Raw genomic sequence first — 221821 nt, forward strand, 5'->3', positions numbered from 1 at the left:
TTCCTATAATGCTATGGCAAAGTAGCTTTTTTCAACATAAATGTACTGTCAGTCAGGTTATTCTTCTCTTATCTCATCACCCACATTTTTAAAAAATAATACCTCATGTTCTAGCCATTTTTGTCGTCCTCAGAATAAATTAAAATGCCTTTTCACCTACTACCAGTTTGTAGTATCCTATTACTGTTTAATTTTCCCCGAATTTTTTTCAACAACGTCTCCAACCTTTGCACCCACAGAAGTCATTCATCCCTACCATCTCATATGAACAATGGACCACAATGGCAACTAATGTGCTGCTGGTGTAATACTGGTTTTCTCTCTAAGCAGCAAACCCCAAACAAACAAAGGATTACAATTGTGCAAACATAACGGTTAGGTGATTTAGGCACAAAGACATAAGGCTTAGGCACTAAAAAAGATTGCTAAGGCTTACTTTAATCATACTTTCTGTGCCTTTGCCCACATGTTTGTGTCCATGATGTGCATTGTATCATCAATGAAACAGTTAAACAAAAAATGTTATATTATTAATGCCAATCGGAAATGGGCTACTCTCCAATACTTTTACTTTAATAGTCTACTTTAAACATAATTACATGCTAATACTATTTGTCTACACTTCTACTTTAGTGCAGGATCTTAGTACTACAACAAATGGTATTTTGACAATTAAAAAGACAGTCAATGCTATTTTCAGCTACTATTCAGATGACACTGAACTGCTCCACCTCATCACTTAGTGCTGGGATGTAGTTTTAAACATTTTAAACACTAAACAGATGCATGTCCCTGTGAATAATACAACTGAATTTAATTTGAATTTGTAGCTTTTAACCCATGCAGCCATATATTAGTGTTTAGTACAGTATTCTAAAGGTTTTTGTAGCAACGTTCCGAAGAAATATCGTAGTTTCAAATCAACTAAAAACTCTTGTCTTACCCAGAAATGTCAGACAGGACCATCCACTGCCCAAACCTCTACTTGTGCCTCCAATTTTCTAATGGCAGTGGTGTAAATTGTGACCTGCATTACAGAGATACAGATAAATCATAGCGACACTGAATAGTATTTCTGATCAAACCATTTCCTGGAACTTCCTTACAGCACCGAATAATATGCAGGAACCCAAAAAGCAACATGTCCAGTTAACACTGCGCACACACATGAATTTACATAACCTTGGTTTCATAACTTGTTTACTGTGCTGACTGACAAACTTATTCATGTTTTACTAGAAGCAACAAAAGCTGATTTTAAATCATCAACTTAAAGAAAAGTAACATCCAAATGGAAAACTGTGCCCTAAAGATATCAAAAAGACATTGTGTTAACAAAATTGAAATATTTACACAATTTGTTACACAAAGTGTTCGCATGATGTCATCATATGGGTCCTAGAATAGTTGTGAGGTAGATTTCCATATTTCACACCCCAGATGGTGTCTTTTCTTTTCAATCAGTCACTGGCTGCTCTTCTTGGCTGCTTCTGAAGAACGTCTGTGTTCTGCTGTAATCCCAAACCATAAATCCCTGTAGACGCTTGCTGCTGCTAGCCCACCATGATGAGCCTGCAGTCCACGAGGTCCAGGATTTTTCTGGGAATCCAGAGCTCTCAATTAAATCTTCAAGTATAGTTGCTGCAGTGTACTGTATTTATAATAACAGTGGTACTTCTGAGACATGTCTAAATGTGTTCTGCTTTGTGTGTGGGCGTCCCTTGGCTGAAAAGACCCAGTTATCTGCCGTAGAGGATTTACTGGTTCAAACTGCAACTTAAACGATGAATATCTTTCTTGTCATATAATTACCAGTTTTATTGTTGAAGAGACATAATTACAGATCTGTTATGAATTTTGTTTCCAGGTAATCTGGATATCACAAGTTAATCATAAATCATGAATACGGTAGCAAAGTGATTTACTGCCTATGAATGTCTCATTATTTCACTATCTCAGTGTAATTTCGTTCTATTATGTTCATCACAAATCCAGTATTGTAAGTGCAAAAACAATTTTCTTTGTTATTTCCAGTGAATAAATAATTAAACAGTTAAATAAATAGCTATTTTTGAATTAGAAGAGATAAAAGTGTAAAGTAGAAGGCTGAGGCAAAGCAGCAAACGTTAAATAGTATCTGCTCAATTTTTGGGGGGTTTCAGTAAACGTTCACAACTACTGTTAAAGCAATTCACTTCACCGTGTTTCAGTGGTTCTCAGATTTGCAGCCCTACAGGAGGCTAAGTGCTTGAGCTCATTGGAAACATGTCCAGCACTTTTTAAGAAATATCTTGTAGCCCTGGAAAAATGGCATGACTAACATGAATTTGATTTTCACTAGTTTTCATTAATTCAGACATCATATTACTAATATGTCTGTGTACTGTATATTAGCAGGTTCTGCATCATGGGATATCCTCACGTTAAAGCCAGGAAGCAGGGGATTAGCCTGTAGTCCTGCATAAGGCCTCTGCAAATTAAAGGCTTGTTTTGTTGGACTCACACTGAGTGAGGGCACTGGCTCAAATACTGGTGCCTTTCGAGAGCTCTGACATATTTGAAAGATTTAATAGGACCTTTTAAAGATATTTAAATGTTCTTATTTTCATTTAGTTGGTCATTCAGCTCATGGGTTTTTGGGTTGAGTACTGAAATGGCCATCTTAACAGCAAGTCCCTAGGGTATTTGATTGAGACTTTATGTCAATGTGGTAATTATGGATTGCGGCTTCCTGTCCTAGTGAGTTTTACAGAAGACAGTAACTACATGACACAGTACATGCAACATTTAACCTAGTTTTAATTGCCAAAGGGTGAATATGTGAGCTTCATTTAGCTTCATAGTCCTGCTTCTCTAAGGGAGACATAGATGGACTTGTATCCCTCTTTACTTACTCGCTTTTAGCAGTTGTTAGATTTTGCTATTTTATTCATTTTGGGAGATATAGTTATGGCTATTGCGAATGTTAAAAGTGCAGGTTGTCATTTTTGAATTTTTGTATGTGTTCATGTACCTTTAAGATGCTGGTAGGTAGATTTTTTTCCTTTAGACAGAGCCAAGCTGTTTACCTGTTTTATGTTAAGAAAAGCTAAACTCCCGCTTTCTGTAGTCCTGGAGATTCAAGTCCAGATAGTATCCAGTGTTGTCATTTTGCACATATAGCACACAACAGCAAATGCTCTGTGTCAGATGCATTCTCACTTGCTAAAAAAATCCCACTTGGTTTAGGTGAGTTGCAGTGCCTGGGTAGATGACACGAAAAGTATGCAGCTGAGATCACAGTGTTTTATTTACAGCACATCCAAACCATCTGATCTGGAAGGAAATACACCATTCAATAAGCTGTTTTCAGGGCTTATGGGCTGAAAATTACGGTTCAATAGGCAACCTGCTCCTTCTTAGAAGGTTCAATAAGTTCTAAATCGAAATGGTTAGGTTTAGACACTAAAACATCAAGCACAGTTTTAGGAAAAACATGAAATGCTGAAGTACAAATATGTACTGTCAGCTGGAAGTGGGTGTCACTATCTCTCAGTTGAGAGTCCACAGCTTTCATGTCCACCCATCCATGCTGGGATAACTCTGCAAACATCCCCCTCTGTGTCACCTTGAATGGTCCCTTAAAGAAAATGCAAGAGATGATGCATATACATAACACTAATACTAATACTAATACTAAAACTAATACTAATACTAATCATGTATGTAATTCAATTTTGTTTTCTGGCTGAGCAGATTATAATTCCATATATTTGAATACAACATAAAGTGGATAAACACATATTCTGTTGCAAGTGCTCTAAAGTCCTAACAACCCACAATTTTCAAGCACTGCAGTAACAGGAAGATGTCAAAAGTAGCACGGTCCACAGTGTACTTTTTCCAATGCGGTAATAGGCCACAGAAGGAGACGTTTTGAATAAACCTGTGCTCAAGGAAAGGCATGCTCCAGGTCATCTTTATGTATCATCAATTAGCCCAGGATAGAAACAGTCTGGAGGTGCAGGTATCACACTGCATGGACCCAGATGACAAATGAGTCAATCTACCACGGAGAACACACCAGGCTGAAATTGTAATGACTTAAATTTAAAGACAATGTCTTGAACAAATTTAGAATGAAGGAAATGAGAACAAATTTTGGTTTAGTCATGACAAATGATGATCTGCTGAACCCTCCGATTACATCCAATAACAAAGGGTCAACAGCAGACATTTGTCCTTCCACATTGGGACAAGGACACTTTTGGTTCAGACTCTGCACAAGCAAATATACTTGTTTTCCTTATTGTGTCATTCTGTCAGTGGTCGTAGAAGTGTCACTTTAAAGCTAATGAGACTGTGTCATTCACCCACCTACAGTAAGTGTAGGCTTTAAGACATATGGCTGCAGAGAAAGTGCTTATCTTTCAGAATAACTGCAGATACCGTCAGAGCGAATGACAGTTTACCTTCAGAATCTGACCTTGATGATTGTACTTTTGAATTCTCTGCATAAGGAAAATTATACCTTTATGCTTGAATCCCAGTATAGATAATGTTTTTACAGATAAACTAGCAGGTGGAGTGTATACCAAATGTATACGTGTTATTGAGGCATCATTTTAGAAAGTGTTTCCCAGATTTCACCTTGTGGCCTGAAAAATGAAGTTTACTTATTAGCATACAGCCTGTACAGGTGTTAATATATTTAAGGTAAATGCATCTTTAAGTACTATAAACTTTATAATAAAAGTGGAAATTAACTAATTAAGATGTTGGAGGTTACAAAGGACCACCTTCTAAATGTGATATCTCTTGACAGTTCACAGCACGATAGTCGTAAATTACATTTTTGCAAAGTGCAGACAGAGATCAGTGAGACAGAAAAGTAGATAGGAAAGACTTCATGCTGGGATGCAGATAATTATGTCCTTAGAAGGTATTTTAACTGCTGAATCTGTCTATATCCTGTAAAAAAAAATTTAAATATGGTGCTGGCGTGAAAGGACCCTTTTCTAATCTGTGGAAATATCTACAGTATTTAAAGCAAATTTATGGTTTCTGCAACTGTGCAGCGTTTGCATTGTCCTCAACCAGACCATTTAGCATTTATAGTAAGTGCAGCAGCAGTGCAGTTCATCAGCTGAGAATGAATGGCCCCACTAGAAACTATTAAAAATGTAAAAATATCTCAGAAACAAATTTTTCTTATTTTTTTCAGACAGCTCAATCATAAACAACATACACTTTTTTGAAAGAGGTATTGGAATGTTACTTTTGAAAAACCCATTTACAGAAATTTAATTTTCACTTTTCAGCAAGCTCTGCAAAGCTTTACCCAACTTAGTGTGTAAATATTTTGCATATTTTCTGTGGACACCTTAACAAAACAACTCAAGATATGCTTAAGTTCCATGTATTCATTCAAAATTATTTTGGTGTCATGAATAAATAGCCTCTTTTGGTTGGAACGCTTCAGCCTTAATATTGCTCAGGGTGCTATCTATCTTCATGCTGAGTTGGATATCAATTAGGTGAGCCAACCATGTAATTGATTTCCACCCTGTTACCTTTAGCTCTGGTATTTGTAATGTTTAGACAGCGCTAGTGTTGCCTGTCTTTCTCTGCTGTCTTGTGTCAACACCTAGTTCAACGCGTACATGCACTTTATTGGAGTCGCAGGAATAAATATGATCTACGTAATCCGTTTAGGACACACGAGCATTGCTCATTGTGATGTCATTAACTGGAGTTGAACAGAGGGCGAGATGGACATCGGGTCACTGCTGAGTCACTATTACAGCGGTTACAATAAGATCTAATTTAAGATCAAATTAAATTTTTGTAATATTTGTAATTAAAGATTGCCTACATGGCCTGCTATTCCTATCATGTAAAGGGGGAAATGTTGTATGCACCTCTAGCTCTCGGCAATTTGAATAATTCACTTAGATGTGTGGATGTGATTTCGTCCTGCGACCTGTGTCTGTGCGGTCTACCCCACTGTATGCGCCGAGGAGATAAGAACATGAATCACAAACAAGAAATACCTCAGGGAGGCTTGAGGAGTGGAGTAGTGAGGGGCAACCTGGGGTGAACTACCTGCCCAAGAATGACAACTTGTGCCAAAGAGATGTGGGAGACATACAAGATAAGTCGAGGTTTTTGATGGGGCGAGTTTTGAGTGAAAATGATAAGCTTGAATTTTAAGGTTTTATACCCCCTATCCGTCTCTACAGGCTGAAAAGAAAATGAAACTAATTTTTAATTGTGCCATAGTAAATCTGAGCTGAGAAAGCGACAACAAATGAGAGGAACATACAGAATAAATGTATAATATTTGCATTTGTCTTTCCTCACTCAAATACATTATGAGGCTAAATGTTTAATTTCAAGTATTATTAATAAATTCAGTCTAGTGGATTCATAGCATATATTTAGCTTGATTGGTTTCACATTAAGTGAGTTTTTTCCTCAACACCACCACATGTTGTTAAACCACATAATTGTTAGAGTTTTATAGTTGGAAATCATAGCTTGTGCTGTTTTCTAGCTTACTGTCCGTGTGGTTGAGATTTTGCTGGATGCTGGTAAGATTTTCTTTTTTTTAATTAATTTAACAATATAAACAGTGTGTGTGTCTGTTAGCTTGGATGTCATTCGTAGAGGCAGTAGAGATTAAAATAAATTCACACTGGGAGATGGAGTGGTGAATGTGCTCCTTTTGGATCTTCTCTCACCAACCTTTTTAATATTCTGTCAACATAACTATGAAGGGTTAATCATGAAAATAAAGAGGCAGAAAGGGAGGTTATTTTACTTGCAGCCTGCAGATCCAATCATTTGGTTTTTTTGGTCCTTGTGGGTTCTCACATACTCACATAAAGGCAGCACTGCTCAGTGCTTCAAGGTTAACACTGAAGTGCTGTTTTCATCCGCACGTTCCTGGAAAAGCAGAGTGGCTCAGTCACTAAAAGCTCCTGTCCTTATCTGCCACTCTGCGTGTGTGTGTGTGTGTGTGTGTGTGTGTGCATGTGTGTGTGTGTGTGTGTGTGTGTGTGTGTGTGTGCGCACGCGTGTGTGTGTAAATAAGTGCCATCTCTTTCTAACCACACACATGCACCATCTATCAAAAGGTCCCCCTGTTCCCTGAACTGGAAAAAGGAATGTTATTCCAGCACAAACTGTTGCGAATACAAATGCAGGCAGTCTTTATTTGGCCCTAATGTCAGGCTAAGTTAGGCTAAATCTCAGTCATGCTATCATAGAGAGTTACCCTAAAGGACCTCCGTGCTGGGTGTGAGTGTCCTCAAAATAATCACTCACTGAATGACATAATGAGGAAATGACTCAGAAGTTGAGATAGATGATGCCCTTCTAAGGAACCCATTGACCTTCTGCATGTTACTATCAGAGGTGAAACTGCCAAGATTACAGTAAGGAGGAAATCCTCTTACGCTGACCGTCCGAAAGCACTGAGGCCAATCTGACATGGGTGGCATTGCTATTATAGCTTATCAATGGCACGACTGCCTGACATGACAACTTTGAATCTGTAATCCTCACAAGAAGTTGCTGCTGGATGTTGTTTAACTATTACTAACAGGAATTCTTTTTTAAAAAGTCATTGAAAATGTGTATGTGTCTGCAAAAAAGCCTGTAGTGGGAGGTACCTTAATCACAAGAATAAGTAATATATCATTATTTTTCTTTTTAGTGCATTGTTCCATCCCCCACACACGTCATGATTGCTGACGGATCTGCAGAGCTTTTGGTCTTTGAATTCCGCTGCTGTAATGTTCAAATCCCACTTGTGACAAGCGCCTTTTTGAAATTTTGTTCACTTGGCCATTTCTCTGCGTTTCCAGACTTTTTAGCTACAGAGTGTTGAGCAAATTAGCTGGCTTCTTGTCATCCCTCCTACTGTATCAAAGCAAGATAGGAAGTAGGTAGGCCCTGTGTTAGTGATGTTGTATGTGACAGTTTGACAGCTGCAATAGTTATTACAAGGGTGTCAGGTTTCCCTCCGTTTGTGCTGTTATTCTTTAGTCAGGATAATGTTTTTCTCTCAGCAATCATCTTGTACTGTGATTTGATTGTGTTTCTGCCTCAGTGCAATGCGCCAAAAGGCAGACTCCCTTTTCTGTGGTAACCTATACTGCCTAGATATCCTCTAAACTCTTCCTGTTGTTCAATAAGCCTGAGATTGGTGAATTACTTGTTGGCACTTGTTTGGTTTTATGGATGTATGCACATTTAGCTCCATGCCCTATGTTTGTGATGACATACTTTAGACCTGAAACTGTTATTACTACATTAGTATTATTATGTATTTGGTGACGTTAACAGCACGGGTAGTAAATCGATTTGAAGATAGCCATAGTCCATCCAAGTCCTCTTCCCATCTCTTGCAAAATAAAACATTTTGTAGCCAACAGGGTGATAAAATATAGGAATCATTTTATATATTTATGAATCTATGTATTTCTTTTTTTTTATTTCAATCACATCAAACGTTCAATAAATTGCGAATCCCATTGATTTTCATTCTCTTTTGCATTAAAAAAAACATGTACATTTGGGATTATTTGGTTCCACTTTGCTTTAAAGTCAATACAAATCTAGTAATATTTTAGTGTTATATCAGTAAGCCGTGACGAATATACAGCTGTGCAAGTTATACCTTGATTCATGTCTCACCTGTCTCTCAGCATGCATGCGTTTATGTCAAACCGATGCTTGTCAAGTCATGCATCAAGAATCACAGCATGTGTAATCACATAATATTACACTCTGTTTGACAGGCTACTACTGTTATCAAGTGGATACAGTCAATGCACTATAGATTAAATATTGAGATGTGGCAGTCATCTAATGATGAGCATCAGACCACTAAGGCTCAAATGGTCTGCACTGATTAAATGTGTGGTTTAAGTTTCAAACCTCTCACTAGTTCAGTTCATACATGAAACCTGATCTTTCTCTTTGTATTGAGGCATAATGGGTAATACTAATTATTATTTAACACATTATTATTTTGTTTCCCATGTGTGACATTTCGTATCATAATGCTGAACTATGCGTTTACCCTTTATTAGACGCTAAAAGGATTAGTTCATTAATGGCTGTGTTACTTGTCACCAACAACTAAACGGAAATTAGTTGGACAACCGATAGATTGTTCCACTCATATTTTAGGTAAGAATTCTTACGATTTTTTGGTTTTAGGGTAAGTTTTAAGATTTGGTGCAATTATCAGTTTTATAGATATAAAATAAAAAACTACTTCAGCTAAGAAATATATTTATATTGACTGGGAAAAAAATTGAAAAAAATGATTTGTTAAACAAAAAGATAGACGTCTAATTTTCCTCAGCATTATTCCATTGAAAGTTTAATCTCATATGCTGTGTCATTTTAACATTAGGTGTGTGACATATTTATATACACAGTAAATTCCTGTTAAGTGAAATTCTTTCTATAACTTCTGATAAGCCATTCTACCTAAAGAGGACTTTGCTCCCGCATAGCAACATGGAAGCTCCTGATTATTACCATGGTGTGCATCACTGCTGCAACATAAGTGACGTGACAGGCTCTAATGTAGGAGGACAGGTGACGCACATTGGGGGAAGGCATCCCTTGAGACACACTGTGAACCAGGTTGGAGATTGTATGTGTGAAATGTCACTTTGAATCAGCAAATCAGTACACTTTCAGTAGCAGTGTTTAGTAGCTGCTCTGTGTGAAGATCTACGCAGAAGGATTAGAAAGACAACTTTTTTGTGTGTGTGTCACTGACTGAGAGGTTTCTATGACAGAGTTGTTGAAAAGTTAATTATATGTGTTACAACAATGCTTGTATGAAAAATTAAATCTAATTTGCTTACAGTACATCTCCTGCAATACAATTTTGTGACTGATGTGAAAATGAACTTGTCATTTTACTGTAACTGCTAATTGTGTCAGTTTCCCATGAAGACATGAAACATCTGTACTAATTTTATTTTTCAATTCCAATACATATCATTTCTGAAGGAAAGGAAGGATTTCAATATAGATTTTTCACAATATTGGTACACTGGTACCAAGGGCAGCAGCACTACGACACGACCACACAGCCGCTTGAAAGTGTGAATGAGCTGTAAATGGACCTAAATGACTGATCACCATCTTGACGCATTTGCCATGTTTAGCATGCTAAGAATATCAATGGATGTGTTATGAGAAAACAAAACTACAAGGTGCCGTAAAGTATTAAGCAGTTTTCACAACAAGTCTCTGGATTGAATGTAGGGTGTTGCGAGATGCCTTTTGTTTTGAAACTTTTCATATTCTGGCCACATGAATATTCCACATGCCTTAATTTTACAGTGTTTCACTTTGTGATGTTCCTTTGTCATAAAGACAAATTTTAACATAATGTCATCATCAGAAACCCAGTGTAAATCAACCTATGATCAAGCACATCAAATCAAAACAGGTGATGCTGCCTGTTGCATTCACATAGTCACATTTACCACATCGGTTTTCTAATTATGGACATCTGTTCCTGCTTTTGTAAATACACTGTGTCAGCAAAAAAAATGTTTTCCTAGAATACACAAATCGGATCTGGTCACTTGGTTGGAGCAAGGCAGTCAGTCTAAAATGGCAGTTCTGCAACACAAATCAGCATTTCCATTGTGTGTAGCTTAAATGACTAATATGTTCAGTCAGTCAAACAAACAGTGTTCAACAAGCTGAATGAATGATGACGAAGGCTTACAGAGAAACTAATACTACATTCTTTTTGGCAGGGCAGCAGGACCACATATTTTTTGTTGTTAATGCTCAACTGATCAAACTCAACATTCTAAAAACTTACATAAACTATAGTCTAATATAGTTATTTTCAGCAGTCCTACTTTATCCATAATGCCATCTGTTTTTCTCATTATGTCCTCAGGATGTGACACTGGTCAGGAGGCTACTTCCTCCAGCCAATTAAAAGCAAATCAATGAAACACACATACAGTACACCAAACACACTATCTAATCACGCAGTATATCATCCATTATTAAGTGGGCGTTTGAATAAAACATAAAGGTTACTGTTGCCCAAATTATTCTCACAGGAAAGGGGGGAAAACTGTGAGCATGTTTGTATGGTGCTGTCCTGGAGCTTGAATTAATGAGACTTAGGATTTAATCTTGTGCTTTCAACAGTAAAACAAGTTTTTAATAGTCATCTGCTACATGCACACAGTGTTTGGAGGAGTATTCACACACTCAACAAATAAATAAATAAAATAGTACCTCACTGTAAAAATACTCGTTTACAAGTAAAAGTCCTGCATGAGAAATGTTAATCATGTAATCTGGAAAACATACTTTAGGTACTAAAAGTAAAAGCACTCATTAAATAAAATGACATTTATGCTAAAGTAAGGCCTAAATTTGGTAAATGTAGTGGATTGAAGCTTTGGGTGGCATGAAAAGAACACTAAGCACCTCACACGTCAGTGCAGTACTTAAGTAAATGCACATTCAACTACTGCATCATGCACATAACATATTAGATTCTTTTTTGTTTCAGCTTCATAAAGGTGGAAGATTTCACATAAACCTCTGCAAAAGTCACTTTATAATACTGGTATTTGATTGTGACTGTGACTCAGGAGATTTGGAAACATTTGATCTAAAGCCTCTTGGTAGCAAAGTAAAATATTGTGCTGGAAATTGCTCTTTCCATTAACCATGGGGTAAGATAAAGGCAGTAGGAAAACAGTCGAGGACAGAGGCTAATACTACCTCTAGGAAATATGGTTGTTTCACAGTTTAAAAGAGATTTACTGTTCAGTGATTATGTTCCTCAGAGACAGCACCGCCCTGTGAGTAAGACACAAAACAGAGGCAGGTAGAGCTCTCATCAGTCGGTGGAGGTCAGAGCAGTGTTTGTGAATGGGAAACTGGCAAATCAAGCAAAGAGAGTCACAGTCCTGACTGTTTCAGGCGTTAAGGCAAACGAATGATCTGTGAATGACACTGTGATCTCACACATGCCGATACAAAAACTGATAGTGGGTCTGAAATAATCATCCTTCTTTGAAATCCTGGTCAGCATAATTTGTTTTTTTGACAAAAAATTACCAAAAATGAAAGAATTATTCACATCAGTATAAAGTTAATAAAGTATAAACAGATCTCAACATATCTAATAACTAATCTTAATTAATTAATCAAATCTAAAAAACTGAAACTAAGCGGTTGCAGCCTGTTGGTTCCCAAAGTCAACACAATTGGTTTGATACCCTGAGTTCAATGAAATAAATATCATTAATTTTTCAAAAATGTTATATTTATTCAGACAAACTAAAACAAACTTGCATTATGGCAAAGCAAACATCCTTGTGATTCCACAGGAATGTCACATCACCCTTTTCTTTGTAACGCTTGTAGAAATCCTTCAACAACAATTTTTTAGTAACAATTGCTTGACTCAGTCTGAGCACAACTATGTTGTTGTCTAACCCCAGTAAACATTTTATCATTCAAAATTCAAGATTCAAGATTCCAACAACTTTATTCACCCCATAGGGAAATTGTGTTGCCTTGTTATAGCTGCTCTCAATGGGAAACCAACTTAAACCAAGCCAAGACAATAAACAAGTACAAGTAAAAACTAAGGTAAGTAAGAAAACAAACACCAAGCTAGAGGAGTAAACATAAATGGCATAAAAATAATAAATTAAATAAAAACAATACCATTTGTCCATTTTGACCATTTAGTCCCCCTCCGTTTTACAGAAGGGGTATAAGTTGAACATGGTCTAAAAAATTCCAAACCCACAGGAGCATAACTGTTAAGTCTTACTGTCAGTCAGTTAAGTCATTGTCATGCTGGAAATACAGCTTGAGTAAAGATCCATTCTCTCTGGTAAAAGCCAAGTATCTGCTCTGTAGACATAGTTGGATTTCAGTATGGACAAAACACATCACAGTTGACTCAGGAAAATTGAAAGTATATGTTATAGCGCACACGCACTCACACACCTCAATCAGCAGCTCAGCAGCTAAGAAGCCTCATAACTGAGTGATGCAATGTGCCCTCTGGCGGCCATGTTGGAGGTCCAGTGCATCTGGCAACAACAGCTAAGAAGAGCTGATTCCATTTTCAAGCTTATGACTTGGCTGCCTCGCCTATATGAAGTAGACGTGGCTAAATTCGGTGACGTTTCCCAGTAGGGGACTGATGGTTTAATTGCTGCTACATCTGTAACATTGTCCACTTGATGAAACCCAATGATAACTGGCTCCAAACTAACTTTCAAAAATGCTTTTATGAAGAACTTGGCCCAAGCAATACTATTGTTATTATGGTAACGTAGTGATGTTAAGGTTGTTGTTATTCACTATATGAAAATAACCATGCATTAACAAAGCAAAATGTAATTAGGATAATTCAGAAAAGTGCACTTGAGGGCGTGGGTTATCTATTCATTAAGAATGACTATCGTTAGTTATTAGATACTCAATAATCACTCTTTGATGAATGGACATTTTCTTATCTATTTTCCTCTTATCTAAGCCTCTGTTTTTACTTGAGAGTACTGCAGAGTGTGTACTTCCTTTCCTACTCTGTCCTTGTGTTAGGAAGGTGTGCATCAGTTGCCTGTTATTAACTTTGAGTATCATTATGTTTGCTTAAGAGGCTATTTTGTCTAACAGCTTGTCCAGTACTGTTTGCCAGAAAATTTTACTGAACACCTTTCCATCGAGGAAACTATTTGTATGTATGTGTGTCAGTAACACAATGGAATTCAACTATTTACATCGTGTGTCACTCACCAGCCCCTAATGTTGTTAAGGTCTGAAGGTGCTTGAGACAAAGGATTCAGCTGTGATGTGTTTTACTGTTGTCATGTTATCAGAAAACTGAAGTACATGATAACACATTCCAACTCTGCCTCACTGGTTCACAAGCATTAGTAGCGCTGCTCTGGTTCTTCTGCATAAGTGGAGAAACTGCCTAACAAGAACCTTGCAGCAGGCTCCCCCACCTCCAGGTTTTGCTTTGACAGGTTACCCATCTGGTATTATGGAGAGTTTTGTGTGAACACAACCTCCAGGGCATTTGCAAGTGCACTGATCCCACAAAAGCTGGGATTCCCAAGTGGATCAATAAGATGCAGCCAGGCGATGCAATATAGTTTTTCTTTATTAACCCTCTCAGGCACATAGAGAAAACAAACAAAAAGGTGTTCCAGGAATGAGATCAACTGTTGGCCAGCACAGAGATGCAATCCTGTGGAATCCCATGTGATATAAAAATGCAATATCAATTGTGAGGAGACAGGAACATTACAACTTTGAAAAAGTTATCTAGAATGAACAGCACGCAGAGTATCATGCCATTACTTGTTGTTACCAGCCATCATCGTGCTCAGGATTTGGTTGGTCACCTTGCATAAAATTATTAGTGTAACGTGGGAAATTGGCGACAGCTAGCAGGTATAGCAAATGCGATTTGCTGATGCATTTGCTGATGGAAATTAGAATAGACAAAAGAGATCCCAGGGACTTTGGCATGAGAAACATTAGTTTGTATCCCATTTGATATTGTTACGCAATTTTGTTTCTTTAGTCAATGTTATTTTTGTATTTTAACCCATTTAGCAGTGGCAGATAGAGATCATAGTAAGTGCATTTATTGCTAAGCTTCCAACTGAAATGCTGGTAAGAACTGGTGAACCCCATTAAACATTTATCCTACTTAATTTGGAGCATTTTAAAGACTATGTTCACCTTTTCCAAATCCACAAACATGCAGTAAGTCATCAGGATGTACCACTAGAGGAGAACAACCGAATAAAATAGTTCCCCTATATTGACTTGAGAAATAGTTGTTATCCAGCAGTCTTTTGAGCACTAGAGGGATGCTGAACATGTTTGTACTCCTAGTAGGAATATGCCCAGATGATGTCCAAGAACGCAACAACTGGCATTTGCTATGCTGGCAAAAAGAACTTCACAGGGGCAACAAAAGTGCCTGCCTACCTCTACCTGGATGTGCACAAGGTTACACATCCAGGTAGTTGTGTTGATGTATCTTGTAGCTCCCTGGAGATGCAGACACCAGCACTTGGAGAAGACATTGATTTTTACAACTATGTGGTGGTTAATAATCGATACAGTGATGGTATTTGCCATGTTTCAGGTAAGAAGGGTGAGCAAAAGAAAACCACATGCCTACACCTTTTTTTACATGTTCCTAAATTTATGCTAAGATACAGTCAAACAATACTGCATACACTCAATGCATTAATACAGTGGTGCAGAGGGAAGTTACCAATTGCTTATGGAAAACCTTTGTGCACTTAATGCTTTAGATGCATGGTGATCTAGGTGAAGGTAGACCGTGAGAGGCCTCCACGAAAGGTTTTAGACAAAAATACTGATACAATGAAAACTTCTGCAGCTATCCAGCTTAAACCAGGAGATCCCCAGGGGAATGAACAAGATTAAATGAAATCTCTTTCTGATCATAACCCTTTGGGACAAGGATAGGTGAAATTTTAATGAGATGAACCTTATCTTTAACTCTTTAATAAACATTCATCCATGTTAGTGACCTTACAGGGTCCCTCGAGAGCAAAGCAAATTTGCTTACTTAGGAATATGAGTCATTAGGGGCACCTGTTCCTGCCAGGAACTATACCTTTTATTAGTGCCTGGATTACCTGTTCCACCACAACTACTAGCAAAACCCAAAGGAAATTGCTATTCAATGGCTACATTACTAATTAATGTTAGGTTAATCTTTATAAATGAACATTCCCCTTGATTTTTTAGATCTTTTGTTCACGTAAATCTCATAGCAACTTTACATCCCCCATCCCCCCCCCAAAAAAAAATCACTGAAACCATTATTTTAGTGACTTCAATAAATTCCTCGGCTAGAAGTCCTCGTATTTTCTTTTTTAAAAGAATCTTCAAATGCCTGTGGAGGGCTAAAGGAGCACAATGAATTCCTGGGGGGGAAGACTGTCGACAGCCTGTCAAGTTCAAAAGCATCTTCAGAGCGGGACATTACCCCTACTCCTAAAGCAGTAAACAATGTAGTCCAACTCATCCTTCGCATTAGCAAAGCTGCTAATGAAAGATGTGATCTATATAGAAACATGAATAAGCATGGAGATGTCACAGTGCCGCAATTGTGTCAGTCAATTTCTATTATTTATGAAAATGAATTGAGAAACCTACCTCGGGGTAATGCAAATTGTTATTGTGAAAACAATGCATTCAGAATGGCACAATTCTGGAGTCATTTGGGGAATACGAGGAGCTTGAGATGGATCTAAATTTGTGCCATGAGCCATAAGCAGTTTACACAGTAATGAATCATGTTGTTTGTAATTTCGTGAGAGCGATTGTGTGTTGCAGATGCTTAAATGCAGCAGATATTCCTTGTTCTGCGTTCTCCTACAGTACCTGTTTTATTCTCCCTTTTATTACACCTTCCTACTTCTCCCCTTCACTTTCTCTCATCCTCACATTGTGACACACGCAATGTAAACACCAAGTTCCAAGGATTATTATTGCAGTTTATATCCACCCACGTTTTCAATGATAAACGATTTTCTTGAACGTGTTGACAACTCCAGTTCCATTATCAACAAGAATCAATCATGTTCTAAAGACTTAGATGGCAGCCTTAAATAATGCCACCACCCTGCTTATCTTGAAGCAACAATGAGCAAGAAACCAAAGAGTATCTCTGCATCTGTCAACTTCTGGGTCCTCTTCTACACGCAACAAAAGAGCCTGGAGAGAAAATTGGAGGCACTTGTCGGATCTAAAGACATCAGCTAAATGTCTGATTAGACCTTTAACAACTGCAACGTGTTTTTAAAATAACTACTTGTCTGATTAATGGAATTACAGCAGCGGGAATTAATTGGGGGAAAACTGGGAAGTCTGATGTAAGGGATTTGATGTGCAAGTAGAAAACTGATGGTGCTGGTTGCACGAATTGCATTTTTTTACTGCTTGTACAAAACGGTGGCAGTAATGCATCGGTACAGGTTTTAAGGGCCCTCTGATATTGAATTGTATCATTGTTTGCAAACTTCCAATATTATTGTTGAGATGTAGCTATCAAATTATATGGGACACTAATAAGCACCAATGCTTTAACTGGGATCTACCTCATGTTATTTATACAGACTTTGTGCCCCCTTTTCTATACGCACATCATTTATCTAAACTGCTGCCTGGCCCTTCAGTACAGAATATCTTTTAAGTCTTTATTCAGAATTCTGTTTTGTATAAATACAAACCAAATGCCAACCCTGCCTACTAAACGAGCTGATTTTTAACCGTGCTGGCTTCCAGTGAGTGAATTTTTCTCTCATATTCTGATATCAGTAAGTGTTATTGCCCATATATAACCTGTTTGGCCGTGTGCCTAAAGCCCCACTGTCCCCCGTGAACTGTAAAATAAAGGTAAAGTATCAAGTTGAAGTAGTGCTCTAACTCGCCCACAAATTATGATCATGGTGTTAAGTTTGTTTGCTCTTGTGTGCCGCTGGTGGAAGACATCGGGGTGGCGCCTCGCTCCTCCTCCTCCTCCCCTCTCCTCCCCTCTCTCCCTCCATCTCGCCGCTCCCTGGGGTGTGTCTTTGGCAGCGCCTCTCTCCTCTCCACGCCGTGTGTGTATGTGTGTGGCGTGCGCTGCTGCTGCTGTTGCCGCCGCCGCCTCCTCCTCCTCCTCCTCCCTCTCCCAGCCTCCTATCTGCATCTGCTGCAGAGCTTAGCCAACACGCATCCATGCTCACTCTTTTTGCCTTCCCGCTGCCTTACGACTTGTGGCCATCAGAACGTTTCATTTCTGCCTTTTGTTTTTGCTGATCAGGGAGTCGGCGCGCACAGACAGCCGTGGAGTCCGCGTGGGAGAGATGGGCCACTCACTAGTCGCTACTTTACAGTATTGAGGACGGCGGCGAACCGGAGGAGAGCCGCCGTGAAACCCACATCACTCACAACGGATTGGGCAAGTCTCCCCCTCCCTTCCTCTCTCTTTCCTCTCTCCGTCTCTCCCTAGTCTGCAGCCTCCAAGAACAGCCGCCGCATCATTTTTTTCAGAGCAGCAGCCTCCCCCCTCCTCCCTCCCCCTCCTCCCTCTCTCTTCTCTCCGTCTCCCTTTCTGCTGCTTGCACCACTGTGGGAATGCAGCGAAGGTAAACGAATCGCATAGGCTCCCTTCCCCTCCCCACCAATATCGGATCTATCATCACAGTGACGGTCTGCGGACACACACCTCTGGAGACCCACAGCTGTCACTTGGGGAAATCAGTTCGGGGTGGTCGGCGTGAGGATTGGACCCGGATCAGTTGGATTTATCCCGCTAGCCAGGACACCAACAACCACCCTATCTCATTGGCAGATCTCACGTCAGATCCTTTCCGTCTTGCCTCGTTTCAGCGATTCTCTTCCTACTGGATTACCGACAGCCGGAGCGATCAGAGGGGTGGCCCGGCTTGGAAAACTAAGCGCTGTTACAGGCAAACTTAAAGTACGCAAAAAAAGAAAAAAAGAAAAAAATAGACACGCGCAAAAACGAAGGGGCGCCTTGTAATTTATGTGTAAAAGGTAAAAACAACTCAGATGAAGCCAACAAGATTAAAGGAACAGAGGAACAACCGGTGGTTTGTATTCTGAAGAGTTTATGCGCCCGATAATCTACCAATTGAGAGTGGAGAAGGGTGCTGCCACAGCCTGGGTTGTTGATGTACGCACGCACACACGCACATGGATTTACAGCTCCAGTCTGAAGCTCACCTCACAGAGGATCGATATCCTTCTCCGTTCTTTTGCGTCGGCTATTTTTTTTTTTTTTAACAAGGGAGTGAAGCATCTTGGGATTTACCATCGCTTCGTTAGCGCTGAGTAACAGTGAGGCGCCCCCTCGCCTCTCTCTCTCACCTGTCCATAACCTGTGTACTCGTGTGGAAGTGTGTTCATTCTAGTGCATATGTGTGTCTGTGTGTGTGTGTCCGCGTGCCTCCGTATGAGTGTGTTTGGTCTGTTGTCCGCCAGAGGGAGTGTAGGTTATGCTGCTCCTGTATGAATATGAGTACTGTGCAAGCTTTTAATTAGTTGTACGTGACTGTGAGTGATGGTGTCTGCTGGTGCCTGTGCATTAGCTCATGTTTGATGTTTGTGCATGTAGATATATAGGCTAGGCATTGTGTGAGTACTTAAGATGTCCAGCATTTCTTCCTCACCACATCCCCTTCCTAGTGCATGCCCTTGTATCATCTGGCCACCTGTTTGACCTCCTGAACACCATAAGAGACCAATAACTCTAGCAGGATGAGTGATCACTCTGGTGCAAGCACTCTAGCAGCCATGACGCTAGAGGAGCCTGGGGCTGAGCAGGCTTCTCCACGAGCCCCAGGCCCTCTCCGCTGTGGCCCCTGTGCTGTGTGGCCTCGCCAGCAGACTTGGCTCTGTGCTGTGCCCCTGGTAATGGGCTTTGTGGGACTGGGACTCAGTCTCATGCTGCTTAAATGGATTGTGGTGGGATCTGTTCAGGACTATGTCCCCACTGATTTGGTGGATCCTAAAGGTAGCATTGGACAGGACCCAATATTTCTCTCTAAACCCAGTGCCATGCCCAAGGGGCCTGACATTTCCACCGCCACTGCTACTTCAGCTGCCTCTACCACAGCAGTGGTGTCCACTACTACGCAACTAGCTGCGGATGGTACCGCCCCAGCGCCAAGAACTCGATCGGGGCCACCAGCAAACCACTCAGCCAATGGCAGCACTGCCAACGGAGATGGCAACCGCGCCCCACACCTTCACAACCGTGGTAGCACCCGTGTTAGCGGGACTGCCGTCACTGCCTCCACCACTCGGGCCACCAGACTCACTCCACCACCAAGCAGTAAGGAGGTCACCCCTCGCAGCACTGTTAAAAAAGAAACTAGAGCTGGTGATGGGCGGATTAACGGAGCTGTCAATGCAAAGCAGGGCCAGACTTCTGCTACCATCACCACCACAGCATCCACCACAACCACAGCATCTATGAAGACGACTGCCAAGTTGCAGCCAACCACCTCCCAGCCGGCAGCTACAATCAAGCCCACATCACGCTGGAATCATGGGCGCCCAGGCAAGGGCCCTGCCACACGTCCACACCACCGCCTCCGAACACGTAAGTCCACTTTTTGAGTTTGTGGAGTTGCGTGAGTGAAGTTTTATCAGGGTATCTGTAAAACTTGAGCTGAGTGTTTCATAAGAGCTCTTCTCTGGGCCTTTGTAGCAGTAGTAATGGTATGTCACTATAGCTACCAGTTATCACATGTAACTGTATCCCTCTTTTGTCTGATGTGCTATGATATGACTCATGGTCTGAGAATATAAATTATTTCCTTTTATATCCACAAGGAAAGTGGATACTCCAGCAGCTTAACATTAATCATATTCATTAGCACACACAGATATCAGGGGATATTTTCAGTATTTTCACCCCTCTCATCTTTATCTTTACTCGTGCCTTAATCCGATATGAATCTTACCTCCGGAGGAGTTTTTTCACACACTGTTGTAAAAAGGGCTCCATCGAGCAGCATTTATTGTATCTTGTCTACTGTAGTTGGGATGTTAAAGCTCTGTGATGTGTGCTGTGACAAAGGACAGCATATTTGTGTTATGAAAACAAATAACAGAAACTGGTGAGGTGTCAAAGTGGGAGAAAGGTTAGCTCTCACCTCCTGTAGGGAAGAATCAGATATAGCAAGGCCACACGTTCCATTTAGATGAGAGGATACTGGGAGCAGAGTGTCGCAGGTAGTGCTTGCACACTGCAGGGAGAGAGACAGCCAGAGAAAGGAAAGAGATGGCTTACATGGAAAGATAGATGAATACAGGAATGAGGGGAAGGTTGCAAAGGGCAAGTGGAAATAGATTCTGTAGGAAATGGAGAAAAAGGGGAAAGATACTTTGAAAAACAACAGAAAGCTGGAGAGGATGGCGAAAGGAAGGAGGAGAATGTGGGAAGCATAACAAGGCAGGAGAATGAAGAGTGGGAGCTGCAAGTAGAGAGAGATGGCAGATGGAGTGGGCTAAGTGAGGGAAAGGCTTGAGGGAAATAGAGGGTATAAAGCTGTGAACAGGAGCTGCGAATTTGCATATTTAGCATTGTGTAAAGAAGGAAGGCTTCCTGAATATTCATTTCATAAGGGACATATTTTTAACATCACAAGATTTTTTTTTATCTGGTGATGGTGGGTGGGGCAGGATGCAAGTGTATGAGTGCTGACTGAGTAAAGTATATATATTTCCCCCCCCAAAACTTAAAATGGCCTATTTTCTAACACTGTCTGTTGGATATTTGGATTGGATTTTTTTACTCCAGTTTGGCTCAACCAAAATTGTCTTCACCTTGCCTAAAGTTTTAAAAATGCTAATGATCCAGCGACAAACAACTATTGTGGACATGTTCTGTGACGTCATAACAAAAATCTGCACTAAATGGAATTTCAGTACCATAGAAGAAAAATTTGAAGCAGTTGGTTTGCTGTTCTTTATTCAGCACAGTGTTCCAGCAGTGACGAAATGTTAATGTGGAAATTGAAACCTTGCTGCACATTCTTGGTGTGGATCATGTGTTTGGACAGCGGTTCCGGTTGACTACACATTGTCCTCTCATTTATCAGTTGGACGCGTCCGTGGCATCGATCCCACAGGCATATTGTGATCAAGTGACATTATTGTCCTCATCTTTACCTCAGGGCAAAAATATTTTCGGATGTTGGATATTAAACCGAATGTAGAGTTTGTAGTTTTCCCATTGTCGGGAACATTGGCTGTGGTCAGCTTCAATTCAGCGAGCAACAATGGACTTCAGTGGTGACAGGAGTATAGTGATGCCTATAATCAGTCCTCAGACTCTTCCTGCTGCATAATCCACTGCTCCAGAGTCAATTACGTCACACGACAAAGAGCTGCCAAACAGCTGAAAGCTGCCAAACCTGGCAGCCCCCCTGTGTGAACATCAGGAAGCATCTGTTTATACTGTATGTTATAAAAGACCACTGCTTTCCAAAGCTGAAGCATGCATAGTAAAGCTGCCCTTAGTTAATAAAAGCTTCTAGACAAACACGTAATTTTCACTGGAGGCTTTTGATAAATTTCCAGCCTACATTGTGACATCAAGCAAAGTGGGCTGACATTTTGGCCCACTTGTGGAATCCTTATCCCTGCATTTATTAAATATCTGTCAGACACCACTCTGCTATGCTCACTGAGCATTTAAACAATTATGGCCATTTTTAGGAAATCGTAGGTTTTCAAATTTAAATAAATCTTTAAAAAATGATTCTGCAACATTTCCTTAAGCCATTTGAACCACGAATGTTAAATAATCAGTCCATTTTGTATTTGCTAAAATTGTTACCATGGCAAAAAAGCTGCTTGGTAAGCACAGAAAGTAACAGGTCTTGTGGTTTTGTACCCATCTGCTGCTTCTTGTAAAGGACTAGTAATATCCTGAAAGAAATTAGCAGTACAGTTAGACTTCTAGTTAGTTTTGACTGTCTTTATAGCATGTAGCTATTCAGAAAGGGGATTTTGTTTCAAAATTGCCGTTCAAACCTTAATAGGAAAATTCCCATTTTGCAGAGATTGTCAGGATTGATACTACAGGCCTCATTTCCTCTATGTAACCGTCTGTGTACATGATATATATATATATATATATATATATATATATATATATATATATCAAGACATTGTGTCATGATATTTTTAGTGTCTAATGTACCGAGAGCTGACAAGATGTGGCTTTTTCAGTTGACATTTTACTGATCCAATGTTTTTTCATTTTATTTAAATTGGTTTATTCTCATAGTAAAATTATTTTGATGAGGGTTTCATTCAAATGCAGCCTATTTTTGTAGCCCAGCATCTGTGCATGAATGAGACACTTTCATTGATGAGTGAATAAAAGTGTTGTTTTACGTATAAATAGACGTCTCTGACAGAAATCTTGTGTGATAAGTTACTTATTATCTTTCAAGGATTATTAGAAACTCTTAAAGTCGAGAGGTTTCCTCATTTATATAAATGGCATACTTTTACCAAATGAAACCTGAAGAAAGATGCTTAATGCTGCAGAAAATGGAAGTCACTGCTTATAGTATTCACAGTTAACTCTACTGCACCCAAACAGATATGTGCAGGTCAGATTCTTGTGCAAAACATTTTTAAATCTTGTCACTCTCACTAAATCTTACTTCCTATATTCATGAGTGATTAGCAAACAATAAAGCCCACTGAAATAACTAAACATTAGACCATATGGCTAGAAATGAATGCTTAGCGTTCACTCTGTACCACATCCACATTCATTGCTTTTTCTTACAGGTGAAGTCCTGCCCTGTGTGTTAAATGGCTTCTTGTTGTGATGTTTTTCAACCCTGCTCCTTGTATTGACACTGTTGCTATGTGTGAAAATACTGAATGTCGGGTTAATTCATACCTCCAATGTGCAGTACATATTTATTCAACTAACCCTTGTGTACACCATCTCTGTGCAAAACTAACTCAGTATTTTTAAGGGCAACAAACCTTTTATGAAACTAACTCTGGTGTTTTGGAAATGCAGTCTGCTCTAAAGCTGTATCTGTAACAGTGTGTACAGCTGAACAATGCAGCATACTTAAAGTGTAATAATACACTTAAAATTTCTTGGCTGATGATTAAGCGCTCTGTGCAACATGGCTTCAGGTGCATTTGTCTTTACCTGCAGCCGAGTGAGCTCATGTTTTATGTTAAGGTGGATGCTGGATAAGCTTTGCTGCAGAGCCTATACATGTAAAGCAATGCTATGAATTTTATTCCCAACTGTATTCACTGATATTGCTCCTGCTCCTTGGAGAAGATCTTAATGAATCTCTATGTCCTGGAAGAAAGACAAGCGTTGTCCATTGGGGGCAATGACATATTTTACCTATTGCTTTTGTCTTCTTTTTTCCTCTCTCTCTCCCCACTCTCCCTCTTTCCCCATGGTTATTGTGTTTGCCCCATTGTGTTGCTCCATCTATTTTTTGCTTTGCCTTTGTGCTTTTTATCTTCTTTTATACATTAGCTCTTAAGCTCACATTCACTAGCATATGGGCCCACAGAGAAAAATTGGCATGCTTGTGAATGCAGAGACAAGGATGTGGCATGTGTGTGCCCATACTCGTGAATCTATCATCTGGCTTTCTGTATTTGAAGCTATTATGTACCCGACTCCACTCTCTACATACAAGCCCTGTTGGCTCAGAAGTATGGGACGAAGCAGTGCACAATGAATGCCTGTTGGGAGACCATGGGACGCTGTGTTGGCTCAAAGCCCAATTGTCTCTCTTTTCGGGTGCAAGAAATCTTCTTAGTGAAGTGTGATTGTAATTCCCTGCACATCTCACTAGGCTGATTCCACATTCCATATTTAAATGTTTGTCAAGCAATCCAACTTCCGTGGAATCAATGGCTGTTTCCCCAACTGCTGAGTCAGTCAGTGCCTTTATAGGTAGGATGTTTTGGGAACATCATGTAACTGAATAAAAGGAAAGTGACACAGCTTCCAAGGCTGGAAGGCTGTAAATCAACCGACTGAAACAACAGCTATTAAATCAGAACAGCTGTGCACTAAAGGCATTAAAAAACAAGATGAAAAAGTGTTTTTGCTGTTCTCCCCGTGGGTTTAATTTATCAGTTGACTCCTTTGGCACTTCAGGAAATGAATCAGGAGGCTTTAGTGCTCACAGCTAGTCCAACATAGTGAAACTGCAGGTTTAGACGTTTTTCTTTGTGGCTTATAATGAACAGAATTCCTGAGGTTTCATCATGTTATAAAATGATTAACACCAAGAGAAATACAGTAGCAAGAAGATTTGTCATAGTCACTGCTTATGCAGATTTGGCGTTGCCCGAAAATGATGTTAAACAGATGGAAAAATTGGTCACAGTGACTGGTGAGGGCAAAATACATAAAACAGAATAGTTTTTAAAGATTCCATTGTTAACCTGAATGCTGGCAAGTGAAAAAAAAAAGATTGGCATTGCAATTTGAATTACAGGCTAGTGTACAATTATGAATTCAAAAGCCAGACAGTTATTGTGCCACAACAAATTTTGTTTTTTCAGATAGAGATGCATAGGAGAGCAGCATACACAAGCATTTTCTCTCATGTTACACAAACAAGAACAGAAATGAACATGCAAGCCCCTGTATCTTTTTTTAATTTCCTGACTATACATGAAGCTAGCACAAAGAACTACTGTAGGACCAGTGGAGCGTGTAAGGGGGATTAAAAACAAAGATATAAATCCAGTTTGCCTCTCTGTTTTTCTCTCCAGGGAGGTCAGGTTCAGATTTGCCAGGCTGCCTCTGAGGCCCCTCTGTCTCTCCCGAGACACGCTCTGCTTGTTCGTTGAGGCTGGCCCAAGCCGGGGTGCCTCTGCAGTATGTGTATGCAGCTGCACCAATTTACTGATACATTTCTATCTGAGGGCAAAGCTTTTATGCCTGGGATTTTTTTTTTCACTTTTTTCAAAGTAATTAAGCAATATTTTACCCTAGACTTGTCTTTTTGGACTTATCATGCGATTTTGACTACTCAAGAGTTATTACACACCCTTGTCGTAAGCCACATAAAAATAACGTTATGGTGCAATACAGATGTGAAATCATCTGTCTGTATTTTTATTTAATTTCAATTTAGGTGTTTGAAAATATTTGTATGAATTACAAAGATACTGTGAACAGTTCATCCAGTAATTCTTTTGACATTAGGGTATTTATTGCGCACAATATTACATATGCAATACAAAACAAAAAGTATTGGTACTTTTTTTAATTAACTAGACACATTTCTGATAAAACACGTGTCCCTTTGTATTATAGTGGCATAGTTCAGGGTTATCAGACATAGTAAATAAGGAATTCATGTACTTTGAACACTGTGCAGCATCCTGCGGTGCTGGCCCTGAACATCTAGCTAGCAAAGACACTTGACAATGATGGGCACCAATTACAAAGCAGAATACATCAGTGTATTCAGTGGGGTAACCCTGCAGACAAATTATACTAGAGTGACAGCCCAGTGAATGCCTGAAATTTTGTGGGAATTGATCCCATGCCCTTTCCATTGCTAGTGCCATGCTCTACCCACTGAACCTTGCAGAATCAATAAGGAAGAGGGAGGGAGAGAGCCTTGAGTAAAGATGGCTGTGAGAGAGAAAGAGAGAGAGCGAGAGAGAGAGCAAGAGAGAGAGAGAGAGAGAGAGAGAGAGACTAATAGAGAGAAGACAGAAGGACAGAACTAGAGAACTGGATACAAAAGAAAAAAATTATTTAGCGTGGTGAGGACTGTCACAAACCATGAGAGCATGCTCCAGAAGTTAGGATCCAGCTGCAAAGTAAGGCAAATATATATCACTGTTGAGTGAATGGGTCTTGGTTGGATATTTTACATATCTCAGGCCACCATTCTACCGTTCTATTATTATTTCTCATTTTTATGCAGATTGCCCATAGGCATTATCCACAGTTGAGTTTTTTTAAGTATGTCTCCTCAGCCTTATCACTAAAGTGTCTGCATGATGTATCCTATACAGAACTGAATCAGCAGAGCATGTAAATCACCAAAGGTTTCCACTGTATTATATGATATTGTGCATTACACATACTTCTTATGACAGGTGATACCAGTGAAGAAAGTCTGCATTACACTAACTTTGTTAAAGTGGAATTCATTAGTTGATCATCAGGAAGTTGATCTAAAACTATTTTTAATCAATCAAATGTAAGGATTTGATATATATTTTTTTAATTTCAAGTACACCCACAAATGAATGAAAGGTTCTGGACTGTTGGTTGAGTAAAACTATGTGAGTATGTGAACTTGAGCTATGAGGAAATTACACTGTGCATTTATATATAAAATGATTAACTGATATAAGAATATTTAGTTTAACTGGGAAGAAAAGTTGCAGCCCCAAACCATGATACATAATGCTATGGAGTGCACGCTACAGAAAATCAACATGCCGTTGACAGGAACTGCCGTCAATACTGCAATAAGTATCATGCTGGCCTAATAGTACAGTAATGGACTGACAATGCAAAGCTGCAGCCTTTAGCTGCTTGCTGCAGGCCGTTCTTCCTTAGACAGAGGATGTTCGGTACTTGAGTTAAGCCCCTTAAACAACACCTCTTGGGTAGTGTAGCTATTCCACCTCCTTCAGTGAGTAAATGGTAAATGGTCTGCTTATATACTGCTTTTATCCGAAGCTCTTTGCAATTTTGCTTCTCTTTCACTCATTCAGGATGACAGTGGCTGCCATGCAAGGTGCTCACAAGACCCACTGGGAGCAAATTGGGGTTCAGTGTCTTGCCCAAAGACACTTTAAGGCATATGTGTCAAACGTAGTGACAATTATGTCGTACAATTATGTCCAGCCCGCGAGATAATTTTATATAGATCTATTATTATTGTTATTAATGTCCCGGCGATATGAAGTGCTGATAACACAAAAACTACAGATCCCATAATGCAGCGCGACATCTGCCTTGCAGAACAATAGGTTACCCGGTAACATTCCGGCGTCAATTAAGTCAAGCGTCTGTAGCTGTATACAACCCTCAAAGTCAAAGCTAGACCCTAACAATGGCGAAAAGAAAAGTTGATTCCGAAAATAGAGCCTTTCAAAACCGATGGGAGACTGAGTATATGTTTATTGACATTGCAGGTAAACCCGTGTGTCTTATTTGTGGAGCTAATGTGGCTGTAATTAAGGAATTGAATCTAAGATGGCACTTCGAGACCAAACGTAAGGATAAGCTGAAAAACCTGAATGCAGAGCAGAAACTACAAAAAGTTAGAAGAGTTAAAGAAGAATCTGACATATCAGCAGACGTTTTTTTTTTTTTTACCAAAGTGAAGCTGCTGTGAAAACGAACTTTATTGTGGCAGAAGAGAGAGACAATTCAGCCCGGCCATTTACGGAGGGAGAGTTTCTGAAGAGCTGCATGATGAAGGTGTGCGGCGTCTTGTGTCCAGACAAAAATCAGATGTTGGCAAATGTAAGCCTGAGTAGAAATAAGGTTGCTGATCGGGTTTGTGAGATGGCCACTGATTTAAGAACACAGAAAGAAGCAAAGACTTTATTGCATACTCTCTTATTGTAGATGAAAGTTCACTGCACAGGTAGCCATCTTCATCCGTGGAGTGGACTCCAATTTCTGCGTTACAGAGGAAATATTAGACATTAAATCGAAGCACGGTACAACGACAGGAAAAGACATTTTTGAAAACTGATGTCAAATTGTAACCGACATGAAACTGCCCTGGGACAAACTTATTGCACTTACAACAGCTGGAGCACCTGCGATGTGCGGTGAAAAAAGTGGGCTAGTGGGGAGGATGCGGGTAAAGATGGAAGAGGAGAACTGTACTGGTGAGTTGACAGCATGTCCCCGCATCATACATCAGGAAACGCTGTGTGGTAAAGTGTTAAAAATGTAACATTTAATGAGCATTGTAACGCAAACCGTAAACTTTATCCGAGCTAAAGGTTTAAATCACTGCCCCATCACAGTTAAATCTTGTTAAATCACAATTTCAGTCTTTTATGCGAGAAATAGACTCCGAGTTTGACGACATTCCTTATCATACAGAGGTGCGTTGACTGAGTCGAGGAAAAGTTCTCAATAGAATTTTTGAGCTATGCAAGGAAATTTGTCAGTTGGCACAAAAGCAAAGAAAACTGAATGTTTTGATTTGTTACTTTTACTTTTGCGGAAAAGCATATTTTTTGCGGCATGTTCATAGTTTTAACTTTTAATTTTGACAAGGGATATTTTGATGGAGAGCAAGGTATTTTAAGTTATATAAAGTTTAAGTGTATTTATTCTGGAATGATATTCCTGCCTGTTTTTATTCATATTTATGTTAAAAAAACATTTAGCTTTAGCGTGTTCAATAAATGTTTATCCTGTTCGGCCGCAACCTAAGGTGTGCTTTGAGTTTTGGCCCCCTGTGCAATTGAGTTTGACGGGTCTCCTTTAAGGTGTAACCAGGAGAGACCAGCATATGAACCACTGCTCCTGTGGTCCATGAACAGCTGCCTTACTAACTGAACGACATTGGAAAAACCTTAATCACAACTAGTGGCCTAACCCTAAACTTAAACCTTTTAATGCTAAGCACAGAAAGCTTGTTGGCTGTTGGCCCGAGTTCTCCCTGTGGGAATTTAGCTTGGGAGTTGGGGTTCTTCCTCCCTATTTCCATTATTGCTCAGTCATCCAGGTCATTGTTATTGCAAAGTTTCTATTTCTGTAGGTGGCACGTGGAAGACAACTGCATTAGCTTGGATGTTTCATCTCTCAGTTAAAAGGCTTCTTCAGTCAAAATTCAAGAAAAATTATGGTTCATATTTACAATTCAAGGTTTTTCATAGTTCCAACTAGTTCTGTCTATAATTACACAATAGGTGTCCATTACAATCCATATATGCAATTGCAGCCCTACCAGTAAAACTAACTATGCGTTGTTGCTGTAACTGATATCTTGTGCTGTTAATCTGATGCTTTTAAGTGACATTTGACTCTCAGGCAGCAGCCAGGGGACTCCTACACTGTCAGAGTAAAAAGTGTGCTTACTGTAAGTACTGAAAGGGGCCATTTTAGGGCTTCTTAATGTCACTGTGTGATTAATGTAGGCAAAATATCCACTGGGAGATGGCAGAGAGAAGACCAGGTAGGGCACAGGGGTACTGGCTGAAATATTAATGTATGGAAAGAGAAACATATGGAATGTGTGTTGTCGGAAGTGTGAATTATTGATTAAGCTTCCTTTTCATAAAGTGCTTGAGAAGTCCCATGCTCAGTGGTCTAATGGCAGGAACACGGTGTAGGATTTTAGTGTATGTGGAGTTGGCCTCTGCAGGCTGCTTTTCAGTATGAAAGGTACCAATAGTCATAAGTGACCTTTCATATTTTAAAAGTCCCTGGATACAAAATTAGTGAAACCTTTGGCTTCACATTGATTTTTTGTTTAGCTCATCCCTTTTCATAAATGCTGCAAAAAGCCCCCACCCACAGAGTTAATAGTTCCTAATGCATCAACAGAGAAATAAAGGTGTTTTTTTTTTTTTGCCTAACCAAAGGAATAGCCCTTACTGAAAGCAAACAGTGGGATCATTATTGTCTCTGAACATGACTCCCCCTCGTATCTTTTCAAACTGAGAAGAAATGGAGAGTGGAGAACAATTTTAAAGAGTGGTTTTAGTGGTGGTGGTTTTAGCGGTGGTGTGTGTGTGTGTGTGTGTGTGTGTGTGTGTGTGCGCACGTGCACTGGGGAAGTGCTTACAAATTCCCTCATTTTCATCACACGCTGTCATGCCTACTTACCCACAAGTCTGCTTGAGTGCTTTTTTTTTTTTTACTTCTTAGGAATGGGTACTCAGCATAGGTCTTCTCCTAATCCACAAAACCCCAGTCATTCATTCACTTATTCACCCATTCATTCATTCATGTGCAGAGGACACAGTAACTTGCAGAAGCTCAAGGGGCACTGAGATATAGTAGTGCATGTGGCTGTGGCAGTGCAGAGAGGATTAGAGTCCATCATATCTGATCTGAGACTGTTAGATCCCAATATTGAATTACAGACCCTGCGGGGACTCTGGTTCCGTTATCAATTTGCAAACGAATAACGTGGAAAGGAAGAAGATGAGGATGGAGGGCTTGAAAATGGGGGTAGTGGGGTGTTTGGCTTTCAGGCAGGTTTTGGTGGGATGCAATGAATCTAATAACAGCCAATTTTTGGTGCAATGGACTATAAGTATCAACACAACTACAACTCCCTGTGTGATGTAGGAGTTATGGAGCTTGAATTCTGTGCTATTGAGTTGGATATATAGTCCTCCATTTTGGGAGAACAGCTGGAGTGGCTACATAAACTCTTTAGAAACCATTATAAAAACATATTTATAGTCTACAAGGTCCTTAAAGCAAAATTTTAAAACACTAGATTGAGCTTATAAAGGAACACAATAAAATTTTATTTTATGTATTATGCTTTTAAGTCTTGTCAAATTACGTTCAAATTTCATTTCAGGCAAAATAATTTCAAACACTGCCTGGCACATTTTTAGTTTCAGACTTGTTACCATGAAAATAGGCCTCCAGCTGTGAAGTGTAATTTAGATTGTGTTGCATCCATTCCTCCAAACTTCTCTATGTAATCTCAATTATTGCCGTGTGGAGTGATATTTAAGTCACAACTTCAAACTTAGGTAGGCGCCGCAATGGAGCATGATTTCTCACTCGCCCTGCTTTGCACATAGCATCTGGGTACATGACGAGCCTGCAGGAAAGTGTGGATTGCGGAGGTTGCAGCAGTCGGATTGATTCACTGCAATGTGTGGCCTGCTGCCACCCCCAGTGACGGGAAATGTGCCATGGTGCCCTGGTTGCGATGGAGAGGCTTATTGTGGCATGTGGAGGTGGAGGTGGAGATGGAGGTCACCTCTCGCTCCCTCTTGCCTCCCACTATCATTCATGCCTCTATACTTAGTTTGTTCTTTTTTATTCTCATCCTCATGTCCTCTAGTGCAAGCCACCCTCTTTCCCCTCTCCTTGCTCTCAGTTCTTCATTGTGTGTTCTTTCATTCACCTCCCATCTCTGACAAAACGAATACCAGCCAATGAGAGCTCTTATCTTAGGAGTGTACCAGAAGAGATAAGAGCATCATTCATCATTTCAAACTAGCTACTGTCACTGCTTCCTCCAAATAATTCCCAAGGAAATTATGACAAGTAACCAACACTGTTTCATTATTTTAGCCTAAGAAATTCTTTATACTATTCTGAAACGTAACTCTCGCTGCATACATCTAGCATCCTTATTCACTGATTTCCGTCACAGCTGACTGCATTACATAATCATTTCCATTCACATATTTCATTCACATATTTATGCACCTTACAGCCGGTGTAAATGGGATTACCAATTGATTATCAATACATCTGTTATTTCATGTAAAACCTTTAATGCACAAGTGGATTTAGCAAATTTTTCTAATACAGTTTAATTAAAGTGCTACCCTCTGCACTCTCTGTTTCAATAGACATTTGTGAATACAATCTTACTACCTCAGACCTCTTCCAGGCTCAAATTAGGAAGTACATCCACTATGCTGTCTTCCCAACAGATTGTTTAAGCGTGACTTCAACAGTGTCTCACACAATGTCCTGAAATCAAATCTGTCCCTTAAAAATGGGATTGTTCCAGACACCGACAAAGACAGTGAGGTCTTAAGTTCTTTAGCTTTCCATTTTTCACATTTATAACAATAATACTATGAAAGTTTGCGGTTAAAAGGATTCATCAAGGTATTAAAGTTTTTATTAGGTTAAAAGCCTGATCTGAGACACTGTAATAGTGTCATCAGTGCACACTGGCTCCCTGTATCATTAGGTCCTAACATTAAAGTACTTCTGGTTGTACATACAGCTTTAAGTGGCTCAGGTTCAGCCTACATGGCAGACACTGAGTTTGTCCACTGTCAACCAGTGAGACCCAGGACAAGTATATTGCTATTTTTTTTTTTTTTTTTTTTTTTTTTTAACTCCCGAAACTGTGGAATATTGTTTCCTATTCATGGACATATGGGGCAGGGCATTTCAGCTACAGTTTGTAAGATTTCAGATTTAGTTTGTTTTCTTCTAATCTCCTTATTAATGTTTCTTTAATGCTCTCTACCTCATTTTCAGCTGCTGATAGATTGTGTCCCTTTTAATCAAAATAATCTGCATTGTTATTAATAAAACATGTATTGAAATGTAGATTTAACCTGTATTCAAAAATTAAACATCCTATATACATTTTTAATGCATGTGTATATGTTTGTTTCAGGTTATTCAATATAAACTCAAAGAGTGTCTAATTCCCCCTAATGCAGATGGTATTATTTTCAAACTCTGTCAGAAGCCCCAGGTGTGCTGAGCATGGCATTGATGAATAGAGAGAGAGGAAGCCTGAGTGGAGAGGGAAATGGAGACGGGGATCGACTATGGTCCTCTCATGTTTTTTCCTGGGGGCGTGCACAGCTTGTCTCATGTGGTAATCCATGCATGGTAAAACCTTATCCATGAGGATAATGTCAACTCACTCCCGAAGATAACAAGACAAAAGCCCTTGCCTAGCACTCACTCCACAGTGTGTTTCATATTCCCTAAATCTGCCATCTTACATGGCTCTGTTCTATGGATTTGTTGCCCGAGCTTGCTGATTAACATACACAGACACAGGCTCGCTTTTGCTTTTGTGAAAAAAGATGGTGGACATTTCACTACATCAAGCAGCATTTTCTTTTGGCTGGTAGCGACCCAAAAGGCTGCAGGAGTATAGTATGTAGTCAGTGGAACTAAGTATAGCTGTTATTATACATATTCATCATCAGTGTAGAAGAAATACCTTCATCAGTCTCCATACTAGCCTTTAATAAATGGTATTTTAGCTGTGGATTTAAGTGCACCAGATGCTTTTATTACATATGGCAAGTTAATTGAGCAGGTTAAGTGGAGACTTACTGTAAATAACCTGCTGTGCTTCCGAGTTAAATGTAGGGACCTATTGGTAATTATCTTTGTGTAAATGTGTGTGTGTGTGTGTGTGTGAAGTACTGCAGTTCTTCAGCAGTGTAAGGATGAAAAGATCATAAAAGGACATTAGGCAGTGTAGTTCATGCTCAGAGTGGCCTTAAAGATCCAAGAACATTGAATCTTCACTAGACTGACAGAGCATCCATCACATTCACACCCAACCTGTCAGACAACTCTGTGAATTATATATTGAAAGTTCCCCCCTGAACATCCAGGCAGAGACATCTTCCTCTCTTTCTTTTCCATCTGATGTGCTGCATTGAATCATTGATAGGACATCCACAACAACAGTGCTCCTCCCTATAAAACACCTGTCACAGACAGCCTGAAAGGAATACTACTACAGCACTATGCGAAATCCGTTTTGATCTTTTGAATAGTGAGTGTGCTGCAAAATGATGTATATTGGGTCTTGTAAACAGATAAGGTTATGCTGTTTACTGTCGTGCCTATAATGACACGTTTAAAGTGGCATGTCAATGCAGGCAGCTATTAGCAGAGCTTCTGTGCAAAAACATACATGAGTAATAACATCAACATAAATTGTCATCATCTTAATGCCAGTGGGAGTGACAGTCTCCTGCAGTAGCTTTTTATACTCCCGTGTGGCTTCTCCTGTTATGTACGTATTCTTACGAAACACCAAACCATATCATGTATTTTTCCAACACGGCTATTAATGGAAGAGAGTGAATGGCTGTGTGCAAGTGAGACACTGCTGTTGTATGCACCAACATGCACTCCCCTCTCACTCATCAAGTATACTCTTTGATCCCAGCTGGAGTCAGGGATGCTTTAGGGATATGATGGAATATTTTATGCAGTTGTGGGAAAGCAATTGGTGAGGTTGCTTCAGTCTAATAGTTTCACCCTATCCCCCTTATGGTAACGTAAGCTTTAAAGCTGGGTACCCAAGTGACTATTTTGCATGTTGTTACTCCTAAACTGTCTGTTTTACAAAAGGGCTGCACCCCCTCTAAATTTGCAAAATTTGCAGAGAATATATATATATATATATATATATATATATATATATATATATACACACACACACAACAACCATGCCATCCCATTTAAAATGAATGAGATGGCCAAAACATTAAAACCTATCTCTTCTTATAATGGACTTCAGTACGACTCCACTACGCACTTTGAGTCATTCATAGTAGAGCCATGTATTCAATTGCATTAGATTGCAAAGGTGTACTTAAAGTTGTGTCCGATCTGTGTATACATATTTGTGTGTGTATGTAAAATAAGCATGTCATGGACTGGCAAAGGCTGGAAGGGTTAGTAAAAATGAGGCTGACACATAAAGAGAGAAAAGGGTCTGGGGCATTAGAGAGAATAATGAAGATTAAGCTGAGGCTGACTTGTGGGAAGAATTGGGGGGTCAGCGCTTAAGATCAATGTTTGGAGGGAAGTTGAGATAGATGATGGCAAGGGCAGACAGATTTTCGTTTTTTTTCAGAAGCACGGACATCTTGAGTAAAAGAAGACACTATTTCCTCAGTGGTCACTTCAAGGCTTGATTAGATAAGAAAAGAAAGCACATGGCATAATGTATTGTTTAGCTCTACACACCTATAATATGCTTTTTGTATTTAACATACATCTATTCTATCCATTCTATTCTGTGGCTTCATTAAATCTAAAAGGTTCTCTGTCAGTCATTTCACTCTAAGAGCATTTTCTTTCCATTTGGTCTCACAAGTGTACATCTAAATCATATCATGCAGTGTTATTGTATATAATAATAAGCAGGTCTGTGCTTTTGCTTTGGGTTGCATCCAGGGAAAGGCCATCAAACACTGGGCATAAGTCAGAAAATAGACCTGCACTTTTTCTTTGGTAATCCACAACAGCTGGTGTGTGTGTGAGTGCATGATGGATGTCATGCATGCCCACACGTGCATGTGTTTATGTGCTGCGACAGAAAGAGGAGATAGCAGGGCCAGATGGGTCTAGCTGTGGATCTGGTGGCCTAGATAAAGGCTAGATGGGTGCCACTACCTTTATGAGGTGCCAGCAGAACATTTAGAGTACTGTAGGTGTTAAAAGCTTGAAGGCTTTGATTGACTCTAACATCCAGCTCAGAGGGCGCTCATTAGGAGCTGTTTCTTTATGAACTCTATAATGAAGAAAGTTATATTCTGACCAACTTGACTGGAGCATTAGTGTCCATTTAAAGTTAAGATTACCTTTGCTGCTTTGATGTGTATGTCAGGAAATTCTACTTCTCATCTGCCCATTAATTAATCCACCAATTTCTTTGGTGGATTAATTGATTTTAGTGTTTAAATCGTCCAAAGAAATTCATGAAAGAAAGAAAACAGCAAAATGCAAATCGCAGCTTCATGAAGCTCAAGTGATGTTTTCAAATTTCCTACCAGCAGTGATGCGGCAAAAAGAGTTTTTTTTTTTCACTTATTTTGGCTTAAAAGGACTCGGATCAAGATAGTTGCCAATTACTTGTCTGGAAGCTAAATTGATGAGTTAAAGCTTTTACATTAGTCAATATATTATTGGAAAAATTTGCAGAAACTTAAGCAGTTTTCTTGTTTTCAAACTAGTCTGTGCTGGCCATACCGGCCATTTCAGAAAAAGCACAGAGCCCACTCCCACACGAACACTTAAATGGCCATTATGAAAGAAAAGGTGGAGAGGTAGTGCTGCCCTGAAGAGATGGAAGAGGTGAGGTAGCCGGTCTCTGTCCTTTTCCATGGAACTCAGGACAGCGAGAGCCTTCACCAGCACCCCAGGGAAAGGGAAGGCAGATTAATGCAGAGGCTTTAATATTTCAGATGAAAATGTATTACCTCTCTCTCTCTCTGTCTCTCTCTCTCTCTCTGTCTCTCTCTCTCTCTCTCTCTCTTTCTCTTTCTCAGAGGTGGGTCTGAATTTTGCTTGCTCTCTCCTGCTTTCTTCTCATGTCTTCCTTTCTGGTTGGAAGCATGAATGTGTTTTGCTGAGGGTTAGATTCTCCCATCCAAAGCATCCCTGACTACTCATTGGGACGAGGAGTGGTAGATTAGCAGAGGAAAAATATAAATGAATAGTGGAGTGTGTCATTTTGTGTGTGGTGCGTGTGTGTGTTGGTATATGCACTGAAAGCTCTTAAACTTGCTACCAAAACTCTTTGCTGTCTGTCTGTGGTGGAATGTTAGATCTGTATGTTTTGGATGAGAGATTCAGTAGTTCTGTCCACTCATGTCATAAAAGTCTCTTTAAGAGACAGCAAGACACTTTTTATTTGGACACTACAACCTAAAGTATTATGTTTATTTGTACTGTTAGTATAGTTTTGGCATATGCTGTCCACACTGTTGATATTTCCAACAAAAATAGACAGAATAGAAATATATGCGATAACAATTGTAAAGGTCACGAGTGAAGCTAGTAGGAAGCGTTTTTAGTGAGTTAGTCATCTTTTAAAGTCTTGCGTAAACCCAGTTTAACCTGCATGACTGTCTGAATGCAAACACGAACAGCACAACTGATCTGGTTTCATTTAATTAACTATGTGTTTAGTCTAATAGTACAAACTGTAGTAATTTAAATGTGTGCAATGCCGGGTAACTTTTATTTAGCTTATTGCTTTGTAAGGGAAATAGACTTTCTGTATGCAACATCAGCTGTTACTCCATGTATGGCCACTAACCTAGTGGTGTAGAGCTCACCTGGGTCAGGAGGCCTGAATTGATGTTGTTCTGCTGACACGCAGGCTGAAACCCTGATCGTCTCATTTGAAGTACAGTCTCTCTAATAATTTAACCTCAAAGTATTCCATTTAATGCCCATCGATTAGCTTAGTACATCTGCAGGTCAAAGTCACCATGACAACATGGTAAGCACAGAAGCCCTGAAACATTTTCTCCAGTGAGTCCCAGGGTATAGCCCCCAGACTCCCAGCAGCCTATCTTAGGTCACACCCTGGGTGTCTAAAGGGGAGTCTTACAGCGACCAGGTCACTGCTTCTACTAGTATTTTTTATTTTTTTCAATCAGGAGGTGGTGCAGTCAGGTTCATTTTGTGTTTTATTTTTTTCTCATGGTTTTCTGTTCATGCATAGCATTTAAGATGTCATTCTTCATCTATCTCCGCTCTTGAGGCCTGAGGCTGTTTGTTGGAGAATGAAGTTCTCTTCCTCCTCGCTTCCAGAGCTGCACATGTCACACAGGAAGACACATGCTCACACTTCGATTACACAATCACTCTTACACATGCTCAAAAAACACAGGTTTTCTCTCTCCTGCTCTTTCGTTCCTCAACCTCTCCATTTGTCTCTTTTTCCCTTACACAAGCACACAAACACATACCGTACATACACACCTCTGCAATTCATCTCCCCCGAGGCCTCCTGCCTCTCTCCAAGCCAAACAGTGTGCTAATGTGCTGACATGTTTGACACACACCCTCCCCCTTGTTTCCTCTATTTTCCCTATATCACCTTTTTACAGCCCCTTCCCCAAACCTTTCAGTCTCTACCAACACACACACACACACACACACACACACACACACACTAATCTGAAATGCACCAGCAGAGCTCTAATGCTCATATTTTCTGTAATTAAATGTTGTCCACACCATCTGAGGTAATGATCATAATGAAAAGTAATGAAGACTCTTAGCTGCGACTGGAACCTGAGTGCAAGGTGTTGGTGATTTCCTTGGATTGCAAAGTTTACAATGTGTGTGTAAGCATTCAGTATATTAAATGCTACTGTATATTTTTGCATAGCAGTTTGTTAAAGTAGTCAAACTGGGGTTTATTGTCACTGTTATGTTATGCTATGTTATGTTTTAGATAGATCGAGCTTTATGGTATCTATTTATGTCAGCAGCTACACATGTGATGAGCATGTCAAATCCAGAATTGTAACTTTTTTTTAATGGCATTTACACTTAATTATGTTAAATAACACAGAACATAGACCCTCACGTATTAGATGACCCAAGTTCTGTTGAGGAAAAGTATAGAAACACATGACTGACAGGTTTTACATGTTGCCCAGGGGTGTCTTGACGTGATTCGCTGTTCAAATAATACATTGTTCAAAATTACTGCTCTTGGTTTTAGCTTTGGGTTTTTGTTAAAATAGTATACATTAACAGGAAACCAGGCAGTTGTTTATGGGAGAAGACATTTTGAATCAGTGAAAAGTGGGAAAAATTATTCAAAGGCATTAAACAAACTGTGAGCATAACCAATACAATAATGTGGAATGTTCTGGAAAGAGAGAAACCACTGGCGTACTGAACATCATTTGTGAATGGGTTAGTTAAGGATGACAGCTGACAGCAGAAATATTGTGAAATATCCACAGAGCAGGGGTGAAAGTATTACAATTCACTGTTCGAAGAGGAGCTCATCAAAAGAAATACAGAGGCCATACCACAAAACGCAAAACCCTCTTCAGTTTGCAAACAAAAAAAACAGCGATAAAGCACAAATGTTCTGGAACTAAGATTTCTAGACTGTTAAAACCAAGATGAACCTCTGCCAAGTGAAGGAAACACCGAAGTTTGAAGAAGAAACAGTGAAGACAGTGTTGTGGCTTGGGCTGCATGATCTTTATTTATGATTTAATTCATAGTGGTAGCAGCAAAATTAATTTAGACCATTTTGTCAGGCATTTTGTCAACGGAGAAATGCATCAGAACTAATTGGGAGAAGCTTCATTTTGAAGCAAGACAGTGATCCAAAACACGCTGCCAAATTAATGAAGGACTTCGTCAGTAGGAGGAAGTGGAAGAACTTTGACAGGCCAAGTCAGTCACCAGCCCTTAACCTAATTCAGCATCACCTGCTCGAGAGAAGATTGAAGACACAGCCTCCTAAAGAGAAATAACAACTGGAGAAAGCTACAGTAAAATCCTGGAAAAGCAAATCAAATGAAGGATCAAATCAAGGAACTCTAAATGTGAGTTGCAAGATACAGTTATTGCAATCAAGAAAATTGCAATTAAATTATTTAAATTTAAAATGATCTGTTAAAATTTGGGTCATCTGTTTTACATATTTAGGTGTAAATGCCATCAAATCACAGCTAAAAAAAAACTAATGAATTAGCCTTGCAGTTTCAAATCATTTAGAAGGACTGTGCATGGAAATTCCTAAGTTTTCTATTGATGGATGACTGTACTGCAATTACAATAGAGTCCTCAGTTAAGGACATTTTTCAATGTCACCCTTTGCCAGATGTTTTTGTTTTCCTTTTTCCTTTGCCACCCTGTGCTAGTATTTAATCTTCTGCTCATTTTTGCAGTCTATATTCTAGCTGTAGGTGTAGCGTTCTGAAGTGGACAGTTCCACTTTAATTCTACTGCTATACTTGCTCCTTTGAGACAGCATAACTAACAATCACTTCTCCAACGCCTTATCTTGCTGTCTTGTTGAAAATAAAGTTCCTCTGTCCAGTCAAGTGGTAATATAGGCAGCTACAGTACTGAGCTTTTAGAGGTCAGCAAGAGTCAGCAGAAGACAGGGTGCACGATGTTGAAAGGCAGAGACACACTGAGAGCAGCTGGCCTGTAAAGATGGGGAGGGGGAGCACGAGGTGAAGCCAGAAAACGGGGAGAAATGTAAGGGTAGAGGGATGGAGGACAAAATGGGGAATGGAGCAACGAGAGTATCAGTCTCAGTTACACTGTTTCACATGGTGGATGCCCTCTTTAAAAGGCCAATTACTCTGTAATAGTCCTAGGCTGACTAGGTGATTTCTCACTGTGCTGAGTGGAATGGCAGAGCAGGAGTGGAGTCAGTCCAGTGGAGAGACCCAATCATAATAGCACTGGAGTGAAGAGAGTCAAGGGAGACACACATATATAACCGTGTGTGTGTGTGTGTGTGTGTGTGTGTGCATGTGCGTAGGTGTGCATGAACAGTTTGTGTGTATAATTGTCACCATTCCACTGAATTCATTATGGAATGTGACCTTCAAGCACTACAGGCACTCATCAGTAGGGCTGAACTGAAATGTCTGTGTGTGTGTGTGTGTGTGTGCATGCGCGTGCGCTTAAATGACTGTATATGAAATAACCCAAACCAGAGATAAATTAAAGTTAACTCTCGAATACAGTCTAGTACAGCAAATATGATAGCTGTGGTTTTACAACTAAATATTATATAGTTTATTATAGAAATATTATGAGCTAATAACAATGGAGTATTTTGGGTTACCCACCTGTCAGCACATAAAGTTGATAAATCAGCTCCACCTTGACCAGCAGTGAGCTTTTACCATAATATTTGTTTGGGATTTATTGTTTTCTTAGTGCATTACTTTTGCTTTTGTACTGTAAAATGTAGATAATCTGTTGCTGTATTAAAGTGATTTATTGAAAGTGAATTTAATTTTAAAATGGATTAGCAACCATAATTGACAGCCGCAATGCCTCTTTTTATTATTTATTTATTTATTTGTCCTTTTTTTTTCTTTTCCTTCTGCTGTTCTTATTCACCACGGTGATACTGTGGACTTACCTCAGTCAGTATTCCATACTAATTAGTTGCTTGTAATTTTGGCAACGTAGGGATTTAAGCTTGTTTTAGTGCTTCACTCTTGTCACTTTGGATAAGACCAGGTGGGCATAAAATATAAACGGAAAAGACTGAGAGGAATTCAGTTGCTGCATAACACAGCAGTAACCGACCCTGGAAATTAAGTGAAGATAGTCAAATAACATATATGCTGATATTCTGTCCACTGGCTGCTTTACAAATCTTTGAGTCTTTCTAGTTGGAGTAGTTTCAGAATAGTTAGATATTAATCACAAAAAATTGTGCAACTGGTTAATATTGTACATGATGTATTCTATGACAATTAGTGATGAACAATCGCTCATGTCAAGATGCAAGTGAGCAAATGTTTTTCAGATCTGTGAGAAGGAATGATGGACCACATCATGAAAGGGTCAAAAATAAAGGTGTGAGGTGTGTGGAACCCATACTTTTGCTCTTGAGTCAAACAAGCTGACAGTCTGTCACTCAACTCTGTGCAGTTTGGAATCACAAGGCACATCAGCCCCGCTGGTCAGAAGAGGGTGAAGGGCTTAAATTTTGGACCTGATCTACTAACTAAAAAAATATTAGGCTCTTTATGTATTACACTGATGTTTCCCACAGTCGACCAACAGAGGGATGAGGGAGAAAGTTGCTGCATACATACATAAATAAACATGCTGCTTACTTTTGGAGTTTCCTGACAGGCAAGACATCTAAACTGTCAGAATTGAATCTAATTTGATTGTTGCTGCAAAATAAAGTAGGGCATGCTCAAAGCACAAGACAGAGAATTCCCTGACCTCCTTGGCTGACTTTAATGGTTCCTCCTATGTGGTTCTCTTAAAAGCCAACTTACCACAAGCTAATGGCTGTGTCTGAATATTTAATCACATATAGATGGGATCAAAGATTTTAAGACGTACGTGACAGCACCCATTCCATCCCCTGTGGCCTTTGCTGGGCTAAACCAAAGATCCTTGAGTGAATTCATGCTGACAGGACTAGATGACACTACTGCTGCATATCTGTGTGTATGTGCTCTCACAAGGGGAGTGTTGACAGAGGTATGATTGAGGGTGGTGGTGGTGGTGGTTGGGGGGGTTGCTCAACAACCTGCCAAGATTGTGATACAAATGCATTTAATGTGGAGAGATCCAGCAGGCCGACTTCTAGCCAATATAGAGAGAGCATAGGGCTGCCAAAATGGACTGCAAATATTATAAAAGCCTGGCATCTTTGTATAAGGTAGAGTGTGCACAAACACATACATGCCCTCTGTTGATATTCAGATGATATGAAATACATTTTTGCATTTTTTGTTTTGATAACACCTCTGCAATTGTGTGGACAGTTCTGTCATTACACGTGGGCTTGGTGTGACCTTGTATGCTGAGTCAACATACACATGTGCATAAGAGTGGTTGTGCATGTGGACCAGATCACAAGTGCACTGAAGTGGTAATGCTTTGGTGTTACCGCCGTTCACTCGAAAGACAAGTTGACAAAACTTTTTAGGGCAGAGGTACGACAAGAGAGGCACTGGAGAGAATATACCGGTCATGTGAGCCAGTGACGGTCACATGTCCCGTTGGAAAACACAGGGTACACGTTTCTGACAGTTAATAACTGGATCTGGACATTTTTGATTAATCTAAAAAAGAAAATATTCCAAGTCTAAAAGAAAATTTAATTTTAAATAATTTAGAGATTATCCTACAACTGTCCTAGCCTATCCTTAACAATACGGACAGCACATCATACCTAATGGATTTTGAATTGTTTCTTTTCTCTTAATAAAATGTGATTTTCTTGCTAAATACCACACACAGAAAGGTTATTTTTACTGGATGCCTGCCATTGTTTGAAAATGTGCTGTCATTATTATGCAGTGTGAAAATGATGCCCTCAGCAGACAAGCAGGTAGTAATTTCCCAGACTTTATGTGCCCCGATGTGAGGTAAATGGTTAATACGTATGTGTCTTTTGTCGTTATCATAATGTTACCTTTGGTGCAGCAAATGTAAAATTGCCAAAGTAGATCAGTGCAGTGGACCAACTGGATTTCACAAGTCACATCAGGCTGCTTTAATGCATCAGTTACATGTCCTTATTGCCAAGCCTGGGGGCAACGAAGTAGAAAAAAAAATGCATTGCACCTATTTTTCTGTTTCTGCTTTCTAGCAATTCAATAATATTCCATTTTCTCAAAGTAAATGCAAAACAAATGATGTTGATCGCAGCGGTGAGTCAGGGCAGCTCTGTCTGGAACCTCTAAAAATGGAATCTTTCCAGATCAGAAATCACTTTTTGCTGGAGCCTTGTAAACAAAGACTGGTTGCATATTGTCTAATCCAGGATTAGATTCACCTGTAATTGGACTTGTGTGCTGTGGCTTAACTGTTAAATTGCTCTTCAGGGAGGAGGTGCCACCTGATACGCCTGGGCCAACCATCTGGGGGACACAGTGATGAGCATCTAACAAGATGGGATGACAAAGAGCGATGGGCTATAAGAAAAAAAGACTTTCACCTTCCTTTAGGCTGATTTGCAACACACACACACAGCAGTTTCAGGACTGCAGTAGATGTGATAAGCAGGACCATAATTATCTCTGTCCACTAAACCCCTCATTGACTTGGCAAAATTAAGGGTTTAGTGGACTACAGACTTTGAGGAAGTTGTGACCACATTAGCTGCATTCATTGGTGCATTTGGGGCCAATTTCATAATGTAGAGTGGCAGCCATTAGGGTTGTGGTGTGGTAATGGTAATAGTCCAGCTATTGCAGCAGGTGCTTACAGGGGTTATGAGCCCATTCAGGCCTCATCATCACAGAGCAGTTAAGAATTGAAAGAGGATTCACTTCTGTGAATGTGAGGCATTTTAACACATGCATGTTTCATGTGTTGTTGGCTGCACTACTTGTTTCTCCTAATTCTATGGTTATTAAACTGCCCTGGTACTAACACTGAACTGCTTCCTAATTTCTTTCCTTTCTCTGTGACAGAGAGATTATTAAAACCTTAGCACTTATGTGCAAAAGCTTTTCTGTTTTTTTTTTTTACTTTTATCTTCAATAGTTTTTTTGTGCTTCAACCATTGAATGCTTGTGTCTGTGCATTCCTGAGTGTTTGGATTCACTGGGACCCTATTGTATTGTTATGCTCTGCGCTGCCCCATTTGGATGGGATTAATATTCCAGAGGGATGTGGGTGATAAAATATTAGCTATGCTCCTCTGTAAGGAGGCCCATCATTCTGGACAGCTTTTTAGCTAGTGACATACAATATTAGAGAAGACCACTTAAATAGACAAGACACAACCCAGCACAACAACACAAAGGATCTGATATAAGGCAGCCTATAGCCCAGACTTTACATCAGCCCATAAAGAGATAACGGTCTTCTAATGGCTTTCCTGTTTATTTTTCTTTAAATCATATGGCCTTGCAAGAATGACTGTACATCGGTGTAAATGTGTTTGTATCCATCAGGTTAGCGAAACCTTGGAAAATTACCTCATTACAGCCCACTAAACTGTGTGCAAAGCTGATGAAATGAATGGGAAACAAATCTCTTCATGTGCACAAACAAAAGATGCACATTAAAACACAGAGGTCTTCAGTTAAGAGGCAATAGCACCCTGGCATAGGCAAGTTTTTCGCTCTGGCAACAAGCAAATAACTATTGTATGTGGTGCTCCAGATGTGGTTGTGTTAATAATATTACAGCTGTGAACAGGATTTTATTGCAGTGTTATTGCAGCCTTAAAAATTACATATTCCAAAATACCAAATGTTCCCTGTGAAATGCAAACAGTAAATGTTATATGATATAATAGAACAAAAATCTTTGCATGGCATTTTATATTTACTAACTGAATGACAGCTCTCTCCTACTCACTGAACACAGCTGAGCCATAGCTAATATCTGCTCAAATAGTTGCTGGATTGTTCCCCAGGCTCTTTGTAAATATATAACAAAAAGGCTTTTAAAAATCTCCACATCTGGGGACACAGTTGCTAAATTAGTACAGCTAGAATGTTTTGAGGATGGAGTCATTAGCCAACTGTCAGTCAAATTACCAAAAATGGGAACACTAGTGAGCTCAGTGAACAGCCCAACTTGTATTGCATCCTAACATTAATGACACAGGTAAATCAGAATTTAAGAAGTGACCCTTTGGATTAAAAAAACAAAAACTCACCACTACTACATAAAGGTGTAGTTTAGTTTATTTGGTCATTTGACTTTTTCTGATGTAACAACTATGTTGTGGGAAATGGCCATAATCTAGTCTGGTGAGGCACAATGGATATTAGATTAAACAGTGCCTAATACCTGGTAAAGATATAATTGAAAGGGTTATATCAAAGTATACCATGTCTATAAGTCTCTTTGAGCACACAAACCCGTACATCAGAAGTGATAAAAACGTGAGAAATCCTCCCTTCACACTTCATTTTTTGGAATTCTTCACCAAATGACAAGCCGCAATGCTAGCTGACATTTTCTATCACTTGTAGCCACACAGCCTTGTCATATTAAATCAGTTGTAGCCTTGTCTAACAGCATTAATTTTCGGCTACCACAGCTAGAACTACCCCAGATCTCTGATTACATTTCCTCTCACCTGCACCGCAAATATCTTGACAGCATCCTCATAAGGTTTATGAGGAGGGTGGTTGCTTATAATAGAGATGTTCTTAGATTATTTCTTTTCTGCTCCTCCTTGATTGCTGTGTCCAAATGATGTGCCCTCTGTGTGGCATGTTGCTGGGGAGTGGCCCTACAAATCGCATCAATTATGTCTCATTTCCATGCAGAAGTAGTCCTGCACATCTTCATTTAGGAGCACGCATGATCGTTTATCCTCCCACACCTCCAGGGCTCGTGCACACGACGTCTTTTAGCTTTGCCGTCCTAATTTTCCGGCTCTCACTGTTGTGTGAATCCAAAGACAGATTACTGCTGTCATTGTGGGCATTCTGGGTGGTGAGAATCTCTGAGGCTTTTCAGCGCAGTGTCAATATCTTATTAACAAATAGATGTGGTAAATGATCAATGCATGGCTGCCATGCAGTCGTAGCTTTCCTGATGTCTGGATTATAACTCGTTTTAATATGACCATTTGGCATAGTGGTGGTAATTGTCCCTCTGCCACTAACCATTTGTCTCCATTTCTCACTATTAGAATATAGGCAGACCACTAAATGAAGACCATGTTTTAAATGACGTACTCCAAAGCACTTGCATATCAATCGTGTCTAATGAAAGTATTGTACAAGTAAAGTTTAATGAATATTACAGTAGATCATCTACAGCCCTGGACACTGGAGTATTTCACAGATATTGTCTAGCTGTTCTGAAAGGAAATCATGCTCTGCACACTCATCCTGCAAGACATTTGTTAAAAAGATACTCTGCTCTTGTGGGAAAATAAAGCCAGCACATCTAATCTTGGACAGGGGCGGGGTTGGGGGTGGTGGTGGTGGTGGTCTTTTAAAAATCACATCTATTAAAAAATATGTGCATGTGAGCTTCCTTTCTTTTTTTATTGATAATATTTGGTGACTTAAGGAGCTGGATTGTCTAACTGACTTCAAAGCTTCTGGTAGAAATGCGAAGGATTAATCCATCGCCGCTTTGAGAGAGTGGTATTGTTTTTACTGCATGACTGTCTGGGATGATGCTGGTGTTGATGGAACAGCTCCGCACTACAGTTTTATACAGCACCTGCAGCTAAAGACACAACGTAATGGAGCTATTTTATACAATCTGTGAGAAACACACTTTAACAGCATCTTAGGATTGTATTACAATGATAGGCGATTAACTTGATTTGAATGTAGCTAATGTAAAGTGTGTTTTGCCTGCCTGGTTTTAACATAATGCTTTGGATACAATACAGAATGCTGCATTGTCACAATGGATGTTTGATATTCCTAGAAATTGTTAGGAATTCTACTCTGAATTCTGTAACCAAATGAAGATGTTTTATGAATGAATAGGATTTTTAAAAATGCAACTAGACTTTTGTTTGGCTGGTTAGCATTTTTCTGTTTGACATTTGGGAGGTGGTGTTTACAGCCCTTAATAATGTTATCCCTGTATTTTTCACTTACAGTAAATTCTGTCATCATGCTTCGTGTAATCGATTTAACAACAAATTCCTTTGTAACTTTTCCGAAAGGTATGGAATAAATTTTAAGTTGTTTATTGTAGTGTCTTCTGCCACATTAGCAGATCTCAGAGGCTATATAGTACTTCATGTTGGAATTAAACAATAACAGAATGCTTACCATTTTTAAGTGAAAACAAATATAGTAGTGGACAGGGTTTTATAAAAAGATAAACTTTCGCTGAAAACAACAAAAAGGGGAAAAAAAAGCAGTTGTGGTGAGATCCTGGAATTAGAGTCACAGACAACACAAACCATTGTCTACAGAGGAATATGAAGGTAAAATTGTAAAACAAAGTGAACTTCAGGTAAAGCTGTAGTTACTGTAGATTCCCATTGGTTGTCACCAATGTCAGTCATAAATATGAATCATATTGAAAATAATCTTCAACAATTTACAACTTGCTTTCTGTGGCTTTAGTTTAGAGTGTAAATGTACATTATTGCTTCTAGCTGAAAAACTCCTCCAGGTTATACAGGTACTGTATCAGCATTGGATACATCCCTAATGGTGTCTCCTCACTTTGCCTTTGCTTCTCCAGTTTGACAATTTCTTATGCTTTCTGTAATCTGCAGCTCTTCTCTGTAACACCTGATCACTTTAGGTGAAATTCAAACTTTAATATGCTAACACACCCACCCTAAGTAAAAATAACAACACAAAATGACATAACATAGGTAATTATTATCACTGTTAATAATGTTAGGATTTTAGCCAACATTTGCTAATTAGTGCTAAATTTAGTGCTAATTTCCAATACTGCCTTTGGTTGATCTGTAAGCATGGTGGAGTATTGGAATTTAAGGAAACATGTTAAATTTTTATCCTACCAGCTCATTATTTTCCATTTCAGGTTTTATCTAATTCTAATACAAACCAGCTGGGCAGCACAGCACTAAGATAAAAATAAATAAATAAATAAAAAAACTCTTTTGACACATCGGTGCACAGTGGCTACAGGGTTTCCAGATCTATTGCCATTGTCATAATCCTGACTAATGTGGAATAAAGAGCCAGGCCGCTCTCCCTCTGCCCCTGTCATTTCAGCCATAACATTGCTTGCAGCCACAGAGGTCTCATGTCACCTTCATTAATTAGCCATATTAACACCAGACACGTCTGAGTATTCTATTGAGAAGAGGGCACTTACATTATGCTGTTACATACTCTCTTTTTATCCTGCAACAAAAAAATTTATTAAATTTGCCAAAGAGGTGTACATCTGGGAGCACAATGATGTTGCATAAACCTGTGATTTGGTGCTAAATGTTTGTTCTTATACCAGTGATGCCTTGACCTTTCGAAGTCAATCCATAATAGCGTGCTCAAACAGAGACTGAAAGTGGTCAGATTCAGTAACGATGTTTCTGCAAGCAAGATCTTAATCACCCATGGCCTTTAATGCTGAGAGCCTGTCAGAACCTTGTATTTTTCCATTTGAATGTGTGACCATTTCAACAGCCATATTTTTGCAACTTAGTTTCTAGAATTCATCTTTAAAATGCCACTAGATGCTTATGTCTCTTGGAAATGTTGTAAATTTATTATTAGCAAAAAAACCAAAAAAACCTTCTTTCAATTCTTTATTATGGCTAATAAAAATTCAACCTTTGAGACAGATGATCCCAGTACGGCAATATGCTGCTTCACTTCCCTCATTTATGCACTTCCACATACCGCGGCTCCTCCTACTCATGAACTGAGGGAGAAATGCAAAGAAGAGGGACGTGTAGATGAATCTCATTGACCAACCGGGACATCCTTACTCTCTCTAGCATCATTTTAAAAGACAACAGTTACTCATGGCACACCGCTATATCACCTGTCACCTGTTTTGTTGTCTCAGAGCTTGCCTTTGCTAAACGTGGCTGCTGCTCTGTGGACTAATGTATTGCTCTGTCATGTTATTGCTACACCCTTATTCTTTTAGTCACTTTCTGCTACAGACACTAGAGTGTGATTATTTTAGTGCTATTTTACATCAGAAGTGTGCCGAAGAGCTATACGTGCACAATAAACCACCACCAAGAAGAAGTCATCAGTCAAAGTGGATCAGGTTAGTTATAAAGTTAGCTTTTGGCCACCCATCAATACATTTTTAAACATCATCATGGATACAAGCTTTCAGTCACGTCAGCTGCTAGGAGTTCCAGTGATGCTGCACGATAAGTCAAAATATGAGAAATGTAATAATAATAAAATTTGTATTTTTTGGTTAATCCTGTGTACACCGTGGATGTTTCATAGATGCAGAAATGATTTGCAGTTAACAGAAAAATACATATGGGATAAGGAAATTATATCAAAAGTTTAAAGTATTTCAGCGTGACATTGATTGATTAAGCCTCCAGCTCCAATACTGATGACAGATTGATTGCAGGTGTCACAGACTGTGACTAAATAAAAATGGCACAAACAAAAAATAAAAAATCTTTTCGGTGCTGAAAGAAAAGAAGCGAGGCAGCATTGAGAACAGCTATTAAAGCACTAAATGAAGTTTATGGATTGTTTGGTTTGCAAAAAGGCCACAGGTGCAGTGAGTATCTTTTTAAGCTTTGATATTATGGGGCTAATGAATGCTAGTTAATTAACAAAAGGTATAGGAGGTGGAAAAGTCCTTTTTATGCTTCATTTGTGATTCAGATTCACACACATCTAATACTTTTGGCTTCATAATGCAGAGGGAATAATAACACCCACGGTTGGTGCTGTTGTTTGTCCTCTCCCCATGGGTAACTTTGTACAGTCACAGTCTTTCACCAGCCTTTCACACTCCTTTTACAGTTCAGTCAGATGAGCAGTAGTGACCAATCAGTAAGCAGATTTCCAGTGAAGTGGTGTTACTCTAGGAATTAAAAAAAAATAAATCTTCTGCGGTGAATGCAACTATGTATTTTCCCTCTAAGATCTGCTGGAAGCCCCCTCTCGCTTTGCTCCTAATATCCTCTGAGCTGCATTTAACTGATTGGAACATAGCCGGTTAATGGTGGACCTCGATCGATCAGTAGGTCACAGAGTGGAGGGCGAAGGAGGAATGGGGAGATGGGGAAGTACGAATGGAGCTCATAGCGTAGGTTCAGGCAGGAACACTGGGAATGACTCCACCCATATCTGCTCACCATCGGCTGATCTTGTATTATGTGTCATACGTAACCCGAACACAGTGAAACACTGTCCAACTGTCCACGTTAAAACAACCAAACAACAAAGTACTGTGGCTGCCCCACAAAACAATGGACGTCATAGGAAGAGAATGGGTGGATGAGCATGTAACAAGTAATAATCAAGCAAAGAGAGATTGAATTAGACAACTTTGGCCCTTCTCATAGTCAATATTTAAGTAATAGCTACAGTCATATGATAATCATGCCCACTTCAACAATACCGACGAAGAACTAAGAACACTGCAGCACTGTGAAGATGTATGTAAAGTGCACTGTAATGGAGCTGTCCGTTCAGCACCACAGAAGCTCAGGAAAACCCAATATCCAATATCTGGATTCATTTTAACAATAACCTTCCCCCGTAAAGTAGTATTTTGGCCTGTGAACAGGATAACGATGTTTAAAGAAAGAAGAATGTTTGCGTGTTTGAATAAATGAGCATACGGTCTTTTTATACATCCATGATACAATGCTGTTAGTGGAAATGTACTATAAATACTGTTATTTCTTCAGGCATATGTCCTGCACCACCGAGTTTTAACGCTGCCTTTGGAATTTGATTAACGGAGCTATACAGGGTGTTATACTGATGGTTTTAATTTCAGGGGAAGTGCAGGTAGGTCATCTTTTTATCTTGCTCATCTTACACTGCCTCACTGCTGTACAAGTTTAGTGTAGGTGAAAATGGACTGCAACCTATATCAGTTTCAAAAGTCAAAGTTAAATGAGAGATTTTTGATGCAAACTTGTCTTCAATCCTTTTTAATGCACAATTACTTTTACAGATATTTTTATTAGTCTTAGGATTAGTATTTTAAAACACATTGACTTGTGTAAAAAAATAGAAAATACAATGGTTTATGTGATGTGCAAATCTCTTTTAGTGTTACAGCTTCTTAAGTTAGATTTTTCCACTCTGCACAAGGCAACCCCCAGTAATTAGACTCACATACAAAAGCACCAGATGAATTATCTGCAACTATTAAGCCACTGTAGCCATCTTTGATTCATGGTGTTGGGAGGTGGCAGGATGCCACAGTGAAAGGGACACTATCCCTCAAGTGGAGGATCCGGATTTAACCTTCTGTGTTAGTAAGCATTCCCAGTGCATAAGCATCCTTGAGGAAGACACTGATCCCTGCCAGCTGTACGGCTGCTCCTCTGTAGTTGACCTTTTTGTTTAGGGTGGCAAACAGCTAAGAAAATTTACCTTTGTAGATTAATTACATTTTTATTCTCATGCCCTTGGTAAAATGGGTTATAATTCGTTTGTAGTCATCAGATTGTTAAACTTTTTCCATGTATAAAAGTAGCAGCCGAAACACTTGATTAACAGTAATGACAGAATTTGTGCCAAGTGTTGGCCTCGGCCACTGTGTGTTTTGTATATTTCAGATGTAGCCAGTAATAAATTGTATTTCCACATCAGATGAAGATGGTGTAGAACAAGTGCCAGCTTCCAAAAAGTGCTATTTGTCCTAGTCAGTATTTTCAGTCTTTCTGTGAAACTAATATTTCTTCTGTTTACATATATAATGCACTACAGGAAAAGTGGGAAAATATGCAGCATATAAAATGTTGAAAATATGTGGCCTGTTTTGAGGTTTTCACGGACCAACGCCTTTGGCACATTTGTAACTTCTCATGGGAAAAATAATAATTCACAGGTAAGCACTCATGAGAGGGGACAGCAGAGTGAAACCTGCTGTATTCACATTTTCCTGTTTGGAGAGGCTTTTTGGAGAGACTGTTAAGTGCTCTACCCTCACTAAAACAAATGAGCTCCAGGGAGGAGAGAAAGAGAGAGAAGAGAGGATGCTCTAGCATAAAAACTTCATACCGTTTGTGACTGAGGTAACCGCTCTGTTGAGGGGGGTCATTTCATCCCCTCATGAAGCCTACGTTGAAAGCATTTTTAACTTCTGATCTTATTTAATCTCTGCACAACAGATGCCTGACCTTATCTCAAAATGGCTGCCATGCACCCACAACTGTAACACTAATGGCAGTAATGACACTGACAATAATAGTAGATTACAGGACTAAGTAGAGCATTAATAAGGTGGGGGGGGGGCTGTAGAAATAAAATGCAATGATCAGATAAATGATGAATGTTGCTTGCTATATGGTAGAGGTACATTAATGCTACAAGCAAATACAAGAAATATACATACGTTTGGGTTTTTGTATTTACCCATAGCATTTTATTATTTTCTTTTACCTTTTTTTACCCCAGTTTTACAAGAACCTATATATAAATCATTAGCATAGATCATGAATATTGGGCACAATTTTGCGACATTCCCTTATTAATAAAAATGCAGAACAGTGTATTCTTTACAGGCAAGTTTAATCTTGAGTTCCAGCCTTTGTTGGAAATAGGATGCAGTTTTACAAGGGCAAAGTATTTCTGTTATGCTTATCATTAGGCATTATACATAAATGCCTTCATTGGACCCATTTAGGAAAGCATCCTAGATGCAGACTGTAGAGATCAGGATCAATACCTTAAAGGCATCTGAGGAACTTTAGATGTCAGCTGTGTCGAGCTTACGGTGACCTTGAATGAAGGAGCTTAGACTGTTGAATTCACGGTGGGTGACTCAGAGAATAATCTGTTCACTTTGCTAGCAGTCATCAAGCAGTCAGCCCTTCATCTGCATGATCCAGAATTAATTATTCATGAGGTCTCTTTCAACACTGAGTGTGTAGCACATTTCCCTCCACTTTTGTTACCGTTAAATTTGCCATTAAAGACTAGCTTCACCTTCCTTACACAGATTATGGTGCAATGATTGCACTGCAAATTACACTATTTGTATACAGGAACAACAAGAGGGTCAGTATATTAATGTACCCTCTCGTTTTTGTGTACTCAACACTATTTCATCTGTTTTTTGCACTTACTATTGTAAACATATACCTACTTTACACTACACACAGTCTGTAGCCTGTATTCTCTTTACTGCTCTGAGTAACAAAGCCGCTATGACTTACAGTTTGAAGTTACACTAACAGCATAGAGGCCCCCTTTTGGGAATAATAAAGTCAGATTGTATTTCTATTTTATTTGTAAGATTTACTCACAATTTACAGCTACTATTCATACAATAAAATCAAATAAAATGCATTTGTTGGAAGGATGTACTAAAAACATATTCTATACTTTGATTATTATACCATGATATAAAAGTCCTGTGATGTAAACTGTGTATGGAACAATGTTGGAACAAAGCAGTGAGCTGTTACTGTTGCCAAACATGGATATTGCATAATGCATGTGCAGCAGCTGAAAGACAATTGGAACCAATAAAATACTAAAGCAATGCTTTTTAAAACATAATCTTTTATTCACTCGTAATGTGAGAACAAAACTGGAAAGCACAGTAGTATTTATTAAAAACAAAATAAAGTCGGTAAATACAGTAGGACATAAAAAGGGAATTTATGGACGTTCTGCCTTTCCATAGCACTATAATCATAATGGGGTTTTGTCAGGAACAAGAGCAGATACATTTTGAAATGCAACTTACAATAATATTTCTTATAAGCTGCTGATTGACTCCTTTAATAATTAATTCAATGAGTGCAAAATTCTGATTTCAATTAAAATCAGCGATTTTCAGCAGGGATGCCAACAGATTTCTTTGTTCTGTCTGACCAAGGCTCCAAAACCTTAAAGGTATTCAGTTAATTATTATTAGAGACAAAAAAAAAAACAGCCCATGCTTCCAACTGAGAACTTGAACTAATGTCACTAATGTCGTTTTCTTTTTTGGCTTAAATAAATCAATTATAGTCAGATTTTTTCAGCTCTACTGAACTAATTTCACATGCACAAACGTTTGCGCTTATACTTTAAGGTGACTGTTTTTCTTTCCTTAGTATTTTTTAATCTCGTGCCCCAACTGTGTCTCCCTCTAAACTGTACAGTAAATACATTTTCATGCTGTTTTATTGCTGAATTTCAGTGGAAGCAGAGCAGTTGAGTGGAGGACTGAGAACAATTCATATATAGAAGCTGTGTAACATTGTCTATTTATTTTTCAGCTTAACTGCCCACACATGGCTTCATGACTCAGAGAGGCATCATGACATAATATATGCATCTGATAATATAATAAATCTTTCAAATGTGGGGACTGTGGAAGTTCAGTTGTTTTTTTTCTGGATCCTCTAGAGATCCAATGCTCTTTGAACCACGGACTTTTGTCTGATAGGTTTATTAGGTCATTCTGTCTGGGCATCAGAGACATTTGCCTCTGTTTTTAGATATACTAATGGATAATATATATAGACAAAGTGTATTTCAAATTATTTCGATTTACCATAACTGACTTTATAAAGCAGAAGGATGGTTTTCACACACATTCTCTGTGGAGTCACTGGTTTCTACTTGTGTTGCCACCAAATTCTAATATTACTCCCTGTCAAGCTAAAAGTCTAACACAACCACTTTCAACATTAACCAAAGGGGAACTCTAGCTCATGATTAATTAGAATGCTCTGAAAACGGAGACAAAAAAAAAAAGCCTTTAGGAGAGTTTTCATTATAGCACTGCTGTAGTCGCTGAAGGATTACTGCAACCATTTGTAAGGTGCATGCTTAAATGCTGCCTGAGGTAAGATTAACGTGTCGCATTAGGTCAGCAAAGATTCTCAGTCAGGTGAGGTTATCTGGAAGTTGAGCCATATTAACTGGACTTCTTGCAAGTTGGACATGGCACTACTCCTTTGAGTAGCTTCTGCAGTCGGATGAAAGTTGGTTTGGGACAAAAATGTATCTTTCAGAGTGGTTTCCTTTCTCAGGTGAGTGAATAAGCTTGTAAGGTGGACAATAGGAAAGCTGAGAGGAGGGCAGTGTTGTTAGGATACGACAGTGATAAGTCCTTGTCTTTCATATTGTTACATTACGTAATTCAGATGTTAGATGTTCGCACTGTTCTCTTGAGTTGTCCCTTTTTTGTTAGCTGTGCTGAAATTTCTTCATGAGACTGTTAGTACATTTAATAATTTTTTTCTTTCCACCATTTTGCTTTGATGTTAATGTTATCTAACAAGTGACAGAGTGCATGTTTGTGTGTTTGTGTACACAGGCTTGTTTTTGCCAGGAGTTTTTCTAAATCCATCTGTGGACACAGAGCATGTACAGTACCTCACGCAAATGTGTTTTTTTATGCCCTCTTTATTAGTATTCATTAGTATTTATGTCAGTAGGCAGTGATCTGTTCTGAATTCAGTTTGAATCCTTAGTGGGACTTTGCCAGACATTTGGAGGGTTTACAGAGCTGATGAGAGACACGTCTTACAGCTGGCATGACCGTATATAATGTGTCCTTCACACCTTACAACCTGGCAGAGCTGCAGTAAAATGTATGCTGGATAAACAAAAATGCACTACTGCTTTTTAGTGTGCAGGACACCGTATATTAAAGAAACATGCAAAGTTTAGAGTTTGTAAAAGCACATGCTGATTACTACGGTTAATAGAAAACCTCCAGCCAGGGTGCATTTACTCTAGTAGGTTCTGGAGGGTAATTACTATGCAGAGCAGAGAAAAGTCTTCTTTGAACATGTTCCCTCACAGCTTTAACTACTAAAAGAACTCCTAATCCCTCTCTTAAACAGAAACACACATGCGCAACATAATCCATAATTTAATGTAGATAGTGTGATGGAAGGAATATGTAGGCAGGAGGAGCACAGATTTAGCATCTTAAGGCCTGTGTATAAGCAAAGGTGGCGTAAGTAGAAGGCATCTATAGGCTCTTGTGGGCCCTTATGTATTCAGATCTCGCAGTCAAAGACCTGCTCATCTCCATTGCAATGTATTTATTCTGGTTCAGTTTACTCAGTTGCCATTTTATTAGGTACATCCAGCTAAATCGATTACATTCTAATGCAGCATTAAATGAATAATAAGTCTTAGTGTGTATATGGACATTGCATATGTATGCAAGTTTTTGATTTTACTGGCTGGCAGAAACAGGTGCACACCGACAGTTTTCTTGATGTACAGGACAGCATTTACACACACACCATTTGGCAGCTTGAGTTGCCTTGTGAAGTTGAAGTCACAAACACCGACTGCCGTGTGGAACAGCACTGACAAATGCTGACTGGCGATGTAAAAGTGTAATAAAAATGGCATAAATAGAACTAATTCGCATAAGCATTTAGGGCATAAGCATGTTTAAAAGTAGTTTTGTTTGTGAGTCATTCTCTGGGGTTGTAAAAAAAAAGTTTGTTTATCAACTTTGCTATTATTTTAGAATCTTAGTTATCTGTTAATTTGTTTCAATGGCATAAACAGGAAAGTATAGTTAGGATTTAGCCACACATTTTTAATAGAAAGTGGGCCATTGGATTTAATATTGCTTTACTACTTGCATCTGCCGTAACAAGGCAAAGCAATTTCCCAAAGAGGTTAATAAAGCTGTTTGAATGTTAAATATTGAATTAAGTGTGGCAAGCAAAATTTTAACCACGAATCACCATTTCCTTTTAGGGCTAGAGATGAAAAACACGCAGAGAGAGAGAGCCTCAGTCAGAGTTACCTCAAAGATGGGCTAACTAACAATTTCTCCTGTAAATGTTGTATCTATCCATAAGCCCTAGAGTGTATCTTTTCTGTTAGAGTGGCCTATTTGAACTCCATCTCTCCAGGCAAAGAGAGAAGAGTCAATATAAGTAATCAGAAAGTGTCATGTCCTCCATTTGCCTGTGGACAAGCCTAAATGAATGCAGAGCTTGGTTGGCCTTGGTTGGTTGTTGCATCGTTTGTCACTGAAGCGCCGAGGGGGCAGCATGTCTAAGGCCTTTCTCAAGGGTCACTGGCTGGGTTGTAATCAAAGAACTTATTCTGTTAATGCACCAGTGCGACTTTTTCTTTACACAGATATTATCACACCTGCCTCCTGACATTCTCAACATGTGTGCCACTCGCCTTAATGTAGAAATGTTGCTCAGGCGTCAGACATTGCTGCAGACACTGTTGTCTTTTTATCCAGCTCACTGTTGTCCCACTCAGGCCTCCACAAGTCACACAGTAGGACTTTTTAGAAAGCATAAAGACTGGTCACGTAGTTTGACTTGAGTAAATCTTGACTAAATGTGACTTTTGCTCTCATGTATTAGTTGATTCCTACAGCACAGTTCTCACATATTTAGCCACTTGTGCTGTTTGTTGATCTATAGTGAGCTGTCACAATTTGACACCTTAAGAATTCTAATAAACTGTGTAACAACAGATGCAAAGCTGCTTCAAAATTATTACTGTGGACCTAAAATAGATTTTACAGTACCTAACAGAGTTGTTGACACAAATAACCTTAAACATAAATTATATAGCACTTGCAGCTTAGGACAAACGGTTTACAAACTAAAAAGAGTAGACAAGTAAAAAAAAAACTGTTAAAATATATAAATAAAAAAACGTTCAGCTGCAAGCCATTTGGATGACATGGTAAACATTTTGTTTGAGTGCTCTTTTAAAGCTTCAACTCTAATCCCTTTGGTGTGAATAAATTCTTGTACCAAGATAAATGTGATATAGTTGAGGTTAAAATTTCATATTTTAGCACTGTTGGCTAGAAAGAAAAACTGAATGACAGGTGGAGTAAGAAAACATGAATTTACTCCCTCTGATTCTCACATCTATGATGCTTTGTAAGTTAGCAACTTAAAAGGCAAGACATTAGTCTTATCCAAGGTGCAGTTTGGGAGAGGACACATCATATGACAAACAAGCTCACTGCAGTCTCTTTCCAAAGAACCAAATACTGAAAGTACTCCAGTCAGACTGTACAGTAGCAACACAAAGGGTACCTGTTTGACTCACCTCTAACTGTCCAAAAAACTACAAGGAGATTTTAAAAAATGTGTTTCTCTTAAAAGGTCGAGGGAGAGTACAGTGTTTGTTGACAGGAAAGAACAGAAAAGAAGAAGCCATAATAATCCAAACCTCATTTTTTTTTAGTTAATTACAGATAAAGAGCAGAGGGAATTGAAGAAGGAAATAAGAATCCAGAATTTCTACTGTACTTCCCGTTAACAATTGCTGCTTGTTTTTAAATAAAATATGTAGCCATTTTGTGCATCCTGCTCTCCTAAATGGACTGTAAGGGCCACACGGTTCAAAATGCAGGAGCCACAACAGGGTAAACACGATTATTTAAATACACAGGAGAATCAACTTTGTGTATTTTGGGAGACACTTTCATTTTCACTGGTGCTGTGGTGAAAGCCCCTATCGGCAGGCTTTTTCTGCTAAGACTGGATAGGCAGCAGTCCATGGTGGGAGGATCTGAGGAGCTTAGCAGTGCTGCAGGGGTTTGTAGTTTACTGTGGGGGGATGTTTTCAGAGGTGCGAAGAGAAAAAATATTTTAGAGTTTGGAATAGTCTATAGAGGTTAATATTGGTGTAATGTGGTGCGTCTTTAAAATACTTGATACTTGTTTTTCTGTAAACGTAGAGAGAATCGTAGATATTAATGCAATAAAAGACAGGCAGGGCTTGATTTTGGAGATAATCCGTATTTAGTAGATGCTAGATTTCACAACTGAGCTAGACTCTTTGTCAAATTTCCGAGTGCAAATATCACCCCAAGGTTTTTGCCATGTGGCCTGACATTGTTGGGAAACAGATCCAAGCTCTGGGCACCAACAGAAGCTGCTGGGCCAAACAGTATTCTCTTTCAGCTGCAGAAAGCTGTGTTTCCTCCAACATTTAATGTTGTGTTACTAAAGGGCTTTGAAGGCTCGCACCTTCTGGTCTAGTGGTCTGTGGGATATTTGTTAGTCCTAGTCAGTTTCCATGTTAGAGGTCATTATTTCATTTTGTACAATTACTACGGTAATAGTTAGGATTTTGCTTTGGGTTAAATAACACATAAAGAATTACATTGCTTGGGGGACTGGGACTGAACCAAGTAGGAACTTAGCACTTAGTACTTTAATTTATTAATCTGTTAATGCTATGGCATTCAATACAATATAACCTATCATACATCATACAAAAGCCATATACACTATGTGCTACTATAACCATCATTACAGCTTTGTACAGTATATGATGATCATCATGGAGGAAGACCAAATGTTTACCAATTGGTGGCTTGAGCTTAGAAGAGATAAGTAGTGCTTTCAGACATAATTGCATGAAATGAAAAGCTGCCAAGCAGCAGGTCCTTAAAATCAGTGTGGCATGATTGAGAGGGAGGGAGGAATCTTCTAAGCACAGCTGGAGTCCCTGGGTGTATAAAGCTGGCGGCTGTAGCACTGTGTGTGTAGGTTGATGGCTTTGTGGTAATATTTGCACTTTTGTGTTATGTCTGCATTATGATTGAAAATTAATTTGAGTGGGTGCAACCACAGGTCTGTTGTTGTATGTCTGTAGCTTTTAGTGCTTATGTGCACAGAATTAAATGCACAAGGAGTGTGCTGCTCATATAATGCATGTGGGATGACGAACACACGAGCACTCAGAGTAAATTCCCCGTGGCGTGATAATGAACATATACTGTAGTGTCATTGAGGAGGCAGGTGAAAGACCCATCCAGCAGGTCTTAATTACATCACAGCGAGGCCTGAAATGCTTCGGTGAACACTGCTGGCTTAGCAGGTAACGGCCACTGTGCATATACAGTTGGCAGAGCAATAAGGCCTGAGGAGGTAGACTGTGTGGCAAATGACTCATTTCACTTGAAGGAGCACATGCCCACCCAAACCCAGATCTGGTGTCTTGAGTGAGTCGCTAAACTCTCGTAAAAATAATGTTTTTTTTAATTTGTCTTATGTCAAAAACTGCCAGTTAGGCCTGAAGTGTTTTGGAAACTCAGTTCCCAGAGAACTGATCAGGTGATTCCCAGTATCTATATATGTCTGTGTTCACTATTGTCTCTTTAATGGTTGAAGGTGGTCTCTGACTAAAAGCTTTCCCAATTAATTTTTCATTGCACAGACAGGTGTACGTCAGCATTGTTTCCTATTATTTGCTTTAAATCTCAACTCAGGCATCTCCACACTGACAATTCTTTGTTTGGTCACTGGTGATTCTTGTATATTGACATTAATTTTGTCTGCAAGTTACACGTATTCTTCTCCCGTAGTCTGATATCTGGGTAATTCTACATGCTGGAGAATTCAAAGTGTAGCAACTTTGATGAATTATAAAAAGAGGACTGGTCAGTTACCAACTGGTCAGGGTTGGTCAGTTACTTGGAGCTTCAGAATAATGTTGCCTAGGGCACAGGCTGTGCCCCAACAATCCCTAACTTACATCAGTGAGCTACCCTACATCATTTAACTCCTGCTCTGAAAGTGAATCCCACGCCGCCCCAGGGTATACAGCTGATGCATGTTACCAGAATGTTCAGCAGCATTTTACAAAAAGGATCTCCACGATGTTCACACTTTGGTTTCGATAGCCTTGAAAATGCTAAATGAGTACACATGCAAACATTAAACTCCCAGTAACCACAGTAACAGACAAGACAAGGCAACAGGCTGACAGTTCTTACAACCTGAGGACTTCTCGATTTTAAGGCATGGACATTTTAATGCGTGGCCTTTGCCTCATATTGCAGGATGAATGTCCAGTTTTGGACATGACTACAACGAATTTTTTGACCTTAATGGCTTTGCACGTTTAAATCCTGCAAGAGATTTGGTGGACAGCATCAACAATACACATATACTCCAAACTCAGACAGGCGTTTACATGCATATATCTGCAGGCTCTTTCTAAAACATAAAGCAGAAAATACAGGTATCAGATATGCGCTATAGTATCAAATTCAACTTCTGCAGCACCTTATGGCACATGCTGAGGTATTCCTGGGTACGCATCAGTGTTTTTCCTGGTGAAACCACCGTCGTCTGTTGACACATCAAAGTGTCACTGAACCTTTATACATGCCAGACTGCTCACAGATATTCTTTCCTTCATTGCAAGTAACCTATCCAGTAGGCACTTTTTAAAATTTTAACACACACTCACAGTACCTGGATTTTTTTTTTTTCATATGCATGCACTCTGCATATGCATGCTCTCACCCAAAATAACTACAAGCCTAAACCCACTTCCAAATGTGAAGGTTGAAAAACAAACCACAAAGCACAACCTCTCCTGTAAATGCAAGGTGAATGTTGTCCATACTCTGTAGGCAAACATCGAGGCCATCTCATAAATTGTTAAGATGGCTTGAGGTGAGTAAATTAGGGAGTAGACTCATTACCTGCTTTGTAGAGTAGCCTAGACAGTGCCTGGAGCAAGAGTACAGCAACACTATTACCACAACACTGCAGTGTACTGCTGCACTATGTCCTAACTTTCTCAAAAACCCCGTCTCTTATGTTTCCTTCCTTTCTTGCTTTGCTTTTTCTTCAATGGTCAGCCTCATCCACAAAATCTTTCTAGGACAGGCCTCTTTTCCTGCTCGGAGTTAAATTAGGAAGCTGGTAACACTTGCAGCTAACATCAGCTAACTTTGAACTGTTCAAGTAGAAAACAAGTGCAGCAAAGAGGCTACTAACATTATGGTAATATGTTTTTTTGTCCACAGCTCCCCTGTTGACTTCCCGCTTATGTCAAGCCGTAATGTTTAGCGTGCGAACACCTAGTTCCCATACTAGGGGTTCTTTAAAGGTTAAAACTAAATTATTATATCAGATAATGATAGTACATTGTATTTCAAAAGATTTCTGTAACTTTAAACACCATAATACACAACATAATGTTTAAAAATTTAAATTAGGTAGTGCATTACATTGATTCGTCATGAAGCTTAGGACCTGGTACAGATATTACCCTCTCAAACTGTATAATTTAGGAGGTGAACAGTATGTTGCTGCAAGAGTATCCTGGAAGGCTGCGAACCTGCTTAATTGGACGAAATTCTGTAACAATTTCCTGAAAGGAAATCAAGAAATTCAGATTTAAAATGTAATTTGTGGCTCTTAGTAACTAATTGCTGTCTCAAAAAGAAGCCCCTATGCCCACATAGTGAAAAAAGCAAAGAAACATTACGGATGCCAACCCCACACTGATGGAGGAAAGAAGCAACATCTCCCCCAGAAATATTTAGTGTGATGACTGGAGTTAATCCAGATTTTGCTTTAAAAATTGAATAATTTGTCAAGTCAAGTCAAGTGGCTTTTATTGTCATTTCTACTATACACAGTGGTACACAGTACACAGTAGAAACGAGATAACGTTCCTCCAAGAACCAAGGTGCTACAAACAACACAAGCTATAGTAAAGTGATACATAACATATTTTTAAAAAAATCTAATTTTAACTGTTGTGTTGTCTTGATCATCTCCGAGGCAATGTGGGAAAAAAGGGAATATTGAAAATGGACATTTTTGAAAATGTCTGCACTAGTTCAGGCCACCTTTGTGTGTAGGATGTGTTCCTTTCCAATCCTTTCCTTCCTTGAAAGGGTTGATGTAAATGAAATATTACTATTCACTGCACAAGATATTGTAGGGCTTGTTGAAATGCAGAGCATGCACACTGATAGCATTACACAATCTCTATACCTGTCTCACAGGCTGTGCCACACCGATAACATATACATGCAGAACAGAAGATTACATCCAATTGAATCCTGCTGCAGATCCACGTGTTTTGGATCCTCAGTGGCGAGGGTCTGTAACAGTGCATTTATTTGCCATATTGCATTTGGTTACTTGTGTATGTACAAAACTCATTTCATTTCAAGGATAAAGTCAAACAGTGCCTTGGAGAGAAAGAGGGAGGGAGTTGACATAAAATATGTGTTGCTGTAGAGTTTAACTAGCTGAGTAATGGCTGTGCATGCCTGGCTGCATGCACACTCCCTCCTTTATCTGATTAAATCGGTCCACTTTAATTACAGCAGTCATTGATTTAAAGACAGGTTATTACCTTATTCATCAGAATCCGCTGTGACCTGGTCAGTAACCTAGCATAACTAATTCAGGATTAGTTATGCTTTGTTACAGAGCGTATTGGCTTACACCTCTGGGTGTTAAGACATAAAACACATCATAGTGACTGTTTTACACTGCACAGCAAGATGTCGATGGCTGTCTTTTTGTTCTAATTCGATTGTTGAGGATGAACTCTCCATCCTTTTAGGCAAGAGAGGCAGTAATGATCAGATATAGCTTATGTTAAGGAGGATTCAAGAAACGATATTCAGATGATCACAGAAGGATTGGCCTGGCAGTTTCACGGGTTTCCAGAATGAAGATTAGCAGCTTTGAACATTACCCTGTGGCAAGCGCAAATTGATTTTTTTTTTTTTTCTAACCAAGGTCATCCTCAGTTGCAGGATGAAGGATATGATGTTGGGCACCTCATACAGCCAGTAATTTTAGAAAATATGTAGCCCAGAGAATCCTCCTATAGTTTGTAAAATGGATTGTAGAACAAAATATCTGCATGTATGTATGTTGTTACTGTGTTATAGTGTTGACCCTTTTTAGCCTTCTAGATAAGGGTGGATTAGCTGATTGCATTTCACTTCATTCAGTTTCCGCATTTGCAGATAATCTCAGTTTGTCTATTGGGTGCTGAGCTTGGGAAAAGAAAATACCTCACAGAGAAAGTAGTCTTCAAAATCAGCTGGACAATGGTAAACCACTTAATTTACTCAGTATTTTGCATCGATTTAACACTGGGTGGTTTTGAAACTCTCTTCTGTGGAGGGGTCAGCATGTACTGTGCTTTTTAAACCCCTTCCTTATTTGTTTTCAAACAGGGATTCAGGCTATTAACATTTGACAACTGATAATATTACTAATTTATATTCAAATACAAAATTGATGTTTTTAAATGAATGACTTATGCACATGTACCCAGAAGAAAAAAAAGAAGAGATGAGGACCAACCACCAAAAAAAATAAAAAAATGCACACACCCACACAATGACCTTCCTCTGAACTGACACCGGCACACATACCAATTTCTTTATTTATCAGGTTACAAGCCTCTGGAGCAGAATACTGCTTCGTTAGCAAGCTACCTCTTCAGCTTCAATCAGTTCAGACCTAGACAGAGATCTTTGGATGCTGTTTCCTTCCCTAGATTTCTATATTTCTTTCTGGAGGGTCTAATCCTGATAGTGTAAGGAATAAATGAACAGCTCAATGAACTGCTTTGGGTTGTGGAGGGAAAAAAATAACAAGTTCTGGTCTAAATCATCCAGACATAGATGAGGGATGTAATTTTAGTGAAAATGTTTAGAGTTAAGAACTATTAATATTTCAGTAATCCTCAAATTATTTCAGTTGTTGCAATGCTCGCCTTAGTAGGAGGCTTTCATATAGAGAGGGTAATGTGCTCTTTCAGAAAACATCAATTAGACTCTTTGATAAAACATGGATGTTATAATTTTTTATTCCACAATGCGTCTTTGCAAAACTTCAAAAGGTAGAGGAAATTAAAATAAGCCCTGCAAAACATTGACATCATAGTGAGGCAGCAGGGGCCATGTTCCCTTCTCACTTGTCTCCATGAGCCAGAATGAAGTGCTGGTGGCGAAAGTGAAGATTTATTCCTAAGCGTGCAGTTTCCTCAGCTGCAGTCACACACACTGTACAGCAAGGAGCCTCTAAAATGGTTTAAATGTCATTAGAATTTCAAATCTGATGGCATCATTTGGTACGTGCAGTGCAGGGAACACGAGATCCACTTTCCACTCATATTGAGAAATTTAAAAAAGCAAAGGTGGCGAATAAATGCCAGGCAGTCAATATCGTAATAGATCCACATTTTCAGATGTGTGGCATGTTAGGTTGCAGCTTATTCCATGTAAGTCAGTGTAACGAAACTCTGAGCAGATGTTGAAGGTTATTTTTTTTCTTGTCATTTTCATAATGCTCTGAATGATTCTCTTGACAGCAGGTGTAATCATTGGCAATTTAGCTCGCATGGTTTCTGGCTATGTGTAGCACTTTGCACTCCAATGCAGAGCACACATTCATGGGTCTCTCTCTACATGTCCGCCCCACTATTCATGTTTGCCTCTGCCTCTCACCGCGATTACCAGTGAAAATATAACAAGTGCAGACAGCTGATGTCACGTCGGGTATCAGTAATGCTGCGACGATGAAAAGTCGAAACAGTACAGCGCTCCTTCGGCTCAGAACAGAAGGATCAGAGAGGATGTGTAATGATGCTCCAAATAACAGAGGGAAAGTAATCTTTTGACTCACACAGTGCCGTGGTCACATTACCATTTCTGAGTCATTTCTGTCTCGTGTTTTTTTTTCATTTACTTGAATTTCAGCTAGAGCCACTGTCTTTTAAAAATCACCTGCATTATTATTTATTTTCATTATTTTCTTCTGTACATGAGCAGGAAACATCCTAAGTTGCACAAGACATGGGCACCATTTACTACAGTCCTTTACTTTAATCATCATGCAGCACTTTTCTTTATACATTTCCTTTTGGAAAAATTGAGTGGTTCCGCTTATTCAATAAGAAATAAAATCTTTGTCTTGCGGTGTGAGTTTAAAAGTATTGGTCGGATTTATCATTTATCATACACTTAAACATACGATTCATAGGGTGAGACCTAGTTCAAACCCAGTCTTCTATAGCCACTTTTTAGGCTCGGGAAAGTATAATGCATTCGCTTTTCTAACTCCAGCATTGTTAATGTCTGAACAATAGGTCTTTTAAGGCTGCATACTGAGTCTAAATAGTTTTCTAGTTTCCTTTCTGATTGGCTGTTTATTCGAATAACTTTGTCATTCAAGTGACTAAACACACAAATATAATGTAATAGACATCCGTCCTTCCTGTCATTCAGTCATTAGCTATAGCACTTATCCTGTTAAGGAGCACGGGAAGGCTGGAGCTGATTCCCAGCTGTCACTGGGCAGGAGGCATGATTCGTAATAAATGGAATTAAAACAATAATAATATTCGTTCACCTCTGCTTCTTTGAGAAAAAGCAGGCTTGTATTTAATAGCTGGTGTATTTGAAAGCTGCTGTACAGCTTATCGTATAGCAAATCCCACACATGCTCAGCTATACTGTAGGTCACCAATGGTCAGAAAAACAAGGTGTTGCTTTAAGTAAATGTTTTCCTGCAGTTTCTGGCAGGGCATGTATTAAAAGCCGTTATTTAATTCACAATTCACAATATAGTTCTCGCCGACCAGCTTCCATCTCACTAGGTCTTTATTATTCTATTCATATTGCTTATTTCTTTATTGACAACACAATTCTCAATAAAATCAGTAAAATGACTTATCAAAATATTCAATTAACAAATTATAATTATGTAATCGATTTTTTTATTAAAACAAGGGTGTAATAGGATATGGTTTATAACACAAAGTTTTCCTGATGTAATAGCTTTTATTAATACGTTCATTGCATGCACTATGTTTGGCAAAATGTTGCACCGTATGATAATCCAGCTTTTTAATTCTGATGGAATATATAAAAATTCAATTGGAGACTGAGGAAAGCGTTCATATGTTAAACCACAGACATTAAAAACCAAATAGGATTGAACTGAACCTGGAATAGGGCAGCTGTCATTTGATGCAAATTATGTGTCAGATAATGAAAACTGGGAACAGAGATCACCTGCAAATGTCATTTTTAGGTTATACAGTAGCATAGACAGGACAGGAGAGAGGGCCAAAGATTTGGCTCTGGCTTAGTGGAGGATTCCTGGCTTGTCCTACAGTGCTGCAGCTGCCAGGCTGTGTTCCACTATGTCGGATGGAGTAGCCCTCCTCTCACAATTGGATGGTAATGAGAGTGACTGATGGGGATGCTTGGAGAGGCTGCCAAAAATAATGTTTTGTGTTTCTCCTGCCCTCACTGCCTCTGGGTCATGCTGTCTTTGGTGCACCTCTCTTTTCTTTTTCGTGTTTTCTTGACCTTGTTTAACTCTATAGATGGACAAAATATAGGCTGGTTTACGATAAGGATGAGCACGAATGGGTTCAGCAGGGAGATGTAGACGTCACTGCAGAAAAATAGGACAGGAATAAAATAGGGCTAATGTCATAGCTATAATAATTTCATATTTGCAGAGTCCCTGCTGTCCTGAGACTCGCAGGTTAAAATATTATACTGAATGTGTTCGTGAAAGACATGATTGAAAACTGTGATGGCGTCTGGTTACAGTAGTTGTAATCCTGCGATTACTGAGTGCACGGCATTAGACAGAGCATCTGCATGACTGACTGCAGAACGGTAACAATGAGAGCAATGGCTTGTGAAAGTAGTGTTGCTTTAAACCCCAGGCCAGCGGTTCAACATCCCGACCACAGATACGTGCTTTCACTGTACAGCTGGAATTACAACATCTGTTGTTGTAATAATTTTTTTTTTAAAAGGAAAGAGCACATTGCTTTTTCCCCTGCCATTCTTAACTTTTGTGTCAGCCTGCACTCTGCAATCTGGAGTACTTCCAGAGCAGTTTCAGAGTGCAGACACCGCTGATGTGTCTCTGTGCACCCATGTCTTAGTGAGCCACATTAGGCCTAGTGGCCAAAGGGACAGAGCGCTCACTCTTCTATTTTAACAGAGTTCGTACAGTATGTCCCTCATAATGGTAGATGAAAAGTGAAAGTTGTCATCCCTCCACCTTTCACTTTACCCTGCTTACCTGTCCTGCACCTTTAATGATCTGATAAAAAAGACATGCAACTCTGTCTCACAAGGTTAAGTAAGAAAATGTATGCATTAAAAGTCATTTTCATCTTGTGACTTAATGCCTGTCCATGTTGTGACCCTATTATCAGATCTACAGTGAGCTGCTTTTCTCCTAAATGTTGTTTTGTGCTCTGCTGTTTGATTGGATGTTTTCCTGCACCTTTACAAAAACCGTGTCAAGAAAGAAAGAAGATTACAGAGTGGTAAAAGCAAACTTTTCCTCCACAAAGGATGCTGTGCCTTGTAGCCACTCCGATTTTCCTTTGCCCTGTTATCGCAGTGCAATTTTGAAAATAGCACAGTGCAGTAGTAGAAAGCATCAGTTCACCTCTAGTGCCACTCGCAGGTGTCTGTAACCCTAAATGTAATGGCAGGGTGCATGAACTAAGGAACTAAGTCATCTGCCTGATTTCAATATGCAGAGAGGATGTTTCATTTGCTTCCATTTTAAATGTAAGCTCTGGCAGAAATGATGTGGTATTAAAAATAAATCATAAGCATTTTAACAGGAAAGTGGCAAAGGATGTCTGTGGATTTTTTACCTTCTTACTCTCATAGGATTGGCTGCAGGGAGGCTCCTATTATTGAAGAGAAGCAGTTTGGCAGAAATGCCTTTGATCCTGTTAATGAGATGTAAATTTTTTCTTGTGATGTCATTAAGGAAATTACACAGAGCAAGACTCATACTGACAATAATTCATCTTTATCGTTTTATTTACCCTTTGTTTTCATTATTTCTTTAGCCCAATCTGTGCCACTGTGATCATTTCGTGCCTTAGACACATAGGTCATAAAAAGCAGGCACAAAGAAAAGGTAAGGATGACTAGAAAGAGAGAGAGACAGGTTGCGACAGGAGACAGACAACTGAGGATTGTAAGTTGAAGGATGGAGGATGAGAGGTGAAGAAGGCACGTCGACTACAAGGGATCAGAGATTAAGCCAGTGTCATTAGGGTAAGGTCTGCCAGCAGACAACTTACTCAGTGACTTAGAATGGATGCCCTCTCTTATAAAAGTTCAGCCAAATGTCAAGCAAATTTCAAGAAGAGGCAGAAAACAACAGGCATGTTTCCTATCTATCCAGGACATTCATGACATTTTGAGTTCATACCCAGTGTTTTTGTATACACACTACAGCATGTTGCAATTGTGCGGGAATAACTGGGATAATGATGTGATGTGGCGGCTGAGGCGTGGGGGTGCATTCACTTTAGTCCCGCAGTGTGTGGGAGCTTCCTTATACAGCAGCTCATGTGTTTGATGCAGGATAGTGAGAAATAGAAAAACTTTATCAAAATGCAGCTACAGTAGCTAACAGAACATCTGAGTGTCCCAATCTCCCACAGAATCATACACAGCTGGGAAAATTGGAGCCTTTAACAATTTCCCTAGCGAATAAAAATGAAAAAAAGTTGATGTGAATGCTGGTGGAAAGAGGCCAAACAAAACAGAAGGGCACTAGAGAGGACTGGTCACACTAATAACTCCCTCCAGCTGCCACAGACGTGTGGAGTTCAGTCACAAGTGAAGAAAAGCAGACACAGTTGTTCTTAACAATGAAATTGGGCCTTTTTGCTGGGATAGTAATTTCTAACCCTGGTGACAATACTATTGATATACAAAAAACTAAGATATGCAGTTAATAATCAATGGGTAGTGGAAAACTAAAACTATGAGGAAAAAAAAAAACGTTTGCCACATTACTGAATTTCTTATTCCTTTATGTAGAGGTTGTGATTTGAGTTTGCATCCAAGCATAACCAAAAGCATAACTAATAATATTATATAAAGTAATGTATAACTTTATAAACAGCCATATAATTAAAAAAAATTCCGTATAATTTCAGTATAAACACCACCAACAAATTGATTAAACAAATATTTGAAATTATTATTAGCTGAAACATTATTCATAGGCACTCGTAGCACTTTCGTAACATTTCCAAATCTTTTTTCTCTTCTCTTTCTTCTACTTTCTTGCAAGTAAAATGTTATTTTCCTAGTTGTCTTCGTTGCTATTGATTATGCTAACTGACTCAACATTTGTACTCGGTGATGTAGAGGTAAAAGGTTAAAGTGACACCTCTCAACACAGCTGCACCATGGGCTCCACTGTGTCAAGTTAGATAGGCAGTAAGAGGGGCTTTTTAAACCTTTCACCTTCATTTCAACTGCTAAAATAATGGTTTACATAATGTGGTGACAACATCATTTGTGATGAAGTTAAAAGCTACGAGGACTATTGATAAAAACATCCATATTATTTTTGTAGGGCAACATCCTGGGTATGTTTACACCTACTGTAGTATACAAAAAAATCTTATTTTTTAAAGTAAAATTAATTCAGAATAAAAGTTAAAAATTTGAACTGCTTATAATTATACTATCATATAATAATATTGTATATATTTTGTATTTAGTTTAAATAAGCACGGTTCAACAGCTTTTGACTTGTCCCATCAGGGGTCGCCACAGCCAAAAATGTTCTGCACGTGGATTTGGCAAGATTTTTTTTTTTTTTTAACACCTGTTTCCCTTCTTGCTGCAACCCTTCCGTTTTATCCGGGCTCGGGTAGCCGGATTCAAACCTGCGGCCTTCTGCATCCCAACCCAATGCTCTACCACTGAGCCACCCAGAGTTTAAACTTGGAATTTGTCTTTCTTTACTCTTAAGATTTGGCATTTTACATAAACTGTAGGTGTTTTCTCTTTTGAAGACAAACCACATATGTTGTTTGCGATTAAGAGCTCTCCACATTCTTCCTAGAAGTGTTTTTAAATCCCCCCCAACACCTTTGACTGTTTGCCCAGGTACATCCATCAGAGAAGCCAGCAGAGGGCTCAACTGCTGGTGGAAGAACGGGGGATTTAGATACTCCCATGTGAGGACAGCCAAACCCCTGTGATTACTGCTTAATCCGCTCCAGCATATCATGTGCATCATGGCAGCGCAGTGAGCCTTTGTAACATCACGGGGGAGGCTGATGTGGAGCCGCTTAGTCCATATTTCTCTTCATATGACTCTCTCATGCTGTCTCTCCTAACCTCCCTCTTCTCTTCTCCTACTCTCTAACACTATTCCCTTACTCTATATTTCCCCCGTCAGTCTGTCTCGCTCTCCATCTCCATTGTCTGATGGTTGCAGAGGAAGGGGGACGAGTCAGAGGCAGAGAGGAGATCAGTGGGGATTATCACTGTCTGGAGAACACGGACGGATTTGTATGTCATCTCTGTAGTTGGATGTTGTGCCAACCTGCCCTCGACTAATGGGACGGCAGAGCTCTGTCGTAGCACAAGTTGATATCGAAAGCAACAAAAACTGTCCCTTTTGTGACTCTTTTGGGACACTTTTCTTCAGCATGGCTTCATTTAAAGACATGACAAGTAACCAACATCGAAACAGTACAAATGAAAATACAGATGTGTAGAGAGAAGGGGGTTGCAGCAATTTGAAATTAAATTAAACTTGAATCTGCTCATTTAAAAAAGAGTAAGCCCCTGGCTCCCTTTTTATCCCTTTTATTCTGCAGCTGTCTGTTTTGTGTCCAGCTCTTTGTCATCATTTACTCTCACTCACGCTTTCAATCATGCCAGACTTTTTGCTCTGGTCAACACTGAGGTCACACAGAGTTTGATGAGGATCTTAAAAAAAAAAAAATGCAGCTGCAATCAGAATTCTGTTCACTCCCAGGCCTAGATGGCTGCCTCCGACTGAGGGTGACGCGGTATTCTGTTAAACGAGCCTTTGTGTTTCTCTGCTTTGAATCAAGCCATTTATATTTTATGTCAGTAACCCAGTGTAAGAATGCATGTTCCGGGACTTTGAAGTGATATTCAGAGATGTAGCATCGAGCAATATGTCTGCTCTCATTGCAGGCTTATGACACATAATCATTGGTATATTTATTTAGACTTTTTTTATGTCAGTGTTAAAACAAACCAAACATCAATTGGACAATCATAGCTTTTGAAAAAGACATCTTAAATTTGGCCCGCAGAATAAAAGTACTACCATCTGAGTTGCGCCTCCCCACTGATCCTCTTCTAGAAAGCGAGCAGGAAGTGCTCTTAAAATGCCTCTCATGTCTATTTCAGGAAATATCTAAAATTATGTGTACCTGCTTCTTTGTAGGAATATAGATCCTCATAATATTTCTGAATCAGTGGTGCGCCTCTGCAGCTCATGTTATGCTATTTTCAGTCCTGAATCAGGAACGGCACAGATTTAGTTACTCATCTTTTGGTTTTGAGGAGCTTGATAGAGCATCGAAGACACCTGAGTTGTCCTCTTCACAGGTGCCGGATACTGCATTTTTGCTGGAAACTAAATTATATATATTATATATGTACTTTATGTAAATAAAAGTAACAAATAACAATAGCCTTCTGTATCCCAACCTGAGGCTCAGGTGGGACACAGAAGCTACCACTGAGCTACCAGGCCCCCAAATGATACCACAGCATGTATACACTTAATTTAGCTACCATGAATAATAGAGGAGGTTATGGCCCTGTATGGCATGTACTACAATGCCCTTTTAAGAAAAATACAAATCATCATATATAAATTTGTTTTTTTGTAATCAATAATCATTACTCCTTTATTCATTTATTTCTTTTAGACTGAGCCACTAAACAGTAGAAGCTAGTTTCTGTGTGCAGTCTTTTTGCCAAAAGCTAACTATCTGCTGGCTCCGACTGCATACTTTCAGTCCAGACATGACAATAATATTGTATCTAAATCTTTAACAATCTGCAAGAAAATATGTATTCCTTTAAGGAAAAAAACAGCTTCCAGCTGTATATAGCTTCACTAACTACATGGATTTATATGATACCCCACACATTTATGATGTGCTTCTGACAGGAGTGTTAATTTGCTGCAGCAAATCTGATTGAATTTGAACCCTTGTGAGGAGAAATGAGTGATAATATGATGTCTAAAGTAGTCAGGCAAAACCACTCTGTCAAGTGTATTTCTTCCACTGAAAGGCGAGAAAAATGTCTCCCAGCTTGTAGGTGAATGCTGAATTTAATGACAGTCTCTGGCATTTGAGTTGTCAGTCTACTTGTCAATTAATCACACCGCCAGCGAACGCTTCAGAGAGTGCTTAGACATATCCCTGCGTGCTCACACAGATGAAAGAAATGTCCATGCTACTGGCACAGAGCTCTGCTGTCATTTTTACTCAAACCTTCATAAGAAACACTTGAAAATTATGGCACAACAAAATCATTACTGAATTCTCAAAAGAACTTTTAATCATAAAGATTGCTTTTTTTGAGGCCTATGTCCAACCTGGTTTTTCTGTTGTTTTTGTCCTGCAGCCTTTGCAAAAAGTGCATTTTATTTTGTGTCACATTCTGCCTGCAAAAACAAAAGAGTGAGACTTATTCTTGTGTAGAGCTGTTGTGTTGCATTGCATTAGATTTCACAGGGGGACCTAATAAAATGGCTTTAAATTGATTGAAGAACAGACTTAACCAGATAACCTTATCCACCATTAGAACATCCAGTATTACTTTTTTGATTTTGGACCCGTCAAGCCACATACAAAGAACAGGGAGCAGGATTAAAATGTCTTAACCACAACAGATTTATTCTCGATGTAAATTTAGGATTGTTGAGGTAGAGGAACATTGGAGGTGTTTTCTTAACTACCTCCAATTGTGGCAAACCTTTGAATATACACTACGGCTTCTTGCAACAAACAACCCACTGGCTCCTTTCTAATAACTGTCCCCATAGCTATTTGTGATGGGCTCCGCAGAACCTCGAGATACACTTGCATATGTACACACTCTTGCATGTAACCCACAACAATAACACACTCAATTTGCACTGTCACAGCGTAAATGAACGTGCATCAAGTGAATAATGGGTGTGAACACATGAGATGAAGCCAAATAATATGAATGTGAGGCTTTGTAGAGTAAATAAATAATAATAATCCATCATCAAGGATCAATCCCTGAACAGTGAAAGAAGTAAACATATATTGGAAAATGGACACCTTAATTAACATTCAAGTGATGTATCTTTATTTATTTTTTTGTCCAACTTGCATATGCTGTGAGTGTGCTGCTGCTCCGCCAGTGATCTTTTCATCTTCTATGATATGTAGGAGTCTGTGCTCTAAGAGGGCAGATGAGCAAGAAATTAGGTGTCGCAAGCAGTGGGCAGGTGATGGTTAAGAAAAACAAAAGGATGTTGACATTTCTTGAGAGCGGTTGCTGGACAGGGAACAAAGTGTCAAGTAGAACATGGGTGATACAATAGGAAACACTCAGAATTTAGACCCTTGCTCCTTTCAGATATACTCGGGTGCAGAATATTTTTGGGCAATACAGTTCAGTCATGTGCTGTGTGAGTAACTGCCTCCCAGAAATACAACAGATAGGATTCAGTTTAAGGTTCAATCTGGCAACTGGTATTTATTTTGAATATTTAAACTTGGACAAAACAAATCTTTTCTAGGTTGTTTTCCCCTTATATTTTCTAGTTGCCTCTATATGAAGATTTTTGTGGGATAAAACACAATCGACACCCGTGTGAAAACCATATCTAATCACTTTTCTGCAAATTCTGGGTATTTTGTGTGAAAATATAGACACATTACACAGCACAAACATGAACACACATGTCATACTAGAATTATTCTTGTACTGTCATAACATTGACACAGACACATGATTATTCAAGCATTGTCACTATTGTTGCTGCGCATTTTGTGTGTGGCTATTCTCAAAGGTGTAACAAATACTTACTGTATGTAATATTGAAGGGTTTTACACCATTGGTTAAAAGACATTATGATCTAGAAATAGTTTCAAATAAAAGGAAAAATCTACAGAACACTTTCTTCTTATGTAAAGTTGCCTGTATTTATTACATTCTCAGTGAATTCGTTTGGTGCTCAGCAGCAGAATTGTATCCTATAAAAGGCAGATAATGAGAACACAGGGGAACACACAGGAAATGTACTCATCAAATGATGTTGTACTGATTTGAAGGAGATGGTAATTGTCAAATCAGGTTTGAGAGATTGTGCACTAATTTGACTTGCACCTTTGTGTTGATTCCATTTAAAAATTGCTGCAAAAACAAAGAGAGAGCAGAAAAAAAAATCAACAATAGATGCTTAAAGCGGTCAAGTGACACTTCACCCTCGAACAGTGAGGTCTGAAGTGGCTATTGGTAAGAGCACATTGGCTGGGAGGCAGGTGTGCTTTCAAATTTTTTCATGGCTGTGGATTATGGCACCAATAGACCCACAGACAGAATGATACAAGTGACCAGAAAAGCAGAGAGCTGACTGTGGTGTTTGATTTTGAAGCCACAGCAGCATGTTATGTGTACGTAAATGCTAGGTCTAATCAGGTGTTGTATGATATTGGTTGTAGTATCGTGTTTCTAAAAGTAATCTCTTCTTTGGTGGTGTGTTTGGAAGGTGTGGGCCTACTGCAGAGTGTGAACGATAGACGGGCTGCCAGCACGGATGGATGAAGTGTGCTGGCAGTACTGACGCTCGTACGTGCCAGAGCCCGGCACACATTGTTCATTCTTGGCCTCTAATCCGTGAGATCTGAAACAGAGGTGCTGACTCCAGTCAAAAAGCCTGAGCACCGTCAGAAAAGAACGCTACCCCCTGCTCACCATTAGACGTCATGGTTTAAAAATAGCTCATCTGTGAAAGAACAGGCTCTCTGGTTGGTCCAAATGCATCTTACATCCAGTCTGTCCTCCTCAAATTTCTCCCCCTTTTATTAGCCCTCAGGATTTTGATTACTCTCCAGTTTTGAAGCCGTGCCAACCCAGCCCCGAGTGCTTTCCATCTGATCATCAACGCAGGAACAAGCTCCTCTCCAGTACGTTGCTAAGATGCTCAGAAGTCATAATTTTATGTACAGTGTCTCAGTAACGCTCGCCTAGGAACAGCGTTCTCTTTTAAGTGTGGGTTTAAGTGTGGGTAAGAAAAATAGAGATGCATCTCTTCAAATGGTACACATGTGACTTTCCATCAACAGGAGAATTCTTATTTGTGGCACACCAGGGCAAACAATACATAAGCATTGCATTGGATTTCATGTTGCCTTTTGGAATGAATATTGAGAGGTAAAAGGTTAACAAAGTACTAATACAGCCGTTTACCAGCATTTTTAATCCTTTGGAGAGGGTTTCTGAAGTACAGTATTATACCCCAAACACCAAACTCTGACTTATGTTTTATCTTAAGGATATTTCTAGTTTGCCTGCACCCATCAACCTAGACTTGTTCTCCCTAAGCCCTATTACTTTGATTAAATCTGAGAAATGGTAGGTCTGACCATATATATAAAAATTAATTAAAACTGGATGAGAAAAGGTATCATTTCTTTTCAGGAGTAAGTTATCATCAGAGTTTTCTTTTTTGCCCTCCAGCAGAAATCTTATATTAAAATCTTTTCCAACTACAAGTCCATTTAAATCAAGTGAAGTGTTGGCAGTGGCCAGCATAAGCAAGAGCAGTTTTGATGAATATGACTTTGCAAACAATAGACATTCGTGATAAACAGTGCAGCGTTCTCTGGGGATATGAATCCAGGTCATGGCTCTGCATGTTCTGTCCACATGGCCAGGAGAGATGTCACATCGTATCATCTAGCAATAAGTGGACATGTTTGTTCTCACTAGTCCGGAGGATCATCAACCTCTCGCCCCCAGCCGCCACCTCCAGCCATAGATAGTCCGTGTCTCAACTCTGTTTAAACAACTCTGAGTGACTGGCTGCTCCTGTCAGTGTCATCACCTACCAGAGTGAGATCATGTCTCATCCACCCACCCACCCCCACAAGCGGCAATGGCAATCTCACTTGAGAGGAGTGTGGGAGAGGCTGGGGAGAGACACTTTGAGATTTGAAAGGGCAGACACAGCAGCTTGCATGCAGGGCAGCCGGCCTGGCTGATGTGACGAGCCAGTGGAGATTCTGTCACTCAGTAAAGCAAAGACAAAAGCGATGCTGATCTGAAACCAGGAGGGGCTCTGTGTTTTCTTGATCCTTGCAGCTTCATGATTATGACAGAGCAAGCTACAAACAGCCCCATCGGAAAACAGAAGATTCATAACCTTCTCTTCAAGCCCCTTAGCATAAACTCATTTCTATGCTCAATTACAGTTTATGTCAAATGAAAGATGCCACAATTAATGTTTATGACTGATTAGGTATTGAAGTGTGGATTATTGTTTCATGGAGCATTGAGCTTGGTGTTTGTTTAAAGGCTGTAAAGACAAAGTGTGGTCGTGCCATTGTCATGTATTTAATTACTGTTTGATCATTTGATTATGTCGTGAAGGACATTTTTGCATAAATTAAGGAATAGTCATGTGACTCAATTTGCACACAAAAGACGGAGTCTGACATCTGACTGTTTGCCTAAAGCAGCTCGATTGCAAGTGTCTTAAAATCGTAAGGCCGGACATGAGAGCAGACTGTCATATATTTGTGAGTACTGGTGCCATCACACTTCATTAATTAGAGAAACTCATCACAGCCTGCATCCCTGAATACATTTTATGCCTGCATACTGATGATAATGCCTTTTGTCTTTTCAGAAGCTGCAATGGAGTGAGATTTACCAGAATGAATGTGTTGCTTGGATGAGTTTCTTGCAGACAAATGTATTATATGTAGTGCGTCTGCCAACAAATTGAATTATTCTTGTCTTTATTGCAGGTCCAAAACATGACTTTAAAATTAGTTTACCCCCTTCTGTGCTCTATGGCAAAGTAGATTATCTTGCTCTATTCTCTTGTATAAGGAATGTCAAACTGTTATTTAACATACAGTATAACCCGATAGTTGCTGTTGTCAGAACATATTCCTTCAGTTTTGTTCTGAAAATACCATTACACATGTCCCCATACAGCTCCCATAACCATAATAGCATTCAGTATTCCAAAACAGATTTGAACATAATATAGTCAGCACCAAAGTGGCTTCACCTTCATGCAGACTATGCCAAAAACTACCCTTTATAGAGTTCAGAAACTCTTAAGAATCAGTCATCACTTCAGTTTTCACAAAACCAAGGACACAGGAGGTTTGCTTCTGGTTCTACAATAAAATAATAAACCCAGCTAAAAGGAAAAGTCAAGCACTCACAGTTCTCCAGAGCTATAGATAACTATAACTTTTCCTCTGCAGTCTTTTCACATTTAATCAAATCACTTTGTATCCCCATACTGTAGCTCATTTGCCAGCACCTACAGAGACATGGCCAGATTTAAAGAAGGGTTAATTGAGTGCGTGTGGCTCTGTGACCCACCGGCTCACCCCTGGCACTCCACCTCTTGACCAATGCTGACCAGAAAGACACCCACCTGACATTTGTGGGTTATCTTGGGTTGTTTGCGGAGTGGCTTAGACAATATCTAACAGCCAGCAGTACAATTTGAGAACAAAAGAACAATAAGCAGAGAGGCCAGATGACGATCTCTAAAGATTGCTGGGGTTCCAATAATCCACTTTCCGTGACTTGGAAGAAGTTAACAAATGTTTTTACAGCTTTAGTTTTCACAGTGAGAACAAATTCCAAACACTTCCGAGCCTATTGAACGTGGTAGGAAGTTAAACAACCATCTTTGGTGACTTCAAATTGTGAGGACGTCATCAATTCTAGAAAAGTTTACTGTCTCCAAACGTCAGAGTACAGTATCTTGTACAAATACATGCACTGACTTTTGTTTGTATTGTGGAATCTAGCAATCACCTAAAAGAAAATGAAGTCCGTGCATCCCGAACTTCTATGCCCTGCGTCAGTCTTATAATTTACTTTTTATGATCATTAGTCATTGCCTTATTGTTGCGCTTTAACAACAGGTTGTGTTGCTTAAAATTATTTGTATGTTGAGTCTAAACAAGGATAAATGATTTAATATTTTTTAGCTTGGGAAAACAGGTAAGCAGAAGCTGGAAGCTCAGAATATAACGGGAAACGTAAGGGTGATGGATGCTTTGCTTTGTTGTGTCTGTCAGAGCCACATATTTCGGCAACTCCATTTAAAATGAAACTCATTTCCACGTCATCATAGCATAAGATTTACAACATTTCCATTCGTGTGCCTTTTAAATGTTTCCCCTTCTGCATACAACATGTAGATGCTCATTTGCCTTCCTACCAATCTTATTCTCATGACCTGTTATCTTTCATTTTCACCCACAGCCTGGGAAATAAGGGGCTGAATGGCAAGCAGTCAGGCAAAAGCCCCTGGAAATAGATTAAGACATGGCCTGTGCACCCACCCCTTCTACCTACACTCACTACTTCAATGGGATTCATTTTGCCTTTCATTTCCCAGGCCGCTGGTGTGCTTTGTCTTACACATTCTGCAGCTATAGCTCCAGACTGTTTCTTCTAGGGACCTAAAGGTGCAATCTGCCGTATCTAATTTTGTTAAGCTATTACAAATTGGCACAAATTCATCTGTATGAGAAAAAAAAAACAGATTTATGGGTGCAAAAAAAAGCAACAAGCAGCTTCTTATTAATATTTATATCATAATTGCAGCGATATCTACTGTTAACACTTTAATCCTTTAGGTTTCCCAGTTGACTTGGCGACAGCTGTGGTTACTATAGTAACAACAGGTGCAGTTTAGTACTACATGAGGGCAGCAAACACTTCTTGAGCAGCTACTTTCTCAGAGATAAAAAAAAGGAGCAATTTGCATAGCTCCACCAAACAGACTCACATTGTTTTAATAAAGACATCAGTTCATAATAGCTGCAACTACAGGGAAGTAGCACTAAAAACAACTAGACAGAGAGGTCATTTCATATGTAAATACATGACTGTTGCTGTCTTTATGCCACTTTTTTCCGGACTGAATAGCACTTGCATATGGGCACTTGCCGATACGGAGTACTGATACGAGTTCTGAACAGTTGTGCTTCTAGTATGAGTTGCTTAACAATAAAATCCTCATCAATCCACAGCACAGTTAAGCTGGTGAGAAACACTGGCAGACACTGCTGGTCCAAAGACTTTCAAAGACTGGACAGTTCACGCTGCTCTGCCAACTGTTACAGATTTTTATTCCGACAGCCTGAAGGTGAACACACATGACATTTGAAAGTTCTGAAGTAGACAAATCTGAAAATCCTGCAAAAATTAAAAATTTCACTTGCCAAAACAAAGTATGCTTGTGCCCTTATGACGTTACCAGAGCAAAGCTTGCAGTCGAGATCACCAACGTTTTCCCTCTCCACCTTCCTCTGGAGTTTAGTACTGAGTAGAGTATCCAAATTTTACGAGACACTAGGGCAATATTGGACCCTGATGCTGGTATCGGCATCAGTACATCCCTAGCTGTTGCAGAAGTAAAGCAGATTATGGGTTTCACGTCGTGATAAGCATCACAAAATCTACGTTTTCCAAAGCTCTGGTAGAACTAGAACATCAACTAACTTTTGCTTCTCTCAGATATAGTTCAAAGACATGTTGTTTGTTATGTCAGTGACATACAGATTCCAAGTGAAACACATATCCTTTGGGAGACAAGCTGCTTTTTCCCACACTATGAAGATGTAATTTTTAAATCGAGTACACCCAGCACAAAGTTACAAACAGGAGATGAAAGGGGAACAATAGTATCTCTCTCACTCTCAGACTTTGCCCACGATTTCCTCAAGCTAAATGCTGAGTTGGTGACACACACTCAGAGCTCATGAATTATTCAAAAGTCTAGCTTCATTTTTGTGAAAAACTTGGGCTGGAGCTGATTTTTTTTTTTTTTTTTATTATTATATTATATCTACTGTCTTCAGGGTGAATAAACACTGTTGCTTTTGCTCACCACCGCCACCATCCCCTTTTTCTATGGTATAGTCTTGTGCTTGAAGAGAATGAATGTATCAGCTACAAAATGAAGTAGCTGCGAGCTGTGTTTACACACTGTATGGTGTAATTTCTAAAGTGTAAAACTGAAGGAATCCCTGTGCAGCTTTGGGTTTTCTTGCTTTGCTGTGTTTATTTGCCAAATTTAGTGTTGCTTATCAAATGTGAACATTAAGCGTGAGGTTGACTACATTGACTTATCTTGCTTCATTTTTTTAATCCCATGCATTTTGCCATTGGCAGTCTGAACACATATAGTACATTTATATTAAATAAAAGCTTACATTTTACAGAGAGGTTTCAAGTACATTTTACAGACGCTTCTTTAATAACTTTGAGGTTAGTGTCACTTAAATTGTCAAAATAAAATAAACACCCTTCAAATGATGTTATCGCTTTTACAATTAAGAACTACAGTCTTAAATTAGAAAAATGATCCTTGCATGAATAAACATATGCTGAAAAGCAGATGTGAAAGGAAAAAAAACATTGCTGATGATAGCAAACAGTAAACAGAGTTTGTGAACATGTAATTAGGAGCCTTTGAATAAAAAGGAGAACTGATTTGGAAATGAGGATGGCAAAATTAGAAATGTTTCAAAGACTATTTTATTTAAAATGCATGCGTCAGAACAAATGCCGTGTTGAAATTGCACATTTATCTATTGTTTGATAAGCCAACTACTAAACGGAGCTCGACTAGATATTGGGATTTGAACACTTTTTCGTACGAAGAGCACCATATACTTCAGCCGAATGACAAAGAAGTTTGCTTTCCTGTGGAGGCTGATAGTAAAGCATTTATGATAATATGCTTGGTCAGTTCATGAGTGGCCAGCTCAGATAAAGCACTGTGTCTAATTAACACGCTGACAGCAGCACTGTCTGGGCAATCACACTCTTTCAGTTTATTAAAGTGGTTAAGGAAGTCACTCTGGCCCTTGGGGGACTGGTACAGTAATTTTCCCCCTGCAAGCCAGATGATACGCCCAGAGATGAGGCAAACCAAGTGTGACTGTCTCTCCCTCATGCTTTCTTTCTCTCTCATCTCCTCCTTTTTCCTCTCCATTTTCTCTGCCTTGCTCCTCATGCCTCTCTTGCACATTAATATCTCCCTTGCTCCCTCTCCCTTTTCTACCTCTACCCCCCCCACCACCAACCCTCTTTCACTTTCCATGCGAGTCGGAAATGTAATATCACATGCATTTTTCTGGTCCTTTTTTTCTTTCCAGTTGACTCTAAAAATAACTTTCACAGCGGGAAATGCTGACTTGTGCTTCCCACACCACTTTAGTGTAAACAACAAGACATTTTGATTGGTCAAGACAAGCTTCTGATTGCAGCACAGGAGAGTTGAGCTTGATTGGTGTCTAGTCAGCAGCAGTAAACAGCAAAAGCACAGCGCAGAACACTTTGAAGCCACAAACAATAATTAACATGAGAGATGGGGGAGATCTGGGTATTGTATTTACTTCTTGGCGAGCTGAACTGTAATACCTAATGTAAGCCAGGCTCTTTCAAACCTAATTTAGATGATGCTCCATTCCTGTTAATTGTCCTGGACTTTTTTCACTTCAAAATAAGTGAGTAGATAAGATTCCACACACTTTGCTAAACATCTGTATATTCATCGAGTCAAAGGTGTGGACTTATTGTAGTGAGACAATAAAGGAAAATCTTTTAAGGGAACATTAAAATGTGAAGCAAAAGATTCATTTGGGTGAATATTTTTTATAGCTGCACTGGTAGAGCACAATTGTACCTTCCTGCTTGTTGCTAAAGAAGGGGTTTAAACTGGCCTGATTACAGTATGTGCAATAGTTATTCAAAGGGCATCTGACATGTAATAGATCCCTCTCTGTTTCCTGCCAGCACTCCCAATGCAGGGGTCGGTGTTTTTTTAACAATGGGCTTCAAGTACAATAGCATGGGAGCCTAGGGACAAAAACATATCTGGTGTCAAAGAAATTCAATTTAAAAAAAACAAAAAAAAAAACACGTTATCCTTACTATAGCTATCATAATGTTGGCACCATGCATCAGTTTTGTAAAATCCATAGTAGCTTAGAGACATCAAAGTAAATGTTTTTGCAATATGAATAGCGTGTCATATGTAGGACTCAGATTTCTCTACTGATAGGTTACTGACAATGTGCAGCTGTAATTTGAATGTTAAGTTATTTGTATTATCAGATATCTACAGTACCGCTGAAGGTTTGGCATTGTGCCTCACTGTGGAACACTACTGTCTGTTGACAAAGCATGTTAATGTTTTTACAGGCTAAGAAAATCTTGCTGGGATGGTTAAAGTCTGTTGTTGTTGTCCCTTCCTTCCCCAGACTCTTAGATATACCCAGAGACAGCTTTGGGCAGTTTCTAGCGCTTCTCTATCCGATCAAAGGTCAACACTTGGCAGGGCAGTAATGCTGACCTTAGACATGAGTGTGGAGTGAGGTGGCGAAGTCTGAGGCCTTCTGACGTGAGCCAGAGTGACTCAGTCAGGCTTTTAACCCTGAACAGTACACACCAAGTACTGTCACATACTTTTTACTTACCTAACATTCCAAATGTTCACATCATTGAGTAGCTGTGTTTGTTTTTCATTTTTTTCCATTTTTCTGCAAGCTTCATTTCAGGTTCATTCAATTTCATGATTCAAAGTAAAGATGGAAAGCTCCTCAGGCAAGTGGCAAGATATGAAGTCACTGTAAAAAATGTGTTCAGTGTTCTAGTGTACTTTGTCACTGCTACCATAAATATTAAAGTAGTTGAAGTAGGAATTATTGAATATTATAATGCAGTTTCTATTCAGACAAAATGTTATTTTGTTGATTCACTTGAGACATCGTTCCATTTTTGTATACATATTCATTCTCTCTCTCACACACACTCACACACATTTATATGGACACTCAAATTGTCACACAGTAGGGGAAAGGTGAAAAAAATCAAATTTTGAAATGATTTCTCTTTTAATTTGCCAGCGAATTTAACAGCCGAGGAGTGTAACCCAGCTGTGCCAGTAGGTATAATCAAGCATGCATTTTCCCACCTGCCTCTAAAGGTTAGTCTTATCAACACAATAATGATGATTAAAAAAAAAAAGAATAACCATCATGCTTTGGTATATATGGGAAATTCCATCCAATTCAGCAGCTGTGTCTGTGATTCTTAGCTCATAAAGGAAGCAACAAGCAACCAATTGACTTTCTGTTGAGCTAATTATGCATATATTTGAGTATTCTAGTTGATTATTATAAGGTGGTGCTGCTATAATATAGATAATGATGTTGTGATTTAGCAAGTTTATTGGAGATTTGGAAGGATAGCAACTGCAGCAAAGTATTGATGTTTCAATCTCTTTAAATTCAGGCTATATTAGGTATTTATCTTCTCTAGTCGAAAAAAATATCAACAATATCTTTCTTTCCTTTATAATTGCAGTTGACTGGAAAATTGTATTGTAAAACTTTGAGTAAGTATTTGAGTATTTTGTTTTAATATGCAGATGTGGTATCTGCAAATGAATGTGTATGTCTTTTGTCTGCCAAGGATGCCTCAGCTATTATCATACATTTCTAGAAGTAAATATGTGTAACCAGGGGATTTAGACTCATGCAGGCTATTTCCCTCTTCCCCAGTGGTAATCAGTCAATGCACAAAGCCATTGTGATTGTAATACCTTCAAACCTCGATATTGTACTATGTCTACAGCACAGCAGCAGACTCTTGACACCTTATCCCAAAGGTCATTTTCAATCCGAGGAGATCAACTTTGGCTTGGTGAAATGTAAATGCCTTCTCCAAGCTAATGCCTGTTCAAGGATTGGAGGCCTGTTCTATGAAGTGTCTCCTCAATCAACTATCACAACCAGACCAAGTAAACATGCAGAATTCTGTTCCATCCTCATTGTTCATTCGCCATGTCACCCACCTCGATGCTGCCATTTTCCCCTTGGAGTGGTCGTAACAGTGAACGAGGAGGCACAACTACCAAACATGGGAGAGGGAAGCCTCCTTCATGCCTCATTGACTTTGTTTTCTCTGGCTAATTTTTCCTTTCTCCTTGCTGCCAAGCCTCAGCGCACCCCCCACCCCTAATAAATAACAGGCACGCACATGCACATGCACAGACACAGACTCCATTCATTTCCCACCCTCCCCTTTCTACGCCTCACCGTTTAGATAGTAATTTTGACACGAAGCATGTCATGCAGCAGTTCTCTGGGAGGTGGCGATTAACAGAGCTGTCGCCATATGGAGTGAGATCAGCCGTCAAAACCCAACATAATTGGCTCTGGGAGGAAAAATACTTAACAGGGATGATAAAGGGGAGGGAGAAAGGGGGAAGGCAGACACCTTGGTCTCAGCATCTGCCAATATTAAATGCCTGTTAAAGCACTTGCATGTGATTCATTAGTAATAGGAACCTTAATGCATCATAAAGCCCAAAGAAAGACAAGACATATCTTCCTTTGGGTGATGGAAGAATCTTTCTGGTGACGCAAGATTCTTTTCAGCCACAAAAGAAGAACTAGTGTAACAGAACGTTAACATTGCCCAGTTGTGTATAGTGATAAGCCACATATAGGACAACAGAAGAGACAACTATTCATCAGAATATTGCAAGAAAAACTTAGATTTGATGAAGCTATTGTCATGTCTTCACCTAATATTGAAATGGACTTGAAGTCTGAGCCAAGGGTTTACATTGCTGACGGCCTAATTATATGGATTGGCTGCAGTAGAGCGTAGCCTATCAGCTCTGGGGAGAAATAATTCTGGTACAAGGGGAGAGAGAGAGAGAGAGAGAGAGAGAGAGAGAGAGAGAGACTGAGTGGGAGAGAGGCAGGCTGCAGTCAGCTTCACTGCTGTGAATTGATGGCTGCAGAGAGCCAGGCTGCTCTGTGTGTGTGCACTGGGTTCTGCTTCACTTAAAGCTACACACAACCTTACTACTGTGGGGTGTATTCGTTGTGATTTAGAAAGTGAATGTTGCTCTCATAGATATGTGTTGAATGGTAAAAGCGCCACAAGCAAAGATGGAAACGACATTCTGTTGATTCACTACAGTACCTTTCCTGCACATTTCTGTGTGCATGGGTGGATTTCTTTGGCTGAACAGTGTACATACATTAGCACTGTTTATTTCCAAAGCAGCTGGTGGTCACAGCCATGCATATCTTCTGGAAGCAGGCTGTGAATGTTGCCTAAGAGTGACACTTTCAGGCATCAACTGCAGGCAGTGAGCTTGTTATTCTAGTATTTAATTTCCAAAGCAGCAAACAAGACAGATACGAGACCTTTTTAAGTGTGTACAAGTAAAGGTGGTGACTGTAGCAGTGTATTAGATCACAAAGGCTGAATTTATACAAAAGTCTGAAGCAAAGATGGGATTTGGATACAATAAGCATCCTTCACCGTTACCATTTTATTCTGTAAGTTTTTCTTGAGAAAAGAAGACAGAAAGGTTCTTGTCACATGTATGACATGTTCTTCTGTCAATTATTTTGTAACTTTGTTCTCATATTGATGAACTCTGTTATCCTCATAAACTGAAGCATGTTGTGGTTCCTCCAATTTACATAGGTAGGTGCCCCGCCCCGTAAAACAGCATGAGCCTGCAGGGCCTTACATAAATTGAAACGGAAAGTCGAGAAAGTCAAGAATGCCCCAACAAAATCTAAAAACTTTAGTAGTTCTGACGTGGAGGCACTGCTGCAGGAAGTGAACAGCAAATGAGCTGTCATATCTAGTAGCATCAGTGGATATGAAACAACACACACACAAAGATGCAGGGGACGCAATTTAATATATTACTCGTTCAGTGAAGGCTGAATCCAAAAAAAAGCGAACACAACTGATTTTTTTTTCTTGAGATGAAATCTAAGCTATAAGTAACCAGACTGTAAAACTCTAATTGATTTTACAGCCTTAATTTATAATAAGCAATTAATTGCTTTCGAACTTGGACAGTGAGTTTGTTGTCTGGTCTTAAGAGTGGTCACGTCTCACGTCCCTTTGATGTCGTAGTCGTGGGAAGTGGGTCATTGTGTTTAATGGCAAAGTGTAATGAAGTGTATTTTTATTCATTTTAAAACATTATAATGCCTGTAAGTATTTAAAAATTCTATTAAGTATGAAAACCATCAAAATTATATTGTAGAATTGAGGAAAATGCAATAACTAATTAATTTGTAGAAACATTTCAACATTTTAACAAGTGTGGTCTTACAGTGAGTGTACAAATGACAGTAAATTGATAAGATAAGTGTTTTACTCTTACAAATGCAATAGTAGCTTGTACGTACAATGGGACATCTGCAAAGACCAAAAGACTAACACTGACAGTGCAGAAAAGTATTTTTCCTGTGATGCTAGCGGATCAGTTAATGCAGGTCTACCACTGAATGGACACTTTTTACTGAAAGGTATCTGGTGGAGGACTTGTCATGTGGCATCTCAGAAAAATAACTCACATGAGCCCATTAAAGGTTTGATATGGGGCCTAGAACATAAACACTTTACTGACCATTTTGTAAACTGCGATACTATTTCGGCATCCATTAGGTAGTTATGTACTGTAGGTAGACAATATCAAAATGATGCTGAGTGTTGCATAATGAGGTCTGCACGTGGTTTGAACCCTGTATACATAGTTTTTATCCTGGGGTATAAAAATAAGATATTTAAAATCAAAATGTGCCAGAAAAACAAAAACAAAAACAATGTTTTCTTGCATGCCAGATAAGACTTTTGTGTTTTCTAGTCTAGTTTAAGTTTTGTGCCACCAGATGCTCCACAGATAAATTGGGAGAAGAATTAGAGCTGAGAAAAATATCTTGAGTAGTTCATGAGAGCAGTGAAAGCATCCTGCCTCAGCACCCTGTTAATTGGCTGAGTCTGAGGCTGTTTTGGTTGGAACCGTTGCAACCATCCGGACTGCTGTCAACACAAATGAGCACCTAATATGCTCTGTGTTGTAATTTCAATATTGAGGCAGCAATTCTGGAGTCCTACAATAAATCCATTGTGTTTTTCAGAATAGATGGTTACAGTACTTATTTCCAGACATTTGTTTACAGTTCAACAATCCCCTCTATTGTATGTAAACCTTTCCCACAGTTTGGAAAGTGTTCCAGTGGCCTTCAGTTTCATGATACATCCCAGTATACAACTGCAGAGAAAGGGATGGGTTTGACAGGCTGCCAGTGATTGACAGATTTTAGTGTCGCATACACATCCAACCAGAACGTTCTTCTCTGCCCTGTCTTATAATGTTTCCATTTGATCAGTTCAGTCAGTCCGACCAGTTTGTTATATTTATGTGTACCATCAGCCCTTTCTTATGCTTGTGGTGACAGGTGTCAGTGGCTTTGTTACAAATCCTCTACCAGCTCCTCTGTCTTATGCATTGCTCTAGATGGCTGTCATAGTGAGCAGCATTGGTTGGCATTCAAAGGGAATATTTGTAAGAGTGAAAGCTTCACGAGAACGCAAATATTATTTGAGAGGCTATTTATGCTATAGAGGCTTAAAAACTGTGCAAACATTGCGTACATTTTCCTTCTTTCTATTAATTTGAACATGAAACAAAAACGAGTAAGGAAAATAATTAGTCTGTGGTCAGAAAGGCATCTGTCCCACAGCATCACTAGTTCAGGCACTAAAACAGCTAATATGTCCTATCAAAGTAGGACACTAATCCTCTTCCTGCTCTGTTTACACTACAAATATCTACTTCTGTGATGTGACTAATAACTACCCAATAAAAATTTGAGCCATAGAAATTTGAGTCTTCCACTGTCACTTCTTTTCTAGTCTGTAAGAGCTGAATTGTGTTGAATTGAATTGTGCTATATTACATCAATTTGGCTAGAAAATTAATCAAAAGAGGCCAACAGTAGAGTATTTTCACTCACAGTCTGATGCCAGTCAGAGTCAGACTGTTTTCTGCTCAGTTTTTTCTCCACTTCCCATCAGCAGCGGTGATCCAGTAAATAAAACATCAATGTCATCTGTAAGAGTGATTGCAGACTTTTGGTCCCAGCCACTGTACACCCATACCCATAATCTGAACATGGCAGAGTCATACTTGACCTTTCCTTCCACTGGAATGAAAATAATAAACATGACAAGCTGAGGTTGTGGCAGAAGTTTCCAATTTTTGCTAAAACACCCACCCGTCTGACAAGAATAAAGACTGCGGGCTGGTTGGCCTGTCACAGCAGAGCGGTCGTCCTGTAAAGGCCACATTAACCATTAAATAAAATCATCATCAGTTTTGACAGCTTATTTACAGGAGCTTCATTTCTGAATGGGGCTTTTTCCATGACAATGGTCGTGTTGGGTCTGGAGGCACAAAGGAGAGATCCGTGAGCTGCCACTTTACATTGCAGAGAGTGCGGTAATATCAGCTGCTGTTGGGGTATAACTGGATTAAGGTATGCTGTGCCATTTGTCATTTCTTAAGCTCTGCTGGCTTCCTATTTGTCAGTAGTGACAATGTGAGATTGCCTTTTCCAGCCTGAGCATTTACCTGTAACATACGGTGTTTGAATTTTTGCTATAATTACATGTAAACATAATATGCTTTGAACTCATTAATTCAGTTCGGCTTAAAATATTCAAATTTATATTCAATTTTTCCTTTTTTTTATTCTTCCTACAAAGATCATTTAATTTTTATGCATCTAATACTAGTATAGTACAAGCCAACATGCATTTCTGTTTGTACCATTTGCTCTATAAAATAATGATCCCTGCATAATAGTTTAATTGCAGCACAATTAAGATAACATGCCAAAGGATTTTAAATTGTAGTGTTGAAATCTAATAATAATAGATTTATGAATTGGTTTTGTATGAGTATGATTGTTTGAATCACATTACTAAAAATCAGTCATAATGGCAACATTGGTAAACTATTAGGTTTTCACTTTGTTTGGGTTTTACTTGTTGATAGTTTAAGATGCCGTCAATGTCAGGAGCAACTGTCTGCACAGTTTGCTGTCACTCTCTGCATTGATTCATCCACAGCCGCTCTCCGCTAAAGCCATATTTGTTTGCTATTCAAAGCACTTTATCTTGTGCTTCAGCTTGGGACTTTTTTGTTCTTAGCTTTGAGCAACCTTCAGACTCTTTAGCTTCTAATGTGCAAAATTTAAGAATCCCAACCACAAAAAAAGAAAAAAAAAACTTTTGCCCATGAAGCCACAAATGCTCTTCTTTTGGTTTCCTCAAGAGGAAGTCTTTTGCAGTAATTTGGAGACAGACATCCAGTCGGTAAAATATATTCACCTGTGGCATTCATTGAGTGTGACACATCAAGCTGAGGCAACATTGTTGCGTGGAGGAATGAGGGGATTGTACTGTATTCATCCCCAAATGGCTCTAAGGAAAACTTCTTTGATTAATACATCTGTAAGGGAATGCTGTGCACCAGAGAGAACCACTTTTTGCAAACACAGTCATAACTCACGCACACCGTTTTTGTCCATCAAGTTTAATGTTTTTATACGCCCTTTGATGGAGGCCATAGAGGAGAATGGAGAAGAATGTTTTCAGGGGGCGATGTGTTTTACAGGGATCTTAACAGCTCCTATGACAGGTGAAATCAACATTATTATTCAGATTGTGCCCTCATGCTGGATGACACTCATGCATTAAAATCTCGTCTGTATAGTGGTCCTGCTGAAGTCATCCAATTAACACATGACACAAGTATGTATTGCTGCTGAAATTATGGGGAAAAAAGAATAGGAAATGCATGCTAAATTATTTTTGTGTTAGTATGTGTGTTTCCCACCTTTGCGCTTCACCTCAGAGAATGAGGTCACTGCTGTGGTCAGACAATACTTACAGTCACCACACTGTTCTCTGATAATCACTAAACACACAGACACACACACATGCTGTGTCTGTCTTTCCCTCCCATACAGTCATGCACATGAACATAGCAGGTGGTGAGATGTTAAACAGGCCATGATTTGGCTAGAATTAGACAGCAGACACTCCCCGAAGACCAGAGGGGGGCTAAACAGGATTTCACTGATGCAGCGTCAGGGCCAACAGTGCCAGTCCCAGTACATTACAAGTGCCAGTCTGGCATTTCTGTGGACTTGGAGATAGCTAACAGTATGTGTTTGGCAGCATTGCTTCAGGGTAGAGCCTGTAGGTTCATACTGTATATGTAGGAGTCAAACTTCACCTTAATATTCCTCACATATGCATTGCCAAGGTTCCCTCCTACTTGTCATTGTTTTTTGCTAAATCCTTTTAAAAACACTTGCATCTTCTGTGTCTTGGTTAGCATTCTCTCCTTTTTCTCAAGAAATATTAATGACAAGTTTGCTCCTGAGGGAGGCCAAGGCACAACCTTTTCCTTGTTTCGGCGAGTGTCCCCATGACTGGATCAGAGAGTCTTTCTGCTGGGAGTGTTCAGGCTGAAAGGCATGTAATCCTATTCACAGTGGTCTATTGAGAGCAGTACCTATGTCTTACCTATGTATTTTTTAAGAGCTTTGGGTTGATAGTTCCACCGCCAGTTTACTATAACTGCTGTGGTTTTGTGTAGACAAATGTTTCTTTAAGGAGATTTTGATCTTCAAACAATTAGGTTAAGTGTTGGATTTAGTTTGGATGGTTAAAATGATGGGGAACTAGAGAATCTCTTTCTGTCAGTGATTGTCCTTACCATTATAGAAAGACAAGCTTGTGCACGTGTGCATATATGTGTGTAAGTGTGTGAGTGTGTGTGTGTGTGTGTGTGTTTGTGTGTGTGTGAGAGAGAGAGTAAGAGAGAGGGGGGTGAGGGGGGTGGGAGCAGTCCCCAAGATATAGATGGCTATACTGAGCCAAATTGGGTGGCTGGGGAAATCTGCCTTGTTTAAGGGAAAGCAGAAGTCACCAGGGCTTTTCTTTGTCCACAAGATGTACAGTTAGTGAGATTTATACTTAGGATTAACTGCTTGTCCCCTTGTGAGAATTTCCAAGCTAGTTATCATTAATGTAATCCAATTACATTTATTGTGTTTACTGATTTGTTTCCAAATGACATTGTAGGTGTGCTTAATGTAGTTTCAGTTATTATCCTAAAAGGATTTATTTCATATTTAATAATCCATTCGCTCATGTTAGTGTTTTTTGTTTGTATTTATCTGTACTATTTGTCCTTCCCTGCATATATATACTGTATGCATATATGTTTTGTAATATGAAGCATATATGTAAGTAACACTTCAACCACTTAGTTGGTCCATCCATCCACCAAACACTATCTGTGAGCTTTCTCACTTTAATGTTGTGTTGGAAAATTTACTGACGTTATAATTTCTCCTTTGGGGCCAACCACACAATTTTGGGACACAAAAATATGTGTAATCATCTTTTTGCAGGACAGACATGACTTTGTGCTATACCCACAGTAGCTGTGGCATATGTATTGCCTGCTGTGACAACGCACATCACTCAAATTAGTGAGTGCAGATGAAAACACTTACTACCTACAGATGGCTAGAAAGATAATTGATCAGCTCAAAGGGAGGCCTTCACACAGCTTGCTGGCTGTTATTGATGAGGATGTGTTTGAGACGGAGCACAGCATTGCAACAATCTCCCACTCACAACATAAAATGTCCCTCCCAATCTCCCAACTGTCCTCGTAAAGTCAAGGGCAGAATCAAAACTATTACTAGGTAAACTAAGTTTTACATACGATGTCAACATTTATACTGGGACCACAGGAACCTGCTGCTTGTGCATACCGGACCACTCCAGTGACGGTACACTCAGAGTTCTGTTAGGGTAAATCTCACTCTGTACTGTTTCCAATTTTCAGATGTTATTGTTGAATCCTTTTGGTTTTCAATGAATAATCTTGTCTGTGCACATTATAATCCAGCTGGTGTTCTGCAGCTAGATAGCAGTCTGAACACTTACTTTGGCAGATAGTAAATAATTGTAGGAATCCCTCAGCTGGGCTTTTAAAAAGGTCATATCAATATCTTAATCGCTTAATTCAGGACCTTTGGACAAGTGGGACTGAGCAGCAGCTTGTCCTGTCAGTCAACGAAACTGACAGGGCAGTAACATTTCTACTACTGCCTAATAAAATGGTCTTTTTTTTCTAAATAAGGAAGACGTTTAACATGGTAGAAATAAAATAAATCCTGCTTAAGCTAAAGGGCTGTTGAGTAATCAATGATTTTAAATTTTCCTAAAAATTATCTTATACCCGGCATATTGAGACTGTGCCTCCACCAATTGATGTAATAAAAATATGAGAGGACGTGGGTGTGGCTTGTCTAGTGTCCCGTTGACCTGCAAGCGGTTGACAGATGACACAAACTTGGACAACCCTGACATAAAAATTACACTGCACTGCTAGATTGCCAGTGACACACCCCTCACTGTGCCTGTCCTCCCACTGCAGTGCACATTGAATCACCAAAATAACAAAAAAACAAACAGACCAAAAAGAAAACCTGTTTGCAAAGCACCCACATGAGCATAAACTAGGACCTTTTAAAACTGCCTGATATGCACAGCTAAACCATTCCAAGTTCATTTATGTCCCCAAAATAATGCAAGGTAGCACTAGGTTCACATTTTCCTCCTTTAAAATTAAATAGTGGGTTTGTCTTTTCATATCAATGGAATCACCAGTTGAGATGGTGTAGGGGCTAATCACATCTTCCCTCCTGATGCGGTCTCAAACCGCATCTCAGTCAATTTATACACCGGCTCCTCTAATCCTTCTGCCTTTTGATGTTTCCTGCTTGTTTGTATGAAATCAATAAAATATACAGCAGATACACCCTCTCTTCCACATCCATCGTGGCTGCTTGGTGCAAACCGAAGCCACCAAAAGGAGCTACAGTAGTTGCCATTCTACTGATCTTAAGAGTCACAAAAGGAGCAAATTGTATCATGGGTGCTAAGACCAACCCCCCTGCTATGCTCATGTATGCCCTCAGTAGTTCCACATGCCAGGAGAGCTGCCAAGGGAGCAGACAGGCAAGCTCAGTGACTGCCAATCTGCAGATGCAGGAGCCGTCCCCTCATGCATATTAAACCCACACCACCTGCTCGTCGTACATCACACCCTGCATTCTTGGTCCCAGGAATTTTAATCAACCGTGTTGACAGGAAGCCACTCCGGTCTACGTAGGTGAATCATTCAGCTCCTCTCTTCGTACTCCTGTTAAAGCTGAGATGGGGATGCATGTTGATGTTGCGTTTCTGAAACATCTCAGAGTTCCCTTGAGGCACAGCAGAAAGGAGACTGCTGTGCCTTTTTAAATACGTAGATCTCCGATGGTGTTTGGTTGTCTTTCATGTCAAATCCACAAGCTTTGCACACCACCGCTCCTCTCCTGGAGTCTTCTCAGGTGGAAATAATTGTCTCCATCTTGTTGGATTAACCAAAAAAACAGAAACAGAGTGACATGAAGAAAAAGGACAATAACCACGTTAATAATGTGTGATCAAAATGACTCATTTTATTATTGGTTTACGCAGTATGGTCAAGGGAAAACAGACTTTCCAACTTTTCCTTTCCTGCCTTATCTCTATGTTTTCATAAGTATTTGATCTGTTTGCATGTGCAAAGCCGCATCCTGAGACGAGTGCTGCATAAAACAGTATTTTACAGTCATTTCCAATTCAAATATGTTTGTCAGGCATAAAGAGAGAGCATGGTGAATACCCATGGAAGGAAAATAAAACTGCTAGTTCTTCACAGTGATGTATTTTAACACAACTCTGCAGTGATCATACTACCGATAACACTGCATCTAAACTGATCCGCATGAAGAAGAGATTTTTTTTTTCCAACCATGTCAGTAAAGATGTTACAGTAAGTGAGTAAAGAAACAGGTCCGACTGCACCTCTCAACATGCTTTGCCAGTTTCTGCTTGAATACATTTTATTCCATCTTTTTAAACATAGTCTTAAATTTAAAAAAAGGCAGATGGAGGCAGGGCCCTGCCAAGACAACACCAAGTGTGGTGTCGGCAGTGTGGCAACAGTTAGATGCATGCTAGCAGGCCAAATATGCCCTGTTTGATAAGTGGTTTGTTAGTATTGTCAATAATTTGCAATGAAGAACAAAAACCTATTCATGGAAACGAATAAAATATTTTGATGGACACATGCTGTGCACATACAGAGCCGGAGACACACAGCAATTACAGATTGTAATCATATCTGTGAATTAGTATTTTGTGAAAATAACAAAAAATAATTATGATTCTATTATTTAATAGGCAATTTAGTTTATTTAATTTAAATCAGTTGTTTCTAATCTAGAATAGATGTATTTTGAATATGAATAATATGAACCTTCTTTTTTCCAATGAATCAACGCAGCAAAGTAGTATCAAAGCATATTTGATACTATATTGAATATGAATAGATCTTCTGTCAAAATACAAACCTCATACATAACTGCATTTAATTACTCTTTCCATGAGTGCCCTTAACTGCTTCCATGCCTTCTTGCACGTTCCGTGCGTGTGTTGTGTGTTTCTCATTTGTTTCACAGCCTCATGTCCCATTTGTAAATACTGCTGAATTATTAATTACCAAGGCTTTCTTCGAGCAGCACCACAGGTATGTATATTTCAGCAAAACTCCAGCAAGCTTTAATTTGTGTCTCATTTCTGGCATTTCCTGTCCTGGAATTGAAATCTAAAGTTAATGTTGTTGCCGTGGCAAAAGCACTACAATGACCTCACACATTAAATATACATTTGATAGATTGAAAAAAAATAAATTTTTAGTTGCAGGTTGCTGATGTTCTGTTAGTTGTTGTGCCAGTAATGGATATAATGGCACAAAAGTGCAACAACCACTATTGTGAGGTAGAGGCACTCATCTCATTCTTAACAACCTTTATGAGTTCTCACAGAAGGAATGAATCTTATGTGATGTGTAGCATATATTAATGTTCCACAGCCATCCAGAAGCGTGCTAGTTCCATAAAATATGAAATGGGAAAACTTAAAGATGATCTAAAAAACATTGAAATAATAGACATTGCATACTGTACAGCTAATTGCATGTTTGTTTCATTTCTGAGCTCATAAGCAGCATGATCATTCTACCCCTCCTGGTGGTGTATAGTATTACGATAATTACACCACAAATTGCAATCAATGAATCAGGATAAATTATCTGTCTAGTTCCATATTACTGCATCGTGGTGTGAAGACAAATTAGCACAGGAGAAATCGCATTTAATAATTGTTCTGAGTTTGTGCTTTGCTATAAACATGAGACTGATTCTGATCGATAGCATCTGACAGACTGCAATTTGACCTTGAGCTGCAAAATATAGGTACGCAAGTTACGGAGTTGATGTTCGTCTTGTCACAGAGTCACTGTTGTGATCCATATTTAAAGTTCGTTGGCACTTTGGCTTCATTACCTCTACTGAGGCAGAGAAGCAGGCAAGTGAGGAAGCAAATTATCTTTGAAAGCCCTCAAGACACCTTCAGAAAAACACATAGGTGAAGCTCTCTGTACTGATAATAACCTGGCAACGTGAATCATTTGCCATCAGTGAGTCTCATGCAGCTCGCTGTATTTTTTGGTGTTTTTTACTTCATCTGTTGCTGTAACAGTTTTAGGTGCAGCCTCTATTAAACAGTATCACATTACTCACGAGATACTAATCAGACCGGTTGCCAATCAATAAAACAAAGAATTGTGTTTAATTCCAATGGGATTTCGATGTTCTTCAAACTCTGGTGAAAAGAAAACACAAGCTCTCAGGTCTTTTCTCGCTTCTGCAGAAAACTGGTGCATTGAATTTCTGTGCTTTTCTCAAATAAAGGTTGCCCTAAAAATTATATACCCTCTTATGTCAGCCCTACTGTACTGTAGCTCCCCTGATGTTTGTGCAGCCTCTTCTATTGGGTATCGGTTGCACTTCCAACAGCGGTACAGTGCACATCAGACAACAAAGTGGCTGATCCTTTGGCTAGAGAGCAGTACAGGTGGTTTGGGTTTGCAGTGCAGCATCTCTTTTACAAAACGCTTGTGGGAAGGGAATTTATTGGTCACTTTGTGATCTTGTTAAAGCTGGTTTCACGAGAAGCAGGGGATTTCTTGTTGTGCACATAGTGGTCATCCAACCTTTAATCAAGATTCAGCTGACACAAGGTCAGGAGATAATGTAGACAATTAAAACTTTTCATTAGGAAGAGAATTGTTACCTTAAGGTTTAATGCGTGTTTGCTTCCAGGGTCTAGTTTATTAACCCACTGCTTTCAGCCTGTCACTTTGAATACATTCAAACCCTTTTTAGTTTGTCAAACATTGATGCTATTAGATAGACTTAAAAGTTTGTGCTCCTGGAAGCATCCTTCATTGAAAAAAAAAGAATTTAAATGTATATCAGTTATATTGATGTTAACCATTCAAAAAGCTTTGCTAAAATACATTTTAAAAGCTCTATTCAAAATATTCATCAAATTTATGTGCAGTAGATATATAGTACTGTATGTCACAGCAGATTTAAGGCCACCACCAGTGGGACTGGGAGTGAAGGGCAACTAGAGTTACTGTGACAAATGTCCCATTGGATGCCTATCACTGGTTGTCATGGTGGACAAGGCCATGTCCTCTTTAACCCTGCTTACAGGCGGCGACTGCCACCTTTAACCAGCTGTCCCACAGGTCGGCTACTATTTGTTTGCGTCATGTCAGGGTCAGACGGTGTCCTAAACCTCGTTGTCTTGATCATGCAAGACATACTGTGTATTACAGCACAGCAGGTGTGTGACACCTAAAAAACCGGCGCAACAAGGTTATGGGATGTATTTCAACAGTACTGCACTGTAGGTTGAAACATATAAGCCAGAGTTAGAACCTCAGAACCAGAGTCAGATTAGAATCTGAAAACATGACTTATAATATTCCAGATCTGTTATATTTAATCAATATGTACTGAAAGTTGTCTTGATTATCAAGCTTTTCCCAAGATATAGTATCTGCCATAAAAATAGTCTATTGGATCTACCCCCCATTAAGTGTTGATTAAGTGGTGAAACTCATAAAACATAACAATGGACTCGTTTAAATATAGTATTTGGGGTTTAGGGGTTTTAAAGGTGTGAAACCTGGTGCTGTCATGACAGAGGGAGAAGAAAAAACAAACAGGTTTAAGTCATTTCCAGACCTTTGTGACAGATGGCACTAACATGGTATCTATACTTCTTGCACTGTATATTTCCCTGAATATGGTTCTTTCCAAAAGGCAGTGATGCATGATGGGTAAGCAATCAGCAGACTCTCCTTGGACTTTCTCTTTATGTAGTAAGGCCCTCTTTGATGTGTGCTGCAGTAAACATAGGCGGTTCTCTCCTGACCGGAGTCTCCTGGGGGATAAGACTCAGCACAAGAACACTAATGAGCACATTAGAAGGAAGCCATAGACGGAAATGCTACAGTTGTAAATGGAATTGTCTCTTGTGTTGTCTGAAGCAAGGGAGCTCTGTCTACAGTAAATCTGTGTGCAGAGAATATGCAGAATATCGAGAATATGCAGAATATCGAGTACCAAGTTCATTAAACTTCAAGGTTCTACATTGGATTTGAAACAGGGCTGCAGGTATCAGTATCAGACCTAAAAAGCAAAAGTGGGACTGTGAAACCGAATAAAAGAAGCAAGGTGTTACAATTGGAGCATTCACCATTTATTCCATTTAAGATAATCACAGGGTACATAGGGTTCGACCTTCCTAAAAAAAAACAAAAAAAAAAACAGCATTCTTGCAATATTTATGTTCCAACAAGAAATCTGTATATGCAACATTTCTTTCATCTGTAACAGAGCTGCTTTTTAGAGGGAAAAGTACTTATTTGAAGCTGTGTGTTTTTTCTTTTTGGAGACATTGATTGGAAGCGATTCAATAGTAGTGACTGAGAAGAAGTACTAGTCTCAGTATTCCTCTTGGATAAGTCTGATCTGTCGAATATCATTTGAATCTGTGATCCCTAGCCAGTGGATTCCCTGAAAGTTACCAAGGGAATCGCCAATCTGGATTGCCTTTGTGCAATGGGGAAAGTGAGAGACGTGAAAATGATTTCAAATAGTCCAGGATGAATCATGCTCCCACTGCAGCTGCCTTTTATTAGCACGTTTTCTACCATGTTTTTTTTTTTTTTTTTTAACAACACACTGAAATTCACAGTGTGCCATGTGCAGAGTTTGCTAGAGGCTGCTTTTAAAAGGTTTTATTTTGTGAAAAGGCTTCATTAAAACTGTTGATGAATGAACATAATGGCAACTTTTAGGTTTGTCATAATTAATCATGGCACTAAATCTTAGTAATAACTAAAAGACAGGAACACGCAGTTTATCAGCTATTACCTCAATAATGAAGATGAAGATTATTATCATTTGATACCATAACACGCTTTCCACAGTGGATATGCAAAAAGTGCTAAAATTGATCTTTTTAGGGGCGGTCCCTTGATGCTCAACAAAAGTGGCAAAGCAGAAAATATCACATCTAAACACACAAACCTAAATTATCGCTATTCTGCTGCAATACATTTAAAAAAACTGGATATTTGCTGTATTAATTGGCTTTGGGTCTGATGGGTAAATAGATAAACAGGATCCTGTTCAATAGGTGTTTAGTCTAAAGTGAACAAGTTGTGTGTGCTGTGCTCCAGATTTTTTTTACCATTTCCTGCCTGTCACAATGATGAAAGGGGAACCCATAAGAAATTGACAGCCTGTGTTGCTCAAGGCCAAACATATCTGAAGATGGCTTGTTCCTTGATTTTGCCAACAGGACTAAAAGTGTGGAAGTAATCTTTTAAAACTGACAACCCCCCCCCCCCCCCCAAAAAAAAAAAACAATAGCAGATATTTGAGAGGTAATTGGTAGAGAGTGTTTGCTTGAAGACCTTGCACCAGGTAACGAATAGCAGCGTATTTATGTTAAAGAATGACAGGCGTGAGGCATTACCCTTTTATTGTGCTTTAAGGAAATAAAAAACATGCTGAAATGTGTGAATTTACCATCCTATGTTTTATAGGTCAAATGAATCATTAGGTTCTGGTATAGGTGCAATATTAAAATCCACAGGAAATTTCAAAGATCAGCTTTTCTGGATATCCTGTGCACATTAAATTCCACCATAATATCTTTAATTTAAGACTCTCATGTCAGCTTCTTTCATTTTGGGTATAAAAATGGCATATTCACAGTTGGAAAAAGAGCAGCAATATGCTGCATAAAAGGTGGAACTATAACATACCCTGGAGTTTTGTTGGAGCTTTGTCGCCCATGAAACAATATACAGAGACCATCATACATTAGCAGTGGCCAAAGTGCTGTGCCGTGGTACCATAGTGACCTTATGCACTGCACTACTCCCCTGCTGTCAACAAGTAGTGACCACTTTCCATTCAGGAAGAATCGAGTAACAGCAGTTCTACAAAAGCTTTCTGCAATGGCTCTTGGTTTGAAAAAAACAAAGACAAGATGACACACTTGAAAAATAAAGTTTTAGAATCATTTGTGTCTAGATGCGATGCGATGCGAGTACCAAGGGGGGTATTTGGTATCTACATGACCTTGACTTTTTTAATGTAAATATATCAATAGTTATGCTTAGAGCACAAAAACAATGTGTTTTGTCAGAAAAGCCCCTGCTTAAACCTGAACCACTGACCTAACATGGCGGACGATGTCTCTATATATCAAAAGTGTTATTTTTCACATGTGGTCACTGCTTCTGTCTGAATAAATGCTGCAAGGGACTTTAAACACTATGACAGTTATTGCCAAGGATGTGCATACCACAGGGGGACATTGTGCTCTATTTTCTATTATTAAAGTTGCATCTTGGAATAGATAACCTTTAGAGCATTTCACTCTGGGAATTTATGAAATTAATATTACAAGATGTAAACCATTGTCTTCTAACGCCTAGAGAGTGACAGAGTCAGCTTGGGTTTGAGGCCTACTTTCATTTACATCATACCCTAGGGGCTGGAAAATAGGAACGGATACAAAAATTATTCTGAGTAGCAATGAGAAAGCAAGACATGCAACAGACAATCAGTTTATTCGTTTTCTTTTCCCTTCATAAATGTAAAACAAGGAAGATCCCATATGCATCTGAAGATATGATCTGAGCCACTACAATAAGTGGTTTAAATTACATCTTCGAAAGATTTTTCTCTGACAGAGTAGAGTCTTGGTTGGCCCCAGGAGCTCCGCATATCTCTTTTTGTGTTCCCTCTGATCTCTCATCATCTCTTGGGTCTCACATCAAGAGCTCCAGATTTATCGGTCAATGGCCATAAACAAAACACAGATTGAACTGGACACTGGGGCACAACAGAGGACCAAGTTTTGTTTTGTATTGTTTTGTGTTTTTTTCAGCCACGTGCAATTGGTCGCTCAAGCCTCAGCTGAAAAAGGCCATTGGCCAGCAGTAATGTGGCACACAAAGCCGATTAGGCAACAAAGATTTGGCAGAATCATGCAAAAGGATGATAGAAATAGGCACAGAATGACAATTACAAGAAAAGGATGTGTGAGTGCATGTTTGTGCACTGACATGGTGTGTCTGTGTGTAGTAGAAATGGATAAAAGAACCACATTTGTAATCCAATTGTATTGGCAAGGTATTGAGCGTAATACCAGTCATCCAATTTTCAGTGGTCGGCTACATGATGGAGTGAAAGAGCTGCTGAGTGATAATCTCTGTGTCATTGTGTACATGTATGTGTGTTTTTGCATACCTGTGCAATAACTATGTGATAGAATATCTGCATACAGCATTGTGTGGACATGCACATGTTAGCACACAACATTTATAATGTTGCTGTGACCACACACCTGACAGCTGTGCATTTTTCACAGGGTGGAGATCTCTGCATTGCAGTGCTTGTACATAGCAGCCATGCTCTTTGTGTGAGAGCGGCTCAGGGTCAGACTAGAAGAAGCGAATTAAAGCTACACCACTGGGTCCATCTCTCCCTGTAGGGCCTCTGAGTAGTGTAACATTATTACTGCCTCACTTCTTTACCTCTGCACTTTATTTCTTTGTTTTTCTAACTTCATTTACGAAAGCAGCAAATGGGGAAATTCACAAAGGAATTGTAGTTAAAATATTTCATTGGAACAAACACAATAAAACACTGTACACCAGAAGCAGTACAATGATACTAATAATAACAAGATTATTACTAAAGCATATTGTATTATTGCATTCAGCGCTTTACACTGCTACTTTACTGTTGCATTGGGTGAAAGTTGCAAAAAATGAAGAAATGTAAGGAATGTAATGACGAAAGTTGGGCCTTTGGTGAACCTGCCTGTATCCCACCGAGTTTCAGAAATCAACAAGGAATGATTCTTCTTTTCCAATCTGAGTAGGTCATTTTAGAAGAAGAAGAAATCACTGTAGAATACAAATTAAAACGCTATGCACAGTAAAACATTGAAGAGATGAAGAAATAAGAAACATCCCTGTCTGAATTAGCCATGTTTTAAGAAGCAAAATGAAAAGAATTATTATTTAGTTGTTTTTCTGTTCATCTGTTACTAACTCCTGCCCTCTCTGCATCTGTCTCCAGCAGTGGCCCCCACACTTCCTAGTTTACGTTCAGAAGTCTTCAAGCCGTGTGTGGAAGACAAGGACCTGGCCTTTTGTCTAAATGAGGGAGAGTGTTCCATCATCGAAACAGTGGCTGGAGTTCACAGACACTGCAGGTGAGTGCTGACACTGTGTGTGTGCGTGTGTGTGTGGTTTCTTTCTCAGCACTGATGTTTCGTGTTGTTGCCCTTCTCCTCCGAGCATTAGCCTTGGGGTCATTTTCATTCAAAATGCTTTTTTCCCCCACACCTCACAGACCTTAGTTCTGAGTGATGGAACACAGGACAAGAGTTGTCTAAAGGCAATTAAAATGTGATCAAGATCAAAACCACTAACTTAGGGATCAGAGATGACTTGGCTGCATTAGATGCAGCTGAATCTGTGCAAACATGTAGGCGTGACATTTTTCCAAATTGCCGTACCCTTGTTTTGTGATATGACCTCTTTGGTATGGGGCCCATTTTAATGATAGGAGTAAGGAAGAGGCTCTTGTGAGTTCCTTCTTTGATCGTACTTAAAAGCAACAGATCCACTTATTTATTTATTTATTCATTTATTGCAGTTTTCTTCTTTCCTTTTGTTTCGCCCAGGCAGCACTTTGACTATGAACAAATAGATGTAACTCTTGTAAATATATTCTCAGTGACATGTTCTATGATGTGGCAGGCATGTTGTCAATTAAATAGATTTCATTTGTTGAGGAAACACATCCTGTTCCCATCTCTTTTCATTACCTTTGACAACCTTTACTTACATTAGTTAACTTTTAGCGCTTATCAGCAAGATGTGTTTGTACAGTCCAACCAAACAGAACATGCAAAGTGCTTCACAGGAAAGTTAATTTGGACTAAATAGTGTCACTCAAACTCATCACCTTGTTTAAAGAGGATATTCAGTATGTTTGGTGTTGTAGTAGCCAACGACTCTTGATTATTTCTCACTGTATTGCAAAAACCACACATATTAAACAGTATTTTACAAAGGCACACTTCTATGACCTTCTGAAATATGTGATTCTATGTGTGGTGTTGGATTTATGTATATGCATATGCAGTTGATTAGCAGGTGCAATAGACTTTCATCTTTGCTCTTTTTTATATGTTCTTGCATGTCTGCCCTGCCTTGTGGCCCAGTCAACTCTGCTATATGACTCTGATGTACCACTTTAAAAATACCTCAGTGTACAAGTGCATCATACCAAAGTTTTTCTAAGGGAAGAGTTGTGCTGAATGATGCTTATTTGTGCTCATTAGTACACCCACAGTACCTGGAATCACAAGGCTTAAATCTTCATCTAATAAAATGCATTAGAAATGACACAAGAGCATGAGTCAAGCTTCTCAGAAAAGAAGCTGCTGAGCAGAAGAAAGTTGAAATTGGTCAGGAAATTGCATCTATTTAAAACTGGCCATTGCCTTTGACAAATGGAGAAAAAAGCCTATTTTTTTCAATAGACATAAAATTACCTTTATTCAAGTAGTCATATTCTCACCACTTGTATATTTGATAACTATAATGATATATAATTTCACTGAAGAGAGACAACTAAGACCCTGGGAATAATAAAAAAATAGGAATCAGGATGTTTTTTATGTCATATTTCAGTGACCGGCCCAGCACAAGAATTTTGAATGCGCCACCTGAGAGACGGCGCCTTCAATAAACCCTGAAGACTCGTAGCAACTACCCCCTGGGCTATAATTAGTGAGAGCTGAATGACTGAATATAAGATGTAGAATAGACTAAAGCACCTAACCTTCTCTCTTGAGTTGAGTGTCTGTTGTGTGAAAGACTGATTACAGGTTTTGAGTAATTTTATTGAAAGGTTGTTTCGTTTGCCTGAGGGAAGTCCAGGTAGTGAGTGTGTAAAATAGTGGCAGTTTACTTTCTACAAATCACTGTCTAGTTAATGTCATCATTTATATGGTGGAGCAAGGTGTGTTTGTTATTTTTGATTAGCTTTTATTTAGTCCATGAAAGAGTCAAAGAGCCAGAGTACTGATATTGTAAAAATGAAATTTTCAGATGAAATTACTTTTCAGAATTGCTTGTTTTTGCTTGAATTTTGTTGACATTATCTATTCAAGTATCTACAGTACAGCATCTAAGTACACACTTATCAGAAGAAGATGCCTTTTTATTGTGTTTACCTGTTGAATAGGTCTCATATACATTTGTGTTTCTTCCTTTTACTCCTGAACAAAAGATCTGTCTCTTTTTGGCCTGCTAATTGCTGCACCCTTCATACCATCTATTTGTTTACTTAGGATCTTTGCCATTTCCTGCTGAGCAGGTAGCGTACAGTCAGCTAGTGTGAAGCTGTTTGCTGAAAATGGCTACCCACGGTTTATTTTTTGAAGGTTTCGACCATATGGAATAACAAACCTAAAAAGCTGAAAGCTGTGAATACCTGTAGAGTTGCTGCTGTGTCATTACTATGTACATTCTATAATTTAGACAGGCGAACCCAACCTGTCAGACATAGTGTTCATATTCAGACATGGGGATAAACCCAGACACTGCCCCATCCACGATCCTGGAAACAACTTGTTACTTAAACAAATGTAAGGCAGGTGGTTGGCACTGAGCTTTAGGGTACTACAGTGTTTCTGCTGTTGATCAGTCAGCACTTTAAGCAGTGCTAGACCAGGGTTGTCATGGCAGTAACTCCTGAAATCTGAAGCTTGGAAAGCCAAGGTGTAGTGGTTGCTGAATCCTTTGACGTCATCTATTCCTTCAGGCCACAGTGCAAAGTACATAATAGATGGCTGGATGTTTTCCAACATGAAACAAGGAAACATGTCAGAACAATCTTTGAACACTTAAATCACTGGATGACAACACAGTTTTGAACTTGGGAATCAGTTTATTTTGTTGTGATACATTTGCTTCGCTCTTCTCCTCCGTTCTTTCCCCCTTCTGCCGGATGTTCTTGTTTGCCAATGCTAATAAGGCTCCCAAAATAAACATGCAAATGTGAGTTTAAGACCTACTTCCACATCAGTGCTGTTGCTTTTTATACACTAAGTGCAATAAATGTACAGAAATTCAAAGGTCTTGTGGTATTTATGGTTTGGGATATCATGGCCCAGTCACATTTACTGTAGAATATAACTGTAGGACTATATAAACAGCTAGAAATGACACCAGCCTCAATTAATAATTGCCCTTTCCTCAGTGATGTCCCCATTTTCCCTAATATTATATTCCTTTGATAGGTTGAAAATGGAAATGACAATGTCATCGGTGCAGAATTAATGCAGTGTCTGGTTACTGCATAGAAAAAAATAAAGAACTTGTCTTGTTTGAAAATTTAAGCATCAGTTGTCACAGAAAACAAATCAAAGCATTACTCTAATCTCACTATTATCCTGCGTAGATGCAGATTGGTATTAAATCTGTTTTGAGGAGAAGGAGAAACACGATTTTGATGTGTGCCTCTCATAGCAAAGTACAGACTATAAGATGATGACACACTTTCCTTTGGCCTTGAGATGTCAGACTCAGTGAGAGCACAAAAGAGAATACTGTACATATAGTCTGTGCAAATATGAAAAGCCAAAGGTGAAGGAATACATTATCAGAAGGTGTAGTAGATTTAGCTGTCATACCCAATCATGTCACCTGTTTTTCTATTCTAGTGTTCAGCACCACAACACTCCAGAAGTTTTGTGATGGTCTGGAATAAAACCATCACTAAAGCTTCTCCCTAAGGGGAAAGCTTGTCCTTGTGCCAGCGGTAGACAATAGCCAAAGGTGAATCTACAACACCCTAAATTAAATTAACATGGGAAGAGATAACACATGTTCCTGTGATCCAACGAAAACTGTTGTCTAGTGCAAGAATTCAGTGTTAGCAACGAAGGAGGCAAATAGAACCTGTGACAGACTGTTGGGACACTTTGACTGCGCCAGTGCAGCATGGGTTTGTCACAGTCACAGAACCTCCAGTCACTCCATGCATAATAGTGCATGCTCCAGGTTCTAGGTTGAATAACAACCACGATGCACAGCCATTACAGTTTATGTACTTATGACTAAAAATATTTTAGGGTTCTCTTTATAAAATTGCTTAGTAGATTGTCCCCAAAGAGTTCAGTAGGATTTGGTCATATTTACAGTATTTCGTGAAAGACAGATTGTATAGAACTGTGTATAATTACATAACTGCTCACCAGTGGTAAAATTGTGGTGACAATGATATCACTATTGGAAAACTGCATGTTTTTCCCTTTGCTTTCTTTTGAGTGCAGTTTGCTTTAAAAAAACACAAAACACAAAAATCATCTGGAACCAGTCTCTTTAAATGAATGCAGCGGTTACATGTGTGTTATTGGGAGGTTAATTTGTTGCACAAACAATAATGCATTGGTTAGCTCTGTATGTAAGGTATGTAGCTACAGGAAGGCATGTTCGTTCGTCACTTAAACTCCTCCTAGAGCTCAAGACAAAATAGGACCTTATGAAATTTGATATGTTATCTCATAGAAATAAATGTGTATGTACAAGATCATACTGCATGGATGGCCTTCATTCAGTGTAGACTTTATTGATGTTACATCTCAGCCTGAGTAATATTCTTTCTGCACTTTTCAATAAAATCATTTGTAACGGGCTCTAGTTAAAAAGGAAAAAAATGCAACTGTTCAGCGATGCAGGTCTTTGATGTGAGGGCTCAGCAGTATCAGTCTGATATGTGCTCAGCAAACCAAAAGCATGCAGTCAGCCATGGACAGAGGGTGTTGTAGAATACATTAGTTGGAGTGAGCATTTGCTGCAGCTCTGGCCACCACCTGCAGTATTATGTTTTGGTGGCACACATGGTCTTCACAGTCAGGCATTGAGACGCTGTGTATGTTTTACTCAGCCGCTGGAATTCAGCAAAGATGTGATATTCTCAATTGTTCAAAAAGAAGATTGTTTCTTTATATGTGCACAATAACACCTACTCATCTGAAGTGCAGCCTTACCCGAACCAGTATTCTTGCTGCAGAAACATCATCTGCTGCAAAGTCATTTTTCTTGACATAAATGGAAAACAGCTCTCTTACAAAAATCTGTAGAAAAAAATGGTCTTGGTACATGAAAAATAGCTGCCTCCTTTCAACAGAATGTTTCCTAACTTGTATGGGCATTGTATCAACAACACATTACACATTAGACTCAGTTGTGTTGCGCAGATGATGCAAAGCTGCTGCAAGTTAGCTTTATAGTTGAAAAAGCTTCATGCCAGTGAAACAAGAAGGGGAAATACATTAACTGGATTTGCATTGTGTGTATGGGCTGTTTTTATACACAGTTCACCAGTTGTTAGGAGATTTGAATATTTTTCATTCTAATTGATATGTAGATCCACATTCCTCTTTTTTGCAAAGGTTAATTGTGGTTTAATTTTAACTGTGACACTTTATCTATCAATAATAAATCACATTGTCACAATAATTTCATGAGAAGAGGTAAAAATATTTTATTCCAATGTTATCAGCAACAGTGTACAAAAATGCAAAATGTAGATTGTAGAAAAAGGCTGCATAAGAACTTAACAGGTAGCATTTTAAATTGTAATAAAAACACTTAGCCAGTTTATTTGTTATGTATTGATATTGCTAGTATGAGGGATTTAATGGCCTATGCATTTAAAGATTGTGTAGATTTTAATGTGGATAATTGTTGTTTACTTTATGATGAAATAAACATTTGTATCATTTGTGCCATTCCGGTATTAATTACAGGTTTAGTTTAAGGAAAAGCAAATAGAATTGCTCTGCTCTGCTTGAAAAATATTTGTTACTGCCTTTAATGATGGGGATCATAGACGTAAAAAATCAGACTTGCCAAGTAGTTTCTTTTACCATTTCTGTAAATATGTATACATATTTAACGGTTTCACTTTTATCTTCCTCAGCATGGAGGATGGATTCACTGTCTTCTGTGTGAGTCTTTGTGCATGTGTGTGTGCATAAAAACCCTGGCAAAGCTCAAGGTAGCTCGTGTCTACTATTACCATGGTAACTTCTTCCCTCATTAGTATGAGGCCAAAACCAGAAGAAAATAGTTGTTGACTCACTTATAGTGAATTATCTTAGGCTTTATCATAAGGTATTGTTGCATTATATTTTGTGCATCGATTCTGATTGATCAGTCATTAGAAGACATGCCGCTAATGCTATAAATGACTGCTGTTCTGAATAATTCATGACAAAATTGGCAGATTTGATTGCTTCATCCAAAGTTCTGCTGACATGTAAGATGTTAGATCATATTTAAACGATCATTGATTTGTTTTGTCTCTTTTCTTTCAAAATCCATCTGTGGAGATGGATAACTAGAAAAAATAGTGTTTCATAAGCAAAGTGCTTATGCTGTGTATGTGTGCATCCAAATGCCTTAGGGGACATGTCCATTTATCCTGATGTGGAAGTGCATAAAATTTTTATTATTAAAAAAATAATAATAAAAAAACTCGGTCCCCATGAGAGAAACAAGATTTTTCTTTTGGTAGTTGGCTGTAGGGTTAAGCTTAAGGATAGGCTGAGAGTCCCAGTGTGTGTGTTTGTCTGTATCTCCATGAGCCTTTTTTCCCTCCAGGACCCTGGAGACATTGACAGCGGTATTAACACAATCTGATATGACAAAATGAATCATATAAATGAAGACCGCAGCCTCTTTAACTTCCCCTTCTTGTTTTTCTTCCTTTTTCTACGGGGAGCCAGTTCAGCGATTAAATTGTCACTGCACCGTCGGACCTTGACAGGCTGCACTAATCCACGATGCTGTCGCTCCTCTGCTGATCCATCCTGCTAGAGAGGACGTTCTCCAGGCTTAGGGCCAATGGGCCTTGTCCCACACTACCCCACCCAGCTGCTGTATGAAAGCAACACAATTATAAACCCAGAAGCAGACCTACATGTTGGCAATACCTTGCCGTGGAACTTGTAGTAATGTGGGCACATTAAATTTGTGATCCAAGTTCACTAATTCATAGAAAATCTAGGTCCCGCTAATGTGAAGCTGTAGCAGTGCATCCACCTTTTTCACCAGCAACAAGAAGACAGCAGATATGTCTCTTAATATGAGTAATCTGTTTTTCTGTTACTCCTCCTATAGGTACTTACATATACATGCATACTATAAAGCCCGTACACATAACTAATTTCCCCACCCATGCTTTCATCTCATTTCTTTCCGCATTACATTTTACATTCTGCAGGGGCCGTCACAGATGAAAGACTCATGTGTCCAAATTCAGCTAACAAAGGCTGTCTTGTTTTTCAAGCAACAAGACTTAATGAGTATGGGACGGACATGCTGTCAAGAAAATCCACCAGGCATGCTGACAATTAAAGCTTCACAAGGTGTTGCTCTGTGATTCACAGATTTACATATTCAAGTTAGTTAGAAATCTACATTAATAGTTGTTGTCTTTTCAAGATAGGTGATGCATTCTTGTTTAATACTGTGTTACAGTATTACAGTGACAAAGATGGCTGTTTGAGAGTTCAGCCCCATCCCTTGATACATTATTGTTCGTTTAAGGAGACCACAGAAACACAACTAGCTAGTTAACCTAATACACAACAGCATTCAGCCAACTTGTCCCAAGGAAGTTTCAAAACACTCCGTCCTACAATGTCCTGCACCAGTGGAACTCTAGCCTGTGAACAAGCTCACCCAGCTAATGGCAGCCCCGAGGAGTCCGCTCAGCATGACAATGAATCCTCCCTACAGTCAACAGATAGGGACGTGACGAGAGTTGCCAAGATGTATAAACTAACTATAGAGGCTGCGGAAGAAATCAAGAAGTCCTCATTTGCAGTTGAAAGTGAGCTGCTTGTGAAATGCTGAAAACCTTCTTGTTTTCCTTGAAGACACTAATCAACATTTACAAGATGGTCCCCTCTGCTACCGCACAGAGCTTCCGATACACAGAGAGACACTGAATGATATATAGAAGGCTCCTTTTGTTCAACTGCTCCACAATGGTCACTAAACGGTGTCATTGCTAAAAGCTGTGATCCCATGATTTTGCCTGCTATAGCCATTATGAGAACCAAGGAGGGCAATGGGAAGCACACTCCTCCATCTGATCCATAGGCTATGACACACCATGGAGAGTTCCGACCTGTGCTTCTAACAGGCCGATGTCCCCGATACAGACATTGGAAACTGGCTTACGAAACCAAAGGTAGACAGAAGGACAGTGATTTTTATTGCATTTGCCTGTGAAAGAAATATGTATCACGTGACAAGTGCTTCTCGGTCTATGCAGGTCGCTTCACACTGATTCAATTCTTATCTAATATTTCATTTAGTGAGTTATCAGTTGTGGCATTTAATGTCCTTTAGTGCCTATTTTACTGCTTATGCAGGCAACGACTACTGAAATTGGTAATCCAACTAGTGTGTAAGTTATGTTGTACACGAATAATGGCTCTGTGGAAATTTAATTGGCCCAGCACAAACAATGCATACGGCGGGATGCACTGCTCTCAGCAGAGGGCGGTGCGTGTCCTGCTTCATGTATAGTGGGATGCTGTCTGTTTACTACCCTCAGGCTATCTTTGCTGGGTTGGTTTTGTTTATCATCATGCAGAATAGAAACCAAAGTGGCTGTTTAGTGACTTCATAGACCAAGAGGATTCTATTTTTTCAATTTAAAATTTTGTTCAAAGTAGATATCCTGTTCTAAGATGCCAGGATTAATGTGCAGAGGTTTTTTTTTGCAAAATTTTTGTATCACACACCATCCATTGTGCAACAGTGGAGTACAGTCTACATTTATATTAGCCATCCCACATAATGAGTATAAGGTGTTTTTGATTAAGCCATGCAGCTGTTATTCTAAATTATCAGATTTAAGCAAACTTCACTGCAGTTTAGTGAATATTAAGTCAAACAAAGGCCTACCAGAGAAGGCAGAGTAATTGCGGCATTATTAATAGAAATAACAGCATGTAAGAATCTTATTACTCCTTTCCATTTTTTCACATTTTCAAAGTCACATTTGCCTGAGAGAACTGTGCACAACCACATTCACAGGAAGATCACAAACTAAATGGCAGCATCTCTCTCCATTCTCTCTTCACCACACCAAATGCGCTTTCGACGTTCAATAAAGCAACGACAGAGCATTTTGAATGTAACCACCATGGAGAGACTGCATTAGATTTGAATGCAACAGCAGAGCCGCAGTTTGTTGCCTGCAGCACTTTGCTTGTCATTTCATTGTGGGCTCAGCTAGAGAAGGATAGCAGCTGCTTCTCATTACTGATGTTTAGACTAAATGATTTTCTGCAGTGGACACAGAACAGGGGCCATACAGCTACATCATCAGGTTTGAGCACAGAAAACCCTTTGACAGCAGACTGCGATATCTCTGTAGCCACCACACGCAGATGTGGTCTCTAAAAGATTTTTCTCATGGGCTGCCTATTGTTTCTAGTTCTCTGTCATTAGAAATAGAGGGAAAGGTGCTAGGTGGTGCAGGAAATTTGCGTTAACAGGAAACAGGAAATTTGCGTCTTTGTTAACAGGAAGACGGTGGAGGAGAAGGTCGTAGCTGCTTCCCATATCAGAGGTTTTATATGGTAGATCTTTCAGATCAGAGGTCCAGGTGTAGTGCTAACTGATTCTCACCTGTGCTCAACCCGATTACATTTTAAGATGTAGAAACTTATTGTGAATATGTTGCATTTTAATATGCCATGGCTGTGGAATTATTCCGTTTATAAAGTTGTCATTGAGCATGTATACATGTATGTTGAAATGAAATGTGTTGCCTGCCTTTAACCCATTTCATTGGGGGGAGCAGTGAGCAGCCACAGTTCCTGGGGATCTAGCACAGAGTGGCGTGCTTATTAGAGGTACACCTCATGCATGGGCTGGGATTCCAACCAGAGGACCTCTGTATTCTAGCCTGATGTTCAGCCCATTGAGCCACCAGGCTGAGGAAACTGTGCTCCAGGTGAAGCTTGAACTCACAACCTTAGTATTGCTTTGCCATGTACTTTCATATAAGTACTTTTCGCTAACCGATTGTGCCACTGGAGCTTCAAAAAGTTGGTTGGAAGCTTCCAACTATACACATCATCCTAAGAGGCAACATATTTATCCTTATAGATAAATACTTAGCATTATTGAGGCCTCTGTCAGACCTGTATATACTGTCAAAGTCCAGCTATATTTTTCCTACATTTCCTACATTACTACATTATTACTCCTTTTTTCCCTCTGAAATGAAGTGAGGCTCTTCTTTGTAACATCTTTACTGGCTTTACCTAAGCTGCAGCTTGTACGTTTTATCCCCAGAAAGGTGTCAAATAAGATAAACAAATCAGTTAGTCAGGAAACATAAGGCAGAGGATTGAACAAAGTCAAAAAAGAAGAAACCATTTGGAGAAGTGATGGAAAACGTGACAGAAAGAAATAGGTGCAGGTGGAGATGTTTAACAAAGGTGATATTTCACTATCAAATCACCTGACGGGATTCTTTATTTTTACTGATATTATTAATCCAGTTGGCATGTTTTCACTAGAGGGTTTGCTTTGGTGTTGGACCAGCAGCACTGTCTCTGCTTATTGATAGAATGCTCTTGAACTGAGTTTAAATTTAATTAAGTGAAGTAGCAAATGAAAGGAGACAGAGAGAAGTAGAAAGAAATCCCATTGTTCCAGCTCAACCTGTCTCAGGCCGAGATCAATTATCAAGCAACAGCCTGGTTTAATCAATGTTCACATGAAATGAACTGGGAATAAATATTCGTTTGTCAATACAGATATACTGTATGTCCACTAACAGAGCATAGAACAGACAAATAGAAACACGGAAACTAATTGGAATTCATCTTTTTTTAACTGGGAATTATATAATTTTATATAATTATATAATATCATGATTAGTATTTAAACAATTTGCAAAACAGAATATTCAGCTAATCAGCACTAACTGTAGTTTTTAAATAATAATGACAGACTTAGAAATTCTAGTTTAACTAATTAAATCATATCACAATCTTCTGATAAACATGCGTTCTTCCTAAAATCAGTTTTTAGTTAACTGCCTTAAAACGGGTTGTTTATTGATGGATGTACATCAGTGAAAGCTCTATTAATGCCTAGCAATCTTTTCAGATTTTGAAGCAACATGTGCTGCCAACCTGTCAGCGTCTTTTTCTGGGAAGGCTTTGCTCATTTCAGCAATGCAATGCCAAACCACAGTCTCCACATGTTAGAAATGCTAAAGGTCTGCTCTGCCTGCAGACATTTGGAGCAATATGAGGCACAGAATTATAGCAAAGGGGCCCCAAAAGTTATGTCAAGCAAGAATGAGAAAAAATGTTTTCAAACATTTGAAATAAAAGTGAATGGCCTCCTCACTTTCCAGACACACAGTGTTGCTGAAGCACAGTGTTAAACAAATGACTGTCCAAGATTATTTGAGACATATTGCTGGTATCAAAGTCTAAATGAGCATATTTTGCTTTTTATAATTAGTAATCACATTTCTCCATTTCAATATTTTATATTTTGACTTAGAAATAAGTTTCAAATGGTTTGCAAATAATGGCATTTTCTTTCTATACACTTTGCAGTGTCTAAACTTCTCTGGAAATAAGCTTTGTACATAAACACTGCCATAACACCACATTCAAGTGTAGTGTCTCGTTATAACACATTGCACAAACCTTAAACTTGAGAAAACCCACCTTCTCAGACATTAAAGGTATTTGGTATTTTAATTTTACTTGTTGCTATGGAGCAAATCCGTGTCTGACCTCGTAGTTTTAAAGACACAAATTGCATCCTGGCTTGTTACCTATTACAAACGATCCCTGATGAAAGGACATTGTAGCTAATGCTCCATGCTTTGCCTGACCTCTGTACAACCTTTTGGTGTGGTAAATAATGATCTGAGGAATTGCCCTGCCATCCCTGTGACAGCAGCAGACTGTTTATCTGTCAGATGGTTTTTTGCTTTTTATTAGTGATTGTGTTAGTTCTGCTTAATTTAGTAGGTTCAGTGAGCCGCAATCTTTCTTACAACACTATGAAAATTCTGCAGTATCTGTCCAATGAGTTTCTCTCAGATTTCCTTGAGCTAAATGCAGACAGACACTGAACTCCTTGTCGCTGGTTCTCATGTCACGTCATGTCATCTGAACACAACTATTAAGATGCCTGTGAGTCTTTAACTGTATAATATAAAAAAAACACATGAAACACGGTTTCAATCAGGTTGCATTTTTAATAAGAAATCACATCATGTTTCAATGAACAAGGAGGAATGCAGACATCATTATTTTATGTTGACACTTACTGACAATAATTACTGACTGACTTATCACACTCCCAAGTAAAACAAAGCATGGTGGAAAAAGTTATAGATTAGAAAAAAAAAATCCTTTAAACAACATAGTTTGTAAAAAGCAAGTTAATTAATAAATCAAAAATGCAGAAAATGCTTCTATTTTATTTTATTTCGCTGATGCCACAGAAAGTCTTTGATAAACATCACCAGGCATTGCTGCGTTACCCTTTTGTTTGCACTGAGAAGTTCTTTTCACTTGAGGAAGCTGTCTAAACTTGTGACAAGAAATCAAGCAATGTTGCCACATCTGCATTTTCCAGGCAGCTCAGCTGATTTTTTTTTTTTTTTTTTTACAGGAAAGCATGACAGTGATTACATGTTTTGAAATGCCTTTGGGTTTTGGGATATTGATGGCATTGAAGCTTTGTTGATATTTTTGCGAATGTGCCAGTCTCCTGCTTGTCACTGCTGTTTCTATTAATCTCACTAGAACTCAGTTTATGAAAGGTCCTGCCATCTCTAATTAGATGTTGTCATTGTGTCGAAAACTAAAGCATGAATAATATTATGATATTTCAAGGAATGACATTGCAACACAGCAGGGCTTTTACACATCCTAATTTTCTCATCTTTGTTTTTACTGCCAGTATCAAACCTAAGGAACAGTGTCACATATACAATCCAATGAAGTCCAGAGTCACCTGTGTTTATATGTGAATTTTTATACTTTTATTTGTTGTTTTTTTTTTTTTTTTTCTTTTAAAAACTGGAATGGCACAAGCAAGTTGCTATGTGCTTGTGCGGCATAGCGTGCGACTTCCGTGCCTCAGCGCGGTCACTCTCTGAAATGGACGTAGAAAATAATAACAGTTCTCCTTCAGAAATTCACACTGTGCAATCACATCCTTATTCACTGAGGCATCAGTGACATCCTCCCTATTCACACAGGGAGGATGTTTTTTGGTAGGCCAACCAGGAAGTTAGCATCTCCCCGGTTCCCTCAATATACCCATTTAATTTCTTTTATTTCTGCATTTGGATTATTGAGGAAAATAATCTCCATGACTAATAGAGGTTGATAATACTTACATGTATTATAATTTCATTTTGTAATTTAACTTACCTCTTCTACAAAAGCCTTTCTTCCTACAAAAACTTGATAAAGCTAGTGATTGCAAGTTATAGACTCTACAAGGCTGTAAAGATGCATTCATGCATAGACGAGTCCCCGTGTTCAGCGTGATGACATTTATTGTTCCCGACAACGTCTGACAATCCAGTCTCCTAAAAATTATGTTCCTGGACAACTTATCTGCAAACACAGTTGCGTTTTTCAGAGGAAACACATTTATGTTTTTACTAAACATAATGAGAATATGTTGACATTTAATGTAAATGAGAAGTTGCAGACATAGTAATACGGAACTGATCAATGAAATGTTACCAGATATTATATTTTCCTCTGCTAAAAAAAAGATCTGCTGAAGCAGTAAAATATTTTTGTCGTGTTTTCTGCCAAAATATACAAATGTACAGTGCATCATCCAGTTTTTATAGTTGTGTTTAGGTACAGCAGCTGGTGAGAGTAAGAGAATAATCAAGGGCTGGGTTAATTGAGCAAAATGTAACTTCACATACAACATGTACACTGTGTTTAAACAAATCCATGATCTTTCTTTAACTCTAACCTAAGTGGTTTTCTTCCTAAACCTAAACAGACACTGCACAATCATTCTCAGGTCTGTGGCTTAACAGTCCATCACTTTGTACACCCAACACCCAAATACTTTTTGAAAATCCCTTCACTTTTTGTTAACTACAGACATAGTTTTTTTTTTTTTTTTATGGATTTCAGACTTAAAGACGAGGGAACGAGAAGTGCTGTTTTGGTTTCCAGGTTTAAGGTCTCAGTTCTTTTGGCACTAGTTAGTGTAGCATTTTTTTCTGGTGCCATATAATATAATACCAGCATCAAGTTTGAGGTCTTTAGAAAAGCTGGTTGGTGAAGAATTTATCACCGAGTGATATGTCACATCTTAACAAGCATGGTTAATTAGAGTTGCATGGACCTACTTAATACAGCACATTCAATTTAATTGTGACACGTTGAATGTCACTCAACATGTTGAGTGATAAACAAAATTTATCACTATATATCTAACAGTGAATGTTTTTTTTTTTGCTAGGTGTTGTTTTTATCTCTTAAGTTTGAATGTGATATTTTTTTTATGCCTACACAGGCTGTAAACTCAAATGCCCTCCCACACTAAACAAAAGTCCATCATAAATTTCAATACCCCAGAATCTGTCATAAGAAGGTTAAACCTTCTAAGTGACGTCTGGTGCTTTCTTAACCGCTGCGTGTGTGAGAGAGCAGAGACCTGGGAAAGAGTAGGACAGAGAGCAAGAGAGGGAGACACGAGGGGAGGGGATTAGAGTGTCTTAACAAGGAAAGCCTTTCAAGTTTGTAGGTTTGAAGTGTTAATGACATGCAAATGTGTGCAAATGAGTGTACACCCACCCCTTAAAACTCCAGCTGAATGCTTGAAGCTCAGTGAAATTCCGAGCTGGTGTTTGTCTATAAATAGTGAAAGTTTGGGGAAGTTTGAGCATGTTTGACTATGTTAGCAGTAGCCCACGTGTTTGGAACTCTAATGGGACTGTAGGACTCTACAGAAACATGCTTAACAGTATCCATTTTTACTCACACAAAATGCCTCATTTTCAAGAGCAATATCAGATGAATAAAGTGTGTGTGGTCAATATGTCATCAAATTCAAATACAGGTAATGGTAGCATAGTTATAGTTATAACGTGTCTGGGTATATATTATGGGTTTGGGTAATTATACAAAACACTGACTGTGCAGCTACACTTTCAAGAGAGAACAGTTTTACTACATATGACAAGATAAATAACGGGATGAATGAACAGATCAATGATCCAATTAACTTAGCTGACATACAAATCCATAGACAGTGTGGAGAAAGATGGTAAACTAATCTATTTCACAGCAGTTAAGTTAACAACCTAAATAGAAGTTTACTTGTAAAACAAAATAATTAGCAACTGTGCAGCAAAATGAGAGCTGAGATGAATAATGGTTTCAAACTGAAAGATGCATAGTAGAAGCACAGTGAGAGTGTGTAATATCATGGTGAACTGAGAACAGCACATGGCTTTGAATTTCTGGGGCCACAAGAGAAAACTTTTAAATCCTTCAACGTGTTCAAAGTGAATCACATCACAGAATTCACTGATTTATTTTCTCACACACCACATGGTTAGGAAAATCGGTTGAACACACACAACATTGCAGCGGATGAAATCCTCCAGACTCTGGTATAAAGACCTCTAATGTCAGAGCATCCTGTGTGGTCACATGCTGCAGGTATTAGTAAGCATACTGATATGAATACGCAGCGATAAAAGCAAAACCCACAAAACAGAATTTTTGGTGGCAGGTAAGCAGCATTGATCCCTTTTAAAGGACTCATGCACGTGATATACAGCACTTGTGTTATCGGGTGGGCTCAGAACAGTCCATGATTCAATTAGAGTGATTAAGATGGATGGATAAATTTGTAAAGCCTTCACACTACCAGATAATCTATCCTAACTGTCACTCCCAATCACACTTCTAATGAGGATTTCACATTTGATTGTTGAGATGAATACATGTGGTGGAAGTTGGCACAATTCGACTTGATGAAGGTCCAGCTGTAGTCAACAAATTAAATGGCACCGTAACAACATTATTCCTAAACTGAAATCTTAGTGCTGAGCAGACAAACAACAACACCTGCAGAGTGAAGTGCCTTGGCAGCAGCAAGACGTAGCTGCCTTGAAGTTTAGCTGGTTGTAATTTAACAAGCAAGTAAATCAATTTAAAAAACGTGTCACAGTTACGTATTGCACATTGACAAAACCAGTGATTGTGCTAAAAACCTTTGTATTAAGTGAAGCAACTTTGCTTTTTGTTTTTATTTTTTAAAAAGATGGACATAATTTTAATAATTCTCCTGGCTGTCCAACAGTAGATTAGTTTCTAGTCTACTGGGTGAAATTACCTGCACTTAATGTTCTTATTGGTGTTACTATACCATCTCTTCAGGCTAACCAACGGATCAGTTGGCCACAGCATTATTAATGGTGCTGATGAGAAAAGATGCTGGGAATGTTGTCACCACAGTAAAACGCTGCCATCAGTCACTGTTGGTGCATTTATAGTAAGAATGACAATGTCCACATAGGGAAAAAGGCTGGGGTGGAAGTGGGGATGATGCTTAAACATATTGAAGTATTTTTTATAGTTTAAGTTTGTCCATGTTGCTTTTTGTACTCACGATGATAAAGGTCTGGCACATAATAAAGGTCTGCTGAGTTAGGACCATGTCTGCATTATACTGGGTTCAACTGGATTTTTGTCTTTTGAAAAATGTTTTTTTTTTTTTTTTTTTTTTTTTTTTTGCCTCAAGAATGTGTAAATCTGAAACTGTCAGTCAGATGTTGTTGTACAGTACTGGGAAAATGGTAGAAACACTGTTATCTCTGTACTGAAACAAGTGGTGGGAGTAGTATAATATTTTACTCTTCAAAGCAGTTGGACTTATTTATCTGGATATTCAAAGAAGGTTAATTAGCTTTGTTCCTCAATAATGTTTTCTGCTTGTTCTGTGACAAAACTCCAGCATGTTAATAGTCTGCTCACTATAAATACTAAATAATACATATAAACCGTGGGATAGAAGTACTAAATACCTCCATATTTGATGTAATATTTAAATCAAATGTTGTTTTATTGTGTCAGAAGTTTAATATTAAGAAATGTTAATAAAGTTATAAAATAAAGAGGCCACCAAAGGGAAAACTACTCACAATTGTTTCTTCCTTTTTTCAATTCTTCAAATATTGTAAATAATAATAAACAACAAATGATAATGGTATCCTTGATAAATATCAGTGTCTGAATTTAAGTAAGTGCCTAGCTTGAGTACGGAGTCTTGGTGCTTGTTCGTACCTTCAAATATGTTGGAATAAAATACACATCTCTTCTTTTAAGAGGTTAAAGACTAAACAGATTCTTCATAAACAAGGTTTGGATGAACCACTGACTAGCAAAAATAAAGTTAATTCAACTTTTTATAGACATTGTATTTTATTTTATTCAATTCATTTCAAAATAATTTGGGAATTTTACATAGTATAAAGAGGAACAATCTCCAACATCCCCCAGAAAGTTACAAATCCTTCCCCTCACATGCAAAAACCCCCTTAAATTGATGTCTCCTGTTCGCTCTATATTTCGTTCCTAAAACCACCTCTGCCATTATTAAAAATCTCATCAGTGACGCTGAAGTGTGAAAAATTACAGTCCAACTCGCAGTCTTCCACTTACATCTATCACCTCTGTGAATTTGCCTCAAAATGCCTCCTCGCCTCCAAACGCACATACACACAAATCAGCAAATCAACGAATATTCAGCTCTAATAGCTACACAAACCATAAAACACAAACATAATCCAGTTTCTCTTGGTCTCTCTTCACTGACTTTCTGCAAATGCACATATCGATCACAGCCTTGCCGGATTACTCATGCCTGCATTTAAAAGAGAAAAACAGCTTGGGAACAAAACGCTTTGACAATAGGAACCCCTCTATGTTGACATGCTTCCCACCATTGTTAGGGAACCAGACACTGTCTCAGTATTTAAGTCCAGACTCCAATTATTCAGCACAGCATACAGCCCACCTTCACTCCCACCTTGTCAGCCAGTCTCTTTTATCTACTGCCATGCAGTGTATCTTTCACTTCCCTCTACAGATGGTCCTGGTATTGCACAGTGCAGTGCACACACATAGTTACAATGGTAATAAGCACAGACACTTGTTCTGGCCCAATTTGTAAGAGCTTGTTATACATTTGTTCCACCTTTTTTTTATTATGCACATGTGATTGTCGTGTTTTTTACGAGACGAAGTTGAATTCACACTTAAGAATTTGTGAAAAGAGGAATTGATAAATACCTGTTCTCTGAAATGAGATTAGTCACTTGTACTCAAGCATCCAATAAATGTGCAAACAAATTAAAGTGTAAGGGCTTCATCTATGTCTTAAAATACAGCGATGATTCATAGATGAGAAACAACTAAACTCAAAGTAACTGCAAGTGAGATAACAATAATTAGAAAAGCATTTACAATAAAAGATATGAAACTGAAAAACAGAAATGAACTTAACATGATGGCACTGTGTGGATCCAAAAGAAAGTGATAATGAAAAATAAAATCACTATACTGGCAGTGTTAGATATGTACAGTAAGTTTTAATATGTGTTGCCGTATTACAATATTGTTTGCTAAAGTTAGTTTTTCCATCGTGCAGCTGTACACGGGCTGGGTTAAAAGTTAGGCACATTCTTAATGCATTCAGTGTGTAAGATATACACGCTGCTACAAAAACATGCCCCAATTTTAATGTGAATAGGTGCAGCTTAAGCTCCCTGTGTCACTGCACTGGCAGCAGTGCAGAGATATTTGCTTCTTAATGCATTTGAATGAAGGTTAGAACAATTTCTGTTTGATTTGTATGATTCTTAACATCTACTCGAAAGGCGGTGCAGAGCATAGCAGTGTTTAAAGAGCAAAGTGAAGCTGTGTCAGAACAGGGACAGAGGGAACTGGGCAGAGCACAGAGGTCTCAAGTCTCACTTTAGCACTTGCTTAAGTTGCAAACTGTTTTTACTTTAAGGATAAAATATCGATATATGATACATTTTAAGTGTGTAAGGGGAGGAACTGAATTCAACACTAATCATCAACATGGTTCACTTTGTTTTTATTATTGTGGAGAAATCAACCATGACTTGATTTGACATGTATTAAAGACAGGCAGCAGTTTCCACAGTAAATGTTTAAGTCACCAAAATGAATAATAGAGAGCTTTATCTCTCTAACAATGCATATCCTACGTCTCCACAGTATGCTGGGTTTGTTTTAAATCAATGTATTCAACTCAGCATTTTAAGTTAAAAGACTCTTGTTTATACATTCTGACAGTAAAAACTGTGTTAAATTAGCTTGAAAATATAAAGCTTAGAGATTTATGTTAGGTAAATGTAAAAACAGCTGATATAACAACATCCCTGAATGAGGGTTTACAGTGAAGGAACTAACGTGGCCAATAACTCAGGCACTGAAGGCATGAAAATGATGGTACTTCTGCCTCTTCTGAAAGCACAGTCTCTCTGAGAGGAGGAGATGAGGCAGGAAGGAAGAAGAGGGGAAATGGGAATAAAGTGGGAAATTACTAAGTGGTGCTCATCACAAGGTGAGGTGACATTACAGTCCATGTTAGGCTGTGCAGTACTTTCTATTAGATGACAAGCTACTGGAAATTTTCACAAAGTGCTGTTTCTGTTTAAATTTGGATGTAACGAATTGTCACAAAATGAGGTTTCACGTGACAAACTCTGAGGAAGGTGATGCATTGTGACACACTGACTGTATGTTGGAAACTCTAATTTCCTCAGCGACAAAATGAGTCAAAATGTGTGGACGTTCAAATTAAGCTGGGTGACAAATAAAGTTAGCACACACCCCCGATTCTGTTAAATGAAATTCAGGACAACTTTAACACTTTAGGTCTTGTAATTCACCTTTTTAAAAACCTATTTCCTGACATGAATATGAACAACAAACAACCTTCTACTTGGGCAGGCAAAGTGCCACCATGTTGCTCTTACTGTTCACTGCTTGAGTTGTTTGGTAAAGGGTTGGTTCCTGGTTACCATCCACCACTGACATTCCCTGTAGACTTGTGCTCGGGTGGGTGTATGATTTGCTTACCATGTCTTATATAAGCAGTGCTCCCCTTTCTCTCTCTAAGGCATTTGACTACTGAGATCAGTTGTTTATGTCTGAAATAGGATGATGGGAACTTTCCAGCTCGTTCAGCCTTCGGTCAATTTTTATTTTGTTTTGTTTTCTGAGGCCGCTCCCTAAAAGTCAATTTGTTGAGTACTGTCGGCTTTTTTGCAAGAAGCTCATTATTTCAATTTACTTTCTAACCATTTGATACTTTGTAGTGATGATAAAGCCTGTTGTACAAATGGTTACTCTCATCACACTGTAGCAATTTTAAAAGCAAAATCTTATCTGTTCATAGATTTTATTTGAGGCCATAAATTATTTTGTTCACGAGCCTTTCATGGAGGAAAGTTGTTAACATTAAATGGCACAGGAGAGTGGACAGATGAAGATAACCACCTGAAACATACTGGACAATCTAATGCAACAGCTAAGCAATAAATACTACATTCATTAAGTCTAATATGTTCAAAGTTTGGGGCTGAGAGTTGATGTTTTATCTCAGTGTTTCTGAGCCTGTGGTTCGTGGTGTTCCTATAGGGTATAATTAAAGTAAAAAGCACTTTACAACATAATGCAATATATCACACAACACACCACAAAATAAACAATACAAGTTTGATAAAAGTGGCATTTATTTCATGACTATTGTTGTTGTTTCTTTCAATACTTATCTGAAAGTATAACAGTCGAATAGCTTTGCTTGAATAACTACTTTAGGCTGGTAAAATGCTCCTATATTAAGCAAATGGCACAAAGTATGTTTGCAGTCTGTTTTTTTATGCTTGTTGTTGTTGTCTGTTTTTTGTCTGCCAAATCTTAAAACGAAGTATATCAGTACTGGGAGACTGGGAGTTATAGGCCTGAACACCAAAACAGTTTAGATCTTATGGGGACACACCATCATCGGCTATTAGCTTGTTGTTTACATATTACCAAATTTAAACGTAGTGAGCTGTGTATAGATAAAAACTACCTTATATCACCGTCAGCAGCATTGTCTGTGTGGTGTTGTATGGTGTATCATATATATAATCACATGAATGATTACAATATGATTATTAAATTATTGGTTTAAGTTTACAGTAGTTTAGCAGATGATTACATTTCGAAGTGTGTGTTTCAGTAGCTCTCAACCATAAATTGTATATGTCCTTTTAGATGATGCCATACTTTACAAATGATGCCCAATCAAAGGCTTATTTCTCTTTTGACTCATATAAACGTTCAATACTAATGATTTACCACTACAAATATTATAATATTATTGATATTGATTAACTCTCTTAAAGCTTGTAAAAGTTCTATTACTGTGAAGTGTTCCCTTAGTAGCACTTCACCTGACTTCAAGGCAGAATGTAATCGGTCCACCATCAGAGAGGTACTGATGATAGCAATCAGGAAAAGTGGCAAGACTGTGGATCAGTTTCAGGACCTCATCTGCGGAGAAAGGAGATAGATAATTTAAACTAAAGTCACTAAGGTCAGCAGAGGAAGTAGTGGCGGAATTGAGGACAGGACCAGTGGGCAGTCAAGAGAAAGAACTTCGAATATTGTCTAACTTCTTGTTGAGGCAGGTGACACAGCTCTCAGAGGGAGGGGAGCAGGGAGGGAAGATATACAGAGAATTATGTGCTGAGGTTAGAAACACCGGATTGAAACTAGACACAGAGGGTTGAGGTAGGAGCTGAAATAAACGTCGATAAGAAGGCGAGAAGCAAGTGAAAGTGAGAGAGGTCATCAGACAAGCCAGATTTGAGCCACTTTCTTACAGCAACCTGAACTCGTGTTTGCTCAATTTACAAGGCTTCAGACAGCTGGATTGACAGGGAAGTCAAGAAGAAAGTGAACAGAGAAGGTCAAAGGGGGTAGTGAGGCAGATAGAAATATGGATTTAGTGTAGTCAGTTTGCAGAAAAAGGGTGTGAAGTGGAGGAAGTAAGAATAGGATGGACAAGAAGAAAGAGAAGGCAGAAAGCTGCTACTGGCTATTTTGCCAGGTAGTGATAGTGTGAATCCTGATGTATATTGAACCTAAACATCTTGGAAGTTAAATGGAGCACAAAATAGACACTATATGGAATGATACTTTGATGTCAACGAGTGTGAAAGAACAGTTTATGGGAAAAAAAAATCGCAACAGCATCTTAATATAAATCTATATCAGCCATCCATTTAACACTGCAGGAAATCTACAATAAACTATCGATAGCACAGCAGAAAGGTGGAATAGCAGTCATTCTGAGGATTCATATGTTATTTCCGGGCTCAAGTACAGTAATCAGTGTTTGAGTTTCAAAAGCCAGCCAGCATCATCTGCAGTATTACTGTGCTCCTGGAAAACTGAGATAAAAAGTCTGAAGGTGAATGAAGACAAATACATCACAAAACACCTTTTTTATTTTTAAAAAAGTCCGACATTTAAAATAAAGTCCGGGATTAATGAAATTGCGAAATCGGTTTGGGGTTAAATAAAACTCAACTTACCATAACAGTTTGATATTCTTAATGATGTAAATATTGATTTAAAAATGTTAATTAACCAAATCTGTCTTTTATGCCCCAGTGCCTCATTGAAAGGCATACTATAAACACCCATACAGTATTAATCATTAACATATGTTTATCATGCATACTGAACATATGTTTCAATCAGATGCTGTTTTCTCGCTGTGAGCTATTGCAAATATCTGAGACTTGTATCAAAGCTGTATAGCATCCACTGTGGCTCCATTCAGCCACTAACAGCACTAATACTAACTCATCCATCACTCAACATGATGAAATGCTTGTTAAACAGGACAGAAACTGTTAAGAGTTGTAATGCTTCAAGGACACTATTGGTTTTTGTTGCATAGATACTATACGAATGTTTCTAACCTTCAAAGAATTTGAAATAATGTAAAACAAATTAAAACGCTAGTAAAAAGATTAAAATGATTGGAAATTGAATTCTCAGTTGAATGCTTGAATAGTTCTCCCTTTTCTTCTTTCTTTCTTTCTTCAATTTCTGTTGCTATGTCTTTAAAAATATCTCCTATATCCAGAGCCAAGCCTATGGCACTGTATTATGAGACATGTGATGCATCACTTTTCTTTAAAAAAAAACCTCTGCAGCCGTGAAAAGACTTTTGCTAATGAATCTCCTGACACACAGATGTACCTATTTATGTGGTGTGTTCAATTCTTTCTCAACACTGGTTGCTTTACTCCGTAAAGACTATGTTTCCACATCTGTTATTGGTTTTAAAAGGGCACTCCACCAATTTTAGACTTGAGGTTCAGCTTTATTCATCATGAGTGGTACTTTTAATGCTTTGAAGACAGTTTAATAACATACTTCCAACGCTTGCAAAAAAATAACCCTATTGATGTCACATGGGGTTATCTTGACGCTTTAGATTTTTAACAAAAAAGCCTGCATTACAAACTGAAAGGTGAGGAGTGTGAAAGACGTCAGCATTTAAGAGCCTAATGGTCTAATGAAAGATGCCTTTACTGTGCATCTTGTGAAATGTGTAAGATCCAATGTTTATGGAGCTTGAGCCATATTAGGGGCTCAAAGTAGAGAAATATTTGCACACATGTTTTCTACATTTTTTTCTCCAACCGCCTTAATCATATGAGTAGTAAATATGGGATCCCCAGAGGGTTAGAGAGAGGATCTTTCAGCTGGACAAACCAGGACTGAGGGGGTCATTGAGCAAGACCCACTCCTTAAAGCAAGAAAATACATTTAAAATTTGACTTCCTATGTGACGATCAATAATTATTACTCTATTATTTCACAAGTAGCCTTAAGTGCATCATTGATGGGTGACTGTAACTCGGGCAAAGACAAAGAATGTTTGAATGTTTGAAAGAATATTGTTTAATGCTGCCGGGCATCTGTACTGCACATACCGTAAATGCAGGTTTACTCCAAGGGGAACCGATTACTAAAAGTCTAATGGGAAAATCACATATCCTCTGGCACACAGTGTTATTGCAAGAAGTTACATGCATCCAAACAGTGAAAGGTTAGGTAACAAAAAAAGGCAATTAGCTTTCTTCAGCCATTTTACAAAAATCCCCTTGAGACATGGTAAACAAACAAAAAGGCCAACTATTTTCCCCCACCAAGCTCTCAGCACATGCATTTTTAAGGCTCAAGTGCAAAGCAACCACTATTTTGCGCTTACAGTCTCTGAAGACCGTAAAGGACCCCCAGACTCTACACTTTACAGTACATTTGTCACTCTCTTTGGTGAAATGCTTTCTTGTCATTGTTGCAGAGATTCCACAGAAGTTATTTATGAATGGAATGTGAATAATGTAAAAAATCCTCTTTGTTCGTTTTCTTGTCTCTGCTGCTCTTGTTTGCTGCTTTTAGTCTTTGCACTGATGCACTGGTGAGTTGTAGCCAGTTTATAGTTACTTTATCACCCTCCATTAGCACCGGGGTCCTGCATTACAGCCATGTCAGTGACAGATCAATACGATGCAGGGTACTTTGAATTGGCTGCAGAGAGCTCCTTGATTCTTCTTATAAAATTTCTGTGACGTGGAGAAGTTGACACCATTCACTATTCAATATTTCAGATCATAAAAAGAGCAACCAAACAATAACAGAAGGCCACTTGATGACACTTTGTGCTCATAAGTTGTCAAAAAGATAATATAATTTGAGTCACATTGGGTATTTCTTCCAACTTACATCTTCACAGGACCAAAGAATTCGTGTGTAGTTTTAAATAACTGAGTCTGGAGATAAGATATCATGAGTTTACCTCGTAAATTATGTCCACAACGTGTTCTACAAATGTTTGTTACTGTTGTAAATAAGGGTAAATGCTTTTCGATCTGTGCCGGTATTAAATTCTTTATCCTGCCTCTCAATATCTTGATATTTCTCATAACTGCATGTGCATTGTTCTTGGATAGAAGCAGACCGTACAGTGTTATAATCACAATTCCAGCTTGGCCGCATTCATATCTGGTAGTGACACTGCAGTAAAACTGCAAGCAAAATCGGATTTTTATGTGTGTAGATTTGTCAATGAATGTACTTTCTCCTGGCGTGACGGTGAGAGAATAAAAATTATATCGACAATCTTATTGAGGAGAGCCACAGGCTAACCGCAGCCTTGTGAAAACACTTCCAGTCATCCTAATTATCCTCATCCTATGTGAGGTCATTCAGCAGTGTTTTCTTCACTGTGCTTCAAAGTCTTTGATTGAGGTTAGCTCAGCTAAGTCTGACCCTGGTCAAACCTATTGAAAATTCAATGCCAATTTGCTTAAGGAAGACATATCAGAGCCTCGCTTTCCTGCGTTATCAAGATGAGGGGCACTGTAAGGGTTGTCATTTTGTCGAATTTGGGACAGGAAGAGAGATGCTTATCTTTATGTGCTCTAAGGAAGTATTAAAATTGTCCAGAGAGTTTCCATCTGCATTGAAAATTTACCCAAAAATCTATAACTCCAAAGTCACATTTGCGACAGGATCCCTTTGTAGTACAACTGAGTAGAATTGCTCAGTGACACATCAATGCAACAATGGCTTTCTGCCTATTTCCCCATGACTGGTAATGATGTGAGATGGATCACAGGGACTAAGACACCAAAGATGTGCTTGAGGGTGATTTTGAAAAACGAGAAACTCCACACACGAAGGAGAAAATATTCATCACGGATATATATCACAAAACGTCCTTGCCATAGTTCATCCTCCTTTGTTATGTAATCTTGCAGGAGCCGAACTCCTAGAGCCCGCTTTTTCTTGTCCTGTAGTCTGTCTTTCTGAACCTGGAAACAGGACTGACAAGACACTCTGCTGTTAATGAACCATAGAGTGCAGACTGCAGCTGGAATTGCTGTACTGGAGGTGGAGGAGTCTTCTGTGTCATCTGTAAGATTTGTTGAATTAAAAGATTTCAGCTCTCTGTTGTCATTTTTGAATGGTTTTTTTTCCCTAAAACATCCACAATTTGTCAATTGGGCCATTTCAAACATCTTGGAGTTGCAATGATTTGTACCATCTAATGCTTCTAAAAGTAGAAAATCTTTTGCCTCCACTTGACAGCTGTTTTAAAACATCCTATCTTTTAAAATTGCCTTTCTATGACTTGTTCTTGACCCACTTTCTATAGAAACCAGAGTTGCTAGATTTTCAAAATGACACAAGGAAATACTTCTAATTATGTTTACCCTCTTCAGTTGACAGCTTGTTGGCCTCCTCTAGAACCACCAGAGCATGTTTTTGGACTATGTAGTGGGAAGCAGATGGTCATCTCTGCACTTTCCAACCTAGTATTTATGCAAGGCGAGAAGCAATCTATTGAGTGGAGGCTAATTTCTACTTAGTTTTATTGGGATTTATTTTTAAAAACTACTGCCTAACAATTCTGTTAGATACATTTACCCTCTTAGAGAAAATCTGTAAAGCAGATGCCTGTAGAAAATAGGAAATCTGCCTTCTTTACTGTAACATAATAGGCAGGAATGGTCTTTGTCTACCTTTTATTTTTGCTTTTTACAATGTGTTCAGTGATACATTTTTATGGACTAACACATCAATTAAGTTGACAACAAAGTGTTTCTCAGCCGAGTTGAGCATTTTTCAAAAGCATCAAAAAAACAGGCTTTAATGTGTCATTTTAGTAAAGTGTTTTTAAAAGAAAAATAGCCTTATGCTCAAAGTTCATATACTGTCTAATTTGATACAGATTTCAATTTGATAATGTTGTTAATCTCCTCATTCTCTTGTCTCTTTCTTCTATACATTACATAACACTTGTGCTGTTTGATCACAAGATAACACACAACACACTCATCAATACTTGCAATATGCATCACAAGTGGCTGTTAAAATACTGCCTTTTTGAACAAGAGGTGAAACATAGATTCGTTAGCAAATAACAAAGAAACACGTAAAGTATTTTGAAGCTTGTTCACAATATTTGTATGTGACAGTGAAGTGCTTACAAAGAAGCAGCAATGCAATCTATAAATATCTTCTTGCGCTGCTTGTATAAAAGATGTGACTAGTTCTTTTTAATCAAATCCGCATTCGATAAACAAACCATGTCCTGATCATTGGAAGTCTTTCAACATTTTTTCTTGATTTAGTTTTTTTTAATTTCACCTTCTCAAAAGTCATCCTCAGTGTGGAAATTGAAACTGTGAATGCCAGAAGGAATGGGAATATTTGGAACTAAAAACTCAGTACTACTGAATCAAATTCATAACTACAGATGCGCAAACTTTCTAACTATAGGCCTATTTTCTGAACAGCTTTTCAATATAAACCAAGCGAGTATCTCTAAATGGTAGATTGATAGTCTCATTCTAACAAGTCCTTTTTCCAAAAAGAAATCAGTTAAAGCTACAGTGTGGCACTTGTTTATAATTTGTATTTTTTAGTGGGGATATGATCTATAACTTGTCTTGAAGTGGAGAGAGTTGATGCCTCCCGTGGCACAGACTAACAGGACAACACTGGTAGCAGTGAGGAGATATTTCCCCCCAAATGTTTAGGATCAAGGTTTAGAGATGGTCAAACCCCATGTGTTACATATCCAGAGGTTTTGTGTTTGGCTTTAAGGGAAGAAAAAATCAACAGTTTTCAGCTTGTCCCTTCAGGGGTCACCGCACGTTGATTTAGCAAGTGAGTTGATTTAGTTTGTTTGTTTGGTTTTTTTTTACGCTGGATGACCTTCCTGCTGCAACCCTCCCGTTTTATCCGCGCTCGGGACCAGGTCGCCCTTGGTGGCTGGGTGCTCTACCACTGAGGCACTAGACCGCCAGCTTTAAGGGACAAAAGATCAACGGCTTTTGGCTTGTCCCTTCAGGGGTCACCACAGCGGAAAATGTTCCGCACCTTTAGCTTTAAGGGCAGTTTTCTAAAATTAATTTTAAGTTTTAGAAATTCCATTGCTCTTTAGCTGATGGTGTTAAACTGCGCGTCTACAGCAGAATGTGAGTTTATGTTTCGGTATTTTTTATACCACCGTAGCCTTTACACGTGGTAGGCACTGCAATCATACACCAGTTTGCTCTGAGCAGTTTGTGCAACAGGCTTTTACCCCATTCTAGCTTTTCTGTCTAAAGGGACAGTGCGTCTCTGTAAAAGTACTTCAATTTATAGCACAAATCCTCATCCTTGATCTGGCTTTAATAACAAGAAACAACCTGGTGGCTAATGACTACTTTTTCTTTATCTTACAGAAATTAGACCCAAATTTATTTGTGCCCATAGTTCTGCTTGGTTTTGTTTAAGCCTCATTTGAAAAGTCAAAACAATGCATATTGCCTCAAGATATGCAAGCCGAAAATAAAATACATCAATTTTTTCAGAGAACAATATTATGAGTCATTAAATATTTTAAACATGGTTGAAACTATTAAGCATATTCAACAACTGTGCTTTTATTTGCTTTTATATACTAAGTGATTATGTTTTCTACAGAGAAAGTTGCCATTTCAATGATTTATTACAGTTGACTCTTGCTGCAAAATCAAAGCCAGAAAAATATCATTGGGATGTTCAGTGATGATGAATATTTTAACTGAAACCAAATGGAATATCAAGAATAAATGAGCTGTTATAAGGCAACCATGGTCAGGCGAAATTACTTTTGCTATTGTTTGTGTGGACTAGACGACAACAAAGCTGAGAATTTAATAATGTCTTGTACAAAGAACAAAAAAGCATTGTTATACTGTCCCATCTTTGGAATAATTACAGCACAACCAAATTCAACCGAATTTTCAAATATAAAAATATATATGAGGTTAATAGAGGTGATATATTGGCAAAAGTAACAGCTTGAGCAAAGAAAATAAAATATACTTTTGTAATAGTTTTGACCTTAGAATATGAATTCTTGTTTTACATTTCATCTTGTGACTTGCAATATTTTATATTGAACAATAGCAAATAACTGCATTGGTGTTGATTTGTTAGAATATTAAACTGTATGAAACAAACTCAGTTACAGGCCTCTTTTCTCTCATTCTCTTTTTTTCTCTACTCTGACCTTCATAAGCACGTGCCCATGATCACAAAATTTACCTCATCGGAGGTGTCCTGACATAGTGGACAAATACAGAAGACACAGACAAAAGCTGGAAAATTAATGCTGCTTAATAGCTATGGCAGTAATTATACTTTTTAAATTCATTTCCACAGAGTTTAATTACTCCAACTCAAAAGAAAACAGTGGGTGTTGATGTGGTGAATGAAGGCTCAAACTCAGTGCTCAGTGTGCCCTGTGGCCCTTTCTATTAGTCCAATACATATTGATCTGGGAGGTTTAGAATGGTTAGATGCCAAGACTGTTTCCTGTGAGTCAGGAGTTCAGTTGAATATGACATGTTACATACAGTAACATAGCAATATAGACTTCATTTTAAAGCAGGACTGTTAACAATAAATTATATAAAACATTGCCAAAAATACAATACTTTATTCATCTCAGCACCAAAGTGCTATGCATGCTACAGTCATTGCTGTGATGCCCATAGTACTGTTACATGATGAAGAGGGGAGAACATAGGTAACTGACAGAAATTGTGAGATAAAAGATTACATGAGTCAATGCATTAATGATTTTTTTTTTTATTTTTTAATCCAAACTTGTTTACTTTATGAATTTATCTTCTTCCAATTTTTGCTGCTGCAGGGCTTTGTGTGTGTGTGTGTGTGCGTGTGTGTGTGTGTGTGTGTTTTATGTAATGCCTTTTATTTACGTAAGCAACACTATTTTTGTAAAAGCATCATCAGTGGTAATTTAACACATATAAACTAAAAAGGGTTGTGAAATATGTTGTAGCCACATAATAAGTTTTCTAAATAAAATGTGTAGTTTGTAGTTTTTCCTGCAGGTGTTTTGGCTGTCAACCTTCTGTGTGTGGGTAGGAGGCATAATACACACCATAAATATAAAAAGCCTAAAACTGTAAGAAGATGCACAAAGAGTTACAGTCTTTGAGGCTTTAAGGTGTTTCCAAGAAACAGAGCCTTGGTCTAGTTGTACCTTCAGAATTCTGAAGGCACTCTCTGAAATATCAAATATTTGGATAAAACATCATAAGACTCAAGTATTTACCAAGACATATCACTTGAAACCCTGCAGCCCCACTTAGGAAAAGGCTTTCTACATTAAAATATAACTATTAAATGAGCTAATGATATGCATGGATGATGGTTGAACCTGGTGTAAGTGAGAAATGATTCAGCAGCTGCGTTTGATGGAGCTGTGAAAGCAAAAATAAGGCACTTACAAAAGATAGTGCCTCTAAGAAATGGACGAGTAAATGTTTAATAGCATTTACAATCTCAAATGAAACGTTAGAATTGTATGAAATTTTGTTCAGCAATAAAAGTCAGCCTACCCTTAACATAACAACAGAAAAAATGCATCATGTGTGAAAAATCTTGTGATTCATCCCCTGGGAATCACATTCAGTATGTAGGCACACGAGGGATAAAAAAAAAAAAAAAAACATTTCCATGAGACATTTATTTTCTAATTTCATTTCTCATTTCATTTGATTTTTGACATAAATACCCCGCACAGGACTGGGGCAGAGATAAGAGTTTGTGTGTGTGTGCACATGCACAGTGCGGACATGCATAGTGAATCATTGTATGCAGAGCTTACGGGGAATGTTGCCAAAATATGCAGCTACACTGCCAACGATGCTAAGAGGTGGCTTAAAATTCACCCGCCTCCCCCCACCCAAAGATGACAGCAGCTAGGCATTTTGCACTGAAATATAAAGCTTCATATTCATTTGTATCAGTCCGGAAATATATCAGCACACAAACAAATGAGTCTTGCACAAAGTCAAATCTTTATTTCTTTTCCTTTTTCGTTTCTGTTTGGCTTTATTTTACAGCAGAATTTGTATGGAGCCTCATGCTGTCACTTCAACCCTCAGATATCAGTTTGGGCAAAAATTAATGGCACCAGCTAGGCCCCTCCAGACGCCACAGAGGTTCAGCGACTTGTGTTTAAACATTCATGTGTTCCCGAAACAATTTTCTCTGTTTAATCTGAGGACGTTAGCAGCAGTGGTAAATTATTCATTAGCAGGTTGTCCACCAGTGAAAGGGAGGTTGAGTGAGAGGAAGAGATCAGTCATGATGGGCATGGGCACATCAGCACACAGTAATAAACAGCCAAAGAGGAACTTGTATGCATACGATTTAAGCCAAGCAGAACCAGATTACCATCAAAGCAAGAATTCAGGGCTGCAGCAGAATTTGAAATGTTTGGGTGATTTCTGATGAGGTCTTTTTGATATGCATTATATAATCAATCATTCAATTAATCAATTGCATGTTTTTCTCTTTATTTTAATAATTAAATGTATTTAATTATCATCATATCAGAATAATGTTATTTATTCATTTCAATTTTATAATATCTGGGTCTTCAAAAAAATGACTTTTTTTAACCGCATTTTGTCCTACGAGAGGAGGAAAATTAACAATTTGTTTAATTTCCCTTATATGAGGTTTGAGTGATTATCTGAATCCCCTGGGAACACTGTGTACTGCAATAGATAAATGGAACATATTTATGTGACTAAGTGACATTTTTGTTTATATCACTTAAAGGTGTAGTTATAGAAGATGTTTTTGAAACACAATACACAATATAAATTATCTTTTACTGGAGAATTTAATAATGACAAAACATTGAAAATGAGGCACTTCTTTAAAATTATGAATTATAAATTTGATATATATAATGTGTAAAGTAGTGAAGCCATAACTCTCACACTTATTTCCTTATACGCTGGTCGTCCTGATGTATCCTCTCCTGGACGCTCTGAGACCTTCCTGATGCTGGTGCTTCATGAGCTGTTGTTGACTGTCAGGGACTCCCAGGGTTGAGTTAGCCCTGCTATGAAAAGAGTTGTGTCATTTGAAAAATGGTTTTAGTATGTTTATTTTAGTATGCTGTATCTATTTTCATATGCATCATTGTGAGTGTTGAAAATACTTTCAGAGCACATACATTGTGCTTTTAGGAGACTAGACATTTGCAGACTAACTGACTTTCTGGAAAAACAGACGGAGAATATCCGTTGATTAAAAACCATTACCTCTGACATCTTCTTTCTGTGCTCTCATGGACAGCAGTGTACCTACGGATGCTGCGGAGGGTCTCGGTGGATTGTGCATGCTGGCAACAAGCTCTAATGCTGGCACAGCGGTCCTGCGGTGATGTACTGCGAGAAGGAAAAATGTTAAGCTTTAGTTTCAAAGGCTACATTCTCTTTAAAAACAAAAATGTCTTGTCAATGTTTACACGTGTATACACAGTTTGTCCGAGCTCAACAGTGCAGCAAAGTGTAACAGTGATGTAGGAGAACATGAGCCACATCCAGCTTCTGACCCTTGTTAAACCAGTGAATGGTTTGAATGTCTTACAGCTATAATGTTTGACACCAGTGGATGATAATTCTTGTTATTATCAGCATCAAAACAGAAAATCTGCAGCAGTGCTATCTGACAGAGAAGCACAGCTAGCTGTGGCCATATTTATCAACCTGTGTACGCAGTCCAATTTATCAATTTCTTCTTGTGCTTAAAAATATGCGTAGATTTAGAATCATCAAATCCCCGGTGGTAAAGAGGTGTAATTGTGGATAAATCACTTCTAAGTTACACACACAAACCTCATCTGTGCTGTCAGGGACATAGGTTAGAATGTTTTTTCTGGTGAACAAGAATACATTATTTATGCCATTAATGCTTCTATTTCATGATGTTTTGCTTGTAGTGCACAAGTGTGCTGATGTTGCAGATCAGTCAATAAAACTAAATTTAAATAGTTAATCACTTTTAACTGATAATGAATGATGCAAAGGTGAACTTGCATTGTACTGTACTGTAGGGTCTCACCAAATACCCACATTTGACATTAATCTGTTTAATGTTTCCAGCTATTATTCTGCTTCCATTTCTTGACTTCTCCCTGAGTTGCTTTACTCTCTGGGTTGGATGTTCCTCAGGTTGCTCACTGGTGCAGTGGGCAGCGTGCCATGCGTGGTGAGGTGACTGAGGGCTTTGCATCCACAGTGCAGGCTGGCAAGGGGATGTGTTACAGTGCTGATAAGAGCTTCCTGGGACACCCCCTATACTTTGAGTTGATGGAGGGGGCATTTGTGTCGACTGCAGGATAAGAGGAATTATCTCCGGGCTTGCTTGTGTTCTCACAGGAGGAAATAAATGTAGTGAAACAAACCAGTGATCAAATTCTGGACATCGTGTCAACACTATCAGTCTTTTAGGATGAAATTAAGCATTCATAAGTTTTGACCTAAAGATGTGGAACAAATATTTTGCAGAGATACCACGCAATCCCTTGACACTCTACTGGCGTTGTACTTAATTAAGTTTCTTCTTCTCTCATTAATTTCCCTCCACATCCTCCAGCCTATACTATATTTGAAGGGAGTCCTGAATATAGTTGGAAGCTTTCATTTTGAATGCTTACTGTAGCTTGCCTGCCAAAATGTTAGATTATTTGTTTTTGTCTTTCAAATTGTATTTAACTTTTTTTTTGTTTGTTTTTTTTTTTTGCATTGGAGCAGTATAACCTGTTACGCTTAATTTCAGTTTCTGTGCCACTGCCAAACATTCTCCCAGCACCTGCTTTCAGAAATTACTTTCTAGGCAAGGCAATCTTTTTTTTTTCTCCCCCTGTCTGTTGTGGCCAGAATAAAGTTTGCTTGACTTAGTCAGGTGCACAGGCAATTAGTTCACTGGGTGTTAAATGTGCAGCACTGAATGAGCACAATTTTTCTGTGGCTTGTCTCTGAATAGACAGAGGCCTGATTTGGATCATGGCGTTGCCATGGTAACGCCATGCATCCGTTCTAATTAACAGGTCACAGATTTTAAGATCTTAAGACCCATTAAGATGGGATACAGTCATACTTGTGTCTCACAGATGTCTCTATTGTCTTAACTCAATCAAGCACAATGGCACCTTATTTGCAGGTCAACCATCAAATAAAATGAAAGTGCAATGCTGACTCACTCAAGTAAGTAAGTAGGTAAACTTTTCTTTGCCAACTAATGTCTGTTTATTTAGTTCAGCTGACAGACTTTCTTTGTGGCCCAGTGAATATAAATCCAATGTCCACTATACTCTCAGCTCTATTTACATCATTATCCTACTACAGAGGAAAATGCTTTACTAAACCATCTAGCTTATTTTCTCTATTTTTTTTTAATGTTGAGCAATTGTATACTGTTATTGTATAATAAACAACTTCCTCCTATAAATGGAACAAGGTGGATCCTGCAACCTTGACATTTGATGTATCTGTCTGCTGACCATCTGGATGAGAGCAGTGAGACTTTCACAAAAAGTAGCTGTAAAATCAAAACAATGTGCTAAAAGATCCTAAACCCCTGAACGAGAGAAGGGAACTGCATAGTCGATTCCGTTTACTTTACTTGTCACTACCTGCAAACCCTTTTATAGAACACAGTCACTTGATTTATTGTTCCTATGAAACAATTTATTAGCGCAGTTGAAAGAAAAATTACTGAAATTACCCAAAAAGTCAATGTAGTTTGTAACATGATTGACTAATCCCACAAGCAATGTAGTAATGAGATTTTGAGAGCGTGTCTAAAAGGGGACAGAAGAAGGTGTGTTCACCAATTTAGACAGATGTCTTAATGTGTATTAACTATTTTCAGACTACACACACTTAACACACGGCCCAGAACTCTTGTTAATAGATTCACATGCAATGTATATACCTTACAGGTTCATCCAATGCAGGAAGAAAGGCTAAGTCTCCCTGTGTGGAGTCTCGTTCAATATAACAATAATTAAAAGGTAATGGTTTAATTAGAGAAGCCAAATCATCCTATTTGAAATAGTTGATGTTAACGACGGTAGAATTTAAACAGTTTACAACTCCAGATTTTTGTTGTAATTACATGCAGTGCTGATCACCAAAATGAACCTGTATTCAAGGCTTTGATGGAGTTAGTGAGACTCCTGAGATCCTGAGTGAGTCACTTTAGTTAGTTATGCAGACCTACAGTAAATACGTGAAGTGTCAGGATTTATGTGTAAACACAAGAAAAGATAAAAGAAGAGCTGTAGTGATGACTTGTTTCTGAGTGTCATTTTCTGCCAGTGTTAACACAGTTTGTTTGAAATATTCTCCTGTGTGATAGGAGGATATTTTGGGTCATCTGAATTAGCTGAAAGTATAAGCATTATTTGCTTGCATTACATTAAGCTAAGTTAACCCATGAATAATCGCCTCGCTGCTTAAATGAGGTTTAATCTACTTTCATGTCGCCAATCCCTAGGTTTCAGACCATGCCAGAGGGATCCCCACTTTGCATCTATTAATCTGATCATTAGCAGCTCCAAAAACTCAACATTGCTAATTATCACAAAGCTCATTTACATTTTCTGACAAGTGATGTTGATCAAGCACTTCACTTTTTCCTATGGTCTAAACCTGCTCATCATCTCTGATATCTCTCTGATATGGATCAGATGTAATTGCTGCATATTTTGAGTTGACTTCCAGCATCTAGATTGAAATTGCTGACATTGTTACAATAAAAATAAAAAAATAAAATCTAAATCTAAAAATCTAAATAAAAAATATCAATAATTATGTGTTATGCAATCTTTCTAAGACACGGTTTATATACAATATAACCCCTGAAACCTTGAACTCCACCGTCCACTGACAATAGTGTAAATTAGTAGATTGCAAAATAGAAATATTGAATTTCACTTCATAGTGTAATCAATAGGATAATGAAATCATGGAACTCTAAATGAAATAGAGTTATTGATTAATCATCATCAGTATACTTCAGGCAATTATAGTGCCATCGACACCATTAATTATCATTAATTACTAGCTGTGCTTTTTAGATTTGAATTGCAGTTAGGCATGTTTTTATTCTGTAGAATGTAAAGTATTAATGCTTTTAAAAACCTGTCTATATTTACAATAGCTGCAAAGTAAAAGGAGAATAGAGTTTCTGCTTTCAACAATTCTTTTTTACATTTAACAATTAAGTCTTGAAGCTGTTTCTCTTAGACAGTGAGAGCAGATTTAGCTGCATGTGCAATCCATATATTAGCTGTGTTGCAGTCTGTCTCTTTTACTTTAAATGATTTCATCCAGTATATAATTTTAGCATAGGCTTTTATTTATTTTATTTTATTTTTCTTTCAATTTACTTTGAGCGATAGGAACATGTGGAAAAGGGCGAAAGGTGCATATACAGTGCAGTGTTCTGCTGTGTCTGTTACATGTTCCTGAATTTCAACTAATGCTATTTCTTTCCTATCTCAGTTTCCCGGCCTCTTGGCTGGAAACACAATGATTAGAAACTTGTTCACACCATGAGACTGCTGGCTCCAGTTGTACAGGTTGGGAAAGAACTGTAGGTGGAAAAAGTGAATATCTGAGGTTTCTTTTATGCCTTGAAAACCAGCATGAGCAAAGCATTTATCCCTAACTGCTGCAGTTGCTCTAGGCTGGTCAGTGGTAATAGTGGAGGTGACTGTGATTGTAGTTGGTTTTTATGCAAGCGCTTATATGAAGGTTAAAATATGACTGGTTGTAAACATTCTGCATCACTGATGCAATGATTCATAACTTACTCTAATTTCAACCAAATTAAAATGAAACTCTTTGTATTTTGCACTTTCCATTTTGCCTCAAAGGTGAAGTAATTCATTTATTAGGACCAGGGAGGTCAAAACTCAAAAACAAGACTGACTCTGTTGAAGGTTCTGATGTGAAATGTGTGAATCACTGAAAAGGCTCACCACTGCAAATATGATGGGTTTAATTTCCTGACAGCAGTACTGAGAGTATGACAGTGGATATAGGATTGTCACAACCCATGAGTTTCAGTGTAACAAATCACACCCTAAGCTTTTAGTGCACAGTAAAAGTCTTAACACTGATATTCGTAAGTGCTACAGATTTGAAGGGGAAATCAAAATGAAATTAGTTTTTTTTTTTTTTCAAATTTCATTCTTCATTTTTCAATCTTGCCTTTACTCCTGGCTGAGGACACACAATGTCATTGTGGCTGCTGCTTTGAGTATGCCACTAAAATCAATATGGAACAAAAGGCATATACTAAATGACCTTAAGCTGGACGTTTTCTTAACATTTTAGTTATAGACTGATTTTAATTCAGAAAATGATACAATATGATGATTTTCTTTACATTCAGACAGACATGAGTAGCTTAATCAGAGAATTACCCAAATACTGCAAACTACAGGCATGTCTATATGTTATATATACTTACTATAGTATATACAAGGCATGAAAGATATTTCATGCCTTGGAAGAACAAGCTATTGAAGTAGTATTCGTTTTCACACTTCACCCACAGTAAGCCCACTGTGCTTTCTATATTTCATCTTTTGTGTGTAGTAAGGTGATTTCAAAGAAGAAACAAGAGGAAAAGATCACAGCCAAAGTCAACCCTGAGAAATGGAACGAAATGATGAAAATAATGGTTCAAACCTGGCTGTTCTTGTAAAATGTAGGAATTTTAGCCATGCTACAAGGACGTCTCTGGGAATTACAATACTACTCAGTTTGTTGGTTTGCTACCTTGGGCCAGACTGAAACATCTCAATAACAATTGCATGAATTGAGATGAAATTCTGTAGACATTCATGACTTTCCTTTTTATTATAGCAGCACAGTGACATTTGACTTTTGTGCCTACAGTATTGGATGGTTTTCCATGACATTTCGTACAGACACGTGTGTCTCCCACAGGATGGATTGTAACAGCTTTGGTGAAACCAACTTTCTGATCTTGCACCATCATCAGGCCAAAACCTTTATGACCAAACCTGCAAAATGGAAGAATGACTTTCCCATAAACCTCAATTGTATCTAACTGACTGTGATCAGACCATTAAATGGGACATCAGTCTATATTTATGGTTCAGTACTAAGTCTTCTACCCTCCAGAAATGTGAGAGATGCAACATCTAGACACTGTGGTAAGTAATACAGAAGCTGACGTGAGTGTTGGTGATGTATTTTAATGACAGAGAAGGGACGTTGGGGTGGACAGCTGAGGATTTTGAAGTGGTTCACGACCATCTTCAAACTGACAGTAGATATTCTGTCAGTACTTTCTCTAAAACTATTCCTGGTGTTTGTGTGCCTAAATCCAGTCTTGTCAATTTAATGCCTAAACCTAAGAAGATTGTAGCTCAGTGATGGAAGGGCCTGGCACAGTTCCCGCTGAGAAAACGACTAAACCTTCTCAGTTGATTTCGCTGTTCAATGGCATGATAAGAAATCACTGAACCTACTTCATGGCAGAAGGTTGCCTACTGAAACATAATTACGGGCTTGTAAGGGCTGAAAAGAGCCCGTTGATTAGTGTGATTCCTTACTGCTGCTACCAGACTGTATGTTAAAGGCAGTGCTATTAGCAAATGCTAAACTAAGATGGTAAGATGTGGTACAGTATATTACCATTGTCATTTTGAGCTTGTTAACATGTTGGCATTAGCATTTAAATAATGCATATTTTTATTTAAGGAGCATCAGGGAAATTCAACACATCTTCAAGATACGTATGAAATATGAGTGTGTTGGTCCTACTAATCTCCATGACCCTGTTTGCAGAACTCTCACAAGATCAGATTCTCTTGCCAAATACATATTAATTCATTTTAAAAATTGTTTAAAAATACCTTGCCCTCAGCCAGACCTGGCTTCAGCAATGTTGGTGCCCAAGGCAACATCAGGGTTTGGTAAATATAACATTATTAGGCAAATATAAGATCAAACTATATTGACCCCACAGCGGGGAACGGTGTAAATGTATATGCAAAAGCATTTATAAACTAACACACAGCCAAGAGAATTTACAGTAATCAACAATGGCCAGAAATATTCAGCTGAACTGTTGAGTTGTACAGTCTTATAGCCAGTTCTGCCCTCAGCTGTGTGTCACATTGTCACCGCTGTGCAGCAGACACTGCACATTAGAAAAGACATTTTGTGGAGTTCTGAACCTCGGTGACGTCAGCTGCTTCTGGGTAATCTTCTATATACATATCTGCTCGAGTGGTGCTTAACAACAGCTTTGGTGCATTGACTCAGCTGAAGTCAAGTGCTTATCTTGATTCTGAATACAAAGCTAATGAAGTAGAAAGAATGGAAAGTGGGAACAGCAAAAGATTAAATTACTGCATTTCACCACAAATTAACTTTTAGAAATCCCACATTGGTGAAACATAGTATATTGTAATGGTGTAAGTAGCCATTCATTAATTAGAATCTATTATTCTACTAATTAGCTCGTAGTATCCAAGAGTATCAAAGCATTTTCTTCCCAGGGTCGGACCTTTTTGTAATGCTATTGTGACAGTGTGAAGTCACTTAGAAAACTACCTCAATCTTCCACACAAAGCAGTGGAACATTGTGCAAAATAACCTCATTATATTGAATATTTCCCAAGTCCCCTCTGGAAAACTGAGAGCCAGTTGAAGCAAATCAACAGTGAGAGAATCCATGTTTATATAATCTCACCACACCGACGCACTGCTAAAGTTGTGTTGCACGACTCCCTGTTGTTTGTAACAAACACAAGCTTAGATGTTCTGGAGAAAAAAAATTATATTTTTGCAGTTTTGGACATTGTTATTATTTAAGACACTGGCTTAAATAATGGTAATATTTCACGATTATATAAATGAACTGATGATGGCCAGGCTCACAGGCAGGTAACCGCCAAGGTGGAGAGAATGTGACTCCACAGCATGAACAGCACGAACGGCAACACACTAACAATCTGGCAGGGAGTGGGTATAGTAGGCCGGTAGAAGTATTAAGAGGAGTGAGGAGAAAACAGGGAACAGGTGTGTGAGTGGGTGGGGAAGGTCAAATGACTGAGAACGGAGGGATAGGCCAGAGTATTCTGATGGCTGGACGGCACGAGAAGGCCAAAATAAACCAGACTGAGATGGTCCAATTGACCACATCTTACTTAATGTGCGCACTTGCTCTTTTCCCCCAATTTGATGAGAACAGAAGTAATGATGGCAACACTGAATGTCAAGAAGCGGGGAAAACCATGTTCTATAGTTTGTGAGCAGAGGGTGCCGCCAGGGTACAGATCGTCCACGTGACAAGGTGCTGTGACTCATTTCCAGCTCACTGGCATTAACGAGCAGTGCCCTTTCTGCTGGCAGGCGCAGTGTGGGAGCAGGAAAGCTGGCTCGACAGTGCGATAAGAAGGAGGGAGTGAGAAGGCTCCTGCTGTTTTCATCAAAGCGAAGTCAAGAGAGGAATGCATTCGCCGGCACAGTTCTGCTCAGATAATTGCCTTGATAAAACACGGTCTTTGTTATTTTGCTTACCTGTTTAACAGAAGCTGTCATGTGAGGAATAACACATTACACATGCAAGTTGGGTACACTCAGTGAAAATCAGTGACAGTCTTTTTCTATTACTTTACTACCAGTGAGGCCTTGAACACTTGCCATGAAATACTTTCTTAGCTTAAATCCAATTTTCTGATTGCTAGTCTGCACACTGTGGGCACTCTTTAGCAGTTCAAAAACACCCTCAACATTATTTCTTCATAATTTCTGGTATTTTATTGTTTTGCTTATACACATAATTGGCTAGTGATGACATTTCTCTGTCCTATGCACAAAACGGTGCATTCGTTTTACGAGACTCCAGCTTTAGATCATAAATTTCATATGCGCTGTGTCTGTGACTGGTGTTGACGGTTCTGGTTACACATCACTACACCTCCTAAATCCCAGATAAGTCTATTTGGATTTCTTTTATTGGAATTTGTAACAGTGTGTTTGTGCTGTATGCGATCAAACAGGTAGTTTAGACCTTTCTGGCCTCTAATTGACCTCTAACCTAAGTGACTAGGACAAAAGGAAAAAATGTTTTTGTTATTTTTCCACATACAGCAGTAAACTATAAGAAAGGAAAGCAAAGATCAAAAAAAATTTTATCTAAATGATTTCAAAGGTTTTTTTCTATCTAGTTGCACATATGAAGAACAAAATGAATAGCAAAGCCATCATGTTGCTCCTATTTAGCGTACAGAGCTGCAGCAGCAGCTGGTACCCAAACCACCACAGGACTGAAATTAAGTTAGCTTCACTGGGATTTGATCAAGTTTTGATTTCACAACAAATATGTCAGTGATTTTCCTTCACCAGAAGCATTTTCTGGCTTTCCTCCAAGTAAGCACGTTAGCCTACACAGGCGTCGTAATCTGCTCAACTCTGCCCTTAAATTTAAACCTCTCCATCACAAATACACTGCCAGTGTAATATATATGAGAAATGTAAACGCTCAACTCAAACCAGGCCGCAGAAGAAAAAACATTTCTCTTCTGGAATGGCTTTGGTGCTAATAAGCTCAGACATCTGGCAGCGCTCTGTTCCAGGTGAAGCTGCTGATGCCAGAGATGTGGACAAACGGGCGGATCTGTAAAGATAAAACAGTGAAGGTTATCCTTGATCACTCCATGGTGTAATCTCATCATCACTGCCACTTCAGAGTGAGAAATCGTGAGCCACCTAAATGTTAATTCAGCAGATGCATGATCAGTTATCCCAAATTCACACATTGTTGTACATCAAGAATGCAGAAAACAAACCTTGATTTTTCTTCATCTTCACGAAAACTGATTATTTACTGGGTGCAATCAAATTGATTTTGCAGATGTTATGTTTTTTCATTACCTCAGAAGTGATTAGGATCCTTGCATATGTACATGCACGCAAACCCACACACACACTAGGAGCTTTGGGCTCCAGGCAAAGCTAATCACCAGCACGTACAAAAGTAATTAGTAGCTACAGCAGCATCTCACATGTGAGATGAGCCTGTTGGAAAAGAAATATGTGCATAATATGTCTATTTAAAAGAAGGTGCCACTATTGAACAGTCTTTGACAAGAGTCTTTGACAAGAGTTATACAATCGCACATTTTTACCACACCTCACTGCGGTGCTACTGATTAGTTAAAAAGAAGCTGTGAGCAACAGTGTAGATTACTGAGGGCTTTGCAACTCTTTTGAAACATTTAACACTGTCTGCAACATTAAGGTCAAAGATGGGATTAGTGAGAAGAAGGAAATTAATATTTTAGGACGGATATCAACGTAGCAGATTGGTTGAAGGCTTTTGCTGCTGAACAAGGTGCTAAATAATTTCTTTTTATGTGGGTGTCATTTGTGACACTCGGGCGTGGCAATCAAACCGGGAGTTCACTGACTCCAAAGTGCAAAGGCAGGTAATCAGGGGAAGCATTGTTATCCTGAAGTTTGTTTTAGGCAAAAAGTTTTGGTATCCGCCAAGCAAAGCAATCAAGTAACACAGAATGTGAAAGGTCTATTATTCTAGGCGGGCAAGCACAGTGATTAAAGTTCGGGTTGATTTTGAGACACCTATAGTTAGAGCAAGTGCAATTTAATACTTGTGCACTGCTTGAGCAGCCACTATATGTTAGACATGCAACAGAGAAACTGATGTATGTAGTAATAGTAGTTTCAAATGACCTGTCTGCAGCTCGTCACCTTAACATGGCCCCTACTTCACTGCAGAAATGAAAAAAGACAGGAAAAACAAAAAACTCAACATGATGGTTGTTTTGTTTTTTGATGCAATTTTATGCTACAATAAATATATAATATTTTCACCTGTTCCCATACAGACTGTAGAACCACCAATGAATTCAACACCAGTTCAAAGCGTTTGGAGCAACATTTGTCTCGAAAATTTCTCCGCCACACATTTTTAAATGAAGAAATATGTCAGCCAGCAGAGCTCTGCGTCTGGCTGATGTGTTTTTAATACAGCAAAAATGAAAAAGCAGTACACATAAAAAGAGGCAGTTTATTGTTGGTTTTATTACTGTATGGAGATAACAAAAACGTTGATTAATTTAGAAAATAACAAAAGATAAGCTTTTAATGACCATATAGATGATTCTAATCTCTCCCCACATCGCAGGGTCATTGTGGTCATGGCTATAATGTGGTAAACTTTGTGGAGTGATCACAGGTGAAACACACAATGTTTTACAAGGGAATTGAATGTCTGACTGCAATGGGAAAGTCAGTTTTCCCACCCATCCATCCACCTCAAACTCCTTCCTGCCCTGACTTTCCTCCTTTTCGATTACAAGATGACCAAAGTGCTGTATAATATGTTACTGTCGGTCAAATTAACTGAGCACAAACAACATATGGACTCGTATTTTACATCAGGGCAATTTTGTAGTTATAAGATCAAAATGCAGCACATAAGTGGCAGACTCCACCTCTACTAGTAAAACCAATATAGATGAAATATAGTAATTGCTATACTGTATGTACACTGACTTTTTGCAATAAACAGGCTGACAATAATTGGTATAAAATATGTGAATGTAGTTATCTTTATTATATAATACTGTACTGTGGATAACAACTATGAATTGAGATTTATTTTGATCAGTCATTTCTAACTATGGACAATCTGCTAGACAGAAGCTGTCGCTGCATCTAAGCACAACGTACAACATCCAACCTGAAGTCTTCATGTTCGTAAAGAGCACAGCTGACTCTGTTAACATTGCTATCAGTACATGTCAGATGGCTATTGGCTTGCAAAATGTTTCTCCGTATCAGCATGATTTGTTGAGCATGGGAAATTCTAATTAGCCACCATCATTGGGGATGGAGCCTGACTGACGTTGATGCACTCCACGTTGACGGTTTCTCCCTTATAATTCACAGTCACCCAGCCTTCATTTTCATTTCTTTTTGCCCATCACTTTCGTGTTCATCCTTTTCTGTGTTATTTTAAAGCGTGGTGTGCATAGATATACTGAATTTAACCAAAGGCTAAATGTGGAAGCTTATCCGCTGACAACTGCATACTTGGAGCTTTGCTTGCCTCAGAGAGATGTATGATTTGGATTTTATTTTTTATTTATTTTTTTGCACTTTGGACAGTAAAACAAATGAGAAGGGAATGGTCTGAATTTCCCTGCAGTATTTTTTTACTCCCTTTTTTCTTTTTTATCTACTAATAAATGTAAATAATACGGTCCAACAAGTTAAAAAGAGCACAATGACCAAGCCGCATGGGATCAAGGGTAATTATAGAAACAAAGGTTATCTATTTGTGCGCCCCAGCTACATTTGCCTGGACAGGTGCTACATCTCAGCTTCTGCTGGCAATAACAGCAAAACAGGGGAATTGAATTAGAATTTAATCAATACCAATTCATAGCTGTCCATAAATTTAAAAATAGCCTTTACCCACATGGAAAAACTCACCAATAGGTAAATCATAAAATATTGGTGTATTACAGAGTGTATTGTAAATATAGATCTCTTCGCACACAGAAAATCTATAGAGTTGACATCTGCAGTGAGACTGTGAGGTTATTTCACCAGCTCAATTCTCCTCCAATTAGCAAACCAGCTATAACTTTGCTCTGCTGCCTCATTTTTTTCAATTCTAAATGTGAAATCCATTCCTTAAATCTTTTAGGAGAGATTTTGTTTTCTCTCTGCCTAAGGACTGTATTTGTTTTGTGAGGCAGTTAGATATCCAGGCTCAGATTTTGCCTGTGCTGAGACATTGACCTCTTTTAAAGTCGGCTAAATTGCAACAGTTTGAATGCATGAGTGGTAATATTATAGTTGTGTTACATGTATAGTATTACAAATGGGATATCAAAATACACTGTGGCGACTGTGGCTCAGGAGGTAGAGAGGCTGTCAACCATTCCTGGGTCAGTGGTTTGATCCCTAGCTTCCACAGCTGCTATTTCCATTGTCTGTGTGCACGTGTAGTGTGAGAGATAGTATAGCAGTTTTGGTACTAATAAGTTTAAAATTTATAACTTCATAACAATTTACACTCAAAGGTGAAATTAGTTGACAAATGCATTAGCTCAAGTTTGACCAAATCTGACTTTACCAGATTCAGGTTAATTAGATTTCATATTATACTTCAAGGTCTAAACTGATTGTAATACTATCTAGTACATGAGGTTACATAGCCCAAACCTTTGTCCAAGTTTCTGGTTACACTCTCCATTTACAGAGATGATGAATGGGTATAACTAGGTCTTGTATGGTTTTGTATTTCAGGCTTTCCTTATTTCTCAAATGCACTTTTGTGGATGTTTCAAATTGTTGTAGAGCTCTTATGCCTCTCTGACACTCCTGAAAGGTCTCACTTTGTGATAACCACAGTTCTCACTACTTGGCTGCAGCAATCAATCATTTAGGCTGACAGTGTTTTCCACTTGCACCTTCGTTGCTGTGAATGTTATTTAGATAACTGCATGTGTGACATACAAACTAATAGAATTCAGAACTCATAAACTTCTGTCTTCCTTTCTTTTCATTCAGACGGTGTTGTGTTCTGTGAAATTTTCTATAGACATAATAATAAAAACACCAGGCATATTATAAGTTTAATGACAGATCTTAAGCCAGACTAATATGTCATTCATTGTGTATGACAGTGTAATGCGGCATCTGCCTGCCAAGTAAAAAAAATGCGACCATCTATTCGAGGCTGGTTGGCTAAGGCAGTCAGATTGATCACAATGGGAGCAATCTCTTTTTCCCCCCAGACGACTGTTTGGTTTCTGTTAGAGAGCAATGTAAGCTGCTCCAGTCGTCTGTCAGCACACACTCCTTTAAACCTCTCACACTTGTAGGCAGCTTGCAGAAGTAAACATACCTCATTCGACGCACAGGAGACTCAGTAGCTATGTGCAGCCAGTCACTTTAAGATGTGCTCTCTCTTGTGTAGCACACCCACACAGAGAGAAACAGACACACACACACACACACACACCTTATTACATTGTACCTCAGTGTGAGAGTAGTTATGGAGGACCGTAATCCATCTTTCAGCTGATACTGTAGCTTAGCTATAGGGTTTGGCTTCAACACAGTTCATCTACAGACAAAGCTCTGCCCTGACTGTGTTGTATAACTCTGTGTGTGTTTGTTTTCACATTTTAGTAAGTGTAACCTCATGTGTGTACATTTGTGACTGTAGGTCCTTTTAGACTCCATTAGCACTTGCAATCATCGTGAATGAATTAAGGTTGTGGAGGTATATATGTGTGAGCAGCATCCAAAACACTGAACACACAAGTGGCAGTGTCCTCCTTTACAGATTTTTTTTTTTTTTTTTTTTCATGCTAAAAAAAAGAAGTCCGGTGGCCCTGGTCCACATTGGATGGGCCTGCATGTGGGAAGAAATGAGCTGTAGCTCAGCTTTTGGCACACAGAAAGTTAACCTCACTTGACCTCTTTGATGAGCTCCTGTTATGAATACAGATCAACACCTGGAGCCACGTGGTGTTGTGGCTTTTGCACTCTGTTATGCATCACAGAGCAGAATAATCCCCTAGATGCATAAAAACCAGAGCCAGATTTGTACTATGTAGGGCAAGACGAGAAGTGGGGAGATGTGCATAACTAATATCATTAATGGTTGTGTAGAAAACCACAACATCGGGCACATCGTAGTCCGTTAGCAGCACCGCTTCAGGGCATCAGTGTTTGTTACTCGTCTCTGCTGTAAAAACTGTAAAACTGTAAAAACTCGTTGAGCATGGCCTCACGTTGGCCAATCATGTTCAGTCTATTGGTTAAATAAGTTCATGCAGTGACACGAAAAAGTTACGAAGTGTCATACTGAGAATGCCAGTTTTAACTTTGACTGGGCGAACATTTTCCATCAGCAACTACAAATGGGGGCTTTGTATAACTTTATAATTATTCTCTTTTGATAGAAATCTTGACTTTTTTTTCACCTCACTTTAATGTGTAACATGTGTAACGAGTACAAGCCCTATTTTTGTGTATATTCAAATGTACTAGTTGCCTTGAAACTTAACTTAACTTATGTTAGGAAACGTTTGCTCCTCTCATGCGTCTTAAATACTATACTGTATATATCCACTAACACAATACCTTCTGGTGTCCATACAGCATACAGTACTACTGGTATACTACTTTATAGTAGGGACTATGATATCCGCATGCACCACTGTGCTGTAACTATGAATGTAAGCAGATCGCCACCTACAGACCACATACTCTAATCACATGCTATGCCGCGGCACAAAAAAAGAGTATCTGCCATGTAAGTGGCCAATTTACGCGGCAGCGGCTGACACTTCAAAAAGCTGCATCTGTACATTTACCATATGTGTGTATAGCTATTTTATTAATATCTTTTCTCATTTTGTTTTTTAAATGTATTTTTTTCACACTTGTTTGTACTTGAACGTTACGTGTGTGCACACAGTCTGAAATATTGTTGGACATGCCGTAAAAGTAATTTAACATCAGACTGTAACTGACTATTTTTATTTTCCAATAACTACTAGAACACATTGGGTCCTGGTGACAAATTGACAATGACTATTTCATTGAGTGATAACATTTCAAATGGGTGATTAATCTGCTGATTACTTTCTCCATTAACTGTTTAGTTGATTGGTCTATAAAATAGAAAACATGCCTACTGCAATTTCTCTCACCCTAAGCAAATGTCCTCAAATTGCAGCCCAAAGATGTTTTCTGTAATTTTACAGCTGCAACACTCAAGAGCTGCAACACTCTATATATTTGTGTAAAGAATTATAAAATAGGCCAACTGCGTGCTGCTGTGAGCCTCGCATAAAGCAAAGATAAATTCAAAAATAAGGTGAGATGTGGGAGGTTGATGTTTTGCTCCTGAGAAAACAGATAATGACAGTGTTCTGAGAAATGTTGATACTTTGTGTCAAGTGTTAGTCAAGTTTCCCACCCCACAGTTTCTCATTCTATAATCACAGTATAATCATGTTTTAATGGCAGTGGCTTCTCTTTTAAGACTAAATTGCTAGTTTACAGCAAAACATCCCTCTCACCCTATGATATTCAGGAGATGTCTGCATTTAATGCAGTGCTTATTTACAAACTGAATCACTTGTATAGATAAAGGTCAGTTCTTCTCGGTTTTTTGCAATATTAGTCTTCTCATTAAAAGAAACTGTTTAATAAAGCCTGACAGGATGGCAGAGATTGCATAAGCAAAAAATGAGCACAATTATGTGTTTGTACAAAGGAAAAACATTTTTTGACTCTCTGTTTGTTAGAATTATATTCATAGATTTTAGAACAATCTTTTAGCAAGGTGAGTTGTCCCTTATTTATATTTAAAAGCACGCAAAGCAAATGAATTTAAAAAACTCTCTTTACATGCACCTCGCAAAACCAGTCAGTGCACTCAGGTCATGTTTCCTCTATAAAACATATATGCAAGTGATCTGGGCTACTCTGGAAGGATCACCAGCTAAAAGTCAAAGGCCCCTTTTATACAATGTGTCAAGACTAAGATATTACATACATGTAAAGTACGTCTTCACCTTCCCATCACCAGAAAGAGGTAAATTATTAAGAACACTCCTGCTGCTGTTGGTGATATAATCTGCAAGTGCCTAGTACAAGTTCTTGGCACCTTTGGTAAAGTTGAGTCAAACAGGCAGTTCACAAATAAAAATTGAACTCAATTGCTTACAAGTAATGAGTTATTTTTTAATCTGTTGTCAGCGATCCAGCACAACACTGATGAATCTAATTACTTTTTCATTGGCATCGGTCCTAAAAGAGCTGGATGATAAGCTTTTACACACCTCATTGACAAGCAGAGACTCTAGTGGGTTTTTTTCCCTCTCTCATGCCATCTTTCTTTATTACTGTTTAATAATCACATTATGTCCTCTCAAGGTACAGTTCAAACACCCCTGCTAAATTTGTAATGTACTGCATCACAGTGGTGGCAGCCAACAATCTGTGCTGTGGCTGTCTGGCACTGGCTGTTGCTCGCAAAAGGAGAAGTCTAATGCATAATAAAAGTCACAAAAATGTATCTGGTAATTCAGATAGATATTGTTTTTATGGCTTTCATCTTCATTTCATTTTCAAATCTTAGTCAAAATACTCAGGTAATTATGACTTTAATTAGCTTACAAATCCCATGTTACTAAAACTAAAAAATACAGTGAAAATCCTCTGTTAACAGAGAGAAATAAATGCTTTTTTTATATATATTTTAGTTAGTGGCATACCATACCATAATGAAGTACGACATGAAAATCATATTTTAATTTCTGGAAATTGGAAAAATTTGTCACCAATTTTTTAGCTGAGGTGGCAGTGGCTCAGTTGGTAGAGTGGTCACCTACGGACCATAGGGTGGGAGGTTTGCGCCCCGCTCTTCCTGACCACATGTCAAAGTGTCCTTGGGCAAGACACTGAACCCCTAAGATGCCTCCGCATCCCCATCCCCAGCCGTGCAGTGCCGATCCCAAGCCCGGCACAGAATACATTAATTGATCATATTTAGTAAGTTTCATGCAAACAAGCCACATGAGAAACATTACTAGACTTGTTAGATGATGACATCATCTCCCTGCTGTGTGCTTTGTTTGCCGTGCTTTTTTACTTATATTTACACATAAGAAGACAGAAGACATTAGAAATCTACATTAGAATTAAGGATATTTTGCTCCAAATAGCAGAAATAATCTATTTTTTATTTGTAATCCTTTAATCAGGTATAGATGTACTAAAGTGTAATTATTTCAAACTTCTAAATTAAAAACAACAGGGTGTGAAAGACCAAATGCTGAAATTTTCCAAAAGAAGGTTAAATGCAGGGGTTAATACTACACAGGACAGATGTCTGGTATTATACCAGGTTAGAAGTGCAAATCTTATGAATATTTAACCTATGTGGACTGCTGGTAAAACTCATCCTTATTCTTCAAGAGCGTAGCTTAAAGTATTATTCTCTTCAAAACCAGAATAGAATTTTGCAGTCTGCCAGTTTTTGTGTGTGCACATGCACATGTGCACACACATCCATATGCACATCCAGAGGGAGAAGGCAAAAAGAAATCTCTGAAGATGAAGAGGAATACATCCCCTTCAGCAGCACCCCACTCTCTCACTGTGTCCGTCTCCCCTCACCCTTTTATTCCCCTCTGTTATCTCTAGTCCTTTGAAACAGCACCTGTTACAGACTCGCAGCTTGGGAGCTCCGTGATGATGTAGTATGCACTCCTGTGTGATACAGTGCCAGCTCCCAGTTTCACATTCAGCTGTGCTGATGTGCAAGGGAAACATGCTGGGACATCTTCATCCTCCAAGAGCTTAATGACTTCTTGGAGCTCTGAAGATAGGGCATGGCGTGTACTCTGTTGCTCTTTATGTCATGCGCCTGTTGAAATATTTTATTTTGCTAGTTAGTTCAGATGACATTTGATCGTGAGACTGTGTAAGCATGTGTTTATCTTGATGAATGAAATGGCAGCATTAGCTTTATTAGCTGACTTTGCTGATGGAAGTGTAATGGTGCCTGCAGAAAAATGGGGACATTTCAACAGCAATTATAGCAGGGTGCAGCTCAAGAAAATACAACATACTGTAAACACTGTTTATGTGATGGTAAATATATTCAGGAAAAGATCTTTAAAAAATGACATTTTATAACAGAAATGAGGACAGTATAATCGTTACCGTACCTTTATTCACCATGTATTTGCTGCAACTGTTAAGTGGCTCATTAGTCAGAACTCTAGCAAAGCTCTAATTAACTGTAGTTGTCTCTGCATGCACAGTATCTGAGTCCACAGTTGTTTGACTGACATTCTATATTTGAATCACAATATAACATCATGTCATACTTTTCATATCCTTAATGAATGAAACACCTCATGCTCTGTCTTTTTAATCATTGTAAATAATTCTTCTTAATTGACATCAATTATTTACCAGCAATGTACATGTTCTGTGTACATCCTCATATTCTCAGCTACTTTAGCTCGTCTGTGCCAGCTATTCTTCAAGCTTTACCTCTTTTTCGCTTCTTCTCTGTTTAGCGTTTAACTTTTGAATAAAGACTTATCCTGGCAGCTCCATATCACTCTTGTATGTAAACACCTCACAAGTAGTGATAGACATCCATCAAATTCACTCAAGGTATAAATCTTGTCCGCCCCACCTTCCTCGGTGCACTGCTGCAAAAGACAGATAGGAATATGTATGGCTTATGCGATAAAGGGAGAAGACTGTCTTTATTTGAAGCTTTTTGGCCTTGTATTGTGTTTATTTAACCAGTGAACAATCTGGGCAGATTGCAGCCAACTCATAGCCTATTCTTCTCTTGCAGCCCATCAATAACAATGAGAGAAGTGTCAGCCACTGATTAGGCTTTGATATTGAAAGTGAAGCAGGGATGACTGTGTGCATGTGTAAGCGTGTGTGTGTGCGCGCGTGTGTGTGTGATGGGAATGATGTGTGTTTTTCATATTACAGGAAGTCTGATTTTTGTCTGCTCATAGAAAAATTGAATTCTGTCATTCTAACTTTTCCCAGTGTTAAAAAATTGCAGCCTAAATCGCATGAGTGCCCTCAGTCTCTTCATATGCTGCATTTATACACTTGTATATCACATACTTAAGTATTCAACAATAAACAAATACCGTGGTGTGCACCAACCTTTCATGGTGAATGAAATTTCAAGAAATAATTATTATTATTTTAATTAGCATAGCACCATCTGTGCTGGCCATACAAATGCAAATCTTGATTTTTATTATGCATGACTGTAGAGGTCACGTTATGAAAATTAGGGGTAACGCCCAAATCACTAATATTTAATGGTATCAACTGGACCCAGTGGTGTGCCATATGAAATGTGGCAGAGATTCAAAAGGCTTGGTGCAGTGTGATAAATGTGTCTGTTGTGTGTGGCAGGAACCCCTGCTGCCAAATAATGATTGCCTTTGATAGTGAGACTGGAGAATGTCGTTTCCAAGAAATCAGGTAATTAGGAGAAAACAGATTCAGGCCAATATTATCTGTTTCAAATTATTTGTAGATGCTTTCTGTTACCTTCCCAATCATCATGCATGGATTAGATCGAGTGCCAAGTTATAGTAGTGTGCAGTGTTTCTTCCTCTTTTCACTTGTATTTCCAAGTGGTTTCAATGCAGTGCATGAAAAGTGATTCATTTTTGCACCCAGATAAATCCACATATTTAGTTTGAGAGCTTTTCATATTTATGGTGAGGCTGCGACTATGTTTACCTATTTTTTAAGTACTACAGACATGCTAATATAATATAATGTAGGGGATGCCAAATTTCAGAATTATTGCCCTTAAATAAGAGCTGTGAATCAGTTTAAATTAATTAAGTAATTGAGTAGACAATTTACTGTGATTAATCACCATTATTTGACTGGCCGAAATTTGGACCCAACTGGTTCAGATAACAGGTCAGAGGAAACATGGATTGATTATGGAGTAATGAGAGGAATACTTTGGCCATGGTCCCCCTGGGCCACCCCCTAGAACCACAACTGTTACCATGAAAACCAAAAACTATCCAAAATATATCCGTGAAATGCACATTTCACTTTATGTGAGTTGCTGAACATGAAGAAATTGGAGTTGAGAAAACTACTAGATCTACTGCGGGCACAATGGTCATCGTGGCTGTATGAGATCCACATATAACTTTCACCAAATCTATTAATTTTCAACCCACATGTCTTCTCTGTACTGGAAACATAAATGTATTACCCTTGCCGTTCCAATACTTTTGGAGAGTAATGTATATACTGTATAGTGGAAGTTAAACTACGCTACTAAGTACATGCTCTGAATTCATATAAAAGTACTCCACTAAAAAACAAACCATTTAATTTTATATTGTAGATAAAATAAGGAACTCTAGTTCATGATTAGTTTGACACCAGTAAAAGGAAAATGTATTAATACTAATTCAGAAAAAGTTATAACCAAATATGTCTGTTTCTGTAACAACTTGATGTAGAACAAAACAGCAGCTGGCAAATGTGGAGTTCACTTTTAGCCAATTAGGTCATTTATCCATAATAATACACCATCATATAATAGTTTATTATATTTTGCATGAAGACCATGAATGGATTACTGATCAGGCCCACTAGGTGCTCATGGACCAGAGCCTCTGCAGTTGCTGTTTAAATTTCTTTAGAGCTCCGCTAAAAGAAACAAAAGAACCACAGAGTAATGCAAAACAACTCAAAAAGTATCAACCATCATCTAAACCTATCTAAAAGAGGTTCTGTACAAACACCCAAAAAGTAGGACATGGTCACTGCATCAAATGACCAAAGACATGTGAAACAACAACTAAAAAGACAGACACAAAACCACCAGTCATTATTTGTAACTGCTTATCCTTTGTAGGGTCACGTAGGGGCCGGAGCCTATGCCAGCTGTCAACGGGCAAGAGCCGGCTTACAGCCTGGACGTCAGGGCCAACACAAAGAGATACAAAACATCAGCAAACAAATGTACAGTGACCACAAACAGACTCAAAATAATCAGTAATAAAGAAAAGGGGGTAAATGGATTAAAATGTAAAATTTTTACTCATGAATTGTAGTGCAATGGAAGTAAAAGTAATATAAACTGGAAATACTTCAGCAATGTAGAGTGCTTGCCGGGTTCCTGTTTCTGTATGGTCTTGTTCTCGCTGTGCCTACGTGGGTTTTCTCAGAGTGCTCCACTTTCCTCCCACAATCCACACACATACAGTTTGATTAATAAGCGACTCGCTCTTTTACGTGAGAGCCTGCAGTAGACTAGCAATGTGTCCAGGATGTAGTCCGGCTCATGTGCAATGTCAGGTCGGATCTGCTCTAGAATCCCTGTGACCCTTAACAAACAATATAGATTATGGACGACCTCTTTATCAGATGCTTCTGGATGGATGACTGTGAAATGTGAAAAACTAAATTCCTCAGTGGAGTAACAGTCTCACAATCCAGCCCGTTTAATATTTCTTTGGTGGCTGTTGCTTAGGAATTACTGCAGGTAGTCCACTGATCCCAGGGTTGCTTGTCTAGTTTTCAGCTCCTCGTGTTCACGTTGAATTTGCCCTAGCGTGTGTCCTATATTTCCTCACAAGGATCAATAAAGTAGTTAAAATAGGGGGGTCTAACCTTTGAATACAGTTGATATAAAGGCTGGAGTGGATAAAAACAATATTTTTGGGAATATGTTTATTTGATTTCATGCTGGGAGTTAAATGAAAAAAAACTGATGCCGTTCTCATGTCTGTGCAGTAAAGGTGAAGCTACAGCTAGCTTTTAGCTTAGCATAGCTTAATGAATGAAAACGTGCACAGAAAGGGAAATACAAAGTTTGGTTGACATAATGACATTCCCGTCCTTTTGCTCCTCCTTGAAGCTCTTTTCCCTCCCTTTGCACTTGAACGATCTTCCATTTTTCACCACGCTAATTAACAGGCAGTTTTAGTTATGAGGCAGCTCTCCCCACCCCTCTGTCTTCTTCCAGACTCAGAGGTGTGTTTTCTCTTTGACTGGAACATGTGTTAAAAGCAGCTGGGTAGTCGCAGACAGCTCTGGAGCAGTGGGGGGAAACATGCTCTGGGTCTATAGCTGCTGTTCACACACACACACACACACACACAGTAACTGCAGGATATAAACACATACGAGAAGAAATCTGTCATATGTGCCCCAAACCATACACACACACACACACACACACACATCTGGGTTCATTTTTAGATCTTTCCCCCTTTTATACAAAACACACCAATGTGCACGCACATACATGCGAGCTCTTGCCTACCCGTGTTGCTGAATATACACACCCAAACACATGCTCAAAGCAAGTCATTATCTTATATTGTTTGTCATCCATTCAGGCATTTGACGCCATGTTCACACAAGCACATTTACTGAGCATTGTTTGCATCTCATTGAAGGATGGCTGAGCTTGTTTCGCAGTGCTACAAAGAAGAGGGAGAGAGTTGGAGATATAGACAAACAGAAAGCAGGTCCAGACGTAAACAGATAGCCAGACAGGCATTTTGCCTTTGGGTCTGTGATTCAGAATACTAACAAGACGTCTCAGCTCACACCCAGAGAGAGAAAGTGTGTGTAAAACAGAGCCAAGCGATGGGAGGGGAGGGACACTTTACCCTTGAAATCTGACTGGCTGCCTCAGGTGCCTCCATTAGTTTTGCGCTACATCATTGGCTGAGGTCGACAATCTGACATAAAAAGAGGAAATGCATGTATTTTGCATACAATCAAGAATTCAGCTTTCAACAAAGAACAGAGGATGTGCTAAGTGTCTACCTGGCAACCCAGAAAGTGTGCAGCAAGTCACAGCTAAAGGTGGCCTGTTTTCCGTGAAATGAACTTGACACGTTTTCTAACAAAATGTTAATGCAAAAATGCAGTTTTAAGTTCTCACCTGTCTGAATACTGTCTGTGAAGCCTTTGATTCTTCACACACAAAAATCAATTTTCATTTGCCAATTAATCCAATATCTTTGCATTAGTCATTTGGATTGGTCCGTCATGCGTCATATGGCATGTTCTTTTGCATATTTCATTTCACTCTAAAACATTATTATATATTTATTTATATATTTAATGGATTCTTTCAGTGGTGATTAATGACAACTTGTAAATGGATGTTCTGTTTCACATTAATGCATCAGCCATAACATTAAATACACGCTGTGGTTTAATGGTTTTAATTAAAACCACTAGGTAGTACTAATCGTTTGGCTTATTCTTTCTTTTTTTTTCTTTTTTTCTTTTTTTTACCTTAACCCTACACATACTCTGTCTTAAAAATAATTGTCATCTCAATTTTAATTTCTAATAATCAAAAATTCTTTAAATTTGTTTATTTTCTCTTTAGTTAACAAGTTACTAATAATCATTCCCCCCACATATTCCAGGAAGCACTAAAAGCAAGACCAAAAGTATTTCTGTATTTTTATTATTTTTTCAGTTTGGTATAATGGTCTGAAATATTTTCATGTTTGTGAGCATTCTGCACAAATATAGTCTGTTGGTAGCTATGTTTGCTACTCCATAGAACATCAGAGCGATGCATAATCCTTTGCATGTGCCCATGAAAAGAAGACAGAGTGTTTGGAGAATAGTGGAGGTTTTTTCAGAGTATCCTGCTTTTTTCCCAGGCTGATGAAGAGGGAGAAGTCTGGCTGTGGGAGAGTAAATGACAGCGGAGAATCAAGTTCTTTATCCCCGCCTTTGCCTGTCTGAGCAGAGAACTGTAGAGGTTTTTGTGTGTTTTGGTTATTACTTTCCAAATGAAATGACACAAAGAGTTTGAGGTTTAAGATTTAGAGGGTTTAATTCCGAGGTATTTTTCACACATCAGTTGAACTGTAATAATTCCCTCTATTTAAAGGTGCAGTTAGAGAGATTTTTACTGCCACATAACACAAAATGACTATTTCAATGGTCACGCCCTGCAGCCTGACAGGCACTCAGGTTTCAAACTTACTCACAAGCACAGTCGCATTTAAAATCTTACATACTTCACTTGTCCAATAGAAGGTGTTTTTTTTGACAGTCCGTCAAATGATTGTGTCCGTGTCTAAGAAGAACTAAGAGAAATTAGCACTGCCATTGGTTTTGACTCAGCATGAAATTAGAGGATTGTGTATTCGATTTATTTGTCACCAGTTGTGCAGTTCTACACAGCTTATAGAGTAAACAGGAGAGATAACAAACAGCACATGTTGAGCTGAGAGAGACTGAGCAAATGGAGCTGAAACTGCAGCTTGCAATGAAAAAAAAACCAAAGATGACAATCTATCACATTTTTCACTCTGATCCCAGCCTTAACCAACAGCGTGTTATCTCCGCCACTGCTCAATTTGTTTTACATAGCTGACTTGTTGTTGGCTGCATGTGTTTTATTTTTCTTCAAGCTATCAGGTCAAGCTGAGCTGAGTGAGACTGAACAGTCCACTTCTGCCTGTCACCCATCGAATACATTATAGTGAATGTAGCATCTGTGACAGTGGAAATGTGGCAGACAGATTTTGATGGACAACGTGTGAGTGCAAATCCCCCCAGTTTACCATCGACCGATGGACGCTATAGACAGCTCTGACACATCATTCACTTATGTACCAGTTTATGTTGAAAGAGACACATCAAAGCAAATCCCCCAATTGTCTCCCCAAAGCTGTCTGTGAGCAGGGACATGGATCAGCCTACTGAAAGTGCTCACAGTATGACTGCTATTGAAAATATAAATAAAAAATGCCTAAGTCCTCTTTGAGAAACAGAACTGTCCTAAGGAATAGCTCTAAACTTTATATTTCTGACCTGTATTTTTGTGCGAGTGTTGAAGGATATTTCTAAAATATTGCAACATATACAGTCCAGACTTCAAATGTCATAATTCCAGCGGGTATATTTATGACAGTTGCTGGGGGATATGGAAGCATCAAATGTGCAGGGATATTTATTTGATGATGAAGGCAAATATGTGGACTGTGCCAGGACTTTGTTTATATGAGTTTTCCAACTATGGCATCTTCCCTTTCACTGTAGATCATGCGTCTTCTGCACCACGCCAAGTACTCTCCATCCCAGTACCCATTTCTTCCACTGGGACCTGGCATTCCTGTCAGTCATGTGCTATCAGCGAGGCTGCAGGCGCTGCTTAGGCCTGCCCAACTATCTTTCCCTTCTTCTCTTTCTTCTCACTCCACCCCTCTTGACAGTTTCTGTGTATCTCCCTGCACCACCTCAGTCCTCAGTGAGCACTCTGCTTTTTTTTTTTTTTAACCATCCACCCTCTTCTCAGTCTAGGTCTCGTGTTTTTAAGTCGCCTTATCTGAAAGTCTGTTCAGCTGATAGTTCATGATGTACTTTGTTACTTGTATTGCTTGCTTTGTCCTACTTGTAATCTTCCACTTGTCTCTCTCACAGGTGTAAGGAGGGCTACCATGGACTACGCTGTGACCAGTTTGTACCCAAGACAGATGCTATCTTGTCAGACCCAAGTATGCTCTTTTGTATTTTCTAATTCTACAATATAAGTGTACAGATGCAGTGTTAAAACTAAAATATTTTGCTCTAGAACAAATAACTGTGTGACATAAACATTTTCTGTGAACTCTGTTATTCAACAAGATAAATATACAAACTGTAATTGCATAACAGCTGGGACCGTGTCCCATCTGTATTTGAAGTGTGTTGGGTCGTGACACACCAAGCCAATGTCAGATAACTAGAGGCAACAACGACCAACTGTTGCATCTGCTTTCATTGTCACCGCAAAGACGAGAGCCGACAAAACACGTTCTGCCCTTGCAGCAGAGGAAACGAAATCAGAAGGCATGGGACTTCTATACAAACTGTAAACCAAGCAGCATTAAAACTGTTCAAGGAAATGTATAATAAGGAATTAGAAATTGTACTGGTATAATACCGTGGTCTTTTCTTGTGCACTGATTCAGCTAATCCTAGTGGTCCCTCTGACAGACAAACAAACACCAAATGCTACTGATTCAACATGTCAAATTGGCTGAAAATCTGCAAGTAGTTCACCTAGTCAACAGATGCTGTGGGACACATAACAAGACTGAGTGACAGCCCAACGCTGGCTGACAGCTCAACTGACCGTTGGCTGATCTGTCACGGCCCTTATCTTTTTTTTCTAAAAAGCAGATTTGTTGTCTTTGTCGTAATTGCAATCAAAAGTAGGTTTCAAATAATTGACAGATCATTCCAATTTTTTTTATTTACATTTTACAACATCCTCCTCAGAAAATGGAGCCTGTAAACCAATCGAGATCATCCTTTTTTTAACGACGGCAACAAAGGGTTTTGTACAGCTTTGGGTCGGATAGTGTACGAGCTACTTTTTAAAAAAAATTGCAATAATGACTAGTCTTATGATATTTAATTCATAACGGCATATAAAAACCTGTTTTCTAGTGCTACTTTAGGTTTTTTCAATGTTTCATAGCCCTTGGATTAATGCAGTAATGTCATAATGAACTGTGATGAGAAGATTTTCATTTGAATGCGACTGAGCAATTATTAAAGCAGTAAAAAAATATTAGTTATTAGTTGCTCTCCAAAGTGAATCATGAGAGTGTCATGGCCTACATGCAGTAGGTGCTACCATGCAGATATTAGATATAAACCCTGGGCAGAAAATCTCCTGTATTTGTTATTACAGTCTTTAATCATAATTTGCACTAGAATAGCTAAAAGGAAAGAATGTCTTCAGTTTCCTATTGTTCATTGTTATCATTAGTCTTTGAATCCCCATGAAAGCTGAGTAGTGCAGTTAACAAATAAAGCAAAAGTCAGAGGTACAAGGATGAGAAATTGGCGGCCCTGAGCCTGTTGCGTGAAGCTAGAGTTTTACAAATTCACACTGTTTTATGGAGTGACTTGGCTGCTCTCCAACAAGAGTCAAAGAGAAAAACGTAACTCTTATTGCCTTGTGTTTGATGCCACCAGGTCCACTGTTAGTCCAATAATGGAGTCACAAGCCTGTGTCACGAGGCATGTTTCATACTACTTCATGGACCCTGTTTTCTCGAGAGCATTTGTTTTATCCTCTATAGGCAAACATAAATTCTCTGTGTTCTCATACCCAGAGAATTTCATGTTGTTCTTTTGGATAAGTTGGATCTTATTGTGTTTTTCTCCGAAATGGACCCTCACTGAAATAGATGTTAGCACAATAATAGTAAATTTTTATTTTTAAAATATGTATAAGACAATAAGGCAAAGAAGGCAAAATATTTAAAAGATTTTGTTTAATGTGTTGTTTTTATGAGTAACTTTATGTATCTATATACTTTTAATGTGCTGCAGTAAAAGATATATAAATTAGAAATGTACAAACTTAAAACAAATATACTTTTATGCAGTGGACGACGTTACCTGATTGAAACCACTGTTCAGAAAAGAATTACTTTGAATTTCCTATTTAAAAATATAGCAGGACTGAAACAGAAATTAAAATAAACGGGTTTTGTCAGTAGATTAAACATGCAGTTTACCTTTCAGAGGACTAAAAATTGGGTTTCGGGGACGTGCATGTTTAACAGTAGCTTGAGTATAAAGAAGCTTGATCATCATGTGGGAAAACACAACACTTCACAGCAGGAGTCTGAGACAACAGCATTAACTCCGAAGCTACAAAGCTATATTTGCTCTGTGGTTGTAACACTGTTTCTGTGTTCGAGTAGTTAAAGGAAGTGATTTCCAGCCTTTCTATTATCCCTAGTTATATCTACTTACAGTCCTTTGTCACATGTAGTCTGTGTGAAAGAACTGAACATAATTATTCAGTAATTCACACAAAATGGCAGAAATTTGAGCAAAGTCTGAACAATTGACAAACCAAAGTATGTAAAATGTAATTTATGTAACTTAGAACATTTAAATATTTGGCTGCTTGTAACATGTTAAATTACATTAGGGTTTATTAACTGACCAAAACTGAATATAAGTGCATATAAAAACTATTACATCCATATGTACACAGTTCTGCTACTATTCAGAGAATTTGCTGTAGGTGGAAATGTGCTTAGTTGGCAACATGAAGAAGGTGGATGAGTGTTGGAATGTCACATGTTTTGTGAGCAAGACACACTTTCATGGGTGTTAAATTAAATAGAAATTTAAGGTTCCATAATGAACTCTTGTGGCCCAGTATCACCTGTGTCCCACATCTGCTGTAACCACTGTATTACAGTTTACTGCATACAGCCTTAATGTGAACATCAAAGTTCAGTCTAGCTAGAAGATCAGTCATGTATACAAAATCTGATGGAAAGCTAAGATAGTTTTGCTTCTGTCAGCATTTGCTTTCATTACCAAAATACGTTTGTGTATGTGTTCCTTTTCAAGTTCTTTGTGTTTTCTTTATTAGATTTATTTCATTGTCTTCTTTTGTTAATTTTAACAGTCTTGTAGTTATTTGTTCCTGAACCACCTCAAAAGCATGGTTAACATATATAATGGATATATAGGATAAATCTAATTCATTTTTAAAGTAAAAACATATACTTTTAAAATGTTTTAAAATGGATAACAGATAATTGGATGACTAAAGTGCATATAAATGTACAAAGGTCCACATTGTGCACAGACTTTCAGGTAGCCATCCTTATCAAACTACAACAAGAATGTTGCAAAACGTACTAATCAAGCGGAAGTTGTTGCTTTTCTCTGATTGGTCAGAGTTATTCAATGAGGCTTCAGCTTCACCTCTGCATATTAAGTTATGGAGCATTATATTAAACCAAATTTAATATTTGCTATATTACAATATATCTATGTATATTTATATTATAATATATCATAATATTAGAACAGTTTCCTCTAATTTACCCCAGCCCTCCTTCCCTATTCATTTATTATCTAATTTAAATAAATGAAGTTTTGGAGCATATTACTACAAAAAAATTTTTAGGACAAATTGCATGCTGTAGCTTTAAATGTTCATTAAGCTTTGTGACTTATGAAATTTTCAGTAATATTTCAGATTTATGAAGTAAATTTCTTTTTATCAGCAAAAGTGAAGGACTGTTTCCAAAAACTGTTTCCGAATTGTCTTGTAATGCCAATCGACAAATGGACCTATTCACCAAAGAAAACCCTATTGAGACCTCAATAGTTGAACCACCATAAGAGATAAGTGTACCGTGCAAGATCTGAGAGAGGAATGAAGCCTATTTTGATCTCTGTTTATACAGAGTAATCTAAAATTTACCCAGATTATCAAGGGGTTTGAGGATTATCCTGCTTCCAAATGCCAAATCATGTAATAACATACACACATACATGCACATATTAACGACAACAACAAAGTGGGTCAAGAGCCAACGAAATTCAATTCATTGTGTACATGCGTGTGTGTGTGTGAGTGAGCTTGGGTCTCCATGCTTGTTTGGATGCAGAGGCTACATTTTTTTCATTCATTTACTGGCAACATTAGATACAAATCCCACCCTGCAATGAGAAAAGTTTCATGTACTATGCACGCTATTCTCCTTCGACTGCTTTTTTCTTTCCTGGAATCAATCTCTGTGCACCTTACAGTCACAAATCATTCATTGTCCCTCATTCTTTGTCTTGATATTGAGATGCAACAAAGAAGGCACTCAAATGAGCATATTTTGGATTGGCTAGCACACAGTGGAAGTCTGTGACACACATATGCTTAGAAGGGTAGGATGAGGACTGGAGACTGTCGTGCAGATTTCAAAAGCTGAGGGACAAAAGGAAAAAGCTCCCTGCCAGGTACTCTAGCTTTACTGCTGTGAGCTCAGCTTTGGAACTGAAGTGAGGAGAAGGTGCTGGGGTCTTACATATTGGTGCACAGTGGGGAAGTGCCAGGGTCTTTAATTGGAGGCATGGGAGGGTATGGAGGCTGCAATTTAGTTTATACCTGGTAAAGAACCAGAAGGAGTTTTTTCCTGTGAGACAGTTTAGGCCACGCCACTAATGATGCTCAGTTGCACCTTTGAGACTGCAGAGGTGATGTTAGGTGGAAGATTGAAGAGGGGGAAGTGGGAGATGAGCCAGCTTTGGGCTGTAACCAGCTGATTCAGAGAAGGAAGGCACACTTCTAATTGGGACTATTTATCTTCGGTAGATATCAGGCCACGAGTAAGTAGCAACACAGGATATTGGGTTCAATTCAACACACACGCACACACACACAACACACACTGGCTTTCCATTTCCTTGCTCATCCAACTGAAGGAGGGGATTAAGGATTTGAATCACTCCTGCTATTGTCTCTCCCACTCGCCAGATTCCTGCCTCTTAACTGGGCCAAAGCATCTGACATGATGCACAGGTATTCTCAAAGCTTGCTCAAGGCTCCCTCAAGACTCTGTAAATGATTCTCTGGGGTACTTTGAGTTGCATGTGGAAACCTGCACATTACGATTGGCGAACATCTCCAGACAAAGTAATGCCAGAGGAAGGGATGTGTTTCAGTGTTGTAATGACATCATCTGCACAGACTGCAACTATCAGGGTGATTTAGAGTGGAAAAACAGTTGGCTGTTGCCATGGGCAATCACAGATCAAGATGCTGCGTCAAGTCTTTGGCCTTGCCAAATGTTTGTGGCACAGTAACAGTAAACGCGTAGCAACAAAAGTTTCAACCATAGTTTCATGGATTTGTAGGGTATATTCAACATCCTGGTGGAGTAGTAAATACTGACATTTGTTAAATAATCCTTGCGGCACCAGGAGATAAATCTCGAAACAATTAACTTAACACTGCATTCAATAAAAACATCATGACACCTACTTTCTGTTTAGACACAAACATAAATTAATTTGTTAATTGATTGATTCGTTTAGGGATTTCCGACCTGCTTTGAGGCTCTTTTCTTGTTTCTGTCTTATTATCACTGTAATCATAAAAATCCCCTTGCCTCATTAAGTCAGGCAGTGGTAGAGGAAATGACAAATTTGGCTTTGTATTTAACAAGTTATTTTAACATTTGCAGGTTCTGAAGTGTTCCCGAAATGTCCTAAGTTTGCTAAATATTTCACATTTTATATAAAAGGATCTATTTCCTAAAATCACATCTCTAAAAAGAGTTAGATAACTCTGTGCAGTTATTATAATCCATTCATCCAAATGTTCATCTGTTTTTGCCTTTCTGAAGCTCACTCCAGCTCTATGGGGATACCCCCACCCCACCTTCTCCCTCAAACTTAACAAACCACAGCACTGACAGGTTTTCCCTTGGCACGATCAAAATGCATCCAGGAACAAATGCTTCTTAATTTCTGAAGTTATTTTTTATTTCTGTTAGTCACTTTTTTGAGAGTGCCCACCATATAATCTGTCAGGGGCTTGGCAAGTCGCATTCTATTTAAAAATCAGACCACCTCTGTCAGAAAAGCAATTACTAGGGAGGGTTTCATTTTAATTCAAATGAGATTACATAACAGTGACATGAAAAGAGGGCACTGTCGGGATGGAAAGAACACGAGTGCTTCTTTTTATCTGTTTCCCCAGCACTGGGATTGCAAGGAAAGACTTAACTGCATGAAGAAAGTGTGTGCGTGTGTTTGTTTGTAAAAATGTGTTTGTGCAAGACAAAAGAGTGCCACATATTCTATGCTTTTGGGTGCACATGCAAGTAAATGTGTATGTTATTGCAGCACATCCCATAGAATATTGAAAACTATGCTTTACAATTAGTGCAATCCCTCAGGCTCAAATGCAGCTTGTGCAAAGAAACATCGGTGACATAAAGCTACATGATAAGTCATTTTCAACTTTTATTTTCCTGATCCTTACTCTAATCCTCTCAGCCCCCATATCTTTGTTGTTTTCTTACTTCATTTCAAGCCACTGCAGGCTGTGTGAATACAGAGTGTATCATGGAAAAGCATACCAAGCATCTGGGGCTGGCTGGCTCATTACCTTGTGCACAAGGGAGAGTCATGTCAGAGAAAGCCGTCAAACTAACTCTATGGTCTAGTTGCAGCATGTGTCTCTCCCTAAGGTGAATTCTGAGTAAGATAGAGGTGCATCATGTTCTAACTGCTTTATGCTCCTCTCTCTCTCTCTCTCTCTCTCTCTCTCTCTCTCTCTCTCTCCTCCCTGTCTTTGTTTATCCAATCCCCTCTGTGTTCTCATGCTACCTGCCTTTGAATGGCGCAGCGGATGAACTTGGGATCGAGTTCATGGGTAAGACAACTTTTCATTGACTGTGTGAAGTGCTCATCTTTCATGTGTCTTACCTCTGCAACATACCACATACAAAACACACAATGCAGCACAACAAGGCCACTCACCTTGTAAAATTAATGTGGACTAGTCACCATGGAAACACTGTGCTGGTGAATTAGGTGTAGTCTGTCTGCGTGAAGAACAGGACTGTTAGCGAGGAGCTGGGTAATGAGGATAGAGAAATAAAGACAGACCAGGGCAATTTATGTATTATTTGTGTGTCCTTCTTCTTGACATGTGTGCGATCATAGTTATTTGTGTGAACGTTAGCATTTTGGATTCCATGTAGTGTGTTTGGCTTTGCAAGCAAATTCTTTTAGAAGTTGTCAGAAAAAATGGGTAATAGTAATAGTTTAAATACCCATTTTGATATTACTTAAAACATATTCACACCTTCCAGGGTGTTACTGTACCTATCCTAAAAAAACATGTAGCCCTCTATATTTAATAATGACACACTGTTCTTTGTCCAGAGGGAATTTACTATCTCACCCTCCACCCTCCACCCGCCCCCCTCCCACTCATACACAGACTTTCCCACAGTCACACAGTTTTTCATTTTCTCCTCTGCCATCTTCTCCCTTCTCTCTGACTGTCTTTTGTGCATACATAAAAACCAACATTGCATGCTGTGAAGTTTTCCATTAATAGGGCTTCATACACTGCTGTCACATCACAAACTTACTCCAAGAAACAGAAGAAGGCCTGAAAGAGAAGCACTGAAAGAGAAGCCCCCCGCCCGCACACGGCGTTCCTCAATACAATGATTTTTATCTAGTTACTATATTAGTTCAGAAGGTCTGCACTTATATAGCGCTTTTCTATGTATTGTCACTCAAAGCACTTTACAGTGCTTCTCATTTACCCATTCGCACTCACAACCACACACACACTCATACACTGATGGAGTACCGATGGCACCAATGGCCAATACTCATCGGGAGCAACTAAGTTGGGGTTCAGTGTCTTGCTCAAGGACACTTCGACAGCTGCGGATTGAACCAACAACTGCGAGATTGGTGGACAACCGCTCTACCTTCCTGTGCCACAGTCGCCCCGACTGAATGCCATTGCATGTGGGCGGATGCATTAGAGAAAATGACAACTGGATTGATGGATTGATGCATGGTCAGATGACAGACATGTGAACAGATAGGTTCGGGGCTCTTTTGGCTCTTAGGTATAAGCGCTGTGCTTGCTCACTTGCTTATTCATTGTGCTCCATTATGACTTCCTTTTCTGCTGTAGCAATAAATCTTTTGATAGTTGTTATATAAGTGCAATATGTGACAGTCTGAGTCGGAGACAGTCAGTCAGAATACAGAAAAGCTCTGTTTGAAGTGGGATTGAGTGCTCTAAATATGATCTTGTCTCTTGATTTTCTTGCATTTCTTAGCCCAGCAGCTGCATCTCTGTGTGTCTCACTAGTTTGCTCTGATGTATTTCAGACTGAAGACCCCATTTTGTCATGGATACTTTAGTGTGGTCTTTTTTCACTTCATGTATAGAATGGTGGCTATGTCATAGCTGGCCATATGGGATTGTCTTGTCCTTGTGTCAATATAACATGGCTTATCCAGTATAGCTGTGGGGGGAGGGCTCAGTTTGTTCCCTTTCCCAACATGCTCTTGCATCTAATTTCAAGAATGCCTCCCAGGCATCAGGGATGAAAGGCCTGTAATGGTTTTATGTACAGACTGCATGTTGGTTTTCCTTGCAGCCATTCAGCAGAGCTTTGCAGACAGCTGTTTTTTATGTTCAGATTTTGTAACCTATTTCATCTATCCAAAAAGGACTGAGGCTTGTCTCAGGTGGTGCTCCACATGAGCACTGACGATGTGGCAGCAGGGAAAGACACTACCCATATATCTGGAAAAAGGCAAGTGTTGAAGGGTCATTTCACTAATAGTGTAGGCTTGAGGGTTTACAGAGGCACAGATATTCAAGTGACACATTACTTATAAGCAATGAACAGAGGGAACCTTATTGCTCATTTGAAAAGTGCAGCTTGAAGACATCCATTGCTGCCTCCCTGCAAATTTTAGGATGGGTCAAAAATCTGCCAGTCAAGAACTATTGGATACGCAAGAGGTGATCTGACCTTCATCCAAGTTACAAGTATGAAAAAAAGCAAATTGCTTAACCTGATAACAAACAAACAATTTTATGTCTTTATTGAGCACATCCATCAAACAATAAAAGTGCTGCTGAGAAAAGTAAGTGAATCCTTAGCTTTAATAACTGATGGTTTTAGTTTGTTGCTACAGAACAAAGTTCAGATTAGTTTGGTTTTTTTTTGGACATTTCTGTCTTACTATGCATAGGTCAGAAATTGACATTCTGAGGATATTTTGTCAGTTTATGAATCTGACAAGTTGTAAAAATGTATCTAGTTTTAGTTTATCTTGAACATACAATAAGTACATATCTATCTCTCTATCTAGTCAAGTTTATTAAAGGTGCATTAACATTCAAGTGTCTGAAGCGACATCAAATACTATTATAAAAGCAATATTTCTTTTTTAAAAAAGGGTAAAAGTAGCAAACTCTTAATGTGGCACCTTTTCTTACTCTTTCCTATAATGATGTTTGCATCTATAACTTTGAAAAAATTCTATTATTTACACTTCAGACTGGTAAAAGTATGTATCCCTCCCTCGTTCCCCATGTGTTGTCCCCATCTGTTCAGCTTTTTTTTTTATTAGTAGTCAACACAAGCCTGCCCATATTCACTTGTCATGAGATATAGGTCACATCATCTTTTTCTTTCAGCTGGACACCTGTTCAGCTTAACTTTTTATTAATCAAATCTGATGAATCTGAGTGATTTGTTTTATCATAGGATTTTAAAAACATCACAAATATAATTTGTGTATACTCATTTAGACAAAATCCACCTTTTTATTATTGACATATATTAATGCATTACAAACATATTAGACTGTAATGCACAGTGCAGGTTTCTGTGTATGTATATACAGTGTGTAAGCTTCCCCCCAGTTTTAACCCAGTTACACTACACTATGTATCTACTTAAATGTGTAGATGCACCAGTATCAGCAGTGATGTAAGGGAGAAAATAACAAAGGGCGCAGTCTGCTTGGTTCCAATGTAATGTTTGAACACAGGAAGCTGTCCTACAGTCACCATGTCCTTAAATCAAGAGTTGGAGAGTGCTGATAAACCTGGGCAGACAAGCACAGATGTGGAAGACCTCCCAGGACAGTTCCCCGTCGACATCATCGAAAGCCACAGACAAGCTCTCAAAGGTCATGAACAGGTTGCAGTGATGTTTTCTGCACTTCTCCCTGCAGTTGTCCAGGTGGTGACATCAGACACCAGGAGATTTACTGTTTTTGACTGATTGAGTAATGTCACTGGAAGCTGTGTTCAAGGTCATGAGTGACAGCGGGAAAGAGAAGTCACTCCAGCTCTTTGACAAGGGATATCAGTGGATTAGTTACATACCAAGCAGTTGGTTTTAGATGGACAGCTTTATTGTGCTCATTTTGACCACTTCAAAGAATTTTTGATAAGCTATTGCATGCGCCGCCTTCACCCCAACACCATGCACTATGGTAAGTGCTGCAGATCCACAATCCAGCTGCTCAGTCAAACAGATATCTGCTGGCATCAACTGCTACTTGTCCCAACTGCTTGTGACCTTAAGCCTCCGTCACTGATGTGCAGGGGTCTGACAAGAAGCTCCGGGAGCATTCATTTGCTGCTAATTCCCTGTCGCTATCAGTCTCCGAAAACTGACACACATACAGTACTTGCGCGGACACACAAAATCAGTGTGGCTCCCGCTGCGCAGGCAGTCCATCGGTGTTGCCTGCTGGGTTTGTCTGAACGAAATGATTATCACACTTCAGTTAGCACATGTCACTGAGCCCTGCCTGTGTCTGCCATGTCCCCATCCCATGCTCAAACACTGACATTTACTGACAGCAGCATTGGTTGCTTTATGCTAATGCAGATTGTGGGTGGATTGTTTATGTGTGTTTGTGTGGGTGTGTGTATGTTCATCCAGACTTTGTGTGTGTTCAGTATGTTAAATTATGATACATTTCTCCCTCACTGCTCAATCACAGCCTCAGCCCATATCCTTTGTGGCACAGCAGAAATTGAATGGCCTGAACTGTATTCTCTCCTCCGCAGAGAGTGGTGACACCTACCAGAGGCAGGTGCTGTCCATCTTTAGCATTGCCTCGGGGATCTGTCTTCTTGGAGTGGCATGTATGGCTCTCTACCGCCGCAACAAGTGAGTGATGCCAGCCAACACCACATTAGTAGAGTATGCCCCTGGCTGTGCAGAAAAAGCACTTTACTATCATGGCAAAGAGCCCAGTGAAAGTGTGAGTCAGCTAGGGGATGTTTTAGCACAGTATCAAATCAAAATTGTGTAGGATGCATTGGGGACAGATACTCATGGGGACAGATACTCATGTAAGATTTATGTAAAGTGGTTTTACCAAGTGTGTCACAAAATACTTGACATAAATCTAAACAAAAAAAAAAAGAGATAAGGCAATAAACATTAGACACTAAGCTCATTTGGACGTGTGCGACTGGATAAATATTACAAGGTAGCACGAGAGCAGCCCGCCAAAACCAGTTACTCACTGCAGGGAAGAAAAGGAATATAGACAAACCAAATAAATAGCAAGAGTGTAAGCAGCAGAGAGTTAGTGTAGGTTGTGTTTACTGAAGTGGGCTTGATAAACCAAATTGTGTTTTATTTCCAGTAGTGCAGCGGGCACTCGGTCAGCATGACCCCGCTCGGAGTAAATGTGCCAGAAATTATCCAAACCCAGAAAATGTGTTAAATTTAATCTATTTTACCCCAAAATGTTGTTTGACAGTGTAGCTGTTAGATTCTCCAGCGAATTCTTGAGCTTCATCTTCAGTAAAGCCCTATAATTCTATGTGGCTCATTAATTTCAGAAGGTTAACTATTATCACAGTTGCATTCTTGATTTTACTCAGAGTAGTTACAGATAAAAAAAATGTCACTACTTCAATTAGAGGCAAATAAATAAAACTTGGTTAATAATTTGTAATTATAAAGTTTAATTATTAGAAAAGACAGAAATAGGAATGCATGTCACAGTAGTGCTGATGGTGCCCAATTATAGAGGCAATTATATTATAATTTTATTGTTTTATTAAAAATTAAACAGTGTAAACAGACGATTTAAAAGATGCAAGCAGTGCATATGTACTCGATATCTATTCATTTATATCATATATTACCTCAGCGTTTTCTCAGTGTTTGGTCATTTGATTAATTCTTTTCTGAGTGGGTCCCAGCCCAAGGTGTTATTCACCCCAAACTATCGTTTTGTCCCAGTTTAGTTTGTTGTTCTTTTCAACTAGTTTAGACATTTGCCTGCTAGATTTTAGGCCATGTCTTCTGCTCAGGAAAGATTTAACAGGCCTCTGCTGCAGAGAGAGTTTAGCAACCTAGTATTTAAAAATGAACATTTAATGGTGAATTAACATTTAATCCAAAAGTCTTAAGCGTCAATTAATTTTTAATCCAATCAAACTTTAATCCAAAATGAAGAAACACTTTCATATTTTATATTTAGCATAGCTATGAGATGCCATTTCACTTTTCTTTGCCTCATTTTGTTTGTTTATAGGAGCAATATTGTGTGTGTAATGTAAATGTTAATGTATATTCAGTAATTAAAAACAAAATTAAGCTCTTTGTGGTACAGGGAATGAAGATTTTATGTGAAACTCTGGTGTCTCAGGTATTTCTGTAGAACCTTCTCACTTTATTTCCTTAGAATATTGCCTTAAAGGCATGTAATGGACATTTCACACAACATTGGCTTGATTAAATTTTCACTTGTGTATGACATCTTCTCTCCTAATGCTGTTTGTGTTGCCTTTTTTGAGAGCTTTCATCACAATCAAATATTCAGTTACAGCTCTGGAAACGATTTCTTCCTGTGAGCCACAAACTGACTACTGATCATTTTGTCACTTTGACCTTTCAAGCTTGTCATACATTCACAAAGCTTGACAAATGTCATCAGGTTTTGTGGTTTTGCCGTAAGACAAAACAAAACTCTCAGAGAAAGTCTTATACTTTATACATTTTTACAAGAAAGTCGTGAAAGTAAATATAAGTAATAAGATAACAAATTTTGTATTGTCCTCAATGGGAAATTTCACTTGGGCAGTGGAACACAGTTGCATACAGTCACAGATCTGAGCCCATGTGCATTAATACACAATAACATGCTGTATATTTATTTATTGTCCATACTGAAAAGGTCTAAAGTGACTCTGAAGGTTTATTGTCAGAACTTGTCTATGTAGGAAATGTGACGTGTGTATAGGATTTTGTTTTCCACCCACATATAGTGTCTGTCAGAGGGAGGGAAACAGGTAAATAACTACGATGACCTACTGTACTTTATTTCTACATATGTGTATAAACACCTGGCAAAAAGAGAAATCAAAATTAATGACAGTTATCGTGTGGTTTTGTGAGAGGGAAGACAGGAAATGTAGCCTCATGTTTCTTTTTTTCTGTTTCACAGATATTTCTTTACCGTCTGTTTTGTCAAGAAATCTTTTCATCTGCATTATCTCTTTATTCTTGTTTGAATATTGCTATCTTTCTTCCTGTATCTCCTTTCACGCCCAGGAGACATAGGGAAAAACTCCAGGCTCATTTCTCTGATAGCCGCAGCCTGAGGGACTGCAGTGTCAGCGCCTCTGGCCTCATGTCTAAATCCACTCCTAGGCTTCAATACAACCTTCAACTCCAAAAGGTATGTCTTTATTTATTACTGATAGTCACAACTTCATCTTCATATGTAGTATGAAGCTCTCTGAAGTGGAGATTATAGAGTTCTAGATAGGATGATGCATGATAGTGTACATGTTTTTATAATCTTTCCACTGACTAAAGCCTTTTGTTCAGTCAGTAGGGAATTAAGCTTAAAATACATGCATCATGTGTAACACAGCAAAGATCTGCTTGTCATATTCACAGTGACAGATTTCTGTGACAAACCACAGATTGGATTTTCTAATCGGTGCCAGGTCAGGGATCCCGTGCAAGCAAAGCACAATCGCGGATAGCTGACAAATAACGTTAAATGGCACTTTGGTATTTAACCACTGAGAAGGGCTAAATTGTATTTTGCATCCACACTCACCCACTTTATTAATAGTGTCAGCTGTGCATAGGAGGTGGCTGCCTAGTAACTTTCTTGCAGCAGGAAATAATTGTGCGACATGGAGCCTACATCTGTCAAAAACAGAAATTATGTGAATACATTTTTGACACAAGACACAGACATTTTCAAGAGAAAAAGTATAGATAAAAAGAGAACAATCTGAATGGGACAGATGTTTTTTAAGATAAACTCTAGGATAAGTAAAAAGTAGTAATGACAGTGTGCATACATAAAAGAAAGTAGCACACACAGCAGGAGAGCAAACTGACCCGGACATTCATAACAGAGCACTTGAAGGATGTAGATGGAACTGATGAGGCTCATGTCTCCACAAAATCCCAAGGTAATTGCAGCCCAACACTTGTGAAAGTCTCATCAAAAGAATGCAGTCACCTTTTCTGTTTGATATTTAGTAAATACTGTGAGATTTTCCTCATTTACGGTAGTTATTGTGCTCCTGTATATTTATTTTTCATTTCTATAACCTTTTAGTTTTGAATTTGTTTAGTGTGCAGCCTTGCTTCTTTGTTTAAGGATGGGATATCCAGTATTTCCAGCAAGTCATATTTGTGCTAATGTACATCATCTCGTTCTAATGGAGATGTGGACATTTATCTGTGCATCTGATCTTTACATATTACATATAGCACATAAACATTTTCTTCACCAATTTGCACAACTCTCACTTTTAAAGCATGACTTAATCAATCCACCTAGGGTGTCAATTACTGGCGCCCTGTCAAAGCTCTTGTCATCTCAAAGGTATCCTTTTGCGTCAGCATCTGACACACAGGATTTGGCTAGCCTTGCTCAAAAACCTTTAGAAATGAATATCTCTGCAGCACTGCCAATGCGTTTCTGTGAATCTGTGTTCATGGAGGCACTGACAGTATCTTTCCGCAAAAAGGAGCATTTCTCTAGTGAAAGTATTACCTTTAAATACATGGAGTAAGGCCGATAGTGAGCATACTTCACTAATTACCAAAAAGATAAAGCACAGATTATATGAAAATGTATTTTTCTAAACATAATTTGTTGCATGTCTGATATCCCCTATTCAGGTTTAGCCTTGTTCTGTCATTTCTGTGTTAGCTAAATGTATCCTCTACTGAGACTTTTTAATAATGCAGCAGTGTCTAGTGTCACCCAGTGAAACAAACCCCCCTCAAGCAGGTCCCACCCACGGACCTGCATTTGACACATCCTGAAAGCTGTTTGAGGCTTTCAATTGAAATTATGGCTCCGGGCAGCTGACAGCTAAGGAGTGGTAGAACATTTGATGTAAATGATGTACATGCAGCTTTTAAGTCACTGTCTTAAGTGAAATAAAAATTGAATTTCAAGTAAGACGGGCACGGCATATGATTTCATATGTGCAAAAACTATTCTGTGCCACTATTCTGTACAACTCTAGTACCCAAAGTTCCACTCACACCAAATCCGTTTCAGCACATCTGAGCCCAGTCTAATGTATTTCAGGCAGATACAGGCCTATTGTCGCGTAGCACAATAGCTGGCTATTATATGAACACTGTCACTGTGAGAATGTGGTGGCAGGAATGTATGAGTGCTGAACATGTAGTGAAGCCTTGTATCCAACCACAAAAACGTTTTACAGAGCTGGACACAGGGAGGAAGCCAGCAGGAAGGCAAATACAAAAATAAAAGACAGTAATAATAACACAACAACAACACAGAAACACAAGCTATAATAGAACAGTGTGAGGGAAGCTTAAGGTGGGATGTGAAAGATCACTGGCTATAAGCACCCAGGAGGGGTCTTGAGCTGAACAGACCAAGGAAAGATTAACAAGTGAAACGTATTTTTCCACAGATTTGACACAGAAACCCAAGACCACTGTTTCTCTACACCCACTCCCTCAGCTTGCAACCATCCAGGGTGAGAACAAGTGTTGTGGGTGGTGCAGTTCTACAAGTTCTCTGGGCTTTCTTTAAAGTCAAACTGATAAAATGGAAATGCTCTCTGGAAGAAGAACAGAGCACAGTGTTCTGATGGAGGCTCAAAGTGTTTGGTGCATTTGAGACAATTAGATGGAAGATGAGCTCAGTGGTTTTGATATGACTGGTTTTGCCAGTGTAGTTGCGAAGAAGAGAATAAACCCTGTTTTGGTCCTTTATCTGTACTGTAAGCGGATGCACCACTACAGTTTCTTTTCCCTTAAATAAGTTAACTCCCAGGAAAACCATAACATTCTCCCTAAAGATGTGCTGTGTAGCAATGAAAAGGCTTATACGCTATATGCTGACATCACTGTTGCACGATGATTTTTGCAGCAGGGCTCTAAATCGGAGCCAGCTAAGAGGTTACCAAACTCTTGCCACCTGCTCTGTCTCTGTACTATGTGTACTTTGCATTCCTATATCTGACTTCTCTGTGCACCTGCTCTGAAACATGCAGCATTTGTGCCTGTTTCATCCGTGATGGGAAAAAGTTTATCCATATTTGCATTTCTGAAAACATTCCTGTGCATATGTTACTTCATCAAAAATGCAGAGTTATAATAACCACGCAAAATCTACATACCTATAGGTGCACAAACCATCTTCTGTGACCCATATGGTGGGTGCAGCATGTGATAGAGGGGTTATACATCAGTTAGATTGGTTGGTAGTTGAATCCCCAGTTTTTTAGTCCTTGATGGTGTGTGTGTTTGTGTGTGTATAACAGTATCTCCTCCTTACCTGTAAGTCACTTCAAAAAAGGGGACTAAAATATAATTATCAATGTAAGTATGACTCCTTTTAAATTCCCTTCAGGCAAAGGAAAACATATTAGAGAAACTTATGCAATTGCACAGATAAACACCCCCTACCTTTTCTAATATTTGAACAAACACTCCTGTAGAAACAGCATTGAGTCTCAATTAAAAGGAGAAGGTATGCACCCACGAGAAACTCTGCACTGAAACAGAAAAGCAGCAACATGCAGGAAAAGGGGAACAAAGGCTGGGAAGGCAAGACACAAAAAACTAATTTCCCATCAACCAGGAGCTGTTGTACTGGGAAGTAACTAGTCTAGTCTCACTGTAAGAAGAGACTGAGTCACCCCCAGGAATTCTGCAAAGCTACTGGTGAGCATACTGAATGAATATTGCAACGGGAGATGGGGAGGGGGAGGGGTAGGAGGGCCACAGAACAGAGCACTGTGTACCAGAAAAGCTCTGGTGCGGCACAAGGCTGTGTCCTGTTTCACTAAAGTCAATTTCATAATGCTGTGACATCATAGGACACAGTGTCTTCTTTCTACAAGTCAATATTGCCAATAATGGACTAATTTCTGAATAATTTCAGATTGTTCTCTCAGACGTCGAATGAAGTTACACGTGAAGTGGAAAAAACAGCTAAGCAAAAGATCACTAACTATTTTTGAGTACAATTAAAATAATGATTTGGCCAATTTTTTCAGTTTAATGGGGGAGTCAGGATTTGAATAAATTAATTTCTGTCCAGTCCAAAAAACAATTTAATTCCCAGATTCTGGGGAGCGATCATTTCAAACAATGATAATACCTGTAATGTCATCACTAGAAAGGCTGTAGTGTTTTTACATGTTGTAAACATTAGAAAAAATAACACTGCAGGAGCAGCTGCACATTAATGACAAAGAAGTAAAACCTATTGCATAATGCGCTCTGACCATTTCCAAACAGCAGGTGATTAAAACACTCTACTGTCCCTGAACGCCTCCAAGCAGGGCTCTGTCACAAAGTAAGTAAGTTGCTAACAGGTGGTTACTTTCAAAGACAGGTAGGAGGGACAGGAGGTAGTATGCCTGCTGTTTCCATGTCGCTGAGGTAACAAGACAACCTTTCATTGGTTTTATTTTGTCATCTTCACCTGCTGCAACAGCCATTCTTACAGCTTCTTGACTAGCAAATGTCAAACACATGCAGGCTTCTTCAAGGAAACAGAGACAGGTGACATTACTGACATTTTAATTTACGCATTCTTTTACGTATTTTGAAAAACCAAAAATTCATTTAATACGTTTTATTGATCACGCTGCCTTCTCTGACCCTTAAAAGGTTTAATGGGAGATTATGAGGAAAATAATGAACTTATTGTTTTACAAAGAAAGTCGTATGCAATGAAATGAGACCAACCTTACTTTGTCTGTTATGACCGAGGATTATTGTGGTAAATGTTTGGTAAAGTTAGAAAACTGAAAACACTGATGGTTGCTCTTTATCTTACGATGTCAGTGAAGATTCTCAGTCATCCAGGTTTGGTTATCCGAAGATTGAATCAGTGTCAACTGGACTTCTTTTTCTTGGTTCCGCTACTTATCCAAGCAGCTTTTTCAGTCTGAATAAAGGGGCTAGGGAGCCCAGTTATATCGTCTTCTGAAGCCAAAAAGAAGAAGGACAGACATCTGAGGGCAGCTTTCGAGGCCTGTGGTTATCCTAAGTAGGCCTTAAACAAGATGTCATCCACATCCAACAGAAGGATGATTGACAGATCAGACACTCTGGTGATTCGTGTTGAATTCCTTACATGGCTGGAGTGTCAGAGAAGCTCAAAAGGATCTTCAGAAAACACCACATACCTGTTCACGTTAAACCCACCAACACACTGAGACAAAGACTGTCTACCTGAAAGACCAACTACCTAAACACAAGAAGAGCAACGTAGTGTATGCAGTCTAGTGCAGTGAAGAGTGCTCGGAGCTCTACATTGGAGAAACCAAACAGCCTTTACACGTGAGGATTGCCCAGCACAAGAGAAGCAACACCTCCGGACCAGAATCAGCAGTGTACCCATATACCTCATTTGAGGATGACAATGTCCACATTTTGGACAGAGCAGACAAATGGTTTGAGAGAGGAGTACGTGAAGCCATTTATGTTCACACAGAGAATCCTTCTATCAACGGAGGAGGAGGCCTCAAGCGCAACCCGTCTCCCATTTTTCATGCTGCACTTTCATTCATCCCCGGGAAGTTTAAGACCACTTCACACATCCACCAAGTGGGCCACATCTATCTACCCCCATCTTAGGGGTTTAGGGAGTTAGGGTCGTAATAATTACATCTTGATGACTCCACTCTGTTCCCACCTCCCACCGTAACGAGCTTAATCAGGTCAGGGTGGAACAAAGGCTTACTCTGGAGGATAAACCTGGGTTTCCCAGCCACTTTATTCAGACTGAAGAAGCTGCTTGGACAAGTAATGAAACTATTCTAACCAAGAAAAAGGTGTCCATTGACATGATTCAGTCTTCATATTTAGCTTACTATGTTATTTTGTTGAGTTTGCGACGATTCTCCTCTTTTACTTCTCTTACACGATCTTCCACTAGCTTTTACCTCTGTGTTGTAATTGCCACTTTGGGCCACAGTGTCTGCCTGTAAGCGGTTGTTACTATAAATAAACAAGCACTGGGCAGGTGATCAGATAACTGACTTCCTACTCACCTTTTCAAGTATTGTCAGGCCAAGTTTGGTAGGATCGAAATATGTCTAACAGACTGAAATTCATTTGCACAAATGTGCTGTAAGTGGAGGTTTCTGTCATAGTTAAAAAGCAGAAGACACAATGTCACCAGGGAATTGATGGAGGAAGAACATTAGGCACTTTTTCAGCAATGTTGTGACAGCAGTGGGGATGATATGAAAGCGTCTGTAGGTATTGCTATGATTAATAAAACGACAGGCCAGTTCAGCTTGAAAATTAATAATGTTCCCAATATGCATGGTAGTGCATATTTCTGAAGCTACTGATTCAGAATTTTGTTTTCGGTGAGGTTATTTCTTGACTCAGACAGTTGATTCTATGCTTCATCATAAACTATACCGGGTGGTGTTTTGTGCTGCTGCTGGTACAAGGACTGTCCTTGTAGACAAATGGTCAAATATTCCATTATGCAAAGTTCAGGATCTGTGATTTGAAGGTAATCCAAGCAGGATTATTGCTCCTCTGAATGCATTGGTTTACCTTACTGCTTATTATGTAGCTGATAGTTAACATATTAATCGATTTGTCTTGTTTTTGTGTCAGGCTTCTGTATTTTTCCTTTGTTTACCCTTGAAATAAATCCACCTTGCATTTATCCAAGGCTTTCACAAGCAACATAAAACAAGGCAAAGGAAAGTGAATGAGTGAAATGGCTCATGCCATGCAGGTCTGCCATTGTCTGCCACAAGCTATTTATTTCATCCCTTGACATATATATCATGCTCCAGGAAAGTTTACCACAGCAATTGTTCCAGATTTTGAAACGTTCTTCACCCGCAGGGCACATGAGAGAGTGGCCAAAATGATCCTGTTTTCTTGCACAACTAGTGAACAGCAGTAACAGCTCCCTCTGGGAGTCAGGGGTGTATGGGAGAAAAAGAGCCTTATCAGGGATGAGGACCAGCTCTAGGTCACATGCAAGTGCTCAAATCATGTACAGTGCAATCAGTCAGAGAGAAAGGGCAGCACAGGAAGTACAGTCAGTGGAATAACAGAATTATCTCATGATTTAGTGTTTTCAAAGGGGGGTTCTGGGGGCACTCATGGTTGCTGTGCCAAAGCTCTGTCTGAGGCCTGTTGTAAGATAATGGTGTTAATTTTGATAAGAATAAAGGGAAAGAATTGAAGGGGGGGGGGATTCTTTAGGAAACCATTAATGTAATCTTGTGTGGGATTAATTCTTGAGTGCAGCGGGAGTGCTGTAAGGCCCAATGTGGAGTTTATTCACAAAGCTTCTCCTCCTAATCTGCAGTTTAAAATGTAAAGTGTAATTAAAGACACTGCCTTACTAAGGGGGATACAGTACATCTTTGTGAGAACATCCTCAACCTGACTGGGGACTAAAACCAGACCAAGGACTTGCTGCTAATCCACATAGAGTATTGCCACAATCATGTACTTTTAATTATGTTAATTCACACAAATGTTTACACCTGAATGTCTTGTTTCTGATTTCAATCATTAAAATAATACTGAAGTTACATTCTGAAACCGCTTATTGTATGCATCACTCTTCTTCATGTTTGCAGAGCTGTGCTTCTCACGGATCATCTGTTAAGGGCTGCAGTGTGGCACCAGGCACAGCCGCGGTAGGCCCACCTATCCTCAGCAGAGCGCTGTCTAAAGGAAAACGCTTCAGGTGAAAATGTGACATCCTCTCATTTCTAGCGCAGTTTCATATCTTTCATTTAGTCAGCTGACATCCAGGTGTAGAAGCAGCCAAGTGAGGAAATTGAATTATCCTGCAGTGTGGGATAATATATAGATTTCAAAATAATCATAATAATAATCATAACATTTGTTTTTAATGTGGGGTATCATGTTACTATTGAATAACTTGGAGATATTGTATAGCACCATGGACCTTTTGGCTGTATGCATATCCTTAGTTAAAATCAGGCATTTTTTTTTAGGTTTATTGGTTTCGTATGTTTAGTTTATATGCCCAGTAAACTTTGCAGTGATTAAATGTGTTCTCAGTCAATAATAGGAAAGAGCATGTAGGGGAGAGGAAACATCCACCGAGCAGAAACATATTTTAATGTGTTGAGTTAAACCTTGACTCAACCAAATTCCTTTCATGCATCCCATTAAATGACAGAAGATTCAACAAAATTAACAACATTTTTCTGCAAAGGATCTCAGAAGCAGCTGTGCTTTGTGATCACAGCAGTGATGCAGCCATTTCAAATCCTCAGAAAAACACAGGGACGTGGATATGGAGCATGTTACAAGGGCCCTATCTGGGTTGTTTACAGAAAAGCTTCATTTGCTTTGAGGATATGGGCGCAGGAACACTTTGACAATTAACGACATTCAGCCAACAGCGTGCAAGAACTAATTTCACAAAACTTTATTTCCCTTAGCACCTATTACTCCCATCGGTGGCAAATCATAAAAGATCTTGATTGCTGTCAAACGTGTACCTGAAACTCAATCTGATGGTGTTGTTGGAGCACTGGAAACAGCCCTGGATAAGAGCATTACAACTGTACTGTATAATGGGATACAATAAAGAACAGGTTGTGCATAAGTCTTCACACTTTTACAGGAGTTGAATCTCATCACATTGCTGTGTGCTATGGACGAGCTTTGGGCTGTTTGCAGCAAGGACGTGCAGAACTTCACAGAATGAACCGTGATTACTTAGCAACTATGTTTTGGGAGACAATGGAGAATTCACAAGTTGTGTGTATCCAGGCTGAGGGACATGTCTGGTTGACTATGGTGACAACTTTAATGGAAAGCTCACTGATGCTGCAGTTGTTCTCTGTTGTAAAGGGCCAGTGCTGTGTCTCAGAGGCCATGTGTGGCTGTGGAGATGGTGCCAACTCGACATGCCTTTTTATTCTCCACAGTGTCATGCAGGTGTCTGATGGAGGGCACCTGACAGTCAATCATCTGTTCAGCTTGTTCTCAGAGTAGTAGGAGGCAGGAGAGAACTAGACTGTGATGGATGATGTTGAGATGCTGGACCACATTGTGAGCTATCAGGAGAAATGTCCCATAAAAACATATCAATACGGCCCAACAGGGATTCTTTAAATATTACCTGAGCATCACAGGCTTTATCACATGTGCATGTGCACATTGATTCAACTGCTTGAAGGCAGACTACATCTCTCAGAATGGAAAAGACAAACTAAACCAGGCAAACATTCCATAAATCACAGAGAGTATTGACATAATCATGTAACTAAAATTACGAGTTTACAGCCATACTAGTGAATTTGTTATGCTAGTGCCTCTGTTTGGCTCTACTAGAACTAATGCTGCATTCATGCAATGTCAGAAAAATAGCAGCAACAAGAAAAACATCCTTTTTTTACGTTGTCATGTTGGCAGGAATACCTAAGCTAAAACAAATGCCACTAGTACAGATTTCCAGCTGTCAAGAGCTCACTGTGCACTCTAATTGCTGATACACTGAATGCTACAGTATCTTGCAAAAGTAAACATTTCTCACTTTATAATGCCACTGGAGTACTTCAGAAATACTTAAATGACCTGAATGAACACTGTTAAAAAATGTAGCCCTTAGCTCGGGGCCTCTCGTGTATCACAGGAGATGCAAACAAACGTGTGCTTGATAAAGATGGGAGGCACCTTTACCCAGAGCCTCTGGCTGTGACCACTGGCAGCACTGCTGGTGACTATCAAGAGGAAACAAGATGATTTAAAAATCTGTACTACCTTATGATGAAATTAAACTGTTGATTTTGTGCACCAGATCTGGATATTTATCTGGATGGTTGAAAGAGTCTTTGAGGATTCTGGAAGTACTAGAGGTGGGCTGAGTGATGTCAAACAACTAAATATTGAAACAGCGCCATGCATAGGTTTTTTGGTTCTGCAGGGTATTTCTGTGACTCAAACAGAACCCACAATAGCCACAAACTGGGGCTACAGAGTTCTGGTATGTGTAATTATTTTAACAACTTTCCATTAAAAATAACACTTTCTCTTTATGTTGCTTGTTGGACACACCAGTGAAGTAATTTTACAAATAAATCACAATAAGACATTTAAACAGCAATAAATAGCACAGCATACTTGGTTCTGCCAGATTCATAGACATTGTTTTTGAGTTGCCAAAACCTCTTGGACATATCAAACTAAGTGGGTCAGTTGGATTTCTTTGTCATGTATGGATTATGAGGGAAGTGTAATATTGTATGCTAACCAACGAAAGCACTGAAAATTGGATATTTTGGTGGATGGGGCCTGGTGCCTCAGTTTTAGAGCATTGGCTTGGGATGCAGAAGGCCGTGGGCTCGAATCCCACTTCACCAGGCCCGCCCAGCCAACCAATGGCAACCTTGGTGGATAAAGATGGGAAGGTTACAGCAGGAAGTGTAAAAAGTTCTGGGATAAAAAGTCGTGCCAAATTAATGTGCGGAACGTGTTCCGCTATGGCGACCCCTGAAGGGAGAAGCCATTGATCAGTTGGATATTTTGGCCTCAAAGAAATAGTCAGGGAACATTTTTTTATTATGTTCAGTATCACTATATTTGGAAATTGCATGTCCTCATCATGTTGTTTTGTACCAAATATAATCAGGTTGCAATTACGTATGCGTATGCTACAAAATAATATTCGGGATTGCAATTTAAAAGTATAAAACTTAATTTTTAGGCGAAGGGTTGGCTGAGTAGGAAACTCAGTATTAACATAAGAGGTGCCACGATCCCCTTTAGTCTCCCGGCCTTTTCCACTCTCTCTATTATGTCTAATAAAAGCACAAACAGAGAAAGACAAATTAAAATATGTGCTAAATTACTTACCAATTTAACATCAGGGGGCACTGCAGTTTTGTTGAATTGTAGAGATAAGCGGCGGCCTTTCAGTTTTACACCTTTAACATTTAACATTCAGTAATTACAAAAGCTTGGTGATTTGGTCCATGTCTTTTTAATTTTTCCAGCTTTCAGTTAATCCTAATTAAAAAAATCAGCATGCTAATAGCCAACAAAACTCACATAATTCAGCTTTATTCATATCGACTTTTTACAACATCAGTTGATACAAAAGCTTATGTACGCTGACAATGACTAGAGCCAAGATTATCTATGCCTGTTGTTCCACAACCATGGACATTTGACAATTATTATAGCTGTATAATTTTGTTCTAGTCAGCTATCCATTAATAACCAGACATCTACTGGACTATTTATTTTTTTGCATCAATTAGGTCCAAGGACGAGTGAGAAAATCATAAAGTTTGGACATCTTTATTACTATTTAAACAGGGAAAGGGAAAAGGGAAAGGGAAACAGGCAGTCTATCACTTTATACATACACTAGTATAGTAATCTGTGGCTGCCTAAGGCCAAATTATTCAGGAGATAAAATCTTGCTGGGATGATGTTTGTCCCTGATTTGTGCTTAGTGCTGAAATAATATGACATAAGTTGTTTTTGTGATTTCGGTTGAACGAACACAATAAGGTAACCAACTGCTCACAGAGGAAACAGAGGCAAGGAAAGCCCCAGTGTCTAAAATCTATTTAAATAAACTGCAAATAATTTATATTCTCATGGAGACTATAAATCTCATCAGCTTGTATTATAGTGCAGTACAGCGTTGACTCACATTTGATGTCATTGCTTTATTGCTGCAGACATGCAGGGATCTACTTTGAAGTAGACCACCTACTGCCCACAGAACAATCTGACAACAGTGCGCCTAAATGGGAAGCACATTTTCCAACTGCTGCCACTTCGATCATTGACAGCAGCGGGATGTCGATACATACTGGTCACTTTTGTGTGGTTGTATGAAATATGTCTGAGCACATAGGTAGTGCGAAGCTTACAAAAGGAAGCATTTTAGCACTGTTTTACCAGTTTCTGACATTTTTAACCACGTGTCAGCCCATTATTTCACTTTTGTCAGAGTTTTTAGTATTATTTAGTATTATTCCAATAAGATTTTAATATTAGCACTCTGAAATGGATTGTAACACAACATTGATTGATTTGGCTAACCCCCTGTACGGAAAACCAAGGGCTTATATTTTTCCTTTTCCCTCCTATTCTGTTTTATAACTCTTTTATATACACCTTTATTACACCAGTATGTGTTAATAAACACTGTTGCAAACGGTTCCCGCAGTTTGCACCAGCACAGCACCCCTGCTGCTTCCTGCCATTTAGTTCTTGGTTTGAGCGGCACCCGTATGGTGACAAAACCATCGAGGAAAGCGTAGATACAATATACACACCGAGGAAAAAAACAGCAGTTGGTAGGGAGCCCTGTGCACTTGTGCATGAACCTGCTTTCACAAATGCCAAGTGTCACTGGCAACAATGTTTTTTTAAAAGTCTGCTAGTGATATAAATAAAACCAAAACAGCAAGGAAACGGAGACAAATTGAGACCCTCTTAGCTCACTTTATGCTTCTGCGCTGAATCTAGGCAGAGCCTAAGCCATAGGCTACGCAAGTGGCCTGCGCCACTGTCAGCATTTACTGCTGTGTGCTGATGCGTCCGCACGCCTCTGCAATTCTGCCACCAAACCGGTAGGTGGCGCTATGTGTGGAGTTTTCTTCATACTGTGCTGAATTTTTTTTTGTGTACTACAACCAAAGTTGGAGTCAGGAGCAGCAAGGCAGAAAAGACAAAAGAAAACAAAGGAGATGGACTGTGCAACCCCTGAAGGACTGAGGGGACAAATCACAGTTGTTTTGCAGTTACATTCCTGTGGAGGTGCACACCAGGCTACAGTGCAGAGTACGACTGACTGTGCAGTTAATTTGCTTAACTTATGGTGTAGATTCTAAGCAGAAGCATAAATTAAGCTTTTGGTGTTCCCAACCTCTAATTTGTAATTAAGCATTACAATTTAGCATTACACATTCACATTAAATGCATTTGTTTTTTGTGTTTCGTGCCAATTAGCAAATATCATCATGTCAAATTGTAAAATATTATTTAATAGTAAAGAACATGTCTAATTGCCTAATTTGTTTCCCCTTTCTTTCCTTTCTGGTTACAGGAGTAGCTCCCTTTCACTCAGTCCTGCCCAACAACGGAGACAGACTAACTGCTTTAGGACCCCACCCATAACCAGAGGGAAACACAAAGTATCAACAAATCTCATCGATGGATCTAGAGTGGCTGGACATGTCTACAAACACTTGCAGGAAGATGAGTCAGCAGACATGGAGTCCATAAGAAGGTGAAGCTTTTTCAGTGGCTTTGTTGGTTCTGGATTGATTAATCCTCGAAGAGGAAATTCTCTTTGCCCCCCTCCAAGCTGAGGTCAAGTAACTGGTTCAGTGATACAGACAGCCAGACTAACTGAGGTTAAGTTGGAGTGGCAGAAGGATAATTTAGGGAGAAATGAGTTTATGACTGAGATGCTCTCAGTTCAAATCCGTGAACTGGTGTATGAAATCTGATCCAGAGGAATAAATGAGATCTGCTGTGCCCTCTTTCAGCCGGGACTGTCACAATTAATTTGGAGAACACACTTGATCCCACATGCTCAACAGTATCATGGTGCTGGGGAAGTCCAAGATGAGTCTGAGTGTAATCCCCCCGTATCTGTCACCAAGCTTCTGCTGTCAATGAAAATCATACGCCTTTATCGGGGTTACAAATGCTACAACTGTGCCAAGCTAATTACCAGATGATACACAAGTTCACATGAATTTAAAGATTTCCAAAATGGTTCAATTTTGGATAATGCTTGAGTTTAATGTGAAAGCTTCATGGTTCACTTATCAGAGAAAGCAAATAATTTAATTTAATTTACAAGCTGAACATAGTGCCATATTTGTGACATCAGCCTTCTAGAACAGGACTACAAATTGCAAAGGATTAATTTCAGGCATTTACACATCTTGGATTCTCCTCGTGTTCATTCTGGTGTCGGGTAAGGACAGCGAGTTGCCCTATTTTCATGGTTATCACAAGTGAAGCACAGCTACTGGCGCTGTTTCAGGATGCATTAAAAAGCAGAAAGCACTTTTTGGCAGAGCCACCTCTCACCAGCTGGCTATCTGGGAGCTTAAAATAGCTTACACATTTTATAAATACAGTCTGATGATCCTTTCTGGCATAGGCTCAACAAAGGTAGCCTGATGTGAAATCCTTTTGTTATGACAGAGAAAAGGTTCGTTTAAAATGTCCTCAGGAAGAGAAATAAATAAATAAATAAATCATATTATTTCACATCAGTGAAAACTTTTCTTTTGCCACAAAGATTTGTAGATAAGGACCACGATTGATTATTGTAAGAAAGCCACCAAAGCTGGAAATGTTTATTTTGTGTATATCTTATAAAGTGTCTTTTTCCTCAGGAGAATAATGCATCATGTTAAGCACTTCCACTGGCGCCTCCATCTAAACAAGTTACAATAAAAACATTGAATAATTATTTTAAGTTTTATTTACTGATGCAAAAGAGAGCATCTGTAAGCCTGAGTAAGGCAGCGCTGTTTAGCATATGACTCAGAAACAGCCTAATTTGCTGTCAGCGTGTGCAACTTGAGCGATGGCACTGTTATCAGCCACATCTATCATTAAAGCAGTAGTGTCCCTCGTGCATTCCACACACTTAAAAGTGCCTAGCAATGTTCCTATTAGCATGCCAACCTGATTGAGTGATTCAGTGACTTGTAAGATAGACTGCAAGCTGCCAAACTCTTTATGTGACCTATTTCCATAATTTACATTTTTAAACAAAGCTCCATGGAGCTCAGCAGTTCTTTCAAATGGTTGTGTGGAGGGATCCTTCAGGAGCGTAGCAGTTCCCCTTCTATCACACTCACACAAACAAACTGACATGGAGTCACAAACAAATAAAGAAACTAAGGATTTTACCTTAAACACAAAATCTGTAAGTTATAGGCTATAAAATATAACAAAGCCTTCCCAAGAGTTAAGGAGTATTTAGGAAAATAGCTGAAAATAAAAGGTTTCTCGTATTCTAGGTCTTTCACTCGCATTTGTATAGTTCCAGCCATTTAGATGTCATTAGCCATTCCTTTGCAGATCCATCAGTCGACTGTGGCTTTTGTTGGCCTTCAGGAGGTTGAAATGACCTATTTCTCAACTTACCAGCCATGCAACACCAAGCTACCAAGCTTACAGCCCCCTGCTCCAGCCCCCACCTCTCCCTCGTTGCCATGGATACACCCTCTCATCTCTGGAAATGAGAAATGGGAGGTGGAAAGGAGAGTGAGAGAATGAGAGAAGGAAAGTGAGGAAAGAATGGAGATTGTGCAGAGATGATGATGAGAGTGCAGCGATGGAAAGATGGAGGCACAGAGTGTGGTGTGGTAGAAAGTGTAAAATTAACAACAAATAAAAAAAAAAAAGAAAGAGCAACAGCAAACAAACATGAGAATACTCCTTCTTGGTTAGCATTTCATGAAAACACATCCCTGCAGAGTATTGTCAGTTTTATTATCCATTGTAAAAACATATATTTACCCCTTGCAGAAAAGGACAGAACTGAAGGCTATGCAAGTTATTTTTAGATATGTTTTGATTTGCTGGATTTACCTCCAGCTTGCATTCGCCCTTCTAATACCAAAGGAGGAGTGGGAAAGTAATTCAATTATTTAAACTTGGTTATGCTACAAACAGTCTCTGAAGGCTGACAATAACACTTCTTGTCTCCCTAGGCTGTGCCGGGGTGATTCTAAATGTGAATTGAATTTCAGTAACAGCATTAACTCCTGTGCACATTTGACACATATGCAAACTTATCCATTTGGTTCTGGATAAGTTTCTCGGCTCTGCTGCAATATTTTCATTCCGAACATGATGCTTTTGAAGGTATCAGCAGTTTTAAGTGATATTTCACACTTTTTAAATACATAATTGCAGTATGCTTTATCATGCAAATGTGCAGTACTTGCTGAGATCTCACACCCACAAACACACCTACATCCATCTCAAATGTCACAGCAGATTAGATGTCAAGATGTATTCTATTACACTGTATAATTAGTCTCATTTCCAAAATTCTAACTCATGTAAAGCAGTTCATGGTGGCACTATAGATTATTTTTTCAGTCCCAGCTCAGGGTCAGAAATCCAGCGGCTGTGTAGCTAAAGCTTTAAATCTCTGATAAGGCAGTTGTGAGAGAATTGATTTTTCAGTTAAACATTTATGCAGCAACAGTGCAGGCTGCTCATGCAGTGGATTATAAATAATTACATAAGATTATGAAAGAACAATACCTAAATGATAATGTTGTTAGTGCAAGGTGATTTTTTTTCTGCAATTGAAATGAAACACTAAAAAGCAACAGAATAGCAGCTTTATCTCTCTCTTTGGTGTCTAGGAGGAAATGGTCACAATATAAATGAGCTGGTCTTTCATTCTCACCCTGCAATTTCAACTTTTTCTCTTGCCTGAAGGTGTGATTCTGCCAGTGGAAGGGTCGGCGCCATCCTCAGCAGGACCTCACTTTCTTACTTTGCCAGAAAGGGATGGACCGAAGTTCCCTGCACACGTCTGGATAAGGGAACAACCTTCCTTCCACCATCCCTGTGCACCCGTTCTGTGCCCATCATTCCCTCACTCCAAGCATGTGACCTGGAACCAGGGCGTGCAGATACAAGTGATCAGAACCAAGGGAGGATCCTAAAGTGGCACCCTGTGTTGGCTGCAAAAACTGGAATGCCCATTAGCAATTCTCCCTCTCTCCCCTGTGAGACAGTTGTGCTGGGACCTCGTGTTATGCCCAGCAGTGTTAGCCCCCCTGCCACTACCACTGCTCCACTGGGACCAGAGGAGAATCTCAGCTCCACACAGACACCCTGCTCCAATAAAATCTCAGTGGAACTCGTGCAAGAATTAAAACAGAAAAGCCTTTCTAGTTCCATGAAAATGTCTGGGTCTCAAAGGGAGATCCAGCGCAGTGCCCCAAAGACTCTCGAGGCTGGGTCTGTGCAGGAGACAGAAGGGAAAATTGTCCAATATTCAGCCAGAGTTCTGCACTCAGGCAGCGGGAACAGAGGTTTGAAGGCAGCAGGCCAAAGAGAAGCCCAGGGACAGAGCCAAGGTCAGACATCCCTCGTGTACGGAGGTGAAAACTGCTCCTCGGCCACCAAAGGACCCAGCTGCAGAGGACCTGCCATTGCTTATGCCAAGCCCTCAGCAAGCTGATGGGATTAACTCTGTAAAGCGTCAAAGACACTGTTTCCAATAACTGTATACCTTTGCTGGTGGCACAGGATGGTTAGCAGTTGGCCCATCTGTGTGGCCACACGGACCAATAACAGATGGCCATCAGATTTGAAGGAACATGAACAGATTGAACTGCAGAGGAAAAAAATACCGACACAACAAAAACATTAAACTATAAAGAAAAAAACAACACACATTGTGAATAAATGTGACTGAATAAGGAAAACAAGACTGTGACTTGAGTGGGAGCTTGACTTTAAACATGTATTGAAAAACATGCCACTATTTAAAAGGAGCTTCTACTTAGAAACCAAAATAGTGTGTCATCTCTATGTTGTTTCTCTATTGTAAAGAAATGAAATTATATATGTCATATAATATATGTCATATAGACGTATATATATTTGACATACAATTGTGACAAAATAAAGACTAAGATAACAGTGTTAACCAAGGTCTTTGTCAATCTCAGTCCATTTTCAGGCCACAATCTTTAGAATGTGATTGTATTTACAACTGATATCGTTTTAATATACATGATAATCAATTTAAATACTCAAAGTGAAATCAAATCTACTGTAACATAAATGTAAGGACAAATTTAATCAACAATAGCATGCACTTCATTTTTCAGTGGATGTAATCATTTACATGGTTGGCTATCCCCCCTCATCCCAATGCTCATTATTTTTGCTTCAGATATTTATGAAAAGTCTTAAGATAGCTGATCTAGAGATGCACGTGTGTGTGTGCGTGCACGCTAGCGGGGGGTCCACTGATGAGAGTAAAGAAAGGTGCACAAGAAAGGAGAACGAAATCCCCTGAAAATAGCACCTCTCCTTTATTCTCTCTGTTATTTATTTAAGTTTAGAAAAAGTTTCTGCAAGCATCTCACAATGATGAGACCAAATGAGCTTCAGATAATGGTTAAAGCTTTGGTGGAGGAGAATTAATGCAGTGTGTGCAAAGAAAAGGGGGATTTCTATGCAAGAATTGTGGTCTTTATTCATTCACGTTGGGCTTTCTAAGGTATCCATGGGCTACAAGCACAAAGGAAGATCCACTTCACTGTTTTGAATTACAACAATGGCCATGGAGGTTTGTGACTGGAAATGAAGCACAGCAGCATACAAGCAGAGTACGATTCTTGATTTCTGCCTCATTTACGTCAGATTCAGTATATGTGTATATGTTTCCTTCTTTTCAGGTTTGTAGGAACTACTGGCAAGGTAAGTTATACAGGACTCACATTTGGGTGTTACTGAGATTTCTTCATTGTTGTTCTGCAGAATAAAACTATCTTGAGTGTATAAGAAGGTTTTTATGTAGATAAAATGAACTTCATTGATCCCAGAGGTTAAAATGAGCCAAGGCAGCTGCAAAGCAAAGATAAAATTACCATGAATAGAAAAGATTTAGGCTTCTAAAAACATACTGTGACAGTTAGCTAGATGTAATTCACCACACATTTCACTGAATTTTTAGATTTTTACAGATTTACATATTGTATGTATCCTGGAGTACAAGACCATAAAGTGAAGGTGTGCAAATACAGATTGGTGCCATATTAAAAGGAAAAACCTGAATACATAAATTGTGATGCTTCTCTACAGGGTGCAGAAAACAATTTGACAAACATAAAATTGGCGTGAATCATATAGTACGTTCACCATAGCCAGCAGAGATCGACCCAGCTGAACACACAGTTCTATGCACTGCTGAGGGAGGTGCCTCAAGTGACACCCTGTACTCTCTCTACTGCCACCACAACATTGGTGTTTCATTCCTCCAGCAGATTTCAAGAGGCTTGTAGCATCTGTGTGATGAAGCACTGAAGCCCCGAGTCCCATAGCATCCTAACACCTTTCTTCATTTCTTTGTGTCACTGTCCATTCACGGTGTCACAATTCAGTGAAATAAAAACAAAGAGGAAAGTACGATTGCTTAAGCATTTACCTCCTTCATCATCTCAGGTGCAGCCAGTTAATTATTTTAAATTATTTATTTATTCATTTTTTTCTTTAATTCAAATGAAGTCTACCATCATTTATTGATGTGGGGGTGAGTACCTTTAATGAGTTCTGCATCAGCACCACATCTCAGACTTCACATATTTTTTCTATTTCTTATGTTTTTATCACTGGTCAACAACATAATCCACTCCGTGCTCTTGAAAAGACTACCCAAATATTTGTGTAGTACTCACAAGTCATACAGTCTACCAGCTGCATTTATAAACCAATGTAGCTGCTCCTGAGCTTATGCTAGTCAGTTATTCACTTCTTCATGCTTGGACTACAAAGTGGTCAGAAAGTGCCTAAGCTGATCTCGGAAAGACAGCAATTTTTACCACAGATGCTGATTCAACTCTATTTTTCCATGTTTTACATCCTTCTGCTGCCTGGAGATGTTAGTGTTTGTGTTAACTTGTCTGTTATCTGAGTTCCACCCATTTAATATAACATGTTAGTGGACTGGAAAATTGATGAGACAATTTAATATGTCGAGGATACTTAAATTACCTTTAGTTGTAAAACATGTAGTGTGATTAGTGAATGCAGTACTGTGTTACTGCATACTGGTAAACAAATATGAATAATATAACCAAGCTAATGAGGTACCATGTTATATTACTGTATTATTATGAAAAGAGTGATTATTATGTTATTGGACAATTATGTTTGCAACAATAACACAACAAACAACAGCAATGTAAGCAACACTGTTGCCCCAACACAGGAAATGATAGTATGTGTATAGTTTCACAATACTAGCTCAGTTGGTAAGGCAGTCATCCAAAGACCACAGGGTCAGTGGTTTGATCCCTATAGTCCCGGTAATATGACGAAGTATGTCTCTGGGCAAGACACTGAACCCCTAACAGCCCATTCCCTTCCTCAGCAGTCCAAGTCCAGTAGAAATTGGGGGAAGGTTGCGTCAGGAAGGGCATCCGGCGTAAAAACTGTGCCAAATCAACATGCGGACAATGATCCACTGTGGCGTCCCTGAACTCACGGGATAAGACGAAAGGACAAAAAAAACAAAAAGTACAGCTTCACAATACTACAGATCTTTCCTCATGGAAAACTAATAATGGTGATGCCATGTAGTTATGCCAAAGTGCCAAACTCCGTCATTATTTTCTTTTTAAACTGACATTTTACCATTTAATAATTTCGCTCAGTTATGAATGTGATTGGCACTCATAAAGTTTCATGTGTGGCCATGGTGAGCAAAGCACAGCCAAATGTATTCAAATGGCACATTTAATTTCAAGTTAGATTGAGTTTGCTCCACAATAAAACCAAAAGCATGTGGAAAACAGATATGTTTTTCGGCTTTTGAACACTGCTAATGTTAAAATGTTGACGACTGAGATCATAAAAGCTGAAGCCTGCCTCATTAGCTTTTGTTTTACTCTTTCTTTTCTTTCTAGTTCTAGTAAGTTTATACTGAATGAGTAGGCCAGTTGTATAATAAAAATATTTGAAAAAAAAAATCCTCAAAAAAAATCCCATATATATATATACATATATACACATATATACAACTAGAAATTATGACATTACAATCAGTCCCTGTCAGACATATTTCTTCTCAGTGTGGCACTAATGAGAGACCATGTGGTTGAAAAGGAAGAGATAAGTCTTTGATTAGAGCTCGCACTGAGCAGTGGAAACACTGTTTGAAGCACCAGTAAAAAAACTCTCAGTCTAACTGTTTGCTGACTCTTACTAAAGAAATCAGTCCAGGAACAAGGGAAGACCTACGGTGGGGTTACGTGGCTCGATGAACTGCAATTATTACTGTAATCAAGACTAAAGAACAGCGGGAACAGTGAGTGAAACAAAGGCAGGGTTTAGCCAATGAAAAAATATGACTTTGAAGTTATATCGTTTCACATGGTTTAGGCCTTTATTAGACCTTTTCTAAAAGACTGACTTTTTTTTTTCAATATCACCAAAGAATTTATGAAGATAGAATATCTTAGTCCACACTATCACAGGCAAACTTTCAAGGTCCTTTCTTGAACAACATGACTTTGTGAGTGGGGGTTGCAATGCACACAATCATGGACAACAACAAAAAGAAAGATTAAAAGGTACATGTTCTCATTACCTGAAATGAGCCAAGTTTGTTGGAAGTGGGCTTACAGCCGTGTGATTAATTCTCTCACACACACACATACATATATATATTTGTGTGTGTGTGTGTGTGTTTGTATACAGTATATATAAATGTATATACACACACACAGACACATGCACGCACACACATACATATTTGTACATATGCACTAGTCTACCTCCCTCAATGTGAGGAGAATATTAATGTAACAGAGGTGCAGAGGGACAGTGAGGTTCCCCACCAGATGGCATGGAGATTATGAGGACAGCAGGCCGGCATGTGTAATGCACCACTACCAGTGTGGATGTCTGCTAGCATCTCTTACCAGCTTCCCCTCAACCTGGGATATCAGTTGACATTTAACATATCCAGCAGCCATGTCAATACAAGTGACAATGTCTTTCCAACAGTGAAATGTGATGTTTATATTTTTAGAAGACAAAATCTGTACTGACATCTGACAGGTGAGTATGAGAGTGTCCTCCTGTAAAATAGATAATGATCAACATAAACACATGACTGTTGGGGTGATCTGTAGCGGCCGTCTTGAACATACAGTCACAGAAACGTTTGCAAGGAGGAGGTTGGGGTTGTTGGAACCTCAACAAAGCAGAAGGCTCCCACAGGTGCCTGGAGTCCAGTGTGAAACAAGCATTTGTTGTTCGTGATGAGCATTACAGCATGTGACAAATCACTGAGATAAGAGATAGATATCATACACAAAGGGTGATAAATTGTGTGCTTGCATCATCGGCTTGTTTGTGGCTAGTGCTTTTAACATACGACGTTCCTCATTATGTGACTTTTTAACAAAAGTGCAAAATGGGGAGCAGATTAAGGTCCTAACACCCTGTGTCTGAGTAACTGGCAGGACCAGACATTTACCTGTCAAGTTTTTGACAGATGATTTGTTTTTCTTTATTAAACTCTAGTGTAGCTGTCTACAGTTATTTCCCCTACAGTGACATCCCACCATACTTTACAGTCAATTATTTATGCTAAGAAGGCAAGGGCTCATTTTTCACTTAGGACCACTGGCAATATATCATCTCATATAGGTTTTTTTTTTATTATTATTTATTCATTTATTGAGCGTGAGAATTGTAGAACAGTAGAACAGTTGATCAATGAAGCAGTGTTACTACAATACAATACTACTGAACAACAATACTCCATCTGCCTCTTTACAACTATGTTCCCCAGAGACTTCGGCCTACAATCAATAAACAAATGTTTTCTAACAAAAGAAAATGTAAAGTGCTCACAGTGCTGCTATCTTTGGCACCGCAGAGTCTCCTGTGTGACAGAGCATCTGATCATTTGGTTGTTCAGTTCAGAGCAATCGCCTGGACTCTGCTCTTACTGATGTTGGTAAAAAAAAATTTAAATATAACTGCACACGTTTAGGCAGAAATCCACTCGATGCCCAAAGACACGTATGACCTCAGGCACCATAATTACACTATGTGCTTGCACTGGTGACTCAAAATTGTCATGAGCTCTGGAGTGTCAGTGAAGGACCAGCAGGCCTGTTTTTCATAAGGTTTCTAAAACCACAGCCCAAATAGCCCTATGCTTCTTGAAATATATCAGGGTCATTAGGCACACCACTGGGGATCATATTTCCATATTTCTTAACAAACTTTGACATCATACTGACTTAATGACCAGCCCAGACATATGGGCCAGGAAGAACTAATTAAAACATCCAAAAGCACCCTGTTACATTAGTTGGTTGGGCGATGCTACTTCTGTGAGGCTGACAGGTTAAATGTTCTGCTTGCAAAATAGCAAAACTTACTTCCACATAATCTCACATTAAAACTAATGTCCAATGTGTATCTGGACAGATTCTGAATCATTAGGATTTTAGAGTTACATCATTAAGTGATATACGTACGAAGCGGCCCACATTTTAATTAATTCTCAAGGTGCATATGCACCGCTTGGCAGACTCACTCATTAGGCTGGAGGTAAAAATGAGGCTGGTGCAAATAATGCAAAAGTGAAGAACAAAGTAAGGAAAAACACTTGAAATGGTGAGAGTGTCAATCAAATACAGGCTGCCTTTCTGCATTGTTTAGACACAAGTCAATTTGATCTGCATGTTGGGACAGGATAAATCAGCTTTTAGAGTCATCTTTACTAATTAGCATAGTAACGTAGAAAAAGCCTGTGTTCTACTCTTTAAATGTTTGTGAACAAGAACAACAGCTTGGGTTTCATTTCTACTGCTGTGTCGAGCTAACTCCACACGCACAGCAGCCTCACTTTTAATAATCAAAACATTATTGAAGATGGAACTGTTCTACAAAACTTTTCTCCTAGATGGACTTGAACCCTATTCAAAACTTAAGCCATCTTTTTATTGCACTAGGCTTGTCAGAGTCTTTACTCTGACTAACTAAATGTGAATATAAATTTAAATGTGCAAAATAAAAAATATGAGTTGATGTCTTTAGAGAATGTTTAATAGCATATTTTATTCTCTTTACAAATGTCTATTGGTTATAAACTATTTTGTCATAAAAGCCAAGGTAATAACTTCTGAATGAAAGGAACTGTGGGCATTTATGATCATTCATAAGGCACAAATTTAACAAATAAGCAATAGCCAATTTTCTGTACAGTGAAGTGAAAAACTGCCACCTCAAATTCTTCAAGTCACAGAAGAATTTTCTAAACTCAGCTAAAATGGTGACATGCAGAAATGACAAACACACTGCTGCATGTTTTTATATTCTCACAACGCACATAAACCCTGAGGGAGGTTTCGATTGCTGGGGCATCTACAGGCCAAGGACCTTTGACCCTCCACGACTGCCAAATCAGCCAGACACAAAGACTGGGGTCCTGTTTTGGTCTCTGCTGTAATCAGAATGTTCCCTATGCACAGGCTGTCGTGATGCACACTTTGGTATTTCATTTTTCTTCAGTAACGTTACATTTAAGGTCAAGGCTACTGGAGAACAATTATTATAGTCTGAGAAAGCTCAATAAACAAAAACTGTCTCCAGAAAAACTATGTCATCCGGATGATGTCCTATTGTGTGTTTCATCATATTACGACCATAACACAACCTGAAGTTGATGGTATTTACACTTAAATATGTCGGACAGCACAGAACATCACATCTTTATTAGATGGCCACTTTAAGTGAGTGGGCAAAAGTATTTGAACATGTGGCTGACAGGTCTTTCTTGTTACCCAGGTGTGTCCCATAAGATTGAATGTTGAAACAGTTATTCGCTTTAAATGAGCTCCTGGTTTTAGCCTTAGCTTTTACCTGTGAAGACTGTATGTAGTGTTAATATAGGACATATGGATGAGACTACATGAAGATGATCACAGAAGCATTGTGAAAGCCATGAAGAAAAAGCCCAAATCAACAGTCAGTAAAGGAAGGTATCACAATCCACCCTTCTAATGAGACTTTGTGAGCAGAAATACAGAAGCCATACCGTAATATTGTGTTTTGTATGTTTTATGGACTGATGAGACCAAGATGAACCCTTCACTAAAGTGACAGAAAGGCCCAAGTTTGGCGCAAACAGGAATCTGCACATGTTCCAAACCACACAAACTCATCCGTGAAGCGCCGTATAGGTAGGGTCATAAACTGGGCTACAATGCTTCGAGAGCTGGCGTCTTGTCTTTCTCAATACTTTAATTCACGATGTTAAGAACGGTACAATTTTACCTTGGGATTTACAAAGAGAAATGCATCAAAAATAAATGAAAGGAGCTTCGTTATACAGCATGACAATGATTCAACACACTGCCAACTCCTAATCGGAGGAAAAAAGTGGGACGTTTTATGAGCACTTAACCTAAGTGATCATGCATTTCACCTGCTGAAGAGCTACAAGAAAAACTGCCCTCAAGACAAACATACAGGAAGCTGCAGTAAAAGCCTGGAAAAGCAATTCAATAGAGGAAACTGACAATTTGTTGATGTGTGACGGGGTTGATGTAGCCATTGCAAACAAGGGATTTGCAACCAAATATTAAATTTAATTTACTTTATATACTTTCGCTCACTATATTCTATATTAGTTAACATACCTAGGTGTAAATACTAAATAGCCAGGCTCTCTGCAACTCACACCAGCTCCTGAATCTACCTGGATCACTTTAACCTCACCTGTCCTGCATTGTCCTCGTTACTCACCAGCTGTTCCGAACTGCTCTATTTAAAACAGACCCTCCTGACACCTTCTTTCAGTTTCTCTCATGCCCTGCTGTTGTGCAAACTGCTGCTCTGTTTTTGATACCGTTCTTACCTCTGCCAGTGGCCTGAGCTTGTTCCCATCTTCTGCTGGTTTTCTCGAGTTCTCTGTTCTCTCAGTTTTCATTTGAATCTAATCAGCATCTCCAATCTCTTCAGTCCATTCCCCCCTGAGACCTGCCATTCTCTAAATTTCCAGCATGCATGTGTAGGGCAATTTTGATTTGGTGTCTCTTGGCTTTACTCTGCATGCATTATATTCTTCCCCCTTTACTCCTCCCACTGATCTAATCTAGGGACCTTGAGAATGACTGGGTTTGGGGGTCACACATTTATCTTTCAACCACTTTAAATGGGGAAATGTATTTATTTTAGTACAACTGCCATAAAAATAAATAATAATCTACAGTAATCCTACAGTAAAACTACACTAAATCTATTCACAATATCAGCCTCTGCCTCCTTTCTGCATTCAAGTTAACACATTTTCCTCCACTGTTTACAAGTTTCGTTGCCAAAGAGAAAATTAAACTTTGCTCTTTGTTATAAAATAAAAATGACACCCTTTGTTGATATAATTGTAATCATCAATACGTGGGCTTACTTACTTGTTTTTCTTACTTTAATTAGTTGAATACTTGACTCAGCCTTCCCAAATGCTGTTAGACACTAAGATAATACTGTATAAAGTGAGAATTGGGAATGACAGTTTGCTGTAGTAAATGTAGGCGATGTCACATTTGAAATGTGTAATAAACATACAACTGACGTGAAGAGAGGCCAAAGTATAAGAACATCAGTATGAAACGATGACCAAACCGATGATGATTTTCTGTTATAGTCCCCAGTGAGCTGGGGAGCTGACTGTCATTGGTGAAAGCCTCAAGGTTACGCTTCTATTAACAGGTATCCCTATACTCAAATTCAAACATATTCTATCTGTCATATGTAACACATATACATTTAAGAATATTTTTACTATCAGTGAATCTTGATTTGAAATTACACCAAATATGACAGGTGTAGCAACAGAAACACACCTTTTCCTCACATTATTTATTACTACTGGTAGTAACCAACCTTGCACAGTGTGTTCCAACACAGGAAATCCTGGTATTTATTGGAAAAAATATATTTTCTGAGACCTCACAGTCTGTACAAATTTAAGGGGTAAACAATCATTTGTAGTCTGATTTGCTGGGTTTGGTTCTTGAACCCTGACTCTTAAGGGAAAAAGGATCAGTCTGAATACATGCACGGCAGCAACCTGTGTGTCTCTGTCATTGAATGGGGAGAGTGGCAGAGGTGATTCTTTTAGGGTTTTGTGAATATCAATATCATGCTGAATATCAACAAGCTTGTAAGAAGAAATAAGTCAAATGTAGAAGCACATAATTCAGTCAAACAGTAATCATTAAAGACATAAATATTTCCAGAGTGTTGCATTATATGTACATATGGCCACTTTCACATTAAATGCACATTTGAATGAAGCTTTCACTTATTTTTGTAGTAAAACATTTGCAGTGAGCAGCAGCAACGGCCAGATTTTCAAGCGTTACCAATATGGACAAAACATGAACGGAGCTGATAATGGGTTTTATGTGGCTGGGTGCTTAATTACAATCATGATGCCTAATGTAAGTCAGACAAGGGTTTCGAGGGGACTAAAAATTGATTATTTCATTCTCACTACATAGAACTTCAAAAAGTAAAGTTTGTGCAAGAGCATGTTTCTGTCACCCTTCTGCTTAGTGGAGTGATCCCTGAGTTACCCTGTATCAGACCCAAACGAGCTGAGAAGGAAAGTCATGCAGGATCAGTTAGTGAAAAGGCTCAAGAAGTACTGGGAGATTTCCATTCGTATCACTACAGGTCAACAAGTGGGGCAAAGCTCTATAAGCTGCTTTTAGTTGTATTTATGAGTGTATGTCAACTTCACAACTCCCCTTTCTGTCTCAGCAAGACTGCCATCAGATGAGTCTTACTCAGTTCCCCTACGATGGATCAAAATGACAAATGATGCTCCTTCAGAAATGAGTCCTCCTTTAGAGCATTTAATACTAGTGAAGATGAATGGTGGGATCTCAAGAAGCAGCACAAAGGAAGAAGACAAAAATCAAGACGAGGTGCTGCTGGTCATACTGATGGATGTTAAAGATTTGCTGCATTCTGTGGAATTCAGACCACACCGTGGTTTTAGACACTATTAAGCTACAATATTAGTATCTCATGGTGGTTGTAATGTCGTGGGGGACAGAGGTCAGCATAGGTCAAATGTAACGCTGTCCATGATCAACAGGCTTCAGGACTCACAGTCATTAAACTTGTAGAAAGGTTATATAACCAGCATGGTACACAGTGTTTTATTGTGCTGGTCAGGTCTTTATTCGGGATACACTGGAACCCCGGCTCCACTTCTCCTGCTTCTAGTCACAATATTACATTTAAGATACAAAGCTCATTTTTGTTGTTGTACCTGATCAGTACATCCCTGGTCCTCTGTCTGACAATCTCTCTCTTCTTTCCTGCGATCTCAGTTGCTTACTATGGTGCTTGTCCAAGGGAGGCAGCAATTGTGGTGGACAAAACAGTTGTTTTTCACAGAAATTCAGCATTGATCAAATGAGCAAGTGAAACTATAAATTAGACTTTATATGCTGGGGTTGTGGTAATAACTGGTGAGTCAGTGCAAATTGAAACCCCTTTGAATTGACTTGGCTAAAGTTCTTATTCAATCTTAAGGAAATATCTTTACAATATAGACATCCAAAACAGATTATGGGCACCTGCTTAACAATGTTTATCGCATTGTGACAAATGTGATGAAAAGAATGGTTTGTGGCTTATTGGAGCCTTATTCAAGAAATTGCTTCAATAACACTACTGAGTAAAACTTGGAAGCCTCTCAAACTGTAACATGGACTTGTCTGCTCTTTGTTTTGTTCTGTTATCCAGTTAATAGTGTAAACTTTGAAAATCTCCCACCAAATGAAAATCTAACTACATACTTCATCCATGCTGAACAATGCAGTGCATGTCTCATTCAAGTGCATCCCGTCTGTTTTTTTTTATTTTTTATTTTTTATATCAAGCCTTTGAAATGAAAAGGTCTTGGCCATTTTCTCTTATCACCTTGCACTTGTTTTGCGTCGCTAAATTTAAAAGTATCTCTCTCTCTCTCTAGTTTCTCTCTCCAACTGGAATGATAGAAATGTGGTTGGCCTTTCCTTTTCTTGGTCTGTTTACTTTCTTTGCTGACAGTCTGGAGCTTTGTATAACAGTGATTTTTTTATTTTTATTTTTTGCAAGCAAATCAAAACACCCAGTGCATTTACCTTGTGTTAGGTAGTTGGCCATCTTTGTTTTCAGACTCTTCTTTCACCTATACATCAAGTTGACGTCATGCAGTGTTGAAGTTTTTGTTTTGGGGATGTCTGTTGTGAGGATCCTCTTTCCTTTCTGTTGGTTGGAGTCCATGTGTTGACATACTGTCATGATGCCCGGTAGGGCAGTGCTGCTGCCATAGGTCAGCGGGTCATCTCTATCAAATGTGAATGATTAAAAACTTAGCTAAACAAAACAAATGCAGGCTGAGTGTATAGCTCACAAGATGGTACCTCTATCCCCCTAAAGTTGACACAACTTGACCTACAGTAACTTCACATTCTCTACAGAAACAGCTGTATCAGCCCGGTTCAGAGAGACATGGATGCTTCTTAAAATCTGTTGGACTGTGCATAAAAATCTCCTTAGCTACATTTTTATAGAATATCTGACTTCATTTCAACTCTATGTGCTGCATTTCCCTTTGCAGTCCAGTTTTATCTGAGAGTACTGGTATAGGTGACTCTCTTGGCAAATTTGACTTCTTATAAAGACTGCCAGAGGGTGAGGACAGCTCTGTGTCATCTGAATGAATAGACAGTGAATCATCGTGGACAGAGATTAAATATTTGCCTGCAGTCTTACTGCAGTTACTGGGATAACTATGGCACTGGCTTAATCCTCAAGTTCAGCAGTAGTTTAAAAAGTTTACTAGTTCGAGGGGGAAGGGGGTGGGTCACCAAAGCCTCCTTTTAACCATGTTTACCATGGTGGTGTCGGATATGAATGGCATCCACAGATCCTTGGTTGGACCCAAAAAATTAAATACTAAAGCCAAACATTTCAATTTTACTTGAAAAAAACAAAACAGATTCAGTCCTGAACTCACATTGACATCATGAGCTGATGTCACATGGCATCAGATTAGATATACTGTAAGAGAAAGCTGCTTTTCCTCACACACACACGCACACACACACACACACACACACACACACACACACACACACACACACACACACACACACACACACACACACTTTGTCTAACAATAGAAAATACTGTGCCAAATGAGGTATTTGGATTATCTGCTCCTTAGAAAAAGCACGATTTTATTGTAACTGAACTGTTGATCTAGCAGGAAATGCACCCGAGTAAAATTCACACTTTATGTTCTGGATAAAGTGAATTCACAAGAGACTTTCACTCGTCTTTGAAGTGGTCTGGCTACAGGTTTAGACTTTGAAATAAATAAATGGATAACGTTGGGGGAAAAAACTTTGACATTTTCCCTTGGAATCAATTCCTGGTTTACAGAGTCCGATTTTCAGCTTTAAAGCCTGTTTATTCAGTGTGAAGACATGTGACAAGAGAAAACTGCCCATTAACTTCTGAGTTTAATCTCTGGATATAGCCTTGGGGTTCGGGGTCAGTAAAGCTAACACTATGGTTTAAGGATGACTATTCCAACTTTTAAATGTCAAACGCATCATCAAGCTTATGTAAAAAGCGTGTCTGTACCTTTGATTTGGTGTAGGCATAGTTAATTCAATTCAATGCAACATTAAAACAATTTCTACACTTGAAGACTTGTGCATCTATAAGTAACAGTACAATTACATTGAAAAGTTAATTATTTTTAATCTTCAAACACTTTGTTAGAGCCTCGTGCAAAAAAAGGGAAGGCAAGTAAGACACAGATAATATGGGCTTAATGTTCCTTTCCATTTATTCATTCAGCAGTGTTTGAAATTTATCCAAGCTTTAGAATCGCATCAGTCCTTCCCTGTTAAAGATGATCTAAATGTATTCTGAATATTTTACTTTTTTTTTATTTTGTGACTGAATAAGTTACTGTTCAAATTTAGGATGAAGTCTTTAGTATTCAGTATTCACAAAATCCTTTTCTCAAGCATTCTGGCCAATACTGGCAGTATCCTGCCCCTGCAGTATCCGTAGGGGTTGTTGACAAACATGAAAGTGAGCAGCATGCGTCTATTTTCCAGAGGAAACTCAATTCCTGTCCTGCAGTGATACAGATGAGAAGGGCATCAAAGCATGTGTGGTATGCAAAATGACTGCCAATGCTATATTTCACTTAGGTAGCGTGGTTAAGCCTGATTCAGGCAGAAATCACTAGGGCTCGGAAGACACTGAGTGAGTTGCAGATGCTGTGTCAGCTGACAGCAGCAAGCCACGCCCGTCACATCTCACTGCACTGATTCGGCGGTCAATTACGAGGCCTTCACGCCTGCATTTTGAACGGTGATCTGCTTTGCTTCTCCTGCTGCTGCAGTAGACTCCTGTGCAACACTTACATATTAATGATATTAACAATTGCTTATCAGCAGAAGGAAAAGATTTGACTACATAATCTGTTGCACTTAGCTGGTGCTATAGCGAATGCCCACATGATGGCCCAAACATAGAAAAATTCCCTGTGATGTTAGACTACCGTTGCTTTATCCTCTATTCATGGATTGCATTTGGAATATCAAACTTCTAAATATAGCTTCTAAAGTCAGGTTTGTTATCAGTACTCTCTACAAACACGGTGAGCAAACTGAAATCAATTTTGTGTGTAAATTACAGTCTGCATGATTCAGATTTAACTACTGCATCAGGCCATAAATTTACATCCATAATCAAGTTAAGAGGCACAGAAAGTTTTTGGATTTTTTATGTTTTTGTTCTTTCTGTAGCCTTTTATGGATGCAGCTTTAGACGTAATGGTACCATCGTGGAGATCACCATAGCAACAAGTGATGGTTATATAGATATCCGTCAAGATTAGAGCCTGTCACACACTCTTCTCCGGTTAATCACAGCTTTATTCACCAAATGTTTTCAGACAAGAGGCCTTCAACAGTGTGATATCCCAAGGTTGTTGGCATCTTTCTTTTCAAATACTATGTGACCAATACCATATATTCATTCATTCCTAATTTAAAGGAAGAAATTCAAAATCAATTTAAATCAAGAAAAGAATTCATAAAAGCTTCAATGGTAGTAAATTTACTCTACTTACACTTTAAATATCGAATACATTTGAATCGTTACATCTTCTTGACAACCCACTGCAGATTATAAACACATCTACTTCTAAGTATTTTACTGAAAATTGGGTTTAAATTACTGACTGTAAACCATTTCTATAAAGTCGATATGTTTTTGATACTGTATTCAATCAAGGTTTTCATTTAAACCTCTGGCACTTAAAGCGCTCAGTTGATAAATCCAAAATCCATGTCTTTTTGAGACCAAATTTTCCTAATTTCCCACTCTCTCTGATAAATATACCTTCTTGATTTCTAACATGAAGAGAAAAAAAATGGATGATTCACTTCTACAAAATGTGCTGCAACTGAAAAGATCTTCTCTTTACATCTTATTAGAAATTTATGCCTTTTCATTCTTTGTTTTAATTCCCTTTTTTCTTTCAGATTATTTTCCACACAGACATGTTAAAGAATAATTTACCCCTTTAGTATTGCATTAAATCAACTGTCTGATTACTATTTTCTTTCCTGTATGTGGATGACTGCACCAATTTATTTTTGTTGTATTACATTGTGCACAAACTGCATCTGTAATTTCCATCAATAATTGGTGTAGCTCCAGTTTGTGATGATTTCTGTCTTTGTTTTAATAAAACATATTAAACATGTACTGTGTATGTGCCTGTATAGTTTTATTTGGAAAACCAAATACTTAATTTCAGAAGGAAACACAAGCTGTGCGAAAGCTGTCACGAATGACCTGCAGAAAACCATGAAACATAATGCATAGCTGTACTGCTCATAATTTAATTTGTCAGTTCTTCATTCGCTTTTAAAACTGGGTACAGTCAATGGTTAAATTGTAAAAGTAGACATTTACTTAAATTGCACAGTATTTTAGAAAATGTATCTGCCTTATTCCCGTGGGTGAGCAGTGAAAGGAGGCCAAGGCAGAGAGATATGGTCTCTTCATGTTACCATTGGGAAGTGTCACTGCTGCCAGCAAGCTAGAGTAGCCTGACAGACATCAGCACGGAGACAGCTACTGTAGTCAAAGGTATAAAAAGAATACAAGACACTCCCCAGATCTCAGGGGGAAAAAAATCAGTATTGACCTACTGCATGAAAAGGTACTAATAGCAGAATTTATATGATGTCAAATTTTAACTGAGTCAAAAATGACACCCAAACTTCTGGCTTGTGTCTCGAGATTTGAAGGCAAGGGCCCTTGAGAATAGACTATACCACTAGAGGAATTTTCAAGTGGCAGGGAAGCTTAGCAGCAGTGACAACAAAGTATTGTGGTGTTATGTGTTGTGGTGCTGCATAGAAATTTACCATTTGTGTCACATAGTCTCTAGTTGGGTGTGACAGACCATGTTATATTATCAAGTATATAATGTCGCTGAAGAACTGATGGATAAACATCACAGAACACAGGATTTTGTAGCTAGGACTATAGGCTAATTAACGACCAGGAAGATCATTTAGATTTAATTCAACTGCCCACACCAAAAACTGAAAAGACGACTGAAGAACATTTAGAGGTAAAGCTCACAGCATGACCTGTGGTGCAGCGTCTCTATTTAGGATGAAGTCCCTTTTCTGTGTCAGGTGTTGATATGCCCTTGTCACATTAAGTGGCAGATTTTCAGTCACTTAACATTCCTCCCCACCCCCACAGCAGATGCAGTCTGTTTTTAATGACTTTGTCTGCTTCCTGTCAAGTCAGCTGGGGGCTGATATGAGGAAAGTCACCTGTGGAAGGACGGTGAAAAGAAAACGTCTTGAAGGGGAGCACAGGACCTTTGCTGGGCTCGTGACTTAAATGTGAGCGCTACCTTTGCTCGAGCGAGCTGCACTGCACAGACACTTAACACTTAAACTCTTTTCAGTTGGTGTATGTTCTCTATCTATCTATCTATCTATCTATCTATTTATCTCTCTCTCTCTATAAATATATATGTGTGTGTGTATCTATAATGTTAGCACAGTGTTCTTTTAACTAGGCTCACAGGAATTATTCCATCACATGAATGAATGGTTTATGAAAACACTGAATGGGAAATATGAAAATCTTTTCATCTTGGATATAAAAGGAGAAAATGTTGAGATTGGAAGGTACTTAAGTAGAAAATTGGCAAAAAAGAAAGAGGCTTGGGGTTGAATGGTGTGTGTTATGTGTGTGTGTGTGTGTGTGTGTGTGTGTGTGTGTGTGTGTGTGTGTGTGTGTGTGTGTGTGTGTGTGTGTGTGTGTGTGTGTGTGTGTGTGTGTGTGCACTTGCGCATACTTCTCAATTCAGGTGTGCTTTGCTTGCTTAAACTCTGGTCAGCTTAATCTTCAATTCAAATGAATGTGCTCCCCTCCCCCAGGCACTTGCCTCACCCTTTTTCTGTCATTTCTTTTTCTCTTTAATTTTCCTCGTGCTGGTCATTTTTCACACAGAATTTTGTACAGGATTGGAAAATGCCTGCCAAAGTAGGGCAGAAATCCAGGCGGGAGAGATGACAAGATGAGACAGGAGCTGGTAGCAAGAATACCTTATGTAAAAGAGCTGAAATCTCTGCCATCCATTTGGAGTTCTCTGCAGGTGGATGTACTGTATGGTTTCCTACACACCAGTGACCATATGTGGGTGTGGGTATAATTAAAGGGTACACTGAGATGGTGCCTCTTGGTGGTTAAACGGTAGAACTGTGTTCTTAGATCAAGCCGAGAGTTATGTTGACATGTTTAGTATTCATCAGTGCAGTCATGACACTGCTTGTTAATTAACAACTGAGCAGAGCTTTACGTGGGCATTACAAGCCTGTTTCAATTGTGCCTAAGGTCTGATTTCTTCTGTTAACAATTACAAAATGCAGCAATCTTAACTTTGGGTTTTTATGCCTTTTGTCACATCTATAGCAAGTTTAACAACACAGCTTTAAAAAAAGCACTGATTTAGCCAGTGACATGTGACTTGCTTTTGCTTCATGTTGTATAGAATATTTGGCATTCAGTTTATTAAAACATATGATTCCTGCACCACACCATCTTACAACTGGACACACAAACAACTACAGAACAGCTAAGCATCCCAAAGGACACAGGGAAACAAAGTTTTTGACTTAATATAAATTTAACAGCATAATGGTGTGTGGTCCTAGTGCATTGTACTGCACATATAGTAGGATTTCCTTGTATGAAAATAGGTAACGATGGCAAAGGCAAAATGATCAACTGACAAATGGCAAGCAGAAATGAATTTGTCACATAGCAGTGAGAAAGATATGAAAAGATATCACATTAAATGTTATATTATAGACTGATCAGCTACAACATTAATACAACCGGGTGAGTTTAATATAAAGATATGATTTGTTTTCTATACAATTATGATGAACTAATGTATCATCATGGGTTAAAAATCTGTCAGGGCATAAAGTGGAGAAAATCAGCTTTACCTCAACCTTCAGCTAGTTCACCTTCACTCTTACCTATTTACCACAATCAGTATTGTTTAAAATACATTCAGTATCTTTGATGGCAGCGACCTTCTTCCCTTATTTACATTCTCCTTCTACCATGCATGAGCCAGTGCAAGACAAGAAATATCAGCAAATTTGTAGAATGAAATCCAGCCCATCACTCTAAAACAAATGTCAGATTAATGCAGATTATAGTAGAATTGCTCTCAGCTGGTCAGTGGTGTTAAGCTTCCTGATCTTTCCAGCCTGACAAGGTTCAACATCAACAAATATAACTAGAAAAGTCATGCTGAAGAAGAATAGGCCATTGATGACGTGAGGTGGAAAGAGACCCTGCCAGGAGGAGTATTAACTACCAGAAAAGGTTTACCTTGCTCAGGATTTAATACTGCCCTTTAACTGGATCAGAGATAACACTGGCACATTGCGTAGTTAGGCTCAAATTAACAGCGTGTTCTTTGGGAGAGGGAGAATGTAAAACTCGGAAGTACTCTTCTGCCAAAATAACAACTCCTTAACTGGTCTTTTCTCCTTTTTAGTGCTTCAATTTTTTTCTGTAGAACTTGTCAAGCAGTTTTTTCATAAGGGGATATTTCTTGTGCAGAGTATAATTAGACATTTAACCCACAGGAGACTTTTAAAACTTCTTGAGTCATTCTCAGTGTAACCCGATTAGAGAAGCACTTTTTAAAGCAAAGATGTGGAGAGCGATTAGTACCAAAACTGTAGCCATTAAGCAAGTGATTAGATATTGCTGGGGCTAGGATGGTGCCCACAACTCATCATGGTCAATCAGGTGTGTAATCAATAAAATCTTACCAAATGTTTGATTCAGGATTAAAGTGGTGGAAAATATTTGATTTGGATAGGAAAAACTTGAAACATCCACCAATCTGATGATGTGAAGATGAGCATATGGGGATTAATGTCTGCATTAGAGACAGAAAGGCGTGTAGTAGTAGTTTTGATGTGTGTGGATACATTTTTGATATGGTTGAAAGTCGTGCTGAAACAATAAATTGACTAAATGATTACAACATATATACAAGCATTTGTTTAATAATCAAAATGCCAAACATTTGGGCATGTCTCTCTCTGTTTTATAACAGCTGTGTGACAGTGGACTCAGTAATTATTAAACTGTCAAATTTGTCAACTGGTTTATTGATAGTGGAAGTAACAGCTCACACAACCCGGTTCAAAAGTGTGTGACGAAGAAGGAATTCCTTGTTATAACAAATTGCATAAAATATAAAATATCTGTACTGCAGTCAATGTCTGTATTGGTGCTACAGAGTGGATAAGTGCATGGATATATGGCATAAGTTACAAAAAAAAGAATGGTGTCAGTTGGCAGGCCAAGAGAAGAGAAGGAAAGAATCCTGCATGTCTGATTTATAGACTTCCAAGTCAAGCCTGCTTCGGCTGCACTGATAAGGTCTCAGCTGCACCCTGTGACATCCTGGAACAAAAGGCACAGCATAGCTGACCAGAGAAATCAAAATAGAGTCAACTCTGAGATCATTATGAGAAGCCTGAGTGAGCACTAACCAACACAAGAATTAATACACAGTGCAGAATGTAGTAAATATACAGATATTTAGTTCTTACATACAATATCATCCTTGGTGTTTTAAACATTTTTGTTTTTTCAAGCAAACTATCTATAATTCAGTATTATTTTTAGTCAAAGTCATCTGGTCATCTGGTATAGCTTTAGGTGTACTGATGATGTCATTAGTGACATCATATGGCTTTGATGAGTGACTTTGTAGTTTACCTTTTAATTTGTTGTCCAGTTGTCAAGGAAACAATGTATAGCAATGGTTTTGTAACAAGACTGTTCAGTTCATCTCAGCTATTGAAAGGATCACACGTGGACTACAAGGGACACGGTAACTGGAGCAAAGGAACTGACCACGGACCACAACAAGGTAGAAGTGAAAAGTTCAGTGTGTAGGCACACGGTTTCTTACAGAGTTCTGTGGATTCAGCCATACTTTGAGAAACTTTTTTGATGAAACAGTTTGGGAACCTGTTTGTGAGATTACTGTTCGTAAAATTGTATGTTCAATTAGTCTGTTGTCGGCTAAGTTGGGAAACAAATACAGTAAATGTTCAATGTTCATGTGAAGTAATTGTTGGACCATCAGATACGACTAAGATTGTCTATACAGATCCAGTAAGGCCTCCGATTTCAACATTTTATTTTTAGGATCTGTTCTTTGCGAGAAAAAAAACTCAGAAACTCTAAGATTATGAACAAGTTTAAATTCACATCCACATCCTCTAGATGCAACCCATGTTAATTGTTTAGCTTCAAGCTACAATTAGAATCTAGACACATATACATGCCTGTTTGGTCCCACACCTAATTGTTCTTTCTCAGGCTAACTCACGCAAACTGTTTAACCCACACTCCTATAACCATTTAGGTAAGAGACATAATTGAGGTTGACAGCAAGAATGCACAGCTGTAAACATTTAATCCTGGAGCCCTAAAATTTGAGTTTTAAAGTGTGTCAGTGTGGACTGCTTCCATAATGTTTTAAACATGTTCTGTGTACTGAGAAGACTACACGCCAGAGGAGACAGAGCAGAAGAGCTAAGGGGGATGAGAGAGAAAGTTGGAGCTAAAATATGGTTTTTGCTATTCCTTTCGTGCATAATCAGTGACGCTGTCTGTCTATACTGAAGCACTTTATACTTGCTGCAGGACTGACAAGTGTCTAAAGCTTGCTACACATTAGTATTACAAACGCAGCGTAAGCAGTTACCCTCACAACTTCATCCAAGTCTCATCAATAACTGAGCAATAGGTTTCAGCTTTTCTGCTCTGTGGATGTACTAAAGTAATATTCAGTAGACTTTATAAACCATGTTTGATTACATCATTTCCTATTTGGTCACAAAGTCTTTGCCTGAATCCAGCACATATTATGTTAATGTAGTCAACGCACTCTGCAGATGTTCAATTAACAAAGATTAGTCAGCACACACAGCACTTCAAATGAAACTTTAATTCACGGTTACATAGATTCACATCCATCACAAACTCAGCGGGCTGGGTGGAGGATCTAGAGAGATAATATTTTAACTACATGCTGATTTCCATAATAGTGAGTTGATGAGATGCCTGGTAATTTACTACCCGTGTCATGGTTCAGCCCTTTATTCATGTTCTGCCCCTGGGTTTCTCCTGTTTCCAAGTTCAGCCTCCCGCCTCAGTCACCTGGCCCCTCCCCTCCTGCTCTGCTTCTCTCCAGTCTCTCCACCAGTGCAGCTGCAGCTGATCCTCAGTCACCTGGCTCACGCTCTCATCCCCAGCTGCAGCTAATCCATGTAATCAAGCTCTGGTATGTAACATGCCACTTACCTTTCATTTCTCGCTGGATTGTTTTACGGAGCATACACACATACAGATACAAAACCTGGGCCATTGACAGCTGCCTATTCAGTTGTCAACAAAAGAAAACAGTTATGCTGCTGTGTACCCCTGACAGAGCACTACAGATACAACAGGGGCCCAAATAAACATCATAGAACAGCTGGAAAAGGCTCAACTTCTCGCAAATACACTGTCACACAGCTAATGTGGCAACTACATAACATCAGAGTTGCCACATTGCCACCAATACTAATAACAATGACAATAACAATAGCATATCTGTAAAATTTTAAATTTTATTTTAAATTATCATGCAGAACAAAGTTTTTATGACTACTTATAACGCAATCCAAGCAAACAAACTGGAGATTCTCAGCAACCATGAACAAAACTTTTTTCCTTTTTTTAAAATATAAAAACTGTTAATTGAAATGACAGTAAAGAAGGCGCAGGACTTTTAAGTAGTTACGGTCAACGGTTCAGAGCAGCAGAGAATGTGGAAAAGAGGTGAAGAGGCAGAGAAAAGTGTCAGGTGTGTTGTGTGATCAAAGAGTATCAGCGAGAATTAAAGGAAAGGTGTTCAAGACAGTGGTGAGACCAGAGATGTTGTTCGGCTTAGAGACAGCACTGAAGAAAAGATGGGAGGCAGAGCTGGAGGTAGCAGAGCTTAAGATGTTGAGGTTCACTTTGGGAGTGACGAGGATGGACAGAATCAGGAATGGGTACATCAGAGGGACAGCTAATGTTAGAAGTTTTGGAGATAAAGTCAGAGAGGCCAGACTGAGTATTTGGACAGAGTATATGTATTGACTATCAGCAGAATGATGCAGGTGCTGCCAGGCGGGAGGTCTAAAGAAGGACCAAGGAGGAGATTTATGGATGTAGTGAGAGAGGACATAAGGTTACTTAGTGCAAAAGAAGAGGATGCAGTGGATAGGGATAGATGGGGGCTGTCGTGACCCCTGAAAGGCAACAGCTGAAATGAAAGGCAGATTTTTAATGACAAATATAAATGTTATAGTGCTTTATATCCAAAAGATCCAGAGCACCTGCATTTACTTATATCAGTGTTAACTCGGTGCAATGTTAAAAAGAACTGTGCTTTCTGGTGTTGGCAGAGACAGGGCAGGGGCTAGGACCCTCTCACCATCCTTGCCCTCTGTTGATGATGTCTTCTGTTAGCAGTAGCCACATTAGCTTTCATTCTTTTTAATTTAAACTTGGTTTAAATTTCAAAAGGCTTTTTTACAAAAGCAGCAGCACATTTTAATCGGCAGCACACTGCATTATCAATCTGAGACTACTTTTTAATTTATATTTCATTTTTATTTTCTTTTTTTTGGTATCTTGTAGCATGTTCTTTTTAGCATTTTTAATTTGGGACATTTTTTCTGTAAGTTTTTTGAAATCAAGATCTGCATTTACCTTCTAGAGGGCCAAAGCTATTTTGATATTGTACATGTAAGCCGCTGTAGATTTGAAATCTCTCAGCACATGCATGCGTGGGAGGTGAGTTTCTTCTGTCATTATGATTACAGCCAAATGGATGACCAATATTTTTACTGCACGGATCAGAGTGGGAGAAGTTTGGCAGGAGAGAGGGCTTAGAGACCTCATTGACTGTGGAAGGAGGGATAGACTCACCAGAAGTGACAGTCTGACATAGATGATGATCATTTTTTACACTAATGATGTCGACTGCTAAAGCTCTCCCATGACTATTGCAAGAATCTTACAATAATCTTTCATCCTCTTAAGGGGAAGAAACTTTGCCTCTTAGTGCCAAAGATAGATTACTATTCATACAATGTGAGATCATCCAGCACAGCTTTGCAAAGGGGAAAAACAGATTTGGGGGCAAGTTGCCTTTAATGTCCTTAATTCACCTTTGCTATGACTCATCTTAAACAATTTAATAAAATGCTTGAATGGCCATGGATATCTGTAGCATATTAATATAGTCTGAATGCTTTTACTTGAATTTTATCTTTGTGTTTGTTATTTTATTTCAAGGTATTTAACTCCAATTTGTGTCAGTGAGTAGTGTGATTGTCTCTACAAGTCTACGGCAGTGAAAACACATTTTTCAGTATTAAGAGTGAGCCAATTGTGCCAATGTAAATCACTTTTTTCTGACTCCTGACAAGACTGTTGATCACACATGTCATTCACTTGCTTCTCAGCTTCACATTTTTACATTTGCTGCTCATTAGACATTCTGGAGAACGGGTATGTAGAATAACTAGATTCTGATAAATTTATGAGCGGCACTGAGAAGGCTTTTTTGATTGGCTAATCCTGAAGAAAAGCACAGTTTACTCTTCACAGTAATGCAGCATTGCAGACACCATGAATAAATTAGTTGCTCCTAGTCTTTTTTGTCTGATTTACCCTGCACAGCCCAATCAAAAGAGCTTCACTATGAACACAGCGTTCATATTACGAATATGTTCATTGAGGTACATTTTACATTGAGGTTATTTTTACACTATTTACTACAAGAACCCAAACAAGTGGCATGCCAATGGTTTAATCCCTGACTCCTCCAGTCCACATGTCAAAGTGCATTGGGTTGAAGTGTTGATGGTGTGTGTATGACTTTTAAGTTATGTTAGATAAAAACATCTGCCAGAAAAAACACTTATTGTAAATGTGATGTTTCAATGTAACATTCCCAAAACACACCGGATGCACTGTTCACAAAACATCCACAAAGGATGTCACTGAAACATTTAGAACCTTGTCTAGATGTTCACTGGGTGGGTGGGTTTGCCTTTTTATGTAAATTACAGATATCAATCAAATCTCAAATTCTCTTAGCTCTTAGCTCAAATCTCAGTGACTCCTCCATGGGTAAAGAGTTGGTCCACTGCTCTTTGGCCAGGTTGAAATGTACACTGCTGGATCTCCTGGATCTGAGGTATGACAGAACCACCGCCCCATTCTGCCCAAACACAGGCACTGTCCCCTACCTCCATGTGACATTGAAGAGACATGTCATCTAAAACAGCCCAACAATGTCTGGAGCCTTTAGCATCCCAGGGCCCACACCTGGCACTTTCTTGCTTAGAAGCTTTTTAACTATCTCATAGACCTCTGCCAGAGATATGGGCAAGGCTATCCTGCTTTCCTATTCTTAGCTGTCGGATGTCTTGGCAGAACTTCCTTGAGACCAACTAAAAGTCCGTCTCAACAGCCTTTCCAAACTCTTCTTGACTGCAGCCAGAAATAATGTGTCTCATACTAGAACTCCAATAACAAAGCACAACTCAGGCTTAAGAATGCAGTCTCAGGGATTCTACCCAGGTTCTCCAAATAGGCCAAATTCTTAGAACTGCTGTTTGGCACATCGCCACAGACAGTCACAGCCTTTTCCCAGGTGTTTTCTTTAGGGAAAACATTTGATTGTTCTAAGTAATTTGAATCTCTCTTTGTATGGTCTGTAGCCTGGGAACATTTTGCCTTGGGAGACTCAACCGGAGGGGCAACACAGCTCCTAGGGTGACTAGGATACCCATACCCCATTTCTTGGAGGGGAATGAAACCATATGAAAACACAATTGCCACATTTCAAACTGTTGTTTTATAAAATGTGACAAACTAAAATGTGCATAGTATTTCTATTCTCAGTCACAGAGATCAGGATCAGTGGTTACTGATACTCAATTCTGAACTTGAGATTTCTTTGTGATTCCGACTTGGACATGGCTTCCTTAATTGTTGAGCTGTCAAAAGTGTAATAAACTCTGAAACACTGCTTAATGTTTTTTCTGGGGTGGTAAGCAAAGCAGTTCATTAGCCTTATCTCTGTTAATTTTGCCCACCTCGTCACAGCATGGGGAAATCAAATTATTATTATTTGGAGGGTGAGGAACAATAATTTAATAATTAAACCACAAAGGTTTGAAGTAAGTCCAATGAGTTCACAAGGGCACTCAAAAATTAGGAGGTGTGATCACATGTTTCTTGGATAAGGACAGAAAGTGTCATGGAGGCATTTACAGAGGGAAAAAAACAAACATACTTAATTCAGTAGAACTGTTAAAATGTTTATTCATTTCACTGGTTGAAGAAATCCGCAAAATATGTATATATCACTTTTAAATTGCATTTTTAGTAGATGCTGATTTTGTGATTAGCCAGTAAAGTCATTCAGGCATCACGGGAGAGAGATGAAGGGAAAGGAAAGATGTGAGGGCAAAAGCGATGAAGGGGAGTGAGGGGAAAAAAGAGGGGCATAGTGAGAGATGATGGGAGAAAGAGTGATGGGGAAAGAGCTGGACTGAGATAAGACAAGGACAAAGAAATAAAGGGCAAGAAATACAGAGACATAATGAATCTATTATTTATTAGGTTAGTTAAAAGTCTCCATGGCACCCAACTTCAGACCTCCACTAGTGATCTGATACTTACATAGTCTCCTGTAAGACGTTTTCTTCAGAATATATTGTTTGCACTAAATATTATTTACGTGTGAATTAATTGTAAGTTTGCTCACTTTTTAGGGAATGTTATCTTTGTAAAAGTTTAATTTAGTCCTCTCAAACAAAACTAAAACTTTAAACTTAATGAAAATAGATGGTCACGCTACATTAAGAATTTAAAACATCTTTTGGTTGCTAAATGATGGTTGATAAATGAATCCATGTCAGACACACTTTAATCCATTGCCACTAAGACCAGTAACAGAACCATTTAAATGCAAAAAATTATAATAAATGGAGCACCAAGGTTGGAGGATGTTAAGGATGTGCAGTGATGCAGACAGGAAATGTCAGTGATTTAATTGAACTGTGCTGCAACAAAATGTGTCATGCTCTTTCATTTTCTGTCCGGGAGGGCAGGCTGCTGAACTGTAGGTGTATTTCAGTGGCAAAATGAACTGCATATTTGTCATAGTTTTTCACAGGTGGGTTGATGTCACATTCAATGGAGTCAAAGAAGTCTTTATTTCTAGAACACCGGCCTGATGCCTGCTATCTCATGCTTTTATCTGTTTCTTTTGTGTTAAGAGAGGGGGAAATAGGAAAGTGTGTGTGTGTGTGTGTGTGTGTATTTGTAGTGTGTAAAGGGTTCACAAACATTTGAATTTTTAAATAATGATTAAATAGGGAGAGATTATGAATCCATTCAAAGAGGCAAAATACAAACTCCAATTCCAAAAAGAATTCAGTCCACAGCAGACACCATTATGTATATATAGAAATATAGAATCCAGGAGACGACTAATTTAGTGATGCCTATGTAGAAATGTAACAGCAGTGTTAGTGATAGGACCTTTTAAGGCTACTAAAGAAATACAACAGCTGCCGGCCTTTCTTAGTGATGGTGGATATGTGACATTTCAGGTCCTGCTGGATGGTAATTTCCAGGAATTTGTGAAACTAAATTCTGCTGACTGTTGTTCCCTGAAGGAGCAGTGAGGAGGAGTGGAGGGCTTGTTCTTTCTGAAGTCACTGTGCATCTCCACAGTTTTCAGCCCCAGGCTGTTGTCTCCATACCATGACACCTAGGGTTAGCCTTCTCCCTGTGGGCCCACTTGATGAAGCTGATTAAGACGGTGTTGACTAAGTCACTCAGGAAGGTGCATTCGTTGGTGTACCGAAAGTAGAACACAGAAGTGCACTTACAGCATTGTGAAGATCCAGTATTGGGGGAAATTATATAAACCTATTTCTGGTTCTTACTGCTCATGCAAGTTTAAACATGTTAATGCTGAAATGTCTATACTTTGCACATTTTACATTTTTATAATCGTTTTTAAACCAACATTTCCTGGTTGACATTGTTGGTGTGAGAATGCTTATTTTCTCCATGAGCTGGCTTAATCCTTACAGGGTCCAGGGGGCATCAACAAATCCTTGCGTGCCTGTTGTCTGCAACAATAAATGTGTAAATGTTGTTCTCTGATACTGTAGTCACGAGTTTACAGCAGCACACAGGAGGCTGCTGTAGAAGAAAAAGGCAGGCAACACCAGACATTATGGCTCTGTATCAAAGTCTAACCATTGCACAGCCCATGTGCTGATTGATGAGTTCCACTTGCTTTATGTTGTTTTTGTTCTTTAGAAACATGTTAGTTATCTAATTGGTAAGAGACAAGACTTTTTGACAACGGCCGCTAGAAGGTTCTGCCACAGTGCTACCACCAATTTAGATTGAAAACGCCAATAGGAACAGCACAAAACAGAACTTTTACACAGACACAAAAATGACAGGGAAAGTTAATTCCAAATGATCCAAAAGATAACACTGTTATCCACTGCAATGAATCAGCTTGCTTTTCCATTTCCTAAATATCAGGTTCCACTGATATTTAATGGAGACTGAACAGTTTCACTGATAAATCTTAATATTTACACCTAGAACTATAATTGACCTGGACCACATATGTAGTACTAACCTTTTTACCTTGCTTGCGAGGCCTATTCAAATGATAAAGGATTACTTAGTCCAAAATCCATCATACAAAAAGCTATATCTTAAAACATTCTCCTTTCTTTTAGAACTAATGCACTCTTAGCTTTTTCTTGTTAATTTAAACATTGAGAATATATTGTAGATTGCCTGGGAAGGTGTCTTTATACCTAATTGTGAATGCAAAAAGTGACTGCTAAACAAGATGTGCAATAGGGCAAGGGGAAATTTGATTTGTATTGTATCAAACAATGTAATTTTTTAATCAGAAGTCATGATTTAAATGTTTTTGTTTGATCTAATAGGGTTCTTAATTAAAATATTTAATTTTAGTGTTATAATTTTTACTGGCTTCTTTAAGTTCTTTGATAGATTTGATAGTCGCTTTCAATCCAAAATGCCAGAGGATTGACTCCACCAGGCTGACGTCACAGTAGAACAATTGAGTAGCTTTCACTAAATCTAACCATTGTTGAGTGTTAAGTGTTATTTGTGTTTTTGATGGAGCAACCCTGTGATGCATTACACATCTCAGTGAAAACTGATTATAAAATTATATTGGATCATATCATATCATATGGTATCGTATCATTAGTGGTGAGTAGGAAGTGGTTGGGCTCCCTCTGGTCGCAACACACTCCACAGGGTAAGGGGTTTGTGTTGCTTTCTGCAAGCAAGCATGAATCCCACTTAACTCACGTAAGCAATATCCAACCCACCTGACCCTATGTGTTTTGAAAGTAATAGGAAAGTAAAGTATAGCAATACAGGTTTACCAGCTGCAGTCCATTTTTATTATAGTTCTTTTTGACCTAATCAAATAATATATCTTACACATTATGGCTCTCTGCGAGGCAAAAAAAAAATCTTGCAGTGGAAAGTTGTGTGCTTTGCCTTTACAGATTAGCCCACAGAAGTGTGCCTCTAACAGGCGAGTGAACCAGCTCCAGGCGTTAGGAGCAAGGCCAGTCAGTGATACAGGCCAGCATGAGCTCTGCTGCAAAGTGGTAGAGCTGCTTGTGCTCTGCTGATGATGTGGACATGGCTCGCCAGGGGACTGATCTATGAGCCAAGGTCCTCCCTAACCCTGGTGAGAAAACCTGGGGCCAGACTGAAAGTGTGGCAGTTTTGTAAATCGACTGAGATACAGATATTTTTGCAGTCTTACTGTTACAGTTATGTCTTACTAAGGCCTTATGCTCTTGAGATGGAAGTGCTGGACAGGCTAAAGAAAGCAGCCAATCAGAATGAACAGGATTTTTAATAAATCTGTTTACATGTACAAGTTCTGAAACCACGAAAAGCAAAGGCGGTGTTTACATGAGCCTGTAGCTATGAAGGGTTACAACTGCAGTAATTGTGCTAACTGATGGACCTTCAAACAAAACAGAAAAGAAATGGAACACAAGACTTGGACCTTCCCAGAAATGCCCACCCTTCCAAAATAAGTCCAAGAGCACAGCGATGAATCATTCAAAATATCCAAGGAACTGCAGGCCTTTTTCAGCTATCATTACCTGATGTTCCAGAAGACACGGGATACAAACGGCATTCATGGGAGAGTTGTAATGCAGAAGAACATTAAGGCCCATCTCAATTCTGCCACAACACACACAACTTGGTATAAAATGAACACAAAAAGAAAGGAAATCAGGAGGGGGTTGCTGTAAATATATTTTTCACAGTAAGGTAGGTTAACGTGATTTGAAAATGCAGTGTATGCTCTGTAACATGTACATTTTCCAATTTTCTATAATATTCACCGGACATTTTGGTGAATATTTTCTCAAATATGGAACACATTGTACTCCCACATGTATAGTCCCCAGTTTATTAAAATTATTAATTCAAGCCTAGATTACATAATGACAACAACCTGAAGCTGGCCTTTCCTTTCAATAGTACGTGCAGTTCTGAACGTAATGATACATTGGATATCACAGTACACTGACTTTGCAATTTTTAACCACTATTTACACTATACACCAAGGCCACTGACAGGAACTCTACTGTCTGCAAGTAATTTTAATCTCAATCATAGTCTGCCTCTTGGCCAGTTTACTGCCTGAAAAGACTTTGTTCCTCTGCTGAACATTGGAGGCAAGGTCAGAAGAACTTAAGGATATGTTTACAACAAGAGGTTACTTCATTGGACTGATTGTGCTAAGACCAAAGCCCGAGAAAGGTCTGGAGAATATCTAATGCAGCCAGTGAGTATGCATTAGTTTTTCACCCTTGCTAGATGAAATTAAATCCATAGTTTAGAAACACTGCCATTTTACCCTCTGATGTAAACATGTCGAATATTTCAACAACATCTTGTCTTTGTGTGCCAACAAATGGGCTTTTCAGATTCTCCACAGAGCATTAAAACCCAGTGAAATTATATTTTCAACATAGAAATGAAAAATTGCATTCAGGACTGGTATTT

At 38.8% G+C, this 221821-nt stretch overlaps 1 protein-coding gene across 2 annotated transcripts; it reads left to right on the top strand.

Annotated features, from left to right (window-relative positions):
* The first annotated feature begins 17649 nt into the window (after positions 1-17649).
* Positions 17650-191885, top strand: nrg3b (neuregulin 3b). Of its 2 annotated transcripts, none has more exons than XM_067488745.1 (9): positions 17650-20185; positions 102713-102845; positions 160799-160872; positions 167535-167561; positions 171765-171867; positions 174271-174397; positions 181812-181921; positions 187280-187462; positions 190660-191885. In XM_067488745.1, exons 1-9 carry the CDS (start codon positions 19339-19341, stop codon positions 191408-191410), a joined length of 2355 nt encoding a protein of 784 aa, XP_067344846.1. In that variant the 5' UTR covers positions 17650-19338; the 3' UTR covers positions 191411-191885. The 2 variants fall into 2 exon arrangements, with proteins under 2 accessions (XP_067344846.1, XP_067344845.1); XM_067488744.1 differs by having other exon boundaries at positions 17652-20185; positions 102710-102845.
* The last annotated feature ends 29936 nt before the right edge of the window (positions 191886-221821 follow it).

This window comes from Channa argus, chromosome 20 (assembly GCF_033026475.1).
Source record: "Channa argus isolate prfri chromosome 20, Channa argus male v1.0, whole genome shotgun sequence".
Lineage (NCBI taxonomy): Eukaryota > Metazoa > Chordata > Actinopteri > Anabantiformes > Channidae > Channa > Channa argus.

Bases quoted from the DNA above. Each gene is read 5' to 3' on its own strand.
- nrg3b (XM_067488744.1), top strand. From the start codon at position 19,339: ATGAGTGATCACTCTGGTGCAAGCACTCTAGCAGCCATGACGCTAGAG. The intron at 20,186-102,709 runs GTAAGTCCACTT...ATCTGTCTCCAG, and splicing joins ACACCACCGCCTCCGAACAC to CAGTGGCCCCCACACTTCCT. The intron at 174,398-181,811 runs GTATGTCTTTAT...TCATGTTTGCAG, and splicing joins ACAACCTTCAACTCCAAAAG to AGCTGTGCTTCTCACGGATC.